General features: G+C 39.9%; 2 protein-coding genes and 1 pseudogene across 4 annotated transcripts; 1 reads left to right on the forward strand and 2 right to left on the reverse strand.

Moving 5' to 3' along the window:
- Positions 1-8,952: 8,952 nt before the first annotated feature.
- Positions 8,953-100,818, forward strand: MFSD6 (major facilitator superfamily domain containing 6). Of its 3 annotated transcripts, XM_030804080.1 has the most exons (8): positions 8,954-9,265; positions 35,109-36,696; positions 68,830-68,927; positions 87,372-87,533; positions 88,485-88,583; positions 95,865-96,145; positions 98,340-98,364; positions 98,524-100,818. In XM_030804080.1, exons 2-8 carry the CDS (start codon positions 35,162-35,164, stop codon positions 98,532-98,534), a joined length of 2,211 nt encoding a protein of 736 aa, XP_030659940.1. In that variant the 5' UTR covers positions 8,954-9,265; positions 35,109-35,161; the 3' UTR covers positions 98,535-100,818. The 3 variants fall into 3 exon arrangements, with proteins under 3 accessions (XP_030659938.1, XP_030659940.1, XP_030659939.1); XM_030804078.1 differs by lacking the exon at positions 98,340-98,364 and having other exon boundaries at positions 8,953-9,265; XM_030804079.1 differs by lacking the exons at positions 8,954-9,265; positions 98,340-98,364 and adding an exon at positions 9,631-9,817.
- Positions 100,819-105,409: 4,591 nt separating this feature from the next.
- On the reverse strand, positions 105,410-133,734 carry NEMP2 (nuclear envelope integral membrane protein 2). The gene is made up of 9 exons (XM_030804085.1): positions 133,029-133,734; positions 123,717-123,832; positions 117,411-117,642; positions 117,195-117,267; positions 115,987-116,080; positions 114,737-114,851; positions 112,919-113,144; positions 108,886-109,062; positions 105,410-107,821 (listed from the first exon to the last, which is right to left on the reverse strand). The coding sequence occupies exons 1-9, from the start codon at positions 133,132-133,134 to the stop codon at positions 107,698-107,700; spliced, it is 1,263 nt and encodes a 420-aa protein (XP_030659945.1). The 5' UTR covers positions 133,135-133,734; the 3' UTR covers positions 105,410-107,697.
- Positions 133,735-151,870: 18,136 nt separating this feature from the next.
- LOC115832594 lies at positions 151,871-151,923 on the reverse strand (annotated as a pseudogene).
- Between the last annotated feature and the right edge of the window lie 89,629 nt (positions 151,924-241,552).

The following is a 241,552-nucleotide window of genomic DNA, read 5'->3' on the forward strand; positions in this document are numbered from 1 at the left end:
TGAAGGCCCCACCCCTAAAGACTGTTGTATTAGGGATTAAGTTTCAACATGAATTTTAGAAGGGACAAAAACATTCAAACCATGGCAGTGACTTTACAGCAAAGAAACTTAGTACACAGAACTTCAGTGAGGGGATTAAGATTCACATTGCAGGTAGTGGAATATATGATGAGTGTGCTCTTGATATGATCTGAGAAGGGCACATTATCTTTGTGACATTCTTCCCAAAAATATGTGGCCCTGATCTAACCATGAGAAAAAATCAGTTAACCTAAATTGAGGATCATTCTACAAGCTACCTGACCAGCATCCTTTAAAAGTATCAAGCTCATGAAAAACATGGAAAGATTGAGGAGTTGTCACAGATGGAGGGAGACTAAAAGGACATAAATGTTATGTGGAATCTTGAATTAGATCCAGGAACAGAAAAAGGATATTGGTTGAAAGACTGGTGAAATCCAAATAGGGTTTGAATTAGGGTTTTGTTAGGGTATTGGTAGCAATGTTAATTTCTTAGATGTGATACTTGTACTATGGTAGAATGCTAACACGGGGGAAAGCTGGGTGAGAGATGTGTGGAAATTCTATGTACTGTCCTTGCAACTTCTCTAATGAATGCTAAAATTAATGAATAAAATTTATTTTATTAATAAAATTAATAAGCATAAATTATTTAAAAATAATTTTTTAAAAAGAAAAAATACTGACAATATAAGGTGAGGGCAAGTATGTGAAACAAGAGAACTGCCAACAAGAGTATAAATTCTTGCAAACACCTTGGAAATTGTTCGGTATTAACTAACAAAGGTGAAAACCTGCATATCCTATAGCTTAGCTATTACACTTCTAGGTATATACAATAGAAATTCATACCTATGTGTACCAAAGATAAGAACAAGGATGTTCATAGCAGCATTATTTGTAAATGTCAATGAATGGAAATAATCCAAATATCCATCAATGAAAGAATAAAAGAAAATAAAGTGAAATGTTTGTATACTGAAAATGAAATAACTACATACAGCAATATAATTTTGAGCAAAAGAAATTATAGTAGGCCATTCTTGCATTGCTATAAAGATACCTGAGGCTAAGCATGTGGCTCCTGCCTGTAATCCCACCACTCTGGGAGACTTAGGTGGTAGTATCCCTCGAGCTGAGGAGTTCAAAACCAGCCTGTGCAACATAGTGAGACTTTGTCTCTGGAAAAAAAAAAAAAAAAAAAAAAAAAAGGCTGGGCGTGATGGCTCATGCCTGTAATCCCAGCAGTTTGGGAGGCCGAGGCGGGTGGATTGCCTGAGGTCAGGAGTTCGAGATCATCCCGATTAACATGGTGAAACCCCATTTCTACCAAAAATACAAAAAATTCACCAGGCATGGTGGTGTGCGCCTGTAATTCCAGCTACTCGGGAGGCTGAGGCAGGAGAATCACTTGAACCCAGGAGGCAGAGGTTGCAGTGAGCTGAGATCACACCATGGCACTCCAGTTTGGGCAACAAGAGCGAAACTCCCTCTCAAAAAAAAAAAAAAAAAAAAAAAAATACCCAGGCATTGCACTTGTAGTCCCAGCTACCTAGGAGGCTGAGGTGTGTGGATCACGTGAACCTGGGAGGTCAAGGCAGCAGTGAGCCATGATTGCACCACTGCACTCCAGCCTGGGTGACACAGCAAGACCTTGTCTCAAAAAATAATTTAAAAAATAAAAGAAAAGAAAAGGAATTCTGTAGACTGAGTGATTTATAAAGAAAAGAGGTTTAATTGGCTCACAGTTCTGAAGGCTGTATAGGGAGCATGGTGCCAGCATCTGCTCAGCTTCTGGTAAGACCTAAGGAAGTTTACAGTCATGGTGGAAGGCAAAAGGAGAGCCCCAGTATCACATGGTGAGTGCAGGAACAAGGGGAGGGTGGAGGGTGGAGGTGCCATACATATTTAAACAACCAGATCTTTTTTTTTTTTTTTTTTCCAGGCTGGAGTGCAGTTGCACGCTCGGCTCACTGCAACCTCCACCTCCTGGGTTCAAATGATTATCCTGCCTCAGCCTCCCGAGTAGCTGGGACTACAGGCACGCGCCACCATGCCCAGCTAATTTTTGTACTTTTAGTAGAGATGGTGTTTCACCATGTTGGCCAAGCTGGTCTTGAATTCCTGACCTTGTGATCCGCCCACCTCAGCCTCCCAAAGTGCTGGGATTACAGGTGTGAGCCACCGTGCCTGGCCAACAACCAGATTTTGAGAGAACTCAGTATCACAAGGACAGCACCAAGTCATGAGGAATCCACCTCCATGACCCAAACACCTCCGAATAGCCCCACCTTCCACACTGGGGATTACATTTCAACATGAGATTTGGGTGGGGACGTCTAAACTATACCAGAAATCAAACACAAGGCCAGGTGTGGCAGCTCACGCCTGTAATCCCAGTACTGTGGAAGGCCAAGGCAGGAGAATCGTTTGAGCTCAGGAGTTCAAGACCAGTCTGGGCAACATAGCAAGACCCTGTCTCTAATTAAAAAAAAAAAAAAAGAAACACCAAAGATTTTATACTCTTTGATTCCACTTATATAAAGTTCAAAAACAGGCAAAACTACTCTGTGGGGTTAGAAATCAGAATGGTGGTCACCTTTGGGGAGAAAGAAAGAGGTAGTAATTTGTAAAGGTCACAAGGGGATCTTGTGGAGTGCTAGTAATGTTCAGTTTTTTGCAATTAGTGGTGATTACACAGTTTTTATTATATTTATTGTAACTCAGTTGTACTCTTAAGATCTGTGTACTTTTTTGTATGTATGTTATACTCTAATAAAAAGTTTTAAAAATTAAAATATAATTTAATTTTTTTTTTAACCACATAACTGAGATACATTTGAAGTGCCTTGCTTACTATTAGATAGGTGCAAGGCTGGAAACAGGGAAGCCACTATGGAGACAGCTGCATTAGGTCCTGAGTTGGAGTGGTGTGTGTAGGGATAGGGAAGGTGAAACATAGCAATGCCGAGAGGATACAATGGGCAGAACTTAGTGCTTGATTGAAGATGATTTAAGATTTTGGACTATCTGCTTTAAGCCATAGGGACCAAATGGATTTTTCTCAGGGGAGGAGGAACATGGTAGAAGAGATATTTTTGAAAAGTTAATCTGTGTACCACTCATAGCATATGTTGCCTGCTATTATAATTATGTTAATTATAACTGATCTATTTGTAGACATGTCCCTGTTAGTAAATCACAAGCCTCTTGACGGAAGGGACCTGATTTTATGCTTCTATATCCAGGGCCTAACTCTCTGCCTCACTAAAGTAGATTTATTGCCATTTAAGTCCATAAATAGAAGACAGTAAACACCACATAATGTGGAACTGGATTGGGAATGAACAAGAAAAAAAAATCTTAGAAAGTACATGAATGAAATGATATTAAAATATGTATTATTAATTTTTAAAACTCGTATTAAACCATATATAGAAAAATTCTTGATTAACCTAGTGAAAAATAGCTATGTCAAAACAATAGCCAGCCTCATACTCAGTGGCAAAGCAATAGAGATATTTGTAGTAAAGAAAGTAGTAAGAAAAGGAACAATTGTTGATCATCACCAATATTTACTATTACTTTGTCAATGTAGTAAGATTTTAAATATAGATATAAATATTGGAAAGGAGACTAAAGTATCATTGTTTATAGTTTAATATGATCACCCACCTGGAAAACTCAAGAGAATTAAGCAAAAAAGATATCAGAATAAAAGATTTAAATAAATTAGCCTTCTTTCCTTCCGTTTACATAACTCATCTTTTTGGTCTAGTGAAAGTCCCTCTTCCTTCATAAGCCAATGCTGAGGAGGGAGGGTGGGAGAGGGAGCTAAAAAGAACTCACCTCATCACTACTGTCGCCATTGGATTTATCCATTTATTATCATCCATTCATTCAATAAATAATTTATAACTCTCCCTCCATGCCCCTTCCATTTCCTCCCCCCAAGGTAATTAATGTCAAGAGTGGGGTGTTTATCCTTCCTTGCCTTTGTCTATGCTCTACAAGCATATTCCAACAGTCAGGCTCTATGATACAGTTACAATGGTATATCAGGGCTGCTGGTTGCACCCAGTGTCTGTTCTCTTCTTTCACAGTCATAGAATTTTTATCTGTGTACATGGCTACTGAGTTAAAGACTATATTTCTCAGCTTTCTCTGCAGATAGATGTGGTCATATGAGCAAGTTCTGCTACTGGAATTTAAACAAGTAATATGTACATACGTACAACTTCTCGTCATGTTCTTTTTTTTTTTGAGAAGGAGTTTCACTCTTGTTGCCAAGGCTGGAGTGCAGTGGTGTGACCTCAGCTCATTGCAACCTCCACCTGCTGGGTTCAAGTGATTCTCCTGCCTCAGCCTCCCAAGTAGCTGGGATTACAGGCAACTGCCACCACGCTTGGCTAATTTTTTGTATTTTTAGTAGAGATGGGTTTTCACCATGTTGGCTAGGCTGGTCTTGAACCCCTGACCTCAGGTGATCCACCCGTTTTGGCCTCCCAAAGTGCTGGGATTACAAGCATGAGCCACTGCGCCTGGCCCATATTCTTAAAAGGAAGGAAAATGCCTTCCCCTTCCCCTTTTCCCTTTTGCAATGGCTGGAATGTGCACATGATAGTAAGAGTTGGGGCAGCCATGTTGGGTTTTGATGACAGAGCAAAAAGATCAAAAGAGCATAAATCCTGAGTCCCAACACGATGGGCTCACTTATTTACCTGAACTTTTTAATTTATTTTATGATTTTTTAAGTTCCAGGGTACATGTGCAGGATGTGCAGGCTTGTTACATATGTTTACCTAAACTTTTATGTGAGGGAAAATCATGCTTTTTAAAAAAATTTAAACCACTGTATATGGGCTGTTCCAATGGACTACTGTCTATGCTAAATAATACAAATGTTGAACAACATAGTGTTTCCCCCTGTCTTTAAGGAGCTTGCAATCTATCACAGAAGTTTAACAAATGATTACATGATATATGTATGCCATGATAGAGAAGGCACATGATAAACGAAGCCACCGAGCGGCGATAAAGCCAGTCTATGGAGGACATAATACTTTATCTAGGATATGGAGGAGAGAGAGAGTGCAAACCACTTATACCTGCTTGAAACAACTCTTCTATAGTCTTCAGTGACATCCTCCTGAGTTGCCTCCTACTTCTGACTGATCCTTCCTGGTTTCCTCTCTTATATCAACTGGTAAATGTTGGCCCTTCTCTGGGCTCTCTGAGCCTATTCTCTTCCTGAGTAATCCCCTTCAGTCCAGCGACTGTAAATAGTACCTCAATACTGATGACTGCCAAATCCAGTCCTTTCTTCTGGGCTGTGGACTCAAGTTTAATTGCCTACTTCACAGCTCCATCTGCAAGGCTCACAGGCATCTCAAACTCACTGAGTCAAATGTGAATTCTTCCTTTTTCCCTTCCAACCTGCTCCTCCCACAGTCTCCTCCCTCTCAGTAAAGGTTATCACAATCTTCCCTAGTTGCTCAAGCCAGAAACCTGTGAGTCATTCTTAACACCTCCTTTCCCTTGCCTCCCACATGCAACATATCACCAAGTATGCTCATATACTTCCCCAAACTCTCAAATCTATCTGTTTCTCTCTATCCCAGCCACTACCACTGTGGTCCATGCCACTATTAACCTTTCTCCTTGCTACTGGTTACAGTTACTTTTTTTTTTTTTTTGAGACAGGGTCTCACTCTGTCACCCAGGTTGGGGTACAGAGGTGTAATCATGGCTCACTGCTAAGGTTGGGAGATTGACCTCTTGGGCTCTGTCAATCTTCCTACCTTAGCCTCCCTAGTAGCTGGGACTATAGGCATGCCACCACACCTGGCTAATTTTTGTACTTTTTGAGAGATGAGGTTTGCCATGTTGCCCAGGTTAGTCTCAAACTCCTGGGCTCAAGTGATTCGCCCACCTTGGCCTCCCAAAGTGTTGGGATTACAGGCATGAGCCACTACGCCCAACACCAAAATAATCTTTACAAACACCTTACCATGTAATTTCTTTGCTGTCTCATAGGATTGTGCAACACCATGAGGCACCCTTCACATTGTATTGTACCTCCTAGCTGTGCTACCAGCCAACCTTGCTCCTCTCCTAAAACATAGTGAGACTCCACCTGTAAAAAAAAAAATTAAAAATTGGCTCGGTATGGTGGTATGCACCTGTAGTCCCAGCTACCTGGGAGGCTGAGGTGTGAGGATCCCTTGAGCCCAGCAGTTTGAGGTTACAGTAAGCTATGATCACACCACTGCACTCTAGCCTGAGTGACAGAGCAAGATCCTGTCGAAAAGAAAAGCAAAGAAAACAGATTACTTTGGTGGCAAAGTGAAAAGTTGATTGGATGAGAGAACATTTTGAGGCAGAGAGACCAGAGAAATTTTGCAATAGGCAAAGGAGAGATAACAGAGATTAGGATAGCACAAGGATGGAGAGAAGAGGACAGGTGCTAGAGATATTTGAAAAGGTGGAATCAAGTGTTTGGCATCTGACTGGGTGTCATAGAGAGAGTCATGGCCCACTGTAAATGTCCATGTCTCAATCCCAGGAGCCTGTGAATATGCTTCATGGCAAAAGGGACTTTGATGATGGGATTAAGATTCTTGAAAGGAGGAGATTACGCTAGATGATGAAGGTGAACCCAATGTAGTAAGGGTCAGAGTCAGAAAAGGCAATTCAAGGATTGTGGCTGAGGTTAGAATGGTGTGCTTTGAAGATGGAAGAAGGGTCCATGAGCCAAAGAATGTGAGCAGCCCCTAGAAGTGGAAAAGGTAAAAGAAATGGATTATTCTCTACCGCTTACAGAAAGAATGCAGCCTTGTAGTCACCTTGGTTTTAGTTCACTAAAACCCATTTTGGAAACTTGACCTCCAGAATCATAAGATAATAAATGTGTGTTTTAATCTACAAAGTTTATGACAACTTGTTACAGCAGCAATAGGTAACTAATACACTGGGCATGGGTATAAGAGTGAAAGAAGCATTGAGAAGAAGGGCCTTGTACAACTGGGTGGATGGCTGTTTGGGACCCCCAGAGTCTGGGAACCCAGAAGCAAGAGTGAGTGAGGGGCCGGGTGCAGTGGCTCACACCTGTAATCCCAGCACTTTGGGAGGCTGAAGTGGGCGGATCATTTGAGGTCAGGAGTTTGAGACCAGCTTGGCCAACATGGTGAGACCCCATCTCTACTAAAAATACAAAAATTAGCCAGGCATGGTGGCATGTGCCTGTAATCCCAGCTACTCAGGAGGCTGAGGTAGGAGAATCACTTGAACCCGGGAGGCAGAGGTTGCAGTGAGCTGAGATCACGCCACTGCAATCCGGCCTGGGTGACAGAGTGAGACTCCATCTTAAAAAAAAAAAAAACAAAAAACGAGTGGGGGAAGAACAGAAGGTAAAGAAACATTGATATGGCACTTAGTGAGGTTGGGGCGCCTGTGACACATCCCACTGGACAACTGGCCATAAGGATCTGGCCCTCAGGAGAGAAGCTGACCCCAAGAGAGGGCTTTTGGAGCATCCTCACATATTCTGTGATTGAAGCCAAGTAGTGAGAGCATTCGCAGAAAAAAACAGAATCAGAAGAAAGGAAAGCCTAGAACAAAACTCAAGGAAAACTAAAACTCAAGTGGAGCTAAGGGGAGTGGCCAGAGAGGAAGACGAAAACCCAAGACTTGTGGGTCACAGAAGGCAGAGGAGGGGAGAGTTTCAAGGAGGAAAATCCAACACTTATGGGGCACCAAAAGAAGAGAAGGGAAGAGTTTCAAGGAGGGGACCAGTGTCTCGTGTTCCTGACAGGAGAAAGAAATGCCTGGAGAAAGAAATGATTGAATATCTACGTCAATATTGAAAGTGGATTTAGCATGAGGCTACTACAGTTTAAGCTTCAGGGACCCTTCATAAGCTCAGGAAGGGGCCCTAGAAACTTCGTATTTGTAATTGTTTTATTCTTCCTAAAGAGGGACTCAAAATTCGGAAACTTCAGGGCCTATCAAATTCTTACCAGTATGATTTCATGGTTAAGAGCTTAAAGCCTGGAGACAAAAGAAGCCTGTTTTCCCTTTCGCTGTTTAGTAACTTTGGATGGGTCACATTAACTTTCAGCCTCGGCTTTCCTCAGTTGTAAAATGGGAATAACGTTTCCTACACCTATAGGGTTATAAGGCTCAAATAGTACCTACACAGTGCCCCATACATAATCGATGTTTATAAGCGTTAGCTACCATTGTCACTCTTGTTGTTGCCAGAACAAGACAATAAACTCCTTAAGAACAGGATGTGGCATCCCCCAAAGCCCATCACAGGCACACAGACATACTTGCCAAGTGAATACTCCACTCTCCCCCCACTCTCTGCGTGTTTAACTAGAAATACAACTTTAATTATATTCTTAGTGCGACACACACACGGTTGGCTTTTCAGCAAGATGCCAGTAGCACCTTCCTGAAAAAGGGTGCATTCGTCTCAGTGTTCCCCCTTCTTGGTGAGCCCCGAAACTCACAGATCGTTTGTCTCCCGCACCCCGCCGGCTCCACTTTCCCGGGTCAACCTGGGACAGACGCGGAGATAACGCACTGACCGCGTTAGCATTGTGTGTGCCACTTAAAAGGCACTCAAGGAATAAGGGATGTTAGTACATTTTCCCCCACCTTTCCTGGCCCGCACTCATTGCCTGGGGGCTCAGCGGAAGCCGCGTGGGGGCGGGGAGGTGGAGGGTGCGGTAGGGATGGAGCCTCGCCCAGTGCTTTCGCCCCCTCAGCGCGCTCCCCCGGCCCGGCTGGGTTCAGGGGTCCCTCCGGGCCGCTGGGGCGGGCTGGAGGCCGAGAGCGGGTAGTTGACGCATCCGCCGCCGCCGCAGGAGGCGGAGCGCTGCACCTGGCGGCCGGTCCTCAGCGCCCGGCCCTGAAACGGGTCCAGCCGGTAGTGAGCGGCGGCGGCGACTGTGAGGCCCGGGCCGGGGAGGAGGAGCAGCCGCAGCCGGAGAGAAGGTTGCGCCGGCGGGAGCGCTGGGCCCTCCGCCTCCGTTGTCCGTGGCCCCACCCGGTCCGCATCCCTCGCCTCGCCGCGCCCCGCCCAGCCCGCCGCAGCCCCCGAGGAGCGCGCGAGCAGCCCGGGATGGTGCGCGCTGCCCCGACAGCCGCCGCCCCGGGGCCCCGAGCCGCCGCCCCGCGCTCCGGGGACAGGGCTCCCCGCGCCCCGCGCAGCTGAGCGCTGCCGCCGCCGCAGCAGGTGAGTCGGGCCCGGCTTGCGGAGAAGGGGCTCGCAGACCCGCCCTGGCCTCCCCCGCCCCGGACGGGCCCAGCTGGAGGGCGGGTAGGCACCTCAGCCGCGCACACCTGCTACCGGGAAAGGGGATTCGGGGCCGGGGCTCGGAGCCAAGCGTGCGCCGCTGTCTCCGCTCGGGCCTCGCTCGCCCGCCGCTCCCTCCCTCCCTCCCCGGGCTTCCGTGTCGGGTGTCATCTTTGTGGGGTGCTGGGGGAGGATGCCGCCTGCGCCCCCAGCGCGCCCGGTGCTGGCAGCACTTCCGCAAACGTAATTGGAGTCGGGAAAACAAAGGCGCTGCTCAGGGAGCCCTCGCCGGGCGCCCACAGCTGCTGCCGCGGGTGGGGACGGGGGGTGGGCGCCGATGCCCGGGTCCTCCTCAGCCCAGGCCGACCCGCGCCCTCGCCGTAAACATCCCTGGGAAAAAGGAGGAGGTGAGAACCTCCACACAGCCCCAGTGACAAGGACGTGGCCACTTGTGTGGCAGGAGGAGGAAATTGACAACGTCTGCCCTCCCAGGTGAATACGGAAAAAAAATACCTCTCCTCTGCCTGCCACCATCCTAGCAGACATCCCCCACCTCGTGCTTTACTTCCACTTGGTCTAACATGTCTCTGGAGCCCTTTTGAGATACTACTGGGGGTTGCTAGTCTTTCTGGGTCATATTTATTGCCCATAGAGCAATTTTCCTGCAAATTTAGATAAGATGGTGGAAAATTACAAACGCAACTTTCCCCCTCGTTAATCCCATCCCCACATGGACAGACAGGTGGGTTAATTACCCTTATGCATTCGCAACCACCTACGTTTCTTTTCATCCCAAAAAGATTGACTAAGCACCTCACAGAAATACTGGGACATATAATACCTTGCTTATTAGTGTACAAAAGACTTAAAGAGTTGGGGTTCTAATCTCAACTGGTATTTAAATAGTTGTGTGTCCTTGGGCATGTCACATCTTCCTGAGCCCCAGTTTTCTCACATGGAAAAGAGGATGGTTGGATATTATAGTGGCCAAAATTTCCCGTAATCCTCTAGAAGTCCATGATTTTCTAGAAATCTAACCTCTTAAGTATAGATGAATGTGAAGGGTAGGTAGACATACAGTTGACTAATATATGTAATACAAGGAGATGTGTACTTGGTAGGTCCTTTCCCCAAGATGTGGGCACTAGCCAGCTAAAAGTGTATGCATCTGTTTTAGCCTTGTTAAGTAAAAGAGGATAGGATCCTCCTCTTTGGGAAGCTTGGCTTTTGACACGTCAAGCTGCTAAGCAGAGGTGGAGGATATTGTCAGTTGTGTAGTGGTAGTCAGATGGCTTGTATTTATCACAAGGTGTAAGTAAAATTTAGGATTGCTTAGGGGAAGGATGGGACATTGTTAATGAGCCCAGTGCAGGATGCTCTGGGGAAATAGGAGAGAGCATCACTTTAATAATGCATTAAAGCTACTGAGTAGTTGTGTGTCCTTCATGTTTACAGCAGTTTATTTCTAAGGTACTTTCCATGTCTATACAAATAAATATAAAAGCGTGAAGGCAAATAAAACACAAACAAAAAGCAGAGTTCACAGGTATTTGATGGTGTGGGTATTGGATCACCAATTCCGTCATATGTAGTGTCTGGATTATTAACAGTATTAAGGCATTTTTTCTGAGTACTTATTATGTTCAAGACACCATCTTAAACATTTAATATCTAAATCTCTGTAAGATAAGTCTTTCCCCTAGTTCTGTGCATGACAAAAAGGAAGCTCAGAAGGGTTAAGCAACTTACACAAACCACATAATCAGTAAGAGGTAGAGTTAAATTTGACCTCATGTTTCTGGCTCCAATGCCCAGGAAATTTCCACATGGTGTCCCTCCCTAATCAGAACTCATTAAGTCTCTCCACCTACGCAGATGCCTTCCTTAGCTTTGTGTCTTTGAAAATTAACTTGATTTCAATGTACATGTATTATGTTAACATTTAGCCATGTAGGATAATTTATATATTTATTACATATGTATATTAATGTGTGTATATTTACCCTTTTGTCCTCACCAGTTATAGATTGAAGGCAACATGAGGCTGACAGGTTTCTTTGTTTTACTTCCTTTGACAGTAAATCTTAATTTGGCAATCTCATTGTAGGGAAAGGAAGAAATGCAATAAATGTGTGTCTGCTAGCTATTTTGTACATTGGCTGAAAAATCAACATGCTGTCTATTAAATGAAAAAAATGACTGGGAAAGGTGGCTCATGCCTGTAATCCCAGCACTTTGGGAGGCCGAGGCAGGTGGATCACGACGTCAGGAGTTCAAGACCAGCCTGGACAAGATGGTGAAACCCCATCTGTAATAAAAATACAAAAATTAGCTGAGCGTGGTGGCGGGCGCCTGGAATCCCAGCTACTCAGGAGGCTGAGGCAGAGAATTGCTTGAACCCGGGAGGTGGAGGTTGCAGTGAGCTGAGATCGCGCCACTGCACTCCAGCCTGGGCAACAGAGCGAGACTCTATCTCAAAAAAAGAAAAAAACAAAAAAAACTAGCTTCAGAAGAAATTTATATACATTTGTTTAAACCTGCATACAGGCATACATATGCCTTTTTGTCCCCAGACTGTTGACAGTAGTTTTTTTTTTTTTGTGTTTTTTTTTTTTTTTTTGCAGGCGGAGTCTCGCTCTGTTGCCAGGCTGGAGTACAGTGGCTCCATCTCGGCCCACTGCAACCTCCGCCTCCCGGGTTCAAACTATTCTCCTGCCTCAGCCTCCCGAGTAGCTGGGATTACAGGCACATGCCACCATGCTCAGCTAATTTTTGTATTTTTAGTAGAGACGGGGTTTCATCATGTTGGCCAGGATGGTCTCCATCTCCTGACCTTGTGATTCCCCTGCCTAGGCCTCCCAAAGTGCTGGGATTACAGGCATGAGCCACTGCGCCCAGCCGACAGTGGCTATCTTCAGGAAGTGAGACAAGATGGAGAAAAGAGGATGTTTTTGCTTTTTACCTTATAAAGTTATGTTTGGGCTTAAAATTTTGTTTTTGGAACAAGCATGTGTTCTCTTATTATATAAACTAAAAAGGAAAACAAAAGAAGACTAGAATTAATTGATTTTATAAAATCCAAAGTAAGATAAAATTGAATCTGCCTAAACTCTTACATTAGGGAAGTGAAATGAGACTCAGGAGATCAAAGTGAAAGGTGGCATACTGAGAATTGGGGGGCAAAGGGTAAAGAGTCTCAGGTGACTGGCTTTTACTTTTTCTAATAGTAACTGTAGCATATTCTACAACTCCTGTTTTCCTCCTCAATAAGAATGCTTTGGAGCATACACAATTTATCTGCTTGATTAGGGGTGATAAGAATTTCTTTCTTCCTGGTCTTGCTAGTGATGGCTGTCTTTGGAAGCATGATTGTTCTGTACAGAACAATCTGGTAGAAGGTAGCAGTTGGAGAAACCAATTTACCTGCTGTGTCATCTCATGAAATTATGGCATTCTGGATGACTTTAGGTATAATTATTTTTAGTAACAATTTAGGAGCAGCAAGTTATCATAAAGTTAATCTAATCTGATGCATATGTACTTGTTAAATACAGTCCCATAGTTCTATCCAATTCTATGTAAAATTAACTAAAACCACTGCTTAGAATCCCTAAAAATTAATACATTTCCCTGCCCAGACTCAGAAATCCAGAGCCATAATACATTCAGACTTTTCAGAATCAAGAAAACACATGCTTAAACTTGGTTAATTATCATTGTGGTAGTAGGTAATCTTGAGAAAGAGGGAACTGTAAAAGTATTTTACAGAAGAGATATTCTCACAATTTTAGATATTAGCCAACATTTCATTTTAGGTTCTAATTATGTTTTAGGCAGAAGGAAATCTCCATCTTTTAATTTAGGAAACTTTGTTCAATAGGTTGTCTTTAAAGGCAGAAATCAAGTGCAAAGTCCTACCCTACTACAAGGCCAGTTTGGGTAAAATTTGTTCCTCAAACTCAACTAACATGGCATTTCCCTGGGCATAGCATTTTTCATTCCTGGGAAAAGCAAACACATCTGATGTGAATTCTGTGTGGGGCAATGAAAACACCTTAATGCCTCCACCAAGAACATTTCCTTTGAGTTTATAATTCCTCCATGTTTAATTATCCAACATTAGCTGTCTGTTCCCATTTACTCTACTGGCATTTTGGGGGGTGAGAGGGGCTTGTGTCAGCCTTTGTTTTCCTAAATTCTGAATGATATGTTATCCAGTACTTAGCCCCACTGCTGGATTCAGTAACATTTGCTTTGTAGCTGTTTTTGATTGCCCACATTTGGATGATATTTATTTACTGTTTTTGCAAAATGGCATTGTCTCAAGTTGGCTGGGCAACTTTTGGAAACTACCAAAGTCATTTGTTCAGACAAGTGATGTTTGATTTGTTGGTGCAGGGGCCAAAACAGAAAAGCCAACCAAATAATAAATAATTACAAACATGGAACACCTAAACCTTGAGCCTATGTGTTAATATGTGTCTGCTGTAGTTACTGGTTGCTATGTTATGGCTTTAAAAAGAGCACACCCTCCCAAACCCCCACCTCTACCTCAGCACCAACAAAAACTACATCCCAATGTTGTATGTATTCAAAGTAGCCTCTCTCTGCCTTGATCCATTATGATGCAAAGCTAGTTGAACCACGTGTTGATGATTATGTTGAAGAGATGTGAGTGAGAGTTCTGTATTACCTTGTGACCTGGTGGTCCTGCTGCATTTTAGGATGGGAGGGGCGGGGTAGAATGGGAGAGAATAGGGCAAAGATGGGAAGAAATTCAGACCCTTAAAAAACCATGTTCAAGAGATGTGGGAAAAAATTGAATTAAGGGGGGCAGAGACGTCTTTCTTTGACATTTGTTGTGGGTCATGTTTTAGAGTGGGAGACCAATTCAGGAAACATTTGGCAAGTACAAAACAGGAAAGTCCAACTCTGAATGACTCTGAGGAAATGTTTGGAAGCATTTTGATCTGAGACCAAGAGTGGGATGGGGGAAAGACAGGGACACTATGAATCAGCAGTGGGCAGAGTGAGCTCTGGTGTGTGGCTTTGAGGAGGATAAAAAGGAGGAACTGGTGCTGCCTGAACAAGCCCGATGTGTGGGTTAACCGTGCCAAAGGAAAGTGAGTGACGAGACTGGACTGGTAGTTAGCAGTCTGTGTTGGTTATGTAGAGAGACCTTCTTCCACAGGCAGGTGCACTCCACTCTGCACGGGGCCTGCTCTCTCTGAGCTCCAATAAACCAATGTACCGTGAGCCCTGCTATACTGTGGGGTGAAGAGGAGAGACATGGCAGGCAGCGCCCAGGATTCCGGGAGAAACTGAGCACTGGAGCAGTGACAGGAGTGGGGAGTCATGCTGGGAATTCTTAACTGTTCAGGGCACTTTTAGGGACAAAGTTAAGGTAGAACATACTTGGCCTCAAGGTACACAAGGTTTCTGTCATGTAGAGCAAAGGAAGAAGCCACCACACCAAACACATAAAGCAGAATCATACAAAGTGACATGCATGCTGCCTATGACTTTTAAGAAGTACTGTGTTCCTGGGGCCTGTCTGGGGGGTGGGGTGGCAGGGGGAGGGAGAGCATCAGGATAAATAACTAATGCATGTGGGGCGTAATACCTAGGTGATGGGTTGGTAGGTGCCGCAAACCACCATGGCACACGTTTGCCTATGTAACAAATCCATATGTCCTGCACATGTGTCCTGGAACATAAAATAAAGAAGTGCTGTGTTCTTGATTAACATGCTCCAATCCAGCAAAGGCAAGCTTCTTTAGCTATTATGGAGTGCCTTTCTTAATTCTATTTCAAAATCATGCCTGTGCAATTGTGTTTAACTAATGAACAAATATGCCCCAATTCACATTTATAAGGGAGTTTAAATAAAAGACTTTATTATCATTCTTTTGAATGAGTAAACATGACACGTTTCAATTTTATTTTCTGTGTAATGAGGCTCCCTGTAAAAGGTGTCCATATCTTTTAAGAGTGTCTCAAAGTCCTTGTGACAGTCCCTTTCAATTCCATATACTGGGAAGCACAAGGCATTAGATGAATGATCAGACCTCAATTTAGTAACTCTATAATTTTTCAGGAACTCTGGGAACAAGGACATCCCAATTGTCACTCAAATGTTTTATATTTAAAATAATTCCTTTTTAAATATGTATTTTTAAAGTGATAGATAATAATTTTTTAAAAATCCAGCCAAGTATAGGAAAAAAATTAAATAAGTCCTAATTTTACTACTTAGAGATAATCTGTGATAACATTTTGGTGTCATTTTCATCGAGTCTTTTTCTAAAATACATTTTATTTGAGCTACATAGATTTACAAATATAAGCTGTACTATATCTAGAGGTTTGTGTCCTGCTCTTTCATTTAACATGATGCATTTTCCCATGTAGTTAAGTTCTATTTTCCCATGATATGGATATAAGATTTTATTTTTCTCTATAGCTTATTTACCTATTTTCACCATAACTTATTTAACTGTCATTATTGATCACTTACTTTGTTTCAGTTGTGATTGTTGTGAAAACTGTTGCAATAAAAATCTTTACATTTAAGTCTTTCCTTTTCAGAAAGTTTATGTTTTTACTCTCAGTGAATGACAGTGCCTGTCAATTCTCATACTCACCAGCATTGAATATTTCCGTTTTAAAAATTATTGGTATGGTATGTATGTTAAAGTATCTATCTTTTTTATTTCTATTTGTTTACAGACAGGGTCTCTCTCAGTTACCCAGGCCAGAGTGCAGTGGTGTGATCCTAGCTCACTGCAGCCTTGAACTCCTGGACTCAAGTGATTCTCCTGCCTTGGCCTCCTGAGTAACTAGAACTACAGGTGTGAACCACCATGCCTGACTCATTAAAAAAAATTTGTTGCCCATGCTGGTCTTGAACTCCTGGCTTCAAGCGATCCGCCTGCCTCTGTCTCCCAAAGTGCTGGGATTACAGATGTGAGCCACTGTGCTCAGCCACTTTTTTCTTTTATGGGCTAAGTAATAAACCTTTTTCTGAAAGTAATTATATCATTAGAATTGATAGCTTATGGTAATTCTCAAGTTATCAGAACCCTAACAGCAAAATAAAACAATTTTAGATTACATATATGGGAATGTACTAAGGATATAAATTATTCTTTTAGACTATAGCACATTTAGGGGGATGTAAGTAAAAATAACTGATGATAGTCCAGGGCTATAGGAAAATGTATTATAAACCTTGAGATCTATATTCTGGTCTCAATTGTAAACTCATAAAAGGTCTGAGAAAGAAGCACCCACACATTTCTGTTTAAACTGCCTTGTCTCGTGTATAGATTGTGCTTTATTTAACCCTCTTAATTTCCTCAGTGTCTAATAGTGTTAGAATAGCTCTGTAATGTGAACTGTTACTTGTTCCTCCCACTGGGCTTGTTCTAAGACAGGAAGCTTATTTGAAATGTAGAAGGAAATGAAGTTCTGGGGCCTGCTTCAAATTTATATTATAAATTATGCTATAGATTGGCACAATATTTAATCAGGAGTCTAAAACAAATAGGAATCTGCTTCATGATGGCTGATAAGGTCTGAGGAACCTAAATTATAAATTTTTAATTGACATTTGATTATTTTCTTCCACAAAGTGAAAGTGAAATTCTAGTTGGTCTTTATTACTAAAGCCATCTTTATGGTTATAAGCTATTTCCTCCAACCCTTAAGAGATCAAAATAATTTGTTCCTTTTTCACCCTGTTAGCAGGTTGAAAGGAAATGTTAGAGAGGATTTCAAGTCCTTTCTTTCAGATTTATGATGTTACAAATATAAGTGAAATGTTTCTACAGAATATTTTATTTTAAGTGAATAGTTATTTCTTTCCTGGAGGTAATGAATTATCATTCCAGTCCATATTACAATAGTGCGTTCTCCAGTGAACCAGTGCCTCACAGCCCCCCATCAGGCTGTAGACATGAAAACAGACATGAACATAAATTCATGAGCACAGATGGATAAAATGCTAGCCTAGTTCAAGGGTGGTGCCAGATAATTCTGGGAAAACTGCTTTTGGCATAATTGCAAAATAAGACCCAGAGTTTTAATGAAATATCTGGAATAAAAGTACAACTACCACCAACACCAAATGTTCGTATATTGCTTTTAGATTAACAGAATGCTTTCTCATACTTTATTTCATTTAAGCTCTAGAACCCTTCTGGGAGTTAATTGACTTAAGTTTGTATGGAAAAGGAGGCTTAAAGAGGCACTGATTTATCAAAGCCAGGGGGCTGCTACTGGGACTTCTTTTGACTCTACTTCCTAGAATTAATTTTTGATCACATTAAACTTTAATAAAAATTTATATGTATATTGTCATCAGGTACTTGTCAAAATAAACAGTATTGAGAGCTTACAGGGGTAAAGGGCAATATGTTATGTTCTAGATTCCTCCCTCAAGGGGTATGCAGTCTTGTTGGGCAGACGAGTTATCTGTAAAAAGATAGCAATAAAATTACCTATAAATCCTACAGTAGATGTGAGAACAATCTCTAGAAGTAGAGGAAGGAGTCAGGAAAATGTTTCAAGTGTATTCTATTTCCAGATGTTATGAAAGGTCCCATTAGATATAGTGAATTCATAAAGTACTGTTTGTTCTGAAATGATACCATCACAGCACTTCAGTACTGGATCATTAGCGATAAGATCAGTACACCAAAATAAAAGTTCAAATGTTGGGAAATCCTTAGCAAGGTTGCAGTAGCAAAACCCTGCCAATCTATTCATCCTTTCAGATTGGCTCCAGGCCCCACCCCACAGACCCTCTGTGTACATCACCTGTGCTTGCTCCTGTTTGAACATTTAGCATAGGGTGTTGTGATTATGTGTGCCCCCGTCTTCTTCTCGCCTCTGGGTGTCATGACTGGGACTGTGTGGCCTCCAGCATGTGTCCTACCTACTAGTGGGTGCTCGATCTATAGCTGTAGGGTTTTTTTGGTTTTTCAAATGAATGTATTTTTTTCAGTATAATTCCATTGTATTTTGTGTTGTGTCGTCCCTCAGCCTGGTATTCAAGGCCCTGTGCCATCTGTTGCTGTCTGGGTGCCCTCATATGCCCTTTAGTCCTGGGATAAATCTTTTACGGATCCTCTGCTGCCTTTTCTTTCCTCTACCCTGGAATAGTTTTCCCACTCATCTTTGCCTAAGTGAATCCTGCCCATCTTTCAGAGTTCAGTTTAAGCCCCTCGTTTTCTTGACAACCCCTGTCTGAAGTATGGACACCCTACTTGGAACTCCAGAAGCATGCCTATTGTCCCTAATATCTTTTAGTTAATAAATTATATAGGGCTATGTGGCTTTTCTTCCATTATTATTTGGACTTTTCATTTAACCCTTTAGTGGGGTGTGTGTGTGTGTGTGTGTGTGTGTGTGTGTGGAGAGAGAGAGAGAGAGAGAGAGAGAGAGATGTGTTTTAGGCTTATCTTGTCAATGATAAAGCAAGTCTTTGAGGCCTAAGACCTAACTTTTGGCATCCTTGTCTCATAGCTGCACAGTGCATTGAGAGTCAGTACCTGCTAAGAGCAGCACTGCTACTCATTCCCTATGTGACTTTGGGCTGGTTGTTTGCCTTCTCTGTGCCACAGTTTCCTCATCGGTAAAACTGGGAAAGGAATCATTTCCACCCCAGAGAACTGTTGTGAGTATGAAATGAGTTAATACATGCTAGGTTCTTAGCAAGTGTTACTTAAGTGTTATTGTATTGTAGTTGGTAATAATATGATAGTATAATCCACTGAACCCCTATTAAAGTGCAAATATGTTGTCAAGATGGGGCAACCAAGGTTGTGGATCAGCTTGCTTGTGATCTAGCAGTAAGGTTTTACTAGGAGACTTGGAAAGGCCCACCAAGAATGACAAGGTAATTGGGCACAGTGGCCCACACCTGTAATTCCAGCACTTTAGGAGGCTGAGGCAAATGGATCACTTGAGCCCAGGAGTTCAAGACCAGCCTGGGCAACATAGTGAGACCCTGTCTCTACAAACAACTAAAAAGAATAGCCGAGAGTGGTAGTATGTGCCTGTAGTCCCAGCTACTTGGGAGGCTCAGGTGGGAGGATTACTTGAGCCCAGGAGGTCAAGGCTGCAGTGAGCTGTGATTGTGCCACTGCACTCCAGCCTGGGTGACAGAAGGAGCCCCTGTCTAAAACAGACAAAACAAAACAAAAAAAAGAATGACAAGGGTGCCAGGTTCTAGTTTCTGGGAGGAGTTTCAATCCCAGTGGAATGCTGCTAGTAGCAGCTCTGGGGAGCCCATGGGCAGTGCTGAGTGCCTGGAGGGCTCAAGCTGGAAACTGGGCTGACAGGACTCAGACCAGTTTTGTTTCTTTCATCATTTGGCTTTGCCATAAAGGAACCATGTCAAAATACTCTGAAAGGAAGAGGAAGATTCCAAAATAGTCATTCATCTTTGCACAGATCAGTGCCCTTGTAGCCTGTGTGACTGTTATAAAACTAACCTTATATATTCTTTTCATGACATTGGCTAAATGTCTAGCAGATGCTAAAGCAATCCTGATGGAAAAAAAAATCTATGGGAATTGACCTTGCACACTGTTTCTCTGGAAAAAGCTCTATCCTGGAAGAAGTTGGGGGTTGAACTGAATGTTCGAGTGCGGTGTGTGAATACCTAGATTCTAACGCTCTTTTACAGTGATTTCCCTGTGTCTATACTGGTCATAATTGCAGCAATATGTTAGAGTCCAGCTCTCAGGACTCACGTTTCCCAAAGCCATTGAGAATGTTGGCCAATAACAGTTGACAAGACAGAGCTGGCTGCAAGGGTTTGAAAAGTCGATTTCCCTGCTTCGCAGCTTCAGCCCTCGTCACTAGGCAATACTGAGTTATGATGGCCATGGCACAAGGAAGAGTGTCCCTTCCGTGGTATCCAGGGATTGTTTCCTCTCCATCACTGATAATTATGTCACTGCTGTGTTATAGCACACATTCTTGTCATGTTTGTAAATCCAACCTTTGGCAATTATTCCAAATAATGTATTCGATCTCAGGGTTTCTTTCTTCAAAAGTTGAATCCGTTTTTATACTCTGATATATTTGTGGATAACTCGATATATGTTTGAGCAGTTTTAATTTAAATACGTAATGAAGAAAGCTATCAGTTTTAACAAGAATGATTTCATTGCCTCTCATCAATAATTCAGAAATACCTGCTATTTGAATGACTCATTGTAGGTACTGGTAGGATAGCTTTCCAGGTTTTAGAAGTCTGTGTTATATTTTCACAATAGTTGTATTGATTACTGTCATAAGACTGTGCTAGGTGAGAAGACTTCTGCTTTCCTAAAAAGTAAACAAAGCCTTCCTTATCTGATTAGGATTAACTGCAAACCTGCAATAAAGAATATTTCCCAGAGAAGATCATAAAGTTAATTCTGTATATAATTCTAAATGTCTTCTTAACTCTAGGTTTTCAAGTTTCTTTTTTAAAAAAAGCATTAAGACTCAGACATTAAAAACAAAATATTAACTGAATTGATTCATGTTCATTGCCCACTGTCTTAGTTTGCTCAGGCTGCTATAACAAAATACCATATATAGACAGGGTTTCTTGAACCACAGTTTATTTCTCACAGTTCTGGAGACTTGAGAAGTCCAACATCAAGGTGCAAGTAGACTCTGTTCCTGTTGAGGGCCCTCTTCCTGGCTACCAGAGAGCCGTCTTCTTGCTATGTGGGTAGAGAGAGAGTTGCCTCCTCTTATAAGGGCATTAATCCCATGAAAAAGGTCCCATCTCTTGACCTCTTCTCAACCTAATTACCTCCAAACGGGGCTACCTCCAAATATCATCATATTGGGGTTTAGGGCTTCAACTTACTAATTTTGGAGGGGCTGTAGACATTTAGCCCACATCAACCTCTCAATAAACAAAATCTTTCACTTTATAAACAGATTGTCTCATCCAGCATATAAATATTTTTACTACTCTTTGTACTTGTTCTGTCATTCCTTATGACAAATTAAATACAATCCACTTCAGCCAAAGATGCCCTACATTGGGATATACTTGTTTTTGGTTTCTTTTTCTCCCTGATCCTGTGATTACACTTTATTTATTATGCTATAGTTCATAACCGTGTTTGTAATGTGATTTCTGCATGTTTTGGTTCCTTTTCACCAAAATCTAAATATGACCTGAAAATATTGAGTAAAAAAAAATAATGACCTGAGTTTAACAGTTTTGTTTGTCTTTTGAGATTTGAAATTCATATAAAAGTTACTGAGTATGACATTTATATATGTGATACTGAATGTCATATTACAGAAACATTTCCATAACGACTTTGTATTTGTTGATACTGTGAGAACTACTTAACATCTGGACTTATGTAACCAGAGAAACCTTGTGTAACCTTATGATACTCAAAAATCATTTGCATAAGGTGGAGAGGAAAGAATATTTTGGGAGAAAGTCACTCATCAAGGTTTACATCAATATCTTAATGTAAGATATTTCCATTTTTGAATTAGCATATGGGCATCAGTTCTTCACAATCACTTGGACAATTCAGGAAATTATGCCTGTTAAAGAGGACTTTGTGTCTTTCTCTGATCTACCTGGTGAAGATTCAGCAGATGATTTATGTAGAATAATTAATTAAAGTTCACTCTAAGGCCCCTGATTAGAATTGATGTGGTCAGACATTCTGTACAACTCTGAAAAATATTTAGTCAGTGATAGAAGGGTGTTAGTAGTTGGCTTTAATGTTGTTTGTAAAGACAAAACCCACATGACTGCATATTTCTTTCTTAGTTTTTATTTTTAAAATGAGAGTTATGGATGTTTGAAGTTAAAAAAATGAACATGTTTACAAGTTTTGTTACAAACCAAAACAAAAAAACAGACTTCTGTGCTCTTTTTATTTCTCCTCCCAGAGGCAACTACTTTTTCTGCAATTATTTTGATATTCACCTATTTATTTATTTGAGACAGGTCTCGCCCTGTCACCCAGGCTGAGTGCAGTGGTATGATCATAGCTCACTGTCCTGGGCACCTCAGCCTCCCAAGTAGCTAGGACTGTAAGCATGTACCACCATGCCTGGCTAACTTAAAAAAAAATTTTTTTTAAAGATGGGATCTCGCTGTGTTGCCCAGACTGGTTTTGAACTCCTGACCTCAATTGATCCTCTTGTCTCGGCCTCCCAAAATAGTAGGATTATCACCTGTATGTCTTTAAATAAAATTCTTGTATCTATATTTCCTGACTTTAATTTTATTTAAAGACACTAGATAATGTCTAGTGTCTTCCCACTATGGAAGAAACCGAGTTAACTCTTCTACTCCTGACTGTCTAATGAGAAAACCCAACTTCCTCATTTCTCTGACTTCCCAATGTAGCTATAAGGCAATTTTGGTTAGTTCAGTATTCATGTTTGCATTTGTATGACTGTGTTATCATAACAGAGACATGTAGTAAACTGCATTTTTTCTTTTTCTGTGCAACTCTTTGTTTTCTTGTAGTGTTCTGTTTATTTAACTTTCTCTGTATTTATCAGTTATTCATCCCTGAATGTTTCACCAGCCATCTAAATTTTCCTCTTAGGGCATTCAGGTGTATTGGTATTCTACCAGTGTCATTTTTCTGACGGTCTCTCCTGAAACCTTCAGTCCTATTCCCACTATACTGGTTGCCCTTATGTCTGGTGCAAAGCTGTCATCCTGGGATCTCCAGTTCTATCATCTCTGTATTCCCATTGCTTCTCTCTAATGTTAGATCTCTTATTTCCTATATCCCATGTCTGTCTTTTGCTTGCTTTATCCTTTTGTTCTGGTGGAGCACAACCTGAGAAAGGGTACATAAGAGATAAATTTTGTGAGAAATTGCGTGTGTAAAATGTCTTTATTTCACCCATAAACTCAAGTAATAATTTGGCTACATATAGATTGTGATGTTGTTGAGATATCTGAAGCCGTTCTCATTCCTGATCCTTATTATCTGAAATATTTTATTCTCTGAAAGTTTGTAAGGTAATTCATTTGTCCCGGTGTTCTGAAATGTTGATGATGTGCTTTGGCTTGTGTCTATTTTTATCCATTGTGTTAGGTACTACGTGGGTCATTTCACTCAGACAACTCTTATCTTTCAGTTTTGAGGCATTTTCTTGAAATTTTAAAGTTTTCTTCCCATAATTTTTTTCTGTTCTTGCTTCTTGGAGTTATTATTTTCTAGATGTTTGACTTCCTGGGAGATGCTGTGTATGTCTTATTTTTTCTCTCCTACTTTCATCTTTTTTTTCTTCATATTAAGTTGTTTTGTTGCAGAATACTATAGTTCAGTGAGTTTTTACAAAGTAAACATGTCATGAAATAAAGCCCTAGATAAGAAAATATATTATCAGCACCCCAAAATTCCTTCTAGTCACTATCTCCCTTAAGGGTAACCCCTATCCTAACTTCTTTTAATTAAACTTTATTTTGAGATCATTGTGGATTCACATGTAGTTGTTAGAAATAATAGAGCAATGTCTCATGTATCCTGTACCCCCTGACTTTTCCCCAGTGATAACATCTTGCAAAACTATAGCACAACAGCACCATTGACATTGAGGCAGTCAAGATACAGAACATTTCTCTCTGTCACCACCAAGGTCCCTCATGTTGCCCTTGTGTAGCCACCTCTACTTCCCTCCTGTTTCCACTCTCTAATGAATTCCTGGCAATCACCTGTCTGTCTCTATTTCAATGATTTCATCATTTCAAGAATGTTATATGAATAGAATCATACAGTATGTAATGTTTTGAGATAGGATTTTTTTCATTCTATAATTATCTGGAAATTTATCCAGGTTATTGCATGTATCAGTCGTTTGCTCCTTTTTATTGCTGCATAATATCCCATAGTAAAACTGTAGTACAATTTGTTCAGTTAGTCCTTCCATCCTTTGAAGGGCTTTTGGGTTGTCTCCACCTTTTGGCTATTATGAAGAAAGCTGCTGTAAACATTTATGCACGGGTTTCTGTGTGAAAATAAGTTTTCATTTATCTGGAATAAATTCCCAGAAGTGTAATTACTGGCTTTTATGGTAATCATGTATTTAGTTTTATTAGAAACTGCTAAACTGCTTTCTAGAATGGTGTACCATTTTACATCCCCACCCACAGTGTATGAGTAATTTGGTAGTTGTGCCTCCTTATCAGAATTCAGTGTTATCCCTATTTTTATTTTAACCATTCTTACGGACATGTAGTGATATAGCATCATGGTTTTAATTTACATTTCCCTAATCATTAATGATGTTGAACATCTTTTCATTTGTATCTATGCATCTATATATCCTGTCTATCCTCTTCAGTGAAATGTCCCTTTATGTCTTTTGTCCATTTTCTAATTGGATTGTTTGTTGAGTTCGGAGAATTCTTTACATATTCTAGAAACTAATCCTTCGCTGGATTTGTGGTTTTCAGGTATTTTCTCACAGTCTGTAGCTTGTGTTTTCATCCTCTTCGCAGGATCTTTTCTAGAGCAAAAGTTTTAAATTTTAATGAAGTCTAACATTAGTTTTTCCTTTTATGGATCATGTTATTGGTGTCAAGTCTAAAAACTCTGCCTAGCACTAGAGGCTAAAGATTTTCTTCTTTTTTTTTTTCTAAATGTTTTATAGTTTCAAATTGTATAGTTAAGTTAATGATCCATTTTGAGTTAATATTTGTATAAGGTGTAAGACTTAGTTAGAGGTTATTTATTTTTTTTCAGACAGAGTTTCACTCTTATTGCCCAGGCTGGAGTGCAACGGCTCTGTCTCAGCTCACTGCAACCTCTACCTCCCAGGTTCAAGTGATTCTCCTGCCTCAGCCTCCCGAATAGCTGGGATTACAGGCACATGACACCATGCCCAGCTAATTTTGTATTTTTAGTAGAGACAGGGTTTCTCCCTGTTGGTAGGCCGGTCTCGAACTCCTGACCTCAGGTGATCCGTCCACTTCAGCCACCAAAGTGCTGGGATTACAGGCATGAGCCACCGTGCCTGGCTGAGGTTCATTTTTTTGCCCATGGATGTCTGATTACCTCAGCACCATTTTTTGAAAGGTTACCTTTCCACCATTGAATTGTTTTTGCATCTTTGTTAAAAAACAGTTGGGCATATTTGGGTGGATTTATTCTGGGTTCTGTATTCTGTTCCACTGATCTATGTGTCTGTCCTTCTGCTAATGCCACACAGTCTTAATTAATGCACAGCTATATGATCTTTTTCAAAACTGCTTTAGCTATTCGTTTCTTTCCTTTTCTGTATAAATTTTAAAATCTTGTCTATATCTACAAAAATATGTTGCTGAGATTTTGATAGGAGTTGTGTTAAACCTGTATATCAATTTGAGGAGAATTTAAATTCATAAACATGGATCCATTTATTTAGCTCTTTGATTTCTTTCATCAGCATTTTATGGTTTTCAGCATAAGGCCTTGTACACATTTTTTAAATTTATACCCAAGTGTTTCTTTTTTAAGCAATTGTAAATGGTATTATAATTTTGGTGTCCATGTGTTCATTGCTAGCATATAGAAATACAATTAATTATTGTATGCTTATCTTGTATCCTGTGAACTTGCTGAACTCACTTATTAGTTCTAGAAGTTTATTTATAGGTTTCTTGGAATTTTCTACCTAGTCATGTTAACTGCAAATAGGGACAGTTTCTTTGTTTTTGATCTGTATGTCTTTTGTTTTCTTTTATTTCCTATTGCACTGGTGAGAACTTCCAGCATTGTGTTGCATAAGAATGATGAGAACAGACAGTCTTGCCTTGTTCCCTATCTTAGAGAAAAAGCATTCAATCTTTCCATTAAGTGCAGTGTTACCCATGGGTTTCCATAGGTGATCTTCATCAAATTGAGAACATTCCCCTGTGTTCCTATTTTTCTGAGACTTTTTACCTCAGAACCTATTTTCTGAGACTTTTTCAAATGTTTATTTTATCAAATGTTTTTCTGCATTGATTGGTAAGCTGAAATAATTTTTCTTCTTTAGCTTATTAACATGGTAGATTGAATTGACTGACTTTCAAATATTGCATCAGCCTTGTATTTTCGGAATCAACCACACTTTGTCATGGTGTATAATTCTTTTTATATGTTGCTAAATTCTCTTTTCTAATATTTTCTTAAGGGTTCTTGTATCTAGATTTACCAGGGATATTAGTAGTTTTCTGTTTTTTTGGACGGTCTTTTTTCTGGATATAGTATTCTGTATTGACAATTCTTTTCTTTTAGCACTTAAAAAAAATTGTGCCACTTCCAGTGTCCATGGTTTCTCAGAAATCTGTTATCATTTCAATTGTTTTTCTCCCATTGGTAAGTTGTGTCTCTCTGCTTTCAAAAATTTTTTCCTTGCCTTTAGTTTTTAGAAGTTTGACTGATGTGTTTTGGTGTGGGCATTTTGTTTTAGGTTTATCCGTTCGAGATTGCTCAGCTTCTGGAATCTGTAGGTTTATGTCTTTTGTCAATTTGAGAAGTTTTCAGCCTTTACTTCTTTGACAACTTTTTCACTCCCTTTTTTTCTTCTCACCTTCCAGGACTATGATGACATGAACATTAGATCTTTAGTTACAGTCCGATAGGTCCTTAAGGCTCTTTCACTTTATTTTCTCTCTGTTCAGATTGTGTAATTCCTATTGTTCTGTATCCCAATTCACTCATTAATCCCTCTGTCCCCTTTATTCTGCTATTAAGTGTATCCATTAAGATTTATTTTGGTGGTTGTATTTTCCGGTTCTAAGTTTTCCGTTTTTTCTTACATTTCTTTGCTGAGACTTTCTGTTTTTTTGTTTTGTTTCAAGCATGTTTGTAATTGCCTATTTAAGCATTTTTAGGATGGCTTTTAAAAAATATTTTAAATTCAGGGGGTACAATGCGTGTTTGTTACATGGGTATATTGTGTAGTTGTGAGGATTGGGCTTCTGGTGTACCCTCACCCAATTATTGAACATTGTACACAACAGGCAATTTTTTAGTCCTCATCCCCCTCCCATTCTTCCCACTTTTGGAGTCCCCAGTGTCTATTATTTCCAAATGATGGTTGTTTTTAAAATGGTTGTCATTCCTGTCATCTCAATGTTGGCATCCATTGATTGTCTTTCTCCATTCAGTTTGAGATCTTCCTGGTTCTTGGTGTGATGCATGATTTTTTATTGAAAGCAAGACATTTTGGGTATTATTTTATGAGACTGTGGATCTTATTTAGACCTTCTGCTTTAGCTGACTTTTTCTGAAAATGCTCTGGCAAGAGAAGGGAGGATGCTGCTTTATTACTGCCAGCTGGAGGTAGAAGTCCAAATTCCTCACTCAGCCTCTCTGGATACCTGAAGGTGAAAGACTTTTCATTACTGTGAAGTGGAGATGGGCATTTCAGCTCCCCAGCAGGCCTCCTCACATGGCCTTCAGTGATACCCATTGAGAGTGAGGGGTGGACCTCCTTACTGCTGGCCAGTGGTAAAAGTCCTGATTCTCTACTATAACTCCTGACATCACCCCAGTGGGGAAAAGTAAGGGTGCCTTGTTACCAACAGTTGGGTTGGCAGTCCAGGCTCCCCATGTAATCTCCACTGATACTGTGGCCTCATTACTGCCTAGCAGGGATGAAAGTCCTTGCTCCTTTATCTTCTCTGATCCCACCTTAGTTGAGGGGTTGGGGGCTCCCCATTATAGCCTGGTGAGGGCAGAATTGTAGGCTCCCCGCTCAGCCTTTGATGGTGTGGGCAGGAGTGGGAATAGGGTTATGGTCATTTTTTCTGTGGTATTTGGCTGCAGTCGAATTTATTATCTAAAGTTCTCTGTCTTTCTAGACTGCCCCTTTCCTGGTTCATTAGATAGAGCAAGCAGGCACTTGTTAGGGCTTTTTGTTTGCACCCATCTTCACCCATCAGTATTTCTTGGTTCTGCAGCTCCATTCATACCTGTGTTGTTCCTTGGGTACCAAGGTCCATAGCTGGTCTGCCTTTTTTTGTCTATTTTTCAGAGTCTTCTATGTTTACTTTAAATATTGTTGTCTAGGGTTTTTAGTTGTACTTAGCAGAAGTGATAGAGAAAATTGTGTCTACTCCATCTTCTTGGAAGAGAAGTCTACCACTTTTTTTTTCTTTTTTTTCTTTTTTTTTTTGAGACAGAGTTTCACTCTTGTCACCCAGGCTGGAGTGCAGTGGCACAATCTTGGCTCACTGCAACCCCCACCTCCTGGGTTCAGGCGATTCTCCTGGCTCAGCCTCCTGAGTAGCTGGGATTACAGGTGCCTGCCACCATGCCCAGCTAATTTTTGTATTTTTAGTAGAGATGGGGTTTCACCACGTTGATCAGACTGGTCTTGAACTCCTGACCTCAGGTGATCCACTCGCCTCAGCCTCCCAAAGTGCTGGGATTACAGGCGTGAGCCACTGTGCCCTGCCATGTCTACCACTTTTAATACCATAACTTAGTTTTGCCTGCTTATTATTTTTCCATAAGTGGAATCATGTGTTCAGTGATCTTTTGTTTCCTGCTTCTCTTAGTCCATATTATGTTTGTGAGATTCATCCTTGTCACTGCATGTAGTCGTAGTTTGTTCGTTTTTACTGTTGCACAGTATTTCTTTGGATGGAAATACTACAGTTTATGTATGTGCTATAGACAGGTTGCTTCCAGTTTTGAGCCATTAAAATTATTCTGCAGTGAACATGTTTATAGATGTTTTTCGGTGAATATACATGTCTTTTGGTTGTCACAGGGTGTTACACTCTAGATTAGTAGCTATTCCCAGTTTTTAAAGTAGTGTATCAATTTACAGTCCCACCAGCAATCTATGAGAGTTCTAGTTGCTCCACATCCTCATCAACATTTGAGATTACAGGTTGAGCATCCCTTATTTAAAATGCTTGGGACCAGGAGTATTTTAGATTTAGAATTTTTTCAAATTTTAGAATATTTGTTTTATACTTACCTGTTCAGCCTTCTAAATCCAAAAATCAAAAATGCTACAATGTGCATTTCCTTTGAGTATCATGTTGGCACTCAAACGTTTAGAGATGCTTATTTATTTATTTATTTATTTATTTATTGAGACAGAGTTGCACTCTCTTGCCCATTCTGGAGGGCTGTGGCGCTATCTCAGCTCACTGCAACCTCTGCTTCCTGGGTTCAGGTGATTCTCCTGCCTCGGCCCCCCGAGTAGCTGGGATTACAGGTATCTGCCACCACGTCTGGCTAATTTTTTTAGTTTTAATAGAGATGGGGTTTTGCCACGTTGGCCAGGCTGGTCTCGAACTCCTGGCCTCAAGTGATCCACCTCCCTTGGCCTCTCAAAGTGCTGGGATTACAGGTGTGAGCCACCATGCCCAGCCTCAATCTTTTTTATTTTAGCCATTTTTAGAGTATGTTACATTATTGTATTCTGGTTTTAATGCTTTCACTGGCAATTAAGCAAGTTGATCATCTTTTTACATATTTATTGGCCATTTGTATAGGCTCTTTTGTGAGGTGCCTATTCAAGCTTTTTGCTTATTTTTCCTATTGGGTTACCTCATATTTTCCTACTGATTTTTTTCTATTGATTTTAAAGAATAAATTTTTATATATCTGGATCATTCTTTTGTTACATATATATGTGTGTGTGTGTGTGTGTGTGTGTATATATATATCTCATCAAAATATCTTCTCTCACTCTTTGACTTGCCATTTCAATCTTTAATGGTAGCTTATGAACAGAAATTCCTTTTTGTTTTTTTTTTTTTGAGATGGAGTCTCACTCTGTCGCCCAGGCTGGAGTACAGTGGTGCAATCTCGGCTCACTGCAACCTCTGTCTCCTGGGTTCAAGCAGTCTTCCTGCCTCAGCCTCCCAAGCAGCTGGGATTACAGGCACCCACCACCATGCCCAGCTAATTTTTGTATTTTTTAGTAAAGATGGGGTTTCATCATGTTGGCCAGCCTGGTTTCGAACTCTTGATCTCAGGTGATCCTCCCAAAGTGCTGGGATTACAGGTGTGAGCTACTGCACCTAGCCAGAAGTTATTTTTTTTTTTTTTTTTTTTGAGACGGAGTCTCGCTCTGTCGCCCAGGCCGGAGTGCAGTGGCGCAATCTTGGCTCACTGCAAGCTCTGCCTCCCGGGTTCACGCCATTCTCCTGCCTCAGCTTCTCTGAGTAGCTGGGACTACAGGCGCCCGCCACCACACCCGGCTAATTTTTTTGTATTTTTAGTAGAGACGGGGTTTCACCGTGGTCTCGATCTCCTGACCTCGTGATCCTCCCACCTCGGCCTCCCAAAGTGCTGGGATTACAGGCGTGAGCCACCGCGCCCGGCCCAGAAATTCTTAATGTAGTTCAATTATTTTTTCTTCTTTAATGTTTAATATACTCTGTGTCTTATTTAGTAAATATTTTCCTATCTATAAATCTTTAAGATATTTTTCTATGTTTTCTTCTAAAAGCTATGTTATTTAATGTTTGACTTTTAAATCTGTAATATATCGGGAATTGATTTTTGTATATGATGTGAGATACATATATCTGTGTATTGTTGCTCTTGTTCCTTATTTTCCTAAGAAATTGCCTCAAACTTTTCTTTCATATCATCTCTTAATTTTTCATTTTTGCTATAATACTTATAAATTCCAGAGCTTTTTATTCAAGCATTCCTTTTATCTGCCCATCCTTCTTCTTCTTTAAAAATATATATTATTCTGGTATTGTTTCATAGTTGCATGATTTTCTGTTATTTCTGAAGATATTAATAATATATTCAAAAGTATTTTCCTTTTTACTTGGCTTCTGATTTCTCTGGACTGATAGTGTTTCCTGTTTTGGTTCTGTTTTTCATGTAACAGACTTTCCTCAAATGTCCTCAAATTTCCTCAAATGTCAAATAATCCTTGGTAATTACTCATATTTAGTGGAAGGTCTTGATAACTCTGAGCTCCTGTGTAGGGTCATTGGGTTGTGTTGTTTAGTTGGAGAGGCTTCAATATAAGCATCTAGAAGTCATTCCTCTTAGGCTAACCAGATTTTCTAGAGAAGAGGCTTTATCTTTCCTGCCTAGAGGATGGAAGTCTTGCCAGCCTCTGGGAACCTCCTGAGGAAAGTGGGATGGGGAAAGGGGCCAAGGCTCAGAATCCAGGATGTGTATGTTCACTTGATGCCCTGCTTTCAGCATGGCACCATTTACAACTCTGCTTGGTGCTCTATGGCCAGAAAACCTCTGTGTTTCTTGTTTGTTTGTTTTTGTTTTTTGAGACAGAGTCTTGCTCCGTCACCCAGGCTGGAGAATGCAGTGGTGTGATCTCAGCTCACTGCAACCTCCGGCTCCTGGGTTCAAGTGATTCTCTCGCCTCAGCCTCTAAAGTAGCTGGGATTACAGGCACCACCTGCCACCATGCCTGGCTAATTTATGTATTTTTAGTAGAGACAGGATTTTGCCAAGTTGGCCAGACTGCTCTCGAACTCCTGACCTCAAATGATCCACCCACCTCAATCTCCCAAAGTGCTTGAATTACAGGCGTGAGCCACCGCACCTGGCCAAAACCTCTGTGTTTTACTTTCCAGAGGAAAATAACCTGCATTTGTTTGGGGTTTAGACTTTCAGTCAGCTCTATTTGAGCACCTCCCCAGCCCCTGCCACCCGCCGCCGCGCGCACACACACACACACACACACACACACACTCTCTCTCTCTCTCTCTCTCTCTCTCTCTCTCACTCACACATACACTCTTTCTCTTACTTGCAGATAAATCTAATATAGCTAACTCATGAGCCTTTCAGGGATTCTGAGTAGTAAATTTTATTAGTTCTTGGCTTTCCCTATAATCAACCAAGGTTTTAGTTTTCTCAGATCTACCAAGTCTTTTACCAATTGTTTACTTTCTGCTTTCCAGAATTTTATTTTATTGCTATTATGTGCCCTTTAATCTTTCTAGCTTGAATTATGACTTTTACAGTGTGTGTGTATGTTTGTGTGTGTGTGTTTATTGTCATTTTAGCGGGTTCAGGGAAGGATTCAAACTACATGTGTTTAATCTGCTCTCTTTACCCAGAAGTATCACATAATTTTATACATTTGAAACCTAAGAAATGTTTCTTTCAATTTTGAGCTCAGAAATTAAATTAATTTAGAAAATAGATTTGAGGGCAAATTATTTGTTCTTTTCAGATGATAAAATGGAATTGGAGCCGCTGAGTTGGATAGGTGAAGGCACTAATAATGAAGGAAAAATAGGTATAGAACATTAAAGAAAGTCATTTATAGCTAAGCAGCAAAAGATTGGATTTTGCTTTTCCTTCATGTTTTCTAGGAGGAAAAAAATGTTTTCCTTTCACTATTAAGAAAAACCTGATTTGGAAACTAGATAGAGGTGGTGGCCATATACATTGTGAATATAGTAAATACCACTGAATTGTTCACTCTCAAAATGGTTAATTTTGTGTTATGTGAATTTCACTTCAGTTAAATTTTTTTTTAACCTAAAAATCCGACATGAACATTTTCAAAGCTTACAGCTACATTGACATCTGGCTTTTGGGGATAACAGATAAATTGACTCCTTACATAGGTCTCCTTAGGTTGTGTTCCATTGTCTACCTAGGAGCTTTGTAGAGATTAAAAAATGCTTACAAGCATAATTTTAGAAGGTTTTTCAGAATGTTATTCATTTTGGGAAAACAAAGAGCAAGATCTGTTCCAAGGGGTGGCAAGTGAAATTGATATTTTTCTCTAGTAAAGAAAGTGAAAGGAGGCTGGGTGCAGTGGTTCACACCTGTAATCCCAGCACTTTGGGAGGCTGAGGCAAGAGGATCACTTGAGCCCAGGAGTTAGAGAACAGCCTGGGCAACATGGCAAAAACCCCATCTCTACAAAAATTAGCTGGGCGTGGTGGCACACGTCTGTAGTCCTAGCTACTCAGGAGGTTGAGGTGGGAGGATTGCTTGAGATTGGGAGGTTGAGGCTGCAGTGCCATAATTACACCACTGCACACCAGCCTGGGTGACAGAGTAAGACCCTGTCTCTCAAAAAAAGAAAAAAAAAAAAGAAGGTGAAAGGAATTAACACATATTTAATGTATATACCACCTACCATCAGAATCTGTTCATTGGAACAACATAATTCTTGATGCACACAAGACCTTTTGACACTTTAATCATTCAATCTTTAACAGAAGAAAGGGAAATTCTGATGGGATGGTGGCACAGTTCCTATAAATTTATATAAATGTATATTGCTAATATCGTATATATTTTTTTTTTTTGAGACGGAGTCTCACTCTGTCGCCAGGCTGGAGTGCAGTGGCGCAATCTCAGCTCACTGCAACCTCCACCTCCTGGGTTCGAGCGATTCTCCTGCCTCAGCCTCCCAAGTAGCTGGGACTACAGGCGTGCCACCAGGCCCAGCTAATTTTTGTACTTTTAGTAGAAGTGGGGTTTCACTATGTTGGCCAGGATGGTCTCAATCTCCTGAACTCGTGATCCGCCCCCCTCAGCCTTCCAAAGTGCTGGGATTACAGGTGTGAGCCACCGTGCCCGGCCAAAACACTGTTTTTCAAAAAGGTTTACTGGCATCTTACCTAAAATGTGTTATTTTTCAGTTTAGCGTGTCTTAGAGCAGGGTTCCCCAGTCCCCGGGCCATGGACCACTACCACTCCGTGGCCTGTTAGGAATTGGGCCACACAGCAAGAGCGGGCCAGCAAGCATTATCACATGAGCTCTGCCTCCTGTCAGATCAGCAGAGGCATTAGATTTCCATAGGAGCATGAACACTATTGTGAACTGTGCATGCGAGGGATGTAGGTTGTGTGCTCCTTATGAGAACCTAGGAATCACCCTGATGATCTGAAGTGAAGCAGTTCATCCCAAAACCAACCCCCTCGCCCCATCTGAGGAAAAATTGTCTTCCATTAAACCAGTCCCTGGTGCCAAAGTGGTTGGGGACTACCATCATAGAGAGCATGTGTCCTGAAGCCGTAATATCAGGGTTCAAATCCTGGCACTGCCTCTTATTAATTAAACCTGCCATACCTCATTATTCTCATCTGTAAAATGGACAAGATAATAGGGCTATTGTGACTAATATGAATGAATACATGTAAAGATCTTTTAATGTTATCTGGTACAGAGTGCTAAATAAGCATTATCTGCTCTTTTTTCTTGCCATTTTCTTAAACTGCTATCTATAAAGTACATCTGGAGAACTGTACATCATATATGCAATGTGAAGGCTACTTCATTACCAGGGTATCTTTGTCATGGCTCCAGTGAGCACTGTAGTTGCAACAGTGCCACTGGCCTCCTCTTTCTCATTACATTTGTGGTTGTGGTTAAGTGCAACCTATTTTTCCTTAGAAACAGAATGGTTTTGCTACCTTCATTTTCTAAAGAATCCTAGACTTCGTAATGTAGTGGATTTGTTTGAACAGTAAAAATCAAGAAACTATAAACAGTGTTTATTTTCAACTCTCTGTATTTGGTTTAGACATAATCCCTATTATTTGTACATTTTCCCTGGGAATCAATGAAAAGACTGGGAATGAATCTGAGCTGTAAACCTGTGATTGGAAGATGTAATTAGTCAGTCAGTGGCCACAAAGAGTATTCAATTTTTTTAAAAGCTATTTTTCCTTACCAGTATTGTGTGGCTGCAAGTGATAAATGATGAGAATTCTCTCTTGCAATTATTATTTTAGTTTGTAACTGCTTAATTTCCTGCAAGATGAAGTTCTGTGTTTACATGTTATGATTTTCATTACTAAGTCATCTTTTAAATTTTACTTTACAGATCAACAATACAAATTCCAAAGGTTGTACACTTGCTGATGGTGGTGGTAAGCCATGGCAGATGATAAAGTTGCTATCTTAACGGATGATGAAGAGGAACAGAAGAGAAAGTATGTGCTTGCAGATCCCTTTAATGGTATTTCCAGGGAACCAGAACCACCTTCGAATGAAACACCTTCCTCCACAGAAACATCTGCTATTCCTGAGGAGGAAATAGACTGGATAGAGAAACATTGTGTTAAGATAAACAATGATCTTCTAATTTCCAAGGTCTTTTATTTTTTCTTTTACTCTGCCTATGGCTCTCTCTATCCCCTTTTGCCTGTGTATTACAAACAGCTGGGAATGTCTCCAAGTCAGAGTGGACTACTAGTAGGTATTCGTTACTTCATTGAATTCTGCAGTGCCCCCTTTTGGGGTGTAGTTGCAGACCGCTTTAAAAAAGGCAAAATTGTCCTCCTCTTTTCTCTTTTGTGTTGGGTTTTATTCAACCTGGGTATTGGATTTGTCAAACCTGCTACCTTGAGATGTGTACCAAAGATTCCCCCAACAGCTCACCCCACCAATGCAAGTCACCAGTTAACTATCCTGCCAACAAATTCTTCCTTTACCTCTTTCCTCACCATATCACCAAAAATGCGTGAGAAAAGAAACCCGGTTTTGGAAACAGGGCTCAATGTCTCAGACACTGTTACTTTGCCAACAGCTCCAAACATGAACAGTGAACCCACTCTACAGCCCCAGACAGATGAAATTACTAACCGTATGATGGACTTGACTTTGAACTCAAGCACAGCAACCCCTGTCTCCCCAGGAAGTGTAACCAAGGAGACAACCACTGTTATTGTTACCACCACCAAATCTTTACCTTCTGACCAAGTCATGCTTGTTTATGATCAACAAGAAGTTGAAGCTATATTCTTGGTGATCTTGGTAGTTGTCATAATAGGAGAATTTTTCAGTGCCTCTTCTGTCACAATCGTAGACACAGTCACACTCCAGTATCTGGGAAAACACAGAGATCGCTATGGGTTGCAGCGCATGTGGGGCTCCCTGGGCTGGGGCCTGGCGATGCTGTCTGTGGGCATTGGAATCGACTACACCCACATTGAAGTGCTCATCGATGGAAAGGGGTGTAAGCCCCCCGAGTATAGGAATTACCAGATCGTCTTCATCGTCTTCGGCGTTCTCATGACCATGGCCTTGATCGTTGCCACTCAGTTCCGGTTCCGCTATAACCATTTCAAAAACAATGATTCTAAAGGGAAAGAGGTGGAGATCCCGCAGGTGGAAAGGAACAACTCCACAGAGTCCTCTGAGGAGACACCAACCACCATAAGCCACTCGCAGGCCTTCAACTTTTGGGACTTAATCAAGCTGCTCTGCAGCGTGCAGTATGGCTCAGTGCTGTTTGTGGCTTGGTTCATGGGTTTTGGATACGGCTTCGTGTTCACCTTTCTCTACTGGCATTTGGAAGACCTCAATGGAACTACAACCCTCTTTGGGGTCTGTTCAGTCCTGAGTCATGTGTCTGAGCTGACAGCATATTTTTTTAGTCACAAGCTTATTGAATTGATTGGCCACATCAGGTAAGAACATGCTTACAGTTGCTGCCCCTCAGCAATTGAACTTTATCTTTTTATAGTTTATAGCTCCTTCTACTACAATTTTAAGGTATTATAATTTGTGTTGAGGATAAGGTTGGAGTGGAAATGGGGATTTCTGTTTCTCTTCCTCCTTAAAATAGAAACAAAGGAAAGGAGGTCATGAACCTGGTTAGATTATCTCAAATAAACAAAGAATGGCTTCCTCTGCTCTCCCACCCCACAGAAAAGACCTACAGGCTACCTAGCTGTGTGCTAAGAGACTCTCACAGTACATGTTTTCAGGTATAGGAACACTAGCTTAGTGAACATATTATTCCATGGAGGGTCCACCTGTCCTAGGCATTTATGAAGCAGAGCTTAAGTAGATAAAGTGGACTTTTTTAAAGCCTTTATTCTCAGCCACTTGCTGACATAGATAGAGCCTGAATATATGGCATCTAAAGATGTCCATTATATCTAATAAGACTGTGATGTAACCCATTGTAATCCCTAATTCCATGATATTACATGGATGCGGTTCTTAAGTATTTTTTTTGGGTTATTACGTGACTCCCTGCATTTCTGTCCACCATGAAGACATAGGATATTTGAAAATCTTTCTTCCACCTAAAATTTCCCATGTAATTCTTTTAGTTATAAAAAAAATCTATAGGCTGGGCACAGTGGCTCACACCTGTTAATCCCAGCACTTTGGGAGGCCGAGGCAGGTGGATCACCTGAGGTCAGGAGTTCGAAACCAGCGTGGCCAACATGGTGAAACCCCATCTCTACTAAAAATACAAAAGTTAGCCAGGCATGATGGCATGCACCCGTAGTCCCACCTACTTGGGAGGCTGAGGCACAAGAATCACTTGAACCCAGGAGGCAGAGGTTGCAGCGAGTCAAGATCGCACCACTGCACACCAGCCTGGGCAACAGAGTGAGACTCCATCTAAAAAAAGAAAACACCCTATAAGTGCCTAGTGTTTCTTGTTGTGTACTATTTCTTCTCACCATTAATGTGCACCTTGCTCTTTAGAGATCTTTCTGCTCTGTTGGCTCTAAATGTGGAGCCAGCTCCACTTAAGCATTCTTGCCTTACAGAAAAGTATGCCATGTCTGTTCCTAAAATGTGAAGTTGCTATAACTAAAAGCAATCATATGTGTTTGTGTGTATTTAAATCTGCTGTTTCTATAAGAAATTAAAGAGGAGAAAGAGACAATGACAAGATTTGACAATCCTTTATTTCCTTTCTATTAACTGAAGAAAATATTTTCTAATTTAAAGTTTCAACCTCGAATCAACCATTTCTTTAAGCAATTGTGAGTATTTTTTCTCGTTGTTTTGGTTTTGCCTGGGGAAGTGGTGTTCTGTTCCTTCCCTTTCTCAGATCTTCGATCCCTTTGTTGTCACTAACAAAGTCAGGCACTGTGTGGATATTTCCTGGACCCACAGAACCCCTAAGGCACATTTTTTAAGACCATTCCAAAAGAGAGCCCACATAATATTAAGGACTCGGAATGCCCTTTAAGTTTGTCCACACCATGTTTAGATTATCTGAGCTGTTTGAATTGACCGAGATGAATCAGATGCCTCCCTTCAGCTTGCAGATGAGCAAATCTCACTGCAGTTAATAATGTCTTTAAAATCACTGTTATTCATTCCCAGAAAGGTATCCAGTTAGGTCTTACCAATGAGTAGAGTTCTTAGACATCATTATTTAATAAGTCAACAGCATGAGTTGAACACTGACTCAGTATAGAGTATGTGTTTAGGTTCTATTTTCTTTTTTTTCACATTTTATTTGTTTTTTTTTTAATTATACTTTAAGTTTTAGGGTACCTGTGCACAACATGCAGATTTGTTATATGTGTATAGGTTCTATTTTCAAAGGAATCGTTAGGTTCTTTCCACATGCTAAGAAAAGATGGTTCTCTTCTACCTTTGCCTTTTGTCTGAGACATATGCAGCATTTTCATGATAAAATCCTAGTGGGTTTACTACTCCTTTGGTAAGCTTAGACTTGTATGTTTCTTTCCTGTGTAGTATTAGTTACTCATTATTTCAAAACCTACAGTTCACTTAACCTTAATTTTCTGGTTTTTACGGACAAAAAGCATCTTCCATTTCTTGTTTAATAATGTGATGGAAGATATGGCTGTTATGGTCATATTGCTCCCAAGAGTCTGCGGGAATTCCATCAGTATGTGGTCATTTACCTCTTTTGAATTTTAATTCTGTCCATTAAAATGTATTAATTATTTCAGGTGCTTTTAAAAGAGTCTGATAGCTAAAGTGAGACCATGTCTACATACTTAGGTAGAATGGATCTGTTCCTTTTGGTGATAATTTTGGGAGCTCAGTCAGGTGGTATTGGTTGTGATTTGGGGATTTAAACTTTCCACTGGAAGAATACCATTCATTAAGTAGTTGGTGAAGAGAAATGATCTCTGAATTATGAGCCTTGATGTGTTGCTTGTAGGATCACAGAAGTAGATCTGCCCATGGCCTTTATGCATGCGTATATATTATTTCAGTACTTTGTGGTTGTCCTATTGGAAGTTTGTTTTTAGGAGTTGGCACTATCATATATTTGTGGATATTCACAAATTCTTCATCTAGAGCAATAATAAGAAAGATTCATACCAGAAAATAGTTTTTTAAAAATAGCATGTCCAGTTTTGAACTCAGTATTTTAACAGTTTCACAATATACAACCAGTTTTTCAGGGACTGACCTGTCAGTCTAAACACACACACATAGAGTATCTGATTTCTGATTTTGACCTTGGATTTTGTTCTTCTCTGGACGGTGACTTTCTCAGGCAAATAGGATAATAATGCTAAATATTTCCACTTTTAAAAATAAATTTCTTTTGATTCAAAATCATAATCATTTACAGCAAGTATATTTTTAGGCTATAAATGATTAACAGGATATAAATGTATCTTAAGGTATCTTCACATTGCTTAACATTTTAGCAGCCATAAATAGGATTATAATCAAAATACATTGCAGTAAATCATTTGTAAATTTGTAAATCATTACTTTCCAATGTTAGGCCATCCCCTATGTTATTTGATTTAAATTTATTTACATTTTAAGGGACACAGAAAAATCTATTCAATCAATCTGTGACTTTGCCCTGAAATTCTTACACTCAAGGTCTGTTTTGCCATGCAAATATTATCCGAGGGGGTACCATTACCTAATATTAGCCATCAATTACTACTTAATATTAGCTAAATATACAAATGAACTAGCCAGTCAGTTTGGGAAAGAAGAAAATACCTGATGCAGCTAGTAAGAGGAGGAACACCAGGGTTTCCTGATGGGATACTGCAGGATGAACCAGAACAGATAGCAAGATGCTGGGCTTCAGCACAGCCAAGGACACATGGGAGGTAGCACATGATAGTCTGGCTGGAGGAATAGCAGTAAGTATTATAAGAGGGAATAAACTCTGCAGCTGGGTGTTCAATGTGAGCTGGCCACTGAAGGGTTTAAGGAAGATCATGCCTACTTTCTTTTCTTCTTCTTTTCATCATCTTATTTCCACCCATCTCTTTGTGCCATCTTTGCTGATCTTAGGCCCACAGACTCTCAGATCCTCTCCTTGCCCCGTATGAAAGGGTGCTGATTTCTGTCGGCTGTGTTTTTCAAGGTCTGTTCTCGTGTCTTCTACCTGGGTTCAGCTAATGTATTGGTTCTCAACTCACCAAGAGAGCTTTTAAAGCTCCTAATGCCCAGGTTGCACCCAGACCAATTACATCAGTCTTTCTAGGGGTGTACCGAGGCATTCAACGTTTTTACAGCTTCCTAGTTGATTCTAGTTTGTGCAGCCAAGGTTGAGAACCACCAGTCTAATGAGAGGCACAGGTAAGGGGAGGATTACAGGAAAGGAGGCAGCGGGGGGAAGCAGGGCATTTATTTCTCTCTTTCCAGCTCATGCAGCGTGTTTGTGTAAGATTTGGAGATGGTTCCCTCTAGTCCTCTCTCTCGCCTCTTGCAGTTTACTTACGTACATGTGCTGGTCAGTACTCAGCTGAAGACTCTAGGGGAAGCTACGGATCTCTACAGCCCTCTCTCTTTATAGCTTTCTCCACTTGGGTACTCTGTCCTGCTTCCCAGACTCTCAGCCTTGTCTCCTCAGCTCTAGAGACCTCCGTGAGCTGTTGCGTCTCACCTATGCTCCACCCACTGTGGGTGGCTCTGAGCTCCAACAACATTCTCTCCTCTCTTTATTCTTCTGCCCAAGGCCGTGGAGAGGCTGCCTGTGGTTCTCACAGTGGTCTGGCTTCCCAGCTCTTCTGTCACCTACCTAACCAAGTCCCTGAATTAAGTCAGATTGGTGCCTGCCTCTGATGAGATCCTGACTCATAACACCACTCTTCACTACTTACGAAGACTCCTGATAGCAATTGGTACTGTGAAGAAACAATACAAATAGAATAACTCAATTATTGATTAAAAAGCAAAAAGATGGTGGACCTTAAATAACTTTTTCCCCATTCTGATTCCTTAAGGGAGGATTAATTCTTCTTTAAAAATGGTTTTTACCACAATAAAAATGTTTTAAAAGATGACTTAATTCTCATAGTAAATTTGGAATTATGAATTCTACATGCTCTAGAGGACCAAGTATTACTCTATATTACTTAAAAATCAAAATCCTAGACATTTGTTCAATTTAGTTGAACAGTTATTTAGGCCCAAAGAACCTCAGATTAGTAAGATGCAGGGGCTGAATACTAAAAGGAAGCGTGTTGGAAAAAACAGGAGAGATTGAGGCCAGATGGATGCTGGGATCAGTAACCTGAATTTCATCTGGAGGCAGTAGGGAGCCATAGCAAGGTTCAAAGCAGGGAGGGCCATAGATTTTCATATGTTCCTCCCTGCATTGAACCTTGCTATGGAGGGTAACTTTGAAGCCAGGAACCCATTGAGAAGGTTCTTAAAATAGTCCAAGGAGGAGACGGTACAGGCCTGAACTGCAGCAGTAGCAACAGAAATTGAGGGAAGGGATAGATCTGGGAGGTAAAATTGACAGAATTATTTGGATGTGGAAGTGAGATAGAGACCCCACATTTCCATCTTGGTATGGTAATTCCAAAAATCTAACAGGAAATTCAGAAAGGAGATGTAGAATGGGGTGGGGGTTATTGTTTGGTTTGAAATTGAAACATCTAGATGGGGATGTCTAGCAGACAGTTGACTATTTTAAGTCTGAAGCTTATGGGAGAGGTTAGGACAGGGGATGCAGATTTGCAGCAGTGAAAATCAGGAATGTGGGTAAGATCAACAAGGAAATCTTGTGGTCTAAGAAGAGAAATGGGCTGAGGAAAATCAATTATAATTGTCTCCAAGATAGTATTTCAAGTTTCTGATTTATTGAAATGTTGTTCTGTGCTTTATTGCTTAAAGTAAGTATCCTTATGTTTGAGAATATTTTGTGTTACATGGAATTGTGTCATTACGGTATTACTGTAACCTGTTTCTATATATTGCTTCAGCAGCAACGGCCTTTCTGAGCACCCCCCAATATCATCACCTGAGCCAGGCACCCTCTGTGGGTGTTCCTAGGTGGGCCTAAGACATAAGCAAGGAGAGAAAAAATAAAAGGAACAGGACTTTAAGGATTGCATGGTGGTTACGAGCAGAGGCTGAGTCAGATTGCCTGGCTCTGCAACTTGGAACTATATGGCCTTGGACAAGTTACAGAACTTTTTGCATCTCTGTATTGTTATCTATAAATAGGGATATTATTAGTACCTGATTCTTAGGGTTTTTTATGAAGACTAGATGAGATAAAACATGGCAATTGCTTCAACAATGACCAGCATATATTAGGAGTTCAGCTTATTTTACTTTTTTTCTGTCAGTCTGATATATTATGCTGTTTATAACTACAAGACCCATTGAATCTGATAAAAATACAAGTTGACAGTACAATATCAGAAGTGTACAGATGATTAAACCTGCAAAGTCAAGATGTTTGTGATTTTCAAAATAACTAACATTCCCCTTTAAACATATCTTAGTCAAATTGAAATTTTTCTCCCCAAATTTGTGATGACCATAGATTTTCAAATGAAATGGAGTTATATCAAATTGGAAGTGCACTCCTGATACAGCCTTTATATAATAGAATCTTTTGTTCTTATAAACAAAGGTTGTCTTCTTAAAGATTAGTCTAGTCTGGGCGTGGCTCACACCTATAATCCCAGCACTTTGGGAGGCTGAGGCAGGAGGATGTCTTGAGCCCAGGAGTTCGAGATCAGCCTGGGCAACATGGTGAGACCTTGTCTCTACAAAAAATAACGTTAGCTGGGCATGGTGTCACACGCCTGTAGTCCCAGCTACTTGGGAGGCTGAGGTGGGAGGATCTGTTGAGCCCAAAAGGAAGTGAAGGCTGCAGTGAGCTGTGATCACACCACTGCACTCCAGCCTGGGTGACAGAGCAAGACCCTGTTTCAAAAAAGAAAAGGAGAAAAAATGAGTAGTCTAATTAAGTTAATCAGTACTAGAAAATGAAGTACTTTTATACTTTCAATTTTGTAGGATATGTGTAAGAAAAACTGTTGATTTGATGTCATCTGACTAGTTAATGAAATAAAAGGTAATAACTTTTCTTAGCACTGGTGAAATGAGACCTGTTTGGCCTGTGTTTTCTCTGCCAGAGCAGTACAAGTAATTGACTGTGGCTTTAAGCCCAGTGTATGAGTATTCTTGGTCATGGCCCAGTTTTTCACAGAGGTAGGAAGATTCCATGGGGAAGCCTGCCAGCCAACTTATAGGCATTGTAGAATATAGTTTAGCCACAACATCAGTTCTACTGTAATATCAGTGTCAGTTTTTAAAATGTGAAATAAATGAGTGCTCTGTAGCAGTGGAATAGGAGTTTACTCACAAGGTCTGAGGAAGGTGGATTGCAGATGTAAAGTGGCTGTGTGTTCTTTTCTTTTTAGTGTAGGGGAGATTTTATGGTTCTATTGAAGTCATCGTTCTCCACAACTCAGTTTTGTGTTTTTTGTTTGTGTTTTTCATTTATTATATAAAAACCATGGTAAAGCACAAAATAAAACAAACATAAAGCCACACTGTAACTCCTGAAATTGGATAATCAGCCCAGCATTTCTACAGGGGTTAGAATTTATATCATCTTGTGTAACTTTATTGTTACAATTTTGAAAGTGAGTATTAGGGTGCTAAAACCATCCTCCATTCATTCAAAAACAAGTGTTTCATAAAGATAATGTTTTGTGCCCTATTTTAAATTCCAATTATTTTATACAAAATCATAGTAAAAAGTGACGTTAATCTTTTTCCTTGTTTTTGCACTATGTATCTTGGTAAATTAACTCTAGCATACGGGGTAACAGATTTAGAGCTAGTGTAGTCTAGGCCCCTTATTTTACAGCCCCCCTGAGGATACAAGCCTGAAGTCTTGCACCCTTCAGAGGAGGCCTTGGTGTTAAGTGAGGCCCTTTGAGTTGAACTGGCCTGGCTTCCATCCTGCTTGTGCTCCTTATTTAACTGGACAATCTTGGGCCTGCTGTGTTAGCTGAGTCTCAGTTTTATTCATCTGTAAATCTGGGGATACTTATCTCATATTAAAGAGAATTACAGGAGAACTGATGCAAAGCACTTAGAATGGACTCAGGCAGATAGCAAAGATGCAAGAAGCAGTTGGAGATGCTGTCATTGTTAACTATCAGTGGTGGGGGGATTTGATGGCATTTGAGTGTTAGTTCCATTTAACTCATCAGAGTATTTAAGAAAATGTAGAATCTAGCTCCTTCACATGCTAAAAGTAGGACTTAAATATGTTCTGTCTCCTTTTCCAGAGTACCTCTCTTTTTAAAAAGCCCCAATCACAAAACAAAACAAAACAAAACACCGACTAGACCCTGTTTAAAGAATACAAATTTTTTTTTCTGACTCTGCCAGCCTTTCTCAGCGAGGGCTCCTCAGAAACACAAAACATACAGAATGACTTGAGTGACCATTTCTTCAATTCTCCCAAGGATGGCATATAACTACTACCATTCGGATGCATAAAAGACAGAATAATTTATTTCATATGATGGGGGCTTTAGAACATAAGGTCTTATTCCTCTTCTGGTACCTTGGTTTAAAAATTTCATTTGCAGAGTCAGTTGGAATTTTTTAAAAAAGTTAAATACTTCTCTTTTCATTAGAATACTTACTTTGAAATCAGATTCATAACATGGTAATATGGAAAGAATAATGCTTCCCGTAATTGACTAATGGACAAAAAGAAGGTCATTTTTTTTTTCCTTTATCTTTAAGCTCTAAGGATTACAGAGCTGAGATTTAAAAACAGTTTTGTTTTTTATCGGGATAGGTGATTTGCCAAAGGAGATATAGCCTGTATTAAACTCTGGTACGAGGGAAAAAAAATACATTATCCTGCCTCCTCCTTGATCAATCAAAGGGCATGAATTTTAATATTTAAAAAAGTCTTTGTGAATTAAACTTTAAAAATCCTACCCAAACAATAGCGCTCTCCAAAAGTGAATGATTTTGCCACTGTCAAATGATCTTCAGGATTCTCCCCTGTCTTGTGATGAGGTTTAGTTTCCTGAGACCAAAATGACATTCAGCCTTGCTGAACTTCATCTGAGTTTTAATAATCACAGAATTATTACAAACTCTGAAAGAGTTTGAGATTATAAGAGTGTACTGTTTTAGCAACATAAAAGCCAGGTGGATGGACGCAGGGTGTATCCAAGGCTGCACTGTTTGGGAATTTCCCCCAGATCTCTTTCTTGACTGCCTGCCAGAGTGTTCTGTCCAACAGAAAGGGACAGGCACTTTACTCTGCTAAATCCTATAGTTCCAACTGCTACAGCTCCCTAGCTTTTTGAAAAACCCAACTGAAAAGTAGTTTAAACTGGGAGAGCTATGTGTTAGCAGTAAAATCTGCCTAATAACTCACTGGGATCTGAGTTGGAAAAAAATTATCTGGCAATGTCATGAAGTTTTTAAAATATGGGGGATCGGGGAGAGGGAGGAACTAGGAAGGCATATTCATTTATAAAGAAGCTAATGAAACATGGACTATGAACTAGAAATTCCAAGTTGGCCAGAGATAGGGAATCTACAGTAGCTAGACATTTATGGATGTTCGTTCTGGGTCTGCTCAACTCAAAACTACATACTGGTGGGAATACAAGAGATGAATACTCGGTTCTGGTCTCCTTGGCATTTATACCCTGGCTTTAAAGCTGGGATTAAATGTCAACCACCTTCAGAGCCATTTAAGACTGTACTGATTCTATTTTAGAACAGGCCAAATTTCAGGGGTGAGGGACTTAGGGATTCTGAGGATCTCTCCCAGTGCACTGCTCTGAAAATATGGTAGGCCTGGGCCAGCTTCTGGGACAGGTCACAAGCCATCACCACAAACATTTATCCAGAGAGTTCATGTTTAGCACAATCCTAAATGTTTCAGAGAAAACTAAACATATGCAGTCTCTCTCTGATTCATAGGCTCAGTAAAAAAAATAACTTGAAAGGATGTCTTGACACACAAAATATAAAAATATTAGTGCACTTAAGGTGTCTGCCATGGAATTATTTTAACACAATGAGTATTAGAGAATGGAGCTAATTAGAGCTTTTCTAATCAGAGAACACAAAGTTAGTGATTTCGATTTTGTTTTGTTTTGCTTTTAGCCAAAAGGACGGTTGGCAGTGTTCTGTTAGACATGAGTGATTGAGCGAGACTGTGAGGATAGGTCAGTGTGAGTCCATCACCAGTGGATTTCATTTTTCATTTTGTGTCAACTAGAGAGCTTTGGATTTGTTAAAATATGAGCATTTACGGATTATTCCTGTATTGCTAAGTCCTCTGCTAATATATGGAGGACACATAGGCCCTATCTTATACATATAGTCTGTGTCATAGCACATATGAAAAAATGACCTACCTAGTGATATAAAGAAGCCACATTAAAAAATAAATTGCTTATATACTTCTTAGTGCCACGTTTTAGGCATTATAAGCTACTATCTTCATAATAGCTGGCATATGAAAATTATAATTGCAGCTATTATTTATATGTGGGTAGATTTCTATTTTCCTATTCCTTTCACATTTTACCTCCAAAGACATTGATACCCATTTTTGGAGGAAAAGCCCCTTGGAGCTATTTCAAATATAGGTTCTCATTATCACACTGTAAGCTATGAAGTCTCAAAAATTGAAGAATTTATGATCAGGAATTGAAAGATAATCATTTGGTTTTTATCGTCTCTTGAAAAGAACATCTTTGCAAAGAAATATCTTACCATGTAATATAGCTACAAGGCTGACTTATTAATAACAGCATTACTTATAATTGAGCTATTCATAGTTAAGAAGAAAAGGCCATTGTTGCAAGGTAGTATAAATGGATCCAGGGCTTTTACTGGCATCACATGGTTTTCTTTCTCTTCCACCTTCAGTGGCTGGGTTGATTGAGGTACTTGCTGAGTTAAAGAGAGGACAAACACCATATGTACTGTACCTTTTGTGATTGCAGACTGCCCTTAGACTGCCACCATCTAACAGGCTGAGGTGATGGTCAAAGTGTGTGGCAGACGAGTAAATATGGTTCCTGCAAATTCCATTACCTAGACAACCACTGTGGAGACCAATTTAGCAGTCTATGCTCAGCCTCAAGCTAGATACTCCCTATGGCCTAAAAATTACATTTTTTAGGTAAATACCTCCCTGGAGAAACTCATACACACGCAGAAAGATGTGTACAAAGATGCTTAGTTGCTGACTTGTGGCTTTCTTACAGTGAAAAAGAGAAACAGTCTAAATGGCTATCAATTGAGGAGTGGATACATTCAATGTGGTATAGTCATAAGGTGAAATGTTAATGCAGGGGTTAAAAGAAATAGACATGGATGAAACTGGAAATCATCATTCTCAGTAAACGGTTGCAAGGACAAAAAACCAAACACCGCATGTTCTCACTCATAGGTGGGAATTGAACAATGAGAACACATGGACACAGGAAGGGGAACATCACACTCTGGGGACTGTTGTGGGGTGGGGGGAGGGGGGAGGGGTAGCATTGGGAGATATACCTAATGCTAAATGACGAGTTAATGGGTGCAGCAAACCAACATGGCACATGTATACATATGTAACAAACCTGCACATTGTGCACATGTACCCTAAAACTTAAAGTATAATAATAATAAAATAAAATAAAAACAAATAGACTAGATCAATATGCCAACATGGAAAGCTGTCAACACTATGATGTTGACTGGGGAAAAAAGCAGGTTTCAAAATAATACACAATTCGGTACAGTTATACAAATGTTAACAATAAATTTTAAAAGTTTAGCATATTTTTATGGATTTACATATATATAAAGACATTTAAATTTGGAGAGGAATAATACACTCTAAATTCACAGTTGCCCTAGCTTTCTGGACAGGACAAAAAGAGAAAGGGACTTGGATGGGGAACAAAGGGGACCTCTACATTATCTGTAATATTTTTTTCTTTAAGGAAATAATGGCAAAATATTCATAATTTTCCATTATTGGTGCTAGACAGTCTCTACCTTTTTTTGGCATTTTCTACTGGGAAATAGTTTGAAGCCCATGTCTCCTTACAGTGGATCAATATAATCCTCCTCCTGTAGAAGAGCCAAATGTGTGTATGTGTATATGCATATGCATGTGTGTGCATAGTTATAGCTGTATATGTTTTAAAGAAACATTTATCCAAATATCTCAGGTAAACATTGAGATTTTGTATCCCTAGTATGCATATTGTCTGTCTATATTTTGCCCTAAATGGCATAAATGATTACAAGTCTACTTTATATAACAACCATGGCTTCAGGTCTTATTTTCTTCTCTTTAAAATGAGATCAGGTGCAAATGCGTAGTATGTTGTTAAGAATTAGCCGGGCGCAGTGGTTCATGCCTGTAATCCCAGCACTTTGGCAGGCTGAGGCAGGTGGATCACCTGAGGTCAGGAGTTCAAGACCAGCCTGGTCAACATGGTGAAACCCCGTCTCTACTAAAAATACAAAAATTAGCTGGGCATGGTGGCAGGCACTTGTAGTCCCAGCTACTTGGGAGGCTGAGGCAGGAGAATCACTTGAACCCAGGAGATGGAGGTTGCAGTGAGCCGAGATGGCACCACTGCACACCCGCCTAGGTGACAGAGCAAGACTTCGTCTCAAAAAAAAAAAAATTAATATCAAACTGTGTCCAACAACTTTGATTTGAATAGTAATTATAACACTTCTTTATAGAAAAAGAAATCAAGATACCAAAAAGCCAAGTGATGTCCCAAAGCTCATAAAGTTTATTACTGGCAGTAAGTGCAAGTATGAGTGTTTGTACCAGCTGTTTATCTTGAGTAATAGAGTGTCAGTTTACTGCCTTTTTATTGTACAAGTCAAAAGTCTTAACTAATTTGGCTAATTATATTGCTACATATACATGGAAATATTTGGCAGACTGCAATTATATAATTTTGAAGGATACTTTGGAAGAGTGGGTAAGAAAATAAATTTTCTCAGAAGCTTACTTCATAGCATACCTCTCCAAAGCCTTTCCACCTTGAAGAAGTAACAATTCCATTCTTATTTCTGAAATACTGAGCAATTCTTACCTTTTTTTCTGCTGAAAACATCTTTAAATAGTAGTCTATAGACAAACAGTAACTTGCTAACTTTTTCTCTTTCTCTTTTTCCTTTTTTTTTTTTTTTTTTTTGAGACAGGGGTCTCACTCTATCTCCCAGGTTGGAGTGCAGTGACGCAATCTCAGCTCCATGCCCAGCTAAGTTTTGTATTTTTTGTAGAGACGAGGTTTTGTCATGTTGGCCAGGCTGGTCTTAAACTCCTAAGCTCAAGTGATCTGCCCACCTCAGCCTCCGAAAGTGCTGGGTTTATAGGCAATGAGCCATTGTGCCCAGCCACTGATTTTTTCTTTCCTTTAAAAAGTTAACATATAGATTGAAGCTCTGACATTATCGAAAAGAAGAATAAACTTTCAGTTACATTTGTCCAGGTGTACTATATCTTTGGACCATCTCCTATGCATTGTGGTTGCTGAGTACAGTGAGGAATCCTCAGTGATGCAGGTTGGCCAGTGGTCCTTGGTTATAACCATTGGCCAAGCATTTCATTCCATTGAGGAGAATGACAAGAGAGCAAGTTGGTCTAGGCTTGACTGCAGTCATCATCCTAAGCCCTGGTAGGATCGTTGAGTAGTGTAGTAGTTATCCTGTTTTCTTTTTTCCTTCTGTTTGCCAATTTGCCTATAAAAAGTGTATGTGTGTGTATATGTACATGTGTGCATTTGATCTAGATTCAAATCCCAAACTTAGTCCTAACATTGGATAAGTCAGTAATTTTAGCTTTGTTAAGCCTCAGGTTCCTCATTTGTAAAACGGGGCAATAATTATACCTAACTTCATAGCATTGTCCTTAAGATTAAACGAGATAATGCTAGCAAGCACATAGTAAGTCCTCAACTATGAACAGTAGGTAGTATTGTTACTAATTCATTCCTCCAACAAGTATTTATTAAGCACACACTGGGTGACAGGCACTGTGCTATAATCTAGGGATATATGGAATCAGTAATAAGAAAGACAAAGGTCAGTCCTCATGGGACTAACATTCTATTGGGGTAGACAATGAACAGTAAATAGATGATTTTACTTCTGATAATGATGGGTGATTTAGGGCAAAAGTAAAACAGAGTGAAGGGTCCTAGAGTGACTGAGGAGAAGCAATTGTTTTCAGCTCAGTTAGGCTGGGAGACTTTCCCTGAGGAAGTGGCATTTGAGCAGAGTCCTGAATGGAAGCCCCCAGTGAAGATCTTGGGGACAAAGAAAACCACACATGTGAATGGCCAGGGAGAGGGTAATAAAAGGACACCACTGCACTGGGCAAGGATCCTGGGAGGCTCGAGCATCATACTAAGAATTGGTATGTTTTTCTAAGGGAAGCTGAGTTTTAGCAGGAGGTGATATAACTGATTTCTGCTTTTATGTTTTTTGAAGGCAATTGCTTGGGCAGGGGATTTATTATTATTTATCTCACCCTACTTTACAAAGGTCCATTTTTCTTTATTCTCTGTGTTTTAGAGAAATTACAAGCTGTGCTGTTTTTTTGAGTCATCAGCTGATGATTCATGTACTATCTTTGTTGATTTAGTGATTCCTACCAATCCAGATGAAAGTTTTTTGTTTTTTTTTTCAGCAACTTCAAAAATATCAGAATAGGTAAATAATCTAGAAGAAAAGTAAAAAACAAAAATAAGTTTAAAAATCTCCAATCACTTGAACCTGGGAAGTGGACGTTGCAGTGAGCTGAGATTGCACCACTGCACTCCAGCCTGAGAGACAGAGCCAGACTCCATCTCAAAAACAACACAGCAACAACAATAACAAAACTCTAATCTTAACAAAAATTATGATTATGGGATAATATTTAAAAAATAGTAATTATACTACCATTTGATTGCTTATTACATATAAAAGTTACAAAAGCATAGTGCTAAATGCTTTTCCTATAAGCCCTATTTAATCTTTTTAACAGTCTTGTGAGTTAGGCATTGTTATGTCCATTTTAGAGCTGAGAATTGTAGAGTGATTAAGTTTCCCATGATGACACAGCCAGTGAATAATGAACATAGGATTTAAACCCCAAAGTCATGTTCTCAGCTGCTACCTTATAGCTTCATAGGCACAGGGTTAGATTAGCAACTATTTTGTTCCTTTATGCAACCCAGTCTCACCTCTTAGTCTTCCTCACTTCTGCTTTGAATGACTAATGCCTAGTATCACTTTTTCAATGGTTTCAACCACCCTCCTATGTCTCTTCCTGGTGAGATCTCCATCCCTCTGAAGTGCCCCCACGTCCCCAAATTATTCCTTTTACCCCCAGTGAAACTCTTATTCCTTCAGGGTTAGCTCCTCTTAGCAGTGTTAGGATGAGAGTAATGTGATTAAACTAACTTGTACTGAATATAAGTGGCAAAAACTAATGTTTCTAATGATGACCACATATCATTTAGGAATAATTAATTCACAATTAAATATTGTGTTCATTCAATATTTCTTTAAAGAAGACTTTATTAAATGATCAGTGACTGTTCTAGAGTTGCAGTGTTGAATATGACAGACATATCCCTCTGTCATGGGGCTCATGTTCTGTTGGAGGTGGAAGACAGTAAAACAGAAAAGAAAATGTCAGATGCTACAGAAATGTTAGGTTAGGTGCCTATGACATTGGGAGTGGATATAAAATGAATAAAAGCCAGAGTTCTTCTGAGCAGGACCTTGCGTAGCTGGAATGAAGGAGAGGAGTTATATTATGGATTAGGTACCAGATGAGTACTGGTACCATTCACCAAGGAGAAGAACCCAGGAAGAGAGGTGTGGGCTCTGGGTAGGGGAAGAGGATCCTGGAGTTTGGAACTTGTGGAATTCCTATGAGATGGGGAAGATGCCCATTGGAAAGTTGCATTGATAAGCCCAGATCTTAGAGAAAGGATGAAGTTGGAGATGTCTTTCGGAAACATTGGCATGTAGAGAACAGCTGCATCTTCCTCCTCTCTATTCCCCTTTCTTATTTTCACCTGGTCAATCCACTTTGGGAACTCTTCATCAAAGAAGGAACATGCCATTATCAGTGTTACTTCTGGAAGCAGTGCCATATAGCAGGACTGTTGGGAAGAGACAAATTCAGTGCTTCTAACGTGGGCATAAAAATTACATCCTAATGTCAGAACCTGAAGTGTTGGATGAAGATATCACTGATATTCTTTTAATGTTACTCACTGAAAACTCAAGGGCTTTTATCCTAGACCCTCCATTTTCCCTTTGGGCATTTCTGTGGGACTGGAGAAGCACAGAACAGAAGAGAATATGTTGCCCCAAATAGCCTAATGACTTAGGTGTCACTGTCTGTGCCTTGGGCTTATCTGGGAAGTGCAATGTAAATTGAGAAAGAAAACAAGACTTGACCAGCAAACCAATCATTATCGTACATGTCAGAGAGTAGCATTGTTCTATATTGCCTTACCTCAGAAATGTTACTGGTAACTGGAATATATTTCACAGAGAAGATTCTTGTATCTTTTATAGGGAAAATGTTTGTGTTCAATTTCCTAATTAGACTACATCAGTCCTTGTTTTAGTTTCCAGATCACCAGTAAAATTATTGTAGGCCTCGCAATTTATAGTTTTAACAAATATTTTTATTGTTACAATAATCTTAGAAAAGTTGTTTTATTACATCCATTTTACAATGGCTTAATGAGAGCCTGATACCCTCCATTGGTGGAAATATCAAATTAACTCCTTGTGGTCCTGGGATAGAGTACCTGAGAGCCTGCAGCCACGGTTCATGGAGCCCCTGGGGAGGTTTCCAATTGTGTTAGAGAGTGAAGGTATTAAAGATAGAGATGAGAAGCATTTTTCTGTGGACTGAATGGTGTCCCCCACCTCCTTTATATATTCAAGTCCTGACCCCCAATGTGATGCTGTTTAGAGATGGGATCTTTGGGAGGTAATGAAGTTTAGAGGTCATGAGAGTGGGGCCCTCATAATGGGGTTAGTGCCCTTATAAGAATACATGCTAGAGGGGTTGCTTGTGTACAACTCTTTTTCTTTACGCTTCCCTCTTCCCCTCTGCCACCCTCCCTCTACCATATGAGGACACTGTAAGAAGGTGGTCATCTACAAGCCAGGAAGAGACCCCTCACCAGAATCCAGACATGCTGGTATCCTATTCTCAGATTTCCAGCTCCAGAACCATAAGAAATAAATGTCTATTGCTTAACCCACCAGTTTATGGCATATTGTCATGGCAGCCCCAGCAAATTAATACATGTGTCTAAATAGAGCAAGGAGAGCCTGAGGCAAGTATAGAGGGATGGGATCCCCAAAGATTCTAAGAGTCAGAAGACACTAGAATAGGGACCTATGGCCTAACATAGTGGGATGATGGTAGGAGTGGGTCCGGCAATGGCAAACTTGTATTTTTCTGTATGTATATGCGTTCCTGGTAGCATGTGTGTTGGTAAGCAGATCCACCATGCAAGCCTGGAAAGGAACAGATTTGCTTTTTGCCCAAAGTCCCTTCTGAGTGGTGGAGTTGGAGACTTTAGCCCAGGTTGTCTAGTTTATAACCCCATGCTTTTTTGTATATATTAGACACTAATATTGGTATCATCAAAATAGAGACTAGTATCATTGCTATTTTATTACTATTTATTAAGTTACTATTAATTACTGTGACTTTCATTACTATTACTATTAAGTTATTCATAGCTCTATTAATTAAATTTTATTAGAAATCTAACATGTTTCAAATATAGGTATAATATTACAACATCTTTGTGAAACAAGATTTTAAGGTTAAGTGATCACTACTTTTTCTGTGTATGAAAGAAAGCACCTTCTAAATTTCCCTGAAAGGTTTCTGATCCGGCTGGGGGAGGTTCTGCTGGCCATGGGAAGGGCACAGGATTTGACAGCAGAAGACCTGGTTGAGTCTTGCTTCTGCAGTTTGTTGATCTGCACGACCCTGGCAACTTGGTGAACCTTTCAGGGCCTTGGTTTCATCAGCTGTAAAGGAGGATTAATAACAACGCTTATCCTTCCTATTTCAGAAGATTATTGGCAGAAATACATGAGATATGACGTGGAAAAAAGTGCTTAAAAATTGGAGAACATTATAGAATTGTTAGTATGGAGGGTGGGCACGGTGCAGGGGCATCGTGCGGAGGTCTCAGAGATTGCTGGAACTGATACCCTTACTTTTTTTTTTGTGACTCATGTCACAAAAGAAAGGACACAAGTGGTTGGAAAAAACTATATCAGTTACGGTTCCTCATTTAAAAACAGAATAGAGCAAAATTTCTAGCCATAGAAGTTCAAGTTGACAGGTTTGATGTAGGAAGGAGTTTATTGTAATTGTACTTACTCTGCTTTTTTTATTTTTTTTGAGACTGAGTCTCACTCTGTCACCCAGGCTGAAGTGCAGCAGCATGATCTCGGCTCACTGCAACCTCTGCCTCCCGGGTTCAAGCATTTCTCCTGTGTCAGCCTTCCTTGTAGCTGGGATTATAGGCATGCATCACCATGCCCAGCTAATTTTATACTTTTAGTAGAGATGGGGTTTCACCATCTTGGTCAGGCTGGTCTCGAACTCCTGACCTCAGGTGATCTACCCACCTCAGCCTCCCAAAGTGTTAGGATTACAGGCTTGAGCCACTGTGCCTGGCCTGCTCTACTTTTTTCCTTACTTGAAAAATCCATGACTTAAATTTCACTTCAGACAGAGAAGGTGTTTAGCATTGTGAGTGGGAACTGCATTGACTTCAGTCTGAGTGCTAGTGAATGTTCAGGAATATGTTCAGGAAGAGAGGGAGATGACCCTAAAGCCAGTGATGCCTCTGGCCTGGCTCAGACTCTTCGTTGTGAGATCTGTGGAGCTGCATCAGGAATTGAGGAATGGAAAAGATCGGGGCTCCTTTCAACCTGCTGGTGATATGAGCCCCACTCCGGGAACTCCCTGGCTGCTCTAGGAACCTGCAGGGCTGATGGCATTGCCTAAGCCCAAGAGAGAGACTCTGGACAGCCCTGTCCCTGCCATTCTGTCTGTGGCCTGTTCACACCCCTCTCCTTTCACAATCCTGTGTATGGTGCCCCACCCCCCACAAGGCAAGCATCCACTTCTGATTATTTAGTTTCAAAGTCTGCCTGCTTGATGCAGCTCACGTCCAGCTGCAGGTAAGAGGTGGAAACCTTGGCTCACCCCTCGTCCTGCCTCAGCATCGATACCTGCAGTTTCTGTGGCTACCTCAGCAGAAATGATCTTTCAGCGCATTTCTTCTCATAACACAGAATTTCGCTTCTGGGTAAGCGTTTCTCCTGTGACCAGGATATTGGGCAGCTGTTGAGTGGCATTTGCTTTTCTCCTTTCCTCTACCCCAGTCTTCCCAATGACTCATCAAAGTTTAAAATGTCAACTGTCTTCTGATGCCAACATAAACATTCATCCAGCTTCCTTAATCCGAGCGCACAGCTGAGTTCAGAAGTCTATCTACACTAGCACTGCTAGTCCGTTTCTTATGGTCCAATCCAGAGGTATTTCCTCAAGCCCTTGTCTAGGTTTGATTTCACATAGGGAGCTTGGAGTGTGGAAAACAGCACATTGCTATTACCTACTGAAAGAGCACAGTCTGGCAGGGGGATGGGGACCTTGACCTTCCACTGGCCAACCAACTTTGTGGCCCCGGTCCACCCCTGTGGCCCCCTCCTTCCTTGTCTCTGTGAAAAGAGCGAGCTGGATGCTATGGCTCCTTTCAGTTCTGACTCTAATGATCTAACTTTCTTCTTTGGCTGGTTTTAGTATGTGAAAAAAAACCACCTAGCAGTCCCCACTTCTTCCTGTTGGCCCCCTACCCCCAGGACTCAGACTTTGAGTGGTTTTTGCTGACAAGTCAAAAATGTGCACAGAGCCATTCAAACAGACCATCTAGCTAGTGATAGGGGATGTGTTTTATGATAACAATTGCTGGGATCTACATAGAGAATTTTATTTCCTTGAAGCCAATTGACCTGAATGGAAGTTAGGACCCCAAATCTCAGACACTTCTGCATGTACTGGCTCAGGCAGAATTTGTAAAAGATGTAGCTGTTCTCGCTGAAATATTTGCATTTAATTTAATGGTAGCTTACATATTTGCACAGTGTTTTGCAGTTTTTCTTTACATGCTTGTTTAATCATTTCAGAACTCTGTAGTATAACCAAAGCAGTTATGACCACTCCTGAGAAAGTCCACCTCAACTATGCATGTGCCCTGGATGCCACCACCTCGGCCAATGTGCAGCATATGCCGCGCCATGCTGCCCATTTTAAAACCAGATTAATTAGCACTGTTTGTAGAAGGTTTTCATTTGACCTCAACCACTGGAAAAGCAAATAGCGATTCATGAAATAAAGTAAATGAGTAAATATGGTCAGATTAGGTTGTACAAAATGCGAAGAGTCCTCCTCTAAGGATACAGCCTCACTCTGACTGTCGAGGCCCGGGGAAGCTGCCAGCGGTGTCACACACTCTGTTGCCAGTCTAGGGAGGGAAATGGCTCTGGAAAAAAATACTGGCATTCTTTACTCAAGTTTGCTTGATGTTGGAGTTGTAAGTGACTTCGAAGGGCATTTTAATGGGCTGAATTGTGGCCCCTGAAGATTCATACATTGAGGTCCTAACCCACAGTACCTCAGAGTGTGACCATATTTAAAGTTAGGGTCTTTAAGGAGGTCACGAAATTAAAATCAGGTCATTAGGGTCAGCCCTCATCTGTTATGAGCAGTGTCCTCGTGAGAAGAGATTGGGGCCACAGATAGGCACAAGGGAAGATAGGAGATGACACAGGGAGAGGATGACTTGTCTGCAAGCCAACGAGAGGGGCCCTGGAGAAACCAACATTGCCAACACCTTGGTATTGGACTTTTGGCTCCCAGAACTGTGAGAAAATAAATTTCTGTTGTTGAAGCCACCCAGTCTGTGGTATTTGCTACAGCAACCTTAGCAAACTAATACAGTCCCGTAGGCCTAGCTTCACCCCAGTTTTAGATTCCCTTCCCCCGAGTGCTCGACAGATGGTTATTAGCCTTTGCTTGACCATTTCTAGAGATATGGAACTTCCTATCTCCAAAGGCAGTAGAGGTCAGTTGAGACTCTTTCAGTGGAAGTGGCAAAAAACCTTACCCAGAGCAGCTGAAGTAAAATGGGGACTGTATTGTCCAGTTGAGAAGTCCAGCAAATGACCGGAGGTGTAGCTTTAACCAGGTCTCAGATGACACGATCAGAACCTGCATCTCTCCCTCTATTAGCTCTGTCTCCTTTTGGGCAGACTTACTCATCAGGCCTGCGCCAGAGGTCCCAGGCAGCTCTAGGATCAAGTTCAACTGAGAACAGAGAATCATGCTCTACCCTAGTTTCTGCTTAGCAGAAGGTAAAACAACAACATCTGTTGTACCGACTGCTCCCAAGTCTGATGTAGAGAGTGGGTCCATCCCCTCTTCAGTAGAAAAGCCCTTCCCATCCTTGAGTCTCACCTGCAGCTTTGCTTCTCCAACTCCCTAGGGGTTTCTCCCAGAACATCCTATCCAAGACTCCTTTTTTCCTCCCTCCGTATTCTGGCTCCTTTCTCTTTTGTTTTTGTCGGTGATCTCTTAAAATGTGATGCCCTTAACTGTACCCATTCCTGCTGTGTCTGGCCACAGTCAGGAATAGCAGGATTAGTATCTGCTTTTGATTTGGTCATGACATTCCTTCAACCTGAGTTTTGATGAACTTGTTCAGCTTCGTCAAATTTAGCTTAGGGTCAGGTAAAACTCTTGAGGCCTTTTTAAAATTAACTGCTATGCCAAATGTCAGTGATTCTTCTCAGGAAATTACAGTGTTTGTGTCATATGTATACCTTAAGCCATATCCCAGGAAATTTTTAAACAAAATTGTGGGGTGTGTGTGTGTGTATATGTTCAGTCATTTGACTAAATAGAAAAATATAACAACAAAACAACATACTGTGTCTTCTAAGTGGTTGGGTTCCATTAATCGAGGTTCTATTTTGTTTTAAACATCTCTAGTTTTCTACCTGGAGATACACAAAACTTAAGAAAAAAACAGATAAACTAAAATAACAATGGAGAGATGTAAACGTGGTCACAGCACAGTGACCAGCACAGTGATCCTGCTGATGGTGACCATAGTTACACTCTTAGCTTATCAGTCGTTTTAGAGGGAAGAATCTGAACACAACAGAATGATTTCTGGCTAGTAGAGACTCAGACCCAAACTACTTTTACCTTTTCTCTTTCTAGCAGAAACAATAGAAGGAAGTATTAGTAGCTGCAGAAAACATACACAGCTAAATATTATTTCTAATTCACTCTCTGACATACAGTGTGATTCTTATGCTCTGTTCTACAAGGATGGGTCAGTGGCCAGCCATACCTGCTGGCTGATAGAAGCTTAGTGGCTCCCAGGATCTCCTTGGTGGTCCCTTCAGCTATGATGTGGGACTACCACTGACTCTGAACTTTGTGGCTTGTATCCTAGCTCTTACTCTTCTGGTGAGATAGGCTTGTGGTGAGCAGAACCCTGTTATCTGCTCAGCGCATGTGCTGAAGTTCCATTGCACAGTGCTTCAGGATGCTCCAAATAAACAAACTGTAATCAGCTACTCATTGAGCTATTTATTGTTTGTCCACATAAATGAAAATATTTATTTTCAACCATAGCCTATTAATGTTAGTCAAAAATGTTGCAGAATATAGACATCTATTTTTTAAATATATTTCTAGGCCTGTTTTTTAAGTCCATTCATTCTTTCACATACCCATCACTTATTCCTATACCATAATCAGATATCTTAAGCATAAACACGCTCGTGTATGCACACACGTATAATATGTGCATAGTGTATATCCCTAGCACTTAACATAGAGTATGTTCAATAAGTATTTGTTAATTGATATTCTATTTGAAGTATTCATATTTTCTCTTCAGTTCAGGACTATTTACTGAGTACCTGGTATGTGTCAAGCATTGGGGATAAAACTGAGCCAGCATAATATGAAAGTCCTCACCCTGCATGGAGAATGCAGTCAGGTTGTAGGTGCACTGTTACAACCAAGATAAGTGTTGTGAGGAGAGGCACGTGATGCTGCAATCACATATTAAAGGGAATGGATCAGGCATGAGATGGAGCTGGGTGAAAGCTGAAGAATATCAAGACACAGAGACAGGTGGGGATGGTGGCCGAGTGAGTTCATTTGTCATCCCTGTGAGTGGGAGGACTGAGAGCTAGGCAGTGTTGTGCCAGACAAGGTGACAAGGAAAGATGTTTTATAATAGAATCTTCTTTATATCAGCAATTTTGATGCAGACGTTCCTACTGTGTTACATAGACTTTCTGATGATCCATGCAGCTCTTGAAGCAAACAAGCACTCTTGTTAAGTCCGACACAGAACACCATTTCTTTGTCCAGGAAGAAAATGATTATGGCAACACTATTTCCTATGTCTTTCTTAACTATTTAGACAACTACATGGTTTACCCACACCCAATCTCCCAAGAGTTTCAAAAGAAAGGAATAATTTAAATATGAACTTAGCTAGAATGTTGTATGGTTTTGAAGCCAAAATAGAAACCCAGACAGTGATCCCTTCAGGTTGAGAACCATGGGTCAGACATCACACATTATTTAATGTGTCTGTTTATACTGCATGAAACACAGTGACTTGATGTCTGTTCATTCTTTGAGAAAGTAGACATGCACTTGGAAAAACATTCAAAAGGTATTTAGTAAAGTCTCTCTCCCACCCCTTGGGCAGTCCCCCAATTCCTCTCCTTAGAGACCATCCATTATATGAGGTTCTAGTGTTGTATCCTTTTAGAGATATTCTGTTCATGTGTAAGTATGTAGCTTTATGTGTCACTTCCTTTTTCTGACATAAATATTACAATACTATACTTAATATTCTGCAATGTCTTTTACCTTGCTTTAAATGCCAAACAGTTCTGGAGGCTGGGAAGTGCAAGATCAAAGTGTTGGCAGGTTCGGTGACTGGTAAAGGCCTCGTTCTCTGCCTCCCAGATAGCGCCTTGAATGCTGTGTTCTCTCATGGCAGAAGGCAGAAGGGCAGAAGGGGGAAACAGCTCCCTCACACCTCTTTTACCCACTCACGAGGGCTCCACTCTCATTCTTAATCACCTCCTTCATACTATCATCACATTGGTGAATAAGTTTCAACATATGAATTTTGGAGGGTATACAGACATTTAAACTGTAGTATCTACAATCTATGATTTCTACCAGTTTTAATTTTTTTTTAGTGTGGAACATGAACCTTAATATACTTTCAGAACAATCTGAGAGCAGAAGTCTTTTAATTTAAAAATTTAAAGGTTGCCTTTCCCATGCCTAATTTGACAGTAGTTTTTTCCCCACCATTTAAATCTTTATTATTATGTGATTATTAAAAAGTACATAACTCACTATACAAACTCAAAATCTACAGAAATATACTCCTTAGGCAATGAAGGGCCCTGTCATTGCAGATTTCCAGGATAATCGTTGTTCATGATTTGCTGTCTGTCTCCTTCTTGGTTTGTTTTTGTATTAATATAATGTGAATATGGATATTAATTGATTCCATATTGAATACACATACAGACATTTTATGGAGAAATGGGAACAGAATAACCATTGTTTTAAGAGATTTACCTCATGGTTCTCAACAGGGGCCATTTAAAAATGTGCATAGGACAAATTTTAGTGTTTCAGACACTGGCATTTAGCACCCAAGGGTCAGGGATTTTAAATATCCCACAGTGAATGGTGGATCCCACACAATAAAGAATTGCACCATCCAAAATGATAGTAGCTTGTTGAGAAATACTGTTTTCATGAGAATAATGCTTCCTTTTGCCCTCATATTTTATCAGTTTACATAAGATTATATTAAATGATGTTATAGATTCATGGAATGCCTGAGCAAGGCAGGCTCTTTTTGAGTACAAAGAGAAGAAGACATAGCCATTGTCTCCCAGGGTCTCAGTCTTCGGTGTGCAACAGACTGTGATGAGTCCTCTAATGGAAACAAAGAGTGTAGCAGGGGAACGGGGGGGATAGGAGGACTAATTATACCTGGAGACATCTTGGGAGGCTTCTTGGAAGGGATGATCCCCTTCAACAGTGGGACTCTCAAAATCAGAGGTACCAGTGCCCCAAGTCATATCTTGGAAAAAGGGAGAGAGATGCTGTCAGCCCTGCTACTTCTAGGTAAGCACTTGGTCTGAACATGAGCTGTGGCAGCTCCTGCCTGTTGCTCAGGTCACTGATTCTGTGGCTTGTCTCCTCTCCTCTCTGGCCACTCTTGCTACCATTCTAGCATTAGAGGAGGGTACCATGATGTAACTCAGGCCACCTTCTTGGGATGGGAATCCCAAGGAATGCCAGCTGTGATTCTTTCAAACCAGCCAGTCCTGGAGTGGGACACAGGATGCAGGAGATGCCATGGAGAGGACAAAAAAAAGGGGAGAGAAGACAAGAGATTCCAGACAGTTACAGCAAAACCCTATTCTACTAGTCAGGGACAGAGAAATCCTGGCAAGATATCCACAGTAACATTATATCATGGAAGATAGCTGGGAGGAGGGGGACAGTTATGAGAAAACAAATTTTCTAGACTAAGATTTAATTCTTTCAAGGCCTGTCCTTTATATTTTAATTATTTTCTAAAGAGTTTGGATATATATTTTCTTACTCTCTTAAACTGACAATAGAGAACGTCATCTTACTCAGGTCAAAAGTGTGAATCAGTGATTATGTAGAAATAAGCTTCATTCCTGGGGAGGAGGGTACATCAAGTGCTTGCACTGAGCACAGGAGTCTCCACTCTAATCAGCAGCTGATGTCTGCCCACTCTGCCTACTCTAGGAAGACATCTATAACAATTCTGAAAAAAAATTTTTTTAGGGACAAGTTTATATAGACCATAAAAGGATAATCTGGGGCCAGGTGGATGGCTCATGCCTGTAATCCCAGCAACTTTGGGAGGCTGAGATAGGAGGATTGCTTGAGCCCAGGAGTTCATGACCAGCCTGGGCAACATAGTGAGACTTTGTGTCTACTAAAAATCAAAAGTTAGCTTGGCATGATGGTGCACACCTGTAGTCCCAGCTACTTGCGGGGCTGAGGTGGGAGGATCACCTAGGCTCTGGTGGTCAAGGCTGTATTGAGCTGTGATGACGCTACTACGCTCCAGCCTGAGTAACAGAGCAAGACCCTGTCTCAAAAATAAATAAATAAATAAAATAAAAATAAAAAATCTGAGAATGATGGAGCCCAATCTAAGGGTGCACCATATACTGTCTACCATACAGAAAACTTAATCCAGTTCATATATGAGGCAGACTGTAGACTGTGCTGCAGGGATCTGGTGTCAACAACCAGTTCTTTTCATTAGGAAATCTAGTAAAAACTCCAGCCAGGTATAGCTGAGGAAATTGCCCAAGTGGTCTGTGACCTGTTTGAAACATTGCTTTTTGAATCTTGGTTTGTTGCTGGTCTGTCTTCATCTCCCACCCTGGCCTCGAGCAACCTTGTATGCATTGGTGTGCGTGCATCTTTGTGTGAGGGCTTGCAACACACATTGTAGACAATTGTCAGTCTAACTGCAAATACTGAACTTACAAGTGATAAAAAACAATCTTCATCTGGGGTCTTTCATTTGTATCCAGTGTATTATTATAATTATTTTGGAAAGTTTTGTTTCTCTGCCAGGGGCTTTGCAAAATGCTTGTTGCCATCAGTCATTAGGTGAATATGGGTTCTCTGGTGGTGCTGCTCTTTTGTGTCTCAGATCTGGGCATTGTAGGATAACTCCACTTAGGTCTTTCTTTGCTGCTCTCACCCTGTGTTGTTTCTGGAATAATACCCAGACTGTATCTGGACTGGAAAAGTTCACTTCTTTCTTCAAAAATCCTTAGACTGTAATCCTTCTTGTGTCTTTCAATCACCCTGTCTGGCCACAGATGCTTGAGATTCTACGGTGAACCCCTGTTCGCTTTGTTTCCTCTGCCTGTGATGCTCTTTCTGCCCTCTTTGGCCAACCACTTCTAACTCAGGTGGCCTTTGGCCAACCACTTGCCTCAACCCCCAGGGTTAGCTAAGGGTCTCTCCTGTGTGGTCCCATTGCACTCTTTGGATATCTCTTAATGTATTATATTTAACTTATTTGTTTATGTGTTTGTCTCCCCCACTGGGCTGTAAGTCCCTTGAAGACAAGGTAGATTTCCTCTTCATTTTTACTCCCCTCACAGTACATGGTAGATAGTGGCATCTTAATAAATGTTTATTGAGCAAAATTTATGTTCATTGTGGTTTTTAGTGGCTCTTGGTGGGGTGGGGGAGGGTGGATTTAGCCATATTATAGTTGGTTAAATTTAGAAAAGTAGGGTCTCATAACTAACTACACTGTTAGGAATTACAGAATGACTCATAATTCATTGTATCTATATCTTGAACACTCTTGAAAAAAATACCAGTTTTATTATAAGATAACCACAAATCAGCTTAAACTGCTAATACTGTGAATTGTGCTTATATAAGAAATTAGAATCTATAACAATTTTTTTCTCCTACTCTTGTAGTTTGCTCAAATACAGGATAAAAATGACTGGCAGATGATTTGGGTTTTCCACAGTGTAGTGTTTTCTCCGGCATCATTTGCTTCTTATCAATTGTGTTCCTCTTTATAGATAACTTCAGTTTACCAACCACCTGTTCTAAAATTGCCTTTGTTTCTTATCTATTTTTATTACTACTGACTTCCTGTTCTGAAATAGGACAGTCATGTTGTTTTTGAGTTTTATCATTATAGGTGTTCAGTAGGTATCTGTATCTTGTGGAGAGACTTTTTTTTCAGTGTCTTGTATTTCCAGACATCAGTGCCCATAAGATTACTGATTATACATCAGTAATCTTATGTATAATCTTATGTAAAAAAATTCTAGGACCCTGAACATGTGTTCATATTCAGCATAAAAAAGAATTTGATTGTCTAGAAAATGATCCAGTAAAATATGCTTTAAATTCCTTTATATTAGTAAATCCCTAACTTTATTAGAGTGAATGTGTTCATTTGCTTGGGTTACCATAACAAAGTACCACAGTCTGGGTGGCTTAAAAAACAGAAGTTTATGGCCGGGCGTGGTGGCTCACACCTATAATCCCAGCACTTTGGGAGGCCAAGGCAGGTGGATCACTTTAGGTTTGGAGTTCAAGACCAGCCTGGCCAACATAGTGAAGCCCCGTCTCTACTAAAAATACAAAAATTAGCTGGGCATGGTAGCATGTACCTGTAATCTCAGCTACTTGGGAGGCTGAGGCAGGAGAATCGCTTGAATCTGGGAGGCGGAGGTTACAGCGAGCCAAGATCATGCCATTGCAAAAAACAAACAAACAAACCCGGAAGTTTATTTCTTCACAGTTCTGGAGGCAAAAAGTCCAAGATCAATTGTCAGTATGGTTGGTTACTTCCAAGGGCCTCTCTCTTTGGATTAGGTTTTCTTCCAGAGTTTTTACTTCTTTCCTTGTGCCTGTTTGTGTTCTAATCTCTTCTTGTAAAAACACCAGTTATATTGGATTAGGACTTATCCATATGACATCATTTTACCTAATTACCTCTTCTAAGGCTCTATTTCCAAATACAGTCACATTTTGAGATACTGGGGGTCAGAATTTAAGACTTCTGCACATGAACTGGGGGAACACGTGGTTCAGTCATAACAACGCACCATGGCAGTTTAAATATCCCATTCTGACACTGAAGTACTTTTCAGTGACTATTCAGTAAATATATGTGTACTTCTTTGCCTTTTCATAGATCCAAATTCTGTCTTTCTTTCTGCTCACAATTTTACCCCGGCTGATTTCTTGAAGCCACTGACTTCCTGAAAATGGTTGGTGAGGAAGGAATGCGAATGCTCTTGTCTTTTGGAATTCTGGGATAAAAGTTTTGTCAGAAACCAAAGAGTATTTATTTGGATAATTTTCTTTAAGATGACAATGATGATGATGATGATGATGATGATGATGAATCATTTATTGAGTGCTTATTTTGGGCAACTCATTGTGTCGTCGTTTTCACAACAAACCTACAGAATACATGTTTTTATCCCCGCTTGATATATGAGGAAACTGAGGCTCAGAGAGATGAAGTAACCTTGACCTGGATACTTCTTATTTTGTGTTTTTTAGGGTACCTGTTTGCTCCTAAAGGACTATCAATTGTGAAAGTAGAAATGTGGGAAAGAAGTGAAGGCTATAATAAATTCATAACCACTCAGCTTGTTGGTGGCAATCTGAGACCTAAGGGTCCCAGAATTTGTGAACCAGTCACTCTAGTGACTGAATTCCATCTGGGGAGAGGTTTGAAGGCAAAGCACAATCTACCTCCTAAACTGGATCAATTGACACTGGGTTATTTTAAGCCAGGAGTTTTGGACTATGGCCTGGATTGAATTACGGTTGTCATGGCAACCCTGATTCAGAGGTGGGCTCAAAAGACAGCTTCAGGATAGACAATTTGTGAACACTAGGAAAATGGATTACCAAAATTGTTTTATGATGGGATTATATGACAGTATTACTGGGGACAGCTTGGAATGAGTTAGACCACTGGTTCTCCACCCTGGCTCAGTAAGAGAACAACCTGGGGAACTTTCAAAAAGGCTGGGTTTCAACCGTAGAGATCTTTATTGAGATAGGTGTGGGCCTCGGCATCTGTAGTTGTAAACAGTTACCAGAGTAAATCTGATGTCCAGCCAAGGTTAAGAATTAAGGAGCTGGCTCATGCCTGTAATTCCAGCATTCTGGGAGGCCGAGGTGGGCGGACCACCTGATGTCAGGAGTTTGAGACCAGCCTGGCCAACATGACATGGCAAAACCCCGTCTCTACTAAAAATACAAAAATTAGCCGGGCATGGTAGCACATGCCTGTAATCCCAGCTAGTCAGGAGGCTGAGGCGGGAGAATTGCTTGAACCTGGGAGGCGGAGGTTTCAGTGAGCCGAGATCCTGCCGCTGCACCCTAGCCTCGGCAACAGAGCGAGACTCTGTCTCAAAAAAAGAGAATTGGCCGGGCGCGGTGGCTCACGCTTGTAATCCCAGCACTTTGGGAGGCCGAGGCGGGCGGATCACAAGGTCAGGAGATCGAGACCATGGTGAAACCCCGTCTCTACTAAAAATACAAAAAATTAGCCGGGCATGGTGACGGGCGCCTGTAGTCCCAGCTACTCGGAGAGGCTGAGCCAGGAGAATGGCGTGAACCTGGGAGGCGGAGCTTGCAGTGAGCCAAAATCGCACCATTGCACTCCAGCCTGGGTGACAGAGCGAGACTCCATCTCAAAAAAAAAAAAGAAAGAAAAAGAATTAAGGAGCGAGGCCAGGTCAGTGGCAAGCTGTGGCCCACTGACCAAATCTGGCCTGCTGCCTGTTTTTATATGGCCCGTGAACTAAGAATAATAGTTTCTACATGTTTAAATGGTTGAAAAAAAAATCACAAGAAGAATAAGATTTTGTGACACATGAAAATTATTTTATGAAGTTTGCATTTCAGTGTTCATAATTCAGCTCTCGTTGGAACATGGCCATGCCCATTCATTTACATATTGCCTGTGGCTGCTTTCATGCTACTGCAGCAGAGCTGAGGAGTTGCAACAGAGACCATGTAGCTCGTGAAGCCTAAACTGTTTAATGTGTGGTCCTTTATAGAAAAATGTTTGCTGACCCCTGAGTTAGGGTAAAGAGAGGCCACCCACAGGGCTGGCTTAGAATTTGTAAAAGGAGGCACAGGTTTGTGTAACTTGTGTGTTCATGTAGTATATTTTGCATTTTAATTTCCTGTGGCTTTTTTTTCCCTAGCAGAGGGAAATTGATGAATCTATAGCAAGTTTGTTCAATAAAATTTTCATTAAAGCAGATTGAAACATACTTTTCTCCTCAAAACGCACAAGTACGAAGAACATAATGTCCATAGAACAAGATGACCCAGACTTTTTGTAATACTTCACTGAGAATCTGCTAAATCCCTCTAATATCTATTGCCTATTTCATCCTCACCCCTCAACCTTTTCTTTTCTTTTTTGTCTTTTCTTCATCTTTCTTTTCCATATGTGAGATTAGTGATAGCTGGGTGTCTGAGAGCATTTCCCTTTGTTGATTCAGTGTTGGGAAAAAGAGAACAGTGTTTATAGGAATGATTTTTTTTGTTGTTGTTGAGACAGGGTCTTGCTCTGTTTGCCAGGCTGGAGCGCAGTGGTGGGATTATGGCTCAGGGCAGCCTAGACCTCCAAGGCTCAAGGGATCCTCCTACCTCAGCCTCCCAAGTAGCTGGGACTATAGGTGTGCGCCACCAAGCCTGGCTAATTTTTTTTTTTTTTTTTTTGGTAGAGACAGGGTCTCACTATGTTGCCTAGGCTGGTCTTGAACTCTTGGACGCAAGTGATCCTCCTGCCTCAGCCTCCCAGGGTGCTCAGATTACAGGCATGAGTCAATACACTCAGTCAGGAATGATTTTAACATAAAAAGCAAGATTAGGAAAATACCACTGATTGTCATGTTGGTTTATTTCTTTTACCTTTTACTTTTCATCAAATTGGATTCAGAAAACAGAGCATTAAGGTTAGGAAAATTAACAGAAAATAGAAAACAAGGGAGAAAGATAAATCCCTACCATTAGGGTGTATTTTGTGCAGAGAAGTAGCTACTGTTTGCTTCCAAACCAACCCATCCAGTTCAGAACGAGAGATTGAAACCTCACGCTTGGGTGCACCACTTTAGGCCTTTGCTTATTTTATTTCTACTTATACTTTTGGCAGCGGTAATGATGGGGGTGAGAGAACGCAAGAGGTTGATGTATATTTATTAGTTTTGTAAACATATGATACCATGGATTTTTTAAAAGATGAACATGTATCCATTGAACTGATAGGAGAAACTATTTGATTTCCAAATAGTTTATAGTAGTTAGTGAATGATAGTTTTCATTGACCTTGAGAGTCTCCTTGTGAAACTGCTTGGTATCGTTGGGTATTGTGAGCAAGGCGACATTCATGTTTACATATTCTCATTTTTATCCTTCTTTCCCCCATTGTAGTGAAGTGGCTACAATCCCAGGCATAGTTCTCCTACAGCCACCTGGAAGGAAGCCAGTAATGTCATTACAGATGGCAGTATGCCCAGACTATCTTAAAAAAGCATCATCTCTGCTACAAATTAAGTTTCAGGAAGGGTGATGTTCGCTTTTATATTCACAAGCATTTTGAAAAGGCTGAGGGCAGATATGTTAGAAGCCATCTTCTTATTCCTAAATTCATGCTTAAATGTAATTGTCCTTCAGTTTTCCCACTCCTGAGTTTGGAGTCTGCTGGATGATAAGTGGTTTGGGGAAGGAAAAGGTAGGTAATATTTGTATGTTTTGTATGCATATTAGATTGTATATTAGGGCCTCAGTTTATTTTCCTTTGCTTTTTTTTTTTTTCTAGGGTTCTGTACATTGGCCTGGCCTGCAATACGGCTCGCTATATTTATATTTCCTACCTGGAGAATGCCTGGACTGTTCTCCCCATGGAAGTTCTTCAAGGTAAGTTAACAGCTGGGATTGAAATTATTTCTCTGCCTTCCCTGAGCTGTGGCTAAAAGCCCAGTGGCCTTCAGCATCTGCTTCTATAAAGGAAGGGCAGGCCTACTGTTTCATGTGATTTTGAAGTGGTTGTTAAGGAAGAGATGACATCAGGAGGGATGGTTCCTCGGTTACCTGAGTGCTGCTCTGTGTTCAGCCAAACAAAGCTGGACTTGACCCACACCCTTGTGATTAAACAAAGGAAGAGGAACTCTAGAATAAACTCGTGCACAACTATTAGACATGGACATCCAGGGGTGGTTTTAAGATATAAAAATATTTATCTTTTAAAGTTTTTGGTGTTCTTAATTTTGTAGGTTAACTATAGTTACTGAAAAAAGATTGTTGTCATAATTATTTTATCTCTTCAGTTATTTTTATCACATCTGGTGACTTATAACTAAAGCTTTATAGCCACACTGTTGTTTTCCCGTGAACTTTAAAAAATCTCTGCTCAAATGTCCTGCCCTGAGTTCTTCTCTTTGCTTCAGTGTACTGTTTCCCATCAAGACACAACTGAAAAAGTTTCTAGAAGGCTCTTGTCATGTAGCTGAAGAGTGCTGAAAAAATGGATTACTATTCAAAGCTCATCACCATGTTAGCTCATATAGTACGGACTACATCCTGAAAAGTCTTAATTGGCATCATGATTAAAATAAAGGTTCAGGACAAGATTGCTGGAGTTGAGTGACAGCCCAGGCTACTAAATCCTTAATTGCACTAAACAGTCTGTGATTATATACAATTTCATTAGCTTTATAGATTGCCATTATCATTTTCCCTTACCCGAAGGAGACAAATGCAGTATAATCAATGTGATTAATTGTCATGATGAAAGATTGAGAATTTCAATCTCTTAAGATGAAAGATTCATAATTATACATCTAAACAGAATGTACAAAATGCCAGCTCATTCATCAAATTCCATCATAACAATGAAAAAGGAACTTATCCTAATTGAAAGGAGATATAATTTATATTCACATTATAATTATAAAATTCAAGTATATATATATATATATACTTTAAGATGCTTTTCTCAGATTTGATGCAATGGTGTAGCTAGTGAAAGGAGATTTTGTTTACAAATATATAGAAAATGGAAACTTGGTCTTATAATAGGAAATTATTGTTTCTAATAATTAGAACTCTGGAAGAGTCTTGAGGGGAGGCACACATCTCAGCTTTGTGTCATTTAAGAATAACAGGAGGGTGGAGCCAAGATGGCCAAATAGGAACAGCTCCAGTCTACAGCTCCCAGCATGAGCGACGCAGAAGACAGATGATTTCTGCATTTCCAAGTGAGGTACCGGGTTCATCTCACTGGGGATTGTCGACAGTGGGTGCAGGACAGTGGGTGCAGCGCACCAAGTGTGAGCTGAAGCAGGGCGAGGCATCGCCTCACCCAGGAAGTGCAAGGGGTCAGGGAATTCCCTTTCCTAGCCAAGGAAAGGGGTGACAGACAGCACCTGGAAAATTGGGTCACTCCCACCCTAATACTGCGCTTTTCCAACGGTCTTAGCAAACAGCACACCAGGAGATTATATCCCGCGCCTGGCTCAGAGGGTCCTACGCCCACGGAGCCTCACTCATTGCTAGCACAGCAGTCTGAGATCAAACTGCAAGGTGGCAGCGAGGCTGGGGGAGGGGCGCCCACCATTGGCCAGGCTTGAGTAGTTAAACAAAGCGGCTGGGAAGCACGAACTGGGTGGAGCCCACCGCAGCTCAAGGAGGCCTGCCTGCCTCAGTAGACTCCACCTCTGGGGGCAGGGCATAGCCAAACAAAAGGAAGCAGAAACCTCTGCAGACTTATATGTCCCTGTCTGACAGCTTTGAAGAGAGTAGTGGTTCTCCCAGCACGCAGCTTGAGATCTGAGAATGGACAGACTGCCTCCTCAAGTGGGTCCCTGACCCCTGAGTAGCCTAACTGGGAGGCACCCCCAGTAGGAGCAGACTGATACCTCACATGGCCAGGTACCCCCTCTGAGACAAAACTTCCGGAGGAACAATCAGGCAGCAACATTTGCTGTTCACCAATATCTGCTGTTCTGCAGCCTCTGCTGCTGATACCCAGGCAAACAGGGTCTGAAGTGGACCTCCAGCAAACTCCAACAGATCTGCAGCTGAGGGTCCTGACTGTTAGAAGGAAAAGTAACAAACAGAAAGGACATCCACACCAAAACCCCATATGTACGTCACCATCATCAAAGACCCAAGGTAGATAAAACCACAAAGATGGGGAAGAAACAGAGAAGAAAAACTGGAAACTCTAAAAATCAGAGAACCTCTCCTCCTCCAAAGGAACGCAGCTCCTCGCCAGCAAAGGAACAAAGCTAGATGGAGAATGACTTTGACGAGTTGAGAGAAGAAGGCTTCAGACAATCAAACTACCCTGAGTTAAAGGAGGAAGTTCGAACCCATGGCAAAGAAGTTAAAAACCTTGAAAAAAGATTAGAAGAATGGCTAACTAGAATAACCAATGCAGAGAAGTCCTTAAAGGACCTGATGGAGCTGAAAACCACGGGACGAGAACTAGGTGACGAATGCACAAGCCTTAGTAGCTGATTCGATCAACTGGAAGAAAGGTTATCAGTGATGGAAGATCAAATGAATGAAATGAAGCAAAAAGAGAAGTTTAGAGAAAAAGGAATAAAAAGAAACGAACAAAGCCTCCAAAAAATATGGGACTATGTGAAAAGACCAAATCTACGTCTGATTGGTGTACCTGAAAGTGACGGGGAGAATGGAACCAAGTTGGAAAACACTCTGCAGGATATTATCCAGGAGAACTTCCCCAATCTAGCAAGACAGGCCAACATTCAAATTCAGGAAATACAGAGAACGCCACAAAGATACTCCTCAAGAAGAGCAACTCCAAGACACATAATTGTCAGATTCACCAAAGCTGAAATGAAGGAAGAAATGTTAAGGGCAGCCAGAGAGAAAGGTCGGGTAACCCACAAAGGGAAGCCCATCAGACTAACAGCTGATCTCTTGGCAGAAACTCTACAGGACAAAAGAGAGTGGGGGCCAATATTCAACATTCTTAAAGAAAAGAATTTTCAACCCAGAATTTCACATCCAGCCAAATTAAGCTTTATAATGAAGGAGAAATAAAATACTTCACAGACAAGCAAATGCTGAGAGATTTTGTCACCACCAGGCCTTCCCTAAAAGAGCTCCTGAAGGAAGCACTAAACATAGAAAGGAACAACTGGTACCAGCCACTGCAAAAACATGCCAAATTGTAAAGACCATCGAGGCCAGGAAGAAACTGCATCAACTAACGAGCAAAATAACCAGCTAACATCATAATGACAGGATCAAATTCACAGATAACAATATTAACCTTAAATGTAAGTGGGCTAAATGCTCCAATTAAAATACACAGACTGGCAAATTGGATAAAGAGTCAAGACCCATCAGTGTGCTGTATTCAGGAAACCCATCTCATGTGCAGAGACACACATAGGCTCAGAATAAAGGGATGGAGGAAGATCTACCAAGCAAATGGAAAACAAAAAAAGCAGGGGTCGCAATCCTAGTCTCTGATAAAACAGACTTTAAACCAACAAAGATCAAAAGAGACAAGGCCATTACATAATGGTAAATGGATCAATTCAACAAGAAGAGCTAACTATCCTAAATATATATGCACCCAATACAGGAGCACCCAGATTCATAAAGCAAGTCCTTAGAGACCTACAAAGAGACTTAGACTCCCACACAATAATAATGGGAGACTTTTAACACCCCACTGTCAACATTAGACAGATCAACAAGACAGAAAGTCAACAAGGATATCCAGGAATTGAACTCAGCTCTGCACCAAGCAGACCTAATAGACATCTACAGAACTCTCCACCCCAAATCAACAGAATATACATTCTTTTCAGCACCACACCTATTCCAAAAGTGACCACATAGTTGGAAGTAAAGCACTCCTCAGCAAATGTAAAAGAACAGAAATTATAACAAACTGTCTCTCAGACCACAATGCAATCAAACTAGAACTCAGGATTAACAAACTCACTCAAAACCACTCAAGTACATGGAAACTGAACAACCTGCTCCTAAATGACTACTGGGTACATAACGAAATGAAGTCAGAAATAAAGATGTTCTTTGAAACCAATGAGAACAAAGACACAACACACCAGAATCTGGGACACATTCAAAGCAGTGTGTAGAGGGAAATTTATAGCACTAAATGCCCACAAGAGAAAGCAGGAAAGATCTAAAATTGACACCCTAACATCACAATTAAAAGAACTAGAGAAGCAAGAGCAAACACATTCAAAAGCTAGCAGAAGGCAAGAAATAACTAAGGTCAGAGCAGAAATGAAGGAAATAAAGACACAAAAAACCCTTCAAAAAAATCCATGAATCCAGGAGCTGGTTTTTTGAAAAGATCAACAAAATTGATAGACCGCTAGCAAGACTAATAAAGAAAAAAAGAGAGAAGAATCAAATAGACGCAATAAAAAATGATAAAGGGGATATCACCACCAATCCCACAGAAATACAAACTACCATCAGAGAATACTATAAACACCCCTATGCAAATAAACTTGAAAATCTAGACAAAATGGATGAATTCCTCGACACAAATAACCTCCCAACACTATACCAGGAAGAAGTTGAATCTCTGAATAGACCAATAACAGGCTCTGAAATTGAGGCAGTAATTAATAGCTCACCAACCAAAAAAAGTCCAGGATCAGACGGATTCACAGCCAAATTCTACCAGAGGTACAAGGAGGAGCTGGTACCATTCCTTCTGAAACTATTCCAGTCCATAGAAAAAGAGGGAATCCTCCCTAACTCATTTTATGAGGCCAGCATCATCCTGATACCAAAGCCTGGCAGAGACACAACAAAAAAAGAGAATTTTAGACCAATATCCCTGATGAACATCAATGCAAAAATCCTCAATAAAATAGTGGCAAACCGAATCCAGCAGCACATCAAAAAGCTTATCCACCATGATCAAGTGGGCTTCATCCCTGGGATGCAAGGCTGGTTCAACATATGCAAATCAATAAACGTAATCCAGCATATAAACAGAACCAACAACAAAAAACACATGATTATCTCAATAGATGCAGAAAAGGCCTTTGACAAAATTCAACAACCCTTCATGCTAAAAACTCTCAATAAATTAGGTATTGATGGGACGTGTCTCAAAATAATAAGAGCTATCTATGACAAACCCACAGCCAATATCATAATGGGCAAAAACTGGAAGCATTCCCTTTGAAAACTGGCACAAGACAGGGATGCCCTCTCACACCACTCCTATTCAACATAGTGTTGGAAGTTCTGGCCAGGGAAATCAGGCAGGAGAAGCAAATAAAGGGTATTCAATTAGGAAAAGAGGAAGTCAAATTGTCCCTGTTTGCAGATGACATGATTGTATATCTAGAAAACCCCATTGTCTCAGCTCAAAATCTCCTTAAGCTGATAGGCAACTTCAGCAAAGTCTCAGGATACAAAATCAATGTACAAAAATCACAAGCATTCTTATACACCAATAACAGACAAACAGAGAGCCAAATCATGAGTGAACTCCCATTCACAATTGCTTCAAAGAGAATAAAATACCTAGGAATCCAACTTACAAGGGATGTGAAGGACCTCTTCAAGGAGAACTACAAACCACTACTCAATGAAATAAAAGAGGATATAAACAAATGGAAGAACATTCCATGCTCATGGGTTGGAAGAATCACTATTGTGAAAATGGCCATACTGCCCAAGGTAATTTATAGATTCAATGCCATCCCCATCAAGCTACCAATGACTTTCTTCACAGAAATTGGAAAAAACTACTTTAAAGTTCATATGGAACCAAAATAGAGCCCGCATTGCCAAGACAATCCTAAGCCAAAAGAACAAAGCTGGAGGTGTCATGCTAATAGGCTTCAAACTATACTACAAGGCTACAGTAACCAAAACAGCATGGTACTGGTACCAAAACAGAGATATAGACCAATGGAACAGAACAGAGTCCTCAGAAATAATGCCGCATATCTACAACTATCTGATCTTTGACAAACCTGACAAAAACAAGCAATGGGGAAAGGATTCCGTATTTAATAAATGGTGCTGGGAAAACTGGCTAGCCATATGTAGAAAGCGGAAACTGGATCCCTTCCTTACACCTTATACAAAAATTAATTCAAGATGGATTAAAGGCTTAAATGTTAGACCTAAAACTATAAAAACCCTAGAAGAAAACCTAGGCAATACCATTCAGGACATAGGCATGGGCAAGGAATTCATGACTAAAACACCAAAAGCAATGGCAACAAAAGCCAAAATTGACAAATGGGATCTAATTAAAGAGCTTCTGCACATCAAAAAAAACTACCATCAGAGTGAACAGGCAACCTACAGAATGGGAGAAAATTTTTGCAATCTAGTCATCTGACAAAGGGCTAATATCCAGAATCTACAATGAACTCAAACAAATTTACAAGAAGAAAACAACCCCATCAAAAAGTGGGTGAAGGAAAAGAACAGACACTTCTCAAAAGAAGACATTTATGCAGCCAAAAGACACATGAAAAAATGCTCATCATCACTGGCCATCAGAGAAATGCAAATCAAAACCACAATAAGATACCATCTCATACCAGTTAGAATGGTGATCATTAAAAAGTCAGGAAACAACAGGTGCTGGAGAGGATGTGGAGAAATAGGAACACTTTTACACTGTTGGTGGGACTGTGAACTAGTTCAACCATTGTGGAAGTCAGTGTGGTGATTCCTCAGGGATCTAGAGCTAGAAATACCATTTGACCCAGCCATCCCATTACTGGGTATATACCCAAAGGACTATAAATCATGCTGCTATAAAGACACATGCACACGTATATTTATTGTGGCACTATTCACAATAGCAAAGACTTGGAACCAACCCAAATATCCAACAATGATAGACTGGATTAAGAAAATGTGGCACATATACACCATGGAATACTATGCAGCCATAAAACATGATGAGTTCATGTCCTTTGTAGGGACGTGGATGAAGCTGGAAACCATCATTCTCAGTAAACTATCGCAAGGACAAAAAACCAAACACTGCATGTTCTCACTCATAGGTGGGAATTGCACAATGAGAACACATGGACACAGGAAGGGGAACATCACACACTGGGGCCTGTTGTGGGGTTGGGGGAGTGGGGAGGGATAGCATTAGGAGATATACCTAATGTTAAATGACGAGTTAATGGGTACAGCACACCAACATGGCACATGCATACATATGTAACAAACCTGCACCTTGTGCACATGTACCCTAAAACTTATAGTAATAATAATAAAAAAGAATAACAATGCATTAAACTGCAACTGCAGGTAAGAATGATTCAATAACAAGGTAATATATGCAACACAGTTCTTAGGATTTCCCACCTCTGGTTCCTGTTCTATCCTGACCTGGCTTAATCGCTTTATTTATTGGTATGCTACAGTGTGCAGAATCTATAAATAAAGATTTGTATACCTACAGAAAAGAAACAACTATATATTATAATAATATATGGATATAACTTTTTTCTCCTTTTAGTTTAAAATGAATTAGGTGGGAAAGGACGGTTTCCATAAGTGACTCAAGAAAAGAGAACATTCATGAAATGATTAAAGAACAACAGAATAATTTTATAAGAGGAAAAAACAAATGCTGTGTGAATTTAAAAACGCATTTTTCCTGTTAATTTATTAAAGACGTATTAAATGGTGACTAAGAGCCAGGCAGCATGCTGGGTGCTGAGAATGTAATAAAATACATACATATATTAACTCAGGCCCCAAGGTCTCACCATCTGTTCTGGAAGCCAGATGTGTAAACACATAATAACTATACAGCATGTTAGATGGAATCATAGAAAAATTTGCTAGTTAACAGATAAGGAGCTTACCCTAAGAAGAATAATTAACTTTGTGAAGCAGGGAGTGGGAGGATGAAGACTGTATTGAAAAATTGCCTACAAAAATCACATAAGCCAGATTCTGAAGAGCGAATAGGAATCTACCAGGTGGCCTAAAGAGAGTAGGCATTCCAGCATGGGGGAAGAGCTGCGTGCGAAGGCACAGAAGAGAACAGAATGGCCTCTTCAGGGAGCATAAGTGGTGTGCTGGGGCTAGGGCTTGAAGCATTTATCATCTCAAGCTGCCAACATAGGACATGTTTTTATAATACTTGTATGCACCTCAGGGGTATTATCCCAGGATTTAGGGAGCTGGCCATGTTCTGAATCTAAACAGGAATTCTGCTTCCTAGGGCAAGCTACGATACATACTTCTGTGTTTCATTTTATTCTCCCTTATACCAGTAGAAACCTAGTTATTGGTGTGAAGCCAGGGAAGAGGATCTGTAAATACAGCCTGCTAGTCCAACAGAGGGCTCTGTGACCACTTTCCACAGAGCTCTTTGTTTCTAATGTTGGAGGAGATGGTTTCATTCCCTGGCAGAAGTGAGTGCTGAGTATTTTGACTGTACAACAAAATCAAAATCCCTTGCCTTTGTTTGACCCATGCCCACCCCATGGAAAACAGTGGATTATTCATGTGGAATAAACCCTGCATCACAGAAATACATTTCTGACTGAAGAGGTTTGTTTTGCTAGTTTGGATTCGTCTGTCTTTACAAGGCTCGTCCAAATGGCTTTAAAGTCCCTGTGCTTAAAGGAGACTCTATTTAGGATGCAGTAAGGCAGGACATGATTAAAACAAAACACTGAATGATTTCATTATAGGACAAGCCCACTCTCACAATATATAGCCCTTAATTCCTTGACTGGAAATGTTACTTGTTGATCGCCAAAGACCTAGTCTGGAGAAGGGGAAGGCTGGGGAATGGGATGTTGTCTGTCATCACTGGGCATCTTGACTCTGAAAAATCAGCACTTCTGTTTTTTGGTTCCCAGCCAGAACCATACAAGAGGGTCTTCCTTAAAAAAAAAAAATAAGCAAAGTCCGTCTCTTTATCCTACCACCCTTGCTTTATCCCCAAAACACCACGAGAACTAGTACTATCTAGTGAGTAGCTGAAAGGGAGGACACAAAAGATGTGCCTCATTCTATAGCCCCCGCTACCCAGCCCTTCCTCTTTGGGGTTGCATGTAACTGCTGGTGGAGGATTCCTGGTTATCTTCAGTCTTGGAGTTTCTTGATTGTCCTCTCAGGCCATGTTCATAATAATTAGCAGAAGAGTTTGTGAAGAAACAAATTTCCTCTTCCCCAGGCCTATAGGAAGGAGGCTATTCAGGCCTTTACTGGGGGATCAAGGTAAGACTCCTGGATGCTGTTTGGAATTGTGAGGTTATTTCTTTCCCATGATCTTTCTCATGTTCAGTAAATATTCTCTTGCAGCTATATCTTTTTAGCAATTCAGCTACCATTTGCAGCAAACGTTATTCAGTAGGCAACGTAATACCATATAAAGAGGCAGAAAACATATTTCCTCCCTATAAGAAATCTGCAGTGTATTTAAAAAAGAGACAGGGAGTCTAAGTGCCTAAAAGCATTGCTGGATGGTAGTGGTGGTGAATAGTTTATTTCTCAAGATCTCATTTTAAAAACCCATAGGAATTTTCTCCTTTTGTTTTGTACAAAGAACAATTAAACATTCATGATTTTGATCAAGAATATAAATATTTGATTAAAATAAAGCCCAAACTTGTTATTCTCCTTCCTGTGTGGGTGTTGGTTGCAAATCCTTGCAAAACTCAGAGATGAGTGTTAGTGTTAGTTCTGAGCAAGAATCAGAATTATCCTTGCTATTAAAATGTATCTCAGGAGAGTAAAACTCACCTAGGGGCTGCTATAACTAAAGAGGTACTTTTGAGTTAACTTGAATTAATGACTCCAGCACTGAGAAGTGAAAACGAGGTCTGGGTCAGCTCTCTCTCTGTAGGATGCTCTATCAGTGGGAGTCGGGTTAAGATTTTGAAGAAAGATGTTTTTTTAATGTCATCAGTTAGGGGGACTTGAGCTGACATTTATAAAGCGTTATTCTGGTTGTCTTATTTAGCATGCTTATTCAGCCAAGTAAGAACCATGATTTCAGCCTGGGCAACCTAGGGAGACCCTGTCTCTACAAAATATTTAAAAATCAGCTGGGCATGGTGGTGTGCGCCTGTGGTCCCAGCTACTGGGGAGGCTCAGGTGGAAGGATTGCTTGACCCCAAAAGGTTGAAGCTGCAGTGACCTATGATTGCAGCACTGCATTCCAGCCTGGGCGACACAGTGAGACCCTATCTCAAAGCAACAACAAACAAAGCACATTTTCCTCCTCTTATGCTCTGGAAGAGCATGGGGAAGAAATACTAGTTTTATTTTCTAACTTAGTTTAAACCCTTGAACATAAAGGCCATGCTTATACTTTTTCAGTTCTCCAAAGAGATGTACATATAGGAAGATACACTATTAATGCTTGTTGCTTAATTCATTTTTCAGCCCCCTGTATCATGTTCTATAGTTAGTAGTTTATAATTTTTAAATCTTTTGAATGATGTAAGAAATTCTATCTCAAAAACTTATAAGTATCTGAAGAAAATTTGAAAATTAAATTTAAAGCTGAACCTTGATTATGATAGCTCTTCCTAGGATGACATCTTGCCATCCATAACACATCTGTAAAAACATCCATGTATTTTAATTAGTACTTATACCCTCTTCTCACTCTATAGGTTAGCTGAGGCAGATTACCAAAATATGCAATAATCCAGAAGCCATAAAGTGCTAAGGCTTGAATTAGACTATCTGGGTTTGAATTCTAACTCCCCTACCTATAAGCTCTGTGTCTTTGGGCAAAATGCTTAATCTCTCTAAGCCACAGACTCTTGAGTTATAGGACAGGTTGACATGAGTATTAAATACACTAATCCATGCAAAGTATTTAGCACAGTACCTGATCCACAGTTAGCTTCTAATAAATGTTAGAAAACATACAAAAAAGTAAAATAAATTGTAAATAAATATAAATCAGGATCAGAGAAAATATAATTTAAAAGATTCTATTCTAAGGAGTTAAACCTCAATTATGCATTAAAGCCTGGCTGTGAATTAGGCTGAAGCCTAATGACCAAAGCGTAAGGGAAACGTGACTAGTCAGTGCACACTGTTAATAAAGTTATCTTTGGGGAAGATAAGTGAAATCTTTATTGGCTGATAGAAAAGCAGTTCTCATGTGTGGCTTCAGGTGGGAAAACACTGGGTGTGTAGTATAATGTTGCCACGTCTTAACATTAAACTCCCTGGGTTTTGGGTGGTAGTCCCCTAAAACCTAAAGGTATGCCAAAGGCATAATGCCAGCATGTAAAATTCACGAGGTCCCCCCAGAACATTGTTGCATCAGTTATAGACTTTTTTTAAGCAACTCATATTTTTTTTAAGTTTGCAAGCTAGAGCTTATAGAAGAGATCTACTATTTTATTTCCTCTGTCCACTTTTACTTATATATGGGATTTGGAAGTTTTCTCCAACCTTACCCAGGGTACCTTTTATCCATAAATGCTTTCTTTGTCATATCCCAACATGTAGACCACTGCCTACCCTGTTTCAGTTCAATGTCTTTTTGTTCAGCTGCTGTTACATGTCAGCCCTCTGCTGGGTGCTGGATATGTCTGTTCTCAAGTTCAGTCTGCTTCCCCTTTAGATAAATCCTTCCCCCTTTCACCTGCCAGACTGTAAGCTCCTTGGTGGCTGGGGACATTATTTTGCATATTATCATATTTTCAAAGCCTAGCAGGGTATCTGGCACATAATATAGATGCGCAATAAATACTGTTGAATGCATGAAGGGGATTCTTGCAGTCCTATACATTGATAGGTGTGGGAATGTTGGCTTTTAACACAAATTATTGCATGTCTTATATAAACTCTCTTTTGTGCAGCACACAGATCCATGCTGCTGCTGCTGCTAAGTCCATTGCTCTTTGTAGGATCCTCTGCCATTTGTGGGAGGTCCATTGCTGTTAGTAGCCCCAACTCTGACAGAGAGACTAGCTTGCTACTCACCATCTCTGTTTCCTTTTCTTCGTGGACATGCAGCTAGATTTTATTTCCCTGTCTCCCTTGCAGTTAAGTATGACCATGTGGTTAATTCTGGCCAGCGGAATAAAAGCAGAAATGATAGGAGGAAAGGATAGCACATGGGAAGTTGTATGGGTCAGGTGTAGAAGTGTGTCACTCCCTCCTCTGTCAGCTGGATATTGATACCTAGGGTAACCAGGCATTGCAGATGGCAGATTCTCTGCAACCTGGATTTCTGAATGACTATGGAGCAGAGCTGCTACTACTCCTGTCTCCTGTTCATTGGACTTTGTGTGAGCAAGAAAACATTTAATGTGTGAAACCACTAAGATTTCCAATATAGACTTTTTCTTCTATTGCCTGCTCAATGGAGGCCTTTCCTTAGGAAGAATAGTCTCTCTTACTGATTTTCACCAAGTTGATCTTTCGGAAGCTTTTTTTTTTAAATCCCAGAACTAATTGAAATGTATGCTTTGGTTTATTCATGGAAAAGGTTTGTCACAGCTGATTCTGTGTGCCAATGCTAAAGGGATAGTTATGTTTTGTTCAGTAAGCTTAAGTCAGTGGCAGAAGGAAGAAAAACAAAACAATCCTAGTTCCCTAGTACTGTGTCAGTTCTCACTCCTCCCAGCCATTATAATGTGATTTCCCCAAGCCAAGCAACATTTTACAAAGAGCAGCTGTCTCCTTAAGAAGAAAGGACTTTTTTTCCTGCTCATACATGCCATTTATTTCAGTAGAGCATTCTTGTAGGCCAAGACTGAACAATTTTGAAATGCATGTTGTAGAATCAGATACCAGTGTTGAGTGTTATAAGGTAAAGAGTTATTTGGGGCATTTAAAAAACAATACAGATGACATGTCAGCTCTTTAGAAAGGGTGGAGAAGAGTTATTAAGAATATCATCTTTTAAACTGGTAGATTGTGGGGCATGTTTGATATTAACAACAAAATCTCTCAAAGTAGATAGTTACATTTACTATAGAATACTTCTAACAATTGTTATGAGAACATATAGTGTAGTATTTAAGCACCCAAGCTCTGAACTTAGACACCTTGGGTTCAAATCCTATTCAACAACTCTGTTGTCTGTGTGACTCTGGACAAGGCATCTAATATCTCTGTGCCTTGGTTTCCTTTTTGAAAAATGAAGAAAAAATAGTACTGTACCTATTGGAGGAATAGATTCAATAATCTGTGTAAACACTTAGCACAATTCCTTGTAGAGTAAGCTGATGTGATAATATTAACGAAAACAGGGTCGGGCGCAGTGGCTCGCGCCTGTAATCCCAGCACTTTGGGAGGCCGAGGCAGGCAGATCACGAGGTCAAGAGATCAAGACCATCCTGGCCAACATGGTGAAACCCTGTCTTTACTAAGGGTACAAAAATTAGCTGGGTGTGGTGGCACACACCTGTAGTCCCGGCTACTCGGAAGGCTGAGGCAGGAGAATTGCTTGAACCCAGGAGGCAGAGGATGCAGTGAGCCGAGATCACGCCATTGCACTTCAGCCTGGGCAACAAGAGCGAAACTCATTTTCAAAAAAAAAAAAAAAGGTTAACGAAAACAATCAATGTTACTCATATTATTTTTAATGATTCTAGGTTATTCGAATGTAATGTAACCCAAGTAAAGTCTTGGCAGTAGGTAGTGTGGATATATCTCTTGATTTTCACTGTGCCTCAAAGCCAATCCTGGGGGATCCCAGTAAAGGTAAGGAAGGACTGAGAAACTAAGTTTGTGTGGACTACTTGGTCTCTGAGAGTCATTCGTTCTCAATCAATATATTTAAGCACCTGTTACGTGAGTTGGTATTGAATTGCCACTGAAGGCTCAGTGGTTTTATGACAAGTAGCCATGGAAGGGTTAACACATATTGCAAGGAGAGTCAGTTCCTGTGCCCTTGTTACTGTTGTCAGTCAGGGAGTAATAGCTTTTATTTTGACTGTTTGATCTACCAACTTAGTTATCTCATACTTAAAAAGGTTTAAAAATTTGTAACTCTAGTGTAAACACATTTACCCATGCCACTGAGTAAATGTGCTTATTTCATCACATAAACAATATCATCTACTGCTTTTTCACAGTTCTCTAATAACTAAGAAAGTAGAAGCATTTTCTTTTCCTAGTTCATAATATCTTTTGTCCCCTCAACTTTACAGGAATGTCGTTTTCAGTAGCACAATTCCTAAGACCTCTTAAATCTTTTCTTACAAATATGGGAAATGGCAGAGGGTTTTCAAGTTTCTAGGTTGCTTTTTTTGTTATTTTAAAACTAGAGAATCAGAAGACAAATGTAGTAAAAACATTGGCAAGAGTTTCAGATTATTAAGATTAATAGAAATTTGCATGTTCCAGTTTATGAACGAGAACTGCAACTCCACAACTGTCTTTTGTATACACAGATGATGTTCTAATTCAGTCTCTTCTTATGGATTGCTACGTTTTGCTGGTTTCCTATCTAAGAAATGAGATGAATTTAATTGGTTCTTCCACTTATATGATATCTTAAAATAAATTATTTTAGGGAAATCAATTTTAATCCTAAATCTTCCCTGGAAAATGTCAGAGCATACATGCAGAGTGGCTTTCATTCTTCTGCTTTTAGTATCAGAAATTTTGTTTTTGTGCTTTACTATTTTTTCCTTCACTTAATGCCCTGAGTTAAAGAATGTAATTCCCAATTATCTAATCAGTCTCAAAAGCAATACAGAAACTAGAAGTCTAACTGTAGAGAATCTTTTACAACTACCACCTAATACTAGTCAGTAAATTCTAAGAATAGTTTAAAAGCATCCTGACTTAAGTCATCCCACTGGAAAATGCTTTAATTATCTTAGAACACTCAAAGTTTTAGAAAATGATTAGAATTTCTGAGAGGGGGAAAAAAAGAGACAAACCTTATTGTTGGAAGAGTTTGTGTGTGCCCAAGCCTAAACACTTAAAAGAATAACTGCTAGAATTGATTTTTTATCTAGAATTATAATAAATATATTTTAATGTTTTGGTTGCTTGTAAATCCTGCAATTGATTGCTTAGACATACACAAAACAAGAGGTTTGTCGTCAGCATTAAAGTTAACCTACTACCATTTGATGTGGTTTCAGGTCTTCAGTAATTCATCTTTAAGAAATGATTTCCAAATCTATGTTGGATTTTGCTATTGAATCTAATTAATTTTGAATAAATTAATTTATTTCTTGGAATATTTTTGAGTTTTTCCCCCAGAGTGGTTAATGAAAAAAAATCTGCATATGTGAAAAGAAATGGACTTAGAATCATCTTTAATAATAGAAATGAAAATACTTACAATTATTCCCATTATGTACTATGGTGTCAACACTCATCATTAAGACTATCCAGGCATTATTCAATTCTGAGAAAGCTGGCATTATCTAGGGTATTGCAATGGTTTTGCCAGATAAAGCAAACACGTTATTTGACTTCTTAGGAAATTAATTGTGTATGCTACTGCTAATCATCTACTCCATCTTACTAGTTAAAAAAAAAAACCTAGTTAAAATGATGACTGAAACATATATAAAACCTAAGAAAGTTATTTTAATGTTTCTTAGTCAACTGTGAGGCATACAGTCTAATGTACCCAGTAAAAACAGTGTTTATTCCGTTATGGACTGACTTAAGTAATATCATCCCTGATAATTTTTTTATTATATGCCAGATATTGTGAATGGTACTTGGCTGGGTGCTGGCTATTTCTGTCTTCCTATAAATATTCTTGAGCTTTGTTCTGGGACATAGCTAAGTTACTTGGAAATAGTGTGATCCTTTGGGTCTTGCCTTTAAGATTACATAGATGAGACCAGAGCAGTGTTTAGTCTAGGGCTAATTATTTCATAATACTAACAAAAGACCTTGTTGAGTACTCTACCAATCCTAGGAATCATGAGTTGTTCCAGTTTGGCTGGTGGAAAGAAGTGTTCCCCGCCTTGTGTGGGTTCTGGGTATTGTTCTCTGAAATGGTTTTGGGTAGTTCTTTCCCTCACTCTGAATAGTGTCTGCACATGTTTTGCTGATCAGTACTCTGCTGACTACGTTAGGGGAGCCCTCTATAGATCTCTGGAGGTTTCTCCCTATGATACTATCTCCTCTCTGGCATTCTGCCCTGGAACTCTAGCCACCTTGGCTCCCTAGACTCTTGGCTAGAGTCTTCAACTTGGCAGTTCTCTTTTTTGCCCTGCAGATTTCAGACTCTCATCAGTCAGTAAACTAAAGCTTTTCATTTGCTTCCCGTCTCTCAGGGATCACTGTCCTTGTTGCTGATGTCCCTCAGGAACCACTGTCTCATATATTTTGTCCGGCTTTTTAGTTACTTGAGGAAGGAGAATAAATTTAGGCCCTGTTATTCCATTCTGGCCAGAGGCAGACTACTGTCAGATCAAATTTTAAAAGAATTTTGATCTTTTAGTTTAATTTTCCAAAATATGAGTTAAGAGTCTCTGATGATATTATCTCCAAAGGAGACTATTTCTCAGGGAATAATCTAGATGGAACCAGATGATTTCTTAATCTCGTCTAGCTATAAAACCTGTTGTGACAATATCTGGTTTTTACATTTAAAGCAGTGTCTTAATGAAGGTTTTAATTCAGACAATGCAGTTACTACATAATAAAATAATGACCATTTTTCCACCTGTTATCTCTGTCTTCCTCTCATTCCCGTAAATGGTGAAGATATAAAACAGGTAATGGGACATGGTAAATTGTTTCTGCATTCATTTTTTTTAACTGAACTATATATTAAAAAGCATGGCTGGTTGCGGTGGCTCACTAATCCCAGCACTTTGAGAGGCTGAGGCAGGTGGATCACGAGGTCAAGAGATCGAGACCATCCTGGCCAACGTGGTGAAACCCTGTCTCTACTAAAAATACAAAAATTAGCTGGGGGTGGTGGTGGGCGCTTGTAGTCCCAGCTACTTGGGAGGCTGAAGCAGGAGGATCACTTGAACCCAGGAAGCAGAGGTTGCAGTGAGCTGAGATCGTGCCACTGCACCCCAGCCTGGCAACAGAGCAATACTCCATCTCAAACAAAACAAAACAAAACATAAAAATTGTTATATCCTTTGAATCATTAACCCCACTTGTGGAATTATAGCCAATGTAAATAATCTAAGGTATGTAAAAAGCAATCATGATGCTAATTATAATGGAGAAAAGTAGAAATAATCTTAAAGTAGGTGCCCTAGAAGGGATGAATGCCCAGAATATATAAAGACCTCCTACAACTCAATAATAAAAACCAACCCAATTAAAAAATGGGCAAAGGAATTGAATAAACATTTCTTCAAAGAAGATATAGATGGCCAATAAACACCTAAAAGGTGCTCGACATCACTAGCTATTAGGGGAAAGCAAATCGACAACATGAGAAACTGCTTCACATTCATTATGATTGCTATTTTAAAAATATATATATAAGTTCTGGCAAGGAGGTGGAGAAACTGGATCTCTCATACATTTCAGGTGGGAATGTAAAATGGTACAGCTACTTTGGAAAAAAGGTAGTTCCTCAAAGTATTAAACATATAGTGACCATATCATCCAACAATTGCATTTCTAGTTACATACTCAAAAGAATTTTTTTTTTTTTTTTTGAGACAGAATCTTGCTCTGTCGCCAGGCTGGAGTGCAGTGGTGTGATCTTGGCTCACTGCAACCTCTGCCTCCTGGGTCCTGGGTTCAAGCGATTCCACTGCCTCAGCCTCCCGAGTAGCTGGGACTACAGGCATGCACCACCACACCTGGCTAATTTTTTGTATTTTAGTAGAGACAGGGTTTCACCATGTTGGCCAGGATGGTCTCGATCTCCTGACCTTGTGATCCACCCGCCTCGGCCTCCCAAAGTGCTGGGATTACAGGTGTAAGCCACCGCACCCGGCCACTCAAAAGAATTTAAATCAAGGACTCAGATACTTGCATACCAGGTTGATAGCAGCATTAATCAAAGTAGTAGAAGGAAACAACCTAAATGTCTATTCACAGATGAAAAGATGAACAAAATGAATGGGAGTCACATTCAAGAGACAGAAAGTAGAATGGTGGTTGTCAGGGGATGGGACAAGGGGTGAGTGTAAGTTATGGTTTAATGGGTACAGAATTTTTGTTTGTGGTGGTGAAAAAGTTCTGGAGATGGATGGTGGTGACAGCTGCACAACATTGTGAGTGTACTCAGTGCCACTGAACAGTCCATTTAAAAATGTGAAAATGGTAAATTTTTAATGTATGTTTTCCCACAACAAATCTTAAAAATAGGTGCCTAGTTAAATAATTCACATTTCAAAACAGAGTAGCCTAAGAAATGCTAACCAACTAATCCCTCCTGCTCTTCTTCCTCTCCAGGAGTGACACACGCGGCCATCTGGGCAGCATGCATTTCTTACCTCAGTGCAGCTGTTCCCCCTGAGCTGAGGACATCTGCTCAGGGCATCCTGCAGGGCCTTCACCTGGGTTTGGGAAGAGGCTGTGGTGCCATGATTGGAGGCGTATTAGTCAATTATTTTGGTAAGAATGGCTTTCTCCTTTTTTTTTTCTTTTCTATAATTAAAACATGATTTTTTCCAGCAATACCTCAATAAACAATCCAATTATTACTGAAGATTGCCCAAAGCTAAATTCCAGTATTCATAATCTCTTTCTAGATTTCATGGTAGTCATAATTGTAAAGCAGTGTGCTTACGTTGTTAAGCTGATTTGAGCTAGCCTGTAACTGTGCACACTCCTCTGACAATCAGCTTAATGAGATGCTACAGAGATCCCTCAAAGGAGCCAAACAAATGAATTAGCATGAGTGCTTTTGGTCTAAAATAAGGTACCTTAAACCTGCTAATAATAGCCCTAAAGGAAATAAAATTCATCATTGTTAGTCCATTAGGAGATTTTGAACCAGAAGAATCTAACCATACGCTGGCTTTGGTAATGCTACTACATTTATGGTAACAAAATCTGTCTGTCTTGTCATATCTTCCTTATTAGAAACATAGGAGCTGAAATAGGAATGAGATTATTCTGCTCCAGGAATCTTAACTGCTCAGTCATCTATTAATATATAAGGTGGGCCCCAGGAAATGCGTGCATTTATAGCACTATTTGAGCACTGCTGTTCCAACTACAGATTAATAGCAGTTAGTTAATAATTGGGTAAATGGTCTTTTCATATGAAGAGGAGAGCACCATTGAATTGTATGAGTCATGGTGAAAGGCACTGAGAGACAATCCTATATAAATGCAGTTTTATAATCGATCGATGACAGATCCAATATCAGCCCTGGGTCTCTTGACACGTACCCAGCCCTGTGTTTTTCCCTTATGTGGAGCTAATACCCAACCACTTTTCTCTGGTTTGTCCCAAGCTGTGCTTCCTTTGCTTTGATCTTTAGAAAATTGATGGTTTTAGATGAGTGCTATCTGCATTTCTTGGAATTACTCTATAGAGAGTGCTGTTTGTTTTTATAGGGGCTGCTGCAACCTTCCGAGGAATTGGCATGGCCTGCTTGGTGATCCTACTGCTCTTTGCCCTGATCCAGTGGCTGGCAGTGCCAGATGAGGAAGAAGGTAATTATTTCCATTCTTTCTTAATATTCCTAACAGTTCAGGCCATCGGAAGTCAACACATGCCCCGTGAGAAGCCTAGAAGTGGTACAGAGTATACAACAGGCCTGTTTGGCTCGATTTTCTGAGTGGCATATCGATGAATTCATGTGGACCATTGTTAAAGAGATCCACCTACTATGCAGAAAAAATATTGTTTTAAGTAGCTTGGGGTTTTCTTGTTTTTGTTTGTTTTGTTTCATAATACAAGGTACTAGGGAAGTATTAGTTTTCAATTTCTCTGGTATTCTAAAGGTTTTTCAAATTTAAGTCAAATACATATAGGGCTATACAGTCATTTTGCTACTAGGGATAGGGAGCGAGTGGTAATCTTCTCTATGCCTTATCTTCATTTGTTAAAAAAAAAAAAAAATAGTCAAGACCTGAAATCTGAAGTTTTCTCTGAACCAGGGATGGCCTTTATTAAGATTGTTCTACAAAAAGGAGGTTATATCAAATATTAATGTGTAGATGAGAATGAGCTGACTCAACTGTTTATGAAAAAGGTCAACCAGGACGATGAAAATATTTTTGCTCAGTTTTTTGGTCCCAGAACAGAGCTCGTCTTCTTTGGGTGTCCTATCCTTTGGGGAGCATTAGCCTCAGCCTCCTGAAATGCTTCTGTGAAGAGAAAAACTTGCTTGTTACAGAAGCCTCAGAGACAGATTTTAATCTCAATGAGTTACTCAGAAAGACCAATACTGTTTTTTCTTACTTTTGTTCTTTTATAATCCTAAATGGATTCTCTCTCTTACACAGCCTCAGTCCATGACTCATGTAAAAGACCAATAAAAATAGCTATCATGGCTCTCCCAAAGTTATAAGATGTAGTTAAAGTTGTATTTTGAGAAAAATGTATGGACTTGAATATCTTTGCTATTAATCACAAAAAAATTTAAAATCATTAAACATTCAATGTAAGAAACATAAAAATAAGCAATCAAATTTTAACTCATCTTTGATTAGTGAGAATATGGTACTGGGTTAGTTTTTAAAATACTTGTGTTCTGGAGAGAGTGTTATTGGGAAAATGGCAGGATTAGGTTGCAGCTCCCACTCAGGTGGACCGAGTAGCATGTGGAGACTTGCATCATGCTTTTGCTCCAGAACTACTGCAGGAATATACCAGGAAAGCTGGTAATATGACAAAACAAGGTTCTTTAACCTGCCCCACCAAAATCACACTAGCACCAGCAATAGATCCAAACCAAGAAGAAATCCCTGACTTCCCTGAAAAAGAATTCAGAAGGTCCATTATTAAGTTAATCAAGGAGGCATCAGAGAAAGGTGAAGTCCACTTTAAGGAAATCAAAAAAAATGATACAAGAACTGAGGGGAGAAATCTTCAATGAGATAGATAGCATAAATAAAAAACAATTACAGCTTCAGGAAATAACGGACACAGAAAAATGCAAAATGTTCTGGAAAGTCTCAGCAACAGAATCAAAGAAGCAGAAGAAAGAACTTCAGAGCTCGAAGACAAGGTTTTTGAATTAATCCAACAAAGACAAAGAAAAAAGAATTTTAAAAAATGAACAAAGCCTTCAAGAAGTTTAGGATTATATTAAATAAACAAACCTAAGAATAATTGGAGTTCTTGAGGAAGAAGATAAATCTAAAAGTATGGAAAACACATTTGAGGGAATAATCAAGGAAAACTTGCTAGAGACCTAGACATCCAAATACAAGAATCCCAAAGAACACACAGGAAATTCATTGCAAAGAGATCATTGCCTAGGCACATTGTCATCAGGCTATCTAAAGTCAAGAGGAAGGAAAGAATCTTAACAGCTGTGAGGCAAAAGCACCAGATAACCTATAAAAGAAAACCTCTCAGATTAACAGCAGATTTCTCAGCAGAAGCCCTACAAGCTAGAAGGGGTTGGGGCCCTATGTTCAGCCTCTTTAAACAAAACAATTACCAGCCAAGAATTTTGTATCCAGTGAAACTAAGCTTCACAAATAAAGGAAAGATCCAGTCTTTTTCAGACAAACAAATGCTGAGAGAATTCGCCACTACCAAGCCAGCACTCCAAGAACTACCAAGCCAGAGCTACAAGTATTTGCCACCCACCACCAAGCCAGCACTACAAGAGCTAAAAGGAGCTCTAAATCTTGAGACAAATCCTGGAAACACATCCAAACAGAACCTCTTTAAAGCATAAATCTCACAGAACCTATAAAACAAAATACAATTTAAAAAAAAGACAAGGTATACAGGCAACAAATAACACAATGATTGGAATAGTACCTCACATTTCAATACAAACATTGAATGTAAATGGCCTAAATGCTCCACTTAAAAGATACAGAATTGCAGAATGGATAAGAATTCACCAACCAAGTATCTGCTGCCTTCAAGAGACTTGCCTAACACATAGGGACTCACATAAATTTAAGGTAAAGGGGTGGAAAAAGACATTCCTTGCAAATGGACACCAAAAGCAAGCAGGAGTAGCTATTCTTATATCAGACAAAGCAAACATTAAAGCAACAGTAGTTAAAAAAGACAAAGGGTGACATTATATAATGATAAAAGGCCTTGCCCAACAGGAAAATTTCACAATCTTCAATATATATACACCTAACACTGGAGCTCCCAAATTTATAAAACAATTACTACCAGACCTAAGTAATGAGATATACAGCAACACAATAATAGTGGGAGACGTCAGTACTCCACTGACAGCACTAGACAGGTCATCAAGACAAAGTCAACAAAGAAGCAATGGATTTAAACTATACCCAGGAACAAATGAACTTAACAGATATTTACAGAACATTCTACCCAACAACTGCAGAATATACGTTCTATTATTCATCAGTGCATGGAACTTTCTCCAAGATAGACTATATGATAGGCCCCAAAACAAGTCTCAATAAATTTAAGAAAATTGAAATTATATCAAGTACTATCTCAGACCACAGTGGAATAAAACTGGAAATCAACTCCAAAAGGAACCTTCAAAACCACGCAAATACATGGAAATTAAATAAACTCCTGAATTATCATTGGGTCAACAGCAAAATCAAGATGGAAATTTAAAATGGAACTGAACAGTAATAGTGACACAACCTATCAAAACCTCTGGGATACAGCAAAGGCAATGCTAAGGGGAAAGGTCATAGCCTAAATGCCTACATCAAAAAGTATGAAAGAACACAAATAGACAATCTAAGGTCACACCTCAAGGAACTAGAGAAACAAGAACAAACCAAACCCTAGCAGAAGAAAGGAAATAACCAAGATGAGAGAAGAACTAAATTAAATTGAAAGAAAAAAATACAAAAAATAAATGAAACAAAAAGCTGGTTGTTTGAAAAGATAAATAAAATTCATATATCATTAACAAGATTAACGAAGAAAAGAAAAGAGAAAATCCAAATAAGCTTAATTAGAAACAAAACAGGAAATATTACAACTGACACCACAGAAATACAAAAGATCATTCAAGGCTACTATTAACACCTTTACATGCATAAACTGGAAAACATAGAGGAGATAAATTCCTTGAAAGACACAACCCTCCTAGCTTAAACCAGGAAGAATTAGAAACCCTGAACAGACAACTAAGTAGTGAGACTGAAACAGTAATAAAAAAAAATTGCCAACAAAAAAAACTCCAGGACCAGATGGAGTCACAGCTGAATTCTATCAGGCATTCGAAGAAGAATTGGTACCAATCTATTGACACTATTCCACAAGACAGAGAAAGAGGGAATCCTCCCTAAAACATTCTATGAAGCCAGTATCACCCTAATACCAAAACCAGGAAAGGACATAACAAAAAAAGAAAACTGCAGACCAACATCCCCGATGAACATCAATGCAAAAATCCTTAACAAAATACTAGCTAATCGAATCCAACAGCATGTCAAAAAGATAATCCACTATGATCAAGGGGGTTCCATACCAGGGATGCAGGAATGGTTTAACATATGCAAGCCAATAAATGTCTTTCACCACATAAACAGAATTAAAAACAAAAATCACATGATCATCTCAGTAGATGCAGAAAAAGCATTTGATGAAATCCAGCATCCCTTTATGATTAAAACCCTTAGCAAAATCAGCATACAAGAGACATAACGCAGTGAAATAAAAGCCATTTGTGATAAACCCACAGCCAACATAATACTGAACAGGGAGAAGTTGGAAGAATTCCCTCTGAAAATTGGAACAAGACAAGGATGCCCACTCTCACCACTTCTATTCAACATAGTACTGGAAGTCCTAGCCAGAGCAGTCAGACAAGAGAAGGAAATAAAGGGCAACCAAATAGGTAAAGAGGAAGTCAAACTGTCGCTGTTTACTGATGATAAGATTGTATACCTAGAAAACCCTAAAGACTCCTCCTAAAAGCTCTTAGAACTGATAAATGAATTCAGCAAAGTTTCAGGATACAAAATTAATATACACAAATCAGTAGCTCTGCTCTACACCAACAGTGACCGAGATGAGAATCAAATCAAGAACCCAACCCCTTTTATAATAGCTGCAAAAAATAAAGTATTTAAGAATATACCTAACCAAGGAGGTGAAAGACCTCTGCAAGGAAAACTACAAAACACTGCTGAAAGAAATCATACATGACATACACAAATGGAAATACATCCCATGCTCATGGATGGGTAGAATCAATATTGTGAAAATGACCATACTGCTAAAAGCAATCTACAAATTCAATGCAATTCCCATCAAATACCACCATCATTCTTCACAGAACTAGAAAAAACAACCCTAAATTTCATATGGAGCCAAAAAAGAGCCTGCATAGCCAAAGTGAGACTAAGCAAAAAGAACAAATCTGGAGGCATCACACTACCTGATTTCAAACTATACTACAAGGCCATAGTCACCAAAACAGCATGGTACTGGTATAAAAATTGGCCCATAGACCAATGAAACAGAATAGAGAACCCATAAATAAAGCCAAATACAGTCAATTGATATTTGACAAAGCAAACAAAAACATAATGTGGGGAAAGGATACTCTATTTAACAAATGGTGCTGGGATAATTGGCAAGCCACATGTAGGAGAATGAAACTGGATCCTCATTTCTCACCTTATAAAAAAATCAACTCAAGATGGATCAAGGACTTAAATCTAAGACCTGAAACTTAAAATTCTAGAAGATAACATCAGAAAAACCCTTCTAGACATTGGCTTAGGCAGAGATTTCATGACCAAGAACCCAAAAGCAAACGCAACAAAACAAAGATAAATAGATGGGACTTAATTAAACTAAAGAGCTTTTGCACAGCAAAAGGAACAGTCAGCAGAGTAAATGACAACCCACAGAGTGGGAGAAAATCTTCAGTCTATATATCCGACAAAGGACTAATATCCAGAATCTATGAGGAACTCAAACAAATTAGCAAGAAAAAAAAAACCACCAAAAAGTGGGCTAAGGACATGCATAAACAATTCTCAAGCAAAGATACACAAATGGCCAACAAACATGAAAAAATGGTCAGCATCACTAGTGATCAGGGAAATGCAAATCAAAACCACAATGTGATACCACCTTACTCCCACAAGAATGGCCATTATCAAATAATCAAAAAATAACCGATGTTGGTGTGGATGTGGTGAAAAGGAAATGCTTCTACACTGCTGGTAGGAATGTAAACTGTACAAACACTATGGAAAACAGTGTGGAGATTCCTTAAGAACTAAAAGTAGAACTACTATTTGATCCAGCAATCCCACTACTGGGTGTCTACCCAGAAGAAAAGAAGTCATTATATGAAAAAGATACTTGCACAGGCATGTTTCTAGCATCACAATTGCAAAAATGCAGAACCAGCCCAAATGCCCATCAATCAATGAGTGGAGAAAGAAACTGTAGTGTGTGTATGTATGTGTATATATATGTATGTGTGTGTATATATATAGTGTGTGTGTATATATATAGTGTGTGTGTATGTATAGTGTGTATATAGTGTGTGTATATATATACACACATACATATATATACACATATATACATACATACACACATTACAGTGTCTTTTTCCACTCATTGATTGATGGGCATTTGGGCTGGTTCCGCATTTTTGCAATTGTGATGCTATAAACATGCCTGTGCAAGTATCTTTTTCATATAATGACTTCTTTTCCTCTGGGTAGATATATATATATCTGGGTAGATATATATATATTTGGGTAGATATATATATACACACACACACATATACATACATACACAATGGAATACTACTCAGCCATAAAAAGGAATGAATTAATGGCATTCACAGCAACCTGGATGGAACTGGAGACCATATTCTAAGTGAAGCAACTCAGGAATGGAAAACCAAACATCGTATATTCTCACTCATAAGTGGGAGCTAGGCTATGAGGATGCAAAGGCATAAGAATGATATGATGGACTTTGGGGACTCAGGGGAAAGGGTGGAAAGGGGGTGAGGGATACAAGACTACAAATTGGGTTCATTGTATACTGCTTGGGTGATGGTTGCACCAAAATCTCACAAATCACCATTAGAGAACTTATGTAACCAAATACCACCTGTTCCCCCAAAACCTGTGGGAATAAAAAATTTTTTTTTAAATAACTATCATGTGGCTTTTCCTGTTTTGACGTCTTTTTAATCATAGTCCTGTAAATGGGCCTAAGGCAACACTCATTATAACCTATGCCCCACTAATGTTTTAAATTAACTGAAAAATATATTTCTTTTTTTTTTTTTTTTTTGAGACAGAGTCTCGCTGTCGCCCAGGCTGGAGTGCAGTGGCGCGATCTCTGCTCACTGCAGGCTCCGCCCCCCCGGTGTTCACGCCATTCTCCTGCCTCAGCCTCCCGAGTAGCTGGGACTACAGGTGCCCGCCACCTTGCCCGGCTAATTTTTTGTATTTTTAGTAGAGACGGGGTTTCACTGTGTTAGCCAGGATGGTCTCAATCTCCTGACCTCGTGATCCGCCCGCCTCGGCCTCCCAAAGTGCTGGGATTACAGGCGTGAGCCACCGCGCCCGGCCTATTTCTTAAGTATATATACTAATGTCTATTAAGCCCTATAAAGATACCCAAAGATAAATATCACGTTCATTGATTCAGTACTTGCATCAAGTAATGAAGTCATTGGTAACCAGCAATTTATTAATATTACCAAGCACTCTGGAATGGGCATATGGGATTCTTGGTTTATTTATTTATTTTTACCTTTGTTCAAATATGTAGAAAATGCTGAAAAGATAGTTTAAACATTCTTTCCTCTCCAGACAAGACAATGTTGGCAGAAAGAATTCCTGTTCCCTCCAGTCCCGTTCCTATAGCAACCATCGACTTGGTACAGCAACAGACAGAAGATGTCATGCCACGCATTGAGCCCAGACTTCCACCCAAGAAAACTAAGCACCAGGAAGAACAGGAAGATGTAAACAAACCAGCCTGGGGAGTCAGCTCTTCTCCCTGGGTGACCTTTGTCTATGCACTCTACCAAATTAAAGAGATGATGCAACTCACAAGAGACAACCGTGCTTCTGAGATACAGCCTTTACAGGTACAGTTCCTTTGCTGGGCTAGCAATATTACCTGTCACTCAAGATACCTTAACTGGGCTCAGTTGTTTTAATTACTCACTTTTCATTCAACAAGATTTATTGAAAGTCTGGTGGGGGAAACAGACATGCAAACAATTTCAGTACTCTGTGAGCACTAAGTTAAAGAGGGTGTATACAAGGTCCCATAGAGAGAATATTCTGCCGTATGGAGTTCTGGAAAACTTCAGAGGATATGATTCTTTCACCTCTTGAAAGAAATAAAATAAATAAATCCATTCTTTCATTGTATTTTTGTTTTAAATTTCAGTATTGATGGTTGCCAGTTGAAAGAATATATGGTTCATGCCTTCAGGAACCATATTTATTAATCTCTGTAATTCCAAAATTCTAGTGGGGGCATTATATATTATAGGACCACAATAAATATTTGTTGAATTAATTAATCTGAGCCACTGTATGGGTCTAATAGAACACCTAAGTCAGTGGAATTATGGTTATACAGGTGGCCTCACCTGAAAAATAAGTCTAAAGGTGTGATTTTTCTTGTCCCCAGAGGAGTGATCTTTCCTGAGTAAAGTTAAATCATGTTGATAAAAGTGTGGATAATTGTACAGGTGTATCCCGACTTTGGAAAATGAGTGTAACTTCTATAAACCATTTAGCCAAAGAAATAGACCCAGTTCCCCCATTTTATAATAATCACTCCCTTTTATTTGGTAAGTCATGTCAGCTTTGTCTGGAGTAGCTTCAGAGGACATATAAAAAAAAGGGGGAAAGATTTAAAAATAAGGGTCATTTGAGTAATTCCCCTTTCAGAAAATTTGTTGAACTGTTAATTAATCTTACTTTGTAAGCTAACATAAAATCTTTGTGAAATTTTAACCAAATCTGGTTCTTTACTGATAACCATATGCATGCCAGTCCATGCATGATCCTATTTATTAATTTATCAAGATAATAAACTCACATCATTGCTCAGTCAAGAACCAGACATTGTGGTGGGAGAAGCATATACAGGATTTTAATACCTTAAAGCAAGAAGATGAAACAGGAGAAAGGATGATTTTAATATCTGCTGCTTGAGTAGCAATATTTTCATTACTTTGTGTACTCATCCTCATTTTCACAGAAGCCACATAAAATTTTTAATGTGGCTTTTTTTTTCTGGTATGTTAGGATTAATAAATATTTTTCTGGGCTGGGCGTGGTGGCCTACGCCTGTAATCCCAGCACTTTGGGAAGCCGAGGTGGGTGGATCACAAGGTCAGGAGTTCAAGACCAGCCTGGCCAAGATGGTGAAACCCCGTCTCTACTAAAAATACAAAAATTAGCTGGGCATGGTGGCGGGTACCTGTAATCCCAGCTACTACGGAAGGCTGAGGCAGAGAATTGCTTGAACCCGGCAAGCGGAGGTTGCAGTGAGCCAAGGTCACGCCACTGTACTCTGGCCTAGGCGACAGAGCAAGACTCCATCTCAAAATAATAATAACAATAATAAATAAATAAATAAATAAATAAATAAATAATAAATAAATAAATAAAAATTTTCTGGTATGTTAGGATTAATAAAAACTGGCAGGTATGCTGTAGTTATTCTTAGAAGTCATTATACTAAGTTTCTTTTTCCTTCATTGTAGAATCACAGAAATGAACATTTTTATTTGGGTGTTCAGCTAAAAAGTGATGGGTACTAATTTGGGGGAGAATCCATTTAAATTTTTTTTTCTTATTTGTACAACCAATATGGCATTTATGGAAATTGCTGCTGCTGATGTTCTACTCATGGTTATTTACAGTTGGTTACACAAGTGCTTGTTTACATTCACTTTTTTATGTGGATGTTCTGTCTTATCTAACTTTCGGTGCACATTCTGAAATACCAAATATATATCAGGACTCTTAATTACAGGACATTCTTTCCCAGCTCTGCCTCTAAGGATGAGAACCCCTTACTTATTTCCTGTTAGACAAAGTGTCTTCTGGCTCTTGGATTCTGTGGTCTTAGCAAGCGGCCTGAGTTTCACTTATTCCATAGTGCTTGCCCAGCGACTTGCCACATGGCTGGGGGGCTCAGTAAATATTTGCTGATGTAAACTGTTTACCAAGTACTAACAGACATTTTGGTAGTAATGTTCCTTTTTCCACAAGACACGTCTGCTTATAGTGTTTGTGTTTTTCATGCGGCTCTGGCAGTTGCACATAGGAAAGGAGATGAAAGGTAAGACATTCTATCCTTATTCCTCTATTACTTGGTCCCTGAAATGGGCACTTCCGGATGATCTCCCCATGTTTCCTATCTTACTTGAAAGCATATATAAAAAGCTGGATTTATTTGCTATCACTGATCATGGGGCATCTCCTGTTTTTTTACCTCCAGGGGACCAATGAGAACAGGGAAAATTCTCCTGCTGGTAGAGCCCAGCCTGTCCCATGTGAGACTCACTCTGACCCATCTAGAAACCAGCCATCCCCTGACGCAGCAGCATCTCAGACGCAGACCAGCGCCGCTCACCCCAGTGTGCACCCGCGCACAGAGGAGAGTGAAGAGCAGCAGGCTCAGCTGGCGGCGGGAGGACACTGAGGGCATCCTGCTCATCTCACACCCTGCATGGAATCAGGCTCCTCAGCCAGGACAGAGGGTGAGGCCCCCCAGCCAGGATATACCTGCCCTGGAGGAGCACACCACTGCATATGCTTCTAAATATCTAAACTCATTAACATGGAAACACACACACAGGAGCTACAGTACATATTGGCAGGAAAAGGTAAACTTTCGTAATCTCATTGGAATTACAACAGGGAAATGGAGTTCAATGAGGACTTTCAGTTCTTTGCTTGGTTAGGTTAAGGATGATAGAATTTCTCTGCCAGTGCAGTAAGAGTTGAAACCGGCAGTTACACTAAGTAAGTGGAGGGAATGAAAGTGTTTTGAGGTGAATGTGGATATAATTTCCCTCTTCTGATTATTTATTCTTATTTGGTTCTTAATACAAAGTGGGAGGAGATAGAATTCATCTATACTTTCTTTTTTCTTGAAGAGAACCATTTAAAAAAATTACAAGATATATTTAAAAAGTAACTGGATAAAAGTTAGTAGCACATGTGCTTTTGTTAAAAATAAAGTTAAAAGTTAAAGTTAAAAAATGAAGTTAAAAGTTTCATCAGAAACTTTACATATCCTTAGCAAATATATTTTTATATGTGTATGGTATATAATGGAAATAATTCTTTGAGCAACAGAAGCTATTATTAACTACTGCAAGCTAAGCTGAGCTTAAAAATGCCTTTTGTTTTAAATGGGCTTTGAGAAAAAAAACAAACAAAGGATTATTTCAAATCAGCCAACCAACTCAGTATCCTATGGCTTGATAGACAAGAGTTTACTAAATATATTGATACTGTAAATAGCCTCTCTTGCTATTTACTATCTTATTCAGGCTCTAATTAGCTGAGGGAATGAAACACACAAAAATCACTGAATTCCTAAGAGTTCCTTTAAATAAGCAGTACTAGTTACAAATCACAGTATAAGATTTAAGTGCCTGGGGGAGGGATACAATTTTTAGAAATTACATATTGGGTCAGTTTTGTTTTGTTTTTGGTGAGGAAAAGGTGGTAAATAGGAAACCATGAATGGGAAGGATGGCAATAAGTAGCAACTATACTTTCCAATGACTAAAGAAAGAAAATCTCAGTATATTCGTTCTCATGAAGACACAGTCAGACACTGGACAATGTAATGTATGCAACTGCAAATGTTACAACTGCAGCCAGAACAATGGCTGGGTGGATCACACATAAAGCTTGCCACTAAAAATCAAAGCAGAGGCTAACAGGAAACCTGGGGGGAGTGTGGAAAAGGGAACACTGTTTTAGCTGAATAAAGGTGAATTATATAATTTGTAATAGCTGTGGATGAGCACAGGAGAGAGAGGAAAGAAAAGAACAGTTAGAAATGAGCAACTCACCTTACCCTCTGACCCTGATTAGACAGGATCAATTGTAAAGTGAGGGCTTCTCCATGACACCATAGTTCTGCCCAATACTGCATTTGGGATAAGAAATTCTACACTTGGATGTCTAGCTTCACCACAAAACACAGCTTAAAAATAAAATAACTGAAAGAAATAGAATTCAGCAAATAGTTATTTTTTGCACTTGAACTGAAACGTACTGTACTGTAAATTATGACTCATTTTAAGTGACCTTTAAAATCAGATGTATTTATTATGCTTGTGTAATTATAGAAATAAAGAAATGGGTGACAGGCTTAACCTCACCTATGAATGTACAGTATGTGGATTTGTGAAACTGACTGTAGGAAGTCAAAAACTTATACTGTATCTTGTGTTTACAGTTCTGATTTATTCCTTTGAAAAGCTTGCTGTTTTGGAAATGCACAGTTGACATGTTGAAATAAAAATAAATACCATTTTTAAATGTTTCTTAAATGATAAAGATGTGACCAAACAAAAGTCCTATACTCTGTAATGAATGAGACCAAATTCAACATGCCTTTGTTACGGAAATTTACTGTGACAGCAGAATCGATAATGCAGTCATTTCCAGCCTTGTGAGCTGACACCTTCATGGGTTTGTGGACTTTGTGACTTTTTCTTCCTGTCCCTAAAGTGCCATATGCTACCTTAAAAAATATTAAAGTGAATTCAAATTAAATTTTGATTTGAGATTTTGTAACCCCTCTTGAGATCCCTCAAAACACGCAGGGGTGTCACAGAGCCCAGGCTGGTAATCACTGCCTTAATGACTTACTTCCTACTCTTTCTCCTATGGTTGTAGAAACGGTAAATTACCGAGTGCTGAGCTTGTGTGGATCCAAAGCGGTTAATTGCTAATTATTAAACTATTCCTCAAGTCTTAGGAATAGATTATAATACATAAATTGTCCAGCAGGCAGTAAACCTCATGAAAAGTGTTAAGGAATTCACAGGAAGAGCAACCCTGCTTTACTGGCTTATTAATCCTGCCATGGGTCACATGAAGTGGATAGTTGGCTAATAGCTTCCCTCTAATTGGCAGTTCCTTCCAGTACTGCTGAGGTACTGAGACCATTACTTAGGCAATATTCCTCTCCGCCAATTTGGAGTTCAGCAGGGAATCTAGGAAAAGGGAACCACATCCGTGGATATTGGGTGCTTGTAGTGTGCTGATGAGATTATCATTTTGCCCGTAACAAAAACTGGAGGTGTTCCTATCACTATCCCCATTTTAAACAAGAGAATTCTGAAGCTAACAGTTTAAGTTATGATATCAAGGTCACAAAGCCAGGATTCAAACTCAAATCTTCCTAATGTCAAAGCACTGGTCCACTTAGCACCTTCCCCCACCCCAGGAGGCAGGGAGGCCATTCCCTGCATCTGTTGTGGCAGAGGAAGCCATAAAGCAGCCCAGCCTGAACCATTACCATACATGCCTGATATGTGTATGTGTGTGGTTGTATTTCCATTTAGGATTTCTAGATATTCCTAGATTCCTAGAAATCCTTCAAATTCCTGATGCTTTGTGAAATGTAGGTACAGCAGACCCTTTATACTCTGCAGGTGAGTTGGCTGGACTGATAACTCTGCACAGGAAACCCAGAGGTTGGTAGGGACTCTGGCCAGGGCCATGGGAATCAGGAAGGGAAAGTGGACACACCCACAGCTCTGTATCCTAGGCAATGGCATTGTAGGATAGCACTGTCCGATAGGACTTACTGGGAAGATGGGAAGTTCTCTATTTCCACTGTCCAGTATGGTAACCATAAGCCATATGTGGCTATTAAACAACTGACATGTGGCTAATTTTCTGGGGGAATTAATTAGGTTTCTAATTTTAAATAGCCACACATGGTTCAAGGCTACCACACTGGACAGCACGGGTATACAGGAAGAGATCCCTTCGGGAGATCTCTGGGCCTGTTTCCTCAGCTTCAGTGTGAGAGGTTAGAGCTTAAGGTTATGTTAATTCTGTGAAAATGAGGGTATGCTTTGACAGTGACTGTAGGGAAGAAAGAGGTGATTTTCCATTTGGAAGTTCTTCAGCCCTTTGGAGCATGGAGACAAGACAAAGGCTATTTCTGAAGCCCCAAACCACTCCTGGGCTTGTTTAGCAAAGCCTTGAGAATATCTGGCTTAAGAATTCCAAACCATGGAGCAGTTGGGAGAGAGGCTGGTGCCTAGGTGGGGACAGAAAAGGGGTGAAAGGGGGAGTGGTTTGTCAGATCTCAGAAAGTAATTTACATTATGCCAGGACAAACTGTGGCTTCTTATAAGGGAGTAACTGGAAACTTGCTGATGTCTAACATGGGGGGAAAGTGAGCCAGTCCAGCTAAGTGCCAGTCCAGCTGTGTACCTAACTCTCAACCAGCTGCCATCTGCTTCAAGCAGCTAATATAGGACCACTTGTCCCCCACTGTGGCTCCAGGAAAATCCCAGTTTTTAGATGGCAACCCAAGGACCTTACAATGTTGGGGTTAGGAGTGTGCGCTCTGGAGTCACGCTGTTTGCATTTGAGTCCCAGCTCTGCCAGTGAGAACTTACACACGCATATAATATCTCTGGGCCTCAGGACCCACCTCTGTAAAACGGAAGTGATTACAATAGGTACGTTACAGATTGATGTTTAAAATGAGTTATCTGACACACAGTGTGGGCTCCATAAATACTGCCATTGTTGTGTAGCAAAGAGCCCGGGGCAGGAGGAGTGCTGTCTCATTTCCCCAACCAGGGTCTAGTTCTATTATTTTATTGCCATTTAAATCTATAATCATATTCCATTCTCCCAATCTACAGTGCCATTCTATATATATTTAGCTATATCTAGTAAACTGTACAGTAAGGCATTCATTCCAACATGCATTGTAAACATTAAGTGGTTGGGGATATGAGTTAGTTGAGATAAAATTAAGCAAAACATAAGTTGAAGAGGATGGAAAAAAATGATGACGATGACAGTTCCATAAAGTGCAAAAGTCTGCTGAGAGAGGTTATAAGTTCCATAATTTTCATTTTTCTTTTTCTTCTTAGAGGTGTCAACAAAAGTAAACAATTTTATAATCATTTAACAAATTATTTACCATACTGTCTCCAATAGTCAGCGTAGGATGCTATTGTTTTAAATTGTAAACTTACATTTGAAAAAGGTCAGGATTTTTTTTTGTTTCCTGAAAAGATCACTGGCATCTTAGAAAAATAACATGTAGACCAGTGCTACTCAAAGTGTGCTGTCAAACTACTGCTGGTATGTGACAACATAGAAATTAGACATTTCAAAATATGTAAGGCAAGTTGACATTGTCATGACATGATCATCGTGCTTATATTCTGTATGTCTTTTCTTTTAAAGATTGTTTCATTTTTCTAATAATTTAGTGTATCTTACAAAAGTATTACTTGTGATGAACTAGACGGAAACTGGTCCATCACCCCAGACAGTCTGAGAAGCACTGACAAGAGCCACAGACTACAGTGTCCGTCGCTGCGGGGCACAAATGACTGGTATGTGCATAACATCAGCAGATGTAGTCACCTCTTGAATGCATTATCCATGGGGTAATTTCCTTAACTTTCTTAAAAAGATGGTAATAAAGGAAGTAGAATATGAGCCCTGGAAGCAGACATATGGGGGCTTGAATTCTGATTCTACCACTTTAGCTATATGTGTCCTTCAGCAACTTTCTCCTACCTTCTCTGGGTCTTTCCTCATCTGTAAAATGAAAATACCAAAACATATCACAGAGTGGTCATGAGGTGCAAATTAAGAGGTATCGAAGGTGCCTCATATTGTGCCTGATGGATCTCTAGTCAATGTTGGTATTCTTTCCCTTTCTCTTTTCAATCAGTCTTTTTTGGAAAAAGGACCAAATCTAAAAAAACAGATGCCTCAAATTATTTAAATAATAAAGAGAAGCTACCCACTAACTGCATCTTTCCAAGATTTATATTAGATAAGTATAGTATTCATTTCAAATCTCTGGTGACCTATTAAGGTTTCACATTCAGGGATCATAACAAAAAAAATACAGTTACCTTTAAAAGATAATCCAACTCCTAGGCCAGAGAAAGACTAAAGATTTTAACATATCTGAGTAAAAATATGCCCATCAGAGGGGGTGGGATGTTGGTCAATAATGAAGATTAGAAAAACAGCAGTCACAGAGAGGAAAAAGTTGGCAGGACCTGCATAAAGGAAGGGGTGGTCTTTGTCAACAGACCTGGTATCTCATCCCATTAACAAGGCTAGCCCCATTGGGGTGGGGGGTAGCATCTGCATCAAACTCTTTGGCCTCACGACATTAACCATGTGAATTATATAACAAGCTCCCTTTGTTTTGTTTCAGTTCACCAAGTAGCCACCTTATTATAATTTGACCCCTTGTAAATCTGTCTTCTGAGAGAGAATCTGCTGGTCATATCAATTCAAGTGTTTTTATTCTTATGCTAGTTATATTTTTGGTTGTGAATCACTACCTGTACCACCTATATGAATTGACTAACGAGACAGGTCTTATGGTGCAATAACAAAAAGCAGGGTTCTGAGTCAATAAGGCTAACAGTCACACCCAAATAGTTCACTCTTCAATGTCATGCCACCCAGCAAGCTCTCTCAGAAGGCAGCTTGCTCCTGTTGTCACCTAAAAGTACCTCTCTGTCTTCCCGCAGGTGTCTTCAAACTTCCACATCCATTATGTTGTCTATCTTGCTTTCAGTTGGACAAGAAAAGCTAATTTATAAAATTGTACATCTCTCACTCTGGGAAACAATCATTTCTCTTACAATGTAAGAGAGCATTTCTTTAGTTGACATCATTTCAGGATCTTAATTCCTCCACATACTTAGATATTTTTATGTAATCCATCATCTATTCCAAACCCTATTAAAATCTGAATATCTGAAATTTCCAGATTTTTTAAAAAAGTCATAAATTGAAATATTGTCCTTCATGTCAGATGGACATTCCCCTGTAATTCAGCCCTAGGTATTACTGGCAAACCACACAACTAATTCACAAAGCATTTTTTGTGATATGTAAAATGTGTTTTAAAACCTTTTAAAAATAACACTTGAATGATACGATTGTTTAAGCATAGCCACCTACACTATATCTCACCCACACATCTGGTGTCAAACAGTCCAACTTGCTAACAACAGTAAGCTTTTGTAGGCACCAAGCATAAGCAATAACATAACAAAGGGATCTGTCAGGCTCCATAATTATACACCTATGGTGTGTGAAACACAAAGCCAACTTCCAACCACCTGTGAAGGGCAGGGCCATTTTATTGAGTGGTCGTTTAAACTGTTCAAAGGCCTTTAAAAAGGGAGGAGGAGAGGAGAGAGGAGGTAAGGAAGAAAGAGAAGGGAAGGGAGGAAAGAAAGGAGAGAAACATTTCTTACAAGAGTTATCTATACATTGCTTGATGGGGATTAGAATTGTGATCAGTACTATAATACACCCCCAAATCAAATGAAAACAACATAAATACACTAAAAATATCACAAGTAATGCTTCTAATTGTTTAGCTTCTCACAGTAGTCACAAAGCAGAAACTGACAAACCTATGATTTCCTCTAAAAATAAACATGGAAAACAATATCCTCAAGGACTGCTGTTGTTCTTCTCTCTTTGGCTGTTTTTATTGTGATGGCTACACCTGGCTAGCTGCCCATGAAGAGCTGCTTCCTCCCCTCAGCAGTACCTCTTCCCCCTGGCCCAGCAGCTGTCCTGGCTGGGATGTACCTGGCAGCCCCAGCATGTGTTATTTACTCATACGCATATGTTGTACCACACAAACTGCCTCTTAGGAGACGAACTTGGTGAGCACAGGCACTGATACATCTGATACATTTATATCACCAATAAATATAATTTAAAAAAACAGATTAAACCATAAGAAAAATGTTCAAACTTCTGTTTACTCATAAAATAGTTACCATAAATCTGAATGGGAAATATATCCTTTGGTTTTTTAAAAATCCAAGTCTATATAAAGGCAGATTAACTTTAGTGGATATTACAAAAAAAAAAGTTCCCAGTATGAAAAGATGTCTGGCAAAAAACAGACCTGTAAATACTTCAAAGAGGAACTATCATTTGAAAATCAATCTAGAAAGTTCCAGATGGATAGTCATGCTCTTTTTTCATGATTTAGAAAAACTACTAAATTTGGCTCAGGAAAGCAGCAGTGCCAAAATTCTGTCTATCCTTCCCCCATAACCCTTGTCCTGATAAAAAGATTATTTTTATGATCCCATCACAGGAAAAAAAGCCTGATTTTGATTCTCAGAATAAACTTAGCAACATCTTAACCCTGAGATTGTCTTGCCATGTTCAAATCTTTCCTCAGATCTGTGTTTGGCCTTCTTTCCTCAGGGTCAAAGCTCATAGCCCCTCATTTCACTCTGGAGTTTAATACCATGAATCAAGAAAAAAAATCATTTTTTAAGAAATTGTTACAAACACCTATAGCTAATCAATTTTTTAAATGGATCAGTCAATTCAAAATGTCACAAGAGCTTAAGTGCCTTCAATTTCAAAATACAAAAAAGTAATCATAGTATCTAATCCTTACGTATGTATATAAAAATCTTATGTATGTATAAAATCTTTAAAATGTCTTAAGAAACATTTCCCTTTATCACAGTTAAATAGCGAGTCGGCCATTATTGAAAAATAAAAAGTAAAGCCACCAACATTGTGAGGCCCATGGCTGTAGGGAGATGGCTCCTAAGCTTGCACCTGAAGATCTTGCCTACCTGAGTCAAAGGATACATCAGGGCTGGATTTCTACCAGTGCTGCATCTCAGTGTGGTCTTGCACAAGTTATTTAACCTCTCCAGAGCTCAGTTCCACCACCATTAGCATTTTCCAAACATGTGTTCCAAGGAATATTAATCTCATGAAAAAGAGTTCTGTGGTCAAATTAAGCGAGAAACTGCAGCACACAATTTCTCCCCTTTGGGAGATTCACAGTGCACATAAGAATTATGAATGCCTCCGAGAGGTACTGAAATACATTAGTTTAACTTTATATCAATCTTAGTTGACCTCAGAATACCTTTTTTGACCAACACTTGGTAGTAGCCTGTGAGCTGTACTTTGGAAAACACTGGTCCAGCATGTCTCAGGTCTCTTTAAGGACTTATACTGATGAAATATAGGAAGCGTATTGCAGCGTCTTCTGACACAGGTTCAGGGGATTAAGAGCGGATTTAGTGCCCTAGTGTCGACAAAGCACCTGTTCATACTTACTAGCCCCTTGAAGAACAACGCCATTCCCCTGTTCCTAATGAAAGCCTTCATTCAAGGAAAGTGGTAGTGGCTGTCACAGAATTTTGGTATCCACCTACAGTACAATAAGTAGCAGAACTCACCAAGAATGCTAAGTTATCTTCAAAATCGGTTGGTTTTCCTTTCCAGAATGACTTGTTTTTCTCCACAGCAAATGTTTTTGCCACTGTTCGCTAGAACAGTTCTGCCTAACTTTAATAGAATCCCTGCCCTTTGCCCACTTCCTTGTCCAGAACGAAGTCAACTTGAAGGTCGCATGTCAGGCAGTACTCGGGTTAAAGAGCTGCTCTTCCAAGAAGGCACCCCCAAGGCCATACTGCTCTTCATGCACACTGATTTCTTCAGGTGACAAGTGGCTTCCTCCAAGAACAAAGTCTGCAAATCTAATAAGTTTTTTGTTTTAAATAAAGTTAATGTTATCTCAGGAAGGTTTATTTGAAAGATAACATGTTCCCTTGATATTTATCCCCTTTAATTAAATTTGACTTTGCATCAATACAGGGTGGCATTTACACAGTAGGTGTAAAAATGGGAACGGCTTATGTGATCCCTCTAAAGACAGCTATTCATGGAAAGGGCAGAGAATTAGGGCAGACGTATAAGCACTAAATAAGCCAAATGTACTCACTCCTGTTTTCTAATTCTTCCTTGTCTCTATTTTTTATTAGTTTGAATTTATTATTATTCATTATTTTGCATCAAATACTTTCCCCCTTCCATCTTTAATTTGAGGGCACTGTTATTTGGATAAAGTTATGAGGAAGAGAAAGCAATAAGGAAAAATGTTGGGACAGATGTCTTTCTTAGTGAACTTTAAAAATGATTTTCCAGCTGGGTGCGGTGGTTCATGCCTGTAATCCCAGCACTTTGGGAGGCCAAGGCAGGCAGATCACGAGGTCAGGAGTTAGAGACCAGCCTGACCAACATGGTGAAACCCCATCTCTACTGAAAATACAAAAATTAGCTGGGCATGGTGGCACCTGCGCCTTGTAATCCCAGCTACTCAGATGGCTGAGGCAGGGGAATCACTTGAACCTGGGAGGCGGAGGTTGCAGTGAGCTGAGATCGCACCATTGCACTCCAGCCTGGGTGACAGAGAAAGACTCCGTCTAAAACCAAACCAAACCAAACAAAACAAAACAAAAAAGATTTTCCCCACCAATAGGATGAGAAGCAGGTCACGCATCCTATTCCACCTTCCCTTTGCATAGGGATGTTATCTTTATAGCCTTCCCTATAAAACATCAGATAAATATTTATTCTGACATCAGCAGTTCCACTGTGCAAAGTCACAGTACTGAGAAAAGGAATCTCTGACAACTTCCACATCATCTGTTATCCAGGGAAATAGTCTATTTCTTCCCTGAAGTGCCTGTACCAAACCATCATACTATTTTTAAAGTCATTCTGAACTAAACTATGGTCCGAGCAGCAGAGCGGGACTTACTTGCTAGGGGTGTGGAGTCTGGAGACGACCAACCATGAGGGGAAGTCGGGTTTTCGGCAGGCCCGGCGTAGCTCCTCCAGAGCGCTGTTCGTTTCAGCATCAGCTTGCTCCCTGTACTCGTCTTCTGTAAGATACTTCACCACCAGCTCTTTTGATGTAAACCACTGCTTCATTTTCCTAAAATATGGCATGTGGTTGCAGGATTACTGCCTAATTCAATCCTTAAGATTTACAAAAACAGGCCTGGCGCGGTGGCTAACGCTTGTAATCCAAGCACTTTGGGAGGCCTAGGCAGGCGGATCACAAGGTCAGGGATTGAGACGATCCTGGCTAACACGGTGAAACCCTGTCTCTACTAAAACTATAAAAAATTAGCCGAGCATGGAGGTGGGTGCCTGTAATCCCAGCTACTCGGGAGGCTGAGGCAGGAGAATGGCGTGAACCCGGGAGGAGGAGGTTGCAGTGTGCCGAGATGGCACCACTGCACTCTAGCCTGGGCAACAGAGGGAGACTCCGTCTCAAAAAAAAAAAAAAAAAAATTTACAAAAATACATTTCTTAGATGGTAACAGTAATAATACCTCTTAACTTCCTCTATATCATATCTATACTTTTTTATTGCTTTTATCATGACTGAGGTATAGAGAACATGTAGTTTGGGCCTAATAGTGTATTTCTCCATTTCTTGGACTATCATAAATAATGTCCTAAGGCATTTGAGAATCAATTTCTGATACAGATGTTAATTGTATTTTTCTTCCTCGGTGATTTCTAATCACAGAGGCAATTAAAAGCTTGTTTTTTTTCTTTTTATGCTTGGCCTGTTGATTTTCTTGGGCACTAATAGAAGCAAGCTTTTGAGATGTTCTTTTATGCAGACCCTCTAGAACATTGACCATTTACTCTCCACACCAAGAACCTGGGAGGATTTGTGGGATATCACTTCCACCTAGTGGTGGTGATTCTGACTAATCCTAGAGAGCAAGAGCAAATATTGTACAAAATTTATAGTAATTTTTCCTTTATTACATGACGAGTGGATCATGATTAGAACTTTCTTTTTCCAACCAAGAAAATCCTAAATCTCATAAAAATTTAGGAATCTAAGAATCTCATAAAAATAGTAACAATAATAAGATTTTTAAAACATTTGTTTTATTTATTTTTTAATTTTTTTTTTGAGACGGAGTCTCGCTCTGTTGCCCAGGCTGGAGTGCCGTGGCGCGATCTCAGCTCACTGCAACCTCCGCCTCTGGGATTCAAGCAATTCTCCTGCCTCACCCTCCTGAGTAGCTGGGATTATAGATGCATGCCACCACGCCCAGCTAATTTTTGTATTTTTTAGTAGAGACGGGGTTTCACCGTGTTGATCAGGCTGGTCTCAAACTCTTGACCTCGTGATCCATCCACCTCGGCCTCCCAAACTGCTGGGATTACAGGCATGAACCACTGTGCCCAGCCTAAAATATTTGTTTTATTTATAATGAGTTTTAAAAAATATTTTGGGGTGGTTTTAAATTTAACCAGAGATTTCCAAATATAAATGAGCATCACAATTATTAGGATATTATATTTATATAATATATAAATATATATATATTTTTTCTTGAGGGTTGGGACTGAATAAATCTATTATCTTTTAAAGATCATATACTTGCTGAGCTAGATCAAGGAAACAGTGATATAATTTCCTTCTGCTTTTCTGAATACCTGTGCTTGGTTTCCCTGAAGGAAAAACCCTGGATGCTGAGCCAGAAGACCTGGACACAGTCCTGGCTTTGAGGTTTATTCACTATATGAACTTGGGGAATTCCTTAACAGTTCAGAGCCTCACTTTGCTCATATGAAAAAAATACTAAAAATGAAAGCAATAATATCTCCCTCATCTACTTCATAGGTCACTGTACAGGTTAAATGAGATATTTTGTGTAGGGTTCTTAGCACTGTAAGTGGCCTATACTAGGTGTTCAATAAGGATAATCAAAGGAGTAGTTACCATATACTCTTAAAATATAAGTAAACAGCTCTTTGCAACTAGAAAGTACTATACAAAATCAAGGTATTATTTCTCTGGTGTGTTATTTAACCTATAAGTTCCTGTTTCGTTCCCTAGTTCTTTATATAATTATTCACTAGCAAAATTTTAAGTTGAAGTTATAGTACATTTTGATTATTATAGAACCATTGTGCAGAACACACTTTGCTCTTGGCAGGGAGCTAGGTGGTTAAAGGGAAGGAAGAAGGAACTCATCCTGAGTTCCTCAGGCCACAAACCTGGCAAAGGGCCAGGAACCTGGAAGATATTGGGGGACCAGCCTCACTGACAAAAGACCTCTCGTGTTCTGAGTCACTGTCTGCCTCGGGCAGATGGGGTAAAGAGAGACCCAGTCAGCATCAACCCTCCAACCCTGCCCTGCTGCCTTTCAGCCCCACCAGCATCTTCTGTGTGGGCTCCCTGTCCTGTCAATGGTACAATTTTAACCCTGTGATATTGCCACACACACACACACAGTCACCAGTTCCATAAACTACCAGTCACCATAGTGTCCTTCCTCACAGCCAATTTTACCTCTTGAACATTTATTCACTCCCTCTTCTAGCCTTGGTCTCATGGTCCTACCCTAGGGCCTCATCATCTCTCACCTGGACCACTGTGATGTCTGATAACTGTTCTCCTGCCACAGGGGCCTCCCCTTTATATCCACCTGCTGTGCCAGAAGACAGATGGGCCACATCCCACCGGCCAATGAGTATTTATGGTCTCTGGTGTGATTTTTTGTTTGTTCAATGTCTTTTTATTTTTGATTTTTATTTTTAAATGCCAACATTTAAAAATCCTGAGATTTCACATTCTAATCGTAATTCCCATTTCCAATTTTTCTAGAAAACCAGCAGATCTGGCAATACAGGACTTATATTCCCACACGAGAGCAATCAGCTCAAGCTGAGTGGTAACAGCCCCGTTTTCAATGAGGTTGCTTTGTGGAGTTTCCCACAGTCCTCCTGGTTACTGCTGCCTTACCCCTGGCTCAGCCTCACTCACCGTAGTATCTGCCTGGGTCCTAAGCAACTGGTTTGATAACTGCTGTAGAGGCAGCAGTCAGAGTGGACCAACTAAAATGTCTCATGGTTAAACCCCACTGTGTACAGGACTGGACTAGATTGCTTAGCATGGCTGCCATGCATCTGGCCCATGCCCACCTTGCTTGCTGCACTGACAGCACTGCCTACCTCCTGATGGTACCAAACTGGGCTTTCTCTCCATCAGGAAAGCCCTCCACGTTTATTCATCTGGTTATTTTTATTCATTCTTTAAGATTCAGTGTAGTAGTATCTCCTCCAGGAAAGCTCTCCTGGCTTTCTCTATATACCCTTGGTTCCTAGGCAAGTCTCCATTTTAATACTTAAAAGAGATAGAAATGCATGCCTATGTCTAGCAAGTATACCTCAAGGGCAAGAACCATCTCCATCTGTGCACCTGACGTGAAAACAGCTGCTCAGACTCAATGACTGAGGAGAAACATAACAAAACTGTCACAATAGAGGTTACTTCATTTTTCTTTTTATACTTCAAAGGTCATAAGCCTTAACTTAAAACCTAAAAGAAAGTCCTAAATACAAATAATACCTTTCAATCATTTATGATTCATTTCTGTTTCCTAATTCGTATCTCATAAGCACAGCTGATACCACTAAAGCGGTCTTTGACTCTAATTAAAGAAAATGTTGAATAAAAGAAGATATTTTAGGTAACCCAGAGTCCAAGTACTTCTGCCACTGACTCTAGTGAATTCTGACTGAGCTCTAATTACCTGGTAATTGGTGGTACAGCTCTGAACGATTAATGAAGACTAGGCATGAAGATGGGATCAGATGCTTGGAGCTCTCTTCCCCTACACCCCCAATCTTGCTCAGAATGAAATCTCCAGATCAAATGTAATTATGAGATTAACATGATGTGTGCAAAAACTCTCCCAAATAATAAAACCAGAGCTCAAAATGTCAAATTTGCTGGGGGAAAAAATGATACATACCACCTCATATAACTGAATGCTCTCAGTGGGTAGTGCAGACTCCAGGAGGACATGAGGAGGATTATGGCTGCATAGGCAAACTGAGGCATGGCCACACCAGCATAGACCAGAACCAGGGAGAGGAGTCGCAGCATCCACATCAGAAGACTTCTGCTCCTGTCGTCTGCAAGGGGCCCATGCTTGTAACAAACAACAAAGCTGAAAAATCCAACTATCAAGACATAGCCTGGAAAAGTGGAAGAGGTAAAATAATATAAATTTGAATTTGAGACATTATGTGAAAAACCTGGCAGAGCCTTGACTTAAAGGTAAGAACTATTAGAGAACCTTAATTTTTGTGTTTTTCACCCCATAAAGTAAGGTTGAAAAATGCACATAGGGTGTTACTCCTTCCATATGAGATACTAGGCTGACTTTTGCAATAATTTGGGATGTACACTCATTATTATGATGATACATAAGTATGTCTGTGTTTTAGTCCAGCACCCTCGCTGGACTAAAATGTTATCATGGTTACTTTGGTCAGGAAGAAGTCATAGTTGTATGTCACCATCGGCTACAAACCCTATTTTTTATTTTTACCTTGTCATAAAAGGAAAAGGTAGTTTTACAGTGGAGGGAGTCACCCTCTGAATCCAATGTTCAGTCTCATCATTACGATTGTGAGACTATAAGCTATTCTGTGTCTCTGGGTATGATCCAAGGTGAAGTGCCCATCACCTCTTAGGTATTCTATCTTAAGTGTTTAATTTATATCTAACCAAGCCTTGAGGTCTAATTTCCAGTTTATAGAAAATACACAGAAGAGAAGAATATGTTAAATTCTACCATAAAGGGGTCATCAGATAAATCTAGAAGGTGGACATTCTATAGGACAAGCTTGGTTTCTTTAGCATATCACTATGATGAAAAAAGAACTGCTACGGATTAAAAGCAGTTTACAGGACAAAACAGATACTAAATGTGGTTCTGGACCATATCCTAGTTTATATAAGCCATCAAGAATGGGAAATTTTATCATGGCCTGGGTAATAGATTATTTTATATAATTATTTTTCAGATAATAATTAACTGATTATATAGGAAAAGGCTCTTGTTTTTTAGAGATGAATAGTGCAGTATTCAGGGGAGCATACCATGATACTGGTAATTTAAAAGTAGCACAAAAAGAAGAACAAGCTAAAAATATATAATTTTCAAGTAAAACAAAAAACTTAATTGCTTTTGTTTTGAGGGAAGTGAACTTATGTGAGAAATTTGGTGCTAAAGGTTAGGAGAAAATTGATTCTCTCATTGTCCATTATTTTCTAGTTAAAATAAACAATAAAAATATTTATTTTGTAACGTAAAACAAGGAAAATAAATGGTTTCTTAGCCTCTGTGTTTCTGAAAAGTCAAGTTTTCATCAGTAATTTATAGTTAGGATTTCTCACCTTTCCTAATGAATACTTAAGGGAAAGAAAGAAACAGCCACTTTTCAGAGAAGCTTTTACATTACCAGTTAGATGTGGTTAGAGCTTAACCACAATTCAGAAGCATGTGCATTCAAAAGAGACAAACACTTTTTTTTCCTCTTTTGATCATTACTACAGAAAACTAAGAAACATGTCATAGGGAAATCATCTAAAATGAGATCTAAATGAACTGAAATCAACAACAATGGGAATAAGATGAACAAAATATTATTTTTAGTAGCACCTTTCCTTAGTTCAAAATGAAAATTTAGATGTTGGAGAGAAACATCTATCAAAAGAAGGCCTCTAGTTGTACATCTCAGTTTTACCAATCACAGAGCATACTGTTTTTCTATTTACCTACCTAATACATATATCCTGTTCTCATACCACAGCCACTTCAGATCTTCCATCAACTGGCATACAATATAAACTGAGGCAAACCAACAACCAACCATTAGAGCCCAAAAGGTGCTATACTGTGTGTGGAAGAAAATAAATGACACATTTTTTGGTTCATTCACTCTCATAAAAATAAAAGCAAACACATAAACCTTTTGTATTAGAAACTCCTACATCAAACTGATTTGAAGTCAATTTAAGAAACTCCCTAGGGTCTTAAGGTGTGGTCCACAAATCAGCAACATCGACATCACATGGAGCTTGCTGGGATGGCAGAGTCCTAGGCCCCACTGCAGACTGCTAAACCAGAACCCGCATTTCAACAAGATTCCCATGTGGCTTGCATGTACACTGAAGTTGGAGTTATAAGCACTGTTATAAAGAATAAATTTATCTTAAAATAATGCTGCTGTTACAAACGTTAATCAGTGTAACTGCAACACCACCATCATGAATTATTTATTTATCCTCAACTAAGTTCAGTGTGTTATTTTATTGAAGGTGTGCCTGGGCACGGTGGCTCATGCCTGTATTTGCAGCACTTTGGGAGGCCAAGGCAGGCAGATCGCTGGAGCTCAGGAGTTCAAGACCAGCCTGGGCAACATGGTGAAATCCTGTCTCTACAAAAAATACAAAAATTAGCTGGGCATGGTGGTGTGTGCCTGTAGTCCCAGCTACTGGGCAGGCTGAGGCGGGAGGATCACTTGAACCCAGGAGGCAGAGGTTGCAGTGAGCCGAGATCATGCCACTAAATTCCAGCCTGGGCAACAGAGCAAGACCGTGTCTCAAAAAAAAAAAAAAAATTAAGGTGGGCTGGGGAACTAATAATAATAAAGAAATTCCCAGATGTAGCAGTGCTGTTATTCAAGGCCCCAGTGGTTCAGCATCATGAGATTCCCAGCTCTATAAAGATAATAGAAATTTTCACTCAATATAGAAATAGCTTCCTATCACTCAAGAAAAACACATTACTGAGAAAGCAAAGGGGTCTCAAAAAAAGTATCACGAAAACTTAATACTCAGCTAAGGCTACATATAGTAATAAATAAAATCAGGAACTCCAGAAAAAGATACATTTTAGAGCCAGTTTACATAATGAAGAAACATAGTTTAAATTAGAACCTATCATAATATGAATTAATTTTGATCAATTTTTCATGTCTGTAAGATCATGATTTCCCTTTTTTACTCATTTTCACATAGTATGCCTACCTTCGGAATGAATCTTTTCACCAACAGCAAGACAAAGACTAATGTCATTAGAACACCTAGCACCGTTCCCGAGGAGTAATAGAAAGTAGGGCTTCTGTCAAGATAAGCAGATAAAAGCCATTTAAATGCCAAACAGCACTTTGAGTATGAAAAACATGTTTAACCTGGCAACATCAGTCATAAATAATACTAAGAACAAAAAACTCAGATGGCAGCTCTCATTACATCCTATACTCTTAAAAAAAAATGGGCACTTGAAATTTATGGTAAGTTGCTTGCCACTAACTCAAAACAGAATGAGTTATTTTTCATATTCAGGATCTGATCGGACAATAATTACTGAACACCTATCATGTAGCAGGCACTTGTCCAGGTTTTAGAAAGGAGAAAATTAAGGCACCAAAAAGTTAAAAAAATCTTCCCTAAGTCAGTATCTGCCCACTGGAGGATTAAGGAAGCCCAGCTTCTCAGAGTCCAGGCTTTATTCTTCATGCTATGTATGCATCATCTGGTTTATAAAGTTCATGGATGACATTAAACACACTTGGTAATACTATAAGGAAAAGCTTCAAAATGAACAATGTTAAGAATAGCTGACGAGTGTTGGGTACTAACCTAGAATCCACAAGCTAAGAAGTAAAATATTGGAAAAAAGATTTCTTTCTCATGAGAGAACTCCAAGAAGCAAAACATCAGAATAATATGTTTCTCAGATGAGAACATGTCAGTAATAAAAAAGAAAATGAAATGTTTCTCTAAGAGTCAGATATTTGCTATATTCAGCCTTCTGTATCATGGTCATAAATCTAGTAGGTGGCTCTAATGTAATAGAGCAAGGTGTGTGGACCAGAAAACCAGGGAACAAATCTCCAGCCCTGATAAAAACTAGTAGTGTGATGAAGGATGTTGCTTTTCTCATCTATAAAATGAGAACAATAATACAGAGCTTGCATAGTTATCAAGATCTAATAAAATACGTTAATATATAAAATATGTGAAAGCACTTTGTAACATATACATATCACACTATACAAATAACTGTTACTGTTTTCAAAGGCCTTTCCAATACCATCTTTAGACCTATTGTTTGCAAAACCTGAAGTAAGAATTACAAATGCACAATAGTGTGAAAATACTTAGCATGTGGTAAAAAATGATCTAAACCCCTTTACATTCACAAAGTTAAAAATATAAAAAGGAGTACTTACTGACTCAGGGTCTTTGCATAAAAGGAAAGAAAAACTCCTGCCACAAACACAAGGAAGAGTTTGAAATCCATGACTGGAGTAAAAAAGACACACAAACACATAACAAAGATTTTTTATCAATGTAGTGTTGGTAAAAGAAGAAAAAAGTCAATTTATTGAAAAGTTACTCCAGAAAAACTGAATCCAGAAAGTCAAGTATAATAAAATCGGACTTACTATTTCGATTCACATGTATCATATAGTTAAATATCTTCTTGACAGGCTCCACAGAGAAGCACACAGTCTCCCTGTATGGATTGATGATTATGGTTATTTCGTTAGATTCCTTTGGTATCCAAAAGTTATGAATCACACATTTGATAAAAGATAGAATGTTTTCTGGATATTGGCAATCATGTCTTTCTGTGATATATACAATTCTGAACAGGCCTGGACTGGTAATTTTCACCTGTAAAACAAGAACAAACAAATCCATAAACAGAATAACTTCTCTTTGTTGTTTTGGAGACAGAGTCTCTCTCTGTTGCCCAGAATGGAGTGCAGTGGCAGGATCTCCGCTCACTGCAACCTGTGCCTCCAGGGCTCAGGTGACCCTCCCACCTTAGCCTGCCAAGTAGCTGGGACCACAGGCACATGCCAACTGCCTATCTAATTTTTGTATTTTTTGTAGAGATGAGGTTTCGCCATGTTGCCCAGGCTGGTCTCGAACTCCTGGGCTCAAGCTATTTGCCTGCTTCGGCCTCCCAAAGTGCTGAGATTATAGGCATGAGCCACTGCGACCAGCCAAAACTTCTTAAAAGCTTCTTAAAAACATGAGCAGAGGAGTAAAGATAACTCAAAGTCAGCTGAAAAAAGAATACTCAAATGCGCAGGGTAGTGTTCTATGTTCTGATCCCAGAGGTGGACTCAACAGATCTGTATTTAGTCCAAACACACACTGAATCACAGACATTATTGAAAGTGAATGCTTCTCCCCCCAAGCTGTGGCTGATTTCAGTCCCTCTTCTAGCAAGTTATTGTGGCCCAGAGACATTAAAAAGGATAAGAAGAATGTACAGGCATACCCATTTTATTGTTTTACTTCACTGTGCTTTGCAGATAGTGCATTTCTTACAAATGGAAGGTTTGTGGCAACTCTGTGTTGGGCAAGTCTACTGGCACCATTTTTTCAACAGCACGTGCTCACTTCATGTCTTTGTGTCAGCATGTTTTAGCAATAAAGTATTTCTTAAATTAAGGTATGTAGGGTTTTTTTAAAGATATAATGCCATTGCACCCTTAATAGACTAACAGTATAGTATAAACATAACTTTTATAGGTACTAGGAAACCAAAAAATTTGTGTGACTTGCTTTATGGGGTATTTGCTTTATTGCAGTGTTCTGGAACCAAACCCACAGTCACATTATCTCTGAAGTATGCCTGTAATCAGTGGCAAACTATATGAGTAGGCATAGTTTGAAAATAGGATTTATATCTACACCATTTTCTACTATGATTAAGAAAAAGCACTTCCTTTCTCTGGATCAGCTGAGCATCTGTAATTCAGGCTTCTCTCACCATGCCTGCTGAAGGACCAGATCCCAACCTCAGGTCCTATTCACATCATACAACAAAGCACTAGCTACAAGCCGATGGCGACAACCCAATGGTCATTAAATGACAATTTCGCTGCTGCCTTTGTCTGTCCTTCTCTCTATTCCTCTTCTTTTTCTAAGAGTAGGGCAACCCTGAAAAGGGGAGTAAGAGCACCAGCTTTGAATCTCAGGCATCAGGTAATATCACACTATCTATCTACCAACCCCCATATTTCTCTGACTTTGGCTTCTGGCTCACTGTGGCTCTCTCTTCAATACTACTTCCTGTCATTCTTCTTAGGCATTTCAGTATATACAATATACACACCAATCCTTCCAGTATCCTGGCCTCTCAGTTCCTGGGACTCCTTTCCTCTTATGCTCTTGTCCTCCCTACCTCAGCTCATCACTCCATGGCTATACCCTGGACCTTGTCAGTACCAGACTGCAGCCCCTCCATACGTTGTGTTTCATTCATCTCACTGTGTGACCACCATCTTCTATCTTTCCAGTGTACCCATCTAGTGCCCCAATCCCACCAAGGATCTGAACATCCTTCTCCTGCTCCTTACCCTCCTAATATCCTCAATCTCTTTTTAGCCACCTAAACCCCATGATCAATTATTATACACCATTCCCTGGCACATACCCTTGACTCCTTTGCACCCCTCTTGCTTTGTCATGCTCACTTGCAAAATCCAACTCTCCGCCATTCTACTCCTGCATTTGCATCACCAGTGTGCTAGAGAAATGCACACTGGTCTCACTTCAAATCCATGACTGTGAACTTAAGAGAGGGACATGAAAGTTGCAGTCATTCATACCACATATTACTATTCATTCATTCTTCTACCCTCTGCAACAAAGGATTTCACAACTTCTTCCTCAATACTCAACACCTCCTCCCCATCCTCTTCTCTGCTGTTGATCCTTCCTACTTCACTGAAAATGGAAGAAATCAGAAGTGAATGTCCACCAGCTCGTATCTGCAAAGCCACCTACCTGTCAGCACCTGCAGGCACATGCTCTGCTTCCTGCCTGTGGGGAGGAAATTTCTTCCACAGAGGAAATTTACAGGCTCCATAAAGGTAAGTCCCGACTTGGGCACGGGATCCTATCCACGTTTGCCTACTCAAGGACATCCCAGCAGCACTTCTTCCCTCTCTACAAGATCATTTCTCTCAGCATACAACATTTAAAAATGAAGAAACAATCTTCTGTGGACTCCACTTTTCCTTCCAGCTACCACCCATTTCTTTGCTTCTTGTTGCAATAAAATTCCTTAAAAAAGCTGCCTGTGCCTGCGGTCTCTAGTTCCTCTCCTTCCATTCTCCCTTTAATCCACTTCAATCAAGAATTCATTCCCAAAAGGCTGCCCTGACAAGTTCACTGGTGCTTCCATGTTGCTAACTCAAATGCCCAATTAATTCTCAGTCATCTTATCTGACCTGCCAACAGCACTTGGCACTGCTGATTATTCCCTTCTCCTTATTATGCTTCTCCCCAGGGCCTCCAGGACATCTTCTTCATTGTCGCTCCTTTTCTCCTCTGCTCGCTCCTTTTTTCTCCCTGAACTCTTAATATAAGACTGACCCAGTCTTAGCCATTGGTTCTCTTCTCTTCTCCATCTAAACTCATTCAGTTTCATGGCTTTAGGCACCATCTATATAAATATGCATCGCTAATTACTTTGCAAAAAAAGACACAGGAAGGATATACCAGAAACTACTTAAACTGATTGTCTACAAGGGTTGGATAGGAATTAATAGAGGGAGGAGGGAAAGTGACACTTCTCTGAAAATACCTTTGTATAGAGTTTTAACTTTTAAGCCATATTAATGATGTAGATACTCATAAATAATGATAATAACACAAACATAAAGATGGAAACAACAGACAACTGGGGACTTCAAAAGGTGGTTGGGAGGGAGAGGGGCAAGGGTTGAAAATCTACTGATTGGGTACTATGGTCACTATCTGGGGGATGGGTTCAGTAGAGCCCAAACCCTAGCATTACACAATATATCCATATGACAAACCTGCACATGTACCCCCAAATCTAAAAAATTAAAAATTAAAAAGGTTTTTTAAAAAGTTAAAAACAAAATCTCATTTAAAAAACCCACTATGATCTTTTCTGAGAGTAAAAAGGTAAACAAAACTTGTAAACCAAAAATAAAATTCTAACACCCCCAACCCCACCAACCATCTGAATGAAACCCTCTTCTCGGCCAGGGCACTCCAAAGTTAACCTGAAAAATTGGTTCAGGCTATGCCAGGAAGCAGGGGTTGGACATGCTTCATTATGCCCTCCTCCCTTTTGGAATTCAGGAAAAACCAACCAGCATTTAATGTCAATACAGACCTTAATACTGATAAGAAGCATTTATAATCTATTCTCTCTAAAGCCTGCTACCTGGAGGCTTCATCTCCATGATAAAACTTTGGTCTCCACAATTACTTATGATAACCCAGACATTCCTTTCTATTCTCTTTCAACCAATTGCCAATCAGAAAATTTTAAAATCTACCTATAACCTGGAACACTGCACCCCTCCCTGCTTCAAGTTGTCCCGCCTTTCTGGACCTAACTAATGTATACCTTAAATGTATTTGATTAATGTCTCATGTCTCCCTAAAATGTGTAAAACCAAGTTGTGCCCTGACCACCTTGGGCACATGTTCTCAGAATCTGAGGGATGTGTCACAGGCCATTGGTCACTCATATTTGGCTCAGAATAAATCTCTTCAAATATTTTATAAAGTGACTCTTTGTCAACAAACTAAAAAAAAAAAAAGATAATAAAATTGACCAGGATGGGGGAAAACCCTGAAATTGAAACAAATAAAAACAAACTATATTTTGAATGAATAATATAACCATACTGAAGGGGGAGTGGATTGGGATGAATTAACCTAAAATACACAACCTCAGAAAAAGATTTTTAAAAAACACTATAAATAAATATTGAACTCCTGTTGCTAGGGTTTTTTTTGTAATGGTATGACTTAGCAATTCTGAAACTACTTTTAGTGTATTCTGGCATTAGGCAAATAAATAAATATATTTGAGGATAATGGGAACCAAGTTTCTCATTATCAGAGAAGGGAATTACAAATATGAAAACTGGAAAACTAGCATGAACCCTGTGGTATTGGAGATCTCAGAACTCATGGTTTCTAATAGGTAGATATAGATGTATGTGCAGGCCTGTGGGTGTGTATGTGTGTGTACACACATGACGATATGCCAGTAGCAATGAGCATACCTAATGTTGACTGTTCTTTGGAAAAAAAATGTGTGATTCCAGAGCTGAGTCTATGAAATTACACAAGCCTAGAACATCTTGTTTATTAGAAAGTAAAGTAGTGCTCAAAAATGCTAGGCACATGGCAGAAGGACACAGGAGCTAGTTTGAAGGGGCTCTGACTGGCTAAATCTAGGACAATTTGAGTATCAGAATAAATAATGAGTAATGGATTGTAGTTTCCTGAAATAATTGGCAATTTGTGAGACTATATGGATATAAATAAATAAATGAGAGGAGGAAAATCTCTTCCTTATAGTAGAATGCCAATGAATGTAAATGGAATAATGGTGCCAGGTGCAGTGGCTTGTGCCTGTAATCCCAGCATTCTGGGAGGCTGAGGCAGGCAGATTGCTTGAGTCCAGGAGTTCAGTAGACTCATGGGCAACATAGCAAAATCCCATCTCTACTAAAAATACTAAAAAAAAAAAAAAAAAAAAAAAAGCCAGGTGTGGCAGGGCACACCTTTCAAGTAGTCCCAGCTACTTGAAAGGCTGAAGTGGGAGAATCACCTGAGCCCAGGAGGTTGAGGCTGCAGTGAACCAAGATCGCAGCAATGTACTTCAGCTTGGGCAACTGGAGTGAGTCCCGGTCTCAAAAAAAACAACGCATATAGAAAATCAACATTTGATAAATATCATCATGATTATTGATTCAGTAAAGCATCATCAATGAATGATAAACTAAGGGAAGAAAGTTTGATGAGGAAGAGGTTATCTACACAGTCTCAAATCATCACCTCAAAATATTCATTAAAGGGAAGAAAATAGTAATTTTAGTGGAAGAACCTGACAAACACTACCTTAACCATGTGATCAAAGTGGTGCATATTATCAGCAATAGTATCAATTGACATCAAATGCTTGCTGATACAATGTTCCAGCTATTCTCTCAGCCTAGAACACCCTTCCCCCCAATACCTTCTTGGTTAACTCACTCCACTGAAATCTTTCTCAAATGTTACCTTCTCAACGAGAACTACCCTGGCCAACTTGCTCCCACTTCTCTCATCCCACTGATATTACTCTACATTTTCTTTTTTCATAGTACTTACTAGTTTTACCATTTTCATCTTATTATATTTATTGTTTACTATTCCCCACCCTAGATAATGTAAATATCCACAATGGCAGGGACCTATTTTTTTCACTGATGTATCCTACGAGTCTAGAAATAGTTCCTGGCACTTACAAGATAGGTACTCAATAAATATTTGTTAAATGCTGAATGAAGGAAAGTACTAGGCAATTAAGAGCAACTGCTATCTTGGCCATATTTGAGATAAGTGGTTATTCCAGAATTTCTATTTGGAGGGGCTTTGGATAGCAATTTTGGAAAGTAGGAGGAACATGTTGTCTTAAGACTCCCTGAACAGCAGGCAGGCTGTATACATTTAGATAGTATATTCATTGGGAGTGGCTTGGGAGGGGCTGAGGGAGAGTATGAAGGAGTTAGTGCCCTTTTCTCACACTGCTCACCCATTGAACCACTGTGTGTGATCCTCAAGTCAGCTTTCATAGTGATACACAGATCTGTGTCATACCAAAAATACTTTCTATTCCTGAAATGGTACATTTCCTGTCCCTAGGACATGGTAATTCTCTGTCCCTAAGACATGATTTAAAAGTAGGCCCTTACCTGCATAGTTGACCATATGTATTTCCACTCCACTTGGGAATTTTGATTGTAGCAGTAACAGTCTGACTCAGGCGTTCTAATTAAATCTTTTTCCTTCAAAGCTTTACACCTACGAACTAAGAAATGGAAAAGGGAATACATTTTCTAACTGTTTAATTGCCAAGAATCTTTTTTAAAAAAAAGTTTGCAGGGAGGTAACAGTGGCAGTTTTAACGTTCTATGGCCAAGAAATTCTCCTATATGATAATTATAGTCCTTCAGTCTTTCCAACCAAGGAGGAGACAGACAGAAAATACTATAGCCCAAGTGTCAATATTTATGACATTGGAGGGCACTATAAGAGCACAGAGAACAAGTACTTCTTCAATTCTGAAGCAGAAGCCAGAATTATGGGCACCTTCTCAGAAAAGACAAAAATATGAGTAAAGGGCTGAAGGGCAAGGTAAAGGCAATAAGACAGAAATTAGGAGGTGGGAGTGGGGGTGGGCAGGACCAGCAAGTGTGTACAGAATCATGAAGATGAGACAAATTATGGAATTAATTCAGTTTAGAGATATTGGATTCTTATATTGGTGAGGGAGCATGGATGGAAGGTATAGGGATACAAGAAGACATTTGAACACCTGTAGCTGGAGTGGTAAACTATAGCTACTACTATACCATGTGGACTCCATCTTGAAAGCAGAGCACTGGAGGATTTTAGGTAAGCATCAGTCTCAGCAAGAAACTACTGACACTCAAAAGGATTTAACTGAAAATAGTTCAGTAAAGATATGGTAGACAGGGTTAAGGCACTAACAATAAGGCACTATGAAGTTCCCAGGCACCAACAACAGCAGGAAGCTTTTAGCAGCCCAAGTACCAAAATGGCAAGGAGGATCCCATGTTACTGGAGTCACTGGAACTGGGAGGACAGTAGTCTAAAGGAATGCAGTCACTGCCAGGACTCCCGTGGAATGCAGGGTGAAGGTATGGGTACCTCAACCTGTCTCTCCTGCTGTCCCCTCAGTGCCCTGAATCAGCCAAACCCGACAGGAAGACAGAGGGCAACGAAGCCCATATAATGCAGTCCATAGAGGTTAGCTTCCAGGCACTAAGCGGGGAAGAGAAGGGCTGAGAATAGATCTACAGCAACAAACAGGGAATACCAGCTCAATAAGGAAGTGACAGAACACATTTGTATTTCAGAAAGAATATTCTGTAAGTAGTGTGCAATATTAAAGAACAAAACTGAAAGCAGAAGAACCACTAAGGAGGCCACTGAAGCAACCTAAACAAGAAATGGACTAACAGAGGCGGGAGAAATAACAGATTAGGAATTAAATCAACAGGCTTTACAGATTCATTTTATCAAGGAAAACAAGAAGAGATGATGTAAAGGTTTCTGGTAAGCGGAGAGATAGTGAGGCCCTTTACTCAGATAAGAAATACTAGAGAAAAAGCAAGTTTGTACAGGGAAGTGGGGGTGAGTTCAATTTTGGATATACTGAGTTTTCACTGGTGGGATTCTGTGAAGACGGACAGATCTTCACATCTCCAGCAAGGAGAAATTTGGCTGGAGACAGATGTAGATACCTAAATATACATGTATGTTATATATAATATATAATACAACTCAACATAACTGAGAGAAAGACAAATATATATTAACCCTCTGTGTAACAGAGGGTTAATGTAAAATGCCACAAGAAAACTAGATAGTAATGATGTTCATTTTCTTCTGTGGTCGTTGCTGTATTTGGATTTTAAATGAAGTGGAATGAAAGTCATAAGTTCTTCTGGATTCAAGATAGAGTGTCACCTCCACATCTGTCCAACAGGGAACAGGAACAAGGAACACTTATGGGTACACAAAGAAATGGGCTTTATGTCCAACCCCTGACTCCTTTAAGGAAAGTGTGGTCAGCTGTTCCTCCTGAAAAACCTGAAATGAAGCTAGAACAACTTGCTACACCAAAGTTGGGGAAAGACTGAGTAACCAGTAACAACTAGTAAACAATCACATCCATGTAGGGAATAATACTGAATATGCTCACACAAGTCCCTGGTCCTGGCCTGAAATATCCTTAGCATTAAGTTGGAGAAAAGTGAAGATAGACTTGGGGAAAGGATCCTGGGAATGCTTGGGGAAAGGATCCTGGGAATGCTTGCCATCTCCCAAAACACAACTCCATAAAAGGGAGGGTTCTCCGGTGGCCACACGAAGCAGCAAAATTACACAAGGACCCAGTGTATTCAACTGTGACAGTCAAATCAGTCATCTTTACTCTTCACATTATGATGAAATGCATATGTTTCTAAATATATCAAGAAATTTGCAGAGTTTGAGAGTCCAAGATGCAAATACAAGAATCCAGGTGAAAAGCCAGGAAAAACCACAAGAAGGAACCTCTAGAGCAAAGGTCCGCAACCCTGGGCCAAGGACCAATACCAGTCCATGGTCTGTTAGGAACAGGGCTGCAGGAGGTGAGCGGTGCACGAGGTGAGTGATCATTACCACCTGAGCTCCACCTCCTGTCAGATCAGCAGTGGCATTAGATTATCATAGAAGCGTGAACCCTACTGTGAACTGAGCATGCTAGGGATCTAGGTTGCATGCTTGTTATGATAATCTAACTAATGCCTGATGATCTGAGGTGGAACAGTTTCATCCCAAAACCACCCCCAACCCCACTCCTATCCTGTGGAAAAACTGTCTTCCACAAAACTGGTCCCTGTTGCTAAAAGGTTGAAGACCACTGTTCTACAGGCTCTCTCTTAAATACAGGATACTAAAAATGAAAAACGTGCTCCTGCATGGGGTGTCCATGCACAAGAGCCAAAAGAATTCACAACCAAGGCTATGAACACACAAAGCAACCAATGCTGAGGCACATTTTTGGATATATCTGAGATGCAAATGACTTCTGGCCAAAGGCAGCACAGGGGGAAGTGCAGTCCCAGGGATATCAAAGGGCTGACAGCTACCTATAGAAAAGATAAATGTCAAGGAATGTAGTATATAACCTGGAAGATCCTGAGCAACTGCAATGAGAAGACATGAGAACACATTAAATGCTCCCAGCTAGTGAGCAGCAGAGGTGTGGGGATCAGGTCTCTGGATTCACTTTGCCATGTTCTGCCTTTGCACAGCCTCGTTGGGGGGGTCTCTGAGCATGGCTAGAGCTGATAACTTTATATTGGGAGTCCTCAAATAAAAGTGATTCCTACCCATCGTTGGAAAGGGAGTGCATTCCAGCAGGGCGGGTGAAGAGCATGAAGTCTCAAGTACACAGACCCAGCAGCCCAAACTATGATAAGAATGTTTACTTCCAGACAGGTCTTTCATCACCACCCATGTGCTCAATGCTAGAGGGGCTTTTCTTGTGGGTGCCTCCAAGGGCCCCTCACTGCAATTCTTCTCCTAGTGAGTGCTGCTACTTCAAGGGCTAAATCAGCTCCCATGGAACAGTTCCCTTTTGTTAATGGTCTGAGGAAATAGCCTTTTGGTGGGGCCTGAGTTTTGCAATCAAATGCTCTCTTCAAATAAGGCTCTTTCCACTTGATCCTAAGACTGTCTCCTAAATCATTCCAAACCTGGAGCTCTTAAGAGCAAGATGATGCAATTTAAGTATAGTGTATACTGCAGTTTCAACATAGGAGTAAATGCTTCTCTCTTACCCAAGGCACATTCCTCTTGCACTAGGATGATTGTAATAGCCTTCTATCTAGCTGGTCTCCCTGCTTCCAGAATTGCCCCCGCAGCCACCACGTTTTCCCCTACAACCTACTCTTCAATTAGCAAACAGATCTTTTTAAAAACATGAATCGGGCCCGGGTACAGTGGCTCATGCCTGTAATTTCGCTTGAACCTGGGAGGCGAGGTTGCAGTGAGCTGAGATCGCACCACTGCACTCCAGCCTGGGCAACAGAGTGAGACTCTGTCTCAAAAAAAAAAAAAGGCAAAAACAAAAATAAAAACAAACAAAAACATGAATGGGAACCCATCATTTACCTGCTTAAAATCCTCCAATGGCTTCCCTTTACACCATTAATAAAATCCCCCTCCCTTCCAGGGACCTGAGTGCCTCTATGACCTTCCCTCCTCCACCTTCCCTCCCAGCCCACTGCTCCAGCCACACCTGGCCCTCCTGTCCTCAAGATGCCAGCTAGCCCCCACGTAAAGTTTCCTCAGTCTGCAACCTTCTTCTCCCAGATCTTGGTAGAGCTCATCCCTTCCAATCACTGATGTACTCTATCAAATGCTACCTTCTCAGAAAGGCCTTCTTTGACCCCACTATCTAAACAAACACACCCCAACCACTTCCACCTGCTTTATTCTTTCTTCATAATACATATATATTTATTAGCTTATACTCTGTCTCTCCATGAAGTCAGGGACATTGCATGTTTATTACTGTAACCCCCAGAACTTAAATATTTATCTTTTGTGTGTAGCTTGTGGTTCGAGAGGACTAGTGGGTTATTTGGGCATGTGTGGCCTACCAATGGAAGTCCAGCCGATCTTTGTAAAAGCCTGGCCAGGGCTAGTCAGCACCATAAAAGGAGGTGCACTCTGGCCCTCCCTTGAAACCACCTGACGTAGTAGGATGTCCTTGCCAGCCTGTGCCACTGCCATCCCATCTACAGAACCGACAAAGCATGAGGGCCAGTCTGGAAGCCACAGGCTGCCCTACCCCATGGTCAATATATCCATAGCTAGAGGGTTGAGTACTGTAACCCTTAACATCCTCTGGGCTGGGGACCATCTTCTTGCCCCTCACTGGATAGAGGAGGTCAGAAAGAATAGGTGGCATTAAGCTTCTTTTGTTTGACTCATACATCAGTGTATTCTGTGTAAGGGATCTGCCAGTTAGAGGAAAAGAACTTGTTCTGCATTTCCCCTCAGTCTTCAACCAGATTAAGAACAGCATAGAAGGAAGGAGGTTGTCCTGACTGTTCATACCTATAGACACGCTAGTAAAAGCATGTTGCAAACAGTGTTTTCCCTCGAATTCTCCAGAGTGGCCTCTGGCTTTTGAGGTGAAGCTGATGTGGAATTTACACAATCCATGAGATTCCACAAAGTGTCAGTGCTTCATGGTGTCCTCTGGCTGCCCTTTTTTCTTATCACCTCTCTCCCAAGGTGAATGAGTCTTAAACAACCCACACAGGAATTCCTAAATATCCAACGGACCAGAAATTCAGCCATAAGAAGCCACAAGCCTAGCTTCAAGTCAGTTCATTAAGCCATGGGCTATTTGGACTAGGCAAAAGACAGTGATTGTCACAAGACTGTTATCACAGCTGGCCCTCCGCCTTCCTAGAGAGAACATATCTTCCAATCTTAGATTGATTATAAAGGCTGCATCTTTCTTAGGTCTCTCCTCCCTTCAGCAATCTTCTTCTAGAGCCATTTCACTGCTCAGTTTCAATCATGTCCAATGGAAATAGGAAACAGAGCCAGTTTGACTGCTTATTTGAACTCTATGGCTGATTATGCCCTGACACTGAAGGCTATGAAGCTGCCTGCATGTCTGTGGGTTTCATTTATTAATGAGGCCCCAGTTATTGCTGGTTAATTCTACTAGGATAGAACCTCCTGGTGGCAGATGTAGGCAAACTCAAACGTACCAAAACAAGAACAGGCCAGGTGCTGTGGCTCATGCCTGTAATCCCAGCACTTTGGGAGGCCAAGGCAGGTGGATCACTTAAGGCCAGGAATTTGAGACCAGCCTGGGCAACATGGTGAAACCCTGTCTTTACCAAAAATACAAAAATTGGCCAGTCTCATAATTCAGTCTCAAAAATAAATAAATAAAAATTTAAAAAGTAGAATGAAAACAACAACATTCCCCTTACAATGCAATCCAGGAAATGAAACAGAATTTCTAAGAATTTTAAAAAATCTAACAAAAATCATTCATTTGGTCAAAAGGGAACAATACCTGCCTAGGGAAAGCTACTGCTTCTACTTGAGGCTGAGGTATTTAATATGTCCGTACCCTGGAAGGTGCTCCATAACCTAGGTAATCACTTCCTCAAGCCTGAATCAGATTAGGAGAAAGATCTGGAATTGTAGGCTATCCCAGGTTTGCCCTCAAGGACTCTCAAGGACTGAGGAGTATTTGTGGGATCAACCCTGAATGCCACCCTTACTATGGAAAGACAGGTTTCTAAGCCTGGAAGGGCATCATTTTCCTTAACTTCTTGCAATCCTCAGCAGGCTCTTCGATCCTTTCAATTAACCTGACTTCTAGAGAACAGTATGTTTCTGGATAGTTGTGCCCAAACTGCTAAGACGCTACAGGAGGCATTAATTATTTACATTACCAAAGGATTCAGAAAGTCAGGGTTCCCTTAACCAATGACATAGATTCCTTAGTTCATTTTAAATACCACTCAATTTATAAATATTCAATTAATCTAATCTTAGAATTACATATCTAATATGAAAAAGGGACAGCTACATATCACCTACTTTAATTATAAGCTCAATTATCTCCTTTGTAGTACTTTTGTCATTTATTAGTTTTCCTAAATGTAAGTATATGTTTAAGAGTTGAGTCATATATACAGAAAAAAAAAACTCAGTCAAAACATCAGAAAAGAGCAGGTAGTACTTAAACCTACTTACAGAATATGCTAAAAATAAAAAGCACAAACACCTCAAATCTTAGCAGAACCTAACTCCCAACACAAAAATATCTCACCAATGCTCCTCCTGAAAACTGACATGGCCCTCATATGGGGAAAAAAAAATCTTCAGATGAAACTAGAATGGAATCATAATATAAACACTTATTAAATTATATGACAAATTTCTCCATTTTCCCTATAACTGTTTTTCTTTGGAGACAAGGAAGGGGAAGGAGAAGAGTAAGAAACACGAAAAGCAAAAAACCAACAAGTCTTAACTTGTGAGAAGTCAAATGGACTCAGGATTTTTCTTACTATTTGTTTTTTGTAAATACACATTTTCAAAGGAGTTAACATGAGACACCAAAGTGATAAAGGTAACTATTCTCTTAACCTCAGTTTTTTTTAACCTGAATATTCATCTTTTTATTTCTCCAAGAATATGAGAATGAAACTGGAATTAGTATATATTAATGCACACTCAGGTCTTTAACTTCAAGCCCAAATCTTCACAGATGAATCTGAAAGCTGTGGTTTCAAATGGACTGTTACCATAGTTTAAGCCTGGAAAGCCACTGCCAGGGCCTGAACTTCATCTCAGGACAACACATGGTTTCTAGGGACCTCATTAACTGGGTGAAAATTATGGGAAACTCTTGAAGTTTCTCCTCCTCTCAGTTGGACAACTACCTGCTCCTCCTGTGTCAACTGTCTCTGACTTTCCTCCAAATAGAGTGACAGAAAGCTGGGGTTGGTCTGAATGTTCTCCATTCCATTGAAGTGTGTGTTATTCAAGACAAAATTTTAGAACAGGAAGGCACCTTAAGTATCACCTAATCCAAGCCCCTCACTTAAAGGAAGTACCAGCTGTTTCCTCTCAGGGTCCTCACGAAACCATAGACTTTTAAAGAGCAGCAATGGTTCTGAAGCCTAGTCTAATCTAGGGCTGCCAACACAGTGTCACTGGCACACTACCAGATGCTGGGCGCTTCACAGTCCGTATTGGAAAGCCTACTGGAATGGCAGGCATCCCTCTAAGGCTACAAAAGTTGCCATTCTTCTTAGCTGTGGACTAGTTTTATCAAGTCAGTGGGCATCCTGCATGTCTCAGGCAGAACAGAAGCTCCAGTAAGTATTTATGTGTGTCTTTGATTAACAAAGCAGAGAAGCAGGCTGTTACTATTATACTAAATGCGGTAACATAAAAACTTTAAAAACACCAGGTTCACTGAGGTGAGAAAAATATTGGAAACTCTTCAGTAAAAACATCATCATTTTACTCAAGTGAAAACTACAGTCCATAAAGACTCTGTGCCTGGACCACGGTTATACCACAAGTTGTGGCTGAAGGTAATGAGTGGTCTAGAACCCAAGGTGCTGGGTGCTGGTCTAAGGCTACTTCTAATTTTCTCGCTGTTGCCATGCCCAGAAACCTTCCTGCTTAGACAGATTTGTGTTTTATTTTTTCACCAGCATAAAATTGTTGTATTTCTTACTACCAAGCCTTTGTTTTCTCATCTGTAAAATGGTATAAAATGGTGCTTTCTCCCATAGGCTTCTATGGGTATTAAATATGATAGATACTGCAGTTAAAGCACTTATAACACTGCCTAGCACATAATGAACACTCAAAAAATTTCTGTTCAATGAAAACTGGAATCCAACACTTCCCCAACATATAACTCACTGCAAGATTCCCTCAGTTGGGAGCTGTGGCAGAATCTGATAATGACCTCATCAACGTCCAGTCTCTCATTCATCCTTAGATAATAAACCGCGGTATAACTGGAGGGAGGGCCATGCCCAGCTAAAAGAATACACTTGGCAGCCTCCCTTGAAACCAGGGTAGCCAAAGCAAGGAAGGGAAGTTGGTAGACGGTGCACCCAGGAAATCTTTTAAAAGATTTTATGAGGGAAAAAAAAAAACAGAAATGTGAAGCGCATGCTAAGTTAGCGGCAGGTCTGGAGTTGGAACCTCCCCCGGTGTCCTTCCGAGATCCTTCCCCAGTGTGCCAGCATCTTGAGCCCACTCCGTGGCGAGCCCCTAAAGCTAGCAGCCGCTACCAGTTCTTGCTTCCTGTGTGCCAGGCATTGTGCACACGAACACCACAAGAACCTTGTGAGGCCTCATTACCTGCCGCTCACGTGGGACCGTTATGTTTACTCGCTCAAGGTCACGACAGCCAGTCAGGGGCAGGAGAATTTTCGCTCTGATTCTGAAGCTGAAGCTGTTACCTTTTCTAGTCTTGAGACCAAAGGAATGCGAGATAGTGAAATAACAAGGATTTCAACACGCATTGATGTACTGTACAAAAGGCCGTGTGCTGAAAGTCTGGAGACTAGGGTCAGCTGTGCCAGTGACAAGCTGTGTGACCCTGGGCAAATCAAAACCTCTCTTGAGTTTCGGTTGCTTCTGTAAAACGAGGGAATTGGGCGACTGGATCGCGCGTTGCTTCTAGTTCTAAAATTACAAAATGTCGAACTGCCAGGAGAGAGACCAAGGAAGCCCAAGAAGACAGGAAGGGCGGGCGGGGCCTACCCGGGAGACCCCAAAGCAAGAAAAGGTAGCGCCCGCCCGGCTCGGCCTCGCGGTGCCGCCCGGGCCAAAGAGCGCGCCCTCGGGGCAGCCGCGAAGCCGGGGAGCGAGCACGCACGCGCGCGCCGCCGCCGCCGCCGCCGCCGGGACCCGGTTACCTGACAACGCGGCTGCCGCCGCCGCCGCCGCCTCCCCGCGCACAGGCAGTGTGGCCAGGGGCGGCAGCCAGAGCAGCAGCCACCACCGCCCCTGGCGCCGCTGCATTTCGTTAGGGGTCAGCTGCGTGCGACCCAAGCCCTAGGGGACTGGCTTCGCCGCGAGGAGCGGAAGTGGCGCGGGGGCTCAGAAAAGGCGGAGGGGGCGGTGAGGCCCGAACGCGGGAAAGGCGGAGACCCCGCCTCCCCGGGGCGGAGGGAGAGTTGGGCCCGTTGCTCCAGCCTCCGCCCGCGGCCTCGGGGCACGGCGGGCCCAGGCCGGAGGAGCTTTCGGTGGCGCGACCCCAGTGGCATGCTCCCAGCCTCGGCCTCGGCCTTGGCCTCCGGGCCTCCAGCGCACGCGGGGCGTCCAGGGCCTCATCTTCCCCTGGGGACCGCCCGGCAGTGTCCCGCTGCCCTCGGCGCAGGGGTGGGAGTTGCGGAGAGGAAGAGTCGCTAACCCGGAGTGTTTCTTAAAACTTGGCTGACCTGTGATCTGCGGGATTTGGAGGCTGAATTCTCCGAGCACCTGTGAGTGACAGCCCGTGAATGGGAAGGTCCTTCGGCAAACGCCCTTTTTGTGAATAAAATACATAAAAGCCAGTTTCTTTATTTTACCTTTCTGTTTTCCTTTTTACTTTCATTTTGTAACAAGCAATAACAAATTGGAAATTTGGCCGCTTGAACACTGACTTGTATGTCTAATCTCCGACACCACATTTCGGAGTACAGAGGGGCTTGTAAAATGTTCCTTCACGAATATGACAAGGTTCTCTTAAAATTACCTTATGTTAAAAAAAAAGTTTCTTAATGTAATAGATATATTTTTAAATTAACATATAACTCGAATGATCTTAATACTGATAATTAGGAGATATATATATATTTTAAAGAACATTCCCTCCACAGGCCCTGGAACCCATTAATTTGACCCAATATTCCATACTTAACTAGGACAGTCTTCTCTAATTCTGGTCTTTTGTTGAGATATCTTAGAGAACCCAAAGTAACAGAAATTATCCTGTTAAAAATAGATAAGCCTCATTTTTCATAAGTCTGAGTAGGATGGACTAGGCTTTCCTTGCCCTCAAAGGAAGGTTTAACCAACTGCCCTTAAGCACTTGGCACCATGTGTACACCATGTATGGCTTTTAAAAAGTTAAGCAATTTCCTTGTAAGGGACTCTTCAGAGGGATGATTTTTAAAAATAAACCATCATTACTTGAGTGAAGCCTGTCTTCAGAGAAACAGCAGAGCCCTGATCCAATTCTTTCCTGTATTCCCAGGTGAGGTGTGCACTTGCTTCTTGCAAGACAGCTTTTGTACCTAACCACATTCATTTTGATTTGGTTTAATTTTGGATGGCACTATGGAAAGTAGCTAAAATAAACAGGTGGATTGTTGAATGACGAATGAATTTTCCTGCAGATATATCTGGTGGAGAAACAAAAGGGTAGGCAGCAATGTACTAAATATTTAAAGTGCTATTTATATCACAGATCCTTAGTAAATATCTGTAAAGAAGCTATATTGAAACACTACATTTCTCTCTATAAGCAATAAATATTTTTCTGGAGATAACAAGAATGTTAGGAGGTGATAGTTCTGTCACTGGGGGACAATCATGAAATTCCACTTAACCTCTCCAAACTTTTCTTCTGTATGAAAACCTTATCCACTGGGGGAAGGGCAGGAAACATTACCACCAACAGGAACCTGGCAAAGCCCCCTTGCTTCTGGAGAAGAGATAGAAGCACAAACCTTTTGCCCTTTGGGGAGCAGCAGGAGCAGGAAACACTAGAGCTCCCTGTCCTGAACCAATAGAAAATTGAAGTTGGCTACGGCTGGGAAACCCTCTCTCACTCAAGACTCACCACAGATAAAGGAAGGATTTGGCTGCAATGGGAAAGTGTCAGGACTACTGGGAAAGCCCCACATCTAAGATTCAGGTGCACAGGGCCTGCCTAAAACCAAGGCAGGACCAGGAGTGTGAAAAACCCCTTTTCCCCACTACAAGCCAAGCACCAATGACAACACCAGTCAACTAGTGAGGAGGAAAAAGAGTGTGGGGAGAGAGCTGTCTCCAACACAGGCATGCAAACACTGCTAAAAGCTGAGTGAGGGACACTGAGAAAAACTCCCCAGCACTCTAGGTTCCACACTAAAACAATGCTATAGTAACCCCCTGCTAGAGGAATCTGAATGAAGCCTGTGGTACAGAGTGAAGGCAAGGATAACAACAATAAAACCCAAATTCAGCACAACTCTTGACTAGATTGACTCAACTACCCACATTATTGACCGGACAGAAGAGGCATGTTTATTTCTGGACATTAATACTATTTACCTCGGTTGTTACTATTCTCCTACATGTGATATCCATCATTTGATCAAAAATTAAAAGACACCCAAAAAAGCAGAGAGGAGAAAAAATCAAGAGGTAAAACAGAACCAGATTCAGAAATGACCCATATATTGGGCTAGAATTAATATGCTTAAAAAGCTAGTGGAAAAGGTGAACAACATGCATGAATATATAGAGAGAATTTCAGCAGAAAGAGGAAAATTACTTAAAAAGTGAAATGGAAAGGCTAGAAATTAAAAACACCTTATCAGAAATGAAGAATTATTTCAATGGGCTTATCAGCAGACTGGACATAGCTGAGGAAAGAACCAGTGAATCTGAATATAGGTCGACATGGTTTGGCTGTGTCCCCACTCAAATCTCATTTGAATTGTAGTTCCCATAATCCCCACACATTGTGGGAGGGACCCAGTGGGAGGTAACTGAATCAGGGGGGTTGTTAATCTCATACTAGTGAGTGAGTTCACATGAAATCTGATGGTTTTATAAGGGACTTTTCCCCTTTGCTCAGCACTTCTCTCCTGCCGCCTTGTGAAGAAGGACATGTTTGCTTCCCCTTCCACCATGATTGTAAGTTTCCTGAGGCCTCCCCAGCCATGCAGAACTGTGAGTCAATTAAACTTCTTTCCTTTATAAATTATGGGATCTGTGGAACTTTGAACTTGAGAGAGATGATTTAGGGTATCTGGTGGAAGAAATTTCTAAGCAGCAAAGCATTTAAGAGGAAGCAGAGCATAAAAGTTTGGAAAATTTGCAGCCTGACAATGCAATAGAAAAGAAAAACCCATTTTCTGGAGAGAAATTCAACCCAGATGCAGAAATTTGCATAAGTCACAAGGAGCTGAATGTTAATCAACAAAACAATGGGGAAAATGTCTCCAGGGCATGTCGGAGACCTTCTCGGCAGCCCCTCCCATAACAGGCTCAGAGGCCTAGGAGGGAAAAATAGTATCATGGGCTGCATCTAGGGCACTTCACCCCATTGGCTCCTCAGCCAAGCACTTCAACAAATGTCTGAAACTGTGTTTCCTTTTATACTGAGCAGGATTACCATGGCAACAACACATCAACAGTAGGGTAAAACTAACCTGTCTCACGATGGTCTAAAGTGACTAATCCACTCTAGCCTTCCAAATTAAAACAGAAAGGGAAAAAAAGGCAATCTCTCTTCATCCCCTCCCACCTTCCCCTTACCTCTGGTAACCACCAACCTACTTTTTATTTTCATGAGATCCACTTTTTTTTTTTTTTAGCTCCCACATATAAATGAGAACATGTGATACTTGTTTTTCTGTGCTTGGCTTATTTCACTTAACATAGTGACCTCCAGTTCCATCCATGTTGCTGCAAATGATAGGATTTCATTTTTTTTATGGCTGAATAATGTTCCATTATGTATATATACCACATTTTTTAATCCATTCATCTCTTGATGGACACTTGGGTTGATTCCATGTTTTGTCTATTGTGAATAGTGCTTCAATAAACATGAGAATACAAATATCTCTTTGATATACTAATTTCCTTTCTTTTGGATATATACCCAGCAGTGGAATTTCTGGATCATATGGTAGGTCTAGTTTTGAGAAACTTCCATATAGTTCCCATAGAGGCTGTGCTGATTTACATTTCCACCAACAGTGCACAAGTGTTCCCCTTTCTCCACATCCTTAACAGCATATGTTATTCCCTGTGTTTTTGATTAAAAAAATTAACTGAAGTGAGATACCTCATTGTGATTTTGATTTGTATTTTCCTGATGATTTTGGATGTTGAACATTTTTTCATATACCTGTTAGCTATTTGTATGTCTTCTTTTGAGAAATGTCTATTGAGATCTTTTGCTCATTTTAAAATTGGATTATTTAGGGTTTTTTGCTATTCAATTGTTTGAGCTCCTGATATATTCTGGTTATTAATCCCGTGTCAGACGAGTAGTTTGCAAATATTTTCTCTCATTCTATGGGTTGTCTCTTCCGTTTGTTGAGTGTTTCCTTTACTATGCAGAAGCTTGTTAGCTTGATGTAATTCTGTTTGCCTATTTTTTCTTTGGTTGCCTGTACTTTCATGGTCTTAGCAAAAAATCTTTGCCCAGATCAATGTCCTGAAACGTTTTCTTCCTGTAGTTTCATAGTTTCAGGTCTTAGATTTAAGCCTTTAATTCATCTTGAGTTGATGTTTATACATGGTAAGCTATAGGTTAGCTTCATCCTTCTGCATATGGTTATCCATTTTTCCCAGCACATTTTATTGAAGAGACTCTCCTCTCCCCATTGTATGTCCTTGGTACTTTTGTTAAAAATGAGTTGGCTCTAAACATGTGGATTTATTTCTGGGTTCTGTATTCTGTGCCATTGGTCTATGTGTCTTTTGTTATGCCAGTACCCTTCTGTTTTGGTTACTATAGCTTTGTAACATATTTTGAAATCAAGTAGTATGATGTCTCCAGCTTTGTTCTTTTTGCTCAGGATTGCTCTGGCTATTTTGAATCTTGAATGGCTTCATACAAATTTTAGGATTTTTTTTTATTTCTGTAAAGAATGTCATTGGTATTTTAATAGGGGTTGTATTGAATCTGTAGATCACTTTGGGCAGTATGGGCATTTTAATAATATTAATTATTCCAATCCATGACATTTTAAATTTCTTTCATCAGTGTTTTATAGTTTACTTAAATTGATTTTTCACTTCATTGGTTAAACTGATTCCTAGGTATTTTATACTCTTTGTAGCTATTATAAATGGGATTGGTTTCTTGATATCTTTTTCAGATTGTTTGCTTTTAGCATATATAAATACAACTGATTTTTGTATGTTGATTTTGTATCCTGCAACTTTACTGAATTCATTTACTACTTCTAACAGGTTTTTTTGTGGAATCTTTAGCTTTTTCTAAGTAAAAGATCATGTTATCTGCAAATAAGGCTAATTTGACTTCTTCCTTTCCAATTTGGAAGCTGTTTATTTCTTTCTCTTGCCTAATTGCTCTTGCTAGGACTTCCAGTATTATGGTGACTAAAAGTAGTGAAAGTGGACATCCTTGTCTTGTTCCAAATCTTAGAGGAAAGGGTTTCAATTTTTCCTTATTCAGTATAATGTTAACTGTGGGTTTCTCACCTATGGCCCTTATTATTTTGAGATGTTTTTTCTATACTCAGTTCATTGAAGGTTTTTATCATAAAGGGATGAATATTTTATTGAATGTTTTTCCAGCATATATTAGAATGATCATATGGTTTTTGTTCTGGGTTCTGTTAATGTGATGTATCACATTCATTGATTTGCATATGTTGAACCATCCTTGCATCCCTGGGATGAATTCCACTTGATCATAGTGAATGATTTTTTTTTCTTGAGACAGAACCTCACTTTATCACCCATACTGGAGTACAGTGGCATGATCATGGGTCACTACAGCCTCAACCCCCCAGGCTCAAATGATCCTCCTGCCTCAGCCTCCTGAGTAGCTGGGACTACAGGCACATGCCACCAAGCCCAGATAATATATTTTACTTTATGTTTGGTAGAGATAGGGTCTCACTGTGTTACCCAGGCTGGTCTTAAACTCCTGTGCTCAAGCAATCCTCCTGTCTTGGCCTCCCAACATGCTGGGATTACAGGCATGAGCCAGCATGCATACCCAGCATGCATGATCTTTATATGTTGTTGAATTCAGTTTGATAGTATGTTGTTGAATTCAGTTTGATAGGATTTTTGGGTTTGAGGTTTATTAGGGATATTGGCCTGTAGTTTTCTTTTTTGTGAGTGGGTCCTTATCCGGTTTTAGTGTCAAGGTAATGGTGGCCTCTTAGAATGAGTTTGGAAGTATTCCCTCCTCAGTTTTTAAAAAGAGTTTGAGTAGAATTGGTATTAGTTATTCTTTAAGTGTTTGGTAGAATTCAGCAGTGAATCCATTAGATCCTGGGCTTTTCTTTGATGGGAGATTTTTTATTATGGCTTCACTCTCATTATTCATCATTGGTTTGGTGAGGTTTTTAATTTCTTCAATCTTGGCATGTTTTATGTGTCCAGGAATTTTTCCATTTCTTCTAGGTTTTCTGATTTGTTGGTGAATACTCGTTTACAATAGTCTCTAATGATTCCGTGTATTTCTGTGGTCTCAGTTGTTATGTCTCCTTTTCATTTCTGATTTTATTTATTTGGGTCTTCTCTCTTTTCTGAATTAGTCTGGCTAAAAGTTTGTCAATTTTATCTTTTCAAAAAAAGAATTTCAATATATATATATATATATATATATTTGGTCTCCATTTTATTTAGTTCTGCTCTGATATTTACTACTTTTCTTCTACTAATTTAGGGTTTGGTTTGTTCTTGTTTTTCTAGTTCCTTCAGGGGCATTGTTAGGTTGTTTATTTGAAGTCTTTCTACTTTTCGATATAGGTGTTTATTGCTATAAACTTCCCTCTTACTACTGTTATTGCTGTATCCTATAGATTTTGGTATGTTGTATTTATACTTTCATTTGTTTCAAGAAATTCTTACATTTCTTTCTTAATTTCTTCTTTCATTAATTTCTTCATTTTTAGTTGGTCATTTGGAAGCAAGTTGTTTAATTCTAACAGGTTGATGTAACTATTATTGTTTTTCATAGATATGTCTTCTGGGCTTCATATTAAAGCTGTTAGCAGATTGCACACCACAGTTACAGTATTAGAGTATTCCGGGTTTGCCCACATACTTAATTTTACCACTGGGTTTTAAACTTTCAAATATTTTCTATTTGCAACTTAGTGTTTTTACCTTTCAGATTGAAGAACTCCCTTTAGCATTTCTTGTAAGATGGTGCTGGTGCTGAATTCTGTGAACATTTTTCTGGGAAGGATTTTATCTCTTCTTTATATTTGAAAGATAGCTTTGCAGAATACAGTATTCTTGGATAGCAGTTTTTTTTTTTCTTTTTCTAACAGCACTTTGAAAATGTCCCATTTCCTCTTGGCCTGTATGGTTTTTGTTGAGAAGTCTGTTGCCAGAAAAATTGGAGCTCCTTTGTATGTTATTTGTTTCTTTTTGCTGCTTTTGGGATCCTCTCTTTGTCTTTGCCCTTTGAGAGTTTGATTATTACATGCCTTGGGGTAGTCTTACTAAGGTCAAATCTGTTTGATGTTCTCTGACCTTCCCGTACCTGGATATTTATCTCTTTCTATTTTGGAAATTTTTCTGTTATTATTTCTCTGAATAAGCTTTCTACCTCTTGCTCTTGCCCAACTCCCTCTTGAACACACATAATTCTTAGATTTGTTTTGTGTTTTTGAGGCGGAGTCTTGCTCTGTTGCCCAGGTTTGAGTGCAGTGGTGCAATCTTGGCTCACTGCAACCTCTGCCTCCCGGGTTCAAGCGATTCTTTTGCCTCAGCCTCCCTAGTAGCTGGGACTACAGGAGTGCACCACCACACCCAGCTGAGTTTTGTATTTTTGGTAGAGATAAAATTTCACCATGTTGGCCCGGCTAGTCTTAAACTCCTGACCTCAAGTGATCTGCCCGCCTTGGCCTCCCAAAGTGCTGGGATTACAGGTGTGAGCCACTGTGCCCGGCCCTGAGATTTGATTTTTGAGGTAACTTTCTATATGTTGTAGATGATCTTCCTTTTCATTGTTTTTTTAATTTTTTTTTCTTCTGGCTGTGTCTTTTTAAATAGCCTGTCTTCAGGCTCACTGATTCTTTCCTCTGCTGAATCCATTCTGCTATTGAGAACCACTCATGAATTTTTCAGTTTAGCAAATGTGTTTCTCAGTTCTAAGATTTCTATTTGATTCTTAAAATTATTTTAATCTCTGTTAAATTTCTCTGATAAATTTCTGAATTGCTATTCTGTGTTATCTTAGAGATCACTAAGTTTCCCTAAATCTACTATTTTGAATTCTTGGTCAGAAAGTTCACATAGCACTATTTTTGTAGGTTTAGTCACTGGTTCCTTGCTTTGTGTGTCTGGAGAGGTCATGTTTCCCTGTTTACTATAGTTTCTTGTGAATCTATATCTATGTCTTTGTATTGAAGAATTAGTTACTTATTCCAGTCTTCTCTGTCTGGCTTGTTTGGGTTTTTACCATACATGTTTGCTCAGATTCTTTGTAATTTATTTATTGATAGTCTTCCCTCCACCCCCGACTAGGCTGCTGTCTTCTTTTCAGCCCTGGATGCTGCCTTAAGCCCAGTTTGCCTGGCACTAGTAAATAACCAGAGTGCCACTTGTCCCAAATGAGGGAGGTCCCAAAGTGGGTAACCTGCTACTGTGAAGAGGCTGGCTAGGAGTTTGTGCCCAGGGGACCTGTGGAACAAGCCTCCTACAGCACAGTGCTGATGAACAGTCACTCTCATTTGATATCTTTTTTGGCCAAGTCACTGAGCAGAGTTTTTAGGTGGGATGGTTGTCCTCTCTTTTTGCCCCTGTCTCTGGCTGTTCTCAAGGATATTTCTCCCTGGCTCACAGTTTTTACACTGGAAAAGTGAGATTGAGGTGGACAATCAGCTTTCTTACCATCTTGGGTTCCCTGGCAGGAGTCCTGTTCCTGCCTCAACCCTTGGGAAGCATCAGCAGTGCCTGAAATACCACACACTTGGTGACAGGCAGATTGAGGAGAGGTGCACTGTAAATATGTAACTTCAATTCTCTTACCACCTGCTTGTAATTTTTTCACTTCTCTGTGGCTTTAGGAACTGTCTCATCCTCCTACTGGAGTTCAGGAATTTTGCTGGTGATAATCTTAGGGGCTGTATATTTGTTTTTGGGTTTCTGTAGAAAAAAAGTGAAGCCAGCTTGCTTGTAACCCACCATTTTGGAACCGGAAGTCTCATAAATTCTTTCATTCCATTAGACTATTTCCATTTGATGTGAAAAAGATGACAATTCAATTTTCAGCCTCTGCCTTTTTATTTCTAGGGTTCTTGCTCTTTATACCTGATTAATTTTCAGTAACTGTCATGGGCTATAATCAGTCACTATGAATCAGAAGTAAAATTCAGCTCATGTGAGAAATTATTTAGGAGCTTTCACTTAGCTTTTAGGTAGAACATTTAATTAAGTTAAAAGAAAATAGAAAAAGTTCTACTACTTTAGGTTCTTCGATGAAGAAAAATTTAGTCTGTTACTGCAATAATACCAGCCAATGCCATAAAGATTACAGAGGCTATGTGTCATCATTTCTTTCTTTCAAAAATCCCCAGTTTTAGAATTTTACTCATTAAGAGAAAAGACGGAGTATCCAAGACTTCTCCATAAAAGAATAAAAATAGAAGTTGATTTGTTGTATCACGTTTTTCTTAGCATATTTCATTTAGAAAATATTTTGAAATTGACTTGCCATATACTAGTTCAGTAATTTTAATAAGTCACGTCAAAACTAATAAATAGGTTATTTCAATAAAAATAAATAATATTGTAAAGGATTAGAATAAATATAATTTATTAAGAAAAAGGTAATATGTCCTCTATAATAAATTGCTAAAGCTCTTGGTAAAAAAAAAAAATTGGTTAAATTCCTGTAAGTTGAGAGATGTTGAATTTTTTTAAGTCATGGTTCACAAATTTTGGTGTCAATGAGAGTCCCATCTCTAAAGATTCTTACTCAGTAGGTCTGATATATAGCTTGGGGATTTACATTTATGATTCTGAAGCAAATATTCTTTTGACTATACTGTATTAGTGGTGAGAAAAAATACTCAAAAGTGATTGGTGATTACTGAATCATGGCTGGAAAATAGTATTAATGGGAAAAATAGTATAATCAGTTAATCTGAAAAAAGCAAAGTTGAACAAATACAGTACATCTAAGAGCGCATTTAAGGTAACTAAGATACAGGAAACTGGTCACCAGTTATTTGTTATTTTTTTAAAAAGTAGCTAGGTGTGGTGGTTCATGTGTGTAATACCAGCACTTTGGGAGGCCATGGCAGGAGGATCACTTGAGCTCAGGAATCCGAGACCAGCCTAGGCACCATAGTGAGACACTGTCTCTACCCCCGCAAAAAAAAAAAAAAAAAAAAAATTAACTGGGTGTAGTGGCACACACCTGTAGTCCCAGCTACTCAGGAGGCTGATGTGGGAGAATCACTTGAGCCAGGAGTTCAAGCCACAGTGAGCTATGATTATGCCACTGCATTCCAATCTGGGCAACAGATCCTAGACCCTGTCTCAAAAATAAGTAAATAAATAAAACAAAAAAGTAAAAAAAAAAAATTTATTTTTCAGTTAGTAAGTTTAGGATTATACTATAAATAAAATTTCCCAGCATTGGGACTCTAGTTTATCTCTTGCTTTGACACCATCCGATCCCACTTCACTTGATTCCTAAGGAGCCTCTGCCAAATTTTTCTTTGCAACTGACACACCATTAGGAAACATTTTTTTCAATCAGCCATTCTCTACAATCTAGCGTTCTCTTTTTTCCCCTCACTGGGGTAATTTCTTTTAAGATGATTTACAGTGAGAGAAGATGAATTATATTTCAAAGGTTATTCTCTTTCAGGGAAACCTACAAACAGCAGATATCCTTTTAGTTTAAGTTACTTAACTGCCTTTCTTAGTCGTTTTTTGATAATGAAATAGATTTATGGATGATTCAGGAGCCTTTCAATTCAGTTAAGACATCGGGATTGTCTCTTCTAGCTTTCAGTTCTCGATCATGCACTTCAGAATATCCCCAGCAATCACAATCTATGCAGAAAATTCTTCAATCTATTTTCTTTCATGTGTTTTTGGAAAGAATTCAAATATTTTTAAAAAGGGGTGGGTGGAGGTTGGGGAACAGAGATAAATATAACAGTGTCTCAGATTTTGTTCTGCTTGTATGTTCTCTCTCTCTCTCTCTTTCCCTCTCCCTCTCTTTCTTTTTCTTTTTTTTAAAGTCAGTTCTCCAGAGCCTCTGTTTTCATTATTGCTGTTTCTTTATACTCCATATCTAGCTACATTCAAGTATGTTACGGAGTTTTTATACAAATCTTTCACTCTCTATTTTTCTAGCATATTATTGCTGGTCATAGGAGTGGAATGTCAAAGAAAACGCAACCCAGTGTGGGAAAGAAATTTATAATCTAGATACTCCTAGTATTTTATTTTACAAAGGAAACTGACATAATAGAATCGATTTGTTCTACACTGTTTCTATAACAAAATCACAATTTCTAGATTAGTCATGTTTCAAAAGAGACTGTGGAAAGTGGAATGTATAAATAATTCAACAAATACACAGCCCCTCCATATCTGTGCATTCCGCATCCATGGCCTTACTCAACCACAGACAGAAAATATTTTTTTTTAAAAAGAAAAGATGGCTGCATCTATACTGAACATATACAAAAATTTTTCCCTTGTTAGTCCCTAAACAATACAGTATAACAACAATTTGCTTGGGATTTACATTGTATTAGGTATTATAAGTAAACTAGAGCTAATTTAAAGTGTATGGGAAGATGAATGTAGGCTATATACAAGTACTTACTGCAACATTTTATATCAGAGATTTGACTGTCTCTGGATTTTTGTATCATGGGAGGTCCTGGAATAAGTCTCCCACAGATACTGAGGGACAACTATACCTCTAAGTTTTGCTAATGTCGTTAATCATATTTTGCCAATAAAGTCCATCTACCCGAAATTAGATATATTTTTGCTTGCACTATGCAAAGTCTCTAAAGTTAGATGAAAATGAATAATAATTATTATTTGGTACATTTCAGTTACTTCCCCTACCCCCACCCCCATTCTATTACATCTGTTTACTGTGATTTATAGGTCCTGTCCTTAGCAATAGAGTCAAGAAATCTACCTGTATTATCAAGGTATATATTAGCTAGGATATTTCCAACTACAAGTAACAAAATGTATAACTAAAAGTGTCTTAAACAAAACATTTATTATGTTGTGTGCACGGAAGTCCCAAAGCCAGTTGATTCAGTAGCTTAAGCATGCTCCCAAGGACCCAGGCTGTTTTCAGCATTCTGTTCCACCACTCTCCACTTGTTGGACTTTGTCCTTAAGCTTTTGCCTTCATAATTGAAAAAGGCTGTCCTTGCTGCTGATACTGGGTTCTCACACAATCGCAACCAAATATAGGGAGGACTATCTCCCTTTTCATCTCTTGAATAGGGAAGAAAAGACTTTCTTGGAAGGTCTCACCTTCACCTTCTCGTCAGACTCCTCAGACTTTCTGGTCCCATGTATTTTGGTAGCCTATACCCTTGCTAAAAGCAGTGGAGCGAGTGTCTGGTATTTTTAGTCTTTATAGTGGGAAGTGGTTTCATAGAAGACAAAAACTGGAATAGTAATAGGCAGTGGAGAAAATCACTATGGTGATATTTTTGACAGCTCCCAGAGCCTTCATAAATGTGTGAAAATGGTAATCTGAAATTTTATGGTGACTTAATAAATGAGTTTTATTCATTATTCTAAACTTTGACAAATGTGTTTTCTATTTTGAAATACACACACTGACTCAAAATGGGAGTTGCTTCTATACCAATTACATATTTTTCCCCTATTAATCCTGTTGAGTAGATGGAGATAACATCTTTATTTTAAATCATTCAATTTCCTAAATAGCCAAATTGCAAATACTTTTTATTCTTTTGTTTTTGAGATGGAGTTTTGCTCTGTCACCCAGGCTGGAGTGCAGTGGTGCCATCTTGGCTCACTGCAACCTCCACCTCCTGGGTTCAAGCAGTTCTCGTGCTTCAGCCTCCTGAGTAGCTGGGACTACAGGTGCACTCCACCACGCCCAGCTAATTTTTTTTCTTTTTGTATTTTTTTAGTAGTGATGGGGTTTCACCATGTTGGCCAGGCTAGTCTCAAACTCCTGACCTCAGGTGATCTGCCCACCTTGGTCTCCCAAAGTGCTGGGATTACAGGCATGAGCCACCGTGCCCATCCACAAATACTTTTTATTCTTATAATAAAATAAGGAAAATTCGACAAAGGAGGATGGGTTATCATGAGGAAAGTAAGGAAAAGATAATAGGAATGGCAGAAAAAGAAAGAGGAGGTAAAAAAGGAGAGGTGGGGTGGAAGGAGCAGTGACTAATCCAGATGGTCCAGTGTGAGAAAGCTGGGTTAACTAGGTCACTTGCCACTTGGAATGACAGGCAGGATAAGCCATTAAGACAGTGGAGCAAACAGAAGAAAGAGGGAGGATGTAGACTCCTTTTTCAGGCATGCATTCTGCAGGTTAGAATTTGTCTCTCCTAACCACATTGTGGGTGTGTCCCTGGAACTGCATGTTGGTATATCTTGGCATTAGGATTCTGATGGCACTCCTTTTTTTTTTTCTTTTCACTTAAAGATAATTTGCCTAACACTGATGTTTAAAACAATCCATTTAAAATTTAAGCCTCTTAACTTATTTCAGCAATAATTAAAGCAAGGTTAGAATAGGCCAAGGAAAATTTTATACCCTGAGTTTCAAAGGGCCAGACCTTCTAAGTAATGAGGGCTTCATAAATATGTATTCCTCTATGTAAAATCTAAGCCCACTTTCGGGCAAACAGCTCATCTAAACATACTAATTTTCTTGGATTTGTTTTAAGATTTAGAGGTTACTCCTTCCCCTCCATTTCACTGTTTCACCTGATTCTTGCCTTTTCCTAGTTTTCCCTCTTTCTACTTTTTGCTGTATATAATAAGCACTGAAATATTATAGGTACTTTTCATTATTTTTCAATCTTGAGTAATACCAATGAGAGAATCTCGTTAAAATTCTCTTTGTTGTGATAGCGATCTTTTATGTTAAACAGATTTTTGTTACTCTTAATCTTTATATCTATCGTGAAGTAAAACAGATTTAGAAAGCTATACAAAAATAAATGTGTGCTCTAGTGGGTTATTATACAGCAGACATTCTGGTAGCCATCACCCAAATCAAGAAGTAGAAATTTCCAGCTACTCCAGCTCTCCATGTGCCTTGTCCCAATTTCAAACCTCTTCCTCCTCCAAAAATATCCACCATCCTGATTTTCATAATAATCACTTTCATGTGTTTGTTTATAGTTGTATGAACCAAGTGTACATCCATAGACACTATATTTTTGCCCATTAATAATTGTTTTGGTTGTCCCTTAAGTCTCTCATATCTACCTGTTCACCCTTCCACTTTCTCTTTTCCTTATGATATGTCTATTGAAAAACTAGAGCTGTCTGATATGTAGTTTCCCACAGCTGAGTATCACTGTTTTCATACTTATGGTGCAGTTTGGCATGTGCCCCTGTTCTCTGTTCCTGAAAACTGGCAACTGGATTCAAAGGCTTCCGCAGACTTGGGTTTTATCCCTTTCAGTGAGGCTATAGGTTTTGTGTGTGTTCTTTCATAAAATGTCTGGCTGACTTTCTTTTTGTGACATTAGAAACTATTGATATCTAGATCCACTAATTCATTGAAGGTTGCAAAATGTTGACACTCAAATTCTATGATTTCTTTTTCATGTATTAGTTGGAATACTTTTATAAGGAAATGGATCTCCTCATCTACTATGTGGCTACCCAATGGTGTAATTCATGTAGAAAAGGCAGGATAAGTGATTGGTTCTTTTCCCCTAATTTACCAGTTTTCAAGATAATTAATTGGTTCCTTTTCATCCTCCAAAGCTGAACAATTCTTTGTTTTTTTGAATAATATTATCATGAACTCATGGATTTCTATATATTTAATAAGATTTCAATGAATAGCAATTATTACTTTTTTTTCCTGAAGCTCAAATTTTCCTATCTTCAGCCAATAGGATTCTCTTCAAGTTGGCTCCTGAGCCCTTTTGACATATCCTAGTAAATTTTTGCCAGTTTCTTTGATATCTGATATCAGATGTTCCAGGCTCATTTGTATGGTTCCTTCCCTAGACATGGAATCTGTCATGTCTCCAAAAAGTCCTGATATCTTTGAAATTAGATTTCAAAGCAAAACCTTTGGGAAATAAAATTTCAAGACTACAATCCAGGCATTAATGCTTGGTTCTACCTGGTTGGTTATTGTTTCTGCAGCTTTTCAGTAGCAGAACTAGAAAACCTGTCTACTGATAAGTATACATATTAATATAACTCTACAAATAAAATATCTAATGATCACACTGATATTTCTAATGAAAGTTCAGGACTATGGGGTTTTTTACTTAGCTTTCTTTTTACTACATTGCATCTCTTTTCCTCATATCAAGATTCCTAGTTCCCAGGTATACAGTAGATGACAGTGTCTTAGTCTGTTTGGGGTGCTATAACAAAATACCATAAACTGGATAGCTTACAAAGAACAGATATTTATTTTTGACAAATCTGAAGGTTGGGAAGCCCAAGATCAAGATACCAGTAGATTCCATGTCTGGTGAGGGCTTGTTTCCCAGTTTATAGATGGCTCCTTCTTACTACGTCCTCACCTGGTGGAAGGGGTGAACAAGCTACCTGGTGCATCTTTTATAAGGGCACTAATCCCATTCATGAGGGCTCTGCTCTCATGATCTAATCACCCCCGACAAGGCCCTACCTCCTAATACTATCACCTTGGGGGTTAAGATTTCAACATATAAATTTTGGGGGGATGCAAACATTCAAACCATAGCAGATGAAATTAGAATATCTCATAATTACTCATTAACTTTATTCCACGTTACACAGACAACAGGATCAGAATAATAATACACATACTACTACCAACAGCATACGAACAAAAAACAGCTTAAAATACTTTTTTCATATGATCTCCTTTCTCTATTTTTTAATAGCAGTGCTATATCTGCATTGTGTACAAATGTAGCCTTTACATGTTATGCTCTCTCTTAACTCACACTTGTTAGTTTCAGGTAACTGTCTTTAATGTATACCACCAGTCCTCATGTTGATATATCTTTTAATGATCTGAAACTCATTCACTAGTAGAGTCTTTAGGAAGGGCTAAAAAACAATATTCTCAAAGTTTTTGTCCTCACTCGTTTGTGTGGATGCCTGGTAACCTAGTCATTGTAAATATTGTTCAGTGGCTTTTGTAGTTGCGCATTTTAATGTTGGTTCATATTGTATTCCTTGAGTCTGTTTAGTATGTTATTCTGTTTTCTTTTGGCATAAAGTATTGTTGTAAAAAATATGATGGTAATCTAATCTTCTTACCCTTACAAATCACTTGCTGGTTTTGACTTCATAGCCAATGGCATATTTTCTTTTTTTTTTTTTTTTTAAGTTCATCCATCTTACTAGAAATACATCTTGGTGTTAGTTGTTCTAGGTGAATATTCTCAGCTACATAGTATGCTTTTTCAACATATAGTTTCATATTATTGTATAGGGAAAATTTTCTCCAACTATAGTTTTAAATATTTGTTTTGTCCCCTTGTTTTACTTTTCTTCTTCATAGATTCTGGTTATTTGTGATTGAATCTTCTTATCCATCTTCAATATTTGTCAATTTCTCTCTAATGGTTTTAATCTTTTTCTTTATTTCTTTTTCATTTAAATTTTTTTATTCTTTTTTCAATCTTCTATTTATCCTAGGGCAAAGTTTGTTTTGTTTTCTTTGTTCTTCTGTTTCTTCTAGTATAGTTTCATTTCTGAAATAATTTTGATTTTATTTCTAATTGTCCCCTGAGTTCTGCTACCTCAATTCTGAGCTTTTTAAATTTGGATTAATGTTTGCATTTCATTTCTTGTATCATTTTCTTAATGTATTTTAGCTTCTTTTGAAATAGAAAGTTATAGTTTAGATTTGTTCTGTGAGCATGTCTTTCTTGTGTAGGGATTATTCTGCTCATTTTTTCCCCTTAGGAATAACTACAAGAGATTTCGCTTCAATACTTTTCTGTTTTAAATTTTTACATGAAAGTGGATTTCCATAACTGTTAGTAGGACTGATTCGTGATTTTTGGGTAACTTCTCTAACTTCACACAAACTCCCTCTTCTGTTGTTTTTATGTATTAAAAAGAGTCAGGGCCCGGCGCGGTGGCTCACGCTTGTAATCCCAGCACTTTGGGAGGCCGAGGCGGGCGGATCACGAGGTCAGGAGATCGAGACCACGATGAAACCCCGTCTCTACTAAAAATACAAAAAATTAGCCGGGCGTGGTGGCGGGCGCCTGTAGTCCCAGCTACTCGGAGAGGCTGAGGCAGGAGAATGGCGTGAACCCGGGAGGCGGAACTTGCAGTGAGCCGAGATTGCGCCACTGCACTCCAGCCTGGGCGACAGAGCGAGACTCTGTCTCAAAAAAAAAAAAAAAAAAAAAGAGTCAGATTGCCTTATAAGATTTCCTGGTTCTGTTCCCTCCTCCCCCTTTATCTGGGCCTCCTTTATCAGTCGTTGTACTATCCATGTCTCTGTCCAGCTCAATTTTGATTCCACTTGGCATTTCTCTTTAGTGTGACGCAGTCCTGGAAGGGGGTCATGGAAGGGAATCCTGGAAGGGAGCCCCGGCAGGTCATGTTTCTAGAGAGAAATCATAAAGTCTAGATTGCTTAAGCACTCTCAGTCTTTGTAGCAGACCTTTTGCACTCACAACTTGTGGGTTGGGCAAGACCTACCCACGTGCTTCCCAGTAAATAGCCGTTGCTGTTTTGGGCTTCCCTCATTCTCAAGTCTGTCAAAGCCTGTCAAGTTTCATTGCTTCCCCGCTTGCTTCCTCCTGCTCAGATGCTGATACAATTCAGGTCTTGTGGCTGTTTGGTGGTTTGTCCTCATTCGTCAGTGTGGATGCCTGGTAACTAGTCATTGTAAATATTGTCCCTGAGTTTTTTATTTTGTTAAGTAATCTGTTTTTATGTTGAGATTTGGATTTTAAAATATACTGCTGCCACTGTCATCTTCCCAGAACCCACTGAATAGATTAAAAATATTCTCTTCTTTGGCCGGTCAAGGTGGCTCCTGCCTGTAATCCCAGTGCTTTGGGAGGCTGAGACGGGAGGCCAGGAGTTCAAGACCAGCCTGGGTAACATACCAAGACCCCATCTCTACCAATAAAAATAAGATAGCCAGGAGTGGTGGCACACACCTATAATCCAGCTACTTGGGAGGCTGAGGCAGAAAGATTGCTTGATTCCAGGAGTTCGAGGCTGCAGTGAGCTATGATCCCACCACTGCACTCCAGCTTGGGCAATAGAGTGCGAACCTACCTAAAAAAAAAAAAAAAAAAAAAAAAAATTCCCTTTGCTACATAGAATCCCCATTTTCACAAGAATCAGAAATGGTAAATTGGTATTAACTTTCTAAGCTTTGATAATGTAATTGTAACTTCAAAGGAGTTTAGGGAATGTGTTCTCAATGTTATAAAATCCTCTAAGAATTGTATAGCAGTGTATTTTTTTCAGTCTACTTCTGGTATGATTAAAGAGAGAAAATATCTGTGTCCTAGAACCAGTTAAAAAAAAATTAAGTGTTCCAAGTATTAATGGAAACAAATTTACACAAAACTTTGGTACAAAGCAGTTCGTAAACAGAATATTATAAAAATAACAATTTCTTTTTTTTGTGAGGGGTTTTCCTGGAAAAGCTGCTAGACAAATTCTAAAAGAGCTGTAACACTAAAAAACAACAATTCTTATTATTGTAGAGGAAGAGGTCTATTTACACAGTGTTTTCACATACACTACCTCATTTAACCCTCAAAATAGTCCTCTTAGGGAGATATTGTTATTATGCATTACATTCTTCGTCAGAAAAAAAATTGAACTTAGAGAACTCAAATGACTTGATTTAAGATTGTAGCAAGAAGGACTCTTACCACCTCTACCTGCAAAGTGTTCACTTTTCCACCAAGGGCTCAGCTTTGGTGAGATCCCTGTGTAGCATGTGGAAAGAAGTAGAAACCTGCCTAGTCAGCTCTATCAGTCATATACTCCCAGAGGACCCACAGGGTGACAGGTGCTGCAGGCAGATCACTCTCATGGTCTGGCTAAAAGCTTTGTCTAGCACCTTAAAGCCTGTAAGTGACAGGAGTGGCATCTGAATTGAGATTTTCTGACTATAAACCCTCTGGTTTGCTTTTTCTTGCTAGCTAACATCCACTTCAGCAGAGAGCTTTATGGAGCCTGTAGCTTGAGCAGCTCCAGGTGGCATCACGAAATCTGCGTGTTGCTGAACATGAGTAGCTTTGATTCATGGTAGGTGTGAGAGGACCATGTGAGAACATTTCTGGTGATTGTGGCAGCATTTCTCAAATGTTTACTCCTGAGTTCTCTGAGAGTCAGAGAGGAGGATCCTGTCCTATATCTCCATGGACTCTTTCATTACATTCTAATATTTTTACCTTAAAATTCATACTGAGAGAGATTGCTGGCAAGATGGCTGAATAGGAACAGCTCTGGTCCACAGCTTCCAGCGAGATCGATGCAGAAGGTGGGTGATATCTGCATTTCCAACTGAGGTACCCAGTTCATCTCACTGGGACTGGTTGGACAGTGGGTGCAGCCCAAGGAGGGCGAGTTGAAGCAGGGTGGGGCATCGCCTCATCCAGGAAGCACAAGGGATCAGGGGAACTCCCTCTCCTAGCCGAGGGAAGTCATTAGGGACTGTACCATGCACTCCAGCCCAGATACTGCGCTTTTCCCACAGTCTTCACAACCCACAGACCAGGAGATTCCCTCCGGTGCCTACGTCACCAGGGCCCTAGGTTTCCAGCACAAAACTGGGTGGATGTTTGGGCAGACACCGAGCTAGCCGCAGGAGTTTTTTTCATACCTCAGTGCGCCTAGAACACCAGGGAGACAGAACCGTTGACTTCCCTGAAAAGGGGGCTGAAGCCAGGGAGCCAAGTGGTCTGGCTCTGCAGGTCCCACCCCCACAGGGCCTAGCAAGCTAAGATCCACTAGCTTAAAATTCTTGCTGCCAGCACAGCAGTCTGAGCTTGACCTGGGACTCTCGAGCTTGGTGGAGGGAGGGGTGTCCACCATTGCTGAGGCTTGAGTAGGTGGTTTTACCCTCACAGTGTAAACAAAGCCACCAGGAATTTCAAACTGGGCGGAGCCCACTGCAGCTCAGCAAGTCCTCTGCGGCCAGATCGCCTCTCTACGTTCCCTCCTCTCTGGGCAGGGCATCTCTGAAAAAAAGGCAACAGTCCCAGGCAGGGACTTATAGATAAAACCCTCACTTCCCTGGGACCGAGCACCTGGGGGAAGGGGCAGTTGTGGATGCAGCTTCAGCAGACTTAAACGTCCCTGCCTGGCAGCACTGAAGAGAGCAGTGGATCTCACAGCACAGCGTTCAGGCTCTGATAAGGGACAGTGTGCCTTCTCAAGTGGGTCCCTGACACCCGTGTATCCTGACTGGGAGACACCTCCCAATAGGGGCTGACAGACATCTCATACAGAAGAGCTCTGGCTGGCAACTCGTGGGTGCCCCTCTGGGATGAAGCTTCCAGAGGAAGGAACAGGCAGCAATCTGCTGTTCTGCAGCCTCTGCTGGTGATACCCAGGCAAACAGGGTCTGGAGTGGACCTCCAGCAAGCTCCAGGAGACCTGCAGCAGAGGGGCCTGACTGTTAGAAGGAAAACTAACAAACAGAAAGGAATAGTGTCAACATCAACAAAAAGGACATCCACTCAGAGACCCCATTTGAAGGTCCCCGACTTCAAAGACCAAGGGTAGATAAATCCACAAAGATGGGGAAAAACAAGCGCAAAAAAAGCTGAAGATTGCAAAAACCAGAATGCCTCTTTTCCTCCAAAGGATCACAACTCCTTGCCAGCAAGAGAACAAAACTGGACAGAGAATGAGTTTGAAGAACTGACAGAAGGAGGCTTCAGAAGTTGGGTAATAACAAACTCCTTTGAGCTAAAGGAGCATGTTCTAAACCAATGCAAGGAAGCTAATAACCTTGAAAAAAGGTTAGAAGAATTGCTAACTAGAGTAACCAGTTTAGAGAAGAACATAAATGACCTGATGGAGCTGAAAAACACAGCACAAGAACTTCATGAAGCATACACAAGTATCAATAGCCAAATTGATCAAGCAGAAGAAAGGATATCAGAGACTGAAGATCAACTTAATGAAATAAAGTGAGAAGACATGCTAAAAAAAAGAATGAAAAGGAACAAACAAAGCCTCCAAGAAATATGGGACTATGTGAAAGACCAACTCTACATTAGATTGTTGTACCTGACAGTGACAGGGAGATTGGAACCAAGTTGGAAAACACTCTTCAGGTTATTATCCAGGAGAACTTCCCCAACCTAGCAAGGCAGGCCAACATTCAAATTCAGGAAATACAGAGAAATTGAGGCAACAATTAATAGCCCACCAACCAAAAAAAAGCCCAGGACCAGACGGATTCACAGCTGAATTCTACCAGAGGTACAAAGAGGAACTGGTACCATTCCTTCTGAAACTATTCCAATTAATAGAAAAAGAGGTAATCCTCCCTAACTCATTTTATGAGGCCAGCATTGCCCTGATACCAAAACCTGGCAGAGACACAACAAAAAAAGAAAATTTCAGGCCAATATCCCTGATGAACATTGATGCGAAAATCCTCAATAAAATACTGTCAACCCAAATCCAGCAGCACATCAAGAAGCTTATCCACCATGATCAAGTTGGCTTCATGCCTGGGATGCAAGGCTGGTTCAACAAACACAAATCAATAATTGTGATCCATCACATAAACAGAACCAATGGCAAAAGCCATATGATTATCTCAATAGATGCAGAAAAGGCCTTTGACAAAATTCAGCAGCTCTTCATGCTAAAATCTCTCAATAAACTAGGCACTGATGGAATGTATCTCAAAATAATGAGAGCCATTTATGACAAACCCACAGCCAATATCATACTGAATGGGCAAAAACTGGAAGCATTCCCTTTCTCTCAACACTCCTATTCAACACAGTATTGGAAGTTCTGGCCAGGGCAATCAGGCAAGAGAAAGAAATAAAGCATATTTGATTAGGAAGACAGGAAGTCAAATTATCTCTGTTTGCTGAAGACATGATTGTGTCTTTAGAAAACCCCATCGTCTCAGCCCAAAATCTCCTTAGGCTGATAAGCAACTTCAGCAAAGTCTCAGGATACAAATGAATGCGCAGAAATCACAAGCATTCCTATACACCAATAACAGACAAACAGAGAGCCAAATCATGAGTGAACTCCCATTCACAATTGCTACAAAGATAATAAAATACCTAGGAATACAACTTACAAGGGATGTGAAGGACCTCTTCAAGGAGAACTACAAACCACTGCTCAAGGAAATAAGAGAGGACACAAACAAATGGAAAAACATTCCAGGCTCATGGATAGGAAAAATCAATATCATGAAAATGGCCATACTGCCCAAAGTAATTCATAGATTCAATGCTATCCCCATCAAGCTACCACTGACTTCCTTCACAGATCTAGAAAAAACTACTTTAAATTTCATATGGAACCAAAAAAGAGCCCACATAGTCAAGACAATCCTAAGCAAAAAGAACAAAGCTGGAGGCATCATGCTACCTGTCTTCAGACTATACTACAAGGCTATAGTAATAAAAACAGCATGGTACTGGTACCAAAACAGATATGTAGACCAATGGAACAGAACAGAGGCCTCAGAAATAATGCCACACATCTACAACCATCTGATCTTTGACAAACCTGACAAAAAACAAGCAATGGGGAAACGATTCCCTATTTAATAAATTGTGTTGGGAAAACTGGCTAGCCATATGCAGAAAGCTGAAATTGGATCCCTTCCTTACACCTTATAAAAAATTAATACAAGATGGATTAAAGACTTAAACGTAAGACCTAAAGCCATAAAAACCCTAGAAGAAAACCTAGCCAATACCATTCAGGACATAGGCATGGGCAAAGACTTCATGACTAAGACACCAAAAGCAATGGCAACAAAAGCCAAAATTGGCAAATGGGATTAATTAAACTAAAGAGCTTCTGCACAGCAAAAGAAACTATCATCAGAGTGAACAGGCAACCTACAGAATGGGAGACAATTTTTGCAATGTATCCATCTGACAAAGGGCTAATATCCAGAATCTAAAAAGAACTTAAACAAATTTACAAGGAAAAAAAAACAACCCCATCAAAAAGTGGGCAAAGGATATGAACGGACGCTTCTCAAAAGAAGACATTTATGTGGCCAACAAACATATGAAAAAATGCTCATCATCACTGGTCATTAGAGAAATGCAAATCAAAACCACAATGAGATACTATCTCACGCCAGTTAGAATGGCAATCATTAAAAAGTCAGGAAACAACAGATGCTGGAGAGGATGTGGAGAAATAGGAACGCTTTTACACTGTTGGTGGGAGTGTAAATTAGTTCAACCACTGTGGAAGACAGTGTGGTGATTCCTCAAGGACCTAGAACTAGAAATACCATGTGACCTAACAATCTCATTCCTGGGTATATACCCGAAGGATTATAAATCATTCTACTATAAAGACACATGCACACATATGTTTATTGCAGCACTGTTCACAATAGCAAAGACTTGGAACCAACCCAAATGCCCATCAATGATAGACTGGATAAAGAAAATGTGGCACATATACACCATGGAATACTATGACGCCATAAAAAGGATGAGTTTATGTCCTTTGCAGGGACATGGATGACACTGGAAACCATCATTCTCAGCAAACTAACACAAGAACAGAAAAACAGAAAACCAAACACTGCATGTTCTCACTCATAAGTGGAAGTTGAACAATGAGAACACATGGAGACAGGGAGGGGAACATCACCCACCGGGGCCTGTTTGGGGTTGGCGGCTAGGGGAGGGATAGCATTAGGAGAAATACCTAATGTAGATGACGGGTTGATGGGTGCAGCAAACCACCATGGCACATGTATACCTATGTAACAAACCTGCCCGTTGTGCACATGTACCCCAGAACTTAAAGTATAATTAAAAAAAAGTCATGCCAACTTTAAATACCATTTTGTAATATATCTGTGCTATTTAGATACTAAAAGAATATTTTGCACTACTTGCCAGCAAGTAAAACTGTTATAGCTGGTAATAATACAGAAGGTAAAATACAGAAGGTTTATCCAGTGGATCTTAGTACCTTCTGGCATACCACCACGTAACCCTAAAGTGTTGCTAAGTTTGAAAGCAAGAGAAGGAGTGAAGAGAAGTAGGCTGCAGACTCATCATGGGAGTTTGAAGATTCTGCTAAACATTTGGGCTTTAGTATGTCAAAAAAGAGGAGCCGATGAAGTATTTAAAAAAAAAAAGTAAACTGATTGGATTTGTGTTTTAGATGAATGGCTTTTGAACTTCTTTGTTCACCATCATCTATTAATAAGGAAGACACTTTGCATGCTAATTCATACACAGATTATGGATAGCATATATATCTGTATATATGAATATTATATGTAAAGAAAATATGATGAAACTTTTTTTACCCTTGTATTTTCCATTTTAATCTATTTCATCTAGAAAAGTTAATGTGATTCACTAAATAGGTTGCACCTCACAATGTTTTCTTACTTTGGTGGCAGTATGTAAGAAGGATGGTAGAAGGGAAATAGCAAGAATATGCAAAGTGAAGATAGGCCAGAATAATAGAATATAAAGCAAGACAGTGGCAGTGGGTGGAGCTAAAATCCACCGGAATTGGTTACCAATTATCCATGAAGATAATGTTGGGTTTCTGGCTTGATTGAATGGCCATTCTATTTACTGAGACTAGGAAAGCAGAAAATGTAAGTTTGGAAAGAAAGATAATTGACTTCCATTTGGAAGTGATTTTGAAGTATATGCAAAACCTCTAATAGGTAACTGGATAGGAGAGTTGCAGCTCAGGAAGAAGATGTGAGTGGGAGAAAAAGATGAAAGATTCAGGACCCTTAAGCGTATGAATTCTGATGGAAGGCAAGGGAATAGAGATGAGGTTGTCAGGGTGAATGTAGAGAGTCAAATGAGAAGGCCAAGGAGAGAACAGAGAGAACCCTGAAGAACACCTTCACTTCAGAGGATGAAGAAAAAGAAGAGCCTGTAACAGAAATGGGGAAGCAAACCAGGAGAGTGGAGTGTCACAAAGCCAAAGAAGAGGACGTTTCAAGGAGGGAACAGTCAGCAGTGTCCAATGCTGGAAGAAGGTCTGGTAAGGCAAGCTTTAGCAGTTAGGAAGCTATTATATTCTCAGAGTTAGCAACAAAAAGAGGTGGTGGTTTAGGCATGCAGTTGTGAGGAGAAGGGTGGTAAACATAACAGGTACGTCCTGGGAGGTGAGTGGAGAGGAGTATCCTGGCCCCTGGAAGCAGGTCCAGAAGTAGGTGAGGTTTGGCTGCTCCAGGGAGGTAGCTGGCACCTGGGAAATCTGTCAGCCATTGCAGAGTTGCAAGCTTTGCTCTGGGATTCAGATGCAGATAGGCAGTATCTAAAAGGAGGATGATGTGAGTGAGGCAGAAGCTCAGTCCTAAAAGGGTGACAGTTCTGGCCAGGTCTCCAACCCTGCAGTTGATGCACAGGGATTTAGGCTGGTATCAGCTCTGGTGTGCAATGTGTGGGCCAGACTCAGGACATAGAGGACCACTCGTAAGTACTGCTGCAGAAGTTCAGGGCAAAAATGAGAAGCCAGGTGAGTTAGTTGCTATGTTAGAGATAAAAACTACTTCCATTTTTCAGCCTGGAAAGAGGACTGATTTAAGGTAGGAGCCTGCAGGTGGGAGTCAAGCAGTTTTGCTACTGGGATAGGAATGCTTCAGAGGGTTGAAAGCAGTAGGCAGAGGCAAGTCATGAATGCAGTGGTCTCCAGGCTGGCATTCACCACTGGATCACACTTCTTTTTTTCTTTATTCAACTGCCTATATGACTAGCTTCTCAAATGCTCATCGGTTTTAACATCTCATTGTTCTTTCATCTCAGTGTGTTAAATACAATTTTTATATCTACTCATTTCTACTTGCATGTTAGTCATTTTATCTTTTTAAAAATTATACTCTAACAGCATACATAATGTAAAATTAAAGGAAATATGACATTTGTCCTAATTATTTTGGATCACTTTCTTTTAAAAACAAACTGAGCATCTGGATTAAACTTTTGAACATCTGAACCAATATGCCACTTGATCTTAGGTGATATTTTCTTTTTACCTCAACAAATATTTATTGAGAGCCTACTCTGGACAAGGAGTTTATTAACTTCTAACCAAAAAATGTTAATTAGTCTGTTGTTTGAAGTGCCATCGACTTATTGTGCATTTGGTTCATTCCTATAACTAATCCTCAAGGTGTGTAGGAAGATTAGCCACTTTGACTCAGTCCTGTAAACTGTAAGCTTTAATGAGCTGAGCTCTGGGTAGAATTAGAAATACAAATACCAGTTTTTATATCTCAGGTTATTTTTGAATACCAAAATACTGTATTTGTTGGTACAATATCATTAGATTAGTATACCTAACATATCAGAAATCAAAACCATTTATGTTTTGAGAAGTACTCAGAGAATTTATACACTATGTTAATATTTCACGTGGAGCAGAGGTGTGCCCAGTGCTTCTTCCTCGAGGACTAGGAGAAATATGGAGCAGTGGGAAGGAGGTTCCTAGGCCCCATTACTACCTTCCCATGCTGGGGCCTGATGCTCTCTGCTCCCATCAGGACCACTCATTCTCTGTGGCCTGCCCTCCTCTCCTAGAGTAATTTATTTCAAACAGGCCCTTCTTCTCCAATCATCCTACTTGAGAAGAGTCAGGAAGTGGGAGAGAGAAACCCCTGTCTTGGACCTTAACCCTGTCTCAGATAGGGAACACCTAGGGAAAATGTGTAGCAAATAATGAAAACTATATGTATTGGCCTGCTCGAGCAAGTGTGGCTTAAACAACAGGAAATTTATTTTCTCACACTTCCAGAGGCTAGAAGTCCAAGATCAGGGTGTCAGCAGGTTTTTATTCTGAGACCTCTCTCCTTGACTTGTCTTCCCCTTCTGTCTTCACATGGTCTTTTTCTATGCAAGTCTATGTCCTAATTATAAGGAAACCAGTGGGTTTGGACTAGGGCCCACCCCTAATGACCTCATTTTACCTTAATTACCTCTATAAAAGCTGTCTCCAAATATAGTCCCATTCAGAAGTCCTAGGGTTTGGATTTCAACATACACTTTTTAGTAGAGGGGATGGGGGAGGGGGGCTGGCAGGAGAGGTAGGAAGAGTTCAGTCCATAACACCATATATGTCTATCTTTTTAAAAAATCAAATACAGGCATTTATATATTCTGCAAAATAAATGCCAAAATACAAGTACTGCAATCAATGTCACAGTTATTCTTATAACATAATGAGCTCAGTTGCTTAATTGCATGGTAGAAAGGTGGATTTTCTATTTTAATGGCCCCTGGAAGAGTCTCAGAGGCTACCAACTTTAAAAAATTTTTTTAAATAAGAGGATCTTAATTTTTATTTTACTATGTAGTTACTGTTGCCCAACTGTTTCATCTTGCCGTTGACTGGATATTCTTAATACATAGAAATGTAAATGAAAAGCTAGTTTTCAAAGGGTAATTAAAGGATTTTGGTAAAAAGGAAGAGAGTGACAAGAAATATTTGATTTAGGATGACTTGGATGGCTGAAAAGAGAAAATCCAAATAGTTTTTTCCCTCTTTGGGTAGTCGACCAAGAAGCAAACTCAGCATCTGAATTAGCTCAAAGGGAAAACAGACCTAGTAGAAATGGGGTGTGAACTCCATAGTTAAGCTCTGGTCTGATAAAGTGACTTCCCAGCCAGGAAGCTCACACTGTTACACAGTGAGCTAAGTGTTCCCAGTCCCTCCCATCTGCCCATAGATATGTACAGCAGCACCAGGGTGGGGCTCTTGCTATTCTGCAACCAGCTGTGCCAGCCCACAGAGTGCCTCACTTCTCCATGGAGCATTAAGAACTCCCTAGCTTCTTCCTCCAAGTTTCCCACATTACATCTCTCCCTGGAGGCTGCCATGGGTTGGGGCTGGCACCTTTGCATTCCATCCATATTTGCTTATTGATGGATCAATTGATCGATCAGACTTTACAGATTTCCCATCCCACCCCTTGGACAAGTCCTTTTAAGCTAAGTATCAGTTAATTCTGCAAAATATGGGAATTCATAAAGATGGTCTCTATGACTCTTTTTTGCCCTAACTTTATATAAATCTATGCTACAATTTCAGATTTTAAGGCATATTTTTTTAAATATCATGTATAGCTACAAAAGAAACTATAAATGCCATCGACTAACACATAGGAAAGAAAAGTACCCTTTTCTTCCTAGGGTCTTAAGGCTTATTTTAGATGGGAAATTTGAGTTTACCTCAACCTTGAGTTTTCAACTCATTTCCCTGCTCTGTTTTGGGCCACTCTTGTTTATAGAGGTAACTCTGAGATCACCCTAAAACTATGTATAAGCTGAAATATTCATTATCAATGTCAGTGGCAGGTTCTCCTCCAGTGATCAGGCTATAAAACACAAATATAATTCTGAAAAGTAAAATTTTATAAACGCAAAATGACTATCTATATGATAGCATTATCAGCAAAGCTTTGCTCTTCCTCTTCTGACTATAATTGCTAATTGTTTTCTAATGCTCTTTTGTACAGCCCTGTGGAGTATTTCCTTGAGACATTCACATATGCAAGGTGGCTTTGTGCTGTGTTCTCCTCCCACCCACTCATCACCCACACGCACCTGCCCTCCTGCTCCCTGCTAACTCAGTGGCCCAGCCTCCTCCCACACAGGCCCAGTGACCCGGCACCCACTCAACCACCTTCTTGTTTGTTCTCCCACAAACCCACCCACTCATCCTCTCTCCTTCACACAGGTAGATGTTTTCACACTCCCACTGCTCAGCAGACAAAGCTCAAGAATGTGCTTTGGGCAGTAGTGGTGGGGCGAGGGAGAATAATTTTTTTCTAATGACCATTACGTTTTTTTCCTTGATCAACAAGCTTATTCACAAATGAGTAGTTGATAAAGTCATTTTTATGCTTAGATTATTTTTTCAATACTTCCTCTACTCAATAATTGGATTTTCTATTTTTGAAAACTCTACCACAACGTATATGTATACACTTAGAGCATTGTAACTTGTTTCAGTGAAAACACATGCCCCATCTTTTGTCTAAATTGAAATATTTCACTCACATTCTGAAGTGAACGGGTGCACCAATGAGATAATGGCTTATTGGGATGGTTATTTGTAATGATGGTGTCTGAGCTATAGCTGGAATCAATAGGCTGCCTGACAAGATTAATTGGCTGTGAATTATGCCGGAGCAATTCCAGAGCCAATACCAGAAACAAGGGCCAGCCCACTCATCAAAGCCCTGCCAAGGCCTCTCTACTCTGTGGGGCTGGCCCCAGGGGAGGTGGGGAGGCCAACCTCTGCTACTTGTTTATGTTTTTAAGGCTACTAGAAAGACTTCCCTGAATCACCCTAATGTTGCTATCCTAATGTTCCAGAATTAAAGTCACTCCTGAGTCCTCTGAGTATTTAGAGTCTGAAGAATTAGAAAGATATTACTGCAGGTTCTTCCCATTCATGGCAACTATTTTTATCCTTTCAAGGAGCTCAGATCATATGCCACATGGTGTGAACAGAATCTGTTCTGCAATATTATGAATCCAATCTTGAAGAGGAAATATGTGTATAATAGTGGATTTTAAGAAGTGGACTACTGAATTTGTGTTTGTTTATTTATTTATTTTTTGCTTTTTAAATATCATAGCTAATGTGAACTCCAGGAACCATTTGTCCTTCTCTTTTATCTCTCCAAGGTGTAGCATGGTGCCTGACATGTAGTAGCACTCAATCCATGGCTAGAAACTTGCTTCAGATCCCTGGCGTTTTATCTTGTCAGCACTAAGCTTTAGGGCCAATTTTATTGAATTTTATATGTACCAGTCTTTTACTCTTGATTTTGAATACAACTACTCTTTCCTTTAAATTTCCACAAAAATTTGCTATGCCCTCTTATGTATTTTATCACTTTCTTTCTTGAATCACATTTAATCTTAAAGCTCTTAATGGCTCATAAGGACTTTTAAGGCAGATCTACATGATTTAACTTTGTATCCCCACCTAAAGCAAAGCTTCTCATATAAAAATCTCCACATATAAAAAGGTGAAAGGTGGGTGCAAAAGCAAGAGACAAGAAAGTACCTCTTGGCTCATTCAACTGCCACATGGTGATAGAACTACCACTAAGTTTCTAGTTGCTGGATTCTCACTAAAGATGGCAGAATGAACACAGGCATATCTCTTATATCTCTTCTCTCAATAGAGAACAGGAGAGGGGTGATGAGTAGATGAGACATTTCATAAACATTTGTTGCAAAGAGAATGGAGGAAGGTTAACTGATGTAAAAGGAGGGAAAGCCATAGTCTAAAGTGTGTGCAGTGGGGTGTACTGAAGATAAATAAGACATTTCACCTTGAAGACCTGAAGGAAGCTCAAGACTTGGAGTCATCAGTCTTGGCAGAGAGTGGGGGCGAGGTATGGAGTGCAAAGTTTGAGATAAGTTCAAAGCTTATGTATGGAACAGTCAACTACTCTTGCGCCCCAGATACAGAATATCAGCAGCCAAGCTACTCTCTCCTGTTCCAGGAGGAAATGAGAATTTTTTTTTAAATCAAGAGACACCCAGTAGGAATGGCCTGAGCATCAGAAAAACCAAGCCTGATAGAAGAAAGAAGGCATGAGGACCTAAACAGTCAAATGAATTGCAAGTCTGCACTGGGAATGGTTGGATTATCTGTGCTCTCTCCCCTGCTACATAATCAAAGCACTATTAATCAGGCAACTAACCCCTAGGCCAATGTTTCTAAATTGTGGGTTATGAACTCAGTTATGATTAGTGGAGTATAAAATCTGTTTAATGGGTCATAACCAACATTTTCGTGGGTTGGGTTCCTTGAGAAGCAGACTTTGAGGTGGAGTTGAGAGTTCAGAACATTTATTAGGGTTTGTCCTTGGGACCAATATCTGTGGAAGGATATAGAATTGGACAAAAAGAGAATGCAAGCTGTGATGCAAGACCCAGTGACTATTTCACCCAACCGCACGAGGAGCACTGAAGCTAGAATTGCTTTTCAGAGTTGTCCCACACCAGGCCAAGATATCCAGGACTTTATTCTCTGTCATAGGCTGAATTGCATCTCCCCAAAATTCATATGTTGAAGTCCCAACACAGAGAACCTCAGAATGTAGCCTTATTTGGAAATATGCTCTTTGAAAGGATGATTAAGTTAAAACAAAGCCATTAGGATAGGGCAGTAATCCAGGAGTATTTGTGTCCTTGTAAGAAGAGAAAGACACACAGAGGCACCTACATGTACAAAGAACAGCGAGACTTCCAGCCACCAGAACTGTGAGAAAATTAATTTCTGTTGTTTAAGCCACTAAATCTGTGGCATTTTGTTATGGCAGCCCTAGAAAACTAATATCCCCCCACCCCCCAACCCTTACTGGATGTGGCCACAGGAAAGTATGACCTTGGGCAAGGCAGCTCTGCACTGAAGCAATCCCTGAAAAGGCCAACAACTGAAGAGTCCCCACCAGCAGCGGTCTCAGAGTCTGGGGCAACTAGTCCCCTCATTGCAGTGTATCTAATGGATATATAATGGACCATCACAAACATTAAAGAAAATAAAATTCAGTAGACTAGGTAGAGAATGTCAGAGAGCATTCTATGAAGAGAAAGTAAATATTGTTTCCCAAAACATTTTTGTCTTTATAAATATATGTGAGTGTGTTGACTGGGACTTGATGAAAAAGAATTTCTTACTGTCAGATAGGTTTATTGGGCACAGTGGATCATGCCTGTAATCCCAGCATTTTGGGAGGCTGAGGCAGGAGGATCACTTGAGCCCAGGAGTTTGAGACCAGCCTGGGCAGCATGGCAAAACTCTGTCTGTACTAGAAGTACAAAAAATTAGTTGGGTGTGGTGGCTGAGGTGTGAGATCACCTGAACACGGGAGGTCGAGACTGCAGTGAGCTGTGATTGCAACACTGACTCTAGCCTGGGCTACAGGAGTAAGACTGTCTTAAAATGGGAAAGAAAACAAAGAAAAGAAAAAAGGAAAGGAAAGGAAAGGGGAAAGGAGAAAGGAAAGGAAGAAGGAAGGAAGGAGAGAGGAAGGAAGGAAGGAAAGAAAAGAAAGAAAAAGAGAAAGGAAGGAAGGAAAGAAAGGTTTAGAAGTCACTCACCTAGGAAATAAATTAAAGGGGTTTTTTTCTCCAAAAAAGTTAAATATACAACAGATAAAATGCTTTCTCTACCATACAAAAGTGAAACGCATCACTCTACAAACCCCATCTACCCACACAGAGCTCTTCATCAGCTTTTGAGTGCTCTATTCTTAAATATAAGTCGGCAAAAAAATACCATGAGGCATGTAAATCATACCTCTAACCTAAAAGAGAGGACGAAACATGAAAAACAGAAAATGGAATACAAAGGGAAACTATAGAAAATAGAAAAATACTGTTTAAATGCTAATTTATAGCCTCAAAAATTATAAGATTTGTATCTATAAAATAAAAGCAGAATGCGATGATAAAAGAACAATTAGAAAAAAAAGGAAGGAGCTCTTGGAAACTAAAAGTATAATTTTAAAAACCTCAGTAGGAGGAGTAGGAGATAAAGTTAAGGAAGTTTGCTGAAAATAGAACCAAAAGATGAGTGGATAAACAATAAGAAAGGAAAGGTATGAGACTTAGACTATCCATCCAGTAGGAACAATATCTGACTACAAGGAGCTCAAGAAAGAGAAGAAATGGAGGAAAAAGTGTACAAGAAAAGTTCCCAGAACTGAAGGCTATGTCTAAAAATCGAAGGTACCAAGTACTCAGCACAACAAATAAAAAACGGCCCACACCAAGGCACACCATTGAGATGTGTCAGACCTTGGGAATAATGAGAGAATCCCAAAAGCTTTCAGAAGAAGAAAAAAGAATTAGTTTTATGCTAAGAGTAGGTATCAGAATGCATCAGACTGCTTGCTCAACTACAATATTGGACTAGGGAAAGCAATGAACAATGCCTTAAGAATTATGAGGGATAATTTCATTTATTTATTTATTTATTTATTGAGATGGAGTCTCGCTCTGTCGCCAGGCTACAGTGCGGTGGCGTGATCTCGACTCACTGCAACCTCTGCCTCCTGGGTTCAAGTGATTCTCCTGCCTCAGCCTCCCAAGTAGCGGGGACTACAGGCATGCACCACCATGTCCAGCTAATTTTTGTATTTTTAGTAGAGACAGGGTTTCACCATGTTGGCCAGGATGGTCTCAATCTCTTGACCTTGTGATTTGCCCACCTTGGTCCCCCAAAGTGCTAGATTACAGGTGTGAGCCACTGCACCCAGCCAGGATAATTTCTTTTAAACCTAGAATGCAATACCCAGCTAAACTATCAATGAAGTGTGAGAGCAGAATAAAGATAATTTCAAACAGAGGAATTCAGAAAACTTAGGTCTCATGTATCCTTTTATAGGAAGCTATTGCAGGATATGATCTAAGAAAATAAGAGGAAGAAAACAAGAAAGAGGAAGACATTGGATCCAAGAAATAGGGGATCTATCACCTTACAGATGAAAAGGGAATCTACATGATCTTTGTGAAGGTGATTTGAGCATAGCAGCTCTGCAGGAAACCTGAAGAGCAACAAGTGAGATTAATACAGGACACACAGCTCCAGTAAGGATGTCACCAAGGAAATTAAAATCATTTGTTGTAGAATACGTTATGAATCTGAATGCAGTAAGAGGAGGTTTACACTTCTGGTGAAGAATAGGGAATGAATTTGTGATAGGCATGTAGAAAATTAAGCAAACAAATAAAATAATAACTCCTGGGAAAATAGGAATTTGTACCAAAAGTATCAATATAATCTTATATATATATGCTTCAGCTTTGAATAATATTTGTCATTTTAATTATGTAAAAACTGAATAATTATCAGCCAGGCACAGTGGCTCATGCTTGTAATCCCAGCACTTTGGGAGGCCGAGGTGGGTGGATCACCTGAGGTTAGGAGTTCGAGACCAGCCTGACCAACATGGAGAAACCCTGTCTCTGCTAAAAATACAAAATTAGCTGGGCATGGTGGCGCATGCCTGTAATCCCAGCTACTCTGGAGGCTGGGGCAGGAGAATGGCTTGAACCCAGAAGGTGGAGGTTGCAGTGAGCCAAGATCGCGCCATTGCAGTCCAACCTGAGCAACAAGAGCAAAACTCCATCTCAAAACAAAACAAAACAACAAAAATCTGAATAATTATCAGAGAAAAACACTGTAATATAACTATATTGAAAGAATAAGAAGAGAATATAAGAGGCTAAATCTGTATCTCTCACAGAAGGGAGTCATAGATAATAATATCTGGAACTGAAAAAAAAATCAAGAAACAGCAGTTTAAAATGTGGAGATAAACACCAAAAGAAACAGCTGAGGCCAGGTGTGGTGACTCACACTGAAAGACTTGACCATGTTTGCTTTTGGGAATGGAAATGGAATTAGAACGTGCAGGTTGTACAGGGAAAAGGGCTGCTCTTTGTCTTTTAGACTTTGAGGAGCTATTTGGCTTTTAAAGCTCTGTGCATTTATAACTTAGATGGAAAATATAAACAATTTTAGAAAGAAAAATGACAATATATGTATTTTTGAGATATGGAGGCGAACATTCTAAACACTAAAAAGAGAAAAGCTTGAGAGTGGTTTCTTTTGGGGAGCAGGACAGGAGTTGATTTCCACTGTAATTATTACTAAGCCATTTGATTTTATAGAGTTGTGAGGACATTACCTTGAGATAAATTTTAAATTAAAAAATGAAAAAAGGAAAGTCCAGGAAGGAATTCAGGCATGAGGACATTTAAGAGCTTTGAATTTTAGCTCTGTTGCTTGTAGTTTCCCAATTTTAAAAATCTTTAACATCTTCCATACCAGGAGATAAGCAGTAAATGAGAGAACACATTTGGAAGCTCTTGGTAGACTGAAAATAACTAAGGGAGGTTCCCTTCTTTCCTCTTACGGATAAAACTTGGTTTTCAATAGTATAAACTCAATCCTTGAAAAACCCACCTCTTTCCCTAGACTCACAAGGGTGCTTCCATGACACCTTGGATATAAAAGGAATACTTAGTGTACATGTGAATAATTAAGTCATTTTTTAAAATGCCCTATGTGAAATAAGAAATGACCTCTGTGTAATTCAACTAGTCTTGCAATAAGACCCTTTCTCCAACAATGAAGTGCAATAAATAATTTACTCACATGACTTTTCTCAAGCTTTAATGATTTTTGAATGAGTCCCAGATTCCATTTTTATTTAACAGTAATTAGAACCAATCCACTCATTATGGAATGCCATCAGAGCTGGGCTGTGGTGAATGGGTTAGGAGTAGGGAATTGAGAAATTGATCCCCACAGCTCTTGGGGTAGGCAGCCCTCCTGGATCAGTAGCCTCTGGACAAGAGCAACCAAATTGTTTTACCCAGTGTTGTACAATTATGATTGTCTTTGGTTGCCATATCACAAAAAAGGTTGGGAAGCACTGCCTTGAACAGTTGCCATAAAAATCCCTTATAAGGACTGATAGTCTGACAGTCATTTAGGTAAAGTCTTGTTCATTTGTTTACTTACAAAATGTATAAGAAAATTTGCGTATCTTTAAATGAGTTTTTGATGTTTCCAAATCTGAGTGGAAACATGTAACATTAGGTTTATGAATGAGTTTGAATAAAGTTCAAGTACAAGTAACTTAATAGCGACCCCAATATAGTAGTTGAAAGAATTTATATCATTATTCCTTCCTATAAAAAGAACTCTGGAGAAAGCCAGCCCAAGGGTAGCATGGTGGCCTCATTGTCTTCAGGGATCCTGGTTCCTTTCAGCTTTTGCTCTTACATGGCCAAGGTAATCTTCTTAGCAGGAAGCTAAGCCTCCTCCTCAGGGAGCTGGGAGCCAGTAGGTCCACACCCCAGTGACAGGATAGAGCAGCAGGATGGAGCAACAGGATGGAGGAGGAGAAGAACAGTGTACCCTTTTCCAGGGGAGAATTCCCAGAAATCACTATTCTGTTTCCATTTGGGTCTCCCTAGTCACATGACCACACAAAGCTGTAAGCATGGATGCAAAATGTGTTCTTTTAGCGGGGTAGTGCTATGTCCAGCTTAAAATAGCAGTACTATTAGTTTGAGAGAGAAGAGGGAAAAGGGATATTTAGTAGGCACCCGTGTCTTTACATGTTTTAGTAACTGCCATGTAATTCACTTCAAACAAAAACAATCTGTCCATTAGTCATTTTATATATACTGCTAGAAAGGTTAACATAAGCATTAAGGAAGACCAGTTGGCAAATTTATTGTTTGGAGTCCCGATTACATATTTTTGTTGGATTTATTAATGATTTAGGCACTGTGGATAGAGGGTAAAAACTCAGATTCTGAAGCTGACTGCCTGGCTTCCATTTATTAGCTGTGTGACCTTGGGAAAGTTGCTTGAATGCTCTGTGCCTTAGTTTTATTTTCTGCGAGATGGAGATAATAGTAATTGTACCCATCTAATAGAATTTTGGAGGATTACGTAAGTTAATACAGTACATGTAAAGTACTTAAAATAGAGTTAGCTACTAATACATCTTTCTCTTGAATTAAAACCTTTTCCTTGGCCAGGCACGGTGGCTCATGCCTGTAATCCCAGCACTTTGGGAGGCTGAGGCAGGTGGATCACCTGAGGTCAGGAGTTTGAGACGAGCCTGGCCAACATGGTGAAACACTGTCTCTACTAAAAATACAAAAATTAGCCAGGCGTGGTGGCAGGCGCCTGTCATCCCAGCTACTCTGGAGGCCGAAGCAGGAGAATCGCTCGAACTCAGGAGACGGAGGTTGCAGTGAGCCAAGATCCTGTCACTGCACTTCAGCCTGGGCGACAGAGTGAGACTCTGTCTCAAAAAATAAAATAATAATAATAATAATAAACCTTTTCCTTTAGACTCATAAGTAGCTGTGACAATCAGATTCACTCTCTTAAGAATTTCCAGGTATGCAGTATTTTCTTGGCTTTGCATCTGTAGATATGCTGATCCCTAGAGTCAAACCACAGGGTTTTACTTGAGCTAATAAATGTTGTATCCCATAGTAGCATTATGAAAGGGAAAGGAGTTGGCATTGGTAAAATTGAACAATAACTGGTTTGTCTCTTTTCCCTCCCCTTCTCCCACTTCTTCCTTTTAATAGACTGTACTAATGAGATCACCTCCCTGCCCTCCACACATACAGTCTGAGTTTCCTGTTGCCCCAGGGCTGCATAGATTCTTGGTCTCTCTACCCTCTCCACATCTCCCCTCCCCATCCCCTGCAGTACAGCGTGCCTTGCCCGGAGCCCTTCTCACTTATGCTCTCTAATCATTTCTGGCTGTTCAAAATGATGAAATTGCCCAAATTGGGGCCATTCAAAAAGCCATTTCTATGTGCTGCTTTATTATTTTCTGGGTTTTTTTTTTTAAGTTTCCTCAAATGTTCCCACAAATAGAGAAGGTCTGTTTTCCTTCCAGAAAAGCAATATTTAAGACAAATTTTGATGATTAGTTGCATTTAAACTATAGCTAGTGTACTTTCTCAGCTTTTTTAAATAATAAAAGTTAGAATAAAGAAATCTCAGGAAAAAAAGGAAAAAAATGTATCTTTCCATTAACTTGTGACTTTCATCTTTGGACCTAAGGCAACTGCTTCAGTTATTGCTCTTTCCTTTCTAGGAGGTAGGGGTAAGTAAGACCTATAGAACATGTGCCTCAACATGTTTTTTTCTGGGCAAAACTGGGAAGTTACACACATTCCTTCTGCTCATATTCTATTGACAAGAACTTAGTCATATGGCAATAACTAGATTCAAGGGAGGCTGGAAAATGTAGTCCATAGCTGGGCATCCCTGGCAGGTAGGAACTCTATTACTAAGAGGAGGAAGGGAGAGCAAATATGGAGCATGTTAGCAGTTTTTGCCACACAAATGTATCACACAGTTGCAATATAGTAAGATAATTTTATTTTGCTTTTTACTTAACATTGTATCAAGAGCTTTTTTCCCATGTTACTACATGGTCTTCAGAATTATAAAGTAGTGGCTTTGTAATGATGTGTTGAGTGTATAATCAATAATTATTTAATTCTTCCTGTTGTCAAAAGTATAGATTCTTTCCAGTTCTTCACTATTACAAACAACGTCACACTAGATCTTTTCATGAGTTTATATATATATATATATATATATATATATATATATATATATTTTATCTTTTGGGAATAATTCCCTTAGGATGAATTCCCAGAACTAGGATTACTAGGTCAAAGGGTGTGTAAATATTTTATGAGTCTTAATGTTTTTGTTCCAAATTGGTTTCTGAGAAGGCAGTTACCAATTTGTTCCCAAAAGAAAATGTGGACATTTTCCTATAAATGTGGGTGGAAGACACATTCACACATCCTTATAGGTAGGTTGTTTTCAGTTTTCAGGGTCTGGCTAGAAACAGCACAAGGCAGCACAGGACTTGAGTCCGAATCCCTTGCTCTGTCACTTCTTAGCTGTATAGCTGCAGGCAAGTACTCACTCTCCCTATGCCTCTGATTTCTTAAAGTTGAGGAAACAAGTAATTCCCTCATAAAGTTGTGTGTTAATCATTAAGGCTGTTGACAAATACTCTGTTTTCCCATCTTCTATGCACATGTTAGAAATGTAATCTCCTGTCTCTTTGAGGACAGATATGACCTTGGGACTTGCTTTAGCCAGTGGAATGGAAGCAGAAGTAACGTGTAATTTCCAGGTATATGCTTTGAAAGTCTGTGTCTAATTTGCTACTCTTCTCCCTTTGCCGTATGCCTGGTTTGTCTCTTTTCCCTCCCCTTCTCCCACTTCTTCCTTTTAATAGACTGGAAATGTTCCAGATAGTACCAGCTCTTTAAACCTGAGTCCTAGAGTAAAGATGGCAGAGTGGAGCCCCAAGCCAACATGTGACAGATATGCAAATAGACCAAGAAATAAATCTTTGGGTGTTTTGAAGCACCTGAGACTTTGAGGTTGTCTGTTATTGCAACATAACCTAGCCTACCCTGACTGCTGCAGGTTTTCTCAAGATTAATGAGATAATATGCATAAGATGTTGGACTAATGGGTACAGCATTTATATGGGTCCTTTTGCAATAATATTAGGTTGGTGCAAAAGTAATTGTGGCTTTTGCCATTAGTTTCAGAGTTATTATTAATACCATTTATTCATTCAGTGCCTTCCATATGCCAGGCATTTGTGTACATTATCACTAATCTTTGGAATAAATTTGAAATATTATAAAAACCTCCATTTTATAAGGGAGAAAAAACAAAGCTTGGAATGGTTAGCATTCTGCCAAATGTCATCCAGCTAGGAAGTTGCGGAGCTGGCTTTCATACCTCAAGCATTTCTCCCCTCTTTTTCTCTTTTCCTTGTCTTTGGAAGTTTATGTCATTATTTTATTTTATTGCTATTAGCATCATTGTGTGAATTCCTTTGCAACATTTGTTTATGAAATTCACACTTATTCTTGCAACAAAACCTCTGTTTTCTTAAATTTATTGCGAGATGAACAGAAATAAATTGAGTCAAAGGTACAGTAGCTTACAATTCAATCCCTTGCTCCAGAAAGTTCATGAACTCAAGCACTTTTTCATTTTTCTTGGCTTGAATATGCCTGAAAGCAGTTAAGATATATGTGCTTATGAACGGAAAAAAAAAAGTGTTTCACAATTGGAGTGGAGTGAGTCAGGTTAGAATGAGCTAGATTCCATAAATTCTCAAACCCTAACATTTACAGATTCTTTCTTTTTAATGGATTTATTGAGATATAATTCATATACCATATGTCACCCATTTAAAGTATGTAATTTAATGGCTTTTAATATATTCACAGAGTTGTGTATCCATCATCACAATTGATTATAGAATATTTTCATTATCTCAAAAAAAAAGCCTATATCCCTCCACCAACACTCCCAAACCTTCTCATCACCTGACCCATCTCCCAACCCTAGGTAGCTAATTACTTTCTTTTTCTATTTCCTTCCTTCCCTTCCTTTCTTTTTTTTTCTTTCTTTTCTTTTTCTTTCTTTCTTCTTTCTTTCTCTTCCTTTTCTATGTCCTTCCCTCCCTTCCCTCCCTTCCCTCCTTTCTTTCCTTCCTTCTTTTTCTTTTCTTTGCTTTTCTTTTCTTTTCTTTTCTTTGCTTTGCTTTGCTTTGCTTTGCTTTCACAGAGTCTTACACTGTCGCCCAGGCTGGAGTACAGTGGTGCAATCTTGGCTCACTACAATCTTCACCTCCTGGGTTCAAGCGATTCTCCTGCCTCAGCCTCCCAAGTAGCTGGGATTACAGGTGCCCACCACCATGCCTGGCTACTTTTTTTTGTATTTTTAGTAGAGATGGGGTTTCACTATGTTGGCCAGGCTGGTCTCGAACTCCTGACCTTGTGATCTGCCCGCCTCGCCCTCCCAAAGTGCTGGGATTACAGGTGTGAGCCACCATGCCCAGCCAACTCTGTTTCTTTTTACAGGAGCTCCCAGAATGCCAGTTTCCCACCATCCCCAACAAGTGGTTCTTCCTCCCTCCCACTGCCGTCCCACTCCTAACTCTGCAAAGCTTTGCTCAATTATTTTTAATTCAAAGCTCAAATTCTAAAGTATCTGATATAATAGACTATTTTTTTCTAATTTTTTTTTTTACTTTGCTAAACTTAGAAATTCCTTGTAGTATAATACTAAAGGTTAAAAAAAAAAGTGTGTTCTTTTTAAAGCTCTCATCTGTTCATGATCTGATTAGCCAGTTTGTGGCATTTAAAAAAAATCTTTTCCTTTCTTTCATTGTCTCTTTTGAGCCATTTCACAGCTTGTTAGTACTTTGATAATATAAAGTAGTCAAATAGATGAGATTAAATTAAATTTGCTCTCACATACAACTCTGGGTTTTAAAGAATATTGCTTGAAGGAAAGGCAGGAGGCCGAGGCAGGCAGATCACTTGAGTTCAGGAGTTCAAGACCAGCCTGGCCAACATGGGAAAACCTCATCTCTACCAAAAAATACAAAAATTAGCTGGGCATGGTGGTGCACGCCTGTAATCCCAGCTACTTGGGAGGCTGAGGCAGGAGAATCACTTGAACCAGGGAGGCGGAGGTTGCAGTGAGCTGAGATCGTGTCACTGCACTTCAGTCTGGGTGACAGAGCAAGACTCCGTCTCAACAAAAAAAAAAAAAAAAAGGAAAAAGAAAAAAAAGAGAATTGAAATGAATGGTTAAAAAGAACATTACAGATCATCTGTGAATTTTAGTGACCTATATTCATGAGTATTGTGAAACGTTTCTGGTTTACTTTTTTTTTTTTTGAGGCAGGATCTTGCTCTGTCACCCAGGCTGGAATGCACAGTCGTGGTTTACTACAGCCTCAACCTCCTGGGTTCAAGTGATCTTAATACTTCAGCCTCCTGAGTAGCTGGGACGGCAGGTGCACACCACCACATCTGGCTTATTTTAAAATTTTTTTTTCTAGAGACCGGGTCTCACTATGCTGCCCAAGCTAGTCTTGAATTTCTGGTCTCAAGCAATCCTTCTGCCTTAGCCTCCCAAAGTGCTGGGATTACAAAAGTGAGCCACCATGCCCTGCCTGCATTACTTTTTGTAATGTTTATTGCCGTGGAAAATTAATGACAACTTGAATCAGTTGTATTTGTTACTATGAGACTCTTAAATTATCTGAACCATGTGGTTGGAAACAATGATTTCTAGAACCAGCACCAGCTTTCAAGGTTTGTTGATGGAAGGGAGTACTTAAGCTAATAAATGTAACTTGTTAAAGGAAACAGGAAACATCAAAATGCAGCTAAGCATTAAGAAAATGAAAAAGAGAAAAGATTCCCTAGGAGAGAAGAAATTAATGAAATGTGCATCTTAATGTATCCCTGAAGATGGTATTTCTGCAACATACAGAATTGAGGGTGAATTTACTAGTTTAAAGGGGGTGGGGTCTGGTTCTTTTCTCCACTTGTGCTGTGCTGACTTGTTAGTCTCTGGTAAAACCCAGTCCAAAGATATGTAAAGCCTGGACATGTGAGGCTGAATAAGGATGTCCTAGAGCCATGAAATACATTAACATTGTTGGGCAGTTATGGCAACGGAAAAACAGTGTTAATATAGGGAGTAAGTAGGCACTTTATAGGCAAAGAGGACATGCCTTTTCTGTATGCAATGAGCTTTGCAAATTCTAACTCCACCCTAATTATAACTGCCTTGTTCTCAAGAAGTTCACTGTCAGCAACTGTTTATTCACCAGGTACAATATTATGCATAATACACTGGACTGAGAACTGTGAGGGATACAATATAGAAACGACAGGGCCCCTGGTCTTCAGATGCCATTGAAAAGCACAGACTGTGTTCAGGAATCAATAAGTCCAGTGTGTAGACGACAGCGTTAGTGGGGAAAAATGGAATACAGAGTTGAAAGGTATATTGGACCCAGATTGTTAGGTTTTTGAATGCAAAATTTATATGTTAGGATGCTATTATGAGGAAAGTGGGGACTTACTCAATTTTTTTTAACATTAAAAGAAAATAATCAAATCTGTTTCTGGCTATTCACATTTTTTTGGTCCCATTGATATCTTTTTTTAGATGGTAAATTTTCAGTGAACGAAAACAGTATCTATTTTGCTTAATGTCCAGTGCAATGTCGTAGATTATGTGTAATATTTAGGTTCACATAAATAATGGCTGTTCTTAAAAATTCACGTTTTTATTATGGAATGAATAAAGGACCCTCATTTTTCTTAATATTTATTAAGCTAAACCATCATCCTCCTCATCAAGGAATAACAAGAAACCTAGGCAACTGTGGCAAATTATTTGCCCAAGAGGATCACTTTTAAACCCTAATGAAGCCGGGAGCAGTGGCTCACGCCTGCAATCCCAGCACTTTGGGATGCTGAGGCAGGCAGATCACCTGAGGTCAGGAGTTCAAGACCGGCCTGGTCAACATAGTGAAACCCCACCTCTACTAAAAATACAAAAAGCCAGGTGTGGTGGCACACGCCTTTAGTCCCAGCTACTCGGGAGGCTGAGGCAGGAGAATCGCTTGAGCCTGGGAAGTGGAGGTTGCAGTGACCCGAGATTGCACCACTGCACTCCAGCCTGGGTGACAGAGTGAAACTCCATCTAAAAAAAAAAAAAAAAAAAAAAAAATTAGTGAAGCTATCAGGTATTGGAGAGCATGGAAATGCTATAAACCAATACATTCCGTATTTTATTGATTCAGCATTTTTTCAATGTTTTGTCTACAGACAGATCCCAGGGGATTAACATATATTTAAATTACCTAACTTTCCAGTTGGACATAAACAATCTTATCCTTCTCTTTCATTGTCCTTTATATCTTCTGTGGGGTCTCCTGGGCTTGTGTAACTTGTCATAATGGACAGGATGTGAGGGATGCTACCACAGACAGACACCATATTGTAAATCTGAAGAATGGACAGAGGAAAACTTGCAACAGAATTAGAGGAAAGAAGAAATGATGGTGACTATTGCAAAGCCTGGAATGGTTCCCTTGGGAATTTAAGGAGGGAAAACAAGAGTTTCTGTAGTTTCCAGAAATAGAACTGCCTGCCAGCTTCCTTCCATCCTCCCTCTTAGCCTAGCTGCAGGAGAAGAACAGGCAGGCACATGCAGGCTGATGACTTTCCTGCTTGTGACAGCTCCAGATTACAAATGTGCAGAACAAGATTACAGTGCCAGCATTCCCAGGCCCAGGGAGCAAAGGCAGGTGGGCCGGGATGAGGTGAAGGAAAATTAAAATGAAATAAAATAAGTACAGGTGATAATGAAAAGAAGAGGAAGTGTGGGGTAGTATATATAGTGTTAAGATGCTAGGAGAAGATTGAGGGCATGAGACAGAAAGCCCTGTACTGCCTGGGCGTGTATCTGAGAGATATGTGGGTGTGTTTGCAGAGGAAGTTGTGGGGGCATGTGTGTGTGCAGAATGTATGTTAGGGAGGGGTTTTATTGGTATAGGAGTGGGAGGGTGTGTGCAGCAGGGTGTGGAGTGCAGGGGTGGAGGGAAAAAAAAGCGGAGGGAGGGAGGACTTTTATGGAGTGCCAGGAACACCCATTTCACAAAGGAAAATTGCCAGCTGCCAGCAAGTCAAATCTCCTTTGTGGGAACGGATCAGCTCCCCACAGTGGATTCTGGCCTCTGATCTGACCCCAAGATGTTTGCCAGATATTTGACCCCTGAAGGGAGGGACACAGTTTCTGGATTTTTACCACACCCTGATCCATGCTGTTTCCCAGGGACTGATGTGTTTCTTTATATATTATCATAGTGTTGGTCACAGGGCAGCATTGTTTGACAGACAGTCTAGTGAATAGAACTGTAAGTTAGAAATAAATACTTTCCAGTCTCGGTTTGTGTGTGTATGTGTGTGTGTGTTTGTGTGTGTGTGTGCGTGTGTCCTTTCTGATGGCCTTTGAAACCCTACGATAGTACTTCTGGGCTTTGCTTCCCGATTTTTCTAGTAACAAGAAAGAAAACATCAGCTAGATAAGGAAATATAGTGTAGAATTAATAACTGCAATGAATACATAATTTTAAAGACACATGGGTGACAGATTTTAATCTAGTATGAGAAATAACTTCTACTAATTAGAATTGTTCAAAACTAGGAAAGGTTAGCATAAAATGTGATATGTGTCATATTATTCTACATATTCAAGTGGAGTGAAGATGACCAGTTGTAGGGTGTTTAGGGGGAATTCCAGCAGCAAATAACAGTATACTTAAGATGCCTGAAGAATTATGCAAAAACTCTGAGATGTTATGATTCTAGGAATATAGTGTGCTTAAGCAATACAGAATTATCTTGAATATTTAAGTGTTATAAATATGAAATAATCAATACACAAAATGACCAAGGAACAAATGTCCACTGCATGACTAGCACTTTTATTGGGCAACCAAGATGTATGGCATATAAATGCAGAAAGAACTTGGGGCCCAAGTCTTCCACAGTAACCCCAAAACAAACTAAATACAGAGAAAGAAGGCTATGTGTAGCAGAGAGAAGTATTCAATAAAAACAGGTTGAAACTCTTATCAGTCGTTCCTGCATAGCCTCTATCTATTTCTATGAGAGATCCAGTCCAACTTAGTGGAGTACTGAAAGAATGCTAGAAGTGTTTTCTTCAGTGATTAAAAACTTTCAGATGTTTGTTGACCACCCAGTTCAGACATATCCCAGGTCTCTGTTTGAGAGATGGTAGAGGAGTCCTCAGAACTTCCTTAAGCTTTCCAAACGCTGTTAAGACTTCTCAACAGTCTTGTTGAGTCTTAGTGTTCTCATTCAGTCTAATGTACTTCGAATCATGTGGGGATCTATTAAAAAGTGATTCTGATTCAGTAGGCCTGGGGCAAGGCCTAAGATTCTGCACTTCTAAAAGATGCTGATGACGCATGTCCACAGGCCACTCACAGAAGCAAGGCTATAGGTGAAAGCAGATAGGAAACTCTAGGTACCCTGGGCAAGGGCAGACAATGCATCAGGGGAATGAGATCAATACTATCCCATCCACAGAATCACAAAATTAAGAGTTTAAAAGGAGAGAAGCCTTGTGATGCCATCTAAAAACCATCATTTGGCTCTTTAGTGGCGAATATAAGAGCTCTGTGTGGGCTGGATTGGAGTCTCCTTAGGGTGGTGATAATATGGTCTGTTAGGGTAAATGTCAGGGACTTCTTGGAAATTCCAGGTTCTGCTGTCAAGTAGATAAAGCTTGTTTTGGTCCCGTCTTCCCTGCTGGTCTCACACTTCTTAAAACATGACTTTTCCTAAGAGAAAACTGTGATCTTTTCTTTAGGACAGACCTCAACAAATTGCCTTAATTTCCTCTACAGAATCAGATGGGAAGGAGTTTAAGGTGTGGCCTTTCCCATGGAAGTCTTTAAGACTCCAAATTTTCAAGACACTACAGGATAAAGCTCTATCAGCAAAATGCCAAACTGTGACAGGTAGAAAAATATTGTGATGGGCAGGTTTGCTTAAATGGCCTTCTGATTCCTCCACAGACTGACATTACCCAGGATAACAGGAGTGGAGAGAAGTGTCAGTGTTGGGAAGGATTGTAAGAAGGGTCTCCATCTCATTCTAACTGATTAGAATTGAGAAGGTTGTAGGATTAAAATATTGGTACAAAGTAAAGACATTTGAGGACATGGAGTAGCTAAGGTTGTTAACCATTCTCCAAACGCTTATTTATTTTACTTCAATGAATCAGAAATAATTGGATTCCACCCTGTTTCTCTTCTCAGAACAGATAGTAACTAATGTTGTACCGTATATTTTAAAGTATACTAAGAATATAAGAATTACTTGCTCCAACCATCCACAACTTAGCTCACCAGCAGTGTTGTCCATCTGGAACAAAACTAAAAACCAGGAATTATGCAAAAAGTTCCCTGAGTAGGCAAAATAGATGTCATTTTAAATTCATGCACTAAAGCTCATAAGAGCTCAAGGTTTTAGTATTTATATAATCAACATTTCCCACTTAATGGCAGTAATCCATTACTGAAAATCAGATATTCCACATTTTAAAAGCTGACTAGAAACCTATTTCCCATTATTTGGAATGGAAAAGAAGATAATGTGTTACACATCAGCTTTAAACCAACAAATTTCTTAAAAAGTAACTAAAACACAGAAAAGTGTGTATATGTAAGTAACAAACTACCATATTATTATGTAAAATGATCAAACCATGTTTGCTGATCATCTAAGGATTGATACAGTTAATAGCTACTTTATATGCTGTGATGTCTCTGTTAGTACCAGTGACAGAGAAACTTACCTTTGTTGATAATGTACACTTTTTAAAGTGTGTGCACGTGATTCTGACATTCTACTAATTATATTTCTTTTCTTATGTATTTATTGCTTTGTTAAAAATGTTCTATTGAGTTAAAAATATGCAAATATACATTTTTTCCTATAAAAACATAGCCAAAAAATGATATATTGAGAGATATGTATGTTCTATGAAGTTGGGTATTAAAAACCAATAAATATTCTATGGGAAAAATGTTAACTGGGGAGATATTTGCAGTACATGTCTAGTGCCATGCTGGAGCCCATTTATATTGGTTCCCAAGAGATGATTGTTAAAGTTTTAGGATTTGCAATTCCTAAAAAGTCATATTGGTAACTTGAAATTGGCCACGATGGGAGTATTTTACACCACAAAAATAAGCAAATGCTATAAATCGGGGATTCCCTCCAGCTCCTGGTAGTGAGGCATTTACCAGCATTCCACTGAGTGTTCCTATACTTTATTTTATCAAATGTAAGAGGTCACAGGTTGCTGGATGGACTGTATCATAGTAAGGATATGCTAGACTTGTGTTATAATAAAAACAACCTCCAAACACCAGTGGCTTACACAACAAAAGTTTATTTCATGCTGCAATGAGAGTCAATTGAGGCCTCTGCTCTACTTAGTCACTCGGGAACCATAAGCTGATAGAGGCTCCATTATCCCTATAAGAGGCTTCAGGGTTTACTGTGGTGTGAGCAAAGACATCTGGAATCAAGAGCTAGTTTTTCTATGCTTTGACCCACAAATAACAATTCATTTTCCAACCATATCCCTCTGGCCAGAACTCATCACATAACTCAGCCTACCTATAAGAGCACTGCGACATATGAGGGAACACATGGAATATTGGGAGACCACTGATACTCCTTTTACATATACACCATTATGTTATATGCCTCTAAGGAATAAAAACCCACTATCAATTAAACTATGACGTAACGCTTTCTTAGAATTAGATATTTGGACATAGACCTAAAAAAATCATTTATCTCTCTTTTGCATACCAAAGAAGGTAAATTAATCAAAATAAATTGGTTGAAGTGTTCTTTAAAACTTCTGCACATTAGAAGAATGTTGACTTCTGATTCAGAATCGCTGGTATGTGCTTTTCTACAGAGCATCAGACGCTGTACGAGCAAGAGCAGGGGTGAGGAAGCATTTCTTAAAAGAGTACTCTGTGATAGTCTCTAAGACTTTTGTCTAAACAATGGTCACACGGTATGCAAGTTTTAATTCTGGAGCTTTATCGATCCTATGAAGATGTTCATGGAGGTTTTCTAACAATAACAGATCCTCACTTTTTCCTCAATTGGCCTCAAAAGTTCCATTGTTTAGAGCTTTGCAGCTGTCTGTTCAGGCCCTGACACTAACAGCCAAGTCACTACATTTTCAGCAAGCTTGTTATTTAATGGACCAAGTTCTCATATAACTAAGTGACAACTATCTCATGAATGCTGCTTGGCTAAATGTGATTGTGAGAAGTCATAGATTATAAGACCTATCCTGAAGTCAGAGATGTTGAAATGTAAAAATAAATAGAGTGTGTTTGGAATCTATTAAATGTCATACTTACCTAAGGGGAGCTTGAACTGAAATGCAGCCTTAACGATTTTTAAAAACTTGATGAGCAGAAGGAGAGAGGGCAACCTCTGTGATTTGAAAGTCATAGGTCTTTTTTTTTTTTTTTTAAATCCCTAGAGATGACAGCTGGCAATCACTTTTAGGGAAGATTGTTCTTTCATTTTGAGAAAACGATCAAAATGAGTCATTTAGGCATTCAAACATAAGTGAAGGCCTTGTTCTGAATTGGTGATTTTCAGCCAGGGTGACTCTGAGTGGCTAATATCTGTATTTTAACTCAACAGATTTTATTTTATTTTTTTTGTGGCTAAAACAGATGACTTTGTTTTTATTTTTTTTATTTTTTTTCTTTTTTTTTTTATTATTATACTTTAGGTTTTAGGGTACATGTGCACAATGTGCAGGTTTGTTACATATGTATCCATGTGCCATGTTGATTTCCTGCACCCCTTAACTCGTCATTTAGCATTAGGTATATCTCCTAATGCTGTCCCTCCCCCCTCCCCCAACTCCACAACAGTCCCCGAAGTGTGATGTTCCCCTTCCTGTGTCCATGAGTTCTCATTGTTGAATTCCCACCTATGAGTGAGAACATGCGGTGTTTGGTTTTTTGTCCTTGCGATAGTTTACTGAGAATGATGTTTTCCAGTTTCATCCATGTCCCTACAAAGGACATGAACTCATCATTTTTTATGGCTGCATAGTATTCCATGGTGTATATGTGCCACATTTTCTTAATCCAGTCTATCGTTGTTGGACATTTGGGTTGGTTCCAACTCTTTGCTATTGTGAATAGTGCCACAATAAACATACGTGTGCATGTGTCTTTATAGCAGCATGATTTATAGTCCTTTGGGTATATACAATATCCTTGATGAACATTGATGCAAAAATCCTCAATAAAATACTGGCAAACCGAATCCAGCAGCACATCAAAAAGCTTATCCACCATAATCAAGTGGGCTTCATCCCTGGGATGCAAGGCTGGTTCAACATACGCAAATCAATAAATGTAATCCAGCATATAAACAGAACCAAAGACAAAAACCACATGATTATCTCAATAGATGCAGAAAAGGCCTTTGACAAAATTCAACAACCTTCATGCTAAAAACTCTCAATAAATTAGGTATTGATGGGACGTATCTCAAAATAATAAGAGCTATCTATGACAAACCCACAGCCAATATCATACTGAATGGGCAAAAACTGGAAGCATTCCCTCTGAAAACTGGCACAAGACAGGGATGTCCTCTCTCACCGCTCCTATTCAACATAGTGCTGGAAGTTCTGGCCAGAGCAATCAGGCAGGAGAAGGAAATAAAGGGTATTCAATTAGGAAAAGAGGAAGTCAAATTGTCCCTGTTTGCAGATGACATGATTGTATATCTAGAAAACCCCATTGTCTCAGCCCAAAATCTCCTTAAGCTGATTAGCAACTTCAGCAAAGTCTCAGGATACAAAATCAATGTACAAAAATCACAAGCATTCTTGTACACCAATCACAGACAAACAGAGAGCCAAATCATGAGTGAACTCCCATTCACAATTGCTTCAAAGAGAATAAAATACCTAGGAATCCAACTTACAAGGGATGTGAAGGACCTCTTCAAGGAGAACTACAAACCACTGCTCAATGAAATAAAAGAGGATACAAACAAATGGAAGAACATTCCATGCTCATGGGTTGGAAGAATCAATATCATGAAAATGGCCATACTGCCCAAGGTAATTTATAGATTCAATGCCATCCCCATCAAGCTACCAATGACTTTCTTCACAGAATTGGAAAAAACTACTTTAAAGTTCATATGGAACCAAAAAAGAGCCCGCATCGCCAAGTCAATCTTAAGCCAAAAGAACAAAGCTGGAGGCATCATGCTACCTGACTTCAAACTATACTACAAGGCTACAGTAACCAAAACAGCATGGTACTGGTACCACAACAGAGACATAGATCAATGGAACAGAACAGAGCCCTCAGAAATGATGCCGCATATCTACAACTATCTGATCTTTGACAAACCTGACAAAAACAAGAAATGAGGAAAGGATTCCCTATTTAATAAATGGTGCTGGGAAAACTGGCTAGCCATATGTAGAAAGCTGAAACTGGATCCCTTCCTTACACCTTATACAAAAATTAATTCAAGATGGATTAAAGCTTAAATGTTAGACCTAAAACCATTAAAATCCTACAAGAAAACCTAGGCAATGCCATTCAGGACATAGGCGTGGGCAAGGACTTCATGTCTAAAACACCAAAAGCAATGGCAACAAAAGCCAAAACTGACAAATGGGATCTAATTAAACTAAAGAGCTTCTGCACAGCAAAAGAAACTACCATCAGAGTGAACAGGCAACCTACAGAATGGGAGAAAATTTTTGCAACCTACTCATCTGACAAAGGGCTAATATCCAGAATCTACGATGAACTCGAACAAATTTACAAGAAAAATCAAACAACCCCATCAAAAAGTGGGCAAAGGATATGAACAGACACTTCTCAAAAGAAGACATTTATGCAGCCAAAAAACACATGAAGAAATGCTCATCATCACTGGCCATCAGAGAAATGCAAATCAAAACCACAGTGAGATACCATCTCACACCAGTTAGAATGGCCATCATTAAAAAATCAGGAAACAACAGGTGCTGGAGAGGATGTGGAGAAATAGGAACACTTTTACACTGTTGGTGGGACTGTAAGCTAGTTCAACCATTGTGGAAGTCAGTGTGGCGATTCCTCAGGGATCTAGAACTAGAAATACCATTTGACCCAACTCAACAGATTTTAAATGCCTGTTTTGTAATCACAGGAATGTATCTCTGCATGTTGCGTCTTCCTTAGATAAATACTGATTTTCTTCAAAGTGTAAATTTGGATTATACTGGGACTTAAAGTATCACATATTCATTTGGAGATTTGTGTATATTCCTACTGAGAAGAAAAATCTGGCGATTTCATGTAGGATGTGCAGGCAAGATTTGCATCTCATGCTATCAGACAGACCACATAGAAGAGCAGAACTGGACTTGGTAGAGCTCAACCAGGCCTGGACTGTCAATGTCTGAGAGCCACATCAGGTTGAATCATCTACAGTGTATTGATGTGGGACTGTTGTGTTTTCACGCATTGTCCTAATGGGTGTCATGGGACATGTTCATGGTTTTGCTGGTCTTGTAATTTTAGGAAAAGTACTAAGATGCTGGTGCCAATAAATGATGAGTGAAGAAGTAGGCCGTTCCCTCTTTGGAGTCTGGCCATGGATCTGTGCTTGAAGTTATGGATATCTTTGGCCTGCTTCCAAGGTTGGGTTGATAGGGATGGGAACTAAACAGGCATAACCCTATTGAGGACTGAGAGTGGGTTCCAGCCTCTCTGGGTTCAGGAGTAAGCTAGCAGTAGTAGTACTAAAATATGCTTCTCCTCTGTTATTCCCCAGCCTTCAGTTAAACTTGTTAAAAGTGCAACTTTGTCTCTGGGCGCTAGAATGAAGTAAGCAAAGGTCTGTTTCACACTGAGATGACATGACAAAGTGGAAAGTAGAATGCTTTCCTCTGAGGTAAAAGAGGTAGGAGTGGCAAATGAGGAGTGAAAGGTTTTTTTTCTGCAATCACATTCACAATAGGGAATATGGAAGCCTGAAGAACATGGAAGACCAAAAATTTTCTTTGAAGCAAGCATAAACACTGAAAGAAATGAAGGGAAAAATCCACCATAGCTCCCTGGAACCAGGTCATGGTCAAATAGTGCCGCCAATCTCAGCTGATGTCCTGGGTCCTAAGAAATCACTTTCTCCTAGAACTCATACTCAGTACAATTATGGGTGTTCATCATGACAGCTCCAAGTCCTCCAGAAAATGTTAAGTTTGTCAAACTTGTGTAAGAGCACATAAAAATTCATGCCACCGCTGAGAAAGACTTTTACACAATTTGTTAATATAAAGAAAATATGGCCAGGCATGGTGGCTCATGCTTATAATCCCAGCACTTTGGGAGACCCAGGCAGGAGGATTACTTGAGGCCAGGAATTTAAGACCAGACTGGGAAACATAGCAAGGCCCTGTCTTCGCAAAAAATTTAGAAAATTAGCTGAGTGTGGTGGCACACACCTGTGGTATCAGCTACTTGGGAGGCTGAGGTGGGAGAATAGCTTGAGCCCAGTAGTTCAAGGTTACAGTGAGCTATGATTACACCACTGCTCTCCAGCCTAAGTGACAGAGTAAGACTCAATCCAACAAACAAACAAACAAAAACAACAACAACAACAAAAAAAGACAGACAGACAGAAAGACAGACAGACATAATGTAGTAGCTTAACTTCCAGTCAGTTGGAAAGCTTGGTTACTGTAGATGTTGATATCCCTGAGAAACCTGCATAACCAGAGATTTGCTGTGTTCAGTCCATGGCACGGGCACTGCAGGACATTTTGAAGACAAACATGGTATTTTCCCTGAAAGCATTTGGAAACGTTCCCTGTGTGTTTCTAACAATGCTCTAGCAGCTCATATGAATCTAACAAGGATGAATTTATCTAAATCTTTCTTTATCCTATTTATATTTGTGGACTATGCAACATCTTGAGGATAATGAGTTCCATATGTTTACTACCCACTGTATAAAGTAATGCCATCTTTTATTTATCTTTAAACTACTTTCATAGAATTTCAATGGGTGCCCCTGAATTTTAGCATTCCAGGATTTGAATATGTTCTCACTTTAGGGCTGCCTGTAGCCCATACAGGCCTCTATGCAGATAAGAAACAGCACCCACTCTGGGTGCTTAATTTAGAATGGGTGCTCCCTCTTTCGGACAGATACAGCCTTAAGCCAGATGCATGGCTCACTGAGTGGAGCATGGGCTAGATTTCAACCCCAGTCTAGTCCCCCACCCCCATGTCATGCCCTTGGCTAGGTGCCCTTGCAAAGTACAACTGGTACAGCCATATACAGCAGCCAGGCCTCTCCACAGAGGTCCTACAAAGAGTACAGATTTTGGTCATATCCTCTCTCAGGTATCATCTCCCTAAAGTCTTTCTGTTGATTCCTAATTTCGATCCTATTGGTCCTTCTCTGCCTTCCTTGAGATATGGGGCTCAGGCTGAGTGGCAGTCCAGGCACTCTGCACTCTCCTCAGGACCCTCTGGATCCAGGGACAGTCACCAGGCTGTTGGGCTCTAGGGCAGCTACAAAACAGGGGTCAGAGGAACCAGTCAATAATGGATTCCATTTGTAGAGCTTCAAACAAATAACCCAGAGAGGATCATCTTATAATCATAGCTTAGGTTAATGTCCTCTAGACACACCGTTTGCTTATTGCCCACACAGAGAGTTGTCGGAAACTTTTCTATCCCTTATCTAAGCTTGGAGAGGTTTTTCTTCATTTTCTCTCCATCAGTTCAGAACTGTGCCAACTGCCACCTATCAGAATTTGTTCTGTATTCCCCTTTCAAAAACATATTCAATGCCTAAATCATACAATAACTGGCAATAATATAAGGACAATACAACTTTTAAAAAATACTGAAGATCATGATTTTTTTAATAAAGTCTAACCCTATTCTCTTTTTAGATTCACTCACCTAGCACAGTGTCTGACACATGATTGATACTCAATGACGAATGAATGGCTACGTACCCTCAAAGTCAGTTTTGTTTTGGTTTTGTTTGTTGTTTATATATAAACAGTCTGTTGTAAACATTTGCAAGACCTGCATTCTCCTTGTTCTCTCAGTGATCACTGGAACTTTAGTGATACATGGATCATGTATTAGATCCTTTTAGCACGTTGAGTATAGCACTTAGTCATCTAGTGAAATTTAATGTGATTGTCTAACATTCTTTCATCTCAGGTCTTTGTCCCCATATTTAAAATATATCAAGTATTTCTAAAACAAAACTTTCAGTTTTGATTATATCAGTAGATAAAATGTTTACATATTTTTCTTCCTTCTACTATAGTAGAGATTTTGGGGGAGAGAAACATTCAATAGCAACCCCAACTAAGAGGTTTTTATCCTAAGCACCTTCTCTTCAATGAAGAATTCTGCTACTTCAAATTGTTTAGTTAAAAAATGTTTTAAAATTTTATTACAAAAAATTTTAAACACATAAAAAGAGTTAAAAATAGTAAAAGGAACTAACAGATATCTATCATCCTGATTCAACAATAATCAATAGTGCTTGAATTTAATCTATTTTAAAAATATATGCCCCGACTTCTATTGTCCCTCCTGAGGTGGGAATTTTCAGGTTCTTTCTCCTCTTGTGAGAATTTTCATTTTTATCTCTCGTGGAAGGTTGAAAATTTATTTATGTAATCACATAAGCTCCCACCACCTCCGTGTACATCATACACATAATGATATGAGATGCTAATTCAATTCCCAGTCACAGGCTGTTCAAGTGCCATTCCCACATTGCTGCTAGATAGTTCTCTGTCCTGATCGAGACACTTTTCTGTGGATCTCTCATATTTCTGCACACCTTGTGAGCAAAGCACCAACTTGCTCTTTCTTCCTGTAAAAGGATGTTTGTATAGTGAAGAGCCTTGAAAGCTGGAGTTAGTGTCTCTCTCTGGAGCAAAGGGCAGGCGTACTTACTGACCATTATAAAAGATTCAGTTTCCCTAAGCTCAGATTCTCCTCCTGTAACCTAAGCTGCTGCAAGGGATGATGTCACCTGACCCTCTGTGCCACCTGTTGGAATTGGGACTTGAGGAACAAAGGCAAAAACACGGACACTCTGGCTATTGCTATTGATGTGAATAATAAGCCATTCTTCATCACTGATCTAGGAATCTTGGGTTTTCCATGAAACTAAGGCAGGCTAATTTCTTGGTCTGCAAGTAGGACAAAGGTCAGACTCTTCACAGTTCTTCACAGCTTGGTAATGACGGTGAGATGCTGACAAAGACATGGCTTTCTGGAAGAGGAAAGATGAGTAGTCCACAAGCCTATTAATAGGATTTGAGGAAGTTCATAGGACTTAGTAGTGAATTGACCAAATTGTATGGCCAGCTGGGGAATAAATTGTCCTCTACTTTACTGCTATTGCTAGTGAGAAGGAATTGAGAAGGTAAATTGTAGGAATTGCAGGTTGAGTATCAGGAAGTATGCTCAGAAATAGTTGTTCAAATGGTGCGCTGCTTGTTGCTAACTCTCCTCTGGGTGAGGGAACTTCCTCACCAACCGAGGGGTCAACCTCAAATCCCTCCCACTGTAACAGCCAGCACTAAGATTCCTCTCTTTCAGACAAGTTAGAGACACACATCTACACTGAGCATGAAAGGAGGAAAATCTACCTACCAGTGTGGGCAAAACCCAGACAAATCTTTGGAACTTTGGCTGGCTAGCTTAGCAAATGAGGCATTGGGTAAGTAAAGCTTATTAAGAAAAAAAGGCAAAAGTTGGGCTTTTTTATAGATCAAAACCTCCTGTAATCTCTAACGCAGATCTTAAATCCAGTTGGAGATGGCAGTAGAAAGTCTCAGACATTTTTGCAGTGAGTCCTGGTGGCTAAAAGGGAACTTTGGCCTTCTTTGGAAGATTTTCCTGAAAAAGAAAAACTCCTGTGGGGAACCATAGATGAGGCGTTGACTAGGATCCAGGCTTTTAATGGCCTAGATTGGTTTTATAATGTTGGTGGATGATAATGAGAAAATAATCTCTCAATCTTTCTGTCTCTTTCTCTTTCTTCCCCTGACCTAAGCCAGGTTAAGGAAAAATGATTAGAGATGAGGCCAAGGTCTTCCTGTCCTCAAGGGGAGACCATATACATTCGTCCCAGTATGGCGGGGAATCTTGGAGAGAGAATCAAACTTTTATGACTCTGTTGGATACAGAACCTACCTAGACCTGTGGGAGGAAAAGGCATGCAAATTCAGTTAGTGGGGCTAGGCAGGGTTCACAGTGGGGAAAGAAATCTAGCCTGACCTTGTGGATGTGGTCCTTTGGGGCAATTCAATGTGCTATTGCTGCTGCTTCTACATCACAATGTAAATAGGAATTGATGCCTGTACTTGCCTGTCCCATAACTGCCAGAAAAGAGATTATCCTAATTGAGAAAAGCTGTCCAAAGCCCTCATTATATAGATGACAGCTTGTTGATTGGCAAGTCAGAAGCCTCAGTTTAGTCACCCTTATCAGAGGTGGCTGATAAACTCTGACAAAATTCACGGGCCTGTTGACCAAGAAAAGTTTCTCAGTACTATGTGGTGGGATACATATCACTCAATTTCTTTCGTAGTCAAGGAAAAACTGCTCTCTTTGATCCCTACTACCAAGTATTAGAGACGGTATGTACCTCACTAGAGAATTCTATTTGAATATCTTTATATGGGCTAACTTTCAAATCAGCATCCTCTGAGTGGGACCCAAATGAATAAGCTGCATTGGAGGCTATCCTGCAAGTTATAACACACTCTCTACTTTGGGGCCCCATCACCCTAATGACCCTTCTGGACTACAAGTCTCTCTGACTGATGATTTTGTTGACTGGAGCCTCTAGCAAAAGGAGGTCATTTCTACCCAGAGATTCCCCCCTGAGGTTTTAGACTCATCACCTCCCTGATGCAGCTACCAGGAATGCCCCTTTTGAAAAAGTGGCTATTAGTTTGCTATGTGCTCTTGTCAACACTGAGTGCCTGACCCTTGGAAGCCTTGTGCCTTTCTGAGGTGATATTCCTATTTTGGGGTGAGTCTTTTGGATTCAATGACTAACAAGTGGGGAAGGACCCAATAGGCTTCACTAGTCAAATGTGATGAAAATGCCACATTCAAGAACACAACCAGCATGACTTCAGTAGCATCTAGCCTTTACCAGTAAGATTGGTACCTATTGCTTTGGGAGAATACTCTATCCACACTGCCAACTGAAGCAAAGTCCCTGGTTCTACACGGTCTTCAATTCACAGCAGTTTTCCTAGAATCCTGGGCCTGGTTGGTTCATTTAAGGCGAAACCCGGTGGTACTCACTGGGCTGCTGTGGCTGTTCAACCTCAGTGTCAGCAACACAAAACCAAAAATGAAGGAGATTGCTCCACTCCATGGACAGAACTCAAGCTCTTCTCATGACTCTGGCCAATGCTATCCTTGAAGAACCCTGTTATATTTTTTACTGATTCGAGCCATTGCCAATGGCCTACATGTTTGGTCTGCCACTTAGAAACTAAAGACTGGCCAATTCAAATACCCCTATTTAGAGCTGCAAACTGTGGAGATAAATTGTGGCTGCTGAAGGAATTGTCTGGATGAAGCCTATGACAAGAATCCAGTCTCTGATGAGAGTGCCAGGACTCAGGTTGCCGATTAAGCTTGTTCTGCCCAGATTGCCATCATTGCTGCCTGGGTCCATCACCATAATGGACAAGGAAACACATCCACGACCACAGACTGAGCACAAAGTAAAGGTCTCTACGTTCCTGATACAGACACTATGACTGCATGCCAGACTTGGAACTTCTGCCAAAAGTTGCAACAAAGGGAGGACACATCACATCACATTGGGCATTGACCCACCTGTGATGGCAGATTGACATTTGACTTTTGATTCCCTCTCAGGGCTGTCCATGGGACCTCACTGCTGTGGACTCTTTTCCAGATTATGGTGTTTTTGTTCCAGTTGATAATCCAATTCTGGCCACACCATTATGGCCTTTGAAACTAATCCATGCCATGTTTTGGGCTGTCTGAATGATCTGAAATCTGACACTAGTGTGCCTTTTATCACAAAAGTCATTCAACAGTGTGCTGATGTTCAAGTTATTTGATAAACCTTCCATGCTTGTCAATTGAGCCATCTGTGGGCATCTGGTATTGTGGAACATTGGAATGGTCTCCTCATTAACATTTCCTATTCTTCTTCCCTCACCTTCTCCTGATCCACACACCTTAGTAAGACAATTGATCATTCAATGCCACTCTTACTGGGAAGGGATCATTTATTCTCAGTTGCTTCCTGGGTAATGATTAGGAGCAAAGAGGTAGAGAGTTATATAGACTTATTTTAAAAATTCAGGACTCTGCCCAAATCATTCCTGGGCATGATGTTTTTATTTTTCTCCTAATGACAACTCCAAGCCAGTCTGGTTGGTTCATCTGCTAACTGTTGTGAGTAATAAGGCCTTTTGTCTTAACCAGATTCTTATTCTTATTTTCTTATTTCTTCTACCAGAATTCATAAAACTATGGTGGGCTAACTTGTTAGCTTGCAAGTAGGGTAAAATATCAGATCTTCATAGTTCTTGGCTATATTCTCACATTGAAGAACAGCGTGGATTATAAAACATGTACAGCACAGAGCTGTACAGAATGAGGCTTGCTTTTTATTTTACCTTTCTGCCTAGTGCTGCCCAAACTGACAGTGATAACTTTGTGATATATGCTTTTATGGACTCAGCAAGATCATACTAAGAACATTTTGACAAAAAATGGAAATAAGTAGGATTCAGGCACTATTTGTTCCCCCTTGTATTGCCATGCAGGGGGAGAAATTTTGTGTTTTCTTTGCTAGTTGCCATCATACTTAGAGGGTCCAGGGTGTGATGACTTATAGGAGTGTGTGCCACTTAATGACCCTTCCTCAGTGGTGACAATGTGTACAACAAAGAAACTAATTACAGTAAAGATTGTCTGCAGCTCAAATCAGAGTTGCCTAATTGAGTCTAATATCACTGCTGATAGCTATGAATATGTTCAAAGAATTTGTTGTGAAAGCGCCTCTCATCTTTACTATTGTGATTCCACCTCCATGCAGTGAGATTACAGTTCAGAAGTTTCCTAGTACTTACTGTAGGGATAATGCTAGCTTGCTGCGCGCGCGTGTGTGTGTGTGTGTGTGTGTGTGCTGCCTTTCAGAACCTTTTCTTTTTTTTTTTTTTTTGAGACGGAGTCTCGCTCTGTCACCCAGGCTGGAGTGCAGTGGCGCAATCTCGGCTCACTGCAAGCTCCGCCTCCCGGGTTCACGCCATTCTCCTGCCTCAGCCTCTCCGAGTAGCTGGGACTACAGGCGCCCGCCACCTTCAGAACCTTTTCATGCACTCAAACTCAGGTAAAGTAAAAGCTGTTTTCTCATTTATTAACAAAGGTTTCTGTGGTTACTATAAAGCATGACTTCCAAAAGTGATTATTTATACTAGTCAATATGTGCCAGTTCTGATATACAGTTTTTCACATGTCTTCACACACATGCGATAGCTACTGCTCATGGAAACCTTGTGAGGATTAGGGCCTGGAGACTAAAAAGAGCTCAGACAGACCTGAAAATTGCCATGGCCAGCAGCCCAGCAACTGGACATAACACATTATTGTTGTTAGGGAATTTGTGGATGATTCAATAAGCATTTGTTGAGTGTCTACTATTTGCAGGTATTTTACTGGACACTAAGATACATAGATGCTAAAATGTTTGCCCATGAAAGGCTAGCAGGCTAGTGGGGGCAACCATAAATTGGCCTATAAACCAATAATTATAAAATGTTAAATGGGAATATGGAGGAGGAAATGATTAATTCTTCTTGCAATTAAAAAAGAAAATTGAGAATGCAAAGTGCTTTTGAGGTCCTCTACTATGTTTAAGAGTGTTGCATATAGCCCTCTATTCTATGCACCGTGAGGCTCAGATCCCTCCCCTAGAGGTGCAGGGGGGAAAGGTAAGCTTTGGAGACACATAGCTCTGGGCTTGAATTTCAGCTCTGCCATTAACAATGACTTGGTTATGTAACTGACAAGTTTAACCTCTGTTGAAATTCAGTTTAACCATTGAAATGGTATCACCTCATTGAGTTATGGAAATCAAAGGAGATAACCAATCTAAAGTATATGTATAGTAGTTCCATAAATGTTGTTCTCCCTTCTCTACGCTTCACTCTCATCCCTACATTGAGTGATGTAGAAAAGTCAAGTTATCTGTTTACTGGGAATAATCACCTGATTGCTCTTTAAGGGGATGCAAGGCAGATCTCAGAGTATTTTGGACTGTGAAAGCCAAATAATTGACTGAGTATAGGAAATAGAGAAACTAAGAGTAACAACAACAATACTTTTTGCTGGAGGATTTACATATATTCTCTTTTTTTATCTTCACAAAAACTTCATAAGGGAGATAGTGTTTTCCCCATATTTGATGATCATTTCCTTATCTACTGTAATATTTAGTATGGCTTAATTCATTTTATGTTGTGTATGTTACTCTCCAAAACCTAGAGACAGGCCCTTTTTTGTTAGAAAGGCTCCCAAATTTCGGTATACTGCAACCAGATGAGAATAGTTGGCTGTATCCACCCAATACAGATGGAGCAATAAAGCCTAGCATAAATGTGCTTGATTGATTTAGAGCTTGGTATATTTTCCATATTTGTATAGTGAAGACATACTTCTGTATTAAGAGTAATTAATTCAAAATGTAAAATTTCTTAAAAATAACTGGTATAGAAAATAAATCTGTTATCTTTTAGTTTCTTTTTCACAAACTTAATGTTATTCAGAGTTCATGATCAGACTGTTCCTTTATTACTCATCCTGAGTCTTAGCTGAGGGTCAGAACCCTCCCAAGGCTTGGGTATGGCCAGAAGTCTCCTGACAAAATTAGTATCAAAATAGTTTTTCTCTCAGTTGGCTGTGTCTTCTGCTATCTCAGGCAAGAAGACATTGAAAAGAAGACTTTTTCACTTATCTCTGTAAAACTCCTGATCAGCCACAAAGGCATCTGCCATGCTCTAGCTTCTCTGCTTAGATGCTTCTGTTGGCTTTCCCATAGTACTAGTGTACAGAAGAAGTGGTTCTAACCAAAAGATCCCAGAATACAGCATGACTTGAAAAAGAAAGTTCATTTTATCATGTGATATAGATCGAAGGCGAGCAATGGAGGCCAGCCAGAGGGCTCTGTCCCATGTGGTCATTCAGGAAAGCAGGTGCCTCCATCTTCTCCACCATGCCCCAGTGTATTTTTGTGGTCAAATTTGGGTTGATGCCATGTCTGAGTTCCAGCCTGAGAGAAGAGTGAAGAGTCTTCTCTCTTGTGGTTGTGTCCTTCAGGAGATGACCAAGAAGCTGCATACATTACTTGTCTTCATTTCCCAATGTTCTGAGCTTAGGCATAAGATCATTCCTTTATAACCAAATGGCCATGTTTCTAGCTAGAACTCAGAGAGTTCTAGTACAAAAGTCAGGAAAGAATGGACACTGAGAGATAGTAATCTCAGCCACTCCCTCTAAGACAAAAGTTGAAACAGAACCGTTGCTATGTAATGGAAGATTGGAACTTCCCCAACCCTTGTTTTTTTGTTCCCAGTTGGGAGGTATTTTTCCAATTTTAAAGTTTTTAATATTTCTCTCCCACTATCATCTTTCTTACATGGTAGCTTCTAGCTGTGTCCTCAACAGCATCCCAACTGGCATCCTGCCTATACTCTTGTTTTCCCAAAATCTACTGTTGACTCAGAAGCCAGTGGGATCTTTATTTAATGTAAACTAGGCAACATCACTTATCCACCTATAACTCACCAATGACTTCTCGTGTGATGAGACTCAAACTAAACTCGTTGCCGTGGCCTGAAGGCTGCCCTATTGGCTCTGCTGACTTCTCTTCCTTCTCTGCTCTCTGCCACTGTCTTTTGTTTGTTTGTCATTGCTTTTGTTCTCTGAATATAGCGAGCTTGATCTCATCTTGGGTCTTTCTCTCTTGCTATTCCTTTTGCTTGAGGCCCTATCTTCGCAAAGTTGCCTCCTTCTAATATTCAGGCCTCAACCCAAAGGTAACCTCTTGAGCAAGGACTTCTCATAGCTACCATAACTAAAGCAGCCACACCCACCCCAGTCACCATCTGTGATGTTACCCAAAAGTATCTCCTTTAAAACATACATCATGATCATTATTACTTATTATTTGGTTTACGTGTTTATAGTATAGAAACATGTCTTGTTTGACCCTGTATCTAGAGCTCTCAGCAGTTCTAAACACATTATAGGCACTCAGTGAATATCTGTTAATGGAAAGGTTTGATCTCTGTAAAATGGCAAAACTGTTTATCCAACAGCCATTAGCACAGGGCCTTGCACATGGTAGGTATTCAAAAAATATTTACATTTTTATGTTTTTTCTCTTTTTAGAGATAGGATCTTTCTCTATTGCTCAGGCTGGAGGGCAGTGGTGTGATCACAGCTCCTTGAACTCCTGGGCTCAAGAGAGCCTCCAGCCTCAGACTCCTGAGTAGCTAGGACTACAGGCGTGTGCCAGTACACCCAGCTAATAAACGTTTATTGAATGAATAGAGCTAGCTGCAAATCCCAGTGAATCAGAGGGATAAGGAACGCCATCTGAGAAGTCTTTACCTAAACATTTTGTGCTTAATTAGTACTTTTTCTGAATATTAAATGAGCTGTGTAAAAAATACAGAGAGGTATAAAGAAAAGTTCCACTTCTAAATAAAAATACAAATGTATTAACATCTTGGTAAGTATTTATATAGACTTATTTCCTATATGCATCCACACATACAATTTTTAAAAATTGGTAACATATCATATATGCAGTTTAAACAGAAAGCTTGCCGAGTACACTCGCCAAGAAATAATGCTTATTTTAAAGTATGGAGATGTACATTAAAATAAATTAGGTTGTCATCTGATCTTTGACAAACCTGACAAAAACGAACAATGGGGAAAGGATTCCCTATTTAATAAATGGGGTTGGGAAAACTGGCTAGCCATATGCAGAAAACTGAAAATGGACCCTTTCCTTACACCTTATATAAAAATTAACTCAAGATGGATTAAAGACTTAAATGTAAAACCTAAAACCATAAAAACCCTAGAAGAAAACCTAGGCAATACCATTCAGGACATAGGCATGGGCAAAGACTTCATGACTAAAACACTAAAAGCAATGGCAACAAAAGCCAAAATTGACAAATGGGATCTAATTAAACTAAAGAGCTTCTGCACAGCAAAAGAAACTATCATCAGTGTGAACAGGCAACCCATAGAGTGGGAAAAAGTTTTTGTAATCTATCCATCTGACAAAGGGCTAATATCTAGAATCTAAAAAGAACTTAAACAAATGTACAAGAAAAAAACAACCCAATCAAAAAGTGGGCGAAGGATATAAACAGATACTTCTCAAAATAAGACATTTATGTGGCCAACAAACATATGAAAAAAAGCTCATCATCACTGGTCATTAGAGAAATGCAAATCAAAACCACAATGAGATACCATCTCACACCAGTTAGAATGGTGATCATTAAAAAGTCAGGAAACAACAGATGCTGGAGAGGATGTGGAGAAATAGGAATGCTTTTACACTGTTGGTGGAAGTGTAAATTAGTTCAACCACTGTGGAAGACAGTGTGGCAATTCCTCAAGGATCTATAACCAGAAATACCATTTGAACCAGCAATCCCATTACTGGGTATAAACCCAAAGGATTCTAAATCATTCTACTATAAAGACACATGCACACATATGTTTACTGCAGCACTGTTCACAATAGCAAATACTTGGAACCAACCCAAATGTCCATCAATGATAGACTAGATAAAGAAAATGTGGCACATATACACCATGGAATACTATGCAGCCATAAAGAAGATGAGTTCATGTCTTTTGCAGGGACATGAATGAAGCTGGAAACTATCATTCTCAGCAAACTAACACAGGACAAGAAAACCAAACACTGCATGTTATCACTTATAAGTGGGAGTTGAACAATGAGGACACATGGACACAGGGAGGGGAACATCACACATCAGGGCCTGTTGGGGAGTGGGGGACTAGGGGAGGGATAGCATTAGGAAAAATACCTAATGTAGATGACAGGTTGATGGGTGCAGCAAACCACCATGGCATGTGCATACCTATGTAACAAATCTGCATCTTCTGCAGATGCATCCCAGAACTTAAAGTATAATAATAATTAAAAAATTAGGTTGTATACACCACCACTTATGTATTTTAGGTGGTGATTATGGAAAGCACAGAATAAGGTTTGCATAGACATATCTATCAGCAGCTGGACCTGTGCCCCATGTCAGGGGCCCTCTGCAGAGCAGGGGGAAAAAGAATTCTCTAGAAAAGTTTGTCAAGCCTGTGATGCCACTTATTTTTATTTAGATCTAAATCTTCTTCCTTCCCATAGAAAAACACTGGTTGCTTGTCTTTTCATCTCTTCTAGCAAAGGTTGGTGAATATTACTGGAAGGAAACTATCAAGATACATATTTTTACCTTTACTATAAATTTATGTATAATTCAAATTCTTCTGATGAAATTGTATGGTGATGTCAGTCAGGGGTGCTGCTGTCTCTGGGTAGTAAGAGAAAACAACTAGATTTGGAAATCTGGTATACAAATGCATATAAATATACAAATGACATTTATAGATCCCAACATACTCATTCACCTATGAATATATATATTTGGCATCAAGTCACTAAGCATAAAAATGTTGTGGGTGTTTACAAATTTTTTAAAAGGCATTATTTGCATTTTCTTTAAAGTTTTCTGGACAGGCACAGTGGCTCATGCCTGTATCCCAGCACTTTGGGAAGCTGAGGCAGGGAAAGAGCTTGAGCCCAGGAGTTCAAGACCAGCCCGGGCAACATAGGGAGACCCCACCTCTACAAAAGAATTCTTTTAATTAGTTGGGTGTGGTGGTGTGCTCCTGTGGTCCTAGCTACTGAGCAGGCTGAAGTAAGAGGATTGCTTGGGCCCTGGGGAGTTGAGGCTGCAGTGAGCCGTGATCATGTCACTGCACATCAGCCTGGGAAACAGCAAGACTCTTTCTCCAAAAAAAAAAAAAAGCTTTCTAATTTCTAAAATAGACTGTGTGAGGAGTTAGGAATTTGGGCTAAGAGATAAAGGGGAGAAAAAAAAAGCCCTGGGAAAAGAATTGGAAAAGTCTGAGTACAAATATAGTTTTTGTACTTTTGGCTGAAGTCTCTTAGAGCTTGTGAATAATAAAGACTACATTACTATCCACAAAATAACTTTCTTGAAAAAAAAATGTTACCTGAAAATTACCTGCTGTGTTGATGAGGGCCTGGAGAATGAGAAGACAAAAAGAGCATCTAACTGAAAGGGGTGGTAGAAAGAATGTCCATGTAGCAATCAATATTAAAATGTACAGTAAAAACTTCCAGGACAGAATAAAAACCAAACTGATGGAGGTGCCCAACACAGTAGTCGTGAATCCCAGGCTAAGGCATGGCCATACTTCTAAAACCTTGGAATAAAAGAAACAGTCCCTCTGATTATTTATCACGATGCTTTCTTCAGAACTTTTACTTGAGGAGATGGGGTAGGCAAGGAATTAAAAAAAAAAAACAACTCTGAGCGTTCCTTGCTCATCCAATTTGAAAGTGGAATTTTTCTACTAGAACTGCTGATTTGTAAGGCCACCAGTTTACATGGGTTTCAAAGGGCTTTAAGAGTTCAGTTATGAAAATATTCTACTTGTTTATGTTCCAATACCATACACACACCCATCCCATTTATACCTCTAGGCTAGTGTTTCTCAATCTCTGAACTATTGATATTTGGGGACAGATTCCTCTTCATTGTCTTCTTCATTGTGGGGCCGTCCTGTGCATTGTAGGATGTTTAGCAGCATCCCTGGTTCCACCAACTGGATGCCGGTAGCACCTTCCCTCTCTCCACAACCCCCATATGACAAACAAAAATGTTTCCAGACATTGCCAAATGTTTCCTGGGGAGGAGAGCAAAAATCACCCCTGGTTGAAAACCACTGTTTAAGGCTGAGATGAAGACCTTTAGTGAGAGGGAAGAGAAGACTCTTGGGAGAATAAGGAAAATGAGGGCTTCCTCCAGAATTCAGATATTTATTCTCCAAATTCTTCTACTTATGGAAGTTACTCAAAGATGCTTACAAGTGATTTTAGGAAATTGATCTTATTCCAAGGCAAGCCAATATCACAAATATTATTTTAAACTGTAACATAACTGCTTTTCTACATGTCTTAATGGATGTAAGCCTTTGTCTTAAAGAATGCTATTGATTCATTCATTGTTTTCATAACTTGTGGCGCTGCCAGCCTTCCACTTGGAATGGCATCAAGTCGTGTTTTGCTTTCATCCCCAAAACTTTGCAAACTACTTTGAGGCATTGCTGAAAATACATTTTAGTGGAATAAGTTAGGCTTTACTGCGATTCTCAAATTTAAGAACCCATTTTATCTACTAGCTAGCAAAGCAACCATTTTAAATTGGAATGTAGTAGTTACCTAGATCCACGTTGCCATGTTGCTGCACAGACTTAAAATATTTTACTACCAGTGAAATTGTACTTTGCATATAATACTAACCTTGCCAAATAACCTTATGACCAAACCTCATATCTTAAGAGTGACTAAAGTTAATATACCTTAATCTGAAGTTTAAGAGTACTCCTTTATTCAGCGTTTACATCTTATCTTGATTTATATTTTTCTCCAAATAATAGAAAAACACTGCAAATTGTGTTTTGTTTTGTTTTTAGTGGCTCTCTAGGCCCCTTTTTCTCAATTTGTTTCAACCAACATTTATCAAACAAGGAGTATGGGCCAGGACTTGTGCCAACTTTAAGCAGATTTTAGTCATAAAATCAAATGTGTTTCTTCTAAAATCATGCTGTAGTTTATTCTCCATTATTTTGATATTAGTGAAGATTAACTACTGCAAAAGTTATCAGTTTCTCCATCTATAAATAGAGGACAGAAATCAGGAAATAGAAGAGAGAAGCTATAAAAGGCAGGCTAGATTTGTACAAAACTAAACATCTAGCTTATATGACTCAAAGATGTGGTGAGAATTCTGTTTCCTGTCACTTTACTACTTGGCATCAAGTAGATGAAAAAAAACCTGAAGCTTTTGGGCTAAACTTTTATTTTCATCTGGATAGATGGCAGGCCTCGAGGAACATCACAGGTAAAACTCTTGAAATGTCTATAACTTCAGATGAGTTATGGACAAAATATATACTTTCTGGCCTATAATTTGTTCACTGTATTTTTCCATATTTGCTACTGATTAATAATATATTAAGTATCAGTCAGTATGAACAGTATTAATATGGCCAATGCATTTAAAATTTTAATTTTAACTATAATTTTTACTTGCTTTTTGATTCTGTGTCTTTCACTTTAGGTGCTGTGCCCCTAGTCAGGAATCAGTTTACTTGGCTGTGTAGGAGTTATGTAAAAATTTCCAAATGATATAAGCCAGGTGTTCACAGCTCGCTATGCATCGAGACTACACTGGAAGCTTTCCAAGAGTAGGTGTCTGTGACCTATAGCAGGGATGACAAAGATGGCACGTGGGCCTATTTTCACTGTCCCTTAGGCAAGTCATCTTAACAAACTCACTGACCTTGCAGTGCCCCATCCCTCTAACCCAATCATGTTGGGAGGACCATCGTTGGCAAGAGTCAGATCCAACGGCCTCTTCCTTCACTGCTGTGAAGAGTTTATGGGAGCACAGTGGCCTTCACACACACTCTTCTGCTGTACAGCACCATCCTGGCTGCCCCTGTGTGTGTCACTTCCTACATCTCTCACTGGTCTGAGCGGTACAGAGCAACTAGAACCTTAGAAAATTACTTTTCGACGGTTTCTTATCTTAGTTCTGTATGTCACAGTACACAACACACTTGCCATCTTAAAAGTGGTATTTTACAAACATTCCCTCTTGCTCTTCCTCTCATTCCTTTTTCTGTTGTTTCTAACTCTCATTGCTTGATTATTGGCTCTTCAAGGAGAAGGAAGAAATAGGTTAAAAGCCAACTGGAAGATACTGGGGGAGGAAAGGGGGCTCACTAGACTAGAGTACAAGGGGTAGGTTATCAGCATTAGTCTTGGAATGAGGCTAGTGCTGCCAGACTAGAAATTATTTGTCTGGCATGTGCTATTGTTTGAATGTCATTTGTCTTCGCCAAAACTCACGTTGAAATTTAACCCTCCAGTGTGGCCCTGTTGGGAGGTGTGGCATAGTGGGAGGTGTTTGGGTCATGGGTATGGATTCTTTATGCAGAGAAGAATGCCCTCCTGGGGGAGGGTGAATCCTTGCTTTCCTGGAGAATGGGTTAGTTTCTGGCAGACTGGGTTGTTAAAGAGAGTCTGGCTTCCTTGGTTTCTCTCTTGCTTCCTCTCTTGCCATGTGATCTCTTGGCACGTGCCAGCCCCCTTTTCACCTTTTACCATGAGTTGAAGCAGCCTCAGGCCCTCATCAGACGCAGATGCCCAGTCTTGAACCTTCCAGCCATCAAAATTGTGAGCCAAATAAGCCTCTTTTCTTTATAAATTACCCAGCCTCAGGTATTCTGTTATAGCAACACGAAACAGACTCAGACAGTGCAGGAATGTGCGGTGGCAGCCATGGCCCAACATGTGGTCGGGTCTTAGTGGTGTGTTCCCCAACCTTGGCGGCCAGCATCCCTGCCCACTTGTCACACAGTGCTAGTACCTTTCTGAGAAGGCTGCTCAGAAAGCTGAGCAAGTACAAACAATTGATGTGGGTTGAATTGTATCTCCCTAAAATTCATGTTGAAGTCCTAACCCCTAGTACCTCAAAATGTGACCCTATGTGGAAATAGGGTCATGGCAAGTGTAATTAATTTAAATGAGGTAATACTGGAGTCAGGTGGGCCCGTCATCCAATATGACAGGTGTCCTTATAAAAAGGAACATTTGGAGACAGTCACATATACAGAGAGAACACTGTGAAGATTGGAGTTATGCTGCCACAAGCCAAGGAACCACCAGAAGCTAAGAGAAAGGCCCAGAATGATCCTTCCATAGTGCCTTCAGAGGAGGCATGCCCTGCCTGCACCCTGATCTCAGATTTTTGGCATCTAGAGCTGTGAGACAATAGCTTTCTGTTGTTTAAGCCACTCGTTTTGTGGTGCCTTGTTATGGCCACCCTAGGAAACTAATGCTGTGTAACAATGTAGCAATGGCAGGCCTACGTTGGTCTTGACTCAAAGCTCCTGGAAGGGTGCTGGTTTGATGGTGCTAAGAAGTGTGTACTGTCCAAATCCAAACATCTAGAATGAAACCTATGTAAGTTGATAATAGACATATACATATAAGGAAATAAAAATACAATTTCCGAGCAACTCCATGAAAATAATGATTGCTGAAACTACTTTTTATGATACTTAACGTGAATGATAAAAACCTGTGGTCACTGTTGGGCTTCTTACATGCCAAAGAATCTGTTTCTCCAGGTACCAGGGCAATCCCAGGAGCTAAGCACTCCAGGACATCTCCTTCTATAACTCAGCTTAAACAATGTTTACTAACCTGACCAAGTGCTAAGAATTCTAAGCAATGGCAGTAGAAATAAAAAAAAAATCAGGCACGATCCTTGCCATTAAGTAGCTTGCTGCATAGTAAATAATAAGAAAGGTAGAATTTTGGAAGAATCTTTCACTTATTAACCTATAGGGAATTCCATCCACTTACACCGAGGACTGTTGAAGACTCTTTTAGTTACAGGTGATGGAAATACAACTCAAGCTGGCTAAAATGAACACACAGATAAAATCCTGACTGATTTGAGGATGAAAATATGATTTTATTAATGTATTAGTCAGGGTTCTCTCGAGAAATAGAACCAGAAGGAGACAGTGAGGGAAGGAGAGACTGAGATAGGGAGATGGGAGAGAGGCAGAGAAGGAAGGAGAGACAGAAAGAAAGATATTTATTTTAAGGAATTTGCTCATATGATTGTGGGGGCAATTTGTAGGGCAGGCTGGCAGGCTGGAAATTCAGGTAAGAGTTAACATTACAGTCATGACTTCAAATTCTGCAGGGCATCAGGCTGGAAACGCAGGCAGCATTTCTGTATTGCAGAATGGAGGAGAATTCCTTCTTCTTTGGGAAACATCAGTCTTTGTACTTAACGCCTTCAACTGACTGGATGACGCCCACACACATTATGGCAGGTACCCAACATCTACTAATTTAAATTTTAATCACATCTTTTAAAAATACCTTCACAATAACATCTAGACTGGTGTTTGACCAAACAACTGGGCTCCACAGCCTATGCAAATTGACACTCAGAGTTAACCACGACAGGCTGAGTGGAACCCAGGGAGTGCCCTTCAGTCACCAGGAATCTACCCCTCCCCATCTTTCCACCCTACTTCTTCCTCAGTGAAGGCTGTGACTGCCCTGTCTTCCTGTACATGCCCATGCCTGAACCAGTCATTGTGGCCAAGGGAGTGCAGTTTTCTGGCTGGGGCAGAGAGTGGGGAGAGAGGCTGTTGTGTTAGAAGAAGGGATGTCAGGCAGGCAAAATCAGGAGCTGTAGGCAAGTATAGTTTTGAAGGAAACAAAAACATTTTGTGCAAAACCAGCCCTGGGATACTGAAAGGTGGGAAGGAAGAGGGAGAAAGGAGAGACTTGTCTGGGAGAAATGAAGAGTCCTTGCTGGAATGCCTTATATACTCCTGCTGCTGGAGGTGGGCAGTGACATCAGTGGTCACCAGAGACTATATGTAACTGATGGCCTTATATCCGTTAGCTTGATTTAAACCACTTTGAATCTCATGAAATTTTCCTTTGAGGAAAATTTAGTTTTTCTCATTGATTTAAAGTCAGTAATTTCTGTTCCTCTGAGCACAGAATTGCTTTTAATTATAAATGTATGACATTTAAAATTATTTAAATACAAATATTTTTACACCAAGGGGTGTGGAATGTGGGGTGTGGGATGTGGGGATGGAAGCAATGAATTTTTTCCTGTGCAAAAACCCTGCTGGAAAAATATTTTCCCTTAGTCATTGTTCCAAAAATCATCCCTCTCAGAGATGCTTATTTAAAATTAAATGGAATTGACATTCAGATATTTTTAATAATTTAGCTGAACTTGTTTCAGTGATTACGTAATGGTTGCAAATGGGTCAAGGCCCAGGTCATTTGTGGGAAATAATAAATATATTTGTTTCTATAGCCATTGTTCATCTGCCTCCCTCATCCTCATCTTCTCCCATCCCCACAGCTGCTTTCACTCTCTCCACACTGGAAGCTCCTTGAGACAGTGGCTCCCTTTTATCCATCCTACTCCTGGGGCACTGTCTGGCATCTAGTATGCAATGCATCAGAGTGTGCTGAATTGCACTGAACGTTGACACCTGGGGAGCTCTGGCATTTAGGAAAGTAGAGCTATGATAGTTCTGTAGATTCTCAGAGAAGAAAGCCTTTTAGAACAAAGTCAACAACAATTATAACAACAGCGTCACAAATTTCTAGATGCATATTTGCCATGGTTGGCAGCTTTGTACAACAAAAATCTTACATGCAGCTAATGTCTGTCAAATATTGGAAACCAACACTGGGCAAACTCTGAAATATGTTTTCTGTGTTCCTACTCTTTACACCCCCCACCTTTTTTAAACAACCCTCCCAACCCATCCATACATTTTCCATATTCAAATCTCCCTTACCATTTTCATTTTTTCTTCTAATCAAAGTAGGAAAGGACCTCATTTTAATCATTTTTACTTAATGAACTGATTATAATTTGAAATCAATGAATGTCATTTACTTCTTTCTCTATTATAAAATGAAAGAATGTGTCGCACCTGAAAGAGAATCCAGATGTGAATAAGCAGCTAGGGATGGTCTACGTGTCCATCAATAGGTGCCTCCTTCCTTCTCTCCCCCACTTTATTCTTTCTTGGAGAGTGAGGGGGAAAAGGGCATAGACAGGGTTACCCTGAAAACCAACCTGAACAGTACAATGATTTCATCCCTTTGAGGGTGACTAGAGGGATCAAATGGAAAAGGTGGTATGGACTTTTTCCTACCCCAACACCTACTTCTGGGACCTGAAGATCCCTTTCTCTAGGGATAGTAACAGCACCTTGCCTTACTACAGGCGCTTCTGGCAAATAGTCTCTTCCCTTCTTTCTATTGAACACAGGTGAGTCGGCTTCCTCACCCTTAACCCAACCCCTTCCATCTGTGTGCTTCAACAACAGAAACCACAATGTGCTACTCAGCCCAGCGCCGCTGGGAGTTTGCATACATTATTGCTAGTCTGAACACAACCTTGAAGACAGATTAATACTGCCTTCATTTCACATGTGAGATTCAGAGAGGGTAGGTCACATTCTCAAGGTCACAGCACTAAGTAGCAAAGTCAAGAAGCTTGGGTTTCTTCAGCTCCAAAGCTCATGTCCACTGCACTACTCTGCCTCCCAGATGTGTTTTAAATGTTGTCCAGCAGTCCAGCATTCATTTTTTAAAAAATGATAATATTGTTATTCGGCTCTCTCCCTAACCCGACTTCTTGGGTCACATTGTCATGCCTCCTATGTCATTTCTGCCTCCACAAAAATGTCCTTTTAGCACTTCACATGCCTTGTGACCAAAACCAAACGTAAAACTGTGTTCCCAGTTTTTGTTAATTCAATTAAGTCACCTAGTTGCTTAAACCAGAAGCCTGGGACCCTTGACTTTTCCCTTTTTCATGCTCTCCTGTTTCAGTTGGTCACGAAGTCCTACAGATTATTTCTCACACATACATATCCATAAACATAAACACATACATATACAGTGCAGGTCTACCCCTGAACTCTCATTCTTCATTTTGTAAGAATCCTAACTGTTCTCTCACTGAAACCCCCATGTTGCCATTAAAGTAATTTTTTCTAAAATACACATTTAATTATGTCATCCTCTTTCTTATAAATTCACAGAATAAGGTCAGAATTCCTTGGCATGGTATAGAGGACCAACCCCTCACAATCTTGTCCCGCCCCCCGCCCGTCCCACTATTCCCTGCCATGACCCCAACTCCTTTGCTTGTTCCCAATCTACCACGCCTTTTTTTTTTTTTTTGAGACGGAGTCTCGCTCGCTCTGCCACCTGGGATGGAGTGCAGTGGCGTGATCTCAGGTCACTGCAACCTCCACCTCCTGGGTTCAAGCAATTCTCCTGCCTCAGTCTCTGGAGTAGCTGGGACTACAGGCGCACGCCACCACACCCGGCTAATTTTCTTGTATTTTTAGTAGAGATGGGGTTTCACCACATTGGCCAGGTTGGTCTTGAAATCCTGACCTCAGGTGATCTGCCCGCCTCGGCCTCCCAAAGTGCTGGGATTACAGGTGTAGCCATCGCACCCAGCCCTACCATGTCTTTTGAGTCTATGCTTTTGCAGCTGCTCAACTTTTCATTTCTTGTTCCACATGGCCATCTTCTATGTGCCAAAGCCAAGTTCAAATGTCAGTTCTCCTGTAAAACCCTCTCAGATTTCTCTGGGAAACTTAGCTTCTCTGCACTTTCACAGTTCTTAACACATACCTAGATTATAGAACACATACCGTGCTTGGGGGGTCTGTTGACAGTGTACCTCTTGGCCCCACTAAAGTGAGAACTCCTTATGGTCAAAGATCTATATTATCTGTACTTGGAATTCAGACATCTTGCACTATTTCTGGCACACCATAGATCCTGAATAAATGTTGTTGGGGTGAATCCAATGGAATGTATCTGAGGAACAAGAGTTTCACAGTGTCCACCTTCCAGTCTTGGCGCTTGTGATTTAAATACTCACTCACAGTTAAGCTGAGGCGGGACCAAAATAGGGAAGATTACAGTTTGTCTTTTCTGTCGGTGGCCTTTTTTTCTAACTTCCTTTTTCCTACTAGTTACAGCCCCTCTCCTCCTTTTGGATTCCCAGTGACCTAAATTTTTCCTGTCCTCTTCCCCAAATCAGGAAGGCTCTGGAAACATCACTTGTGTACCAACTGAAACTCCCAGCTCTGCTGCACACTAGCTGTGATCCTGGCCAAGTTCACTTGTCTGAAATTAGTTCCTCATTTCTAACATGAAGAGTATAATATCTGCCTCCTAAGGTTGCTGTGAAAATTCAACAAGAGGCCAGGCATGATGGTTCATGCCTGTAATCCCAGCACTGTGGGAGGCCAAGGCAGGCAGATCACCTGAGGTCAGGAGTTCAAGACCAGCCTGGCCAACATGGTGAAACCCTGTCTCTACTAAAAATACAAAAATTAGCCAGGTGTGGTGGTGCAGGACTGTAATCCCAGCTACTTGGGAGGCTGAGGCAGGAGAATTGCTTGAACCTGGGTGGCAGAGGTTGCAGTGAGCAAGATCGTGCCACTGCACTCCAGCCTGGCGACACGGCGAGACTCTGACTCAAAAAAATAAAAAAGAACAGAAAATTCAACAAGAAACTCCAAGTAAAGCATTAGCACAATCCCAGGCATATAATAATAGCTCAATTAATGTTTTTTAAAAAATGCCTTATTTATACTGATATGCTAATTTTTCCCAATGCATTTACTGTAAGAATTTCTATTTAATTGTGGAGCAAATGATCTCTTATTAAAGAAATCTTATTCAACTAAGACCTACTGGCAGCTTCCTTGGTGCCTGGCTTCCTACCTTGTACCGGGAATGCAGGGAGGAAGACTTGATCCCTGCACTGGTAAGTGTGCTGATCCAGAGTCCTCGGTATAGGTGCTGACATGTGAGGCATTTCCAGCGTTCAAAGTGGAGGCATCTGAACAGCCCATGGCGGGTGCTGAAGGCAAGTTTCCCAAGAAGGGGTCCACGAGGGCTGGAATCAGTCAGAGGAGGGTAATCTTGTCAGCGGAAACATGAGCAAGGGAATAGGAGTCCGGGTTTGACAGGAGAGGATAAATGACAAGTCATTTGGTTCAGCTGCAGCTTGGGTATGTGTAGGAGGGAGTCAGAAAGATGAGGCTGGAAAGATAAGCAGGTGGCCAAATCTCAGGGGCAACAGCAAGTGGGTGGGAAGGAGTGGGCTGCGGTTCTTCTAGCCCAGTAAACTCAACTGCGTTTGCATACTGGAATCACTGGGAGCTTTTAAAAATACCAAAGCCATGACCCCAGACTATTACACAGGAACTACTATGGGCAGAACTGAAGCATCATTTTTTTTTAAATCCAAAGTGATTCTAATACACAGCCAAGATTGAGAAATGCTACAGTCTAGCCCCTGAAATCACACCAACCCAGATTTGGCTGCCAAGTAACTCAGAGTAATTGTGGACCTTTAGCATGGGCAGGAAACCAAAAGCACATCCAACCTTACTCCTGTATTTTTAAAATTAATTAATTTTTATTGTGGCAAAATTACACATAAGATAAATTTACTATTTTATCCATTTTCAAGAGCACAGTTCAGTGGCATTAAATACACTCACTTGCTGTGCAATCATCACCTCCAGCCATTTCCAGGTAAAATTACAAAGGCTTTTCATTTTGAAGTACAATCTATGTTTCTTTTGCTGCTCATGCTTCTGATAGCATAACCCCTGTATTTTATAGATGTGCACACTCATTCCCTTAGGGTGGGCTTCCCTGGAAACAGACTCTGAGATGAAGACTGGTGTACAGTAGTCCCTCCTTATTGGTACTTTTGCTTTCTGCAGTGTTAGTTATCTTTATTAAACTGCAGTCCAAAAATATTAAATAGGAAACACCAGAAATAAATAATAAGTTTTAAATTGTGTGACGTTCTCAGTACAGTGTAAACTTTCGAGCTGTCCTGCTCTGTCCCACCCAGGATGTGAATCATCCCTTTGTCCCACGTACCCACACTGTACACGCTCCCCATCCGTTAGTCACTTTGTAGCCATCTTGGCTATCAGATTGTTGCAGTATCGCAGTGCTTGTGTTAGAGTAATCCTTATTTTACTTAATAATGGTCCCAATGTGCAAGAGTAGTGATGCTGGCAATTCGTATATGCCAAAGAGAAGCTATAAAGTGCTTCACTTAAGTGAAAAGGTGAAAGTTCTTGACTTAACAAGGAAAGAAAAAAAATTGCCGAAATTAACAAAATTTATAAGAACAAATCTTTTACCCATGAATTTGTAAAGAAAGAAAAATATATTTGTGCTATTTTTGCTACTGCACCTCAAATTGTAAACACCATGGCCACAGAGTTTGGTAAGTTCTTAGTTAAGATGAAAAAGGCATTCAGTTTGTGGGTGGGAGACATTAAAAGAAATGTGTTTTGATTGGCAACATGTTGCACCCTATATATATTTTCTTTTTATACATACATACCTCTGATAAAATTTTCTTAATAAGGTGCAGTTAACAGATTAACAATAATAACTAATAATAAAATAGAACAATTATAATAACATACTACAATAAAATCATATGCATGTGGTCTCTCTCACTCTCTCTTTCAAAATATCCCATTGTTCTGTATTCCTGTGGCAACAGCTTCTTCATTAGCAGACACAGCCTCTCTGGTAATTTATATATTTTTCAGTCCAAACCTATTCCTGAATCTGTGTAACTATCCCTTACTTGCAATAAATGGCTTGGTGTCACTTGTTTCAGGGGATCCCTTGCTGTAGGGATCAATGCTTGTTTTCATACAGGCTCAATGAAAACAAGCATTGTAGTATGTTATTATAGGGTCTGGTACTATCTGCAGCTTTAGGCTCCACTGAAGTTCTTGGAATGTATTCTATGAAGATAAGGGGGACTACTGTATAGAGGGGATTACGGCATGCTCTTGGCATTGTTCCTGAACCAATGTGGGGGTCAGGCTGCTATTTCTCGTGGCCCAATAATGAGATGCAGATGAACTGGGGACGAAGAGAGTATTTCTGTAACCAGTTACAGGGAGAAGGCCTGACCAACTCAAAATTACAAAGCTTTATATACCTTCTAAGCTATATGTCTATGTGTAAGTGAGTGAATTCATCTAAAGACATAAGTGATTAACTTCTTTTAATCTATAACTAAGGTCTGAGTCCTGAAGACCTTCTTCTAGAGCCTCAGTAAGTTTACTTAATCTAAATGGGTCTAGGTGCTGGGGTGATTACCCTTACCTTGTCTCCTGCTAAATCACGGAGGTTTGGAGAGTTCCTTTAGACCCCAATAAACTTGTTTGTGGAGGCCTGGGGAGTTTCTTCAGACCCCCAATAAAACTTGTTTAATCCTAAAAGGGTCCTGTTAAGAATTCCTTCATTATCTTGTCAAACTTCAAGGCCCATGAAAAGCCCAGGCAAAACTCTTGATGGGCTCTTTGTTACATTCCAGCCTTTGTATAAGGGCACTGGCTCAATCAGCTTTTAGTGTTTAACCTAGCTACTCAGTCAGAGCTGGGACAGTTGTTGTAATGGAGGCCTGCATTAGTGAGACCTGGTCTGCCATAATCACCACTGTCAATTTGTGCATGATTTCTGTCATGCTTGTATATTTATTTATCACAAGAATCACAGAGATATGGGGCATCATAATCTTTCTGGCTACTTCCTGCTGAGAGAGGGTCATCATTATGGGGACTGAATGAAGCGCTGGAGTGGAGGTGGTTGATTTGTTCCCTCTATTGGCTCTATTTCAGGGGCTTAGAATAGTATGCAACAGCAACACATATAAAGAGGTTGCTGCTGTTTTCTTCTGAAGTTTAAGTTGTCTAGTCTTCAGTTTGCAGGGCTTTAAGAAAGCACAACTCAGGTTTCAGTGATTTCCTATTAGGAAGAATGGGGGAAAAGGAAAAGAAAAAGGGAAAAATTGAAAACATTATTTTGGAGACCTGTAGCCAAAAAATTAGAATTTAATCCAAACTGTAGAAAACAATAAAAACTGAAAAACATCAGGCAAGACTAGAATTTAACAGGTATACTATAGTTTTGAAACATAATTTTTCTCTCTTCAGTTTCCCATTTTTATTAAAAGACAAATCATGGTAGGACTGGTTTGCTTTATTATATTTGGCCAGATTATTTGTATAAAGTGCAGCAAGAATAATTATTTTCACATAGGTCTTTTAAATTGGCTTTGATGGAACTTTGTTCCATAGAAGGAATCTAAGATGAGACCTTTTTAAAGCCAAGCCCAGTCATGGATTTGTACCATCAAATACCTATGAGTTGGGTGAATTCCACTCCTCTTGAGGTTCCAAGATAACTTGGGGTTCCTGGCCTCTTGGAAAGTGACATTGTTTACTTACCACAGATCAGAAACCCTGTACAGGGACTGTGTATGCAAAATATGAGGCCAGTTTTCCAAGGGCTTTATTGGCTCCATAAGTCAAGTTTGATTCCTTAAAGGAGCGCATACCATTCCAGTCAAAGCCTTGGTAAAATAACCAGTTTTTCCAACTGTGTCCTGTTACAAAAGAAAACAGATTCTTATTGCACTTATGCAAATAACGATATTGCCATAAATTAAGAATACTCACAAATAGTTTCCAAATTTTGGAATCAGGTAGAGAGAAACAAATGTGTTCCAAATTTTGTTCATAGGAGTATACTTAATTGTTAAAAGCTGTCAACAGCTCAAAAGAAAAGTCTCCTTGACTCTGAAAAGCAAAACAAAGGATTAGCAACATTTTAAGCAAAAAGTCAAAAAGATCACTTCAGTCTCCTATTAGTTCAGTTCATGCAGTTAATTCCTGTCCTGCTTGATATTAATGAAAATTTTAACTCTTCAAGAGTCCTGAACGTTTTTCCTCTATTCTGATGTCACATCTCCAAAGTTATCAGAAACCTGCATTCAAGAGCACCTGTTAGAGCTTTACAGCTGATTATAAAACCACCTTCTAAAGAGGACCAAAACAAGACAACAATTGATTATGGATGACAAAAAGTTTTAGGGTAGCCATAGTTAAAGACACAGTTGACAAGGATATCTGTTACCTCCGTGGCACACAATAATTTAACACAACAATTATAATTATTACTCATAACATACACTAAGATGTATCAGAATTATAGGAGTCTCCCATAACTTTGGAACACATACAAATAACATACTTATACAAATATAGCCCGAAGAAAGCCAAACACCATTTCATATTTGACAATGCTTTCTGTATAATATTTATACCAAATAAACCAAATTTTACCTTTACATTAGTGTACTATTAATGTTAAACCCAATTCTTAACAAATCCTTATAGACAGATTTACCCAATTTTAATGTTTGACCATAAGGTAAGATTTCGTATAGACCTTTTATAACCCTTTACAATTTTTGTTAAAGAGCAGGTTAGTACTTTAAGAGAAACCCATTGTGCTTTTATTTTAATGTTCAATTTACAGAAAAACTGGATGATACCCCTTTAACTTTAGCCAATATGTTTACACACAAAATTTCCCTTATAATCAACCTTCCACAACTTGTTTAAACCTTCCTCTTTATTTTATCCAACTTAAAACAGTCCTTTAACATTTTAATCTAGGCAAAAATCCACATTCTCATGCCTCCTTATAATCTTTTTACTAGAAGTATATTTTGCTTTCCTTACACACCTTGCATGTAAACTGTTTCTTCAATAGTTTTAAATATATGTTACACCGTTAACTTTTAGCAACCTTTACTTTTGGTGAAAACCTTGGTAAGTTTGGGATTTTAATTATGTACTAGGTGTGGAGCCTTAGACCTAGGCAGAAGTGCAGATAAGGTCTGACTTATTCCAGTTTCAAACTCCATGTGTCTCAGGCCTTACCTAGCTGTAAACCAGGCAAGTTGTACAGCTAAGAGTCTTAGTAGCATTTTTATAAAACATTTAGGAGGTCTAATCACCTTTAAGTTGTACATTTCTTTCCTTTCATAAATTCCCTTTCATAAATTCTTTCATGACTACACAGACAAGCTACGACATGCCTTGAGTTGACTTTCTGACTGGTCCTAAACATTCCTCTTTTTTTTTTCTTTTTTTTTTTTGAGACAGAATCTCGCTCTGTCACCCAGGCTGGAGTGCAGTGGCGTGATCTTGGCTCACTGTAACCTCTGCCTCCCAGGTTCAAGCGATTCTTCTGCCTCAGCTTCCTGAGTAGCTGGGACTACAGGTGCGCGCCACCATGCCCAGCTAATTTTGGTATTTTTAGTAGAGATGGGGTTTCTCTACTCATATTGGTCAGGCTGGTCTCAAACTCCTGACCTCATAATCAGCCCGCCTCGGACTTCCAAAGTGCTGGGATTACAGGCGTGAGCCACTGTGCCTGGCCACATCCCTCTTTTTAAACAACCAGTTATTTTACTTTAGGACAAGAATTTACTACACAAGATCCTTCATTATGTAAAATATCTTTTCTTTAATACCTTTTTTACATAGCTAGGGCCATGGCTAATTTCATGTATCCCGAGGCCTTATCTAGAATTTAACACTCCAAAATAAATTGAACAATTTTTTAAGTCAAAAAAACAGTTTATGACCTAAAGCATTTAGCAAACCTAATATTTGACCTGCATAATTTAGACCAAATGTTTACATTTTTGTGGATATTTTTATTTTACCAACAGACTTTAAAACTCTATTTTTATAACTTACTTTATATCTCTCTTATTTCCTGGTTTCTTTTACTTGTTTTATATATATAAAACCTTTAAATAAGCTTTGAATTAGACAAAAATTATTTACCCTTTAAAAAGGACAAAATTTTTAGAAAGAACGTTTTCCTACAATATATTTTTATTGGAAAATACCTAAATAATGAAATATCTTTTGTTTAATTTAATATAACTTTAGATTCTGCAAATATCTGTCCCATTACATTTATCTAATTATTTTAATCGTTTACCTAGGTTATTTATGAAAACTGCGATAGTCATCATTCAAAGTTATGAAATCACCAATGCAAAATTATAACTGAGAAAGTGAAAATGATCTGACCTATCTGACTCCATCTTGCTTCTTACCTCAAGCTATTCTTATTCATTAACTAAGGTTATAGTTTAGTTTTGAAACAGAGATGATAACAGTCCTTTCCCAGGATGAACTTCCTTTATGTCTGTGGACTACACTGCCTAAGGCCACAAGATTAGGGTATTTTACTAAATAATTCAAGATGTAGCAATCTTCATTAAACCAATATTAATGTTTTATTTATTAAAAATTACACAAGCAAATATCATTTTGTTTTGGGCTGAGTTATAGTTTTGTAGCCTCTACGCCAAATTTTGACACCTGATGGTATTTGACAGAGCTAAGTATGAAGTTGCTTGATCAATAAATGCAAACAAAAATGTATGCTGGCAACTCTTAAGACATTTCTAATATTACTGAGAGGTGACAGCGTGCTAGCAGCCCCCACAGCCCTCGCTCACTCTCGGCTCCTCCTCAGCCTTGGCGCCCACTCTGGCTATGATTGAGGAGCCCCTCAGCCCGCTGCTGCACTGTGGGAGCCCCTTCCTGGGCTGGCCGAGGCCAGAGCCGGCTCCCTCAGCTCCAGGGGAGGTGTGGAGGAAGAGGCGCAGGTGGGAACCAGGGCTGCATGCGGTGCTTGCAGGCCAGCGCCAGTTCCAGGTGGATGTGGGCTTGGTGGCCCGCACTCAGAGCTGCTGGCCGGACCGGGCAATGAGGGGCTTAGCACCCAGGGCCAGCGGCTGCGGAGGGTGTGCTGGGTCCCCCAGCAGTGCTGGCCCACTGGCACTGCACTCGATTTCTCGCCGGGCCTTAGCTGCCTCCCTGCAGGGTAGGGCTCGGGACCTGCAGCCCACCATGCCTGAGCCTCACACCCCCCCGGCCTTGGGCTCCTGTGCAGCCGAGCCTCCCCAACAAGTGACGCCCCCTGCTCCACGGCGCCCAGTCTCATGGACCACCCAAGGGCTGAGGAGTGCAGGTGCATGGCGCGGGACTGGCAGGCAGCTCCACCTGCGGCTCCAGTGCGGGATCCACTGGGTGAAGCCAGCTGGGCTCCTGAGTCTGGTGGGGACTTGGAGAACCTGTATGTCTAGCTAGGGGATTGTAAATACACCAATCGGCACTCTGTATCTAGCTCAAGGTTTGTAAACACACCAATCAGCACCCCATGTCTAGCTCAGGGTTTGTGAATGCACCAATCAACACTCTGCATCTAGCTACTCTGTTGGGGACTTGGAGAACCTTTGTGTCTACACTCTGTATCTAGCTAATCTAGTGGGGATGTGGAGAACCTTTGTGTCTAGCTCAGGCATTGTAAACGCACCAATCAGCACCCTGTCAAAACAGACCACTCGGCTCTCTGTAAAATGGACCAATCAGCAGGATGCGGGTGGGGCCAGATAAGAGAATAAAAGCAGGCTGCCGGAGCCAGCAGTGGTAACCTGCTCGGGTCCCCTTCCATACTGTAGAAGCTTTGTTCTTTCGCTCTTGGCAATAAATTTTGCTGCTGCTCACTCTTTGGGCCCGCACTGGCTTTATGAACTGTAACAGTCACCGCGAAGGTCTGCAGCTTCACTCCTAAACTCCAGACACACCGCCTTAAGAGCTGTAACACTCACTGTGAAGGTCTGCAGCTTCACTCCTGTGCCAGCGAGACCACGAACCCACCAGAAGGAAGAAACTCTGAACACATCCGAATGTCAAAAGGAACAAACTCCGGACACGCCGCCTTTAAGAACTGTAACACTCACTGCGAGGGTCTGCGGCTTCATTCTTGAAGTCAGTGAGACCAAGAACCCACCAATTCTGGACACATTACTTCACCAATAATTTTTTTTCTTCTGAGATGGAGTCTCACTCTGTCGCCCAGGCTGGAGTGCAAGTGGCAAGATCTTGGCTCACTGCAACCTCTGCCTCCAAGGTTCAAGCAATTCTCCTACTCAGCCTCCCAAGTAGCTGGGATTACAGGTGCCCACCACCATGCCCAGCTAATTTTTAAAATATTTTTAGTAGAGACAGGATTTCACCAAGCTGGCCAGGTTGCTCTTGAACTCCTGACTTCAGGTGATCTGCCTGCCTCGGCCTCCTAAAGTGCTGGGATTACAGATGTGAGCCACCGTGCCCAGCCATTACTTCACCAATAATTTTTAAAGCTAGCTTATTTATTAAAGATTTTACTTAAGTCATATAAACTTGAGAAAGCATTTGAGTAGTCTTTCCTTTTTCTGTTGAAGTATTTAAGCACTTTTATTTTTCTTTGAGCCAATTAATTAGAACTCTTTTATATATTTTCAGTAGTGAAACATGGTATACACAAGACATAAATACATAGACATATTAGGCATGCCAATAGAAGTATATTTTATAGATTCATAAGACCTCCTTTTCCCTATCTTTTAACTGGATCTTTGAGCTCTGGGCAGAGCCAACACTGAATCCTGGGTTTTCAAAAAGGGAGAATTATTGTTAGGCTAGACCATGTGGTGCTTTGACAGTGCACTTAAAAAAACCTTTTTTTTCCAAACAAAGACATTTCTAAGTGTCTAAATTACACTTTTTCTTAAAAACCCCAGAGTAGCTTCTGTTGTAATAGCTATTAATGAAGAAAACACAATTCACTCAACTGAAAAGAAAAATAAAAACTTTTGCTCAAAACAACAAGATCCTAGGAGAGAAATAAAAACAAAAACAAAAACACGAAGGCCTTTAAAATACAAACATGCACACATGCACACATACATAAAGACATCTTGGATGTTAACTTTTAGTTAAGCTGACTCTCAATCATTGAGCTTCTAAAAAATATTTTTCCTTCCCAGAGGCCTCTCAACAGGAATGGACCCAATACCTCCCATTTTCAAGTTTACGTGATATGAAAGGGAATAAGACAGATAAACAAATAAATGGAGGCAAATTTTGAACAACACAAGAGGGAGTGCATTTAGGCAAAACAGACTCAAAACCAACTCAAAACATGATCTCAACCAAAATGCAAAGCAGGTGTATGAGCAAGCCCTATTGCTTCCCTTAGCGGTACCAGACAAATGGCTTAACAAGACCAGACAGGAAAACAATAGGCTCCCGGCATACAACCCAGTTAACTCACCCTTTGAGTGAGTCTGCTCCTGATCTCCATTTTTCCTCAATAGTGAAAAGGACATGCACTTTTGTGCATGGTACAGCCTTCAGGAGGGTCCACGGGAAAAAATCTCACCAGCAGCTGCTGGAATTCTCCTAAAGACTGTCTCATCACAAGCCGCTGGCCACTCAACACAGCACCGTCCTGGTCTCTCCTGGCTGGCAAGCCAAATTTTGTTCCCGGACCAAACTGAAGTTCAGGCTGCTATTTCTCGTGGCCCAATAATGAGATGCAGATGAACTGGGGGGGAAGAGAGTTTTTATTTCTGTAACGGGTTATAGGGAGAAGCTTCGTAATTATCGCCAGACCAACTCAAAATTACAAAGTTTTCCAGAGCTTATATACCTTCTAAGCTATATGTCTATGTGTACGTGTGCATTCATCCAAAGACATAAGTGATTAACTTCTTTTAACCTATAACTAAGGTCTGAGTCCTGAAGACCTTTTTCTGGAGCCTCAGTAAGTGTATTTTTAATCTAAATGGGTCTAGGTACTGGGGTGATTACTCTTATCTTGCCTCCTGCTAAATCATGGAGGTTTGGGGAGTTTTTTAGACCCCAGTAAACTTGTTTGTAGAGGCTTGGGGAGTTTCTTCAGACCCCTGTAAAACTTGTTTAATTCTAAAAGGGTCCTGTTAAGAATTCCTTCGTTATCTTGTTAAACTTCAAGGCCCATGAAAAGCCTAGGCAAAACTCTTGGTGGGCTCTTTGTTACATTCCAGCCTTTGTATAAGGGCACTGGCATAATCAGTTTTTAATGTTTAATCTAGCTACTCAGTCAGTGCTGGGGCAGTTGTAATGGAGGCCTGCATTAGTGAGACCTGGCCTGTCACAGCATCACCAACTGTGGAAGGGAAAGAAAGAAAGCATGGGCAGAGGGAGAAGTTGGGCTGTGATGAAGTCTCAACAAAAGCCTCAGCTGACCCCACAGCAAACTCTGAAGCTGAGATGAACTTTCAGAGATGTCCTTTCCTGGGGTGAGGTGATGGTCTTTATATTTGACAGGTCATTGTATACAAGGTGCTACAAAATGGAGTGTGACCATGGGCAAGGCACTTCCAAAGAGGGCTGCCAGCTCGGGGCTGCCAGCCAGCGGCACTCCTGGCATCTAGAGGGAATGGGGTTTAAGCCGTGAAGGAGATCTGGGTGACATATAATATCATCCATTACAGTTCCAAAGAGGTCTCTTGTACAATAGGAAAGCAAACTGTTTTCTCCTACTATGCTCCCAACACACAGGATATTTTCAGTCACCAAAATGTGTATGGGGTTTTCTCCACATTGACCAATTGTCTGACACCAATTAGGTGTCCTACAATTTAACTCAATTCTGACATTAACTGGAGTTAGTTTACAGGTTAAGGGCTCAGTCCCACAAGACTTTCCCCAACTTCAGATGCCAATCATAAGCTCCAGGTTGGCACCTGTGCTCCTGACCAAGCAGCTACGGATCAGAGGTTCACACACTCCTTCCTCAGGTTTGATCGTTTGCTAGAGTGGCTCACAAAATTCAGGGAAAAATTGACATGTTTATCAGTTTACCAGAGAGATATTTACTTGCATTTACTGGTCTATTATAAAGGATATTTCAAAGGATACAGATGAACAGCCAGATGGAAGAGATGCCCAGGGCAGGGCACATGTGAAGGGCACAGAGCTTCCACACCGTCTCTGGTGTGCCGGCCTCCCTGCACCTCCACATGTTCAGCAACCTGGAAATCTTCCAAACCTGTCCTTGGAGGTTTTATGGAGGCTTCACTACACAGGCATGATTGATAAATCACTGGCCATCAGTGACTGAGTCAACCTTCAGCCCCTATCCTCTCCCCTCCCGAGAGATGAGGGGGTGAGGTTGAAAGTTCCAAACCTGTAATCACTAGGTTGGTTCCTGTGGCAACCAGCTAGCATCCGGAAGCTTTCCAGGACCTCCTAGTGATCTCATTAGCACACAAAAAGACACCTGTCACTTAGGAGAGTCCAAGCATTTTAGGAGCCGCGAGCCAGAAAATAAGAGGAGAGACCAAATATATCTATTTCTTATTATGGCACATCTCCTCTTGCTTGCTTTGGTCTCCTGGTGCTGGGCTGTCACTGCCACTTTAATATAATTTAGAGCAGAATCTAAGGTCTCCAGGAAGCTCCAGCCTATTCTCACCAGGCCCACTCCCTCCTTCCCTCCTCATTTTTCTTTCTGCCTCCCTAGCTGCTCTCTTCCTCACCTACAACTTTGTCATGTAACTGTTGCCCTTCTGTTAAAGTCTGCAGTTTAATTTCAGGCCCGAATTCCCGCCACTTCAAGACTTCACCACCTGAGACAATGAGCAGGAGCAAGGGGAGAAAGCAGCTGCTCAGATCCTCCAGTATGTGTGGATGGAGTGAGGAGGGATGCTGGGATAAAATACTTAGAGAAAAACCCCAGCCCAGGGGCATGGGCCCAAATACTGAGGGGCAAAACCTGAACCAGAAGCACCTACATGATGAGAAAGTTAAGAAAAAAAAAGGATGACAGTAAAATGGTACTGGCATTAGGGACATCATAAAAATTGACCTCGGTTTTAGATGTTGAAGAAATGACAAAACGAATAGAAAAATTAATAGAGTTAATATTTATGTCTAATTATTATGCAGTATATTTCTATATATAATGTGTTAATAAAACTTAAATGTATTAAAACTAAATTTTTCTCAAGCTGTATTTCATTAGAACAGTAAACTCTGACATAACAAACAATGAGCTTTATAAACAGTGGCTTACACAGCATGGAGATGTGCTCACACCCCAAAACATCAGAGGGCATGCTTACTACAATGTATCCTCTTTTGAATAGAAGGAAACTGTATTGGATCCCTCTCTCCCCTTGGGGCTCACAGATATAGGACTCATGCTGAGTTCCTAACCTAAACTCTAAGACTTGTTTCTCATAAAAATGTCTCTTTAATAGACTTCTTGCTATACTGTAGTAATGTTTTATAACATTTTTTCCTATTTTTTTCCTGAAAAAAAGAATATTTAGGCCAGGTGTGGTGGCTGATGTCTATAATCCCAGTACTTTGGGAGGCCGAGGTAGGAGGATCACTTGAGCCCAGGAGTTTGAGACTGGCCTGAGTAACAGAGAACACAGCATCTCTACTAAAATTAAAAAGAAAAAAAAAACAGAAAAAAAAGCCAGGTGTGGTGACTCGTACCTGTAGTCCCAGCTACTTGGTGGGACTGAGGGGGTTGGATCGCCCGAGCCTGGTAGGTCGAGGCTGGAGTAAGCCCTGATTGCACCACCGCACTCCAGCCCCAGCAACAGAGCAGGACTCTGTCTCGAAAAAAAAAAAAAAAAAAGAAAAAAAAAGAATATTTGAAATCACACTGAATTTTTAATTTTCCTAAAAAATATTTACATCATGGAATTCATGAACATTTCTATTCTTACCCCATAGGTAACTTACTATACTTCAGTTTTCATTAAAATCCACTACCCAAGGGCCTTCCCAAAGCTTTTGTGTCATCTGAAGTCAAGGTCTATTTGGAGGCTGAGTGACTTTTTTTCAGAGAAGTATTCTTGAAGAGGTCTTAGCTATTTGGAAATGCTTTAGGACAATCAAAATGGAGGAATGAAAGTTGGATTTTATATTCTTCCTTTCCCTTTCTAGTCTCCTCATTAAAGAATACCAGGATTTCTCCCACCCCTACCCTTCCACCTCCCACATTATTCCTGCCCAAAATTAAATTACTCCTTTCAGAGAAACTAGGAATATCCAATGGAATGAAAAACATTTCACCTACAGAGAGTTTCCATTTGACCCCTATTTAATTTCTGAGTGTCATTTTCATTTCTTGCTCCAACCCTATTTATACTCTCTAAATCCTCAGATGTTTCTCTGGGGAAATTTACTCAGAATAAACCCACAAATGCAAATTTTCTAGAAAATAACTTAACAAGATTATATATTTTAAAAACAAGTTTTGATATTCCTTCTGGGCTAAAGCCTCATTTCTCTTAGGGTATCCATGTAGAAATTGAAATTTCTTTGGTTGCAGTAGTCATTTTTAACCTCATCACCACGATTACTGCTATTAAGTATTTAGCCCACATTTTTATGATTCAATCTTGGAAATGGTTTTTAGGGTTTCATGATCATTTCCCTAATTGTTTCCATTTTTCAGTCTTTTACTATGACATTAGCTACTGCCCATTCTTTAAACTGCCTGAAAATGAGGACTTGAATTTTATTATCAAGTAGCTAAATGGAAAATCAGTCTCCCAGGATTCTTAGAGGGGCGTAGGGGAGATCTCTGAATGTATTCTATCTCATTACGGAGCTGGCTCAGAAGCCCAAGACCTGAGCAGGTTCTCTACTTTGCTTGCAGCTTATCAGTGTGGTAACTCATCAAGGCCTTAGCAAAATCATCCTGCCTTTTGGCTGTTTGCATCATTGTTTGTTCAGTGTAGACCGAGTTACAAATCAAGTCTTATATTCCTTTGTCAATCAGTTCTTCCCCTTTGCCAGGTGTTCTAAGCAGTTTCTTGCCTCTCACTGTCAGTTTCTAGCAGTTCCTGGACTCTCAAGGTCAGCATGGAGCACTACAGTATATCTCTCACAAGGATTAATGACACTTTATGAGAAACACCTAAACTCTCCCACCAAAACTTAAAAAAAAGTAGAGCACTATTGTGACTTTTCATGTATCTCAATCCATTCTGCTTCTCCCATCCCTCCTTCCCTCTCTTTGACTAAAGATAAATTATTAGCTAGGGATAGATGATATTATCTTTGGACAAAGAACATAATTCCCAATTATCTACCTTTTTTATTTTTAATTGAGACAAGTCTCACTCTGTTCTTCAGGCTGGAGTACAGTGGCACGATTATAGCAGCCTCAATCTCCCGGGCTCAAGCAATCCTTCTGCCTCAGCCCCTCAAGTAGCTAGGACTACTGGCACATGCTACCACACCCAACTAGTTTTTGATTTTTAATAGGCACAAGATCTCACTATGTTGCCCAGGCTGATCTTGAACTCCCGGACTCAAGCGATCTTCCTGCCTTGGCCTCCCAAAGTGCTGGGATTACAGGCGTGAGCCACAGCACCCAGCCTAAGTTTTTACATACTCTGTGATTGCATTATTAATAGTGTCATCTGAAATGAAAGAAGATTATTTGCTCTTTTAAAATTCTTTTTTTAAACTCGTAATTCTTGCCAAAAATGCTGAAGTTGGTGAAATAGAAATAAGCAAAGAATAATCTCTCTTCTGTCAGAGAGAGCAAAGCTACTTCTCAACTCAAACAGCAGAAATGGACTTTCTATTAAGACTCATAGTAGGGCAGATGTGGTGGTTCACACCTATAATCCCAGTACTTGGGAGGCCAAGGCCAAAGGATTGCTTGAGCAAGAGTTTGAGACCAGCCTGGACAACATAGTGAGACTTTGTGTCTACTAAAAATAAAAAATTAGCTGGGCGTGGTGGTGCACGCCTATAGTCCCAGCTGCTTGGGGGCTGAGGCAGAAGGATCACTTAAGACCAGCCTCGGCAACATAGGGAGACACCTGTCTCTACCAAAAAAAAAAAATTAGCCAGATATGATGGTGTGAGCCTGTAGTCCCAGCTACCTGGGAGGCTGAGGTGGGAGCATCCCTTGAGTCCAGGAGTTTGAGGTTGCATTGGGTTATGATTGCATCAGTGTGCTCCAGCCTGGGTGATAGAGTAAGACCCTGTCTCAAAAAAAAAAAAAAAAAAAAAAGACTCATAGCAACCCATTTGTTACTTGGCTCTGAAATCACAAGATGAAGTTAAAAGATTTTTTAAAAATGTTATGCTTTGCTTTTCCAGTTGTGATTGTTATATACAAATAATGCAAGGCTGAGCAGAGTCGAACGTGGGGTATGTGCATGGTCCGTTCCAAAAATCAGGAGACATGATTTTTCATTCTGCTATCTAAGGGAGAGGCTCATGGGGCAGCCAGGGGCAGAACTTATTGGCCCCTAGACATTATATAATACTAAAGGCAAAGTGCCAAAAGTTGAGAGTAGGAGATGAATATAGGCCACTGAGGAAAATGGCAAGCTATGAAGCAATAGGAAGTTGGAGAACGGTCACCAAAGCCATTCAATGAATCTGCCATACTGTGTTTTCCTTGGCTCAGACTGTTTTTACCTCGGTGGCCAGCCCTGCATTGGTTCTTGGGTCTCCGATTCTTAAAGGTACCACTTAGCACCTGGTAGTTCTTATTCTGTAAATTGATGCTGTATCATCATTGTCATCAAATCAGCAATTCTTTTCCAGGATGCAGACCATGTCCTAATTTTCTTAATTTCCCCTGGGGAACTAAGCTCTCAGTTGGATGTGATAATGTCTTCTCTTCTTAGAAGTGTGTTGAGACAGTTTTCTAGAGTTGACACCTTTACTGACTTCCTGCTGTCTATTTTATGTAACAGACATGGCATATGCACTATCAAAATTCATGCACAAACATATTGCATGCTACAAGCATAAGGATAGAATGGAAAGAAGCTATTATATTTACCCACCCCAATCAGTTGTTTGCTCTCATGTGGTGGGAGATACGGAAGAATGCTCAGGGGAAAGGAAAAGAGAGAAAAGTTTCTTCTGCAACATCCAGCCTTTTCCAGGAAAAGCAAAAAACAAAAAAACAAAACAAAATCAAACAAACAAAAAAACAGAGAATCTGTCTCTAGTGGGCATTGTTTCCACACCTTATTACAAATAATGAAAAAGGACATAAAATCCCAAATGAACTTTCAGATCTCATTTGTTTTAACAATTCAGCCCTGACCACCAACGGCATTTAAAGAGAGTTATAGAAGGGAATTTAATGAACTGATTAAGATCAGCTACAGAAACCTCACAACTAGCATCATACACAATAGTGAAAGACTAGATGATTTTCCTTGTCCAGAAAAAGACAAGAAGGCCAACTCTTGTTACTTTTATTCAACACTGTACAAGAAGCTCTAGACAAGGCAATTAGGCAAGAAAAAGAAATAAAAAGCATCCATATTGGAGAGTAAAAAATGAAACCATCTCTATTTACAGATGGCATAATATTGTATACAGAAAATCCTAAAGAATCTATTAAAAAACTATTAGAAGTATTAAGAAATTCAGAAAGGTTGCAAGATACAAGATCAAAATGCAAGTATCAATATACTTCTATATACTAGCAATGAATATGAAAATGAAATTTCAAAAATTCATTCATAGTAGCATCAAAAAGGATAAAATAATAAATTTAACAAAATGAGTAAAAGATCTAAAAGATCTACACCAAAAAATACAAAATACCATTGAAAGAAATTAAAGAAGATCTACATACAGTCATAAGTTGTTTAATGATGGGATTATATTCTGAGAAATGTGTTGTTAGATGTAGGTGATTTTGTTGTCATGCGAACATCAAAGAGTATACTTACACAAACCTAGATTGTATATAGCCTACTATACACTCTGCAGCTATATGGCATAGCCTATTGCTCCTAGGCTACAAACTTGTACAGCATGTTACTGCATTGAATACTGTAGGCAACCATAACATAATGGTAAACATTTGTGCATCTCAACATATCAAAACATAGAAAAGGTACAGTAAAAATATGGTATTATAATCTTATGGGATCACCATTATATATGTGGTCTGTCATTGACCAAAATGTCATTATGGTGGCACATGACTGTAAATGGAAAGACATCCTATGTTCATGGGTTGGAAGACTTAATATTGTTAAGATTATAGTACTCCCCAAATTGACCTATATATTCAATGCAATGCATATAAAAAATTCCATCTGTCTTTGGTTTTTTTTTTTGCAGAAATTGGCTCATATGTCCCTATTTCAAAACTTACTACAAAGCTACAATAATCAAGACAGTGCAGTAGTGGCGTAAGTATAGACATAAATATCACTGGAATAGAATTGAGAGTCTAGAAATAAACCTTCACACGATGGTCAATTAATTTTCTACAAGGGAACCTGTCAAGACAATTCAAGGAGAAAGACTATTCTTTTTAATAAATACTGCTGAGGGCTGGGCATGGTGGCTCATGCCTGTAATGCCAGCACTTTGGGAGGCCGAGGCTGGTGACTCACCTGAGGTCAGGGGTTCGAGACCACCCTGGCCAACATGGTGAAACCCCGTCTCTACTAAAAATAAAAATTAGCTAGGCAGGGTGGCATTCACCTGTAGTCCCAGTTACTTGGGAGGCTGAGGCAGGAGAATCACTTGAGCCTGGGAGGCAGAGGTTGTAGTTAGCACGCCACTGCACTTCAGCCTGGGGAGTGAGACTCTGTCTCAAAAATAAATAAATAAAATGCTGAGAAGCTGGGCATGGTGGCCCATGCCTGTAATCCCAGCTACTCAGAAGGCTGAGGTTGGGGGATCACTTGAAGCTAGGAATTCAAGACCAGCTGGGCAACATAGCAAGATCCTGTCTCCAGGAAAATAAAAATTTAACCGGGTGTGGTTGTGTGAGCTTACAGTCTCAGCTACTTAGGAGGCTGAGGTGGGAGGATCTCCTGAGCCCAGGAGGCTGAGGTTGCAGTGAGCTATAGTCATGCCACTGCACTCCAACCTGCGTGACAGAGAAAAACCAAGGCTGGAGTGCAGTCTCTTAAAAAAAAAAAAAAAATTAAAGGCTAAGACATCTACATATTTGCATGCAAAAGAAAGAAGTTGGATTCTGAGCTTTTACCTTATAGAATAACTAGCTCAAAATAAATCAAAGACCTAAATGTAAGGGTAAAAATTATAAAACTCTTGGAAGAAAACATTAGAGTAAATCTTCGTGACTTTGGATTGGGCACTGGTTTCTTAGATATGACACCAAAGCACAACAACAAAAATTGGACATCATCACCATAAAAAACTTTTGTGCTTCAATAAGGGGAAAGACACACCACAGAACCTTATCTAACAAGGAACTTGCATCAGAATATATAAAGAATTCTTACAAGTTGAAATAAAATCAAAAATTTTTAAAAAATTTTAAATGGCCAAAGAATTTTATTCAACATAATACTGGAAGTCCTAGGAAGAGCAATTAAGCAAAAATAAATAAATAAATAAATAATATCCAAATTAAAAAAAGATGTCAAATTATAATGTTTGCAGACAATATGATACTAGATTTAGAAAAATCTAAAGACTCCACCAAAAAACTAGAACTGATAAACCAATTCAGTAAAGTTTCAGGATATAAAATCAACATACAAAAACCAGTAGCATTTATATATGCCAACAGTGAACAGTCTAAAAAATAAATCAAGAAAGCAATCCTATTTACTGTACAAAATACCTATGAATAAATTTAACCAAAGAAGTGAAAGATTTATGCAATGAAAATTATAAAGTACTTATGAAAAAATTGAAGAGGACAAAAAAAGGGGAAAAATGTTCCATGCTCATGGATTGGAAGAATTAATATCATTAAAATGACCATACTGCCCAAAGCAATCTACAGATTCAATGCAATCTCTATCAAAATGCCAATGACATTCATCACAGAAATAGAAAAAAAACCCCTAAAATTCTAATGGAACCACTCAAGACCCCAAATAGCCAAACCATTCCTGAGCAAAAAGAACAAAGCTGGAGGCATCAGACTACCTGACTTTTAAATATACTACAAAGCTATAGTAGCCAAAAGAAAGGCTAGTGGCATAAAAACAGACACATAGACCAATGGCACAGAGTAGAGACTCAGAAATAAATCCATACATTTACAGCTAACCCATTTTCAACATAGGGGCCAAGAACATATATCACTGTCTCTTCAATAAGTGGTGGTGGGAAAACTGAATAACCAGATGCAGAAGAATGAAGCTAACCTCTATATCTCATCATATCAAAAATCAAATCAAAGTAGATTAAAGACAAATCTAAGACCTAAAACTATGAAATAACTAGAAGAAAACATTGGGGGAAGTGCTTTGGGACATTGGTCTAGGCAAAGATTTTTTGGAAAAGACCTCAAAAGCACAGGCAGCCAAAGCAAAAACAGACAAATAGGGTTATATCAAGTTTTAAAAAAACACAAAACTTGTGCAGAGCAAAGGAAACAATCAGCAAAGTGAAGATACAACCTACAGAATGGGAGAAAATATTTGCAAATTATCCATCTCAACAAGGAATTAATAATCAGAATATGTAAAGATTCAACTCTATAGCAAAAAACAATCTGATTAAAGAATGGGCAGAGCCAGGCACATGGCACTCATCTGTAATCCCAGCTACATAGGAGGCTGAAGCAGGAGGATTGCTTGAGCCAGGGAGTTGGAGACAAGCCTAGCAACATAGTGAGACCCTATCTCAAAAAAGGAGTGGGAGGCAAAAGACCCAAATAGATATTTCTCAAAAGAAGACATAAATATGGCCAACAGGTATAAAAAAAAAATACTCAGCATCAGTAATCATCAGGGAAATGCAAAGCAAAACCACAATGAGATATCATCTCACCCTAATTAAAATGACTTTTACCAAAAGACAAAAAATAACAGATGGTGGTAAGGATGTGGAGAAAGGGGAATGCCCATACATTGTTGATGGGAATGTTAGTATAGTCATTATAAAACAGTATAGAAGTTCCTCAAAAAAAATTATAAATAGAGCTGCCATATAATCCAGCAATCCTACTGCTAAAGACTTAAGTCTTTAATACATTTTATCCAAAAAAAAAGGAAATCAGTATATGGAAGACGTATCTGGATTTTCATATTTATTACTCTATTCACAATAGCCAAGATATGTAATCAACCTATGTGTCCATCAATGGATAAATGGATAAAGAAAATGTGGTATATATACACAGTGGAATATTATTCCGTCATAAAAGATACAATCCTTTCATTTACAGCAACATGGATGGACGTGGAGGTCATTATGTTGAGTGAAATGAGCTGAGCACAGAAAGACAAATACCACATGCTGTCATTCATATGTGGTAGCTAAATGTGGATCTCATGGAGGTAGAGAGTGGATTCATGGTTATCAGAGGCCGGGAATAGTAGGGGTGAAGGAGAGACAAAGAAAGGTTAGTTAGTAATCACATGAAAAGATTCTCAACACTATTAGTTATTAGGGTAATGCAAACCAAAACCACAAGATACCACTTCACATCCATTAAATCATCTATCCTCAAAAAAATAGACAATAAAAAGTGTTGACAAGGATGTGGGGAAATCTGAATCCTCATTTATCGTTGGTGAGAATGTAAATGATGCAGTCACTTTGGCAAACTTCTTGGCAGTTCCTCAAAAAGTTAACCATTGAGTTGCCATATGGCCTAGCAATGCCAGTGGTAGCTATACACCCAAGAGCACTGAAAACATGTCTACACAAAAACTTGTACACTCATGTTCACAGAACATGATTAATAGTAGCTAAAATGTGGAAACAACCCAAATGTCCACCAGCTGATGAATAGACAGAGTGTGTTATAGCCATACAATGGAATATTATTTGGCCATAAAAAGGAATAAAGATAGATGAACCTTGAAAGTATTATGCTGAATGAAAGAATCCACATAATGTATGATTCCATTTATATAAACTGTCCAGAATAGGCAAGTCTGTAGAGACAGAAAGTAGATTAATGGTTTTCAGGGGCTCCAGAAAGGGGGAAAAGGGGTAACTGCAAATAAGCATAGGGCTTCTTTTTTGGGTAATGAAAATATTCTGGAACTGGTGTCAATGGTTGCACAACTTTGTGAATGTACTAAGAACACTGAATTGCACACGTCGAAACCATGCATTTGATATGTGAATTACATCTCAATAAAGCTGTTATTTTATAAAAGAAAGAAAGGAAAAGAAAAAGTGAGCTATACAGAAAAAGATAGCTATACAGCTATCTATGATGCTTTAGGCCACCATCGTCCCTGGCTGCTTCAATGCTGTCAGGTATTTACATTGATTAACTTCTGTTTAGTTGTGCTTTTTTTCTTTTCTTTTTAAAATTTGAGGCTTCAATCCAAGCCATCTAGCCAAATAAATTCCCAAACATGTGTTTCTGACACATGGCCAAATAATCTAGATTTAGAGAGGAAATCATGACCAAATTAATTTTAGTCATAAATTAACAGACAGGCGGCTTCTAGAGACCCAAATATGTCTCTTTTTCAAACATGGTGACTGTCTTACTCCATTCAGGCAGCTGTAACAAAAATACTATAGACTGGGTGGCGTAAACTACATTTACTTCTCACAGTTCTGGAGGCTGGGAAGTCCAAGATTAAGATGCAGATTCAGCGTCTGGTAGGGACCAGCTTACCAGTTTATAGACCGTGGCCTTCTGACTATGTCCTTACATAGCAAAAAGGGGTGAGAGAGCTCTCTGGGTCTCTTTTATAAGGGCACTAATCTTATTCACGAGGGCTCTGTCATCATGACCTAATAACCTCCCCAAAGCCACACCTCCCAATGCAGCACATTGAGGGTTAGGATTTCAACATATGAATTTGGGGGGGACACAAATATTCAGTCCATAGTAGTGACATAGAATCATTAAATTAATAGGTTTCCTTTAGTGCAAGGATAACATCCTGAAAATAATAATTAATTTAAAAGTTAAAATGAATAACAAATGGAATGAAACACACACAGACATTTAAATGTACCCTGAGGAATGCCCTTTTATATTACCATATTAAGAGTGTTGAGAGAGAGAGAGAGCTTTACCTGTGGGTGTATAATGATTTTGGGTAGTTAAGCAGCACCCGTCTTTTGAGTTGCTCACAATGCTTTATAGCATTCACTTCAATTGTGACAACACTCTTGTGGGTGGCAGGCATTGTACTAAAAGTGCAGTACAGCTGCAGGTCAGACAACCCAGGGACACACAGTTATCACATGAACAGTTTATAGCACAGATGGGTGCGGAGCCCATAGGGTCGGTCCAGTCATGCCTCATCCACATCTGACCAAGGTGGCATCTTCTTGGACTGATAAGCTCTCGAATGAATAACAGTTTTGAGTTCCCATTATTCTGGGTGTCCTAAGTGTGCCTGCCATATCTGAAACAGATGGTCAGTATTACAGGATGATGACTGTTTTTAATGGTAATAGGAATCACATGATTAACACTTCCTGAAAAGAACTGGATTACATATTGAAAATTGGACCTCAGCTCTTCAAAAAAATATTTGATTTCCTGTCTCATTTCCAGAAAATCATAGGAATACTCAAAGTCTGTGAAGAGTATTTTGAAATGGATTAACATCTACACTTGTTTTATGTCACACTGATCTCTTAGGCCCCATCCAACTATTTACTTATTTGGCAGTTATGGTACTTTCTCTACACAGCCAAGAGCCTGGGGAGGGACATGCATGCAGGGACAACGTCCATTTTATTTTCCCGTGTCGTCCCAAGCTTAGCACCGTGCCTGGCACATAGCATGTGCTCAACAACAGTTTTTGAATAAATAAATCTTGCAATATTTTGCTTTATAAGACTTTTCTTTGACTAATGGCACTCCAGTTGGAGTTCTATTTATCATAACAACCCCTTCTAGCAATGCTTTTGTTGCACAGATAATGTGTTTTTATTTTTCCAGATTTCTTTCATTTCTGATTTACTCTGACCATTCACAAAAGGATATTAAGATTTGAAGATTTCCAAACACCTCTGGTGAGGGAATTTCTATAAGTGTTCAAATGTTTCTTGACTACATTTTAAAAGGTTATTTATATCTGCAGTATTTTTGGCACTTAACAAGTAATAACATATTCATATTACATCAACACTTACTTCATTGTTTTTCCTTTAAAAGTTCTCAAAAAAAAACCTTAACATCTTCCCAGATTGTATTTCCCTCATCTCCATTAGTTACCAGTGTTGACTCTATTCTTTTTATTGCCAATATTCCTGCAGAAAACTTAGAGATGACCTATTTGTCCTTGATTTTTGCTTCCAAAGATGCACCACCAAAGAATAGTAATTTCTTATAGAATGCATACGCTTTAGGGGCATCTGTCTCTAACTTTACAAAAATAAAATAATAAAGTTACGTGTTTTCTTCGCACATTTGAAAGCCAGAAATAGATTCAAACGTACATTTTTCTATCCGTGTGCCAAGCTAATAAGCCGAGCGCAGCAGACTGCAGCGCGCAGGCCACCGCGGCTCCGCCCTCGCACCGCGCTCTTCCTCCTCCCGCGCCTACCGCGTCCCTCCTCCCACTGGGGACTGGCCGGCCAGCAGCACCCCGCAGCCCCTCCAGCTGCTCCTCTGGCAGCTGCACACTCGCCTCTGGGTCTGTCGTGCTGCGTTGTGTTCCTGGGCATCATTAAAATAATAGAATCGCAGCGTTTTAGAGCCGAGTGACTTTGGACTGGCTCCTCTGGCACCACCGAATTTCTGCAGATCATTTACTCCATTTTAGACTCTTAACACTTCACCATCTGGAAGGTCTTGGAGAGGGCACTGGGAACAGCGGAGTGTCCGTTGCGTCATGTGGGTCACTTTTAGTGACCTCCTCTTGAAGCAGACGTCAATGGGAAGTGTTCTAGGTGCCCACAGAGAGGGGTCTGATGGAGGATGCCTGTTACTGCTTCTTCACCCTCAAAGGAAGGAAACCTTCTAGACTTCTGAGGAGGTAGAAATCAACAGTATACATGCTTTTAACTAGCAATATATATGGTACACGTTCTTCCTTTATAAAATCAGTTCTGCAATCCCTGCTACTACAGTCTCTGTTATCTCAGGAACTCTTGAGTGAAGACTATCCCCTGACCTAAGCTGGGCCCATCAGAGTCTCTCTGGGGAGTTTGGAACTGGGACAGAAATGCTCATCTCTCTCCTGGTTTCTCCTACAGGAAAGATGTGCATGGGGAGCTGGGGATGGGCAGTGTTTGGGGCTGTGTACCTTGAGGTAGTGAAAACAGATCTGCTGATCCTGCAGGCAGTGAAGGAGAGAGAGAAAGAAAAATAAATCTACAGTGAGAAAAATAGACATGAGAAAAAGCCAGCTTCCCGGCTTCCCAGAAGCTTCCTGGCTCTTGGTTTTAGTCCCCCGGGAGATTGGGCTACTTCCTCGCCTGTAGTTAGTTTCTCTTCCATGCAACAAAAATCCTCTCCTAAGATGTTTACTCCACAAGGCTTCTGACCACAAAGCACAATCATAATTCTTTCACTGAGTTTAATTATCTAAAATCTCGAGAATCTCAAACTCAATTAAGAAACCAGAAGTAGACAGATGACATATCCAAACAGTGAAAGCTATGTTTTTGGTCCAGAATTGTGCAGAGCGTCAGTCCTAGCTGCGCCTGGCCCTGCTCACTAACTCCTCCTCAAAAAACAATTCATCAATTTTATCTTGCAGCTGCTATATGCTCTGCACCAGGTCAAATGCTGATGTTTTGGAAGCCATCATGACACAGCTCGATTCCCATGAGCTTTCAATTTAGTAGGGAACTTAGACAAGTAAAACACATTACACAAGGGGTCTTTAAAAAGTTCATTGAAATACGTATTATGAAAAAACTATGCATAGATGTCAAAATTTTTTTGCACCAAAATAAACTTCTACTAACTTGTTATAACATGTCTGAAAAGGATCTAGTTCGAGGCACTAAGATATCAGTTTGTAAGGAGTCCCTTATCAGAGCAACGTGAATTCTGCTAAAATCGAAGCAAGAACAAACATTAAATTTTTGGTGAAGCTTGGTTGGAAGAATGATGAAATCATTAACTTTTAATGAAAAGTTTATTGGGACAATGCCCCCCAAAACTAAGCAGTTTATAAATAGAATAATTCATTTTAAGAAGGGTGAGACAATGTTAAAGCTGAAGCCTAGAACAGCAGACCATCCACATCAATTTGTGAGTTAAAACTCATCTTGTTTGAGCCCTAATTGAAGAGGACCAATGATTAACAGCAGAAACAATAGCCAACACCATAGACATCTCAGTTGGTTCCACTTACACAATTCTGACTGAAAAATTAAAGTTGAACAAACTCTCCACTTGATGGGTGTCAAAACCGTTGTGCCCAGATCAGCTACAGACAAAAGGAGAGCTTTTGACAGAAATTTTAAAACAAGTGGGATCAACAATCTCAGAGCATTTCTTCAAAGAACTGTAACAGGAAATAGAACATGGCTTTGCCAGTACAATACTAAAGACAAAACATAATCACAGCAATAGCTACCAAGAGGGGGATGTGCTTCAGTCAAAGCACAAGCAGATCATCAAGAACCAAGATGGTGGTGAAGGATTTTTTCGGATGCTCAAGGCATTTTGCTTGTTGACTTTCTGGAGGGCCAAAGAACAGTAACATTTGCTTATTATGATCGTGTTTTGAGAAAGCCAAAGCTTTAGCAGAAAAATGCCGAGGAAAGCTTCACCAGAGAGTCCTCCACCACAACAACGCTCCTGCTCATTCATTCCTCTCATCAGACAAGGGCAATTTTTGTTTTAGTTTTTAAGATGGAGTCTCGCTGTGTTGCCCAGAGCAATCTTGGCTCACTGCAACCTCTGCCTCCTGGGTTCAAGCCATTCTCCTGCCTCAGCCTCCTGAGTAGCTGGGATTAACAGCCCTGCACCACCACACCCAGCTAATTTTTGTATTTTTAGTAGACGGGGTTTCACCATGTTGGCCAGGCTAGTCTCAAACTCCTGACCTTGTGATCCGCCCGCCTGGGCCTCCCAAAGTGCTGGGATTACACAATGCCCGGCCAGATAAGGGCAATATTTTGAGTTTTGATGCGAAATGATTAGGCATCCACCTTACAGTCCTGATATGGCTCCCTCTGACTGTTTGTTTCCTAAAAAATCTTTAAATCTTTTTTTTTCAGTTAATATTGTAAAAAAGACTACATTGACCTGGTTAATTTCCCAGAACCCTCAGTTCTTTAGGGATGGACTAAATGGCTATTATCACTTATAAAAATGTCTTGAACCTGTTGGAGCTTATGTTGAGAAATGAAGTTTATATATTCTATTTTTATCTTTTAATTCCATTTTTTCATGAACCTTTTGAACTAGTAAGAGAATTTTCTAATTTAACTTCACTCAGTTTAAATCTCAGTGTTGTTCAAGAAATCATAGTATTGGCCAGGCACAGTGGCTCATGTCTGTAGTCATAGTGCTTTGGGAGGCTGAGGCAGGAGGATTGCTTGAGGCCAGGAGTTTGAGACCAGCCTGGCCAACATAGTGCGACCCTGTCTCTAATTTAAAAAAAAAAAGTCTGAGTCACATGGCAGAAAAAAATATATAAAAAATGATAATACTACTTTGCAGACTTTATCTGTTTAATATTTCAACAGGCCAAGCATGAGTATCAGCTACAAAAATCTCAAGAATTTTAAAGATATGACAAACTTAAATTATTTGAAGATGTTGTATGAGATTTGTGGAGTTCTAGATGGGGAAGAAACTGTTTCCAAGATGCTTACATATCCAACCAAAGGAAGTAGACTAGAAAACAGCAGGATGATCACACAACATAGCTTCACTTTGCTGGTTGTGTGGAATGGGCCTTACAGGACACCATCAACTTTGCTACAATCGTGTTGCATTTTTAACTAGGCTCTCAGTGTTGACAGTACAGCAAAGCCCTTTTGGTCAAGGAAACAAACCTTAGACATTGTCAGAGACCAGTTACAAGGTCTCAAGTGGTTTTATAAGATTAATGTAAAAAAACTTTATATTAATATTTTACTACTTTTATTTTGAATATGTACCAAAGAGCATATGTTATATTTTAAAGCTAATTTGGTAATTTAGAATAAGACTTATAAAAGCAACTTCTTTCAGATTATATATTAACATGCTGATTGCAGAATATTTGGATAATATAGATCAATACTGTATGACCTAATCCACAAAACCAGTTTATTGTTATAGTCATGACTTTTATTTTTGTAATTAATTTCTCAAATCCTCACTTACCCTATCAGGAGAAAGTCCAATATAGACTTTCCCCAAATTGTCCAAAGACACTATGGGCTGGGCGTGGTCGCTCACGCCTGTAATCCCAACACTTTGGGAAGCCCAAGCAGGCAGCTTGTTGAGTCCAGGAGTTCAAGACCAGCCTGGGCAACATGGCAAAACCCCATCTCTACTAAAAATACAAAAATTAGCTGGGGATGGTGGCACACATCTGTAGTTCCAGCTACTCGGGAGGCTGTGGGAGAATCATCTGAGCTCAGGAGGTAGAGACTGCAGTGAACTGAGATAATGCTACTGCACTCTCACCTGGGCAACTGGAGTAAGACCCTGTCTCAAAAAAAGAAAAAAGAAAAGAAAAGAAAAGCAAAAGACACTATGGTCTTACTGGATCCAAAGAGTGACAAGGGTTAGTTGTGTTTCCATTGCTAGGTCTAGAGGGAAGTGGGAAGCTTGACCATTTCACTAGTGCTCTCCTTCTTTGCAGCCTCACAGGGCTCTGTGAAGTATGGTCCTGCATGGTCCATGCTGTGGCAAATGCCCTTGCTGCATCTGGCCCTGCCTAGCTATGGTGGGGCCCCAACCTGGGATCCTACAATTATAGCTCTCTTGGAGTCCCTCTCAGTCAATGATAGTCACCATTTCCCATATTCTCAGCATAGGACCAGAGTAGCTGGGTCCCTAACTTAGCCACATGCTGTGCTTCCTCCAAGAATGCCTAGGCCCTTAAATTTATCCCAGGATGTCAACTTAGGTTTGCTGATTCCTAATGATAATTTTATTTCAGGTCCTCATTACTGTTCTCTGATAATGGGCCTTGGCCAGGTTACCCTGATCAATCTTGAAAAGAGCAGGGTAGAATATGTGTCCTTGCGTTTCCAGATGGTCAGGGCTCCATCCTCCTATTATCCAACCACTTCATCAGGGACCAATTTTGTTTACCTTGGGTTTCAGAGAATGGCATAATACCAGAAGGATGGGTAAACTCTACTCCCAACATTTCCATAACTAAGGGGGCAACTGGAATGACTTGGCAGGCTACAAATGAAATCCCCTTATGTCAATTAAAAAAAAAATCCATGACCAAGCAGTAATATGTGGTCATTGTAGAATATATAGAATATTACAAAGAAGAAAATAAAAATCCCTCATAATCCCATCCACAGATAACCTGTTAATGCTGTAGAGGACTCTTGTCCTAATTTGCCTTCCCACCCACCCTTGCAGTACTCTTCCATGCCCATCCAACAATTTAGACACATTGCTGCTCTGAACACTCCATTTTTTACTTCTTTGTGCATTGTATTTCCTTGTCCTGCAATGCCTTCCTTTCTATTTTTGCCTGTTGAAATCTACTTCTTTTAAGGTCCAGACTGAATGTCACCTTCTGCTTAAATGCATTCTGATCACACCCTCTGAATGAAGCTCCACCTACTCGGACCACCCACAATTTGTACTTTACTTGAGGCACATATATCATGCCTTTGAACTGTACTAATTTTTGCAGTAGTGTCAACTCCATGACTAAATTGAAGGTTTGAGAGCAATTCCTACTTGAGAGTAAGAATTTTGTTGCATTCAACTTTTCCTTTTTTTTTTTTTTTTTTTTGGAGACAGGGTTTCGCTCTTGTTGCCCAGGCTGGGGTGCAATGGCGCAATCTTGGCTCACTGCAGCCTCCGCGTCTCAGGTTCAAGTGATTCTCTCGCCTCAGCCTCCTGAGTAGCTGGGATTACAGGCACCCACCACCATGCCCAGCTAATTTTTGTATTTTTAGTAGAGACGGGGTTTCACCATGTTGGCCAGGTTGGTCTCGAACTCCTGACCTCAGGTGATCCACCTGCCTCAGCCACCCAAAATGCTGGGATTATAGGCATGAGCCACTGCGCCCAGCCCGTATTCAACTTTTCATCTCCCATGTCAACTGGTACAATGCCTTCCTTGCAAATAGTATGTACTCAGCAAATGTTTGTTAAAAAATACATGTGTGTACCTAACAATAGAGAGATAACATATCAATTAAGTTGGCCTAGTCAAATTCTTTAACTTTATTAAAATAAAAAATGATAGGGCCAGGTACTGTGGTTCACACCTGTAACCCCAGTGACTCAGGAGACTGATACAGGAGGATCACCTGAGGCCTGGAATTCAAGACCAGCCTAAACAACAAAGCAAGGCCCTGTCTCCACAACAAATTAAAAAATTAGCCAGGCATGGTGGTCACATGCCTATAGTTGTAGCTATTTGGGAGGCTGAGGCAGGAAGATCGCTTGAACCCAGGAGTTTGAGGTTACAGTGAGCTATGATTGTGCCACTTCACTCCAGCCTGGGCAACAGAGAAAGATTCTGTGTCTTAAAAAAAAGAAAAGTATCAAATGTCTGTTGTAAGACTCCAGGTATTTACTATTTCAAACTTTTCTTAAATTTATTTTTAAAAAGTTCAGATGCACAAAATTTTAAATAATAATAAACACCCACATACCCAGCATCCATATTAAGAAACAAAACATTACCAATATAACTGAAGTCCTATAAATTCCATCCTTAATGCACCCCTTTATGACTCTACCATAGTTAGGCAAATCCTGAACTTGGGGATTAATCTTTCTAAGCATTTATTTTTATTTTAACCATATTACACATGTATTTATAATGCGTGTTTGTTGAATTATTTAAGAATATTCAATTCTGCTATACAAAATAAGAGAAATAAACACATAGGGAGAAAAAAATGAAACTAAGAATTGAAGCAAGTAGCTTAAGAAACAAGCAAAATTCCTACAAAATGTAGTAGTGCATTTGCATAATGAACATAATTAGAAAGAGATGGAAAGAACAAGAAACACCTAATAGTCATGACACATGTGAGGCCCTGAATCATCCAATTTTCATGACGCACTGAAGATACTTAAGGCATATCAGGCATTCCCTATTCAAAAGGTTTTAATTTGGCTAACCATTGGCTCCTCATATCCTCTGCAAAAGAAATATAAATAAAATCCATAGCTGTTCATGAGGTTAACTGACGAGCTACTGCTGTCAGCCAGACCCATTTTGCTCCCAAGACTTTAGAACAACTGTGTGTTTTGACCCCAAACACCCCTGTCTGTTAGGCTGCTTTGGTTAAATCTCAACTCTGATCTTTGCAAGCAAACCCTTGGTTAGGAAGGCTGATGTGGCAGGGAGAGACAGGACTGAGGATTCAGGTGTTGTCGTCTTTCCACCCTGCCTCTTGTGACACATCTTAAATGTGTTAACCCACTCCATGTCTTTCACCTAGCTTCTTATGGTGTGTTTTAAATTGATTTAATAAGCCACATGATTTGAGGATTTTGTTTTGGTCCATGAGCCTTTCTTGTTCTGTGATCCCTTGAATAGCCTGCCTGTTAAGTGTACTTACAGGCTACCATTGCAGCAACAATGGTTGTTGTTTCCCACACAACAATAGCATTTGCAAGTTTTTAACCTAGACAGAAATATATTCTACAAATTCATCTGCAATTTTTTTTTAAGAGACAAGAGTCTTGCTCTGTCACCCAGAATGGAGTGCGTTGGTGCAATCATAGCTCACTGCAGCCTACAACTCTTGGGCTCAAGGAATCCTCCCACCTCAGCCTCCTGAGTAGCTAGGACCATAGGCATGTGCCACCAAGCCTGGCTAATTTTATTTTTTGTAAAGCAGGGCCTTGCTATGTTGCCAGGCTGGTCTCAAACTCTTGGCCTCAAGAAGTCTTCCTGCCTTGGCCTCCCAAAGTGCTCCCAATTTACAGGCATGAGCCACTGTGTCTGGTCTTGCAACTTGATTTTTGGTCAACTTGATCAACATCTTGTTTGTGAGATTCTTCCATGGGAGATACACATATCTATTTCATTCATTTTCATAGCTATATTCATTGAATATTTCACAATTTACCCATAAATTCTTCTGTTGATCTAATATACATCATTTCCAATTTTTTTCTATGCTGCTGTGAATATTCTTGTATGTATCTCCTTGGGCACAGGTAAGAGAGCTTCTCGGAGACAATACCTAGGAGTGCAATTTCTGGGTCACAGAGTATGCACACCTTTAACTTGACTAAATACTGCCAAGTTGCTCTCCAAAGTGTTTGTCCCAATTTATACTCTTACCAGAAGTAAGTTCCTATGTTGTTTTTTGAGACAGGCTCTCACTCTGTGGCCCAGGCTGGAGTGCAGAGGCATGATTATAGCTCATGGCAGCCTTGGACTCCAGAATTAAGCAATCCTTCTACTTCAGCCTCCCCAGTACGTGGAACCACAGGCGTGTGCCATCATGCCTGGTTAAGTTTTTATTTTTTGTAGAGACGGGATCTCACTATATTGCTCAGGCTAGTTGCTAACTCTTGGACTCAGGTGATCCTCCTGCCTTGGCCTCCCAAAATATTGGAATTAAAGGCAGTTCCTATGTTCTTAATCCTAGCCAATGCTTTGTGCTGTCAGACTTTAAAATTTTTACTGATCTGATGAATGGATGAGCTTGCTCACAAAGAATCATCTTATGGCATTTCCTCAGTACTTTAATTATGAGGGAAAAAAATCTGTGCAAATTTTGTGTCAGAATTTTGGATTTTCTCATTCTCTGCTTAAGGCCAAGTAAGGTTTCCTCTTTCTATTTCCATCACTGTCAGCACCAAAGGAAAAACTTTGCAACAAAACTTGTTATATTTTTTTCAGAAGGATTAAAGTTTGGAAGAATACCATATTGGAGGCTTTAAGTCTCAAAAATATCCCTCTGATTATACAGGGGCATAAGAAAATGAATTTAACTGCACCCATGCAAATCAATCCTCACTAAGCATATGTCGTAATGACGGTAGGTCAGTAGTGGAGCAACTATGCCTCACAGGCTGAGAATGCCCTCATTTAAGAAATTCTACAAAGTTGCTCCCTACCCCAGAATATCTACCCCAGGGGCTGGTTCCATGTCTCAAATTCAGCTACTAAAGTACTGAAGTCCAAAATTTTCATATTTAAGAAAACTCCAGAAGAAAACACAACTCAAAAATCGTACTTAGTACTTATAAGTCATTAGCACCTTATTTGTCACATCTCTTAAAAACACAAAAGGAATGGGACACAGAACCTGCAAGTGCTAATAAGGCATAAGGTGGAGGCCACCCTCAACTTCTTCCTCTCCCTTTATCCAGAACATTCAGACAGACACATCTCTGTTCTTAGCATCTTGCTTAAATCTTTTGGATGGCTCCCCAAAAGGGCTAGCAGTATTCTCCAAGTGTGGTCTAGGGGTCCCTTCTGGCTTCAGATCCTTCACTAAGGTAATCATTTAAAAAGTACAGATTTCCCAAGTGCCAGCCCAGGCCTACTTAATCAGTATGTCTGACAGGGAGATCCTGGAATCTGTTTTCAATAAATAACCCAGCTTGATTTTCTTAAAAAGACTTTTTCACAATTGAGAAGTATAGTGTACAGTAAGTACAGAAAGCATAAATGTGCAGTTCAATGATTACAAAGTGAACATCCACATAACCATGGTCCAGAACAAGAAAGAGGGCCTTGCTTGCCAGCACTTCAGAAGCCCCCTTGTTCCCCTTTCAATCATTTCTCTCTTCTCTTAGTTGTATCTACTATTCTCATGTCTGACACTCACAGCTTGATTCTTGCACTCACTGGTGGTGAGAACTACAGCTACAAGTCCACACTGCTTAGCGTGTCAGAGATGGCTCCTGCACAATTTGGTCTCTACAATTTCATCTTCTGCCTCTGCCCTCTTCACATGTAATTCTCAAGTCATTTGGAATCAGTTATGCTTCATTTTACAATAATTTCCCTAAGTTACTGCTCATATTCATGCTGCCTCACTGCCTCTGTGCTTCTGTACTTGCTGGCGAGTGCCTGCACTTCCTGAGTCTATTAATTTCATCCTTCCAGACCTGTCCAAATGTTGCTTGCTTACAAGGCCTACTGACTTTCACCCCTCTGCCCCACCCAAACCAGAACCATCACTCTTTCTTTGTGTGACTAAGAACATCTTATAATGTGTGCAAGTGCTTGTTTACATGTGTATTCCACTTTCTAGACCAGGAAATAGGGCAGAGATTTA

The sequence above is a fragment of the Nomascus leucogenys genome, chromosome 22a (genome assembly GCF_006542625.1).
Source record: "Nomascus leucogenys isolate Asia chromosome 22a, Asia_NLE_v1, whole genome shotgun sequence".
In the NCBI taxonomy this organism is placed as follows: domain Eukaryota; kingdom Metazoa; phylum Chordata; class Mammalia; order Primates; family Hylobatidae; genus Nomascus; species Nomascus leucogenys.

Bases quoted from the DNA above. Each gene is read 5' to 3' on its own strand.
- MFSD6 (XM_030804078.1), top strand. From the start codon at position 35,162: ATGGCAGATGATAAAGTTGCTATCTTAACGGATGATGAAGAGGAACAG. The intron at 87,534-88,484 runs GTAAGAATGGCT...TTGTTTTTATAG, and splicing joins CGTATTAGTCAATTATTTTG to GGGCTGCTGCAACCTTCCGA. The intron at 96,146-98,523 runs GTACAGTTCCTT...TTTTACCTCCAG, and splicing joins CTGAGATACAGCCTTTACAG to GGGACCAATGAGAACAGGGA.
- NEMP2 (XM_030804085.1), bottom strand. From the start codon at position 133,134: ATGCAGCGGCGCCAGGGGCGGTGGTGGCTGCTGCTCTGGCTGCCGCCC. The intron at 116,081-117,194 runs GTAAGTACTCCT...TTATCTTGACAG, and splicing joins TATGCAAAGACCCTGAGTCA to AAGCCCTACTTTCTATTACT. The intron at 114,852-115,986 runs GTAGGCATACTA...TTCCACACACAG, and splicing joins TGAAAAGATTCATTCCGAAG to TATAGCACCTTTTGGGCTCT.